The 288,358-nt window shown below is 45.0% G+C and overlaps 4 protein-coding genes across 7 annotated transcripts in view; all 4 read right to left on the reverse strand.

The window, feature by feature from the left end:
• Nell1 (neural EGFL like 1) overlaps positions 1-9,315 on the reverse strand; it is a 937,387-nt gene extending 928,072 nt beyond the window's left edge. Inside the window, exons 1-2 of the mRNA XM_052161842.1 lie at positions 9,201-9,315; positions 451-579 (exon numbers count right to left, since the gene is read on the reverse strand). Of these exons, the coding sequence (XP_052017802.1) occupies positions 451-579; positions 9,201-9,255 (184 nt within the window). The 5' untranslated portion in view covers positions 9,256-9,315. The remainder of the gene's footprint in view (positions 1-450; positions 580-9,200) is intronic.
• An 18,805-nt stretch (positions 9,316-28,120) lies between these two features.
• On the reverse strand, positions 28,121-80,091 carry Slc6a5 (solute carrier family 6 member 5). Its single transcript, XM_052161855.1, has 15 exons — positions 79,555-80,091; positions 77,005-77,143; positions 74,538-74,669; positions 74,141-74,314; positions 63,950-64,091; positions 61,555-61,687; positions 56,070-56,204; positions 53,931-54,034; positions 50,037-50,161; positions 46,226-46,338; positions 45,170-45,301; positions 43,378-43,477; positions 40,312-40,412; positions 35,684-35,851; positions 28,121-32,695 (listed from the first exon to the last, which is right to left on the reverse strand). Exons 1-15 carry the CDS (start codon positions 80,074-80,076, stop codon positions 32,540-32,542), a joined length of 2,376 nt encoding a protein of 791 aa, XP_052017815.1. The 5' UTR covers positions 80,077-80,091; the 3' UTR covers positions 28,121-32,539.
• Positions 80,092-132,570: 52,479 nt separating this feature from the next.
• On the reverse strand, positions 132,571-218,308 carry Prmt3 (protein arginine methyltransferase 3). The gene is made up of 16 exons (XM_052161865.1): positions 218,154-218,308; positions 217,948-218,080; positions 216,289-216,371; positions 215,505-215,554; positions 214,652-214,754; positions 210,651-210,810; positions 209,897-210,038; positions 205,752-205,817; positions 196,311-196,432; positions 188,170-188,269; positions 176,187-176,265; positions 167,078-167,265; positions 165,172-165,258; positions 143,508-143,558; positions 143,229-143,316; positions 132,571-133,461 (listed from the first exon to the last, which is right to left on the reverse strand). The coding sequence occupies exons 1-16, from the start codon at positions 218,176-218,178 to the stop codon at positions 133,352-133,354; spliced, it is 1,587 nt and encodes a 528-aa protein (XP_052017825.1). The 5' UTR covers positions 218,179-218,308; the 3' UTR covers positions 132,571-133,351.
• A 3,901-nt stretch (positions 218,309-222,209) lies between these two features.
• Positions 222,210-237,178, reverse strand: Htatip2 (HIV-1 Tat interactive protein 2). 4 transcript variants are annotated; one of them, XM_052161885.1, is made up of 6 exons: positions 237,134-237,178; positions 236,503-236,754; positions 234,031-234,138; positions 225,323-225,460; positions 223,594-223,655; positions 222,210-222,933 (listed from the first exon to the last, which is right to left on the reverse strand). In XM_052161885.1, the coding sequence occupies exons 2-6, from the start codon at positions 236,695-236,697 to the stop codon at positions 222,708-222,710; spliced, it is 729 nt and encodes a 242-aa protein (XP_052017845.1). In that variant the 5' UTR covers positions 236,698-236,754; positions 237,134-237,178; the 3' UTR covers positions 222,210-222,707. The 4 variants fall into 4 exon arrangements, with proteins under 4 accessions (XP_052017845.1, XP_052017861.1, XP_052017839.1 ...); XM_052161901.1 differs by having other exon boundaries at positions 236,503-236,698; positions 237,134-237,157; XM_052161879.1 differs by lacking the exon at positions 237,134-237,178 and adding an exon at positions 236,967-237,127 and having other exon boundaries at positions 236,503-236,698.
• Positions 237,179-288,358: the final 51,180 nt, after the last annotated feature.

The raw sequence follows: 288,358 nt of genomic DNA on the forward strand, positions 1-288,358 counted from the left end.
GTGTATAGTTGGGCAGAGCTGAGGAAGCTGTGCCCTAAGAGAAGGTAGCCGTGAGCACGCTCTTCCCACAGATAAGACAGAGATGTAGAAACATCGAAGATAGAAGCAATCGTGAGATAAATGATCTGCAAGCCAGGTGTGGCTGGGCAGCAGCTCTCAGAAGTTCTGCAACTTAGTTCCACCACCACGGGTCCCCACCAAAGTCTTTGGGTGAGCATTTCACTGTCAGAACAAGCATCTTTCCAGCACCCCTCCACATGTCTCTGCTTGCTCTCAGAGCACTCCCTGCTTGTCACACACTTCAGGAGACCAACCCAAGGAAAGCAGCAGAGATGATCCCCAAACCAGGAGGGATCCCCCAGACTGACTCCTCCTCTCCTACCACCCTCACACACACACACACACACACACACACACACACACACACACAAAACAGACATATGTTTTTACCTTGAAATAGAAATGCTTTACTGGCATTGTGTAGTCCAGCCACCTGAGTGACTCCCAGGGTGGTGTTCACAAGGTCAAGTTCTGTGATGATGTCCATCTGTAGGTCAGGGTCCATCCCAAAGCCCAGCACTAGGGAGAAACAGATCATGTTGGTTTAGCAGGCAGCAGTACATATAGAGCAGGTTACAGAGGAGGAGGTGGAGCAGGCCTCAGCAAAGGCAGTTAGGAGTGCTAGGGAGTTGTGCTGGGAAAATCAGGAAAGCAACTCTACCCTATAACCCCTCTCAGAGGTCAGTTTCTTTGTACCCTGCCCCGAACCACTCCATTAAAGCCGGCTAACCCCACACCCAAACTCTCTGGGGCCAAATAAGCTTCAGAATTCAGGACGTATCCCAAGTTGAAAAGGAAATATGGCCTACATGGTATGTTTTATGTAACACTCTCGGCAAAGTTAGTGGCCTGTAATCAAATTCTAGGGTGTTTCTGATGTGGGGGGAAAATGTGCTCTTTTCTCCTAATTGAAACAATGATTTAAATAGCCCCAAATCCCTTCAGGTCACATTTTGTCACCAGATGAATTCACCTCAGGACAGTTTTGCTATCTGGTGAGTTATGAAGAAATTTTGGATCTCTAGACTTTGGTGTGTGAGTATGGGGATTGTGGGTGCGGGACTGTGGTGCTGGTCTACCTGCCTCAGACACAGTCACAACAACAAACCCTGCAGTGACTCCATCACCCAGAGACCACCACCTGTAATGCACAGGAAAGAAGCAGGGAGAGGCCTGCTACTCGCCCCTCCTGGAAAACTGGGACAGGTTCAGATTAACCAGTACATATGTCCCTCCAAAGGATTCCTGAATAGAAAGCAGATGCCCTGACCCTCTTTCTAGGGAAGAAATGTGGCTGAATCCCCTGTCTGGGAACCATAGATCCCTGAGGGTGTCTCTTACCCAGAGAGTGTTCTGTGGAATGACACATTCAGGACTGCAAAGTGATTTCCAATTACATGTATTAATAAGGCTACAGATCACTCTGTGGGACTTTGTTGGAAGTCATTCATGAAGGCTCTGCTTAGCACCACTTAGCATCTCAATAGTGGGTTCTGATTGCTCCGCTGGAAATGTTTTCATCAACAACAGCTGTCAACTTCCCCCGGATGGCAATGCAGTCACCCAGGAGCCCAGGCGGGATTCAGAGAGCAGGCACCCAATTTGTCCCACTGAGTCTCAGTGAATATTCATCAGGACTTCCTAGGCCCCCAGGGCCTCACCTTCCCTCCTCCTACCCCTGCTGCCTATATAGATTAGGGGAAGGAGATTCACCCTTCCCTTCCCCTTTTCCTATTAGGAAACAAAACTGCAGCCATATCAGAAGACTGATGTGATAGCTTGTATATGCTTGGCCTAAGTAGTGGCCCTATCGGGAAGTGTGGCCTTGTTAGAGTAGGTGTGTCACTGTGGGCATGGACTTAAGACCCTCACCCTAACTACCTGGAAGTCAGTTTTCCACTAGCAGCCTTCAGATGAAGATGTAGAACTCTTAGTTCAGTCTGCACCATGCCTGCCTGGATGCTGCCATGCTCCCTCCTTGATGATAATGGACTGAACTTCTGAACGAGTAAGCCAACCCCAAATATATGTTGTCCTTTATAAGACTTGCCTTGGTCATGGTGTCTGTTCACAGCAGTAAAACCCCAACTAAGACAGCTGGTTAGAAGTGGTGTTTCAGAGTTGAAACCAACCATGCTAAGGCAGAAACTAGGTTATGTGGAAGGGATGGTGCATTTAATTGCCTTCTTGGTTTTTGTCAGGCCCTGTCTAACACATACACACACACACACACACACACACACACACACACACACATACACACATCTTCTGAGCTGAGCTGAGCTGAACGTGAAAATTTTCTCCTTGAAATGAAGCCAGTTACCTGATGACCCAAAGACAGTTCTCACATCCACTGTTTGAATTCATTTGTCAGCACTTGGGGCATGAGGTCCCATGCACCGAATACTAGGTACCGTGTATGTTTGGGCCCCAAGGACATTCTCATGACATTTTCATTCCTCAGAGAGAAGAAACTAAGAGGATAGTTTGGCAATAAATACCAAAAAGTATCAGGATAGAAAAAAGTCTTAGAGGGGGTAGGGAGCCTGACTAGGTTGTTTTGGGGCTAAAAACAATCAAGATGAACAGGGCCAGGCCTGAGGAAAAGCATGTCCACATACAGATGCTGTGGGTGCAAACCAGGACCATCATGGAGTGTTCTAGAAAAAGAAGAGAGATGGATGGACTGGCCTGTCGCAGAAAGGGTTTGGGACTGGGAAGAGTTCAAAGGCAGGTGGTCTATTCCTTTCCACTGATGTAGTTAAATAGTATTCAGACTCCGCCATTAAGGGAAGTCGAGGCAGAAACCATGGAGGAACCTGTTTGCTGGCTCGCTGGCTGGCGACCTGGCAGACTCATGAATAGCTAGCTTTCTGAAACAGCCCAGGACCACCTGCCCAGAGAGCAGTGCTACCCAGCGTGGGCTGGGTCCTCCTAAATCAATTAACAATCATGACCATCCTTCACAGAAAGGCCCACAGAGCAACCAGATAAAGAAAATTACTCAGTACATCTCTGTCGTCAAGGTCTGTGAGCTGGCTCAGAGCAGGAAGGCACATTGCCAACAAGCCCAACCACCTGGGTCTGGTCCTCCTCACCCACATGGTAGAAAGAGAGAAACAACTCCCCCACGCTGTCCTCTGACTTCCAACCTTATGCCATAACCAGCATCTCCCTATAACCTTGCCCCACATACACGACTATTTGAAAAAATAAATAAAGACTCCCTTTGCAGATGACTCTCTTCTCCATAGACAGTGCTAACTGGAGACTATAGGGGCCAGGTTAAAAAAAAAGGCCTTAGGAGCAGTGACAAGGACCTTGGCTATTATTCTGTTTCTAATTGGTGAGCGATCATTGGATGGCTATGAAGTTTGTGCTCAAGGAAAGAACAGCTATATATACTCTAGTTTATATTTCAAATATTGTCTATCTTTAAGCATCCACCTATGTGCTATTGCTCACACTACATAGCAACTCTGTTCACAGAGCCCTCTCTGAGCGATGTAAAGTGAGGCAAGATACCCTTCTGGAATGCTAGGGTGGTAAGGGGGGAATGGGGGGAAAAGCGCCCTCATAGAAGCTGGGGGAGGGGGATGTGACAGGGGGTTTGTAGAAGGGAAACCAGGAAAGGTGGTAACATTTGAAATGTAAACAAAATATCCAATTTTTTTTAAAAAGTAGTTTAATACATGGTTATCAACAGAACTAATAAAAGATCATGTTGTGTGATTTAAGACAAAAAAAAAACAAAAACAAACAAAAAAAAACAAAAAACAAAAACCTTCTGTCTTCCCGAGTCACAGCCCCATGAGTCTGCTGTCTGGACTTGTGAGTTTAGATGCCAGCAGTTCTGTGATCACCTTGAGCAGACAGGAAAGGAACTAATATTTCAATTTGATCTATACTGTTCTGATCCTATACTGCACAAATTAAATCAAAGGACATCTCAAAGGGCCTGCAAACTGGTCTTTCTCTGGCCAGGAACTTGGTCAATGACTGGCACCTGTGCTCTTAGCCAGACATGAAGAGACAGAGAAGCATCCCTCTTGCCCCTTCAGCCTCCCACAGGACCTGGGATTTGACAGGCTCTTAATTCAGAATGGTGTTATTTGCATAATGTGGGGTGATATGGTACTCACTGTGGTAGAGATGGCCTCAGAGCAATAAGACAGGCCATGAGAAGACAAAGGTCAGGTGAGCCAAGAAAAATGGAGTACAGTTATCCTAGCTGGGGCCACTATTGCCGTGATAAAAACACTTACCAAAACTAACTTGAGGAGAAAAGGGTTTATTTGGCTTACACTTCATTGAAGCAAGTCACAGCAGGAACCTGGAGGCAAGAACTGATACAAAGGCCCACAGAGGGGTGCTCCTTACTGGCTTGCTCCTTGTGGCTTGTTCAGCGTGCTGTCTTCACCCACAATGTGACGGACCCTCCCCCATCCATCACTAAGAAACCGTCCTACAGGCTTGTATGCCCACAGCCTGATCTTATGGAAGCATTTTCTCAACTGAGGTTCCCTCTTTTCAAATGACTACACATTGTGTCAGTTGACATAACTAGCCAGCACAATGGGTGCCTGAACTATTGGCCTCAAATCTTTACCCATCTCACACCCACCCTCTGTGTTGCATGCCTTCACAGTTCTTTCTACTAGAGTGAATGAAGGTCCCTCTTCCTCTGTCCTGAACTCAGCTAAACCCCCTATTTTGGCTACTGGGGCCTCGGTGGTACTGCTTACAAAAGCAGAGGCTTAAATGTGCTCACATGGTGGGACTCCAGCACCATGATGAGATCATCGTTCTGGGAATGGACCCCTGGTCCATGAAGACAGTGTACACACAGATCAGACAACTCGCCTGAATGTGAAGTGACGGCCAACTGAACCCTGCCTGGATAAGACAACACCAGACCAAGCTACATGCATCTGAACACAATAACTGTTACTTTAAGTCGTGATGCGAGGTAGCTTGCTGTGCAACAGACAATCAGTGCAGAAACTATCTTAGCACCCACTAAGATGTCCAATTTAAAAATACACAACTCTCAGCCTAGGGGGTGTGCAATACAATAATATAGTAAACCTAACAGACCCTGTGGACCCGATAAAATACCATAATAATGTCTTCAGGTCCCTATCCACAAATGAGAATGCAGTCTCCTCAATCCAGGACATATTATGGAAACACAAATCCTCCATCATTGAGAAGTATTGCTCCTGAGAACCTCAGTTTCCTCGTCCATAGGAAGGACAGCGTTACCTCCCTGACACCTGAGGTCTGGGAGATGAGCTCACAAACAGGCTCAGGCTACATACAGTAGATACTCAGCTGAGGTTTCATTCGCATGTGTCTCTTAACTAACTCTCCAGCCTTGATCCTCAGAAGTTAAAGAAGACGCTCGGGTGGCTCTCCTCGCTGCTGTGACTGTTCTGCTCTTTATATGAAGACTCGCCATACAAACAGAAAAAAGAAACCAATTAGGCTTCCAGATGCAGTTTTGTTCTCTCCCTTTAATTAGTCCCTTTCAGGACGATGCCCGATACTGATAGAATAACACATTGTGCATGGCATAGGGAATCAGGAAACCCATTAATAAGGAGCCATCTACGTGACCCCTCCTGAACCTTGCATCATGTGAGACGCTGGCTCCATCAAACATGTTTTATTTCCAAGCTTCTGTCTCCTGGCCTTGCAGCCAGCTCCTGCCATTTCCTAGGAAACTCTATTAAAGTTCTCTACTTTTGACATAACAGCTCTACAAATGGCTACAAGTGGGCATTAGAATTAAGCAGAATAAAAAGCTCCCGGGGAGAGGATATTTTCAGAGCCTGGAAAGCAGCAGTGAACATGACAGAGGCACTTGAGGTCTGATCTGGTATTCAGAACTCACTTTAGCTGGGATACCTGCTGTTGCCCATGCTGCTGCCAGCTGATCCTCAACCCTGGCCCAGAAGAGATCCAGCAGCCCAAAGCCCTTCAGTTTACCTTTGCCCTGACTCACTTCAGATCTAATCTGCCTCATGGATGCAGAACAGGAGTGTATGGCCACTTAACCTCTTCTTAATACCTTGAGAAGTGATGTTCTTGAAGAATATACTTGATGCTCCTACAAGTTGGCACATGCTTGATTGGGTTGGGGTGGGAAAGGCCATGCTGAACTACCTGGAAATTGCTTCAAATAGGAAAATCTCTCCGTTCCAGCTGCTTGCAGCAGGAAGCACTCAGTGGGTACCTGGGGGTGTTGATATTTTGGGTACACCCTTCCTCTCTACCCTGGTGACAACCTCCCTCCCCCAAAAAACTTAGAAAGCAGGGAAGGCTTAAGCACTGAGCTCATACTCCTGGCATTTCCAAACTACAGGAGAAAACTTGTGGATAAAAGACGCTCTTACAGATATTACTCCGCCCATCCATCTACTCCGACGTACCTGGAGAGAGAAGCCCAGAATGGAAGAAGAGCACACACGCCCCTGTGTCACCCATCCACACACCCCCATCACCACTCTCTGCTCCAGAGGTTCTCTGAGACGGAGTGATATGAACAGCCTCCTCATAACACCTGCCTTTTGAGGGTTGCGTGTGAAGCTTCCTCTGCACTGCAGTCTTGCTTTAATTAAAATGTGCCTGATAGCATCTATTCATTTCCATTAAAAGCTGGTGATATCTGAGCAGCTAAGTGGGCCACATGTTCACTTCATCCAAGACTGGTAATGTCCCAGACAACAATTGTCTCACTTGACAAACTAACTCTCCAAGCAGCTGTTTGGATCCTGATACAGTAATCACCGGTAGGCCTAAAGATGGATGTGGAGGATGGGGGTGGGACTTCCTGGGCAAAGCCAAAGGGGCTGCTTCCAGAAACCCAACACAATGCTCCCTCTGGCTATGGGAAACTGCAAGCCTACGAGGCATAATTTCTTCCATTTCTTTAATTCTTCCAACAATTAATGTATGAAAAATATGCAGCCCCAGCCTCAGGCAATCAAGTAATTGCTACCAGGAAGCACAAGGGTTGGCCTTGCACCCTGCTTGGGGACAGGCTGGAGAGCTGGTACATCTTAGATCCATTCTATCTTTGTCCAGTGGTTTTTTTTGGGGGGGGGGGGACGGGGGGGGGCTGACTGCATTCCACTTTATTCCTCCAAAGCCCTCAAGACACAACTCACACAACTCACTGCCTGGGCAAAGCCTTACAGGTGACCAGCCTTCTCTCTCCACCAGGTAACCAGACCTCCTCCCCTGACACCAACTTCTCACAGCCTGCCTCTCCTCCCACACCACAGCAGGGTGTAGCAAGAATGCTTCCTGGGTTCTACCAAGATTCTCAGCAAAGCTGTAAGTTCTCAAGTCAGCTCTCTCTCTCTCTCTCTCTCTCTCTCTCTCTCTCTCTCTCTCTCTCTCTCTCTCTCTCTCTCTCTCTCCTGTGTGTGTGTGTGTGTGTGTGTGTGTGTGTGTGTGTGTGTGTTTAGCACCTAATAAGTCACCCACTATTAATTCGAGATTTAAAGGGGGCTGGGGTTGTAGGGATGGGAAAAAACATCACATGAGAATCATCGGAATCGGAGGTGCAGTGGAAACTCAGCCTGCTGCTGCTACATGAGCACAGTTTTTGGCAACTTTTCAAAGGAGTAATGAAAACAAAGGATGCAAGCACTCGGGTCATAATATGGGATGATATGGAATGGCAGCAGGCTGCTTCTTCACCATCTGTCCCCTCCCTGTCTTCCCTTCCTCAGGAGCATGTCCCCAGCTACAGTCTCCTCCTCCCCAGGGGTAGCCCGGCATTAGTAGGCCCCATCCTCATCTTCCTGGAGCCAGTTCTAGTTGCAAGAAGCAACTGTAGTAAGTGCCACTCAGCCTTGGGTCTATTGACTGCCCCGCCGGAGTTCCGGAAAGACACTGAGGTTCTTTTGTCCCTAGAGAAATGTTTCCCTGCCTCTCTAGGATTAAGCAAAGGAACACACCCTAGTCCACGTCCCCAGACCCCTAAATGCCAAAGAGGGGAGCCGGGGTGCAAGGGGAGGGAACTTTTTAAGTCAACTAAAGAGGGGGTGTGTTCCTCAGTCCTCAAAAGATAAACCAGCTGTTTGGCTTGGGAAGGAGACTAGACCTCTCTCTAGAGGGGCACAGGCAATAGCTATGCATCCATTCTAGGGATCTCGGAAGTCTGTGGGCAATGAGTCTGATGTCTGGCTACCAAGAACTATCTCTTCCTCTCTAAGCCTTGTTGGTCCACTTCCTACCCCTCCTAACCCCGCCCCTGCCTCCTGACAGCTACCACAAGCTTGGCGAAGTAAGCTACATTCTGGAACCCCAGGGACCTGGAGTCAGGGAACCCCGTGGAAGAACAGGGGAGTTTGCCTCAGAGTCCTCACAACCACACCTCCAGCTGACAGATTCTAGTAGGGACTTGGTCATCAGGCCAGTTACTTTGGCCCCGGGTCTTGACCCCGCAGTCTTTGATGATAACAGGAGAAACACGGTTTAAAGGTTGAAAAAATCTTCCGTCGTTTCCACTGGTCCAATTTACCTCCTAATAATTGTTCGCCCAGTTGTTTGGGCGGGATGCTGATAAAGGAGACCACTCTTGGAGTTCCCCTCAGGGAACCTTGTGGGAGCCACAGAAGAGCTCGCAGGTCCCCGCTTCCCTCGCAGCCCTCTCCCATGCGGCGTCTGGATCCCCCGACCCTGGCCGCGCCTGCTTGCCGCACGCGCTCCCTCTGCGGGTGGAACTCCCGTGGCTCAGGGACACCCTTGGCCATCGCACCCTGCAAGTTCAAGGATGTAGGTAGGGATCTCTGGCCGCGCTGCAGCGGGTTCTGACTCCCCAGAACCAGGAAGCTGTTTGCTAGCCACACAAGGGTGCGACCACTCGGCCGCACCCCGCACACTGAATGCCCGCAGCTTCGTCCCCGGGGAAGAGGACGCCCGCCGGGGCATCTTTTCTAGCGCTGGTACCCCGAGCTGTGCTGGGCGATCAAAGACCCAAGCACTCTCCTGCCCTCCTCTAGCCGGTCAGGGCTAGGTTCCGCGTCTCTCCTAGCTAGAGTAAACCCGGGTTACAGCAGCCGGGAACAGCACTATCATCACCACCACCTTCCCCCATATCCCTTTAAACGCCCAGCCTTGCTTACCTGTCCTGGCGGTGCACACACAGAACCACAAAACTAAAATCACATCCATCGGCATCGCTCCGGAGGAGCCCTGCCAAGCAGGGCGCACCGACGCCAGCGAGAAACCAGTGCTTCCGAAAGCCGCCGCTCAGTGGGCTCGAAGCCGCCAAACTTACTAGCGGGCGGCAGGGGAGGTGGCTTGGCGGCGCCGGGTGCTGCGCTCGGGGATCGCGCCCAGTAAGGCAACCCCGGCTGCCCCGCCCCCAGCCCACCCCCCACCGCGGGTGGCAGTGGCACGGGGCTGGGGCCCTGAACCCGCGCTGCGGCTGCGCTCCCCCTAAACTAGGACGGGAGCGCGGGGCTCCACCACTCCCGCAGGTTGCCCTGGGTGCCTGTGCGGATCCCGCTCGCCTCCTGGGCTCCCGAGCTACAAGGATCCTGGCTATCCGTGCCTCACGGCTTCACGCCACCGCCTCTGCCACTGCGCCGCGCTGCGGGCTGCCCAAGTTGCAACAGTTCATCCCGGCCGGGTCCGAAGCCGCCCAGACTGCGTGCGTGGATTTTATTCCCCAGGGGAACCAGACCTAGGCGATGTCATTAAGTGTTCCCAGCCCCTCCTTGGGAAACAACTACCGCAGATTCGCTCCAGCAAGTGGGTGGGGAGAGGCGGGTGGGGGGGGGGGGGGGAGGGGGGAGGGACACAGGTGATGCCTGAGTCCCCAACCACCACCTGTACTTGCTGTCTACTCCCAACTCTTGTGACTGGATGCTAGCTTTTAGAAGTGCCGATGGAAGGGGTTGAGGTGGAAGTCTCTGAGCTTAGAGCAATGTATGGCTGGAATTTAAGAAGTGCTTGCAAGCTTCTTTCTACAGGCCAAATGCTGCCACATAGGGGAAGTTCTAAACCATTTTTTCATCTCTTGTGTGACTTTCTGGATGGTTTTCTCCAAAATCCACTCTCTGGGCCTCTGTCTCTTCTTTCTTTGGGTACCCTACAGGAACACCATTCTGTAGAAGAGAAAAGCTGGGCTTTGCTGGCGACCAGTGGACAAGCAGAGGAGTCTCTCCTGTCTAGAGTACCCTCTGTCCCTGTGGGCCTCAATCTATCTAGGGGTGATGCAGTCGCAGAACCTGAAAGGTTAGTACCTCCAGCTTACATGGTCATGTCATGTGACTGAAAGCCTTCTGCACCAGCTTGTCCTGTGCCTCTAACTATGGCTCCAGCTTCCCCCAACAGCCAATACTACTCTGAGATACTTAAGTTCAACGAAAGAGCCCTGCTTCCTTTCCAGGGTTTCTCTCTGACATTTGCACACCCTCCGTGTTCCCAGACCCTTAACTTCACATACCTTTGACCCCAGGACACACAGCTTATGAAGAGGAAAGGTACCTACATGTTCCTCTGACCTTTGACCTCTTTTTTCAGGACATTCTGTATACCTCCCCCCCCCCTTGTCCATTTACTTCCCCAGCAGAAGAAAGAAACCCTGAAAGTTAAGTCAGCTTGAGAAGGGCCCGCTGCAATGCAGTTGAACTGGGCTGTTACACAGTGGATGTCAAGACTCAACTCTTTTAAGTGTGTGCGTGTGCGCGCGCGCGCGCACACACACACCCATACACAAGGTAATACAGAAGAGGATGTTAGATGCCCTGCTGCTAGAATTACAGGCTATTGTGACATGTGTCCTAGATCTTTGTGTCAACTGAACCATATCTCCACTCCCAAATATTTTATTTGTTTTGTATCTGAAGATAACCTTGAACCTTGATCCTCCTGTCCCATCACCTCCTAAGTGCTAGGAGGGTTCTAGGTCTGGGCCACCACACCTGGTGCTAGGGGGTAGTACCCACAGCCTTGTGCATCCCGGCCAAGCACTCCACCAACTAAACTGTCTCCACAGCCCTTTACTCTCCAACATTCTCAAATGTCAACCTGGCCCCAAAGCAGACCCTTACCCCTGGGTCTTCATTACAGAGTTGGGGCATTCCCTTCCTCCTGTTGCACTTAATGCCAACATTAACACACACACACACACACACACACACACACACATACACACACACACACACACACACACACTTTGCAGAAAATTTGAGTTCCTGTGTTTCACTGGGCCTCCTAAGTAAGGGCACCAGATGCCAAGCTATATTGTGGGAACCATGCCCCACCCCAAACTCTCCCTCAGTATAAATACTCTTCTGTAGCCTTTAGGGGCTCTGTAGTGCTTTTCTCTATTCCCCTTTTCTTGATCTCAGAAGTCCCAGAGGCCATAAGAAGCACAGTGGTCCCAGCAAGGGACTTGTATCTTTTGAACCCTAATCTTCAAGACTGTGTAGCTGGTCCTGTGGGATGCAGGTTTCAGTGTGCTCCATTTAAAAAATTAAGTGAGACATATGTTCTGTCATAGCTCTGCAGCCTCGCATCCATTAGCAGCAACAAGAGTTGATCCCAGCAAACTCATAAATCATCCCTAGATAACTAAGTACCTCAATCTCCTCAGGTAAGTGGAGTGGAGTGGGGGTGGGGTACACCTGTTGGTCCAACAGAGAATAGGCCCAGTGAATTTCTATTGTGCAGTGGAGGGTCCGAGTGGCCATGCACATGCCCTGGCGGAAGGTTGCCACATAATGGTGCTCCTGACAATAACAAGGCTTGTACCCTGAACCCACCCAGGTCTATCTTAAATCTCCTGGAGATAAAATACCACAAAAAAGTAGGTGCTTGGTGGCTGGAGACATGGGCTTTCCAATGATTAAACTTCCTGTGAATCCCCCATAAGTAATGGCTGCATAAGTAATACTAAGAACTTCACTTACATCGATTTAGACTTAGACTCTTTCTTTGGTCCGTCTACACCCTCCTTGCTTGGGATAGATGTCTCTTGCACTCCTCACTCGGGATAAATAGATGTCTCTTTCACATCTCCTAAGGAAAGTCAGTAATCAGCATGGCATATATTCCATTTCTGTGAAATCTCAAAAAAAAAAACAAATTTATAGGAACAGGAAAATGATGAGAAGGTGTCTCTAGATGAGGAGTGAGAAGGATCTGGAGACCGATGACTAAAGAATGTAGGGTTTGCTTTTGGGGCCATAAAACCTTCTAAGGTTGGTGGGTGTGTGACTCTCATAGATATCACAGTATAACTAATAACCATTGAATTGTGTTCTTTGGTAAATCATGTGGTATGTGAATTATATGCTTTGGAAAATTCCTTGATGACCAGGTAGGATTTTGGTTTCTGATTTCTCCGTTTGCCCAAACTTGTTTCCTGACCGTTTCTAAGAGAAAGCACTAGCCTTCACTACATGACCCCATCAAATAACCCACGGCTACCCTCACCTACCCTATGCCTACGTTTAAACCATAAAACCTTCCCAGAATCTGTGAGGAAAGGTAGTTTTCTCAGCAGTCCCGGGGCTCCCAAGCCTCCATCCATCCATATCTCTTTCTGGCTGTCCTCACTGCCTCCATGCTTGCCCTTACAAGTCAGTCACCCCATAAAGGCCACAGTCTGCATCCCAAACTGTATGAAATTCTATTGCTGTTATGAAGACTCCACAGGCTTTAGTTGCATGGCACAAAGAAATCAGGCTGGAATAGAGCCAGTTTTTGTCCTGCCTGCCGGCTAAGATTTCATAGTACTGGAATGTACCCTGCAGGCTGCTGGGAGAGCTTTGTCGTCAATGCTCTTCTTACACAGCTGTGAATCCTGCATGGTACATGACCTGTCGGTCAGACATGAGGTATGCATTGATGCAATACTGGCATGACTGCTGAAGGGGTAACCAACCATTTTTAAAAGGTAATTATCAAATCATACGCCCTTGACCCCAAGTCCTGCAGTAGTCACTGGACTTTATAACAATTCAACTATCTTTCGAGGCCCCCTTGAGATGAAACTCAGCTTCCTGCAACTCTCTCCCTTTGCCCCTCCACTCAGTCTAGGTGGGCTTTCTCGCTGTTCTTCTCTGTGCTTGGTTCTCTACCTACCCGGAACATTGCATCCATACACCTTCCTGTACTTCGCTTTGGACATGAGTCTTGGATCTCTGCTGAAAAGTTCGCTGCCTGGGCAAAGGCTGCCTAGGGCAGGATCTCTCTTGTCAACCCCCTAGGACTCTCAGCTTCTATTTCTTTCCATGTGTCTGATTACCGTAAATAATATTATTTACACATTAACTTGTGCGTTCACTATTTCCCCAATTGCAATACCAGTGCCCTGCAAGTAGAAGGTTTTCCTCTCTGGCTCATCTCGATTTCTTTCCACCAGAGCAGTGCCTGGCACATTTTGAGGTTTGCTCACTGAATGAACGAAGCAACACATTTGCCAGGGAGAACCTGGTTTTTCTGATAAACAGCCATCGGGACACAACCAAACTGCCTTGTCCTGTTGGCCTCTAGGGATACTCCAAGCTGACTCCGTTCAGACAGTGGCTCCTGCAGAGTGAGGAGGAGTAAGGAGAAGTCATTAGTCAGGATTTAAACTCAGTCCACAGCCAGTGGGAGATGCAAGTGTGAGAAGCAATGCATTGCTGTTGATGTTTTCTAAGCTCCTTTTTGTTCAAGCAGCCTTAAAAGGCTCCCACACTAGAGATATATGATAAATGTTCTTATAAGATGGGAGAAAGAACAGGGCCAAAGAGATGGCTCAGTTGTTAAAAGCACGTACTGCTCTGGCAGACGACCTGAGTTCAATTCCCAGTACCCACATCAGATGGCTCCAGCTGACTGTAACTCGACAGGAGATCCAACACTCTCTTCTGCCCCATACTTGCATGCACATATCCACACACAGACACATGCATTCACATAATTAAACTTTTGATTAAAAACAATACTAAATAATAGAATAGATACTTAAAACTGGAGACAATGAGAGGTTGGTATCATCACACACGGGATTGTGCCTCCCATTCTGCCCCAAGACACGTTCAACTCCAAGCCCCTGGTCCCTGAGAATGTACTCTGATTTAGAAATAGAGTCTTTGTGAGTGTAATTAAGTTAAAGCTAGGTCATCAGAGAGAACACAATCTAATATGACTGCTGAGCTCCGTGTTTCTGGAGAGCAGACCAGAAGAGACACCAGAAAGAACAAGGGAAAACAGAGGCAGCTTCAGACTACAAAGAGCCAGGGCTGTAGGGGCAGGAAGGGACGGGACAGAATACTCCCAGGAGGGTTCAAGAAGACCTCAGTCACTGCCCTTGGTTTCACAGTGACAGCTCTAATTTGAACTGTTCAGTTTGGATAGACCTAGGAAACCAACAAAGAACCAATTTGCTGGCAGAGCCAAGAAGGGGTAACAACACCCCAGATTCCTTCCCAGGCATGGTACCAAGTGCCCTAGAACCTGGAGGGCTGGTAAGAGAAGGTGCCTTTGGTTCTTGAAATTCATGTGCATCCAAACAGGGGTTAAGTGGATGTGCCTTCCTCTGCGCCACTATTTCTATGTGAATATTTAGGCTCTGCTGGTGAAACGTTTTAGCTTTTCTCTAATCAGTAAAATCAAATTCAATCACATCCAAATGAGGGGGACCTTTGTTCTGATTTAACTGTTGCACCCAATCTTAAAGCCTCAAACGCTTTTAAAGTTGAGCTGGATATAGACCAATGGAGAAAATATGTAGAAAAACCTACAGATAAACATGGGGATAAAGACAGCTCATGGTGCTTATGATGAAACTGTTCTAATCCATCATACCTTTGGTTGGTGATTTAATCCCTGGTTAGCTCTGGGGGTCTGGTTAGTTGATATTGTTATTCTTCCTATGGGAGTTGCAATACTATTTAGTTCCTTCCCCTAACTCTACATGGAGGGACCCATGGCTCCAGCTGCATATGTAGCAGAGGATTGCCTTATCTGGCATCAATGGGAAGGAAGGCCCTTGGCCCTGTGGTGGCTCAGTGCCCCAGTGTAGGGGGATGCTAGGGCAGTGAGGCAGGAGTGGGTGGGGGAACTCCTTCATAGAGGCAGAGGGAGAGGAGGTGGGATGAGGGGTTTGCAGAGAGGAAACCTGGAAGAAGGACAATATTTGAAATGTAAATAAATTAAATAACCAGTTAAAACGAGGAGGGGGGGGATCCATTACACCAACAACCTCCCCTGGAGGCCAGGTTTCTGAGAACACAAGGAACACATACCTGGGTGTGGATGAGTGACAAGTAAGCAGGTACCAGCCAGTCTAACTGCTCAGGGACAAGCTGTTCCTCATCCAAGCACTGGATCCACAACCAAGGAGGTACATGCTTGCAGTGAATTAATTCATGTGTTCCCCAAACAACCCAATTAGCAGATGGGATTATTATACATATTTTATAGACATGGAAGCAGCCACTGTCCCATCTATGGCCAGGTTTGAAACTCAGGCACGATGACCACAGGCATACGCTGAATTATTAAACTGTACCATGTGTCCCTGGATGAATCCTATGAATTCTGTCTCCTTGTTGAGATCTTTAGGGACCTTAAATGATCCACAAGCCACAGACTACTCCCTGACCCAGCTCTGAACCAATGGAGAAATTTAAAAACAAATTCAATTCAACAGGAGGCCAAAGCATCCCCCTCATTAATACAGGGGCAGTCCTGAGAGAGCAGAGCCTTCTGTGAGAGCCAGAATGAACTGGCCATCTGCCCTACCTCCAGGCTGGACCTTCCCACAGCCATCTGCCCACTGAGCTGGATAAGAACAGAAAGCAAAGTAGCCTCGTCAAGAAAGAAAGGCCAAGGGTTTGCCTCCTTCCTCTGCCTGGGATGGGAGAGTCAGAGTGGGTTTAAAGTCCAGCAGTGTTCAAGGAAAATCATTCACCATGGGAACCGAGAGAGTAGGAAAGGGGCGGTCCAGGGCATAGCAGTCCGTTGTCATTCAAACTGTAGCTATAAGGGCTCTGTCTATCATCTAGGGCTGTGCATAAAGCACTCACCCAGGCCTTCTTTTCAAGCCTTGAACAGTCCTTTATTTGTGTTAGAAGCACATTTATCACTATTCTGCAGGAAACCTAGGAGACAGGCATGCTTTTCAGCTCACACTGAGTTAGGAAAGATACTGTCAAGCTCACCAAGGTGTAGGCTTGAGGTTGGGTGGAGCTCTGGGCTCGAGCCATTGTCTGGCATGCATGAGGACCTGGGTTCGTCTCCGGTACCATAAATTATCAAATTTATCAGATGTAAAGCATAAGGGTCAAATATAGCTCTCATGAGCAGGTCTGCCAACCCAAAGCAAGGGGTAGCTACTGGAGTTGGGGGGTATTCAGATCATGGATGGACAATGGGAGAGACGCTTTTATCAGAGGGGTTGGGGGGGGGGAGAGAAAGAGAGAAGGAGGTGGGCTCTTGGTGCTTTCTTCAACATACTCACACAGCAGCCATGGGCTTGTCTTGCTATCCCCAATGCTTTCAGACCTTTACCCAGAGTCAAAAGCCAAACAATGTCTTCTTGTTGACAGAGTAGCAGTGAACTCCTCTGTATTAATAATCTGGCAACAAATAAGAGGAAAACTCCTCAATATCTAAACTACTGTTCTTGGGTAAAGGAATTCAGAGTTGGACAGTCCAAGGCAAATTTACTTGCTCTGTGAAGCCCTCAGGCACTCAGGTCCTTTCAGATCTTTTCTCTATCATCTCTAAGATATAGTTGTTGCTCTTGCTGTTCTACTTGGCTGTCAGCACTCCCCCATTGCACCTGCATTCCAGATAGCAAACTGTGGGAGAGAAAGAGAGCATGCCTGGCTGGGAGCCTCCCGTGTCAGTTAGTTCCACTTGCCTTCTGACATAATCTATTCTCATAGCTACTCCATACACATCTGCTGCCTACTGCTGGCAGTTTGAAACTTAAAATATTTGAAAAAAATAATATTCTTCAATTATCCATACTATTAGCAACACTAAGCATTGGGTCTTGTGTAGCTGAAGGTTGGCTAGGGTTCAGCTCCACCAGACTGACTATTGGCCATTCCTATAGTCAATCCAATGCACACTGCAGGAGATGGGCTAGCCTCCTCTCAGTACAGGTCTGTGATGTCATCCCAGTTGCCATGTGATGACCGTGGTATAGCCAGGACACATTCTTCTCAAAGCCCAAACAAGTGGAGCCTCTAAGGTGTAGACACAGGCCTGGCACACTGCCACCCCTACCCACAGGACACTGAGGAAGGCATGGGTGCATAGCTGAGGTCAAGGGCCAAGACACATAACCCCACGCATAATGAGGACATTAGAAGAGTGTGGTCTGGAGGAAGTAAAGAAAAAGCCAGGGTGATAACACACACACACACACACAGCTGGAGCCGACAATCCTAAAGAAGAAAAGGCAGGGATCCAGGGACAGTTCTCAGTCTCCAGGACACCTCTTAGGGTACATCATCCGTGTGCGATATCAGCATGTGGCTTATGCAATCGATATAATTCTCAGTCTTGCCTCAAGGCACTGTGGGGATTAAGAATGCAAGGAGCCTGTCTAGAGATGATGACCTCCTGTGCAAAAATAAATAAAAAATAAAAAGATGCTTGTGAGAAGGCCATGGCACGTTCCAATGTTAAGGAGATGAAACAGGGACAATCCTTTAATATCGTGTCTCTAAAAATCTTAAGCCAAGAAAGAACAAATCAATATCCAAGATACCGCTGTCAAAAAGCACGAGCCCACCACCCCATAGACTTCCGTACTCTGTGCTCTGAGGAGGCGTGTCTGTGTGCCATGTTGCCTGAAAAGCACTCAGCTGTCGAGTCCTAAGAGGCATCTCAGCCTCAGTCCCCACTTTCTATCAACAGATGCGACACTTTCAAAATCCATTCATCAAAAAGAGTGGAGGGGCATGTGTGCAAGTGTGCAGGCGCGGGTGCATGTGTGCATGTATGTTTCTAGAGACCAGAGGACAACCTCAAATTTCCTTTCTCAAATCTTATCCACCCTGTTTTTTTGAGACAGGGCCTCTCATTGACCGGAAGTTTGATAAGTAGACTAGGCTGGCTGTCCTGTAAGTCCCAGAGACGCTACCATCTCCACCTTCCCAGGGATGGGATTACAAGCAGGCACCACTGTACCCAGCTCTTTTCATATGGGTTCTGGGGGGTATCAAGTGAGAACATCATGCTTGCCTAGAAAGCACTGTACTGAATGAGACACCCCACACACCCTACCATCCAATTTTAAAATACCCAGTTTTGCTCTGCCATGTATTCATCTGTAAGCCCATGTCCCAGCAGCACCCCACTCACTGACCCCTACATCTACCCAATATGCCAACATCCCACTTGAGGAAGCCATGACCGGTCCCCTCAGCTGGAGGGAATGTCTTCTGCTGCTCTCTTTCAGTTTGGTCCTGCCCTAAATACTTGGGAGGATCCCATTTTTCTTCAGTATAGGCTGAGGCGGTGTCCCGGTTTAAGTAACCCTGAAGAGAGGCCTGGCTTTCCTTCTCGTCCTTGGCATTTTCTAACACTGAGTTCTGTTCCTTGTCCACAGCCAACACTCAACATTTGCTTATTCGATTTTAAGATGCATTTTTTGAGTACCCACTAAGTGCCAAAACCTGTTAGGCACCAGTAACATAGAAACAGTTAACACGGTGAGAATGAGCCATTCTCATTAGAACACAAGGAAATGAGCCAACAAATCGATGACAGATGACAATGTGACTTCCCATCCCTGTCGCCATTTCTCCTAACCTACGATATCTGTAGGAAGAGGTCTAGGAAAGAAAGGATATAAGTTAAGTGAGTTTCAGTATCAGATGTCTTTATAACATCACAAGAAAGGCAAGTAGCACATTGGCTTGCTTTTCTGGTAGAATGTGTGATCAGAGAAGAGAATCCAACTTTTGTAACATTAGCCCATTTTATAGGCATTTACAGGAGGAACTTTCTGTTGCAAAGAGCTCTACCCTGAATCTATAAAAATGCAACCAGTCAGCACATGAGCATCTCTTTGCAAACCCAACACCCAGTAACCACACCATTGTGCAGTAACCCACGTCTCAAGGCCAGCCTTGGAATGAGCAAGCTTGGAGTTCTGTACCATTGTGTCATTCTGAGGCTCTGGCTGCAGGGAAAACACGGAGGTGAAGCGACAGAATGGAAGAATAAAGATTGAGAACTGCCCAAGACATTGGAGATCTGGACAAGAAATGGCAACATCAAACAAACACAAGGAAGGTGAAAGACGGTAGAGGGTGGTACTGGCTCTCAGTATGGGTGTCACATAAGGTGAAAGATAGGAGGAGTGCGGCTGGCTCTCAGCAAGGATGGCATTCAAGTGCTGGCAGAGGGCCAGGATTGCCACACTCACCCTCAAACCCTTTCAGGAAAGAACTGTTCAAAGGGCAATAGGACTCCACAGAGGATTTCTAACCACATCCCTGCTTGTCTGTGGCCGCTTTGGAAGTCTCCACATGGAACACCACTGCTTGGGTGGTACTGAGAGTTGAGAATGAGTGCTTGGGTGTGGCCTGTAGTTGTGGAAATCTAAGAAATGGACAAAAGAGCCCCTCCTTCTTTCTCACTGGTATTCTACCTACCTGGAGTTTTGTGTTTTAATTACAAGTTCTAAGTGATAATAATAATAATACCAACACGACAAGCCTTTCTCAGGTGTGTGTGTGAACCTCACAGCCACAGGCCTCTCCCAGGTGTGTGTGTGAACCTCACAGCCACAGGCCTCTTCCAAGAGTGAGTGTGTGTATGCGTGTGTGTGTGTGTGTGTGTGTGTGTGTGTGTGTCAATCTCACAGCCACAGGCCCCTCCTAGATGTGTGAACCTCGTAGTCACAGGCATCTCACAGGTGTGTGTGTGACCCTCACAGCCACAGGCCTCTCCCAGGTGTGTGTGCAACCCTCACAGCCACAGGCATCTCATAGGTGTGGGAACCTCACAGTCACAAGTCTCTCCTAGGTGTGTGAACCTCACAATCACAGGCCTCTCCCGGGTAAGTGAACCTCACAGTCACAGGCCTGTCCCAGGTGTGTGAACCTCACAGTCACAGGCCCGTCTTAGGTGTGTGAACCTCACAGTCACAGGCCTGTCCCAGGTAAGTGAACCTCACAGTCACAGGCCTGTCCCAGGTGTGTGAACCTCACAGTCACAGGCCCATCCCAGGTGAGTGAACCTCACAGTCACAGGCCCGTCTTAGGTGTGTGAACCTCACAGCCACAGGCCTGTCCCAGGTAAGTGAACCTCACAGCCACAGGCCCGTCTCAGGTGAGTGAACCTCACAGCCACAGGCCTGTCCCAGGTAAGTGAACCTCACAGCCACAGGCCCGTCTCAGGTGAGTGAACCTCACAGCCACAGGCCTGTCCCAGGTGTGTGAACCTCACAGTCACAGTCCTCTCTCAGGTGAATGAACCTCACAGCCACAGGCCTGTCCCAGGTGTGTGAAGCTCACAGTCACAGACCTCTCCCAGGTGAGTGAACCTCACAGTCAAGGGCCTTTCCCAAGAGTGTATGTGAACCCCATCATAGGCCTCTCCTAGGCGGAGGCTTGATCACAGGAAGGACTCCATGCCTCAATGTGTGGATCTCAGCATCTTCTTTGAGCACCTGTGTCTCCCACTGATATTGGCCCAGGCTATCCTGCAGCCATCTAACACTGAAACAGAAGACAAAGACAGGAAGTGAGCACATTGCTCATTAGAAGACAGTCTTGTGTCCAGATTAATGCAGTCAGATGGGAAAGAATACTTAGCACAAGACCTCCTCTGCATGTCTGTGAGCAGGGAGCCAGGGGCTCCACCTACACAAATAGAGAGGGAGGACACTTGTTTGTTCGATTGACAGGGATGGCTTTTCTAGCAGGCTCATTTGGCCTGGAGCCAAGCGCACATCAAGAATATCTAGATAGAGGAAAAGAGCCAGAAGGCGGCGGCGGCGGCGGTAGCAGTGGCTGCTCCAGCTGAAGGGCCATCAGCAGTGGAACCAAGGCGACACAGGGTCCAGTTAGGCCCTGCGCCCACGACCACTGACCTTCGCTGACCAGCCGGGCGGCAAGCAACTGCGGTTCTGCGGAGCCTTTCGCTGCACGGAAGCCACTTCAGAACTCGGCTGCCCGCCAGTCAGGAGAGACTCACCGCCATCTTGATCCCGGGCTCCAGAGATCAGTCAGACTGAGGTACACAAACATAATCCTAGGCCCAACACCGCAGGGGTCTGAGCCAGACGGGCGTTGGCCTGCACCCAGGCCCTGGGCTGTTCGAGTGGCCATCGGGGCGCCAACCCAGCCAGGAGTTTTTTTTTTTTTGCCCCGGCCGGTGCACGCGCCGCCATTTTGCCTACAGGAGCCAGAGTGCTCGGGAGGGCAGAGACTGCTAACAAGCGTAGCCTGAGGCTAACAAAACGGGGGTCTAGGCCCCAAAAGGCACAGGACTGACCCCAAGAACTGGGCGGCTTGGTGGGCCATCTGTGTGTCAACCAGCCCAGGAGGTTATTAGCACAACAGACTCTCCCGGTGCTTTCGCGGAGCGCGGACGCGCACGCCCGCCATCCGGGTCACCTGGCGGACCCAAATAACAGACATAGCCCTAGGGGAACTTTGCTCGGACCTTGGCCTCCCAGGCGTTTGCCTGGACTCAGGGCCCAGGCGACAAGGCTAACCTAGTGTGCGCCAGCCCGGTTGGGGAAATCGGCTGCCCAGCGGAGTGAGCGGAGCACAGGGGAGGTCACAGCAACATTCACCTTCGGAGCTCCCTGGGGGTGCACACGGGTTCCACCTGGTCCACAGACACAATCTGGGGCAAGGCCTCAGGCAGAAGCCCCCAGCTCAAATCTCTCCGCTTCAGATCAGCCTGGGTGGCCGCCACATCTCCAGGTCCCTCAAGAGGCTAGTGGGGGCTTCCGGGCGGCCAGCTGGGAAAAGTCGGTGTGCTCCGATAAATCCTGCGGGCCCCAGCGGGAGCCTTCAGGTGCCTGCTTTGGGATCTGAACAGCCTGGAAAACAGCACTCTACAGGCAGTGCAGAGTGTAAGCTGTGCACCAGAGGCCAACGGGGAAGGGGCAGCTTGCACTGGTGAGTCCAGCACTGACAAGACCAAGTAACACCAGTGAGAGCTAGATGGCAAAAGGCAAACGCAGAAACGTCACTAACAGAAATCAAGGCAATATGGCAACATCTGAACCAAATTCTCCTCTACCAGCAAGTCCTGGATACCCCATCACACCAGTAAAACAAGATTTGGATTTAAAATCACTGGTCATGATGCTGGTACAGGAACACATGAAGGTCATTGAGGAGAAAATGGATCAAAAGTTAGAAGCCCTTGCAAGGGAAACACAAAAATCATTGAAAGAAATCCAGGAGAATACAAAAGCCAACAAGGAGGAAATGCAAAAAACACTTAAAGAAATACAGGAGAACTTTGCTCAACAGGCTGAGGTCATGAAAGACGAAACACAAAAATCTCTTAAAGAAATACAGGAGAACTTTGGTCAACAGGCTGAGCTCATGAAAGAGGAAACACAAAAATCTCTTAAAGAATTACAGGAAAACACAAACATGCAAGGGAAGGAGCTAAGCAAAACCATCCAGGATCTAAAATCAGAAGTAGAAACAACTAAGAAAACTCAAAGGGAGACAACTTTGGAGATAGAAAGCCTTGGGAAGAAATCAGGGGACAGAGATGCAAATATCAACAACAGAATACAAGAGATAGAAGAAAGAATCTCAGATGCTGAAGATTCCATAGAAACCATGGACTCAACAGTTAAAGAAAATGCAAAGTGCAAAAAGCTTGTAACCCAAAATATCCAGGAAATCCAGGACACAATGAGAAGACCAAACCTAAGGATTATAGGCATAGATGAGAGTGAAGATTTACAACTTAAAGGGCCAGCAAATATCTTCAATAAAATTATGGAAGAAAACTTCCCTAACCTAAAGAGAGAGATGCCCATGAATATACAAGAAGCCTACAGAACTCCAAACAGACTGGACCAGAACAGAAATACTTCCCGTCACATAATAATCAAAACACCAAATGTTCTAAACAAAGAAAGAATACTAAAGGCAGTAAGAGAAAAAGGCCAAGTAACATATAAAGGAAGACCTATCAGAATCACAGCAGACTTTTCACCTGAGACTATGAAGGCTAGAAGGTCCTGGGCAGATCTCATGCAGACTCTAAGAGAACACAAATGCCAACCAAAACTACTATATCCAGCAAAACTCTCAATCACCATAGATGGAGAAACTAAGATATTTCACGACAAAACCAAGTTCACCCAATATCTATCCACAAACCCAGCCCTAAAAAGGATAATAGGAGGACAACACCAATACAAGGAGGGAAACTCCACCCTGAAAAAAGCAAGATAGTAACCTTTCATCAAACCCAAATAAGTTAAGCAATCAAATTTAAAAAATAACGTCAAAAATGATAGGAAGTAACAATCACTATTCCTTAATATCTCTTAACATCAATGGACTCAATGCCCCAATAAAAAGACACAGACTAACTGACTGGATACGTAAACAGGACCCTACATTTTGCTGCTTACAGGAAACACACCTAAGGGTCAAAGACAAACACTACCTTAGAGTAAAAGGCTGGAAGACAATTTTACAAGCAAATGGTCTCAGGAAACAAGCTGGAGTAGCCATTTTAATATCAGATAAAATTGACTTTCAACCCAAAGTCATCAAAAGAGACTCTGAGGGACACTTCTTGCTGGTCAAAGGAAAAATACAACAAGAAGAACTCTCAATCCTGAACATCTATGCTCCAAATGCAAGGGCACCCTCTTTCATAAAAGAAACTTTATTAAAACTCAAAGCACACATTGCACCTAACACAATAATTGTTGGTGACTTCAACACTGCACTTTCCTCAATGGACCGATCAGGAAAACAGAAACTAAACAAGGACACAATGAAACTAATTGAAGCTTTGGACCAATTAGATTTAACTGATATATATAGAACATTCTATCCTAAAACAAAAGAATATACCTTTTTTTCAGCACCTCATGGTACCTTCTCCAAAATCGACCATATAATTGGTCACAAGACAGACCTCAACAAATATAAAAAGATAGAACTAATCCCATGCCTCCTATCTGATCACTATGGAATAAAAGTGGTCTTCAATAGCAACAGAAACAACAGAAAACCCACAAACACGTGGAGATTGAACAATACTCTACTCAATGACACCTTGGTCAAGGAAGAAATAAAGAAAGAAATTAAAGACTTTTTAGAACACAATGAAAATGAAAACACAACATACCCAAATCTATGGGACACAATGAAAGCAGTGCTAAGAGGAAAACTCATAGCCCTGAGTGCCTCCAAAAAGAAAATGGAGAGAGCATACATTACCAACTTAATGACACACCTGAAAGCCCTAGAACAAAAAGAAGCTATTTCACCCAGGAGGAGTAGAAGGCAGGAAATCATCAAACTCAGGGCCGAAATCAATCAAGTAGAAACAAAGAGAACCATACAAAAAATCAACAAAACTAGGAGCTGGTTCTTTGAGAAAATCAACAAGATAGATAAACCCTTAGCCAGACTGACCAAAGGGCACAGAGAAAGTATCCAAATTAACAAACTTAGAAATGAAAAGGGAGACATAACAACGGAAACTGAGGAAATCCAAAAAATCATCAGATCCTACTACAAGAGCCTGTACTCAACACAACTGGAGAATCTGGAGGAAATGGACAATTTCCTTGACAGATACCAAATACCAAAATTAAATCAGGACCAACTAGACCATCTAAACAGTCCCATAAAGCCTAAAGAAATAGAAGGAGTCATAGAAAGTCTTCCAACCAAAAAAAGCACAGGACCAGATGGTTTCAGTGCAGAATTCTACCAGACCTTCAAAGAAGAGTTAACACCAATACTCTTCAAACTATTCCACAAAATAGAAACAGAAGGAACACTACCCAATTCCTTCTACGAAGCCACAATTACGCTGATACCAAAGCCACACAAAGATCCAACAAAGAAAGAGAACTTCAGACCAATTTCCCTTATGAACATCGATGCAAAAATACTCAACAAAATTCTTGCCAACCGAATCCAAGAACACATCAAAACGATCATCCACCATGATCAAGTAGGCTTTATCCCGGGAATGCAGGGTTGGTTCAATATACGGAAATCCATCAATACAATCCACTACATAAACAAACTCAAAGAACAAAATCATATGGTCATTTCATTGGATGCTGAAAAAGCATTTGACAAAATTCAGCATCCTTTCATGCTTAAAGTCTTGGAGAGAACAGGAATTCAAGGCCCATACCTAAACATAGTAAAAGCAATATACAGCAAACCGGTAGCCAGCATCAAACTAAACGGAGAGAAACTTGAAGCAATCCCACTGAAATCAGGGACCAGACAAGGCTGCCCCCTTTCTCCTTATCTTTTCAATATTGTACTTGAGGTACTAGCTCGGGCAATTCGACAACATAAGGAGGTCAAAGGGATACAAATTGGAAAGGAGGAAGTCAAACTATCATTATTTGCAGACGACATGATCGTCTACCTAAGTGACCCAAAGAACTCCACTAGAGAGCTCCTACAGCTGATAAACAACTTCAGCAAAGTGGCAGGTTACAAAATCAACTCAAGCAAATCAGTGGCCTTCCTATACTCAAAGGATAAGCAGGCTGAGAAAGAAATTAGGGAAATGACCCCCTTCACAATAGCCACAAACAGTATAAAGTATCTTGGGGTGACTCTTACCAAACATGCGAAAGATCTGTATGGCAAGAACTTCAAGACTCTGAAGAAGGAAATGGAAGAAGACCTCAAAAAATGGGAAAACCTCCCATGCTCATGGATCGGTAGAATCAATATAGTTAAAATGGCCATTTTGCCTAAAGCACTATACAGATTCAATGCAATACCCATCAAAATCCCAACTCAATTCTTCACAGAGTTAGAAAGAGCAATTATCAAATTCATCTGGAACAACAAAAAACCCAGGATAGCTAAAACTATTCTCAGCAACAAAAGAAAATCTGGGGGAATCAGTATCCCTGACCTCAAGCAATACTACAGAGCAATAGTGTTAAAAACTGCATGGTATTGGTACAGTGACAGGCAGGAGGATCAATGGAACAGGATTGAAGATCCAGAAATGAACCCACACACCTATGGCCACTTGATCCTCGACAAAGAGGCTGAAAACATCCAATGGAAAAAAGATAGCCTTTTCAACAAATGGTGCTGGTTCAACTGGAGGTCAGCATGCAGAAGAATGCGAATTGATCCATCCTTGTCTCCTTGTACTAAGCTCAAATCCAAATGGATCAAGGACCTCCACATAAAGCCAGACACTCTGAAGCTAATAGAAAAGAAACTGGGGAAGACCCTTGAGGACATCGGTACAGGGAGAAAGTTTCTGAACAGAACACCAATGGCGTATGCTCTAAGAGCAAGAATTGACAAATGGGACCTCATAAGGTTACAGAGTTTCTGTAAGGCAAAGGACACCGTCAAGAGGACAGATCGGCAACCAACAAATTGGGAAAAGATCTTCACCAATCCTACATCAGATAGAGGGCTAATATCCAATATATATAAAGAACTCAAGAAGTTAGACTCCAGAAAACCGAACAACCCTATTAAAAAATGGGGTACAGAGTTAAACAAAGAATTCTCACCTGAAGAACTTCGGATGGCGGAGAAGCATCTTAAAAAATGCTCCACTTCATTAGTCATTAGGGAAATGCAAATCAAAACAACCCTAAGATTTCATCTTACACCAGTCAGAATGGCTAAGATTAAAAATTCAGGAGACAGCAGGTGTTGGAGAGGGTGCGGAGAAAGAGGAACACTCCTCCACTGCTGGTGGGGTTGCAAATTGGTACAACCACTCTGGAAAGCAGTCTGGCGGTTCCTCCGAAAACTGGGCACCTCACTTCCAGAAGATCCTGCTATACCACTCCTGGGCATATACCCAGAGGATTCCCCACCATGTAATAAGGATACATGCTCTACTATGTTCATAGCAGCCCTATTTATAATTGCCAGATGCTGGAAAGAACCCAGGTATCCCTCAACAGAAGAGTGGATACAAAAAATGTGGTATATCTACACAATGGAGTACTATTCAGCCATTAGAAACAATGAATTCATGAAATTCTTAGGCAAATGGATGGAGCTAGAGAACATCATACTAAGTGAGGTAACCCAGACTCAAAAGGTGAATCATGGTATGCACTCACTAATAAGTGGTTATTAACCTAGAAAACTGGAATACCCAAAACATAATCCACACATCAAATGAGATACAAGAAGAAAGCAGGAGTGGTCCCTGGTTCTGGAAAGACTCAGTGAAACAGTATTTGGCAAAACCAGAACGGGGAACTGGGAAGGGGTGGGAGGGAGGACAGGGGAAGAGAAGGGGGCTTACGGGACTTTCGGGGAGTGGGGGGGGCTAGAAAAGGGGAAATCATTTGAAATGTAAATAAATTATATCAAATAAAAAAAAAAAAAAAAGAAAAAAAAAAAAAAAAAAAAAAAAAAAAAAAAAGAATATCTAGATACTGCTAAAGTTAAATAAAATTGGAAACAGACAAAATAATAATTTTACTACACACAGAGATTTATCTAGCTCAGTCTCTATTCAGATCTATTCAGATTCTCTCTCTCTGTCTCTCTCTCTCTCTCTATCCCTCTTTCTCAGGCTAATTAATAATTCAGGGTACTTACTATGGTGTATTCAGATAACTGCAAATACAGCAATTTAATTGATATTTGTTTCTACATAACACAATGATACCTCATTCCCCCAGGAGGGCCATTTCCCACAGCTGTGCCAAGCTTCTCACAACAATAGACCCACCCTGAGTACACCTGAAGTCCATTTGTTAAAGAGGAAACCACGGTCATGACGGATTTGGAACAGACACAATGGCAAGCAATGCGTTTTAAACACTGACATTTATTTGAGGGGTTTTGAGAACTCATACATTATTAGGATAAACTCTAATTTATATCAGTATGTAATATATAATACAATAAATTGCATTTGTACACATAAATACAAAATTTGAGGTAGGGCCTCAAGAGTAATGATTTCTTAAATGAATAATGCACAGTATATAATAAGCACTCTATAAGATAGATAGATATATATATGATGCATTTTGTAACATAATATATTTTCTTCATGTAAAGTCAATGAAAAAATATAAGGACCTGGCTAGGAAACATCTTTCTTCAGGAACAATATTGTTCACGTGAGATGCTTGCATGTAGGACGTTATCCAAGTGCACAATTTAAGAATCAACCTCCTCTTCCTGCATAGGTCCATGATAAAGTGCAAAAGACACGGACAAATGAGAGACATGGCAGTTCCCAGTTGCCATCTAAACAGCATCCCAATGATGGAACACACCTGTAAGGCAGCTGGTCACCTGAAAGTGTTGTTATCCTCAGAAGCTAATCAAGCCTGGGCTTGCTTTTCAGGGGTGATGAACACCCAGCTAAAATCCTTTCTCTGCAGGCAGTTTACAGCAGCCTGTGCCAAGACCATATTTCACCGTGGTCTTTCTAGTCAAGCACAGCTAAATGAAAGACAAGAAGTCTTGCTCCCAAACTTCAGGCCGGCTCTGCATCACACATCATGAGGCAGAGGAGACTGGCTCGCTGGCCTTGGCCTCCATGCCTTGCATGTTAATGTACCATATAGAACACCCTCACTCATGTCAAAGCCTTGGAGAAGCAAGCCACAGGCCCAAATCCAATACTGGGGCAGAACGACCTTGTCATTGCACAGCCAGCCAGTAACAGTTACTGAACTAGCCTCTGGGAAGAGGACGATGGCTGCAGCCAGGGAGACGAAGACAAAATGTCAATTTAAGGCATGGGAAGCAGCCCATGCTGACAGAAAAGAACTGAGAAACTCTGAGGCACACGTAGATAACAGAAGAGAAAACAAAACCCTGACCCCCTCAGTGGTGCGTCAGCATAGACACAATCCAAGTCTCACCAAACCGAAGGCCCTCTCGTTCCACTCTTTCTAAAGTGCCAGTCCCTGAAGTACACATTGAGTGCAGCTCTCACACATTAAAATCACATCAAAAATTCCAAAGCCACCAATGGTCATTAGGATTTGTGTTGACCACAGATATCATGCAGTAAAGACATAGAGAGGGGCAGATAAAACAACAACCAGGAAAGACCAGAATTGGACACACTTGTTCACACACACAAAAAAAACAAAAACACAGCCTGAAGGAGATTAGAAGTTTCCAGTGGGCAAGACAATTAGACAAAGGTTTGTATAAGAAACCACAACACGAATAGTTAATAAATATATGATGCTTTTCTGTTTTAAGGATATTACAGGGTTACTATTTTTCACATATGGCTTGTTTTTCTCTGAATGGGTTTATTAAAGTGGTATTATGAAATCATCTCACAGATGGAAAACTCCCCACCAGTATGCACAGGGAACCCAAGTCTTCACGAAGTAACCTTGCTTCTCCTTCATGCTCAGGGGAGAACTCTCAGGTGGCAGTTAGGACAGCTCTCTCATTGTCTATGAATTCCTTCCTTTTTTCTCTTCCAATTGGTTGTGCATTTTAGTAGCGTGAAAATAATCCATCTAGTGGGATACGTATCAGCTCTCAGTGTCCCCACCAAATCCTCAAAAGGCACACCGCTGAGATACACCATGAACAGAGAGACTGCTCAGACACCACTGCCCCCTGCCAAGGAGAACCTTGAACACTGAACATGGCAATGAATGGCCAAAGCTAACTTCAAAGGCAGTGGGTTCCAGGCAAGCTTGGAACCTTCTGTCTGACTCTGTCCTAAGCAGCCTAACCAGGGGAAGAGAAACAAAGCAACAACAACAAAATGGACTTGTACTCAGGAGCAGCTTCTAGGTCTTTCCTAAATACATCCTAGTAGACACAGCTGTAGCTCCCCCGGTTACCGCCACACTAACGGATGAGGTCATCATTCTGACAAGTAAGCTGACTCTCAGTTCACATCTGGCAGTGTCCAGGGCTTCCCCACATCCTTCTTTTAATCACGGAGGCAAAAATGAGCAGAAATCAGGTTGGCATCCAGCACCAACCCCAGCTCCAGCCCATAGGAAAACGGGAAACCAGAAGCCATCCATCCCCACACAAGCACAAATCCCACGTGTTCTGAGGACAAGATTTGTGCTTTCTTTCACCCTGCAAACTGGCAGGGCTGCAGTTTCCAAACTGACCTCCCTCTTCATATGCACACCACCCAAGTCGCAGCACTGCCCTGCGATGCTGGTGCAGGAATGGGCTCTCTCACCGGTATGGCTTTCTTGGGGAAACAGATGTTAACAGCAGATAGTGGAGAGCAGAATCCACAGCTCATCTGCCTAAAACAGGGAAGCCTGAGGTTCCATCTCTGTGACAATCTAACAAGACCTAGCTTGGGGAAACTAGGAGAAAAGAGAAGAGAAAGAGAGGGAGAAAACCCTACTAGCAAAAAAACCAGAGACTGGTTCAAAACCCATCATGTTCCCTTCCCTAAAACCCATCCTGACTACTCTGGGGAACACAAGTACCCATCACTGTTGACAGGTGGTGTGAGCGCTTGCCCTAGGAAAGGAGAGTTCAACCCAATGACTTCAAACACTTTACACAGACAGTCATATTTTTTAAATGATACATTAAAGTCTGTTGTTGAGGTGCCATTGCCATTGCACAGGATGGAAATGTCATGTCGATATATAAGATTTGAACTGAAAACTTTGCCTGAGACCCTGCTATATGAAGACAAACTAATAAGAAAATGATTGAACCTGTCTCCCCTAGAGGAAATGATTTTAGATCGCAATATTAATACTGTAAGAGGGAGAAATAAAAAGCCCAGACTATGCTACTCTAAACTCGCCATCTCTGTGGTGACTCATAAGATATTTATGAGGACAGAAAACACCACTAGCACTATGTGTGCAGAGCATTGCATGTGCCGGCTCAGGACACAGCGGATTAAAGGGTATGGCCTGGCCAGGCTCCGCCGACAGGTGGCTTGCCCTCACTAGAGGGCAGTTACATTGAGCAGTGTGGAGAGGGAGCTCTGGACATTGAACTAGCTAAAATGCAGTCTTAAAAGCTACAGTTTTAATCTGCTTACTTACTACCTAACTAAGCTGTATTTATCAGAAAGTTCTGGAAATACATTGACCTAAGATATACAACCACAGGGATGAGGAGTCCCATGGGTGCTTTTCACAAACCTCTTAGTTTCTCTAATTTCTCCTATGGCCATAATTGACATTTACTGTTACTGAAAAAGGAGTGAAAATTGAGAAAGTGTTTTTTTTAAGAGTTTGTGTCCTCTGTGTGTGTGTGTGTGTGTGTGTGTGTGTGTGTGTGTGTGTGTGTGAATACAGAACCAGGGTAGGTCTCATTTTTCAATAGGTTGGAAGACAAGGTTATCTACACCTTATAGAAAGTCTTGGGGGCAGAGAGACAGCATAGCATGACACTGAACCATGGTACAAAAGACATCATGGCAGATACAACAGTGGTACAAAAGCCCTCATGCAAATCAAAGCATGGCTTCTTGTGCAGAGAGTGAAAGAAAAGACCTCGAGAATTAGCTCTCAAGTGTCGTTCTTACAGAAGGAGGAGGAGATGGAGAAGGAGAGAGAAGGAGAAGAATAGGAGAGGGAAGAGGAGGAGGAAAGGGAGGGAGGGGAGGGGAGAAGGGAGAAATGTGCAAAGGCGAGGAAGGAGGAGAACGGAAGAACGGAAGAGAGAAAGAAGGAAAGCTGTGGTGAGAGAATGGGCAGTCCCTTCAAATCCACAGCATAGAGAGATGAAGCATCTGAATGCATGGTATATGTGGTCAAAATAAAGGAAATGAATACACAAATCAAACCGCCCAGCGGTGCCCAAGTCTACCCACTAGCCATGTCTGTATCCAGAATAATTTCCAGTACTGCCATCCCCCTAAACACACCTGACCTGAACTCTCAGCTTCTGAATGAGATCACTGTGTTGCCCAGCTCAGCTAGACGGTGCTGATGAGTCCTGAAAGTCTGCATTCTCCCCGTGCCCTGATCCTTCCAGCAAGGAGAATACACAATGCAATTTCTCTACTGCCAAGCCCCTTACCACCAGCATTCACCTGATCGACCCACCCCTGCAGGATGAAGGAAGAAACCTGATCAGGGGACTGATCCCTCCAGAAAGTGATAGCACAGGCACAGACAGAGCGCGCTCTCAGTGGCCTGTGTGCCTCTCACTACAGCATGCTACGCTATGTCCTACTTTTCTATGGAACACTCATGCACAGCTGTGAACCGAAGTGTGGGGAGAAAGAAGAAAATTGGGAATAAATCTGGGGAAAAGTGTGAAGGGGAGGCAGGGAGGAATCCCCGGAGTAATTCCGGACCATCCACACTACTGGACTAGCACTGAGTGCCCAGTTCCAAATCCTTCACCGGCAGCTTGAGTCCCAGGGACGATGTTCCCAAGGGGTCGATCATATTCTTGTAGCGTTCCCCGCGGTGCTGAGCTAAGAATGGGCCCCAGTCGGGCTGTGGCGAGCATACCAACTTCAGCCTCTGCAAAAAAAGGAAGAGACATGTGTAGTTACCATATGAATTCACCTTCCTCACCTTGGCACCACTAGCCATCTCCAAAAGGCTAGGTATCATTCCTCTGCATCCTTCACCGGAGCCAAGAGCCTCTCCCCATCCCCTCACAACAAGGGAAGTGTAGCCTGCATTTATAAACCAGGCCAAGGACAGGAAAAGCAAGACTCGGTTTGGTTCTCTTAGAATCATTACCCTGAAAGCACCTTTACCGACTACTCCATGTTTGCCGTGCATAACGATGAGCAGAGGACAAAGGGCCCAGATTTTAATTATACCTCTCCACCCACCAAGTAAAGAGAACTCGCAAGCTTCTACTTCCGCTCCCAAACAGCGAAAGCCATGGGCTCAATTACATTTGTTCTGCAGTCTCAGTGATGGGTTGCTACATCAAAAATAATTGGATTTTGATTAGCAGATTCCCCAAAAGTATATAAATGACCAAGAAAAAAGCCAAACCAAAGGTATACCACCAAGCATGAACCAAGATTTTAATTGTCTGTTGAATATATGCATATATAATATGTACATGTACACATACATATATTCATATATTATATATATACACACATACACACACATATACATGTGTGTATATATATATATGTATATATATATATATATATGTTTCTGACTCAGGTAGGCAGTGCAGGTTCATGTAGGTAAGCTTAAAAATAATGGAAGTGTTTCTAGCTTCAACTGAAATTATTATTGAAAATAAAATCTGATAGAAACATACAGAAAAAGAAAACTTATTTCTGACTATATAAGAGGGAATAATTCTATGTTTATTACCTATTAAGGGGAAATCTGGTTCTTATAGCTGTTAGTTTAAAGCCCCCTTTAATCACCAACTTGCAACCTTTGTGTCCCAAATTAACCATAATAAATTTGTACAGCCAACCCATCAGTCTAGAGAACTTTAGGCTGCAGCAGCAGCCAAGGTTACAGCAGGTTCTGATTAGGGAAAGATTTCTGTGACCTCTGGCGGGAAGGTGACTGTGAGGAGTGGCTTGCTGGGAGTAGGCTCAGCCAGAACTGCTTTATATCAGAGAATAATGAACAGAATTCTCTGGGGATGCCAACCAGAATACATCTTCAACATGAAGACTCACCAGCATGTGGAGGTCTGTGGAAACAAAGGCTACCTGCTGGCTCACACCAAGAGAACGCTTGTGTTGTGTGCTGGCCACGCCCTCACCACCCCCACCCTCCACCCCCCACCCCCCACCCCCCGCCCTGTTTCTCCCCACCAGCCTCTTCCTCATATCCAACTAGCTGCCCGAGAGCAGCCCCCCACACAGCCGTTCTCCACCCCAGTGAACAGTATGTCTTTGTGCTGGGCTCAGTGCTTGCACCCAAATCACTAGAAGACAAGGCCAAGCTCCATTTCCCTGAGCTCCGTGCCATTGAGAGAACCTGGCTGTCTGCATTTGTGGCAAGTTCCCAGGGCACCTCTACTCTAGATCAGACCCCAGGTCGCATTGAAGTCCAAACACCTTCAGGACGCAAGCAGAGGTCACTCATTCTCAGCCCACCTGGACAAATGACTGTTTATTTTTCCATTTTGAGACAGGATCTTATATAGCCCAGGCTAGCCTAAAGTTCACCACAGAACTAAGGATAGCCTTGAACTCTTGATCCTCCTGCTTTCTACTTCCCAAGTGCTAGAATTACAGGTGTGCTTGAACAGGTGACTTCCCATAAGTAACAAAGCGGGGTGGCTCCAGGGTGTGGCTGAAACAAACAGCAGCCCCACTCTCTCTTTGGTAAAGTCCCATTCAGGGAACGAGCAAAGCGGGCTCTGATCAGGACTGACTGGTGCTGGTGAGCTCAGCCAGCTATGTCATCCAGAAAGAGGCAAAGGCAACTGAGGAACTGCCTCATATGAGCCCCCATAGGCAAGTCTGTGGGGCATTTTCTCAATTAATGATTAATGTGGGAGGGCCCAGCCCACCGTGACAGTGCCACCTCTGGGCAAGATGGCATCAAGTTACCTAAGGAAACAAACCGAGCAAGCCAGGAGGAACAAGCCAGCAAGCAGCACTCCTCCATGGCCTCGGCTTCAGCTCCTATCTCTAGGTTCCTGCCCTGAGCTCTTACCCTGACTTCCTTCCCTCAGTGAAGATTGAGACCAGCAGGCACTATTGAGATGAAACGAGCCCTTTCCTCCCTAAGATGCTTCTGGTCATGATTTTATTGCAGCAACAGAAAGCTAACTATTATGACAGTTGGTAAGGAAAAGCAAGTCTCCCTCACTCTAGCCACGGCCTGGAGCGCATATGGCACGCTGAGAGTCGTCAAATGTTTAATCGGCTTGACCCGTCCGTCATCCTTAACTCGGGAATGAAGGGAGCAGTGGCGACTTTAAGTTTAGTGGCAGTAGGACTAGAGAGATGGTTCAGTGGTTTAGAGCACGACTACTCTTCCAGAGGTCCTGAGTTCAGTTCCCAGCAACCACGTGGTGGCTCACAACCATCTGTAATGGGATCTGATACCCTCCTCTGGTGTGTCTGAAGACAGCTACTGTGTACTTAGATATAATAAATAAATCTTTGGAAAAAAAAAAAGAAAAAGTTTAATGGCAGTCAACATTTGGGAGGGAGGAGGCTTGGATGCAGAGGGACAGCGAAATGTAAATAGCGGCTGAGGAGGAGGGGATGGGAGCACTAAGAGAGAGGAGACATTCAGATCACCCATCCCAGGGCTGCCAGCGCTGTGAGAAATAATAGCAACACAATAATAGCTCGCTCAGCCTGATGGTTGGCTGGGCTCCTCCGCTACAGGAATCATATATAATAAAAATGAGTTTAATAGAATCAGTGGCAACTGGAATGGCTTACTCACCCTGAATCCTTCTTGAATATGTTTACCAGATCTTTTGTTTTTAATGCATAGAGCTTTCAGGATCTCTCCCTCGGGAGAGGCTAGCAGGGGGAACGGAGCCAGTAGAATTACCTCGATAAATCTCCCGGGAGCCAGATACATTTTTATCACGAACATAATCGGGATCCAGATCACAGAGCAGGCGAGCATCAGCCATCCGAGCACCATGGACCAGTTAGGGTAGCGGTAAGAGCCGTAGGTCATGGGCTCCCACTGGTAGAAGCTGAAGCAAAGGATAAACTGGGAGAGAAGAGAAAGGTGTGTTAGGGCGATGTGTGAGTCATTCATTAATTCATTCATTCATTCAACACGCACCACTGGAGGAACCCCATCGCATGCTCCATTTCTATTGCCTTATCCTATGTAGGCTCTTGCCTATCTGGAAGGGGGTTTTCCAAGTGAGGGAAGTAAATTCTCAAGATGATGACAGTGGAAACACATATTCAGCTACTGCTCCCTAATGTGTCCTGCCACAGGAAGTCAGTGGGGCGTGGGCATGTGCTTTATACCCATGGAGGCCACACCAGGAGAACACGGCACAGTGCCTGACAGGGGCAGGTGGCAGCTGGGAGTTCTGAAGAGACCTGTTATATATATTATATATTAATATATATGTTATAATGGGAGAATGATGTGTTCAATTTGTAAATCTCAGTCCTTTTAATTGAATCCATTTGGCTTCCTTCTTGAACAAGGAATGGCCAACATGCAGGAGCCGCCTCTAAAGTTGGCTGTGTGAGACTCAAAATGGACCCTGGTCCTGCACAAATGACTAATCTAGAAGGACAGACCTTTAATAAGTGGAAAGAGAGAGAGAGAGAGACAGAGAGAGAGAGAGAGAGAGAAGCTCCCTTCCCACACTGACTCAAGGTGACCAGTGTCATCACCAGTGAGCCCAGAGACCTGGCTCCTCCACAGCTAATGAGCTGCAGGACCGCTCAGACTTCTAGGGAATGGATTTATTTCATACCGTGTGCGTGGTGCTGGGGTTCTCTGGGAACAGAAGTCTGCATTTACTCCAGAGACCTCCTCTTTTTTTTTAAGTATAGAATAGAGTTTATTCAGGGCATGGGATGGGGGTTTAGAGGGTAGCAGAGGTAGAGAAAGGCAGGAGAAAGGAGAGAAGTAGACTATGGGGAGAGAGAGGAGCCCAAGAGGGCAATAGAGAAGCAAGCGGGAAACAGGAGTTAAGAGCGACCCTCCTCATTCTTAAAAGGTCATGATTTGGGTTTCAGCCATTATCAGGGATCGCATCATACTTCGACCAGCAAGAGGTCTGAGATCTGTCCGAAGGCTTGGCTGGGCAGCTGGAGAGGGCCAAGGGAAGGCCAAGCTGACGTCAGAGGCATCTGTATACAGAGCCAGGCTTCTGCCAGCTCCAGCCCAGCCTGTAGAGACCATTTCTCAAGACAACATCACTGCGCGTTCTTCTTGCCTAGGGCACCAGAAGCCTAGAATTCTCCACCTAAATCCTTTCCCCAGATCTATGTCTCTCTTCCTACTGTAAGCTATAGTGTAACAAAATGATCGTAGGGAACTATATTTTGGGGGAGGGAAATAGCAGGTGGAAGAGTTTCAGAGAACTGTGAAGCCCTAGACAAACACAAAACATCCCCACCAGTGCTGCAGCACCCAGGCAGCCAGGACCAGGACTTTTTTTTTTTTTCAGTGCAATTCGTATGGTGATTCAAAGCAATGTAAGCCTGAAGACAAGGCTCCCGTGGAGAGGGAGGTTGACGTTAGCCCCCCCCTTTCCAACTTTTGCCCCTGGAGTCATAAGCTTTATTAGCCAGTCTATTGGAAGTATGGCCCGATGTCATTACGGCACACTGTTCTGTTTCATTTACTATATAAATAGCAATGCATCTGCTTATGTGTGTGCCTTCAGTAACGTGATCAGACTATGCATATGATAATTGCATGAGGATATTTATGGCTCCATAAATCCATGACGGCACGTAGAAAAATGATGGATTTTATTTCAGAGGCCCTGAAGTAATTTAAACCCATAATCTTACCCTGGTCCAGGACCTGGAAGATATCTATGCTATGGAGGTAAATGGTAAAATATAAGCAGGGCTGGGACCTTTGGCACCTATTTTCACTTCTGCAAATATCACATCAAACTTTTAGGCATGAGCCAGTTGCTTGCCATAAATTTCCCTCTGCCAGGTCAGCTTTGATGAAAGCCTGTGCCAAGGTGGGCATTGCCACCGAGTCATGCCCACCTCTGCCTTTAAGAGAAATCAGTCATTCACAAGAAACACACTGGTTGGTGGTAATGATGGATCTGATGGCATCCCTAGCTCCAAACAGCACAGAGAATCTGCTCAAGATAGTCCCAGGGTGTCTCCACAGCTTCTGACATGTAGTCTACCAAATCGCAGCAAACCTGAGGAACTTCCCCCCCGAGAATGAAATAAAAACCAATGAACTAGAATTCCTTCTCCTTGAGTCTGAAAACTTGACTTCTAACCCAAACTGTCCGTGTTGTACCTAGACTGTCAGAACGCAGAGGGCAGGCTTGAAGGACACCCCAGCTCACAGACAATGCTTTAGCTCTATGGCCTTGTGGCCTAGAGAAAGTCCCTTACCCTCTCTGAGCCTCAATGCACACATCTATAAAGTGGGGAGATGGCATGGGTGTAGGCATCAATGATAAGGCCAATAAATGACCTGCCTGGAAGCATACACGGCAGCAGGAAGATGGCTGTGCGGTGTATCTCCACAGAACAAGGCAAAATTCTGACACTCTTTTGGGATGAGAGAAAAGTGGGTCAGAATCTAGAACGTATTCTAACACTGACTCCGCTGATAATAAACCACAAGAATGAAAAAAAGCTGAGTCAAGGGTCAGCAGGGACAGGATTTGCTAGTACAGCATATTCAGGCAACTAGCAATGACATCATCTTCACACCCACTTCATCCGTGAGCACCTGTCTTTAGTATTTTTCAGGTCTCACACCCCAACTCCAGCAGGACTCTTCAGACTACCAAAATAGATGTGGGTAAGCCGTTGGGGTCCACACGGAAGACGAAGATTGTGGAATGGATTTCCTGTCTAAACCTCTAGCTTTTCAGAAAGATATGGTTTGATTAGAACATACTCTCAGGCGGGGTGGGGGAAGGCAAGCAAATGAAGAAAAAAAATATTTTCATTACATCTGCTTTTATTCATTCTGCATCTTAAAAGAAGCGGGCATCTGGTATTGAAAAGCGGGCTCTCTAGCTGGTTACTAGTGCCACCTACTGGGACAAATAAAAATTACAGACAGCTTCCTCCTGGTTTGCTCAAAAAGTCAGAGGAGGGGAAAGACAAAATCTCTGCAGATTTGCGTGGGGACAAAAGTGAGGCCACACTGATAGCTTCAGGCATAATGAGGAGGGTAACATATGTGAGTTTAAGTCTCTGTACAGACTTCAGGAGTATGTGCAACTCTGTTCATTCGGAAGGGGAATGTCAGATGATCTCAAAATACCTTCCCCACACTTGAAGATGACAACATGGCTCTCAAAAGCTATAAACTCAGCACTGAACACCCAATTAAAACTACATTAACTGTAGAGTAGGCACATTGAGAATGGCTAGGAGCTAGAACACGTGGGTTCAGATCCAGACTGTTGCTACCTAGTGTACATTTAATGCTAGCTCAGCCACATAATGCCAGGCTTTAGTTTCCCTGTGATAGTTACTTTTAATTGACACCATGACACAACCTATAATCACTTGGAAAGGAGTCTCAATGAAGGACTGGTAGATCAGGTTGGCCTATGGGGTATTGTCATGCTTATATTAGTTGATGTGAGATGCAGTCCACTGTAGGCAGCTTCATTCCCTAGGCAGAGGGATCTCGTATTATAGAGATCAGGAGCTGGAGAAATAGCTCAAAGGGTTAAAAGCATTTGCTGCTCTTATAGAGGATTGGAATTTGGTTCCCAGCTCACAGCCAGCTTAACTCCAGGGGATCCACTGCCATCTTCTGGGCTCTTCAGGCTCCCACATGTACCTGCACATACGTGCACACAGACATACACAGACACACCGGTAAGGAGATAGCAGAATATAAATCCTTTTCTCGAATGTAGAAAGCAAGCTGGGCACTAACAAATTTGGGTGCATTCATTTCTCTCTGCCTTTGACTGGATAGACCCATCTGCTTCAAGCTTCTGATACTGTGGCTCCCCTACTATGATGAACTACAACCTGGAACTGTAAGTGAAAATAAACCCTTTTGTCCCCTGAGCTGTTTTTGTTAGATTATCTTATCATGGCAACTTAAAAGGAAATAGGACATTGCCTTGTGCAAAACAAAGATAATTACACCAGCCTGGCAGGACTGCTGAGAGAGAGAGCTCTATACACCAATCGCCCAGAATAAAATCTGAACCATGGTCGATGTGTGGTCTACACAGCTGTTGACTGCTATCTGCTAGCACAAAAGGCAGGTGGATATAATGTGTGTGTTCTACACAGATGTGGTGACATCTCTTGATCAATCCTAGCTCCACCCGTGACCAGCCAGATACCTGGAGTTAAATCCTTTCACCTTTCTGGCCTACAGTATCCTCACTTGGAAGACAAGGCCAATACCCATCCCACCAGCTCCCTAGGCTTTCGGGGAAGCCCACGTGTGCTCAAAGGCAAAACACTGACATGCAGGAGACGCAGCATCTGTGAGAGAAAGCATTCAACCCTTACAGTTAAAATGGTCGGTGTGACGAATGCCCAGCAGACTTTCCAGAAAATGTTGGGCTGGAATCCAATCATCATCTCGATGTCTTCACAGAACCTCTGCAAGCCTGCAGAGAGACAGCAAAGACAATGTTTGAGGTGCAGTGGGTGGGAGGCGGTGGGGGAGCCCCTCACTCAAAGACCTTGGCTAAGGATGAACCCAACATAATCTCTGTTTCCCTGCGACAGGAGACCATCAGACAGATGACTTGCTGCCAGGAATACTGGAGCTAACTGAATGTTGAAATAGATCCTAAACCCTCTCTGCAGTGAGGTTCAAAGCTGTCATGGCAACAGCTACAGAACTTAGTTCCAGGTGTCTTGGCAGTGGCATGTACATGGGCTTGGTCTGCTTGATGACAAGTCTAACAGAGAAAAAGGTTTCGGTCAACCAAGAGACCATATTATAAAAGGTTCAACACTTAGAGAGCCTCTGTGGCCTGGGGTAGTGCCTCTCACACCCGGAGGGTCATTTTCGCTGCATCCACCCTGCTCTGCCTGGGGTCTAGTGGCGACTACAGGAGAAAAGCAACGTAAATCCCAAGTGTCCAGTACTCACTCAAGCTGGAACTGAATGACAATTGTCTTTCTGGCTACTCTGAAACTTCACTAAAACAAAATGTAAATGAGGCAGTTCTTCACCGATACCATCACCCTATAGTGGAAACCTCTTAGTTTAGGAGGACGTAGGAATGCTGCTTTGGAGGAAAGGCACAACATCAGAAGTGAAACCCATCAGAAATGGGGGTTCAATATGCAAAGGGGACCTGAAACCTTTCTGAGTGCAAGTGTCCTCATTGCAGTGGTCCCCAGACTTCCGAATGCTATGACCCTTTAATACGGTGGCCCCTGTTGTGGTGACCCCCAACCACAAAATTATTTTCATTGCTAGTTGGTAACTGTGATTCTGCTACTGTTGTAAATTGTAATGTAAATATCTGTTTCCTGATGGTCTTAGGCAACTCCTAGGCTGCAGGCTCAATCCTCTGAAGGGGTCGCAGCCCACAGGTTGAGGAGCACTGCTGTATTGGGGATGCCTTAAAAACTCATCCAGGTATATCCAAGATGTGTTCCTCATAGAGAGGGAGGCCATGATATACTGATGACCGAACCACAAGTTCATATGACCATCATGGAAAACCTAGAGATTTCTACACACACACACACACACAGACACAAATTAGAGATTAATGGAGGACCAGGAGAACTAGCATAGCCCAGTGCTGAAGCACTTGGGGTTTACTTAGTCCTTCATGACCAGATTTGCTTAGGGCTTGGGGGAGCCCATTTAACTCCTAAAGTTAGGCATCTTAAAAGGTGTCTGCTTTAACTGCTTTCCAGCCTTGCTGAATAGGCCTGTTTTACAAGAAAGGGCTTTGCGAATGTGCCTTCTGTGGCAATTAGCAGTTGGGAATTGGGTAAAAGGAATAAGTCTGTGCTCCAGGGCCTGGCTGCAGACAAGCTACAGTAAAGCCCCCTGCTCTTTCCAGCAACCAAACTCTCCCCAAGCGGGGAGATGATTGCCAGTCTTATGAAAATTCTTCTTCAGCTCCCATCTGAAAGTAATTGCAAGACTGGAGAGGTGGTTCTCTGTGGTTAAGAGCATATACAGCTTTTAAAAAGGACCAGAGTTTGACCCCTCCAGCATTCTGCCAGGTCGGTGGTTCACACCCAGGTCTGTGGTTCACACCTACTGTAACTCCAGTTCCAGGGATCTAATGTCCTCTTCTGACCCCCATAGCATGGCATGGGTGCCCATGCCCACACTCAGACGCACACGCACTACACATGTGATTTTGTTTTGTTTTGTTCTGTTCTGTTCTGGTTTGGAGGCAGGGTTTCGCTATGTCCTCTGTCTGTCCTGGAACTTTGTAGACCAGGCTGGCTACCTACCTCTGCCTCCCCAGTGCGGAGTTTAAAGGCATGCACCACTGTGCTCAGTAATTTTTTTTTAATTAATGATTGTAGCTTCTTCCTGTTTCTAGGGTGCCTATGTTTTACATGAAAGACTTTCTTTTTTTTTTTAATCCTGATTTTTCTGCTCTATTTTATTTCTCTTTTATTTTAATGAGATTTAAAACCAGGAAAACCAATAACTTTTGCATACCTGTCAGTATGAGACTAACAATCAAGACACTTATTCACGAGGCACACGGAAACTGGGGAGAGTGTTGTCCCCATTTTGGAGGTCAGAGCTCTGCAGAGTCTCCTGCCCTCCCCACATGGTGATCTGGAGACACCTCTATTCCATGCAATTCATTTCACTTACTTTTCTCTTAGATAAAGTTGCTATCTTTTCAGGGACTGCAATACATTGAACCTTGAAAGTCTTATCCTCCTGACAGCTGCTATGTGGCCTTATCCAATGACCATTCTAAGATGTCTAAGCACAAAGGAGTCAGCAGTACCTGAGCCATTTGGACAGACAAACCAGGAGGCCCCTGGTGTGATCTCCAAGACACATACGTGTGCACAAAGGGCAGAGACGACTGCCACCCTTTATCCTTGATAACAGCTTTAGTGGATGGGGGGGGGCGTGTTGCTATGGTGATGGCAGAACTAGTAAACCATTAGGGAGCTGAAAGCTTCTTTGATGGGAAAATCTGGCACTGAAATACTACATGGCAAGTTCTCCCAGGTGCTTATCAAGACTGGCAGGCTCTATGATGGAGTGGCCTTTGGTACCCTGGGGCTGTGCAGAGCCACCCTTCACCTCGAGCACATGAGCACTGATGCTGCCAACATGGAGAATAATCCCACACCAGCAAAGAGTCCTCCTTCCTCATCTGGCCACTGGCCACAGGCATTAACTGTGCCAGCCCATACCTTCTACCAGGTTCTACGATCTTCTGCTAAGACTCACGATCAGGCACCTTTGGTTTCTCATCCAATTTCACCACAGTGATCCTGAGGCAAGCTCAGAAACAGAGGCATTGAAACCCTTTAAATATGGAGTACATACTTGTCAGCAAGGCCTACCATACACGCTGACTCTCCCATGGCAACAGGCAGAGTGTCCGCTTGTCCGCTTACCATACACATAGGAGATGCCAACAAGCTCAAATATGGCAATGATGACAAGGGCATAGGAGGCAGCATAGGTGTCCACAAGCTGGAACATATAGATCCCACCCTAGCAGGAGAGAGAAACGGCCACCATCAATAGGACCCCGTGGCTCGGCTCCATCTTCCCACCCGTAACAGCCCCTCTTCTCCCTCCGGAGGACCAGCAGGCTTGGAGTCCTCCCTGCTCCACAGCAAAGACCTATACCTGGACAAGGCATGTGGAGACCTGGCCAGCTTAACAGAGACACCCTCAGTGACCTCTGAGGTGATTGGTGAAGCACAAAAAGTTGGCTAAATATCTTATTTTTTTTCCCCAAGGCAAAGGTCAACCTCCAAGGGAGCTGTGAGAACAGCCCCCTGGCATCGTATTTGCTTGTCAGTGACCACTTCCACCCACGCAGATGCACTTCATTGACCCTCATGTGACCTTTAGCTATGGCTGTGAATTTACTTTAGCATCACCTGAACAGGAGCCTCGTTGAGGAATTCTCTGGATTGCCTTCATCACTGGGGGAGACCCACTCGGAATGCAGTTGGCACCCTCTGGAAGGGCCCGGATGTGAAAGGTCACGGAAGAAGGAAGAGCGGCTGATCTGTCTCAGCCTGGCCTTCCCTCTCAGCTCAGAGTTAATTTACTCTGCTGCCACTGACTCCTTCCCTGATATCCGAAGCAACCTTTCCAGGCTCCCAATGTGAGCCAAGCTCTCCAGGAACCCTCCAGTCTTCAGCAGCAGCCTGAGACTGCCTTGGGCACCAAGCCTCAAGGACTATGTAACTACTGGGCTCTCAGCCCCTCCCATGTGACACAGCTGTTGTGGACATGGCATAAGCTGATTCCTATTAATTCTGTTTCTCCAAAGAACCCTGACTAACATTCTGGGCTTTCTTTACATTTCTCTCTCTCTCTCTCTCTCTCTCTCTCTCTCTCTCTCTCTCTCTCTCTCTCTCTCTCTCTGTTTCTCTCTTTATCTCTGCCTCTCTGTCTATCTCTCTCTTTGTCTCTGTCTCTTTGTCTCTGTCTCTCTCTATCTCTGCCTCTCTCTCTCTCTCTCTCTCTCTCTCTCTCTCTCTCTCTCTCTCTCTCTCTCTCTCTGTCTCTCTGCCTTGTTCTGAAATCTCCTTACAACAGATGAGGCTTGAAGGCCATGTCATTCCTCCACCACTTTATAGACACAAGAACTAAGGCCCAGAGGAGTGTATCGTTCAAGGTCACAGCAAATACAGTGCATGCCCCAAGTGTCACCATGTAATTTGCCAGCACACTGGAGACTAGGCAAATCCTCAAGTGACATTAGTGTCTATATATAGTAATAACCATCTTGAAAATTTGACTGGTGGACAAAGCTGTATGGTTCTGATTTCTGTTTTAAATAGGACACACCTGTCTTATTGGCTCAAGAAGACTACATCTCAATTATGAAGATTCTAGGGGCCTTGCTAAGAGCCAGGATAGCATATTTCCACGTGCGGTCAGAATCATCATTGAGTTCATGTCATCTATGGAAATGACAGGGATTTGGCTCTGGTTGACAGGTCGGAGAAATGCAAATACAGGGATAGACAGCCATCACAGGTCCTCCACCTGCTCCACATGGGGCTTATGGCCGCAGGCTCTCAGCTGTGTGATGACAGACAGCCATTATACATCTCGCACCTGACCCACGATCACCTGTGCATGGTAGGCTCTTACCCAAGAGTGATCATTGGACAGTCATTAGACCTCCCACACTGCATCTGGTCATGCAAAGAGGACTCTCACCTGTGTGATCATTGGGAAGCCCATAATGAAGAAGCAGATGCAGCAGCCCAGGGTGAACACAGGCTTGTGTGTGCGCAGATACTTGGGAAACTCATCCGAGATGGAGGTCACGATGGTCTCGATGGTGGCAAACTGAAAGAGTACCAGGACAGAAGCACTTGAGTTCAACCATCCCCCTCAAAAGCCTGCTCCAAAGTGCTGTGTGTGTCACTAGGGAAAGCTGTGCTTAGGTTCTGTCTGGGTTTTAGCTCGACATTCCTTCAATGGGTCTAAACGACCTTCCTGGGTGCCAACACACAAAGTCAGGAGATCTCAAGCAGGGTATGAGCTCCAGAAACTCTACCCCAAACCCCTAGGGAATGCACTCACAATCATCCATCAGGACGCCTTAGCTTCGTTTTGTATTCATGAGATGTAAATTCCTCTCCTCTAGTTATCTACCATTTGATCTCCTACTTGAAGGAAAACCCACTTTGCACCCAATGACTAAACTCTGAGCACCTGTCGGCGTGATTTGTAGTAGGTTCAGCCTCAAAGCAATTTTCCTAAAATTGACTTCATATTATCATCCCTTTTGCAGCCCTACAGAGTTCATGTTGGCAAGATGATGCCAAGGATGGAGGATGCAGGCTAAAACTTGGTCTGGAGAACAGAAAGAGGGAATGGAAGAGAGAAGAGAGCCCTGTTGCACCATCACATGATCACCAGAGATCCCAGATTAAATTGGTTGCGGTGGTGCACTCACATAATCCCGGCACCCAGGAAACTTAGGAAAGAGGCTAAAGAGATCAAGGTCATCCTGAGATACAGATTAAGATTTTTTCTTAAATATACCCTCACACACTCGAGTGTGCACATGCATGCACACACACACACACACACACACACACAGAGTTATTGTGACTCTAGACAGGTCCCTCACCATCCAGACATTACTCAAGAGATGCTTCAATGTAACCTATAGCCTAAGTCTTTTCTGCAAGCTAGACCTGGGATCATGGAAAGTGGAGTCTTTGAAGGGTTTGAGGGGAGGGGATGGGAAAGACTGGGACTCACCATGGTGTCAAGTCCAAGAGTGAGAAGCATCAGGAAAAAGATGATGGCCCAGAACGGAGAGAGAGGCAGCCTGGTTAAGGCTTCCGGATAAACCACAAATGCAATGCCTGGCCCTGGAGAGAGAGAGGGGGGGAGAAAGAGAGGGACAGGGACAGGGACAGGGAGAGGGAGAGAGAGGGAGAGAGAGAGAGATGGTGTCAGGCAGGCCCCCCGCTCAAAGCCCCTCTACTCACAGACTTTTCTCCACGAGATCTCAAACGATTTCACAGGTCATAGGTTCGTTTCCACTGTCTGCTGTTTATGCTAACCTCTGCTCGTTTGGCCATGCTACCTCCCATGCAAATACTCAGAAACTACTTTCCTTTTATTTGGATGGAGGCAAAGATAATGATTACCCTCTGGTAGAATTGTTGATATTGAGCCCTGAGGGGTACCTGGCAGTGTCTGAAGACAGTTTTGTTTCTCACAAATGGGATGAAGTGGGATAATTTGATGATCCATTCTCTCAACTTGACAGGATCTAAAGTCACCTAGGGAACAATCCTCTGGGCACGTCTGTGAAAACGTCTCTACGTTGGGCTAACTGGCAGGGATAGCACCATCCATGAGCTGAGGTCCCAGACTGAATTAGGAGAAAATGAGCTAAGGACAGCTTCCCCCCCCCCTCCCTCTCTCTCTCCCTCCCTCCCTCCCTCCCTCCTTCCTGACTGCAGAGGCAATGGTCAATATGCAGCAAATGCCAGTCCTCACACCTTTCCCCACCATGAGAAATGCATCCCATCAAGCTGTTAGCCAGATAAACCCTCCCTCCTTGATTTTGTTGATTTTGTTAGCATTTCATCACAGCAAGAAGAAAAGAAGCTCATACAGAAACCTGCTTAAATTAGAAAGCAGCAGGGACACTCCATTAGGGGGAGCAATGGCTTCCTAAGAGCACCATATGCTGTGGGGAGCAGTAGGCGAGGGTGCTGTGCTTGAGTCTTCACAGCATGCAGGGCGCCCAGAAGAGGGCACCAGCTCCCCTGGGACTTGGTTACAGGCAGTTGTGAGCTGCCTGGCATAGGGACTGGAAATTAAACTCTGGTCTTCTGAAAGAACAGCAAGTGCTCTTACCTGCTGAGCCGTTTCTCCAGCCAGCATAACAGCCCTTTTTTTAAAAACTGGAATTTATTGGGTGGTTGGTTCCGGATGTTGCACAAGGCCTCAGGGTGTTTAAAAGATAAAACCTTGAAGATACCCCCTGTCCTATACATTTATTGAACAGGCTGTAGAGCCAGTCTCCAAAGACTCCTTATGTGAAGCATAAAAGAAAAGTCTATATTAAACAACAATTGAAAACAGGTCTGAAACACAGACCCGGAAAGCCAGCTTGGGAAGCTGACATGAAGGCCCTGGGATGGTTGCCACCAGAGGACTTAACTGTGGTGCTTGAATACCATTCCACCCTTTGCTTTGAAGGAGGGTTGATAATTCTCACAGGTACACCTCCCTGAGAAGAGCATGGTCACTGTAACCTATTAGCCTCATTATGATGCTGTCTGACCAGCCATCGTAACAGAGTGGCCAGCGTTTGCACCAGCATCTGTCCTGCATAAGGATATGCTGGATACTGTTCAGCTAGGCTGGGGTGCAGCTGGCCCCACACATCACTCTGCACACATTCCGCAGAGCCTTCAGGGGACAAGGGGAAATATACTTAAGGAGAACAGATAGAATGTGTGTGAGCTACACCCATAAAGTCTCCCCAACATAGCTGCCTAAACATGGGCTGAACAAGGACAATGGCATCATGAGGCTTCAACCCTACACAGAAAACTACAGACATGATGCTGAGAGCGGCGGGAGAAACAGTCTTCCCCAGGGAAGACCATAACAACTGCTTATCCAATGCCAAAGGGTCTGCCCTGAAAACATCCACACAAGTAACATCATACAGACCAAGCAGCTTATATTTAGGAATATATTTGTATATACACGCAATAATGCTTGATGGAGAGAGGCCATAAATTTGAAAGAGAGCAAGGAGGGCTACATGGGAGGAAAGGGAAGGGGAAATGTATATAATTATATATAATCCCAAAAATAAAAGAAACCATAAAAATAGGTAATATATAAAAATTTTCAAAGAATATATGTGAGTTCTACAAGAGGTCTTAGAAGAGGTACCTAAGACTCAGGGACCATCCTAGACAGTGAGCCCCATTGTTCCTGTGCCTGAGTTAAATGTGATTTTCTTCCTCTAAAACAGAGGGTGTAAACAGCTATGGGAAGGGAATTTCAGAGGGATATGCTGGAAATTTCTACTGCTTTGCATATGGAAGTTACACAGATGTAACCTGGGTATTAATGGCACGCATCCTCTCCTGGCCTCGCTGGGATAGGAGACAGATCAGGGCAGCTAGCCTAAGTAGCCTGTGTGTCCCCAGTTACTATTTTTATCAGTTCATCCACTAATTCCCAACAAGACAGGTTTGGTGGTTGTTCTGTTCTGTTTTGTTTTAGAAAGCAAAATGTCTCAGAGGTTCTAGAAAGTGGGGCAGAAACTATCAGCCTCAATGGCTCCGCTGAAAGAAATGGAGGTTACGGAACAGCTAGGGGTGGCTCTGCACCTGAGGACAGGACCTTCTCAGCATCTCCTGCCTCGGATGGAGCAGGGAAATCCTCAGCCAGGAAAAGCACTGCACAGCCCACTGATACAGAACCAACATCCCTGGGGGCTCACGCTCTCTCCAGGAAGAGATAATGATACCCCTGGGATATGCTGGAGCCTTAAGTCTTTGAGGCTGAACTGGCACAAGTGGAAGCAGTGATTAATTATGCCCGGTGAACAGGAAGAGACTGAGGCATCCCTCCAAAAAGGTGACCTTCTAGAACTTGGCTCTGCTGTATGCTGACTCTGAAATCCTTGGCGAGTCACTTGAAGGACAACTGTCAGACAAGCCTCCCACCACTGGAGGGGTTGGGGCTCAAGGTCATGCCTCTCTGCACCCGTCACAGTCCCCATACATTGAAGCTCATATGCCTGGTCAGTCCGACCAAAATAATCAGCAGTCTCCACGATGAAGCTCGCCGCCCCCCCTCCACACACACACACACACACAGTGGCCACAAACCTGCAATACCCTAATCCTCTGTAGAACCAGGCAGAGTAGAAATAAGGTTAATAAAAATCGCAAATGCTCCCTCTGCAAATGCTGTCCTGGAAATATAAGTTGAATGTATTCAAACGATGGCTCCTCACAAGCTCAAAAGCACTATGCAAATGTTAGCATCATTTGGGTGCAGCATAAACATTTATCCCACACTCCCAGCCCCACCGCCCACCCAACCTTTCCACTCGCTGGGGAGAAAACTGTGGGGCAGCAATGCTAACTAAGCAGAAAGCCTGGAGAACATACTTGACCTAACAATTAGGAAAGTGCTTCGTAAGGACGAGGCTCCCTGAAGTCCAGTTGGAGCTCATTACTACAGCCCTGTACAGCACGGCAGCAGCAGGGCTGCAGGGTTGCGGGCTGCCTAATGACTCCCCTGCTCACACCTGACTGATACAACAGGCACAACCCCGACCCACACTGGCTGGAGCAAGTTTAAGAGAGCAAGAAAGACAAAAGGAAAAAAGCCAGAATGAGGGAACAGGCTGAAAGCAATCTGTCTTAGTAAGGCTCTAGCTCTTTGTAGAGCTTCCCAGTGGAGCCTGTCTTGCTCACTCTGTCAAGACACTTGAGCTCCCCACCTCCATCTACCCAAGTCCCTTCTTGTGAGGCAAGCCAGGAACCTGCCCTGGGACAGCAAGGTGACAACTGTCCTGTACCTTGGTCGGCCACATTCTCAATGTTGACTTTGCGCTCGTTGGCCATGAAGCCGATGACAGAGAAGATGACGAATCCGGCAAAGATGCTAGTGGCACTGTTGGTGCAGGTTACAATTAACGTGTCCCTGGAAAGAAGAGACCAGAGTTTGAGATTAGGTAAACCCCGTGAGTTGGAAGGGACGGAGAAGGACAAGTGTGTGCCATGTATCTGTGTACCCATGTGCGTGCAGGACCGCCTATGGACACGTTGTTCTCACACACATACATCCAAGGAAAGAAGCAAGCAGTCCTGAGCACAGATGCCCTTCTGTCAATCCAAAATGCCTCAAAAGACTCAAATGTTATTTTCCTAAAGCAGTGTAATTTCTAACTGTAACCTAAACATTCATCCTTATTTCCACAGATAAACATAGCTCTCACCCCTCACCAGAGAATCTTCTTTTTTCAAAAAAAAAAAAAATGGAGACCACTGAGAAAGCAGAGAATGGCTGGCTGTGGGGTGATGATCTCCAATTCCCCAACTGATATATCGACAACACAACTGTTATTCCCAAGGCTCAGAGATAGCACAGAAGAGGGGACAGAAAGATCATCAGAGCTAGAGGACCAGGACATCTGGTGTGAGACAATGTCTTCTAGCAACGAAAAGACACAAAGTAAAAGGAGGTAGGGAGGAGGAGGTAGGCTGGGGAGGAGGGGGTAAGTGTGATCGAAATACACTGTGTACACTCTCACAGAATCAATAAAGGTATTGTATGTTATTCTATGTTACAATATTATAATGGCCCCACCTGGGACCTCTGGGGCAAACTCTATTTCCTTATGCTTAGAATAGGGTCACAACTAATTCACAGTGGCTAGAGGCTCATGTCTCCCCCAAGTTAGTATGATGATGCTCATTCCCCAGTGTGATCCTATAGCAAGGCAGGGCCTTGGAAGGATGGTTTCATCCCATGAATGCCCTCATGAAAGAGGCTGTGATGTGTGTGCTGCCCTGATGCCTACTCATATGCAGCAGCAAGGAACCAACTGGAACGTGAAGAGAGACCTCATCAGATCTTGGAGTTCCAAAACTCTGTAAACATGAACAATAAACTTCTGCTGTTTATAAATTACCCAATGTAAGGTATTCCTGCAAAAATAGCCCAAAACGACTATGATATCAAGATAGGAAATAATCCAGCCATGGCAGTAACAAAGGAGACTTCTGAGACTCAGTATAAGGAACCCACTATGAGGAACAGAAGGAAGCAGGACACTGGAATGACATCAGAATTATGGGGGCAACCTGGGGCTAGGGCTCAAAGGGCTAAAAAGAGCAAGAGAAGCAATGGAGACCGGCATCACTACCTTCGTCCTAAAACAGTGGCTCTTAGCCTGTAGGTCATGACCTCTTTGGCAAACCTCTATCTCCAAAAATATTTACATTACAATTCTTTTTTTCCTTTTTTCTTTTTTTATTTTCTATATTCTTTATTTACATTCCAAATGATTTCCCCTTTTCTGGTCCCTCCCTCCCCATAAGTTCCATAATCCCTCTTCCCTCCAACCATCCCCCAATCGACCCCCTCCCACTTATCCTAATAATCCCCTACATTGCTGCATCAAGCCTTTCCAAGAGCAGGGCCCTCTCCTTCCTTCTTCTTGGGACTCATTTGATATGTTAATTGTGTCTTGGGTATGCAGAGCTTCTGGGCTAATATCCACTTATCAGTGACTGCATTCCATGTGTTCTTTTGTGATTGGGTTACCTCACTTAGGATGATATTTTCCAGTTCCAACCATCTTACATTACAGTTCTTAGCTAGCAAAACTACAGTTATGAAGTAGCAACTGTCGTGGTTTGGATGTACTTGGCTCATGGGAGGTGACACTATTAGGAGGTGTGGCCTTGGAGGAAGTGCATCACTGAGGGGGTGGGCTTTGAAGCTCCGCCCAGTGTGAAAGAGTCAGTCTCCCCCTAGTCATCTTCCAAACAAGATATAGAACTCTAAGTACCAGTGACTACCATATTCCTACTAGGATGTTCCATTAAGCCCACTTAAAGCATTCTCCTGCTTTCCAAATCCAAAGTCCCAAAACCCACATTCCTCCAAACAAAAACATGGTCAGGTCTGTCCCAGCAATACCCAAGTACCTGGTACCAACTTTTGTTTTAGTTATGGTTTTATTACATGAAAGGATACTATAACCAAGGCAACTCTTATAAAGGACAATATTTAATTGGGGCTGGCTTATAGGTTCAGAGGGTCAGTCTACTATCATTATGGCGGGAAGTATGACAGCATCTAGGCAGACATGATGCTGGAGGAACTGACAGTTCTACAAATTGGTCAGAAGGCAACCAGGAGAAGATTGAGTCTTCCGCACTGGGCAGAGCTTCAAAGGCCACACCCTCAGTGATGCACTTCCTCCAACAAGGCCACTGCTCCTAATAGTACCACTTCCCACGAGCCAAGAATATTCAAACCACCACAGCAACTAAAAATGTCTACAGTTGAGGGTCACTACAACATAAGGAATTGTATTAAAAGGTCACAACATTAGGAAAATTGAGGACCACAGTTCTAGAGCCTTCTGCTGGTAACACAGCCAGGGGTTTGCAGCCTTCCCAAGGCTCAAATGTAAGGTCACAAAAAGAAGGAAGGCGTTTTGGGCCTGCATTAAAATCCTGGCCTTCTTCCTCCCCTTCCTCTTCTTCTTCCCCTTCCTCTTTCTCCTCTCCTTCCTCTTCTTCCTCACCTTCCTCCCCCTTCCCCTCCCCTCCTCCTTTTTCCCTTTCTCACCCTCTCCTTTTGTTGGTAGTAACCACTTGCAATTTTGAGTGACAGCAAACTTCCTATGGTAGTAGCTCCTATGACCTAATTTACCTACCCAAGCCTGACCCTATAATCTCCACGCCTGGTTGCTAGAATGCTTCATGTATAACCTAAAACGAGCCTGAGCAGTTCACTCCCCTTCCTGTACTGAAATGTTAGGTAGCAGTGACTTCACCTCTCTCTGTCAGGGGCTGTGAACACAGAACGAGGTGACTTCTGCACTTTGCTCAACCCAGCACAGAGCCAGAGAAAAAAAAATGCCCTGTAAACCCCTGGGCTTCCTAAAGGGCAATTGGAGGCAAGGGAGTGGGGGTCCATGGATTACCTGGTAGTGAGACAGAATTTGAATAACTCTAGCTCTCAGCCTGGGTCCTTCCTCCTATGCCATGTAGCCTCATTTCTTGTGAGGCACACAGCAATGCTTTATCCTCTGATGGTCTTCAGACCAGTTGGCCTCGGTAGCAGGTGAGAACTGTTCAAATGCCTGAGTCTGTCATCTGAACCTGTCCTTCAAGGAAATTATAGGCTAAATTGTCCTTCCTGATTCTGAATGATGACAGTGATTGCTGTTGCTTACCAAGCACCTACTATGCGCAAAATACTCTCTGGTAACTGCATGTATATGCACTCTGTGCTCTATAGATGAGAAAACAGATGTCCAAAAGGGCCACATTCTTGCTTTTGTAGCACATGGCAAAGCTATCCTTAAATGCCCCTAGCTCCATGCTGTCCCTTCCTCTGCATCGGGCTGTCTTTTCCTCTTGAAATCAAGTGATCAGGGATGACTACTACTATGCACGTGACTACTCCATGATGGTGCACGTTGACTTCCACAGGACACACCCAGCCACAGTGACCCTCTCCAAGGACACACTGCATCCTGTAGGCAGCCGCTGAGGCCCCACTCAGGGCCCTGGTCAGTGGGGTCAGCTGAGATGAAGGAGGAAGTGGCCAGCCTTGGCCAGCAGCTCCTCCTGAGCCCAGGGTGAGTCTATAACTCTGCCTTGTGTGCTGCCAAGGCTTCCTTTTGCTCAGTTTGCTGGCCCGCAGCCTCGGGTCCGATGTCCACACATACCTGTAGCAGTTGTTGTGGAATTTGTTGTAAGAAGAAAGAGTGATGAGCCCTCCCCAGGCCGCAGACAGGGAAAAGAAAATCTGAGTGGCAGCATCCTTCCACACCTGGGAAGAAGAAGGAGAGAGAGTCAGTAGGTCACTGACAGGGCCCAGCTGACGGTGACATGCTTGACACCGTGTCACCTTCCCACTCCGTGGGAATCGGAGATGACTGGAGACTGGAGATCTGTGAGTGTACAAATGGAAGTGGCGCCTCTCTTGTGCCTGAGCCAAGGCAGGACTTAGCTGGGAGATTCTAGCTCTGTGTAATCAAAGGTTACAGGTCCCACCACATCACACCAGACAGAACAGGATGATAGCCCTCTGTCAAAGCACTTACCCACCCAAAGAACAATCTGTGACACCAAAATATAGTTACGATTCAAAACAAAAACCCTCTTTAACTGACAGTCTTATGCCTTAGGACAACAGCCAGAACCTGAGCCTCCACACTCTGAGAAGAGTGGACAAAGTGGACAGACTTCATGAGGCCAGCTCCCTCCTGAGCTCGCCTCTAGAGGGTGATTCTTGCTAGCCACTGTCATTAAGTTCCAGGTCACTCAAGCCTTTGCACACTGTGTATACATGGTATCCACAACGGACCTATCTTCATCAATATAGTCACATCTTGAAAATGACCTTAAGGGGCTAGTGAGAAATTTTAGTACTTAAAGTCCCCTGCAGCAGTGGGGGACCAGGACCAACAGAGCACAAAGAGAACAGACTGTCAAAGCTTGTTTTCTGACCTACATAAAACACACACACACACACACACTCATACACAGAAATACACACAAGTAAACAAATGTGTAATAAAATTTTTAATGTACTTCAAATAATGCAAAGGTAGATTTCAAGTGTGAAACTGGTTATAACATATATCCACCCAGCACCCAGTTCTTGTCTACCCCAAAACAATGCTTTGACTGGTTGAAAATCAGTGTTGTGTCCAGCTTCTCATCAGGGAGGCTCGGGTGGGAAAGACCAGTGTGTCACTTAGCCTCTGGCCAATTTTGTGAAAATAAAGTATTATGTGGAACCTCTGCAGTCTCTGCTCTTTAAAAGAGGAAGGCTGCCCCTCTCTGCCCCACCTCTCACACCTTTGCTGCCTGGAGTGATGATGAGATGGTGGGCACTATTACGGATAGTGAGGAGAGACCAGACCCTTGATCCCTCGTGACATCACAGAGAGTTGGACTGGCCTGTGATGAGCAACCGCAAGAGTGACATCAACTGTTATCTCACTTATGCTGCCGTTTCCTGGACTCTTTGCGGTATGTGCAGCCCGACTTGATCCTTGCCATGAGTTCTTGATGTACCCTAGGAAAAGCAGTTTTCTTTTCTTTTTTTTTTTTCCCCCTGAGACAGAGTTCCTCTGTGTAGCCCTGGCTGTCCTGGAACTCACTTTGTAGACCAGCTGGCCTCGAACTCCAGAAATCCAATTGCCTCTGTCTCCCAAGTGCTGGGATTAAGGGTGTGTGCCACGACTGCCCGGAAAAGCAGTTTTCAAAACTCATCTGCAGTTGCACACTCACCCTTCATAGGAAGGGGTGTGTGTGAGGGTGAATTTTTTAGAACGTGATGTGCATACACCCTACCCACAGAGAGAACGGAAGTATCTGCTGGTCCCACATCTGTGTTCAGGAAATATTCAAATGTGTCTGGGGCCTTTAAAATCAAAGAGCTGCTTGCGCTCTGATTTTCCGGCCAGCAACACTCTGCTTCCAACGCACTATACTAAGTAACAAATAAGTGATGTTCGGGTGGCCCAAAGCTATCAAAGGACCCCATCTTCAATGGGGCCTACACTGCAACTGCAGATGGAGAGCCACTACTTCAGAATCTGAAAGCACTCAGCTGCCTGATCATCATCCTAGCACATCGATATCTCCCAGACCTGAAGATGTAGCTATGGGGACCCCCAGGGGGAAAGGAAGGCTGGCCCCTGCTCTCCACATCCAGGAGAGTGGTCTACCCTGAGAGTCTCTCTCTCTGTCTCTCTCTGTCTCTATCTCTCTCTCTCACATACACACACACACACACACACACACACACACACCACCCCTGCTCCAGTCCACTATAAACAGAGTAATGAGCCCACCGTGGCGTCCGTGAGTTTTTCCCACTTAGGTGTGATGAAGTACCAGATGCCGGCTCCAGCTCCAGGCAGGGTCACTCCTCGAATAAGGAGGATGACCAGTACGACATAAGGAAACGTGGCCGTGAAGTACACCACCTGCAAGAGCGGAGGGATGGAGAGGCAGGTGAGCAGCATCCCTGAGGACATCACTGAGCTGAGGTGACAGGGGACCTGTCACCCTAAGTACTGCTAATGCAGAGCTGAGCAGACACAGGTCACAAGCCCAACAGTGAGGTCCCCCAAGCTCTGACAGCACTGGAGACCCATGCAAGGCACTGGGGCCCAGGTCAGATGGAGAAGAACAGAGGGCACTTGCCTTGCTGCCCTGTCAATCGAGCCTCATGGTGAAGTTATTATCCAGCAAGGAGGCCCAAGGCTTTGGGATGAGGCAGCCAGGACACAGGAGACTGGGAGAAGATGTCCCCCTGCCCAGCTACCAAGTGATCAACAGTGCAAGAAGTCACAGGTGGGAAGGGAGGCTCTGGACTATGTTCCTCAAAATTCCTACCCCATCTCTGCTGGAGGGCCCAAATTTCACCATCAAAATTAAAACATCAGCCATCCCAGCTTACACGGACACCCTCGGTAAAAATGGCCTCACAGGGTGAAGAGATTGTGAGTCTAAAATTAGACACATTTCTACACAAATGGTATTCAATCTCTGATACTGAAGTGTGACCTTGGGCAAGCTCCTAAGACCTCTGAACCTCAGTTTACACACCTGTAATATGGATACAGAGCACCTGTCCTAAAACAACACATAGGATTACACAAGCTGCTGTGTGGAAGCAGACACGGGGCCTGAGCATAAGATGGTCATTGAATACACCTAAGTTCCACAGGCAGGTATGGAGGGCTTCTGGTGAGCTGGCTCTGCTGTACGGAGAGGGGATATATAATGGAAAGGACCTGGCATCTGCATAGGGCTGAATAGTCAGCCATGGGAAACTTGTGTCATGCCCAGCCTGGGAGTGTCTGAAGGATTCATGGAGACATCGCTGAAGTTGGGTCTTAGAGCAGGAAGGCAACCTCAAAGAGTCCAGGCAAGCTGGTAAGGGGAAGGAGGGGAGAGGGTGGGTGAGACAGGAACTGAAAAGTGATGCTCTGTCCACTCACTGCTAGGATGGCAGAAGGTCAAGGGTGGAGAGATGGGTAGCTAGAGTAGGTCAGAGCACGGGAGACCCAAAGTGCAAACAGGTAGTTGTAGCTTCTGGAAGAGATGGAGGGACTGAGTAAAGGGACATCTGCAGGAAACATTAGCAGAACTTAGGGATGTGTTGGATGAAGAAGGTGCTTTCTTACCTGCCAATCAAGCCTCAAGGTGAAGGAAAGTCTTGAGATTAAGATTTAGTAGATGGTGGGCAGCCAGGTAGATCTGGCTTGCTATAAAAGGGACTGTTGGGTGGAGCCTAGAAGGAACACCAACAGGGGTGGCAAACTGTGTCTGCTCAGCTCCACAGTCATGGGGTCTGGAGTTCAAATCCTGACTCCTTCGCTTACTAGTTGGGTCACTTTAGAGAGTAGCTAAACCTCTCTGGATGTAAGTGCCAACACCTGCAGGTGGTAATAGCTGCACGTTCCTCACAGAGTAATGGAGGAACACGATGGGGCAATCAAAGGGGAAGAGGCCTGAGAGCCCGCCTAGGACCTCAAAGGTAACCTGTCAATCACTGAACCGCCATGCCGCTCAAAGCCAAGTTTTCACTCTCTGGCTGCAGCCCAGAAGGGTCTGGCTACCTCTTGCCTCCTCTACCACTACACTGACACCTCCCCTCTGACCCATGCAACATTAGTCACTTCACCCTTCTAGTCCCAGAGTTGACCGAGTGACCACAGCCAGTCCCTCTGTGGTGGTTTGAATATGCTTGGCCCAGGGAGTGGCACTATTGAGAGGTATGGCCTTGTTGGAGGAAGTGTGTCACTGTGGGGGTGGGCTTTGAGACCCTCCTTTTAGCTGCTTGGGAGCCAGTCTTCTCTTGTTTGACTTCGGAAGAAGATGTAGAACTTTCGACTCCTCCAGCCCGTACCTGCCTGGATGCTGCCCTGCTCACGCCTTGATGATAATGGACTGAACTTCTGAACCTGTAAGCCAGCCCCAATTAAATGTTGTCCTTGTAAGAATTGCCTTGGATTGGAGAGATGGCTCAGTGGTTAAGAGCACTGACTGTTCTTCCAAAGGTCCTGAGTTTAATTCCCAGCAACCACATGGTAGCTCACAACCATCTGTTATGGGATCTGATGCCCTCCTCTGGTGTATCTGAAGACAGTGACAGTATACTCATAAACGTTAAATAAATAAATAAATCTTAAAAAAAAAAAGAGTTGCCTTGGTCATGGTGCCTCTCCACAGCAATAGATACCCTAGCTAGGACACCCTCCTACATCTCCAAACTTGCTTCTCTCCTTTTAAAGTCTGAAGGAAATGTGGAGACCCTGCATCTGCACACAGACATTCTAAAGCCCCAAGGACATCTGACACCTTGAGAGAAAAAAATCACTCTGCCTCAGGCTGGCCAGGCTGACCTCCCCACTGTGAGATAGACCTAGAAGAGGCGCTGCTACTGGGCAGGGCATGGTCATAGCCAGGCTCCCTTCTTACCTTCACCAGGGAAGGAGCAGCAGGGGACAGCTGACCCAGGGCTGATGGGAAGGAAAGCCTACAGGAGGACCACAGAGGAGAAGAGACTTCCTAGCCCAGGGGGGCCTACAGGAGAACCATCAAGACCCCTCCCTCTCACTTGGCATCAGCCTAGACAGCTGAGCCAGCTGTTCCCACATGGCTGTTGTGACATGAGTCTTATCCTGCAGAGAAAGAAGCTGAGGATTAAATATCTCATTTGTGGACTTCCACCTTGAACTGAGGTCCAAACCTGAAGCTACTCCAAAGCCATTATTTCCGTTAGGGTCATTCTGTGAGCTGACAGCCCGGAAATGGGGGCTAGGTGCTCACAGTAGGCAAGAGAGGTGTCTGGGATACATGCCTTCAGGGGGTGCCACTTGCAGGGGCCTACAAGCCAGTGTGAGTGTCTCCTTAGATTCATGCCTTCGGTACTTTCTCATCTCCCCCTGTACTTGGCCCCATGAGTAGGTGGCCCAGCTTCTTTGTTCCTGGTGAACCGAGAGGGCAATATTTGGCTTAAACCATGGATATGAGCAAGGAGCAAATTGGAGACTTTCTGCAAACTGCTTGTCTGGGTCAAGCGCGCTCCCACCTGTACCTGCTTCATGTGGCCAGTCAAAACTGACTGTGAGCAGTAATGAATCCTGCTTGAAAGGAAGGATGATGATGGGATCACCTGGCCCTGGCAGGCACCCTCCTCACCGCAGGGGCCCCACACGGACAGCTAATTAGGTTAGCTGCACTGTGCTGCTTACACTTGCAGGCAGAGCAGACCCAGGAACCAGACTGTCTGCCTGTGACCTTCAGGTCCCTCAGGCTGCCTAATGATCACCTGTGGATCACCATCTCAAAGGCCACATTTCCAAAGGGCCAACTTTGTCCCCTCGGGTCCTGCGTTAGAGGAACGGAGCTCACATCACGGCAGGGAAAGAGGCATCTGTGTCATACAGGGCCTTGCTTGTGGGATCTCCATTGTAAAGGAGCCAATCACAAATGAACAACCCAGTCCCACATTCTCTCTGGCTCTCAAATAACTTTGATTTAAATCAGTAAAACCCAGGGCAGAATAAGAAGCTTCAGTTCATTATTTCTGGTGGCAGTCCTCATTTTAAAGAGGAAAAAAAATCATCTCCATTGATTTTTGATTGGAAACGTTCCTCAGCAAGCCATGATTAATGTAGCAATTGTCAAGGACAAGGCTACATGCTCCAGACTGCTCTAAACTTCCTATTCCCTTAATCTGCCCCCAAAGGTTAAATTCTAACCACTTGAAAGAGCCAGCTGCAATGCTACTCCAACAGAAGCACAGATGAACAGAACTTGAAAGAATCTTAAAAGCTAGGTATGCTGGTGCACCCTCAGAGGCAGTACTTAGGAGGTAGAGATAGGCAGGTCTCCGTGAGTTCAAGGCTCACCTGGTCTGTCTAGAAAGTTCCAAAACAGCCAGGACTGCACAGTGATGCCCCGACTCAGAAAACAAGCAAAAAGAACCTTACAGAATATTTATTTTAGGCCTGGATTTTGCAAATGAGCACAATAAGGCCCAGATGCACCCTGGGATTTCCCAACGTCATAACGATAACTAGAGATGAAACGGACTAGGAGAACTGATATCCTGATATTTCATGCAAATGCGGACCCGTGGTTCTCTATTCTTTATAGTGAAAGAAAGAGAAAGCCATATAGATTCTAGCCTGTGCAGTGAGTTAGACCCATGTACAAACGCCCCTGCTGCCATTTTCAAGCCATGTGACATCAAGCAACCTAGCCTGTCTGTAGATGGGAATAGGAGACCCACGGGGCAGGTGCTATGAAACTGACATACTGATGCATGTGGAGAAATCAGCCAGTGCTCCACACCAAGCTCTCCATAAGACGGCTGCTCTTCCTGATTCCCCAGTGAGGTCACTGTTTCTGAGATCCCAACAGGAATGGCCATTGGTCTAGTCCATCAGCCATTTATAACAAAGTGAAAGAAACTAGCTAGCCCTTCTAAAGACCTGGCTTTTTACACACATTCTTAGCCCCTGTGGCAATCCTACAGAGTATGGGCTACCACCCCCAAGGTTAGGGGATTGAGAAACACATTCCTAAGGTTGACTTCTTGTCATAGTCACATAGCCAGGAAGTGACTGCATCCTTTCTGATGGGCTATAGTCGAGCCACATCATCATCATCATCATCATCATCATCATCATCATCTCTAGCCTGTGGGACTTTTGCTGAGCAGATGCTTGGCCAGTTGGTCAGTTCTAAGCATCCTTAGAAGATGGAGCTACCATTCAGCCCAGGTCCAATCCATGTAAGGCAAGGACATCAGGAAGGCACGGGTGCCCCTGAACATGGCTGTGTGGTCCCTTCGGCATTCTGCATCTTCCTATAGCTCCCACAGCATTCATCCTGAGCCAATGGGGTCCTCAAGCCTCAATTCCAGCTCCCATTTTACAGATTGGTAAACAGATCTTAGAGAATGCATGCACCCTGATAGCTCCTTTGGTAAGTGCTCAGACAGAACAATGTAGGAACTAGAGGGCCTTAATCACCTACCAGCCCAACATCCTTCACCTGCAAACTGAGAAAACAGAAGTCCCCTAAAATAGCCAAGATGAGAACATTGGCTTTTTATTAGCTGGAGGGGAAAAAAAATAAACATCAAGAGTAAATCAAAAGTTTTGCCAAGTTTCATGTCTCAAGACACAACTAACACCATGGAAAGCCCTCAGGGGACAGAAGGCTGTGGGAAGAATAACCCAGTCTCAAAAAAGGCAGAAGCGGAGGAAGCAGTGGGGGTCGGGGGATCGGGCTCAGATAAAGCCAAGTTCTTACTTTTCCTGAAGTCTTAATTCCTTTCGCCAGCGATGCATACACAATCACCCAAGCCAGGAAAAGGCAGAAGGCCAAGGGCCACCGGATCTCACCCGGATATTCAATCCCTGCAGAAATCTTCAGCACAAAGTACCTAAAAATCAGGTAAAAGTGGAAAAAGAAGAGACAGGTAGGGAAGGAGGGAAGGAGAGGAGAGGAAGGGGAAGGAGAAGAGAAGTGAAGATCTGTAAGGTTCAACCTCCCATCAGAGCATCAGAGCCAAGATGCTCTTTAACCGAACCCAGCACCTCCCACAGCCTCTGAGCAGGGAACCTCACCAGGCAGGCTAAAGAGAGTGGTGGGCTTGGGTTAAGAGATTGGGAACTTGCCTAAGGCTATCTATGGAACATTTACTGAGCTCTTTAACTAAGCTGGGAGGTCATGTGTGGTCAGCGGATTGATTTTGTGAAAGACAGTTGACACCATCTCCTGGAGCTGCCACACAAAAAGCACAACTGTAATCTCAACACTCAGGGTTGAGACCCTCTCTCTCAAAAAAAAAAAAAAAAGTAAATAAACAAAATGAAAGATGTATAATAGAAATTCTGAAGTGGGGACTTGGGAGATTGCCCAGTGGTTAGAGTACTGACTCCACAATCCCGAGGAGAGGAGTCTGGCTCCCAAAACCCACATGAGGAGTCCAGTAGCCACAAACACTGAAACACTGAAAACTTCAGCTTTGAGGGATCTAATTCCCCTTCTAGCTTCTAAAGGAGTATCTATAGCCACATATGCACACACTCACACTGTCACTTAAACACACACAAATAAATAAAATAATCTTTTTGAAGAAGAAGAAGAAGAAGAAGAAGAAGAAGAAGAAGAAGAAGAAGAAGAAGAAGAAGAAGAAGAAGAAGAAGGGAGAAGAAGAAGAAGGGAGAAGAAGAAGAAGGGAGAAGAAGAAAGGAGAAGAAGGAGGAGGAGGAGGAGAAGGAGAAGGAGAAGGAGAAGGAGAAGGAGAAGGAGAAGGAGAAGGAGAAGGAGAAGGAGAAGGAGAAGGATGTCAGGCTTTTCCGTATCAGAACACTGTTGTACTTCTCAACTTTACAAAGCAGGAGTGGCAGAAAGCAGTCACTTAAAGTGCACCTCTGCATTGTAGTTCGAGTTGTACTAGGCGTGCTCCAAGACTGACGTTAGCTAAAATGCAAAAGTACTCACTGTAGAGCGCTTGCCTGGCTCACATGCAATCCTGCTTGATTAAAATATCTCAAACACTTCATGAACAGGGCCCAATGGTGCAGGCCTGTAATTCCAGGACTGGGGGTAGGAGGGCGGGCAGGAGGATTTAGAGTGTAAGGTGAACTCTACCTCAGTGGACTTCATAGAGAGCTCAAGACTACATGAAACTCCAACAGCACTGGACTCATATCACCTCAAAATAGCTCAAGAGGGTCTGAGCACACCCTGACTCCCAGAAGGCTCCCCTTTAGCTTGCCTCAGCCCATTCCCCTCCATTTTACAATTCCTCTCACTTACAACCCTGCTCACACCAGAAGGCATATGAGTGCAGGGGCTCATCTTGGCTGGACCACATTGTTTTCTCCTCCATGAAGTGTCTACACTGCCCGCCTCCACAGACATTTCAGCAAGTACACATACAGCTGAAGGTCTCCTAGTAATGCTGAACCAGCATTCAACAATGTACACAGAGAAAGGACCAAACTCAGCTGGGCATGGGGGCCTCATGCCTGTGATCCCAGCCCCAGAAAGACTGGGGCAAGTGGATTCTTGTGAGTTCAAAACTAGCCCAGACCACATGGTGAGTCCAAGCCTGCCAGTGCTACAGAGAGAGTTTCTTTCTGAAAAGAAGGGAAGGAAGGAAAAGAGGAAGGACAGAAAGGAAGAAGAGAAGGATGGAGGAAAGGGAGGAGAAAGAAAGGGAGCAAAAAAGGATGGAGGAAGGAAAGGAGAGATAAGGGAGAGAGGAAGGAGGGAGAGAGGGGGGGGGATGGAAGAAAGTCTGTTTCCTCCTTGAAACTGAATGCCTGACCCTAACGCTTTTCCTACTTTTGACTTCTCATCCCTGGAGGTCAAGAGCAGGTGACAGAGTGACCTGGCTGGCAGATGTCTGCTTGGGTCACATGAGTCAAAGTTAGAACTACTTATCAACATGATGGACTGCCACAGTACTAATCTTGTTCTTACCGCTGTCATTTAGTCATTCATCCCCCTCGTGCAGGCCCACAGTACACAGCACATGGCTTTTGGAAGCCCAACCAGACACAATCTCCCTCTAAGAATCAGGGAATCAGCAAGGAGAGTGCAAAGGGAGGCCACCTGCCCCTCCCTCCTCACAGTTCTGGTCTGCAAACCATCTCCTGGGCTTCTAGAGCTTCCCCAGACCCAGCCAGCTTACTTGAAGTACTCTTCACTCCCACTGACAAATGTCTTATTGGCCTGGCTGGTGAAGTTAACCATTGTCAAGTTCGGATAGGCGGTCATGCAGAAAGTAGAGTTCTTGATCTGGATCTTGGGATGGTCACTGATAACACAGGAATCTGTTCAGGAGAGGAAGAGGATGGACCAGAAACATCGAGGTAAGTATGGAGAACGGACATGGTCTCTCTGCCCATCCAAAGTAAGAAGCCAGAGCTCTAAGCCCTGGGGAGCAGCAGGGAAATATTGGCAGAGTGTATTTCTCACCCCACATTCTTCAGCCCTGCAATACCATGTACTAATAGCAAAACCCCACATGTATGTAACCCTGGAATCATTAAAATCGAAAAATTGGGCTTGTGCCTTTAAACCCAGCACTCAGGAAGCAAATGCAGGAGGAGCTCTGTGAGTTCAAGGCCAGTCTGGTCCATATAGTAAGTTCCAGGCCATCCAGGCCAATACAGTTAAGACCCTGTCTTAAAAAAAATTAATTAATTTTTTTAAATAAAGAAATGGGCTTTTAAAAGTCATTAAGGTCATTTAAAGGTCAATAACACTACTGAAGTCCCATAGGTAATAAGAAAGATCAAAATTCTGACCCAGATCCTTAGGACACTACAGAAAGCATATCAGTTACAGATATCAATTTAAGCAGGAGTGACCTGTTAAGACACAGCTCCTAGCCGGGCGGTGGTAGCACACGCCTGTAATCCCAGCACTCTGGGAGGCAGAGGCAGGCAGATTTCTGAGTTCAAGGCCAGCCTGGTCTACAGAGTGAGTTCCAGGACAGCCAGGAACCCTACACAGAGAAACCCTGTCTTGAGAAGAAAAAAAAATCCAAAAAGACAAAACAAAAAACCAAACAAACAAACAAACAAACAAAAAAAAAAAGACACAGCTCCTTCTTAAGAGCTGTTTGCTACAGAAAGTTTTCTAGCAAGCGGTCTCTCTGGCCAGGACAGGAGCACCAGCCTGCACTCCCAGCTTGTGTCAGAGAGAGGCAGGAAGATCAAGGGGGCGGGGATACAGCTCAGCTGGTGGATTGCCAGGCATGTGGGAAACCCTAGGTTCAATGCCCAGCACCCCATAAAACCAGGTGTAGTGGCTCACATCTGCAATCCCAACACTAGGGAGGGGGAAGCAAAGGAGTCAGAACTCTAAGGTTATGACCAGCATCCCAGCAACTTCCAAGACTTCCTGAACTAGATTCTGTGTCAAGCAAAGAATAATTTCTAAGACCTGCTTAGAAGCACCACCTAGTAAGATAGACAACTCACAGTAGGCACTCTCAGAACCTGTGCTGTGCTTTTTCCACCCTCACAGGGGTTAGCAGGCACAGTGACCATACTGTGTGCTAAAGGGCCTTCAACAAGACCTAAGGATGTGTCTTGGTGGATGTGATCATCATGGGTTGTATGGTAATATCCAGAAACATTTTTAAATTTTGCATCTGAGAAGCTTGGCATTATTGACATCAAGGGCTTAAAGACCAAGGATGCTTCTGTAGCTACAATGAGCAGTCAGTCCTCATTTGTCAAAGAAGTATCCGGTGCAAAATCTCTATAGCTGAGAATGCCTGGAATAAGAAGAGAAAATCAACCACACCCGTGTTAGCACGCCAGGGGGCGTGCAGTTGAGACTTGGTCATTTGCTTGTATTGTAATGCTAAATGCTAGCCCACAGGGCCTGGTTGCCTCCTGGGAGGAGAGAGTCTGCACTTACCCAAGTGTCTTACACAAGTGACACTTTGTAACCTTGCCCCCCCACCTCTGAAATTTTCCCTGAGTGGTGAATAAATCGCCTACAGCCAATAGCTGAGCAGAAGAGGGATAGGCCGGGTCTTGGGCTCCTGAGCTTGGGATCTGAGGAGACCATAGGGGTGAGAAGAAAGCGGGAGAGAAGAAAGGTGCCAGAGGTCAGGGGTCACAAAGCATGGCCACAAAGGCGGGCCAATAGGAGAGATGAGCAGCCCAGATGAAACACAGTAAGTAGTAATGGGGTTATCTATAGGAAATAGATTTCAATAGCATAGAGGGTAGATATCTGCCCAGCTCCAGTGCTGATTAAAGCAAACTGTAAATAATAAAAGTTCTGTGTCTTTTTATCTGGGAACTAAATGATCAAAGGTGAGTTAGAAATCCTGGATTGAGATTAATTTCTGCCAGGCAGTGGTGGCACACGCCTGTAATCCCAGCACTCTGGGAGGCAGAGGCAGGTGGATTTCTGAGTTTGAGGCCAGCCTGGTCTACAAAGTGAGCTCCAGGACAGCCAGGGCTACACAGAGAAACCCTGACTCAAAAAAACCAAATCCAAAAAACAAAAAAACAAAAGAGAGAGAGAGAGAGATTAATTTCTACAATAAGGCACTTTTTACAATGCATCTTCACTGCTGTCATGGTGTCTAGAGCAATTTTAACTCACTCTCCACAATTTAGAAAGGGAAGATGGCACGCAGACTCACTTTCTGCATCTGGGCCTGAACATCTGGAAAAGGTCATCACAGATGGGGGGAACACTGCTGCTGCAGATGGGCAGGAACACTGATCAATAAGAAACCATTTTACAATGTGTTTCTAACAGCAGTATAAATAGTCACAAAGCTGGGGGTTATCTCAGTAGTAAAGCACTAACTAGCATGCTTAAGGTCCTGGGTTCTGTTCCAGAAAAGGAAAATGAATAAAAAAAAAAAAAAATGTGCCGAAATTTTAAACAAAAAGCCCCCTGGACTTCCAAAAGACAGTTTTACCAAGCACCAAGTAGCAGGACAACTGGCACTGTGAGGACTTGGTCTCAGGGATGTCCGCAGAACTCTCTATCCATGGCCCTAAGCCTTACGTCACTCCTGTGAGCTAAGTCCTGGAATCAGCTGGGACCCAGAGCTGCAGTCACTGGGCAAGGTCACAAGCCCTGCCAGGAACAACGGGGCACTCACTGTTTGGAATCCTCACTCTGATCTACCCAGCTCTGGAGTACACAGCAGGACTTATGAGCTCAGGTACCTAGAGAGTCCAGGATGGGGGTCCAAGGAGGAAGGCATAAATGGGGAATGACAGGAGCAGCAGTGTTCCCACCCATCTGCGGTGACCTTTTCCAGATGTTCAGGCCCAGATGCAGAAAGTGAGTCTGCATGTCATCTTCCCTTTCTAAATTGTGGAGAGTTAAAATTGCTCTAGACACCATGACAAAACACATGCAGCAGTGAAGATGCATTGTGCCCCACCCCTGAGCCCCACCCCAAGCCACACCCTCTGTGAGTGCAGCCACAGGGGCAAGAGTTGGGGTTCAGGCTTCCACCAGGCCTGAGAGCACCTCCAACAGCTGGGGATGGATTGACTCATTCACAAGGCTGTTGCAGGAACCAAATCAAGTGAGATAAGAGGTTTAAAAATACTCAATAAATCCTAGCAGTGGTCAGAGGTGTAAAAATACTCAATAAATCTTCTGTGGTCAGGTATAACGATCTTCATCTTTATACCCGACCACAAAGCACCGTGCTCAGTATCACTTCCCATGAACAGGCCTCAACTACCTGCTGCCCCACCCCACCCCCACCCCCACCCCCACCCCCACCCCCACCCTAGTTATCTCAGAATGCCGAGGAAAGATTCCCACAACATGGCTGCTGGTGATGTTGCTCAGGTGCTAGAGTGCTTGCCTAGCAGCGCGAAGCCTCCGGTTCAGTCTTCAGCACATGAGACTGTGTGTGGTGCCCACCTGTAGTCCCAGTGTGTGACAGGCTGAGACAGGAAGGCTGCCAGGAGCCATGAGGTCAACCTTATCTCAAACAAGCAAGATTCAAGTAACAGTCATAAACCCCTCCTCCCCTTCCGCTTGGTCCCTCGGACTCTCTGTGCAGTACTAATAACAACTTCCTGGGCCGAATCATTCTTTGCAGCTAGAAAGCTGTCCCATGCAGCAATAGCTACCAGCTGCTGCTCACCAAACACCAGTAGCCTTACCGCCCCAGACAAAAAACAAAAACAAAAAAACAAAAAATAAAGAAAACCTGGCTCTGCTAAATCTCAGGCTGAAAATCTGTTTTTAGGTATCTCCTAGAAGCTGCCTTTTCAATATTAGCGTCTTTAATTAAAAAAAAACAAAACAGAAACAAAAACAAAAAACAAAACAACAACAAAAACCGTTTCAGAAGGATTCCAGACCCACAACTATCAAATCTCTACTGGGAAAGATTTCTCCTTCCCCAGAAGCAACCTGAACCAGGTGATTAAAGTTCCACTCAGATCCTCTTGGCATAAATAACCACAGGATTTAATACTGATTTGTCCTGATGAAAAGCAAACCATCCGCTAAGATCTCAGTGATCCCTGCTTGCATCCAAAATCGCCTTTGTAAAGACTCTCAAATGGGCAGGTGACCAGAGGACCACCACCAAGGCAGCGGAGCCTCTTAAGGTCCCGTGTTCCCACTGCAATGCTGCAAAGCTACCAGCAGTCTCGAGCCTCCTGCAATGTCTCTTCTAACCACTAGGTAGCAGGAGCGTGCTTCCCGGCTCGCCGCCCTTTCGGTCCACCAGAGAAGCAGTGACAGGCCATCTCATCAGAGCTCCGCGGCCCAGCAACCCCGAACAAAGAACAGCCGATAATGATCGGCTAAATTGGAAAGCTGTTGGAATGGGATTCTCTTTACTCGGGCAATTATTAATAAATGAAAGCACAGGAAAGACCGGGGAGAAAAGGGATCATTTAATTAAAGTTCTAATGAAAATTAAGCCATTCCAGAAATAGAAATGGTGTTTATACTGTTCCCATTTGAGCTGACCCAGCTAAGGCCTTGTTTGAACAAAACAGTAGCTGAACTCATTCTGCAGGATAGGGACAAACTGTCCTCCATTGCAGATCCTTGGAGAGCTGAGTCAGCCTGGGCAGTAACCTGTCCTACAAGCTTTATCTAGTGGCACAGGAAGCTGAGACAGGAGGATTGCCCTCTGAACTACAAAACAGGCCTTGTCTTAATTTAAAAAAAAAAAAAAAGCGGGAAAGGGATGAAATGAGTGGGCATATTCTACCTCTATCTGTAGGCAGCCCCGGGGCTGGTCTCAGGCTGGAGTGGGCACCGTGTTTGACATCTGGACGCTGACATAAGCAATCAGACAACGTGATCAGAGCAGCACCAGACTTAGAGAAACCTCCACCCACGGAGTGCGAGGTTCACAATGTCAAGCCATTTATACATTCATTCGTCTCCTGGGACAATGCCAGGCATGCTTTGAAAAGGAGGTGGTTACAGGGTTGAGGCGGTGTGCCTGGTCGGTCATTTGGGGAACACCGCTAGGAGGAAAGGGGGCAGCAGGTCCATTTCCCAAAAAAGCCTAGCTTGGTGGATCCATCTTGGAGATGGCATGGGAAAAGCTAGTGTCTGAATTCCCCACAGCTGGGCCAAGCAGAAGGACTTTAAAGCAGGTCGGGACACTGTTACCTTCCTATGTCACCTCAAAACTCCAACAGGATTGAAACCCCTGTCAAAGAGAACTTGACCCCATGTATAGAACCCACCCATGTGCAGGTAATACAGAGGAGGTGGGGTTCAGAGAGAGGGGTGGAGCAATATTGATACTTTGTTTTGTTTAACAAAAAAATTAAAGCAACGACTAAGAATGCTGTGGGCTCTGACTCATCCACAGGCTGCTGGGAATAAGAGAAATATGCCCACTGTCTGTGCTCTGGCTGTTTTAACAGATAGAGGGTTAGCCATGCCAGGCCTCTAACCCTCTGCCTCTCAGGAGGGTTGCATCAAGCCACACTCGAGAGAGACGTGAAGCTATACCAGGGCAGGGTCATGCCTGTCTCTTGAGGCATCATCTATGTGCCTGGCTAATACCTTTAGCTTTAAAAAGAATAAACACACATTTAAAAACATATAAACTACACAATAAATGCATGTCTATGATGGAAAATGGAGCAAAGATTGGCTCCAAACTGTTAACATTTTTATCCTTGCATCCATGTAGATATTGCTAATAAAGATAAAACCCCACTATGAACATAGCATGCTCTTACATTTAATAGGATGTGGGAGGGTTTCCCATTCTTTATTTATGGATATTTGCTTTTAATGGTTATGGAATACCTTATTCTGAAGGATGAGACATAATTTATTTGAGAGACGGGATTGTGTGGATTTTTATCACATACTAAGTTCCTACTGCTTTCCAGTGCTGTGAATGTGATTACAATTAGCAGTTTTGTACCATACTTACCTGCCTCTAAATTTCCCTTTGCACGGATGCATAGCTGTAGAATTATCACAATGACAGCTTAACTATAATAATCTTTCTTGTGCATAATCTTTCTTGCTATCACACAGAATGTCAACCACAAATATCACCTGGGGAACACCTGTAATGATGTCACTTTTGCTGGCATTTGATAGAACACTAGAACCAAGGATTCTTTAAGCACCCTGGACAGACAGAAAATCTGGGGTCATATGGCCCAAAAAGCAGACCTAGGTCTACCTTGCAACTTACAGTATAAATTTGAAAAATCCTCTTAGCCATCTGGAAAAAAACAATAGTCATCATGTCACTTGCCATCTGTAATTTGTAGGTTGTATACAAGAGGGACTTTGTGCTGTAGCCTTGCAGTCTGGGAAGCATTTAGCGCTGGGGTAAGTCTGTGGCCTTAAAAGACAAGCAGACACCTAATTCAGAGCTTATGCTCAAGGTTTTTCACCTGTAACATAGAAACAATGGCATGCCTATGTGGGCTTGTTGTGCATATTAACTGGCAAATCAATGAAAGAGCTTCTCAGAGAGATCGGCATGCAGCGAAGGTGGCTATGTGCGCATATACTACACTGATGATAGTGGACTTTATTGGTAGAGGACTGTCTATTCCTGAATGACTCCCAGCTGGGGGACAGCTGCAGAATGCTGGTCACTGACCATCCGGTCTCTCAGGCAAGCTCCAGAAAGCATCTTTGGGTCCTAAATCAAAGCAACAGCTCGATCCAGCACATAGTCTTGGAATGGGACATCCTTTCCAGTCGTATTCTGGCAAGGACAAGCTGTACTCTGGGATGGGTTATGACCTGAGTTTTCTCCACTCCAGACTCCAGTTCCTGGAAAGTGTGCTTAGTCTAAATTTGGTGGTTGTTTCCAAGAAAATATTCTGGCATCTGATTGCTACTTGCAGTTCTGTGAAGAGCTACAAGGTGAGTCTCTCCAATATCACAGATCTTTATTTTGTTTAGAGGTAACCACTGTATGGGGCAAAGAAGGTGGGCCACACCCCATTCCAAAACCAAGTATGATCCACATTGTCAAAAACTATTCTGGAGGCAGGGAGAGCGGTTACTTGACGGTGGCTCACATGTCTGTGTTCAGTCTCCAACAGCAAGAAAAATAAAAAGGCGGTGTGCAACTCTGGCCCTGGTAGTTCCTAGCTTGGCTTTAGCAAAAAAATATTGTTTCCTTTTTTGAGATGGGATTTCATGTGACCCACTGGCCTCAACCTGCTCTGCAGTCAAAGATGACTTTGAATTTCTAGTCCTCCTGCCTCCACCTCCAGGGTGCTAGAATCATAGACATGTACTACCACACCGAGTTTATGTTGTACTGGGGATCAAACTCAGGTTCTATGCATGGTACACAAACACTTTATCAACTGAGATAAGTCCAAATCTAAGAAAAATTTTAAGTCCTGATCTCCAGGGTCCTTGACACAGTCTGATCTCTAACTCATCAAGTTTGCCCTTTAGTGAGTGTCACTGCTCATTCCCAGGTGATTCTGATATGCAACTACCAGGTTTGGGTGCCCCTCTTCTACCCTAGTCATACTGTGTCCTGAGAAAACTATCAATAGGGAACCAGTGGTGATGAAGACAATGAGCCCCACAGATACTGAGGGTCACTTAGCCTTGGTCATGCATCTGTAGAGTGGAATCTTGTACTTGGGAACCTAAGAAAGCCCCATTCCCCATTCCCGGGCACTTCTAGGTGCGCAGTTTAGATTGAAGGGAAACATCTTCATTGTTCCTCTCTTTTGCTCTTATTCAAAACCTTTCCAGGTGGAGACTGGGTTTGGTGTGTGTGTGTGTGTGTGTGTATGTATACCTATGATATGCATGTGTATGGAAAAGCACTACAGGGTATACTGTGTCCTTAGATATGGGACTGGGACTACAGGACATGTGTCGATTTCAATGTGAGATGTCCTCTATAGATTTGTATATTTGAACCCTTAGTCCCCATTTGGTGGTGGTGTTTTTAGGAGGTGTGGTCTTGCTGGAGGAAGTACATGACTGGGAATAGGCCTGAGGGTTTATAGCATTGCCCATGTGATGGTGTGAATAATAAGACTGCCCCCTATGGGCTCATATATTTGAATGCTTAGTCATCAGGGAGTGGCACTACTTGAGAAGGATTAGGGGTGTGACTTTGTTGGAGTAGGTGTGGCTTTGTCGAAGGAAGTACATCACTGGGTGGACTTTAAGGTTTCAAATGCCCACACCAAAGCCAGTGTCTCTCTCTTCCTGCTGCCTGCTGAAGTCTCAAGTTATTGTCCCACATCTAAGGACATAGTTTATACTGTAGAACATTTATACACACGGCTAAATGAGAGCTGGGGCTTGAAGCTGCCTAGTACTCAAAGAGAATAGTCACACACATGTGCGCACACACACACACTCACACACCCCACCACCACCACACCCAGCCTCCACCTAAAAAGTTGTAAATAAGACTGAAAGAAAGCAACAGTAGAGATACTTCCCTTCTACCCAAATATCGCACACCTGTGGGATTTGGATGTAGAACTCTCAGCTCCTCCAGCTGTCTAATTGCATGCTGCCATGGTCCTTGCCCTGATGATAATTGACAAAACCTCTGAAACTATAAGCAAGCCCCAATTAAATACTGTCTTTTTATAAGAGTGGTCACAGTCATGGTGTCTCTTCTCAGCAATAGAGCTCTGACTAAGACACCCAATTTCCAGTGTGTTCTCTGTTTCCAGATGTGATCTCTCAGCTTCCTGCTCCGTTGGCCATGCCTTCCCTTCACAATGGACTCCTGTTTACCATAAGGTAAAATGAACTCACTCTTCCAAAAGTCACCTTTGGTCATGGTGTTTTATCGTAGCAGCAGAAAGTGACTAATACAGCAGGGAAGAACTCATTGTATGCTGTTAACACTCCCACAGAGGCAAATAATGTCAAAGTTTTGCAAGGCATGGGCACTGTAGGGGAAAGAACCGGTTTGGGCAGTGAATGTTAGAACAAATCACAAAGATCTTGTGTAACTGACCTCAGTAGGAACCCACCTTCCATGGAAAACATGGAAGAGACCACTAGCTCACTGGTACCCATTAAAACCATAGCTTCCCACAGTGACTGACACTAGCTGAAACACACACACACACACTCACACACACACTCACACACACACTCACACACACACACACACATACACATACATACTCATGGATTTTTGCACATTCACAGCTGTTATCATATCCCCATGGCTTTCCTCTGGTAACCATAAGAAGCTAGATTACAGAATACAGTCATTATTTCTGTGGCCTGGGTCTCCTGGCATCCATTCCTTCCTTCTACCCAATAAGTTCAAAATGTATCCCCCAACCCCCGACTCCTGGACTCAGTGCATTTCACACACCCAGCACCAATTTTCCTTTTTCCCTATACCAGGCAGCCCTTTCCTTAGTCCTCATATTACACGTATTTCTAACAGAGTGTGGGGGCAGAGTCTTCGGTCACAGCTCGGGGATCACATGTGTGGGGTACCTGGAGTCTATGACTTGTGGCGTTATTATTGAGAACTTTGCCAATGAGGATCTCAGAATCTCTTGGGGGGAAAAAAAGCCAGAGAGAGTTACTAATGCTAACTCCCTCCCAGATCACAGCTAGATGGACAAATACTCAATGAAACAAGCAAAACATAGACTGCTTGGTAAAATGCAAATTTCTTGACTTCTCCACACAGGAATGTGAACCTGGACATTAAACAAACACACCAACTCTCTGGGAGCTTTTTCTGACTCCCATCCTTTAGGCCTTAGTTTTTTTAAATGTTAGAATTAAGTACATTTGGATGTTTGACTTCACCTCTGGACACCCTGGGCCTGGCCTGCCTGTCAAGCGCTCGCTGAGTATCTACTGAATAGACCACGTACAGCTAAAGCAGGTCCAAACTTACCTAGTAAAAGTTTGGTTTTATCTTTGCACTCTGGTGTGTTCCACGGGTTGTTGCAGGATCCCCAGGGCAGCACAGACACAAAGGAGGCAAACAGGTAGAAGAGTGTGTAGCAGATGATGACGTTGTAGTATATGGCGATGAGGACGGAGATGATGAGCATCGCGATGCCACAGCCTGCAAAGGTGAAGGGCCTGTGCTGACGTCATGCCAGACCCCGTGCAAGAATCGCACCCACAGAGATGCCCCACCCAGGTGGATGCATACATGCTCTGCCAGGGAACCAGAGACAACCTGCCAAGGACCCCACAAGGGCAGAAACGATGAAGGGAAGGTGAGAGGTAGTAGGTGTCCCTCCTTAAGCCTGGAAGGTGACAGGGAGGCAAAGAACTAGACTCACCCTGCAGAGCTGGGATGGCCTTCCACACAGACACAGGACCCTGGCTGGCAAACTGGCCCAGGGACACTTCTAGGAAAAAGATGGGTAAGCCAGCCAGCGCCAACATCATCAAGTAAGGGATGAGGAAAGCGCCTTGGAAAGAAAGTGGGAAGGAAGAGTCAGGAAGCGTAAGCAGGGTTCTGGCCCAACTTAACCCTCTGGGCTGGCCTTGGTCTTCTTAAAAATAAACTGAAGAAGCTTTTAATGTCCTAGCTCCACAGTAGGCGCCCACAGGGCAGGTTAGGGCCTTCTACCAAAATCATAAAGCTGTACATAGGGATACAATCAATACTCGCCTCAGTTTCCCACCAGACAGAAGTTGCATGCTAATGGTCCATTCATTCTCCACAATGCTTTGATTCCCGCCCAAATTAAACCCTCCCACTGTTTCAGGAATCTGTGCCTTTCACTGGAGAAGGCAGATTTGGTGGGTTCCCATTAATACCTAGGCCCTCTGGGCCTTCAAACGCTCAGCTAAGCTGGATTTGTGAGCCACCTGTACAGTAATCTGAGGAAAACACAAACCTTCGCCTCACCAGAGCTTGGCCTGCTCTGCCTGCAGACAACCCAACCGGATGCCTCCCGCTCTGGCGAAGTGCCCGCCCACACCATCACCCACTAGCAGCAGCATCTTCACACAACCTCCTTCTCCACTCAGAACTTAGTCCTCAGAAGTCAGCCCTCCTTCTTGGGGAGAAGTCTTCCCACAGCCCCTTGCTCCAAGAAGCAACCTTCTCTTCAAAATATTTTATGTAGCTATTTCCTCTAGACTGTGAGCGCTCAGAAGTGTTTCTCCTTCAGCTCCATTCCTTGAGGCCTGGAGGAGGCTGTAGTGCCTAGTACCTGGGGCCTTGTTGGGTTCTGGGGAAGGGGCAAGGATTTTCAGACCTGGAGAGAATTACAAGGGAATACCCTCCCACAGTCAAGGTCAATTTGGGTTCTAGAGATAACAGAATCCTGAAGTCTGTGCTCAGCTAAGAAAGCTACTCCCTAACCCCACCCTTCCCCTGACTTCTTCCAGGTCTGTCTGGCAGAAGGTCATTTTCTGCCAACGCCTCCAGTCAGGAAGGTCCCAATAGAGGCCAGAAACTACTGGGGTGTAGGCCTGGGCTCCTTCTCTATTCTCTCTGGATAGAAATTTAAAAGAAAAAAGATGTTCATTGTGTGAACTCCGCATATAGGCTGCTGTGAGGCGCCTGAGCCGCACTGCGGGACAAAGCCTCCGCTTTTCTTCTTGCCCCCCTTATAATCTTCAGGGCCACGTGAAACAAGGGCGGGCACTTTCCCGGGCAAAGGCGCTCTTCTGGAATCCCTCCCCTCACTCCATTCCAAGCGCAAACCCCTCTCACCCCCACCCCTGCAGCCCCAAGAACAGCACTTTGTCCCTTCACTCAGGCCTGGGCATTCCCTGCTGGGGGGAAGAATGGTAACCCAGTCGGGGCGCTGCATCCTATCAGTTTCCGGGGCACCCTTGATTTCGAACACTGTATCTGCATTAGTACTTGTCAACGTGTTTCATTAGGAACTGCAAGGACGGGGCGGGGTGGAGGGTGTTTTTCTATTTTACAGCGTAACTGTCGCCCCTGCTGCACCACGGGTTCTATTCTCCATACCAAATACCTCCTGGAGCTCAGGGAGCAAGAGCTGTGAATTCCTGCGGGACCTTTGTTAATTGGCCTAAGGCGAGCAGCTGGCCCCTCACCTGGACCTCTGCTGGCAAGCCAAGGGACCGTGACTTTATAGGGTCCCTTCCTGGTGGGTACATCCAAGACCCAGCTAGTTCTAATCCATGTTCCTTGGAGTCCCTACTCTTCTTTCAAAGGCAGCACCTTTCACACCGTGAGGACAAACGGAAGGAGAGTCATCTTTGCTAAATGATTTAACTAAAATCAAAGTCTCTCCTGCCTCTTCCCAAGAAACGGAGTGTTAGGGCGGGTCCTCCGGAGAGATTACCCAGTAAATAGGTACACCCCAAGCTCCCCGCTGCTTTCTTGCGCTCTGCATTCTTGCGCCCTGCATTCTGCCAAGGTTGTTCTTTCGAAGTCTCCAAACTAGGAGGAGAATCGGATTTCCCAGTTTCAACCTTAAACCAGACACAATCTGACCTTCAGGACCGCAGGGCATCGGGCTCTGAAGTGCATTTCTTGCAAGGGAGTACTCGCTTCCTGACTAATTGGTATTTAACTTGAATTCGAACATCCCCGCTTCCGTGTACACTTGCCTGGCGTCCCAGTCCCCAGTCTGGGCCAGTAGAGCCCATGTCCACTTTGAAATCCAGCGGGTCCCATTCGCTCCTGCAGTCTGGCCTGCAGAGGACCAGGTTGTCCCAGTCTTCCCTCCCAACCTCTGTCTAAGATCTTCGGATGCACCCGCCCCACCCCTCCAGTGCCCGCCCCCTCCGCAGGCGGAAAGAGCTGAAAAGCCATACCTCCCCCGTTCTGGAAGGCCAGGTAGGGAAACCTCCAAACATTGCCCAGCCCCACTGCGTACCCCACCATGGACAGGATGAAGTCCAGTTTGCTGGACCAGTTCCCTCGGGCCTTATTCTCATCCCCTTGCTCGTCCTCCTGAGGGCGGAAAAGCACATTGTCGGATAGCAGACCCAGGCAGGTCCTCAGCAGGCCCCATTCAGCCCGCCCCGCAACAGCTGAGGGTCCTTCCCCCGGCAAGCAGATCCCCAGTTTCCCCACATAGGATGCATCGGCAAGCAAGATCCCAAGTCTGAAGAAAGGATGCATCTACGAGCAGAGCCCTCACCCCTCACCCCTGCACTGAGTCTTTCAGCAAGCAGGCCCCCACATTTTATTCTAAAGATCCGCTTTAATCAGAACTCTGACCCGGTTTCCTAAACCCTACAGTCAGGGCATACCAGCAAGCACCTTCCCCAAGCACACCAGTCCCTTCATACCCAACCTGTCGCCAAGAGTTCATTTAGCAAGCAGAGTCCCAGTATCATGCCCGAAGTTCCCAGCAAGCAGGTTCCAAACCAATTCCCTCCCCCACCCCGTAAAACCCCTCCCTGCACACCCCCTCCTCAGCCCTATCTTCAAAATGTGTGGCAGAAATAAGAATCGTAATGCTTCAAGCCAGCCAGAGCCCCAGCCTCACATTTCTCTGCCAAAACTTGCAGGCAAAACCTGCCCAGTCAGCTAATTTTAAAAGGTGCATCCTTCAACCCTGGAGCAAGGTAAACAGGCAGGGTGGAGAATTGGAGTTGACACCAGAGAAAGAATAGGAGAAGACTAATGTGGTCAGAAACAGGATAGCCAAAAAACATTACTTCTGATCTAGATCTCCACTACTTAGCAGGACAACTCCCTGTGCACTCAGCCTCTGTCCACATCTGGACAATGGGGGGGGGGAGGCACCGAATAATTGTCTCTGGAGCATCTGCCACCTTACATAGTCTGTGAATCTCTCTAGCCTCATGTCTCCAAGCTCACATGGACTTGATTCTAGAAAGCCTCAGCAAAATGAATGGGGAAGGCACCTTGTGTGAACTCTGTGTTCCTGACACCCAGACATTGGGGTACCGTGCTCCCCAGTCACCCTTCACCTAGCAAACGACAGCATGGAGTGCTTTGCGTGGTTCTCCAGACCTCGGAGGATAAAGCAGTGATGGCCAAGAGAGAAGATGGCCTACGTTCTGGAGAAGGGCAGAGTGATTGTCAGAAGGGGCTGAAACATAGGCACCCTCAGACCTGACAGCCCTGCTTCGCAACCCCTCTGCTGCTCCTCCTACACACACCGTCTCCACCTCTAGCCCCGCCCCCAACACAGCTGACAGGGTAAGGGAGTCCCAGCTCTTTTTGTCGCAGTGCAGAGGTAATAGGGAGCTGTGTGAAACATCTTTTCTACTCCACTGTTGGACCCACGCCGTTGAAAGCATCTAATATATGCAGAACAGTGTTCTGGAAAGACATTTCAAAGAAAAGAACCATGTAAATGCAAGGTTATTTCTAGTTACCCTGATGACTGGGTGGCTGAGTTCCTACTATGTGAGAGGGGGTAGGGCTACAGATGATTAGAGACAGAAAGGTCTATAAACCCTACAAGGCACATGGTGATGCTCGGATCTGACCCACCCTCAGCCTGCAAGCTCTGGCCACACACCTAGCCCATGATTGCAGGGCTAGGGGAGCTAAAGGAAAGACAGGCTGAGGAAAAGGAAGAGACAGAGTCCCTGAAACAGCGGGAGGTGAGGGGTCAGAGAAGGAAGAGAAATCACTGGGGTGAAATGGAACAAAAGCCTTTAAGGAGGAAAGACTGTCTTTATCCCTGGTCCAGAGATTGAGGTTCACTCTGTACGGTTTTTTCCTATCTCCGGTTAAGGAAGATACCCAAGTGGGAAGGGCCTGAACTGAACCTATACAAGTGAAAGGACCTATGTTATGGGGATTTTTTTTTAAAAAATTAGATACTTTAGAAGGTTTAGAAGGGCCCAGGGTAAGAGACCCTGATGCTTAACTTCAGCGGTTCCTCATTAAGAGTCGGGCAGGAACGTTGACTCACACTCACGTGGGGAAAGCCCTCAGAATAAGTTACACCCCCCCATACCACCCCCAGACTTGTCTCCCTGCTTCCTTTTGAATTTGAGTTGTTTAGTTTTAAAAGAACCGGGGGGGGGGGGGGGGAAGACGCAGACATTAATAGGATGGAGACTCGCGTCTGTTGCAAGATGCAGAATTTATCTGCTTTTATTGAATGGATCTGCACCGGTTCTACAGCTGAGGCTGGGAAGGGCAAGTCCGAACCTTGCTGGCACGATCGCTGCACACACACCCCAAACCTTAAATGAGGACCTGACCCCCCCCCCCAGCAGTGCGAGCTTCCGAAGCCCCAAAGCTGCCTCCAGCATCCACCGCCTGGCATTGCCAACCCGTTTCAACATCAGCATACGTGCACCCGCCAGGGCCCAGCTCCCTTCGCGCGCTGTTGGTGAGCAGCAGGCAGAGGGGGCTGCTTGTGACCTGCTTACCGGTATCGTAGTGGTGGCCACGCTGCCCGGGAGCACCGACGCGATGCCATCGGTACCCAACACCACTGTGCTCTGGCTCATATTCACCCAGCCCACGGCTGGGGTATTGTTGTGCTCCAGCGTGCCCTTGCCCACACTCACGTTCGCGTCCTCCTCCGGGCCACGCAGAGCTGGAATCTTGCAGTGCAGAGCGTTGCCAGCCCCAGCGGCCCCGGAAGGGGGATTGGTTTGTGCGCTGTGCCCTTCACTTAGGTCCCGGAGGGCCGCGGAGGTCGCTTGTGCCCGGGGGCTGCTGAGTTTACAAAACCCTACTCCGGGCTGCTGGGCCTCACAGGCTCTCACATCCGCAGACTGGAAAGTTTGGGCGCCAGTGGAAGCCGACCTGGGCACACGTGGCGGCTGGGCAGCAGCCGCGGGGGCCTCCGCAGGAAGATCCTGCTCAGGGCTGGTCCTAGGTGCACGAGGGCTATCCCGGTGGCCTGGTACCGCTGCCTCCAAGATGTTGGCTGGTTGTTTATTCATTTCCTTGGGAGCACTGCAATCCTGCAAACACAATGTCAAGTTCGTGCAAAACAAACAAACAAAAAGTCACAGCAGCATTAAAAATAAAATACTTGGATCTGCATACACAGATGCAGGCGCTGCTAGACAGGATAGCAAACGGAATCGTTGTTTCTCCACTCGCCAGACCCGTCTGTAACCCTGGGACATGAAGAAGCTAATATTTTCTCCCAGGTGAAGAAGGAACTAAGACTGAAGAACGAGTGGGTTGGGGCAGGAGAAAAGAGGCGGACAATATAGAAATAACCCTACAGTCAGGAGCCCCCTGCCCTCTGCGGATTTCAAATCAAGGCTGTGGGTACCATATCCCCTTCACCATTGTGGAGGAAGATTCTTTAATTTTCCGCCCCATTTCCTTTGTCATTCAACAATGCACATTGCCTTTTTTTTCCCCATAGACAAGCTGTGATCACAAAACATGCTCTGGGGTAGGCCAAGGCTGGAAGCCACAGGGGTAAATTCAAACTCCAGCACTCCAACCTACCTCGGTCGCCCAAGTAGCAAAGTCAAGGAGAGAGGATTTTTTTAAAATCAAATATTACTACCAACTAACAGCCCAGCACTAAAACAATAAACTAGATGGGAAACGCAGAGTAGCTGGCTTTGACTCTTATATTCTCTACACTTGATTCCAGACCCCTATGGTGTATACGGATCTTGCCAATTTTTTAGTTTTATTTTGCTGTCCATTCCCAGGAATATAATATTCTTTCCCTCCCAACTCTTGACTGAAGACCAAAGCTCACCAATCATTTTCATTAGCTTTCTCCCTATTGAATTTTAAACGTAAAGACTTGCCAGCAGTAGGTTTCCCTTTGGCTTCCGCACGCTGGTGTTACCTTTCAGAGTTCCAAGATAGTATAAATAATTACTTCACTGTAAAACTAATCAAAGTGCCTTCTCCTCAGCCGCAAGCCTCTGCTCTAACCCGCTTCACAAAAGCACAGAGTTTACATGCACCAAACCCAATACCTGGGCTCCAGTCTGCACTCTCAATTGTCCCTAAGACCCAAAGCGACTCACGGGTGCAGGAATCTTGGCTTTCAGCACCACGGACAGTACCTGGGATCCGGTTTGGGAGCTGCACTACAGACGAGGGAAACCTCTGCCCTCCAGCAGAGCTCCCACGTATGAATACCTGAACTTAAGCTTTCAAGATGGTTCTTTGCCTCTCGCCTACTGCAGATATTTCCAAAAAAGAAAAGCCCAAACGAGAGTCGGCCATCCTTATCCCCACATGCACCTTTCTTCTTTAGAGAGAATAAAAGCACGTACTCACCATGTCTGATGCTGATGCGGACAACAGATTGAATGTAGAGTAAAACCCGCTACTGGTCTAGGTTTGGCCCTGGAACAAGAGGCGCTTTCTATATCTCCCCGGGAAAGGCCGGGTTTGCGTCAGTGGGAAGCAAGGTGCCCTTCGTTTGACATCTTCCTGATAATACACGTTTGATAAATCATTACCCCGTTGGGTTCGGATTTTAAAGGGACAACAGCCTGGAGTACGCTGTCTTGTTGTCACTCGGGTAGGAGGCTGCGTGTTTGGCGTGACTCATGTGGGTCTGATTACTAAACCAAAGCCGGTGGGAGGGAACAAGAAAAGTTTGCCACCTCCTAATTAAGGGAAACATGGGAGAGACACGTCCCACTGCGCCCAAGGCTCCAAAGCAAGGCACCTCCGCCGCCAAGCAAACAGATTGGATTGGGGGGGGGGGCAGTCAAACCAGTCTCCCTCTCTCATAAAATTCACTTGTGTTCTTCCTGAATCTCTATCCCGATTCTAAAATATCCCTCCCCCAAATAATGGCAGGCCGGTTTGTCCCGGGTATCTAGCTATATCTTCCATGCCTGTTCCTGGGTAGGGTCCTGCATTTGGTCAGGGCACACCTGGCTGGTCAGTGTCTAGATCCCTACATCTCAACCTTTCCAGAAAGCCAGTCTAGCAAAGACCCCGAGTTTTCGTTTAAACTATTAAATGCACTTTTCTCGTCCCTGGTTTGTCTCTGCTAATTCTGTTTCTCAGTGTACTTTTTAGGCTCTTCTGGAAATTTTTTAATATTTATTTTTAAATACTGACTTAGTCCTCCAGCCATGTAAAACCCACCCTTTCCCCATAGTCCTCCAAATAAAAATCCTTTAAAATCAGGCCTGTTTGGAGAGTGCGGGTTTTACCTGAAATTAGGATTCCCAGCAACCCAGGGCAGGTCTGGCTCTCTGGGAAACCATAATAAGATTGCCAACCCTAAAATGGGCTCCTGCCCGGGTCTAAAGTAGCTAGGTGGACTATGGACTTTACCTGGGGTACAAGGCAACAGCGACGACCACAAAAGGGGAAAGCCCTTTGCAAAGATGTCATTTGAAAACTGGAAGGGGATTTGCAGCAACGTGCCTCCCCTCTCTCTTGTCTTGACAGCCTAGCTAGGGAACCATGGCCTCTGGAAAGGGAAGCTTGGAAAGCGCCGCTCTACGCAGCGGGGCCCACCGCCTCCGGGTCCTGCCGTCGCACTCGACTGGGCCGTCTCCCTGCGGAGCCAGGACAAAGCCGCGGCGGCCGAGGGCGCAGGCTGTGGTGGCAGATTGCGGAGGACGCCGGGGGCATTGCCGCTCCACTTGGGTCTCCTCCCTCACACTTCCAAGTCTACAAGAGTGGTAGACGTCTCCGTGAGCCTGGCTCTCCCAGGATAGCCACCTGGATTTGGATTCCGAGTCTGCACTATTTGGGATTGAGAATGGCGGGGAGGGGGGCAGGGGGGGAGGGGGAATGGGGTGAGTAGGTAGCCAGAGGAGCCTTGTCCTCCCAGTGTTTTCGGGTTCCAGATAGCCTTTTATTGACATTTACTGAGCTTTTACTATTGGGCCATCTGCAATACTTCCGCGAAATTATCGCGTTTAAGTTTGCCAACAGCCTTTCAGAAATTATTCCGTGAAATTATTCTGTGAAAGCTAAGGTCAGGGTCTCTTTTGAACGTCAAAGAAGTTACTAGCTCCTCCACAGCCCGTTGCCTGCACCAGTCACCCACTCTAGGCAACTGAGAAATGGGGAAGGACTCAGAGGAGGACTAAGGGGATGAGTGGGACCCTGGGATACTCTGAAAAAGGCTCTGAAAGCCGGAGGGGGTTGACACTCTTGTAATATCCCCAAGTCCCAAGAAAGAGCAAGATCCGGGAGTGAAGAAACGCGGGGGGGGGGGGGGGGCAGCCTTAGTTTCAATGGAGTCATGAGACCCGCCCCTAGTTAAGATTCAGGTCTGGCTCTCGGGTCCATAGGCCACTTTGACAGCAAATAGTCACGACTTCAAAGCTTGTGGCCAGTCTCCAAATTTGCATTCGAGCAGCCGCTGCCAAACTTGACGCTGGAGTCGGTGGAGTGTGCAAAAGAACCTGACCAGTAAGGAGGGAAAGCACTGAGGCGGCCGAGTCTTGCAAGACTACTCCCCACTACCCTCCACCCCCACTTCGTTGCTGACCGTGAGTGATGCCCAACGCCCCCGCTCAGTCTCCAGACCTGACGTGTCTCCTGCTCAAGTGCGCATTTGGGTTAGCATGGGGCTAATCAGGTCCTGCAGAGGCGGGTGACTAGAAGGAGCCACTCAAGCACCACAAAGGCCCCCTCCTCCAGCCACAAGATTCCAGAAAGGAGGGGCTGCAGATAGAGTAGAGGGACAGTTCGGAGACCAGACACCGAGAGGAGTGGATCTGACAGGAGAGTGACCAACACCTCCCTTATCCTCCCCGCTACAGTGAAGCAGGAAGCTGGCCCGGGTGGACTGGTAGGGGGAATCATCTGGAGTCCAGTTGTATATCAACGCCTGCGAGGTTCAAAGAATGGGGCCGCAGAACTAAATAAAATTAATTAATTAATTAAAAAGCAGAAATGGGCGGGGTGAAAAGTCACCCACCCCACATAAGCCTCCACCTCCTGCCTCTTCTGCCGCCTGTTCAGAGTGATAATCTGGGCTGGTGCGCACTGCAGCCAAGGAGGCTGTAAATTCGCATCCATCAGTGCGCAGCCATTCGGTCGGAATTAGCCAGTCGCTATGGCCTTAATTACTTTGTCAAAGATGAAAAATAGTAATTGATTTTGTCCTCTATCACTTGCCCCTCTCCCCTCCTTCTTTGCAGATAAGCAAATAAATAGTTATTTGCGAAGACCGTGTCCACCACCCGGCTGGGGCAGCCTAGTGGAAAAAGAACTGTCTGGCTATAGCACTGAAGCTGGTGCTTGTGCCAAGACTCAAAAGGCAGCTGGAACCCAGGCCGAGAGTACCCAAAGGACAGCCATGCTAAGCCAAGTCCCTGGTCTCCTTCTCCCCAAAAGGAATCAAGGCAGGAAAGGAAAGGGTGTTTTACTCTGCTATTCACCCAGTGCTAGTGGCTTCAGTCTTCTCTGGTCCTCAGGATTTGGTGCAAAGAACCTGCAGTGTGATTCATCAGAAAGGCCAAGGAACCTGCTGAGGGTCTGCAGGCAGAGCTGGGGTTGGAACCAAATCTGTGTGCATTCCAGGCTATCCCTATCACACAGAAGAAATGAAGTGTGGTGTGAACTGTGTGTGTCTTTGTTTAGCTGATGTTTATATGGGTATGTCAGCACTTACCTCTATGGATGATGGATGTGAAGGCACCGCATGTGAGTTTCAGGTGACAACTGCTTGACAGTTAGGAAGCCAAGCAGTATTTTCTCTGCCTGCCTGCTGCTGCCTATTGCCACTGTTGTTGTGTTGTGTTGTGTCGTGTCGTGTCGTGTTAAGAATCTAAGAACCAGACTGCACTGCCTTCTGGTTCCCTGACCTTGAAGGACATTGTCCGTTTCTTAAATAAAGAATTAACCAGAGGTGGGGAGGGAGCTGAAGAGAATGAGAATGTGCACCTGAATGGATGGAAGCTGGCTTCCTGGTATGCTGAGGATCCAATATTGCTATTATTCTGTCTAGATGGGCGGTATGCCTGAGGACTCGCAGATTCAGGAGAAACAGCAGATCTCTGCCTGGTTCAGAAGGTACAATATGAGTGGATGGATACAAAGAGCAGAAAACTTTCCCAAAAAGATAGCTATTGCGAACTCATTTTCTCCTTAGTCAATAAAACAATCAAGTGTTTACCTTCATTTAAAAAATTTTTTTAGTAAAACGTGCCCAAACACTGAAGCTGCTAGGAATGTGCACCTTTGTTCATATTAAGGTAAAATGCAGTGCATATTGCGGAAGCTTGGAATTTAGTACCCAGCCTCACAGTTGGTCCAGGTCTCATCTAGATCCCTGGTGTCAAGGAACACAAACAGATCAAAGCAAGTCTCCTTCTTTAGATCATTCCCAGCAGAATCCACACTGAGGACTCTTTGTACCAACTGCAGGTCGCAGAGCCAGACACGCCTGCAGGATGCTGGCTCCCAAGTCTGCACTAATGAGGAGTCCTACATCACTGCAGCGGCACGCGGGCCAGTAGGTGCTGGCCACAGAAGCAGAGGAGTGTAGAACAAACTGGAAAGGACCTTCAAGGACATCTGAAGTCCCTCACCCTACTTTCCCCGTGTATGTATGGGGAAGTCCCAAGAGTCACTAGGGATAATAGAAACAAAGTCAGCTAGCATCGTCCTTTTAAAAATCCACCATATCATCCTTTCAGCTAGCAACACTAGGCTTAGCAATATTGTGCAATGCAATTAAATTTTGTTTTCTTAGGGCACAGTTGAAAAAGTGATATATATATATATATATATATATATATATATATATATATATATATGAACATTAGATCATTAGCATGCAATGTTTTGTAGCTGTTAAAACAGATTAGAGTCAGGTGGATATTGGAAATTTTTATAAAATCTTGAGATAAGCCAGATATTTAGAATGTGTGTTGGGAGAACTCGTTATGTAGCTTAGTTCAGAGATTACTTGCTCTCCATGCCCATAGATGCCAAGTTCAAACCCCTGCACTGAATAAAACCTGGGAATCCTGGTGCACACCTGTCATGTCAGCATTTGGGAAATGGAGGCAGAAGAAATCAGAAGTTCAAGGTCATCTTTAGCTGTATAGTGAGTTTGAGACCACTCTGAGACATATGTGACTGTCTCAATGTAAATAAATGTTTTTGCGTAAAAAATATAATAAGGAAAGTTAAAGTATTATGTATGTGCACATAGTGCCGCCAGAAAGCACACCTGGCAGGAGGTAATTAGGAACTAAGCTAACTGGTTTGTGTTGTGAGCATTGCTGTGATCAGAGTAGACCAGGGCAGTGAAGGGCAGCCAAGGAGAAAGGAAGAAAGAGTAGAAAGGTTGAACTCTAAAGTACAATAATACTGTACAATAATACTTGCATAAATTTATGTCAAAATGATGCATATACATTTTATTGTTTTTTTTAATTTATTGATATATTTATTTACATTTCAAATGATTTCCCCTTTTCTGGACCCCCACTCCCCGAATGTCCAATCAGTCCCCTTCCCTCCCCTTGTTTTCCCACCCAACCCTTCCCACTTCCCTGTTCTGATTTTTTTCTATACTGCTTCACTGAGTCTTTCAAGGGGCCACTCCTCCGTTCTTCTTGTACCTCATTTGATGTGTGGATTATGTTTTGGGTATTCCAGTTTTCTAGGTTAATAACCACTTATTAGTGAGTACATACCATGATTCATCTTTTGAGTCTGGGTTACCTCACTTAGTATGATGTTCTCCAGCTCCATCCATTTGCCTAAGAATTTCATGAATTCATTGTTTCTAATGGCTGAATAGTACTCCATTGTGTAGATATACCACATTTTTTGCATCCACTCTTCTGTTGAGGGATACCTGGGTTCTTTCCAACTTCTGGCAATTATAAATAGGGCTGCTATGAACATAGTAGAGCATGTATCCTTATTACAGTGTGGGGAATCCTCTGGGTATATGCCCAGGAGTGGTATAGCAGGATCTTCTGGAAGTGAGGTGCCCAGTTTTCGGAGGAACCACCAGACTGATTTCCAGAGTGGTTGTACCAATTTGCAACCCCACCAGCAGTGGAGGAGTGTTCCTCTTTCTCCACATCCTCGCCAACACCTGCTGTCTCCTGAATTTTTAATCTTAGCCATTCTGACTGGTGTAAGGTGAAATCTCAGGGTTGTTTTGATTTGCATTTCCCTAATGACTAATGAAGTTGAGCATTTTTTAAGATGTTTCTCTGCCATCCGAAATTCTTCAGGTGAGAATTCTTTGTTTAACTCTGTACCCCGTTTTTTAATAGGGTTGTTTGGTTTTCTGGAGTCTAACTTCTTGAGTTCTTTATATATATTGGATATTAGCCCTCTATCTGATGTAGGATTGGTGAAGATCTTTTCCCAATTTGTTGGTTGCCGATTTGTCCTTTTGATGGTGTCCTTTGCCTTACAGAAACTTTGTAATTTTATGAGGTCCCATTTGTCAATTCTTGATCTTAGAGCATATGCTATTGGTGTTCTGTTCAGAAACTTTCTCCCTGTACTGATGTCCTCAAGGGTCTTCCCCAGTTTCTTTTCTATTAGCTTCAGAGTATCTGGCTTTATGTGGAGGTCCTTGATCCATTTGGAATTGAGCTTAGTACAAGGAGACAAGGATGGATCAATTCGAATTCTTCTGCATGCTGACCTCCAGCTGAACCAGCACCATTTGTTGAAAAGGCTATCTTTTTTCCATTGGATGTTTTCAGCCCCTTTGTCGAGGATCAAGTGGCCATAGGTGTGTGGGTTCATTTCTGGATCTTCAATCCTGTTCCATTGATGCATATACATTTTAAAGAGATTAAATTCAGTGATAGAATCTCCACCCTAATTAACAAGAACCCTCCCAGCCAGGCGGTGGTGGTGCATGCCAGTAATCCCAGCACTCTGGGAGGCAGAGGCAGGCGGATTTCTGAGTCCGAGGCCAGCCTGGTCTACAGAGTGAGTTCCAGGACAGCCAGGGCTACACAGAGAAACCCTGTCTAGAAAAAACCAAATCCAAAAAAAACACACCAAAACCCAAAAACAAACCAAGAACCCTCCCTAAGGTGGCCTCTGGCACCCACGGGCTGGTCGGTATCCATAGCCACCACCTTTCTCTGAGACACAGAACTCAGAACAAGGAAGTCAGATAATTCAGGATACAAAGCGCCCACATTCCTCTTTTCTTTTCTTTTTTTCCCCTGAGACGGGGTTTTTCTGTGTGGTCCTGGCTGTCCTGGAACTCACTCTGTAGACCAGGCTGGCCTCGAACTCAGAAATCCATCTGCCTCTGCCGCCTAAGTGCTGGGATTACAGGTGTGTACCACCACACCCGGTAAGTGCCCACATTCCTATAATTAGTCCTTTTTATTTCCCGAAACAATAGCTGATATTCAGGCTGGCCTTGAGCCCACTATATAGCCAAGAGTGATCTTGACCTCCTGACCTTCCAGACTCTACACCTGAGTGCTGAAAGTACAGGCATGCCCCTCACAGCCAGTCTATGCCACGCTGGAGATCAATCCGGGTACTTCACTTATGCTAGGGCCAGCCAAGCACTCTACCAACCCAGCTGCCTCTCCAGCCCTGATCCTGCACTAGAATCCAGTCCCATCTTCTTGCTCTGCTGAGATGGAAGTGAGGTCTAATTAAGACCTTCAGACAACACAGACTGGAAAAATGTTCTACAATCATATTCTCTCTACCCGGTCTTTAATGTTCAGTAAATGTAAAAAATAATTAAAGTTACACCAAACTAAAATTCATGTCTTTCCCACACATCATGCCTTTTGGGTAAAGGACCATACATTCAACTCTTTGTTCTTTCTTGTTCTAGGTAGCTGCTTTTACTCACTGTGTACACTTGGTAACTGTTTAGTAATTTTCCAGTTGTGAGTCTTCTGTGATTATCTATCTGCTCAGATTCCCAACACTAAAAGTAGGAGATCTAGCCTCCCAAGAGAGGTTGGGTCTTGGTCATGTTCGGCAATGAAGGAGGCAAATTTTGGATGCATTGGGTACGAGTTAATTGCCATTGTTGCCCGCCATGTTGGTAAGGAGATTACCCTCCCTTCCACCCTCCTTCTCTTGCTGTCCCAGTTAGCTGGGTTGGAGTTGGGCTTACTGTTAGGCAAACCTTGCAGGAATCCCCAGCAAACAGAGCAGAACAAATGCTGGGAAGCTTCTCTGGACAGGTAGTTTGTGCGGCTAAGCATGGCTATAGAAAGATTCAGTAAAGGACAGCGAGGACTTTACTGAACAGGATGGGAGCCCCAGACCCTGACAAAGCTGCACTGGGAACAGCTTCCAGGCATCCCTAGTGATGGAGCAGAACCGTCTGATTTTTGTCATCACATGCACCTTTGCAAATTTTATTGAAGGGACCTCAGACAGTATTTCCAAATGTGTGCCCATTGGTTCTGTTAAGCTGTTGTACACAACAGGCAGAGATACAATCAAACAACGGCCTTGAGGAATCTGACCCTTCGGGCCCCAAAAGGTCCACCATTAGGACTTGGAAATGATTCTGAATGTTCTTGAACCATTTCTTGGGATTTGTATTCCATTCTAGCCTAGGCCGATCCCTGTGTGGTGAGCTCAGAGCTTTACAGCTGGCCGCCAGTGATACATGTGAACCAATCTCAGTCGCACCTTAGCTCTATGTTCTTGGAGGTTACTCAGCCTCGCTGTCTTGATTTTCCTTTCAGCAAGACTGGTTAGGAGTGGAGAGTAAATTCCATGAGTGTGTTACAGCCTTCAGCAGAGAGACTGAGAGAATAAAACAGTGAGAGTCCTTGCGACACAGGATTGGAAAGTTACCCCACAGTGACTATTACCTTAGATCTAAGCCTGCACAACAGGACATGAGTGTCGCCTCTTTTGTGTTTTGTTTTGTTTTGTTTTGTTTTGTTTCCCATGTAAATGTTAGATCCTGCTATAACAATGCTGGGATCCGCAGAAGCCTCTGGGACCTCCTCCCTCAGGTCCACTGCTTTTCTTCCTTCCAGGTTCTTCAGAGGCAGGGATTTCACGCAGTCCAAGCATTGCTTGCATCTGATACACTGGAACTGTTCACCCCTCGAGTGTCTTTTCCGATTTACATGAAAATTAATTAAGTTGAAATTCAATGTAAAATTTCATTCTTTAGTCACAGGAAATAAACTCTTAGTGTCCGACAGCCATTCGTACTGGGTAGAATAAAGTGCCACTGTCATTGGAGGGAGATTCTGTGGGGAAGAACGGGTCTAAACTGCAAGCCCTTCAAATGCAGAAGGCATGACCTGAAGAAACATTTTTTTATTCTTTCACAATTCACACACACACACACACACACACACACACTGTACTTTGGTATATTGCCCCATTGTCCTCTCTTGTCTCTTCCCCAATTGAAGCCCTTCTTCCAACAAGTCTCCCTCCCATTTTCATGCCTTGGTGTATGTATGAGTGTGTCTGTATGTATGTGTATATGTGTGAGTGTGCATATGTATCCTGCTGTTTTTCATGAGGGTTCTTACATGAGCATTGGCAGGGTGGGGGTTATTTAATTGAGAACCACTTACCAGTGACTACACTACTCAGGAATATGGCTGCCCTCCCTCCAGGAACCATTAACCCAGAACTCTGTTTCATCTGTGTATATCTTTGCTCACATCTCCATTTTGGATTTTTGGCATGAGCTCTTAAACATGAACTGCACAATATCTGGGAATCCAGACTTGTGAGTTGTCTGCTTGGTGTCTGTCTGCAGACACTGACATGGGGTTATATGTGAATATGCACCCATACTATGTGCAGAAGGGGTCTCTTTCAAGCCATCTTCCAGGGCTGCCCAGCAATCAGCAATTTTAAAAAATGCATGATGTGTTTCTATAATGAATAAGCCAAATTTCTCTTTGGTATAAAGGATGTTTCTAATGAAAGAATATTTCTTGGTAAATATAAATATTTGTAATTGTCGGGATACACAATATTCACATTTTACAGCTATTAGAACCAAACAAATGAGCCCATCTGTTTACACAGGATTTAATTACACAGTTTTGAGGAATGATGCAAATGTCATCAGACCAGGCAGGATTCGTGAGCACTTCCTCTGCAGGGAAAAATGCCTGGGTCAGGGTTTCCTCTGCTTTCTGAAAATTGTTTGCATGATGACGTGCTTTTCCAGGTCATTAACCTGGGCACGGCTTGGGGGGGGGGGCGGAGTTCAAATGAAGAGCTCTGTGCAAACCATCCTAGGGGCTGGGAGATTGGTAGAGCCAACAAAGAAAAGAACCTCTGTCACTGACCCCTGAGGGAGCATTTGCGGAACAGTACCGTCTGGGATGGGCATGGTTCAATGCTCTCGTTGTTTCTTGAAGGCCTGCTTTCACTGATACTGAGAGGAAAAAAAATGTGGACTATGCCCCATGGGAGCTGTTCAACGTGATGCCAGCAAAGACATTTAGGATGTTGTTTGTGAGACCATGCTTTCAAGGAGTGCATCTACAACGTGTTACTAGAATGCTCTGTTTCCTGAGACTTTTATTGTGATCTGTGATACCGTTGCACTCTCTCTCTCTTTCTCTCTCTCTCTCTCCTTATTATGTAGCCACAGCTGGCCTTGAAATTACAGAGTCACTTGTCTCTGCCTCCCTCATTCCAGGATTAAAGGTGTGAACTGCCACACCCAGTTCTACAATACCTTTTGATTTTATTCTGTTTTAGTATGCTTATGGGTGTTTTGCATTCATGAATGTCCATGCACCACATATGTGTCTGGTGCTCACAGAGGCCAGAAGAGAGCATTGGATTTCCTGGACCTGGAATTGCAAATGGTTGTGGGTGCTGGAAACGGAACTTGAATCCTCTAGAAAAGCAGCTAGTGCTTTAAATTGCTAAGCCATCTATCTCTCCAGCGCCTATATTTTGTCTTACAGTATAGAAGGAAAATAAACAAAAAGAAAATGGACTTTATCTCATCTAGACTATTGTGTTTACAAGGGGCAGAAACCCAACTTAAAGACAATTGACTCTTAGGGAGCCCGGGGATGGATAGGGCATGGTTGAAACCTCAAAGCAGATGGTTACCAGGCTGCGCACAGCATCATTTTCTCTACAGGTCTTAGTCTCTGTCAATATTTCTGTCTCATTCTCTCAGACTCTGGTGTCCTAGAAATCAGGTTGCCCCAAGATGTGAGTTCCCATCCTCATAGATGATTACACTAATAACAGTTATGGTGAGCAGGGAAGAAAAGGTAATCTTTGTTAGCAAGTATCTTTGTTACAGCGGCTTACATTCTACTGTCACATATAGTGGGCTTGTCTTGCAAAATCCCACCAAGCCTGACACCGTGGAACAAGCAGACATTCGCCAAGTTGAAACAGTATCTGTGAAACTGAAGTACTCTTTGCCACCTTGCTTGATTGGCAGACTTTCTGGCCATTTTCCTTGAAAGCCAGTTCTAATAACCGGCCTGTCAAGGTCACCTCTGTGAGAAGAGAAGCATCTGTCTCCAATGAAGGCTGAATGTGAGTTGCCACCACCACTTGGCTCTCAGATAGGAAGCAGAGCTCTGCTCACTCCTGGGTCCCCAGAGGGGGCTCCCTGCTAGGATCCAGATCCCAAATTCAGTGCCATTGTTCCACAGTCTGAAGATGGGTGGTATTTTTCAGACCAAGAAACAGTGTTAGAGAGGTTCAGGGAACTATCTGGGGCAGATCTCAGAGACGCAGATGATGCATCGTTCCAGCCTCTCTGCTCTCACTGGGTATCCCACCATCAAGCTGTCTGCTTCATTCTTTTAAGTGGAGCAGCCAGGAGCCTGGGAGCCCCTAAACCATCCACTGGCAGCTGCCACCATCTGAACCCCAACCCTTTGAAAGGGTTTTTTATGAGCCAATGTGTCCATCACACACAAGTGTGTGCACCAGATACTATTGAGATCTTGCAGAATACAGTTCAGATTGTGTTTCTTGAAAACAGATTGGAGTCCACACCACTAGCAGGTCCTCGGCATGTGGCTCTGTGGGGAAAATGAGGTCTTTACAGAGGCAATCAAGTTAAAATGAGGTTGTTAAGGTCGACCCTAACTCAATGTAATTAGTGTCCTTATAAAGGGAGAATCGATTCACAGAGACAAGTATACTGGGAAGACGATGAGAAGGGACAGAGGGAAGACAGTCATCAATTAGCTGGGGAGAGAGCCTCAGAACATCTTCTCCCCTAGGATTCCTGGTTCCCCGGTTAGCAGATCTCCACCTTGCAGACCTTGGCTGGTAGGACTTCTCAGCCTCCATGAGCACGAGTCAAGCTGGTAATAGTAAATCTTTCTACATATTGCCACATATTTTACTGGCTTTGTTTCCTCTGGAGAATTCTAACCCATCACCCCCACAAAGAATCTATCTTGTCTTTAATAATCCTAAGTTAATCTCAAGGTAAAACCTGAAGCTTATTTAGATTTTGAACCTAGGATGCTCACATAGACAGTGAGAAGCTAGCTAGCCTTCATTCCTCTTACTCTCTATCCTCTTTCTAGGGACGATGCTTAAGTGTAGGTTCAGGAGTACACCTGCATAATAAGACTTTAGAACTTGATTACTACAACAGGTGGGGACCAAACAGAAGCTCTCAGAGAGACCCGGTGTGAATTCCACCCAGCCTTGCAGGCTTTAGGCAAAGGCTGGCACAGATTCAGTTCAGCTTGCTGTTGATGTTAGTCTGCCTTTTTATCATGAAAATGACATCTCAGTATATGTATTTATCAACTATTGGGTTGTCATCTGAAAAATGAGAGTTCACCTAATTATCTCCCCTAACAAATAGAATCCTTCTTGGTGCCATCAGTTAGCGTTGCAAAGCAACGCTGCTTATACAAATAGGGAAGCCTGGAAGGCAGGCACAACTTTGTGAACAAAGATACATCATCTACAGTAAGCTAACTTACAAATTAAATAGGGAAATCAAATAATTTACGTTTGGGGAGCTCCAAAATGGAGGGTGACAGTGTTATTTTCAAGGATACATGGAACTACTTAAGGTCCCGAATTGAATAATGAAGCCAACACAATGTTCTCATTTGTGTAGTGTGAAGAACACACTTAGTGCCAAGGCTGGGAGGAGGGGCATGGGAGTGACAGCAGATGCTTATGAAGGTAAGAGATGCACTCAGCCCCGTGTTTCCTCACAATTTTTGTACTTAAGGAGCCAGGCTTGGCCATGTGACTTGTGTTAGCAAAAAGATGTAACTGGACAAGGCTTGTTTATTTTTATTTTTATTTTTTTAAAGATTTATTTATTATATGTAAGTACACTGTAGCTGTCTTCAGACACCAGAAGGGGGCGTCATTATGGATGATTGTGAGCCATCTTATGGTTGCTGGGATTTGAACTCAGGACCTTCGGAAGAACAGTCAATTCTCTTAACCACTGAGCCATCTCTCCAGCCCTGGCTTGTCTCTTTTTTGTCATTGTTTGTTTATTTATCTTTGTTTATCTTGAGATAGACTCTGACTGTGCAAACCTGGCTAGCCTCGAACTCACTATGTAGACCAGGCTAATCTCAAACTCACACAGAGAGCTGCTTGTTTCTGCTACCCAAGTGCTGGGATTAAAGGAATGTATGACCCACCCAAGTGACCGATTTCTTACAGCAGTTTCAAGGAACAAATTTCAAGGAACTGTATGAAACTGAGAGCTGGTGTGGTGGGGGCTCACCCATGAAATCCCAGCACTGGGGAGGTTGACGGGGGGAAGGGTGGTGATCTTGAGGCCAACCTAAGATTCATAGGGACATTCTGTCCCCAGAAAACAGAAAGCATTGTATAGCTCTTGCCCCTCTTTTCTATCGGGAGACCAGTCTGTCCCTGGCTGAGGCTGCTGTTTTATTCCACGTCCCCAAGCAGAGAGCCTACAGAATGGAACTGTACTCATTTCACAGATGTGCTCTCTAAGCAAGCAGTTCATCTTCGCTATTTTCCTTGGCAGAGGCTGGTGGTACTACCTGAAACTGGACTCAGGAAAAGCTAGATGACCCCCCAGGCACCCAGACATGAAGTACACAAGGAAACCAGGGTAGATCCGATAAATAAAACAGTGAACAAAACGAATAAAATAAAACAGCCGACAAAAATCCCCAGGATATCTTTCTAGCTCTGAAAAGGAAACTACAAACTGAAACACTGGAAGTGCCCAGATGGGTAAAAGATGAATGAGGTGTATCCCCAGGCCCTGGCTAAAAAAGACTTCTGTGATCAGCGTGGTGGCACATGCCTGTAACCTTCAGGGTCAGCCTGGGCTAGAGAGGGGCAAACATCCGTCTCAATCTGGCCTTCCCACCTCCCTGTCAGGAAGGTGCCTGTGCTGGCTGGACTCGGCCAGCTTTCTGTGTGGTTCCTTTAAAACCAACTTCTTAAAACATGGGCAGTTAGGTGGGAAACCCTGAGGGAGTCGGGGCCAGCTTTGTACCAGGTAAAGGTGCTTTGCTCTGTTGGTCCTTAAAGAGGTCACGATTGACCACTGTGGGGAGAGGAACTAGAGAGATGACAGAGGTCAAGAGCACTGGCTGCTCTTGCAGAGGGCCTGGGTTCAGTTCCCAGCACCCGTGTGGCAGCTCACAAGCATCTGTGACTCCAGTCTCAGGAGATCCATTCCCCCCTCTTCTGGCCTCTGTGGGCACTGTAAGTACACTCATGCAGGAAAAATACTCATATGCATAAAATACGGAAAATAATTTTTTGAATTAAAGGAAAACAACTGGGCTTTGGACTGCATGTACCTTTACTTAGAAGAGACCGTGGGCTCCTTGACTGCAAGCAGGTCCTTTATCATTTCTCTTCACAAATGTTACTCTACTCTTTGGAGAGTAAGATAACTATGGGACTGTCTTAGGGCATTGCTGCTGCTGCTGTTGCTACTGCTGCTGCTGCTGCTGTTGTTGTTGTTGTTGTTATGTTGTTGTTGCTAGTAATACAAGACCACAGACCAGGTCATGACTTGTGAGGTCCAAGGTCAAAGGGCTGCACCTGGTCATTGACTCCTTTGTAGGACAAACTTCACATGGCAAGAGGCAGGAAGCAGCCATGTGTCTGAGTCCTCTGCTCAGTCTCCTTATAAAGGCTCTCCTTATAAAGACCCCATTTTAGGGTTTCCTTATGGTCTTACTAGGTTTGTGTCACCCTCCCCCCAAAGGCCCAACCTCCAAAGGCCATAATGGTATGGTCTCTAGTGTTCACAACAATTTACAACAATGACTGGACTCCATCATGTGTTTCTGGGAAGACAAACGCTGTGTAAACTAAAGTCTCAATCTCCCTCATGGGGAGAAGGAAGTAGTGTGCCTGGAACAGCCCTTGGTAGACATGAGCGGTAATGTCTTTAATCGCTATTATTATTCCTCTTGGTCATAAGGCAATCTCTGTTCCTAACACTCACAGAGGTATTATAATATCAGCACAAATGCTGCAGACACTTAAAAAAAGTGTGTGTGTGTGTGTGTGTGTGTGTAGTGTGTAGTGTGTGTGTGTATGAATGTATGCTCATATAGATGTAGGTGTATATATGCATATCCATAAGGAAATCAGGGTTAACCTTGTCTTTGTGTTTGATTTGATTTAGGGTTTCTCACTCCAGCTCATCAAGTACTAGGCTGGCTAACCTTTAAGCTCTGTCTCTGCCTCTGCAGCACGAGGATTATAAACTCATGCTACCGCATCTGAATTTTTTGTTTGGTTTTGGTGTGAGACAGGTACTTACTACAGAGTACTGGCTGGCCTCGAACTCACAAATCTACCTGCTTCTGCCTCCCTGCCTTGGAATGAAAGGTGTAAAGCCCTATACCTAGCACATGTGGTTTTTTTTTTCCATCAGTTCTGGGATCAGACATAGGTCCTCAGGTTTACAAGATAAGCTCTCTTTTAAAATGTATCTTAAGGGAAAAATCATTAAATTAATAGAAAATCATACCAGTAATATCTGAGCTCAAATTCCTGTGACCTTCAAATTCGGTCTAGAATGTAAACAGTAGGATTGTTAAACTCAGTTTCTATCTTTGAAACTCACTGAGATGAATGCTTCTTCTTCCTCAAATCTTTGTCTTTCCTTTCTATGTGATAAGGAAGAAAAAAAAATTGAGGGAGGAAAAAGTTACTAGATTTGTAAACGAGCTTTCCAATTACTAGGCCTCTGCAGAGAGAGATGCCATAATTGCTCAAGGTGAAGGCAAGGAAAGAGATAAGGAAGTCAATTATCCAGAGGATCGATGGCAGAAGACTAAAAATGCAGGCGCGTTCTCCCCGATCCTACCTGCCAGACATGACGGAATGAAACTGTGCAGCTCAGCAGAAGATACTTACACTCAATCGCTCTTCAGTGGGCTTCTCTTCCCACCCACATCCACAGATGCTACAAGGAATAACGATGTCATGAAGTCCCAAACAAGTGAGGGATGAAGACTAGGTGGTAGAAGTTCTGCTGACTGGGTGGCAAGAAAAAGCCTGGGACAAGCAATGCAGTATGGGAGATGCTGAGGCGGGGCCCCGGGAACTGGGGGTGGGGTGGAGGCTGGCATACTCTGACTCACTGCTATCCTGTTTGTCTTGTCTTTGATCACAGACACTACAAGGCCAGATTTGGACAAGGTTGACGTCTATGGACCTTCGGCATTGACTTGGCATTGGATATCTCTTGGCTAGTCTGGTGATTTATTTTTTTCTTGATCAAATGAAGGTTTCTAAGCCTTGGATTTTATGAGCACATGGGTGTTTTGCTTTGTCCTTAGAGCCAAAAGTGAAGTGTTGTTTTTTTTTTCCCCCTACAGTAGCCTTCTAGAACTCAAAAAGTGCAGGGTTTTAACTCTCTTTACTGTGAGTGAAATCCATTCCAGATGGGATACTATTTGACTTTGCATATATGCCTCACACTATTGATAAAGTATTTATTCAACAAACATTTACTGGGCAGTATCTGAGCCAGGTATTCCAGGGGACACAGCAATAAACTAGATAGAGGCAGTAGCTGCCTTCATTAAGTTTATGATCTACCAGGGAAAACTATTAGGCTATTGTGATAAGACTATAATGAAGCTAGTGTTAGCAGCATACAGTAATTGAATGATTGTCAGGAGTCAGGTACAAAGTACACTAACACACATTAATTCATTTAAGGTAGGGAACATTGGTAACACTCCTACTGCCATTTGAAAAATGAGGAAGAGAGTCAGTGCACCAGTAAGGGCACTTCCTGCCCGAGCACAGGGACCTAAATTCAAACCAGTACCCACACAAAAAGCTGCATGTGACTCCTAGTTGGGCTTTGACCTCAGTGCTGTGTGGGGCAGAGAAAACAGAATCGCTAGGTTTGCTAATGATTCAAAGAGACTCTGCCTCAAAGGGGAGGGATACACTGAGATATCTGATGGCATCTGCATGGATGTATGCATGCATGCAGGTGCTCCATCTCCTACCATTCACATGCAACACACACAGAGAGAGGGAGAGAGGAAGAGAGAGAGCAGACAGACAGACACAGAGAAACAGAGACACAGACAGAGACAGACACAGAGAGGAACAGAGACAGGGACAGAGAGAGACAGAAACAGGGATAGATACAGACAGACAGACAAATAGAGATGGGGGAGAGGGAGATGGCGTAGGTAATATAGCAGAGCTGAGCATGACCTGGTATGGTTTGCCAGCATGGATGATGATTTTAGCCCCTGTGCTGTGACTGAAGGAGCTCTGGGTATACAGGGTAACGGGACACAGTTCTTTAATCTGGTCCATATACTTAAGGAAGATGACCCTTGCAACCCAGGCAGAGTTTAGCCTAGGAGGGATAACTGTGCCCAACTGAAAATCAGAAGGGCCTGCCAGGCAGCGAGTTATTGTGCAGAATTACTACTATTAAGTGACTTCTGGCACTGGTTTTACGTAGATCTAGGAAATCGAGGCTTCTGGACAATAGCCTTTCCCTTTTCCTGACTGCTCTGTCCAACCAATTCCCGCAGATAAAAGCAAGGGGAACCTAGTGTGAAAAGGTTTAGCTTAGACACCTTCCTCTTAGGAGGAGATTGGGACATCTCACAGGTTTCCCTTTACAAACCAACAGCCCACACAGGTCTGTACACCCACCTCCAGACTAGAACTTAGGATTTCCTTTCTTGAGACCAGAAGATTTCCAGGATTTTTTCAGGGAGGAAAAAAAAAAAAAGAGTGGATGTTTGAGTGGGCAGATGATATCTGCCAGACCAGACTGAAGCTCTCCTAATCACACGTGTAACAATTTGGCAACCAACCAGAGCATAACAAAATAAAGGGGCCTGAAGAAGCCCAGTATGGAAGACAAGCTTGAGAGATGGTGAGATAAAGCCGGCAGTGAGCCCAGCACGGAGGTCCTAGCATGCCTCCCTAAGGTATCCACAGGGGGTGGGGTGTCCGTGGGGACTTAGATAAGTCCAAAATCTGCAGCGACTGGTTAGAAGAGTTGTTCTGGTAGCTCTGTTAACATTATTTGAAGACAGGAAAGATGAGCGGTGGGCAGGTAGCTGGAATGATGGTGTAGAGGGAAAGCCGGAGATGATGGTGTCTTGATGATGCACAGAGGAAGAGGATGGAGAGAAGGAGGTGGCTGATGTAGGGAGGACAGATTTCAGTGATGGATTCTGAAGCAAGAGCCCAGACAACTTGAAGAGAGTTATTGATGAATGGCGTCTGTGTTTCCACTAGTAAGAACATTAGCATTGCTGCTGAGCCAGGTAGCGCTTCAGGCCTGTATAGTCCTGTACTCACGCACTGTGTGGGAAGACTGAGTTCAGAGCCAGAAGATCAGGCTCGTGACAAAGAACTAGCAAATATAACAAAGAAGGGGAAAAAAAAACAGAAAAGAAAACCCTAAAATCTACTTTTTAAATTTGCATTTCATTCATGCCTGTTATATGTATATGTGCATGCGTACACAACAGTCCACAATCCAGAATGGACTCACACCCCCAATAAACCTGTCATAAGCTGAAAATATTGGAAGTCAAGTGCGTCTAACATAGGTCAGTGATCAAATGTAGCAGCTTAGAAATATAGCACACTGTGGATGGTCTGTTGTTTATCTCCCAATCATACAACTCAATGGGAGCTGGGGCTTGAAGCTGCCTGGCACTCGGAGAGAAGAATGCCCCTTGTCTTTTGACCGGGGAAGGGGAACTCTAAAGCTTGCATCCTGTTTATGCATGTTTATACTGGATGAGTCCATGGTACTTCTCACCACTGCATGTTGAATTTATACGTCAGGGACTGTTTATACGGACGCTCCATTGGCTTACGGTAAAAATCTACTGTCTTGTCTCAGAATCCCTAACTGTGCCCTGCTCCATTGAGTTGACTACATCTCTGGATTTTATCTCCTGATGTTTGTCATCCCACCTCTAGCAAGCATGATTATTCCATTATTTCTTAACTTCCAAGGGAGGTAGAACTTTGGTTTCTTCCTGATGTCATTTCACTTCCTGCGAAAGAGCATACACCCTCTTTTCTGAACTTGTTAAAATCAGTAGGTGTCAAAATGGAGGATGAAATGCTGTCCAGTATTTGTTTTATGGTGGTCATGTGAATGTTATTAGATGAGACATTTAGAACTGTAGGAATACAGTTCCATTCTCATACAAATGGTCTGGTGTGTGTGTGTGTGTGTGTGTGTGTGTGTGTAGTCAGAGATTGAAGCCAGCATCTTGTGCCTGACCAGACACAAGGTTTATCCCACAGAAGGTTTATCCCCAGCCCTGGTCCAACTCCCTCATAGCAAACTGCCAACCTCTCCATGAACCAAAGCAAAGCACTGTACAATTCTTTACTCTGTGTGTAAATATCCCCTCGATATATTTAAAACTATTGTCTCATCTTGCAGCTCAGCCCCCTGCTCCTCCATGCACAGGCTGCTATCTGGGCTTTTATATATGTTTGGCATTTCTGTAAAACAAACCAGTCTAGGATTTAGTGGTTAGAAACAAGAGTCAGCTGTTTAGCTCACACTTCTCCAGGCCGGCCAGTTGGGCTGAGCTCAGTTAGGCAGTCCTCCTGATTTGGGATAGATTTCCATCACCATCACCATCTTCACAAATCTGCAGCTTCCTTTATGTGGCTCTGACCCTTGAGAGTGGAGAGCCAGTCAGCTATTCACTCTTAGCCACCGTTTCTCTTGTTTTTGTACCTGGTAGCTCATCCCAGACCTTAGGGTGGTGACAAGGATAGAAGGAAGAAATGCCCAAGGTCTAGGATTGAGACTACGGTCACAACTACCTTGCTTCTATCATGTTCTACAGACCAAAGAAGGCACACCAGTCTAGAAGGAAGGGGTTCAGAAGAAGAGTCCATGCCTTTAAAATAAAACATTGCCTTAGCTAGGGTTTTACTGCTGTGAGCAGACATCATGACCAACACATTCTTATAAAGGACAACATTTAATTGGGGCTGGCTTACAGGTTCAGAGAGAGGGTCAGTTCATTATCATCAAGGCAGGAACATGGCAGCATGCAGGCAGGCATGGTACAGGAGAGTTCTACATCTTCATCTGAAGATTGCTAGTAGAATACTGACTTCCAGGCAGCTAGGGTGAGAGTCTTATAGCCCACACCCACAGTGACACACCTACTCCAATAGGGCCACACCTTCAAATAGTTCTGCTCCCTAGGCCATGCATATACAAACCATCACAAACATTATTTTTTATTTTGTGTTTGTACTTGCATATGGGGGTGTGTCAAGTCCAGCCCACACATGGGGATATGAGGGCACCTTGTGGGAGCTGGTTCTCTTCTACCACATGGGCCCTAAGGATTGAACTCAGGTCCTCAGGCTTGGCAGTAGGTGCCTTTAACTGTTGAGACACAGATTTCCTCTACTGATGGAATAGCTAAAAAGTCACTCTGCAAAGAATACAAGTATAAGATGGTTGCCAGTTTCATGTAGTCTGCCAGGAACATAATTTGTTCCTACCGTTCCCCTTTACCATGAGCCTTACAGTTTGCAATGTGTGTGTGTGTGTGTGTGTGTGTGCACTACCGCACACCACAATGTAAGTGTGAAAGCTCACTCTGTGAGCTAGTTCTTTTCTTCCACCTTTTAGTGAATTTGGAGGATCAAACTCCGGTTGTTGGGTTTTCAAAGCAAATACCTTTATTCACTCAGCCATCTTGCCAGAGCAGAGTATGAGGGTATATTTAATTCTCATCATGGCCCGTCTTTATTTCATTATCCTCCTCTTCTTCATCTTCCTCTTCCTTCCCCATCCTCCTGCTCCTCCTCTTCCTCCTCCTCCTTCTTCTCCCTCTCCCTCTCCATCTCCTTTCATTTCACTTCCCCTTCTGCTCCTCTTCCTACTTCATTGTCTTCTTTCTCTCTGGCAGGGGTCTCAAGAAGCTCAGGCTATCAAAAACTTTAATAAGTAGCCAAAGATGACCTTGAATTTCTGATCATTTCACTTTTGAGTCCTCAGTCCTGGGATTGTAGGTGTGTGCAACCACACCCAACTTTGTTTAACTGGTACAGAGGGGATTGAAGCCAGGACTTCAAGCCAATAGGCAAACACTTAACCGGCAGAGCTATATCCCCAGCCCTGGTTCTGATATTTCTACTCTTTCTAAGACTTTTAAGTTAGGTTTATTCATTTTATGTATATTTTGCCTGTATGCCAACTTCAGGACTTGTACAAGCTCGATCATGGTGAGGCATGGAGGAAACAGGCTATGATCCAGAGCTTTGAAGGGTGAGGATGCAGGATCACCAGCTCAAGACCAGCCTCCAGCACACACTAAGACCCCGTCACAAACAAAACAAGTGAAAAACAAAACAAAAAAAACAAAAAACACAGAGGAGACGTGATTGGATGTAGGTTGTGAAAAGGGATGACGCCTGAGAATTCCACCTTCTTATTGATCTTTTTTGACCCCAGGATTGTTAATGGATAGGACCACTAACAGAAAGGGACACCGAAGAATGGACATCTTAATTGGAAAGGGAGCGCATGCCTCCGAAGGGTGGTATTGGTGCTTTCTTTTTCTCATCAGATCTGCACATCAAGGCTCTGCTGAGCAGGGTTATGGTCGGCCTGTATTAGGAAGATTGGTTAGCGCTACTTACAGGACACTTACCAGGGTAAATGGTGGCTCTGGCTGGGTTCTTGGGAGGTGCTGCAGAGTGGAGCCCCTTGAGACTCAATATGGTTAACGGCTGTGAGTGGTTAAGACTGCAGGCGCTGCTGGGGAAGTATTCCCAGAAGGCTGTTTGTGCTCTACATTAGGGAAATTAAGCACCGACAATGCGTTCAATTTAGATCCATCTGGTCTGTGTGTCTCCTTTTCCTTCTTTCCCTCCAGAAAAGACTACTGTTCGAACAAAGGCACTTGACGGTCACGTCAAGTTACAAGGAAACAAGGCATTTGGCACCTGGGCATCTTGAAAAGCAGAGAGAAAAGCTGCCTCATTCTAGTTGGTGAGGGTCTCTGCCCAAAGCAGAGGTCATCATCCAGTATGCTGGCTACCCAGAATACAACTTCGGAAGAAAGACAGGAGGACTGAGTTGAGAGCAGTATATTTAGAGGAATGGGTCAACAGTCAGCAATTAACGAATGGTTCAAGAAGTGAAGCCATTTGCCACCAAGCCTGAGGCCCTGCACCAAGTCAGATCACCAAGATCCACGTGGTAGAAAGAAAACTGCAACTTGCCACTGACCCCTGTGTGCACTTACGTACATAGGTGTTATTAAAAAAATGTTAAGAAATCCATCCTTACAGAAACCCATGTAGCTGTTATTAAAACAAGGTAGACCATTATTGTTGACTTCAGTATTATTTATTTATATCTGACTTTTTGAGATAAGGTATCTTATAGCCCAGGCTGGCTTTTAATTACTGTATAGCCAAGGATGGGTTTGAACTACTGATCCCTTGCATCCCTTGTGGAAAGAGAGGCTGGAACAGTATCCTAAACAGCGGATGTTTGACAACCCTGAACTCAGACATCCTATCTTCAAAGTTTAGACTCATCTCAGCATTCATTTCCTGCTGCCTCAGTTTCCTAACAATGGCTTCCAACACCAACAATCTCTAATCTCTCCACCAGCAGCCTTTTCCAGAACTTTGAATGACACACCAAGAACAAGCTTCGGATCAGAATGATGAAGAAGTCTAGAAAAAGAAAAGTCAAGAGTAGGAAGTCTTCTCTAGGCCCTGCTCCTATGGTTTAGGACATCTGCAAGCAATCTAGTTAAGTCCTCAATGGTCTCAGCCCCTGGATGGCCTGGTCCCCTCAATGTGATGTCAGACTACAGAAACTCTACACGGTCATTTTCATTATTACTGTTATTCAGGGTTGCTTCTGGGTAACCCTGAGGTAGCTCTGGGCTGCACCCCATCCCACATCTCTCCCTCTCCTCAGGGTCTCTTCTGACTAATTCCAGCAGGGCTATGATTTCATCTCCTTGTCTTTCTGGTACCCAGGGAAGAGTATACTAGAGTTTTTGAATTTTATTCCTACAATGCATGTACTGGGTGGTTTTGTGTGTCAACTTGATACAAGCTGGAGTTATAACAGAGAAAGGAGCATTAGGTGAGGAAATGCCTCTATGAGATCCAGCTATAAGGTATTTTCTCAATTAGGTGGGGAGGACCCATTGTGGGTCGTACCATCTCTGGCCTGGTAGTCTTGGGTTTATAAGAAAGCAAGTTGAGCAAGCCAGGGGAAGCAAGCCAGTAAGAAACATCCCTTCATGGCCTATGCATCAGCTCCTGCTTCCTGACCAGCTTGAGTTCCAGTCCTGATTTCCTTTGGTGATCAACAGCAATGTGGAAAGTGTATGCTGAATAAAGCATTTCCTCCCCAACTTGCTTCTTGGTCATGATATTTGTGCAAGAATAGAAACCCTGACCAAGACGATGTGCCAGATATTCAGTCCTAACAAGTGCCAATTGCATGAATCACCCTCAACCCCAGCCCACTTTGCATTGTTACTCATTCCTGTCTCACTGGGTGACACATTTGAGACATGGCACCACTATAGTGACTGTGGAAATCAGTCATTTGTACAGTCAGAAGTGACCACAGAGTTAACATGAGTCTAATCTCCAAAACAAAGGCTCATCAATCCAACTCAGTTTCTAACCAATTCTGAGACTTTGGTGACTGTGGTCCAGCTGGGAACTGTCACTCGGGGTGGTTCCCAAACACTCCTGTTACTTAGGAAGTTCCTCTGAGCTTGTTGGCCATCAACTGCTCCTCCCACTCCAGCCCCAGGCAATGACTAATTCTCTGCCCCCACAACTGAGCCAAAGGCTTGCTCATGTTCTTCAAGCACTGACATATCCCCAACTTAACCTCTCTCTAGATTTAACTTTTTAAAACACTGTTTTAATTTTATGAGACTTTTGTCAGCATCTATGTCTGTATGCTACGAGTATGCTACACTCATGACGGTCAGAAGAGGGCGTTGAGTCTGGAACTGAGTTTGGAACTGGAGTTACAGATGGTGATGAGCTGCCACTTACAGTGCTGAGAGTGGAAACTGGACCCCATGCAAGGGCATCTAGTGCTCTTCACTGCTGAGCCATCTTTCTGGCCCCTAGATTCGTTTGCTATGCAAGTTTTACTTAAATAGAATGACAGAATCCTTTCGCTTAACACACTGATTTTTAGGCTAACCTATGACATATCGCTATCATTTCTTACTTCCCATTGGTTCATATTTTCCCACAATGGGATGATGCCTTCTGCCATCTTGTTAAGTGGCTGGACAGTTTCTAGTTGGGAGACTAGTGGTACTCTAAGTGTTCCAATAGAATCTTGGTGATTTTATGGGCTTCGGTTTCTCTTGGACATATCCTTAGGGGTGGAATTGCAGGGTTGCTTTGTCTTCTACTCCTTCTCCTTTTTTTCTTTCCTTCTCTTCTCTCTCTTCCTCTTCTTTCTAATTGATCATTTTTACTCTTGGAATTCATCTTTGGTGAAGCTGCAAGGCTCCTGATACCTGCAATACCAGAGTAGCATCCTGGTGTCTCCATGTTCTCAGAGCTATCAGAACCACACTCACAGAAAGGATCGTGTGTGTGTGTGTGTGTGTGTGTGTGTGTGTGTGTGTGTGATTCCATGTATAGGAATACCATATTATAATTCTCTAAGAACATATGTGATCTGAGAACATAGGTAAGAAATCCCCAAACATCTTCCTATTGAAATATGTCTTTAAAATGAATGATGTTCCTTTTGTGTCTCATAACAAGAACATCATAATGTTATTCAAAATTGAGTGCAAAGATGGCTTCTCATTACACATTTCCTTTCTTGATGGTTTAAGCTAGAGCTGGAGAAGTGACTTAGCAGTTAGAACATTTGCCGGACTTGCAAGGGTTTCATTCATATCATCTACATCAGGTGGCTCACAAGTGCTTGTAACTCTCATTCCAAGGGATCTAAAACTCTCTGTCCTCCTCAGAAACCTGCATGTATGTGATGCACATACATACACTCAGGCATGCATGTATACACACAGAATAAGTCAATCTTTACGAAAAAGAAGGAAGAAATGTCTTGATGTACATTTGAAAGACCTGACAGCTGCATTTTTGAGGCTATGCTCAAAGAGGGTTACTTAAAAGCACTGGGTAATCCAGATGTGAAGCCACAGCACATCAAAGTGGTGATCTCGTGACAGTTGCTTGTCTGTCAGGCTGTGGCTAGAGAGACAGAGGTTGGAGGGGGTGAGCAAACTCCAGACCGCCATCATGAAAACACACAAGAGCCAAATCTATTTTGCAGTCTGATCATGACTGGCTGCAGGCAGACCAGTAGGGAGGGCCTTGAGAGACTGATGGAGTCCAGCTCCACAATCTCCACATGCAGGAAAAGTGCCAGGAAACCAAAGCAGCCATAGAGTCATGGCTAGGGAGTTGGGAGACCTGGTGTTTAGACGCCTCTTCACTCAGTTATCCTTGCAGTCTTCTGAGAGCAGAATCGGGCAGAGATCCCCTTCTTACCTGCCTCGCCAGAGCTATGGGCTCTCTGTGATCTGTGCGAGCCAGCACTTACCTGCTGATAGGCAGGCATGCTGGGTTGGGAGGCCTCACTGCTGTATCCTCTTCGGGTGGTTGCTTCCCCTCATGGAGTCATGGACAGGAAGTCATCTCCCTATTATGATTCATGCATTTGTTCTTTACCTTCCCTGAAGAGACTGGGGACAGCTGTTTGTCCCTTGCCTGGCTCTATGCAAATGTCTTACTGTCAGGCTGCCTGGTCCACTGAAGAAGAGAAGCACACTCTTCAGAGCAGTATATGGAATTCTGGGAGGTCCAGCCATGCAGGAAGGTGATGGTATGTCCCTGAGACCCTCTGTCCACTGCCTGTGAATTTATACATGAGCAGTGAACCCTGAGGCCATACTTGACATCTTTGCAGAACCCCCACCAGATGGGGAGGCCATGCTGGAAGGGCATAGATCAATGCTGACAGGAAGGCTCGCTGCAAGAATGGTTATCAGACCATTCTGCCGTCTGAACTTGCTTTCCCTCTGGTTTTCTTTCGCTGATTTTTTTCTCTCAGACCAAATTTATGCAACTGAAGCTATGTACAAAATAAGTGTCCTTCAAAGGGGCTCAGGTGAATCAGCCGAGAGGTGCCTCAGCTGAGAGGGGGTCCGAGGAGAGAACAGAACCCGCAGAGGGAAAAGACAAGATGGAAGGCAAAGACCAAATGACAGAGAGTTAGAGAGAAGATACAGGGAAGGGAAGAGAAAGGGGAGGTGGGGAAGGGAAGGGACACACTGTGAGAAACAACAGCACAAGGTAAGTAGGCTGAGAAGCAGGAAGAACGTGACTCAGGAGGCGAGAGGCAAGGCTTAGGGTATTTTCTGATGAAAGTTCACCTTTTTTTCCCTTTGTCTTTGCTGTTTTCAGTCAGTCTCAGGGAGCCCACAGTGACTTAGAACCTTGAAAAAAGGAACCTCTGGTCTTCCTGCCTCTACCTTCGCAAGAGCTGGATTACAGTTTGGATGGTGCTGGGGACCAAACCAAGGCCTTTGCCCATGCCGGGCAAGCACTCAACCTATTAAGCGATATCCCTTGCTTGCTCAAGGCTTGTTTCCTCAATGCCAGGGCTGTCTCTGGGCCATCATGGGGCCCATGCTGAGCTGCTGTCTTCTTGCTGGTTGAGGTGTTGCCAGACCTTATCTGGAAATGCCTGCAGATCCAGGATGGCTTCAGGCTTGGCTGTCCTCTGAGAGGCTTTTTTGTACACACAGAGAACTGTGTCTGTACGAAAGCCTGATTACCTGCTCGGAGCCCAAGTGACCACATAGCTCACAGGGTTCCCGTGGCAGGCTGACTGCCACTCAGAGTGACCTTCACTCAGAGACTCAAGTCCCCTGTGAAACTGGACAGCCCTTGCTCAGAGCTGGGCAGGGACCGACTGCGCCCTCATGGTAAATTTCATGGCTAGACTGAAGTCCCCAAATTAAAAGCACAGGTTTGGGATTATCAGCTGCCATTGGGTTCAGGCTTATACCTGCCCCCCTCCCCCTCCCTGCAGCAGCAGCTGCGAGGCTGGCAAGGGGATGTGAGCAGGATGGGCAATGTCTGCAGAGGCGGTGTTGCAGTGCGGCTCCCACATCAGGACCAGCCCGCAGACATTTGTCATCCGCACCCCTGCCTGCACATTCTGATTCACATTCCTGTTTATGACTACGGAGGAATCACTGGCCGTGGAACAATTACTGTGTTGCAAACAAAGCATTATGTCCGAAGGAAAACAAAGCAAGCAGCAGAAACAAGCAGCAAGCCTTAGGCATTTGGCTAATGGGCTTCCTGCAGGAAACATCTCAGGTGTAGAACGGTGCAGAGCAGCTCCGGCAGCCCGCTGGGAGAAGGCTGCATTTCAGACAGTTATAAACGGAGAGAAGGCCCAGCCAGGCTCCCTTAGATAAGAGGAACACATCTTGCCCCTGGAAGCCAGGGATTTGTGCCTTGCAAGTAAATCCAAGTGTCTGCCGGGGCATCAGGGAAAGCTAAATTCAGGGATTGAAAAAATGAAGTGATCGCACACACCCGCACTCTTAAAAACAAGCAAACAACAGAATAAAAAATGATGTGTTTATTTCTCCCACTGCTATTTGCTCACGGCTGACCAAGCATGCCCTTCTTGTACCCAGGTATGTGTGGACACGCCTTCTAGGCAGGCTGCAGACAGCCGCAGAGGCCCTGCCACCTCCTGTCTCTGCAATGCTCTGAGCCACACTTTCTCCCAGGAAACCTACTAGGTTTGCAATGAGGATTAAACTGAATTCTCAGCAAGTGCATACAACACAACCGGTTCCATCACGTCTTAGAGGTTACAAAGCACTCAGCTCCCCATTCGATCTGCCACTCAAATGGCTGAGATTTTTGTAACTGTTGAAAAAAGATAAATTACAAAAAACTTAGTTTAAAGGTCCTAGAGTGGCCTCTGTGTGCAGTTCTAGCACGGCCAGAGAGTAGGAAGCAGATAGGTGGTGGCAGTTAGTTTCACCGAGGGTTAAAGGGGGGACAGGAATTGGGGAGGGGATGTCACACCAATCCAGACTCCCTTTCATCTTTTATTACTTTATTGATTTCTTTGTTCTAAAGTTCAGTTTACAATAGAAAGATATATTTTATCCTGGCAGGTTCACACATGCTCTAGCAACTTGTGGGAGTCTCAAGTTTCTCCTCAGCCTCCACAAGCTACAGTCATTCTGGGACAGGGACGTGGTTCTGCCTCTGCACTGCCTCACAGCACCTACGATCTTACTGGCCATGCGTGAAACTTCTCCAGAGAAATAACTTGTCAACTCTTTGGTCCTTGTTTAGAGAGTCGGGCTGTCTTTTTGCTTTAAAGTGTCTGTTATTTATTCCAAGTTCAAGACCCATATAACTGTCTGCATTTGTTAGTATTTCGCATCATTCTGGAGGTTGTCCTTTAACTAGTTTTTCTGAGGCAAGTTCTCATATATCCTAGATTGGTTTTGCACTCACTGTGTAGTCAAGGGCAACCTTGGATTCCTAATGCTCCTGTCTCTATCACTCAAGCACTGAGGTTATTGCAATACATTGCCACACCTTTTATTTATTTGAGGTTTTTTTTTTTTTTCTGGCACATGGATTCCTACTGTAGGGGCCAGGCTGGTCTTGCCCAAATTTTCTGGCCCAGCCTCCTCAGTGCTAGGATCACAGGCATGTGCCCCACACGCAGCTGCCATTTAACTCGCTTTTACAGCTTTATTTATTAGATATATTGTTCATTTTATTTTATGTGTGTCTTGCCTATGTATACATGCACCATGCAGAGGTCAGAAGAGGGCATTAGATCCCCTGAAACTGGAGTGATGGGTGTAAACCACCATGAGATCAAAGTAGGAATCGAACCCAGGTCCTCTGCAAGAACACAAGTGTACTTAGCTCCTGAGCCATCTCTCCAGGCCCACTTTACTCTTCTTGACGGTGTCCTTTCGAGCATCAAGTTTAAGGTCTGGTAGAGTCCAACATGCACATCTTTTCTTTTATTCCTTGCACATTTGTTTGTGCGTCAAAGACCACATTGCCTAAATTCATGATCAGGAAAAAAAAGTATTTTTCCATATTTCTTAAGTGTTCTAGATCCGTACTTAGTTCTGACTCCTTCATAAAACAGCAAGAAAACCATAACCTGGTGAAGACAGGAACTGAACTATACCATATCATTAATGAATTAACAGAGAAGTAATTTCTAAAAACAAACTTGACTTTGCAAAACAAAGTCAATATTTTTTCAGGACCAAATCAAGTCTCAAGTCACATTTTTCTTTTGTTTTTAAACAAAACAAACAGAGTCTACCAGGGGCTCAGTGGATAAGAGCTCTTATTGTACAGATAAGGACAATAGTTAGACTTATAGAAAGCCAGGCAGGGTTGTGCACTTAGTGAACAGACACCACGACCAAGGCAAGTCTTATAAAGGACAACATTTAATTGGGGCTGGTTTACAGGTTCAGGGGTTCAGTCCATTATCATCAAGGCAAGGGTATGGCAGCATCTAGGCAGGCATAGTACAGGAGGAACTGAGAGCTCTACACCTTCATCTGAAGGCTGCTAGCAGAATACTGGCTTCCAGGCAGCTAGAATGAGAGACTTATAACCCACACCCACGGTGACACACCTACCTCAATAGGGTCACACCTTCTAATAGTACCACTCCATGGGCCGAGCATATACAAACCATCACATGCATGCCCAGAACTCCAGCACTGAAGGATCTAAGATGGGTGGATCACTTTCTAGCTAGCTAGTCTGGCAATAACTCCAACTTCAGGTCTAGCAGAAGACCCTGTCTCTCAAAATAAGGCATTATGGCTTGCTGTAGGCTCAGGGAACACTGGGAGGGGAGGGCAGGGAGTGTGTAAGAGAAGATGAGCTGGAGGCCTGGGAAATGCCATTTTGTTAGACACGTACAATTACAGGAATCATTAACTCAGTGTTACCAGCTACTGAGCCCACACAAGACTGGTCCACTCAACAGTCAGTCAAGGAAGGGGGAGGGCTCACAGACTCTACCCTTTATTTCTGAAATACTAGCTGATGGTAGCTCCTGAGAGAGAGGATATCAGTCCCTTTAGTTGTGCACCCTCTGCTGAGCTCCCCGTCCCATTAATGCTGGTGGCTCACAAGAGAATAATAGACATGAGAGGTTTGTGGGGAGATGGGAAGGCAGACAAAGGTAGAGGGGAAGTAGAGGTGAAAGTGGATGGTGGGACGATCGTCGAAAGCAAATTTAATTAATAGAAAAAAAAAAGACAACAATGAGTTGCAGCTTTCTGATCTGATGCAGACACCCCCTAGGCACAGAACAAGTATGTAATACGACAGGAAGCACTAATCTCTCCATTTTTATTTTTGCTAGGATTCAAGCTCATCTCTTTAGTACAGGGCTCTTCATGAATGCATGTATACACACCCACCCACACACACACACACACACACACACACACACTTGATGTCTAAGCACCCTATTAGAATTAGAGCACCTAATTTATAATTACCCTGAAATAGAATCAAGTTTAATTTGTGTCCAGTAATAAGCACAGTTCCCATTTCCCGAGTGATCAGCCTGGCAGTTTTCTCGAGGATTCCCTTCCCCACTCCCAGTCACCTTAGGAATGCTGCCATTATCACCGTCATTTCAAAAGCGAGGAAACTGGTCCTCGGCAAGCTTTTTAAGTAACACACCTGAAATCCCCGATCATCAGAGGCAATGCTGGGTTTTAAAAATAGGGCTCCCTCGGTCTCCTTGTATGGCGTCCTTTTAGAAAAAGAAAGGATTGTCACAACATCCTAATAAAGGGTTCCCGGCACAATAAGAACCAGCTCATGGCATGAACTGGATCCTGGCTGCCTTGCCCACTGCTTGTCACATGGGTTGGGGATATCCCGTGGGGGCCTGTGCTGATCTGTGGTAGTTGGTATCGAGACACCACAAAGCATCTGGCTAGTGATGGAAGCCCCGTTCTGCAAATCCAATTTTCCACATGGTTTGGCTAGGAGAGGGGATGTCATCGTCTGCGGCAGAAGTCAGTCCTGGAAGGTGTCTGCCTCTATTTACTTGATTTGTCAGAACGCCTGACAAGGGGCATCCATCTTTCAGTGACACCAGCCTTGGTAACTCAGCCTGGGATGGGGAAGTGACCCCATCGTTGGACTGCAATGCTCGCCACATGCATGTCCAGGTTCCAAGCAGGCACATTTGCTTCCATGTGGGGATCCCAGTAGGAAGCTAAAGAATGAGGTTCGATTTCCCCAAGTGGGAAATCGAACACAAACTGAGCTCCCTTGATTCGCATTTAATTCACTGCCACTGACATTACTGTGGTTTTGTTAATCATCTCACTAGCAGTGATGTAACTGAAGATGGGGTAATTGAAGGCAAATGGGAAGATGCTTAGGCACAGTGGTGAGCTAGTGATTTCATTCACCTTTCAAAGGGCGGGCGCTCTCTATATTGGAGAACTCAGCACTGCTGCTGTGAAACACTGAAGATATTAAGAGCTCCCTGCAGCTTCATAATCTCCACACTTGGCTGAAGTGATGTTTCTACAATTTTCTCCCCCTCTGCTGCTTGAAACGGAATTTCTGCACAAGAGAGCACCTTCCTGAGAGTCTCAGGGACCCAGGTGCAAGCTTCAGGCCTTTCCAATGGCATGAGCAACACGGAGTAAAAGAGCAGGCCTTTGTGCTCAGAAGCCTGGTCGTTTGGTAGTGAGCTCCTAGAATCTCTGCCTCCTCATTTTCTAGAGTGTTCAACTCACAGAGTGTGGGATGGTAGAAGATAAGGTGAGAATCCCGATTGCTGAGCTGACAGGAACTGGAACCACCCGAGATATGGTGAGCGTGATTGTGAGGGAATTTCTAGGCTGGGTTGAGGTGGGAAGATTCGCTGTAGTTATATGCAGCACTATTCCATGGGAGGAGTCCTGGAGTGAAAGAAAGGAAGAAAGAAAGAAAGAAAGAAAGAAAGAAAGAAAGAAAGAAAGAAAGAAAGAAAGAAAGAAAGAAAGAAAGAAAGAAAGAAAGAAAGAAAGAAAGAAAGAAAGAAAGAAAGAAAGGAAGGAAGGAAGGAAGGAAGGAAGGAAGGAAGGAAGGAAGGAAGGAAGAAGGAAGGAAGGAAGGAAGGAAGAAAGGAAGGAAGGAAGAAAGGAAAGAAATAAAGGAAAGGAAGGAAGGAAGGAAGGAAGGAAGGAAGAAAGAAAGAAAGAAAGAAAGAAAGAAAGAAAGAAAGAAAGAAAGAAAGAAAGAAAGAAAGAAAGAAAGCTGAAGGGCAAGGTGTCACCTCTCTCTGCTTCCTGACTGTGGACAAGGACCTGTGTTCCTTGCACAGTGACTTCCCATGATGGAGTCTCAAACTGTGAGCCAAAGCAACCCTTTCCTCAAGTTCTGTTGGTCAGGTGTTTCCTCGCAGCAATGAGAACTGAGAGTAGAGGCTTGGACTATTCCTCAGCCTGTAGCTGGTGTCCTGTACCTACTGTTTCCTAGACCTCATCTCTATTTGAGACAGGGTGCTGTTTCTCCACGGTGCCGCAAATGACTGGTAGCTAATGAATGTCTCTATCTGTAGGATTTTAATTGAAGATATTTCCCACTAGTAGCAGTGAGCTCTCTGAAGCCTGAGCTTAGGTTCTAGTTCTGCACGGTCTTCTTGTGGCTTCAGAAATATTGGGTGTGAAGAGGGAGGTGCACAGAGAAGAGATGAGGGTGCAATCTTGCTGTCCATTAATCTCCCACCCAGAGGATGAAAGAGCTGCAGTGAATAATCTACCTGCCCTGGGCTTGGTGTAATTCTCAAGGTGAGGAAACTGAGGCCCAGAGAGGCTATTCTCAGGCACGGAAGTGGAATAGCTGCATTCGTTTGCATTTTATTGTTGTGAAGAGACACCATGACCAAAGCAACTTTTTTAAATTTATTTTTCATTGAATATCATCTTCATTTGCATTGCCAATGGTAAAACCTTTCCTGATATCCCCACCCTCCAAAGCAACTCTTATTAGGACAACATTTAATCGGGACTGGCTTACAGGTTCAGAGGTTCAGTCCATTATCACCATGGCTAAAAGCATGGCACCGGGCAGGCAGACACAGTGCTGGAGAAAGAAAGAGCTTGATGTGAAAGCTGTTAGGAAAAGACTGTCTCCCAAGCAGCTAGGAGGAGGGTCTTAAAGCCCACCCCCACAGTGACACATTTCCGCCAACAAGGCCACACCCACCCCACAAGACCACACCTCCTAATAGTGCCAGTGCATGGGCCAAGCATATTCAAACCCAACAGCCTAGGCTTGGACTTGAGCGCACTGCCTGACTGTGTGCTCCTGATCACACACCCTCATTCTCTCCCACACTCCCTCCTTGCAAACTTTTCCCCTCCGGTCCTCACTGCCCACCTACTCTGGACCATCAATTCAAGTGAATCAGCACCTTATAGTGGCCTTCCCTGAAGTCCATCCTAGATCAAGCCTATCACTGAGCAAGCTTGGCCCAGCATCCCAAAGCTTGTCACCAATCCTGGTGTTCACTTTCTTCCTCACCACAGGCCACACCATATTCCTTTTTCTTTGGACCCTCCTCAGCATCCAGCATAAGGCTCTGCCTATAGCAGTTGTTCAGAACCTATGGTTAAATGGAGGAATGCTTTCTCATTGGAAGCCGTTGGCTCAAGTTTTGCAATGTGTGTTTGTACATGAGGTTTGTGCAAGTTTGGCTCAGCACTCTCACTTCTAGGCATTAACCTAAGACACCAGGCCTGAAGAGCAAAATTATATTGTGACAGTAGCAAGCAGTGTAAGATGGCTACCGAGGATAGTAAAATTTGAACTGCCACTTAATAGAAAAATCCACTACTATGTACACCGCAGCATGGTGCACAAGCCTTATAAGCCCAGCTTCTTGGGACGTCAGCACATTTGCCTTGGTTAAATTATGTATGAGTTCAAGGCCAGCATGGTGAACAGGGTAAGGAACTACCTCCAAATGAATCATAAAGAGGGCTGGGGTCGTAACTCAGTGGTGGAGTACTTGCTTAGATTCCCAAGGCCCCACGTTTAATCCCCAGAATCGCATGGGCACACACTGAAAGATCTGCAAGGCTACAGATGGTAACATGGAACCCTGAACAGAGCAAACTGATGAGTGTATGAGAGGAAAAGAAGGCTGAAATCTGGGGCCTCTGATATGGCTCAGCAAGCACAGGTGCTTGTGGCCAAGCCTGATGCCCCAAATGTAATCCCTGGTACCCACATAGTGAAAGAGAGAACCACCATCTGCATGTCATCTCTGCTCTCCACACATGTGTCATGCCATATATAAATGACCCCATAATAAGTAAATGCACTTTTCCTAAAAGGCTGAAATTTTATTTATTCTTATTTTTATTTTTTATTGAAATTTTGTCTCCTGAATTCTTCCTTAGGATTATAAATGTGTAGCATATGTGTGTGTATGTATGATATATATACATGCATATATAATATATGTGTGTATACATACATGCATACACACACACATATACATATCATACCAAATAGAGGAAATCCACAAACATCCCAGCTCAGTCTCCTGAGATGAGATCTTAACACCTGTTAGGCATCATCCCGACGGCGTCATAAATGTCAGCTCACTGTGTCCCTGCAGGAATCCTGTGAGGAAGCTTGCTTTGTTTTGAGCTTGGCTTATAGACAAGGCAATCAATGAGCAAGTGCTAGGCAGAATCCTACCACAGACACCTGCAGAGCTCCTGTCTCCATCGTTTTACCACATGTTATCTGTGCTCCCGTTACACGCTATTATTACATTAACAATGTGGCAGTCTTCCGCTATCCTTAGCTAACCATCCATTCCTTCTCTCAAGACAACAGGGGCTTTATCTGAGCGTACAGCTGCCAGAGTAAGGACATCTCCCAAGTCTCTTGCAGCTAGACATGACCATGTCACCTAGTTTAGGTCAATGAAGCATCAGTGGAAACACCAAATAGATGCTTCCTTGAGATCACCATGCCTTCCCCTCACTTGTATTCTGCTCTCTTCTCTGTTTCCAAGAACAGTAGGTGCTGTCCTGAGAATCACGAGATGAGGTCACAGCTAAAATCACACAGAGTGAGCTTGCACCTGGCTCTTACAGACAGCAACAGGTAACAAGCTCCGCCCTGGTTACCATCACCTGCAGCTGAACATGACATTTGTGTGCGCACAGACATGCCTGCACGCAGCAGCAGCTCAAGGCTGTGGGATTTGCAGTGGATTTTGCCTTTCGTTCTTCTTGGGGATCATGGACCATTCTTTACAAATGCAATCAATCAAAAGAAAAGTCCCTCTACATTCTGCCCGGCAGAATTCATTCAGTGGTCACATCTCAGCTTCCTGTTACTCTGGGAGGTCACTCACCCACCTCTGGGGTGCTTCCATGGAGATGTAACCTTGTGGTGATATGGCTTGTCCTCTGTTGGGAGGAGAGTCGGAGATCAGCTCCATGCTGTGGGGAATAGCATCAAGCCAGTTAGAGGAGATGCATGGAAAATGCGTGTACCTCATTCACTTATTCCCTAGATGGGAGGCTACTGCCCACCTGATGCTCTAGAGCAGTGGTTCTCAACCTGTGGGTTACAACCCCTTTGGGGGCCAAACGATGATTAAAAAACACAGATATTTATATTATGACTCATAACAGTAGCAGAATTAAAGTTACAAAGTAGCAACAAATTAATTTTATAGTTGGGGGTCACCACAATATGAGGAACTATATTAAAGAGCACAGCATTAGAAACGCTGAGAACGACTGCTCTAGAGGGAGACACAGAGGTGAACTGGATTGTTTTTATGAAGTGTGTATTCAAGTGGGAAGGATAATGTCTGACTGAAACTTACTACATTTTCGTACTGATGGGAACTTATGGGGTGTGCTGGGATGTTCTTCCATGTGCAATTAGCATATCATTTCAACTTATAAGCCCACCGTTTGTGGCAGACATATAAAGTTCTATCTTCTAGCTATTTAGGGTACTTCATTACTCTGTGTGCATAGTCCTTCTCTGTGCAAAATGTCCAGACCCCATCACTCTTGTCACTTGGGACACATTGTGGGTTCCTCTCTGTGCTGGTTAGAGTTTTGTTAATTAGACCCAAACTAAAGTCACATTGGAAGAGAGAGCCCAGATTGAGAAAAAAAGCCTCCTTTAGACTGGTTTATCGGCAAGCCTGTGAGGGCATTTTCTTAACTAGTGATTGTGTGGGCAGGGCCCAGCCCACTGTGGGCGGTGCTATCCCTAGGTAGGTGGGCCTGGGTGGTACAAGAAAACAGTCTGAGCAAGCCATGGGAAGCAAGCTAGACTGCAGCCTTCCTCTGTGGTCTCTGTTTGGTTTTCTGCTTGAGTCCCTGTCCTCACTGAAAGATGCCTGTAAGCCAAACAACCCTTTCCCTCCCTGAATTGTTCTTGGTCAGAGTGTTTTATCATAGTGACAGAGAAGTAAACCAGGATACGCCCCAAATGCCCACACCTCCCTAGCCCCCACCTCTTCACTTCCACACCTGGCTCACATCCTCCTCTGAGTGAGATCAGCCTGTGTCTGAAGGTGCCATTCGCAACCCAAGCCAGTTGGATCTGAGTCCATTCAGCACTGACGGTTCCACTTCAGGGAAGATCACAATGTCTCATTCCTTCATTGACTCCCTTGAGAGACATCTTCCAACTGCCTAGACAGGCCAGGCTATGAGCTGGGAATTTAAAGACAGGACAAGCAGCTTGTCCTCACCATTCAGCTGGTCTCATGGGAGTGCCAGTACTTTAAAACAGTTACGTGTATTGTCCTACACGGGCCCCTTCAGAATATCAATCTGCCTGGGGGTCCTCAAGAGTTGTAGGGTTCAGTTCTGAAGAATGAATGAAAATTGCCAGGCCAGGCCACTGGAAATTATTCTTTCTGAAAAGACACAGCTTTCTACAACATTCACAAGACCTTTTATTATCCATACTATCAGGGGTCTCAGCTACTGGAGTCTAGGATGGATTCAGAGGCCTGTGACATTTGGATTAGGTTGGCCATTATATTAATGAAAAGTGTCATTTGGCTGTCACAGAGATGTCCGCTCCACTCTTTGTCCCTAGCCTTGGTTCCACAGCCTGTGTCTGAGCCCTTGGGCATTGGTGGTTTCATGGGGGGAGCTGTGTGAGTCCTTGGGGACACGAACAGCCTGCTTCAAGACTAAAGAGGGCATGAGTTGGGACAATGCCTCCTCTGCCCTAGTGTGGCTCTTCTGGGTGCTGTAGGATTACACAGAAGACTGCGCTTGGGAGAGTGGGGGAGGGAGAAATGTGGCCTCTGGAAGGACCTGGAATGACAGAGGCAACCAGGAATATGCCAGAGCAAAATACACAAAGGCTAAAAAAGCATAAGGCTGATGTGACTGGTGAGCTGACCCGAGGATCCCAAGAAATACCGGGAGGCCAACAGCCAAGTCTCCCCTCTGCCAACTATGGTCCCTAGGGTGTCAACTTCCCTATACCTTAGGTTCTTAGGAGTTAGAGATAATCAGGGGCAGGAAATGGAAGCTAGCTGTCACTCAGTGTGTTGATTTCTGTAGGGGGCTAGGAGCCCTTGGATGGGACACGGAGGCAAGAGGCAGTCAAAGAAAGTACCTAGAAGTCTGTATTCATCATCACTCAAAGCAAACTGAGGAAGAGCGTCATTCAGGCTCTGCTTCCGGACCCCAGAGTGGCGTGACTGGCTGCAGACACAACTGGTAGATCCTGAGAGGGGAAGCAAAGCAGGAATGGCCGGGAGTGGGCGAGGCCTCAGGCAGCTGTGAACTCAGTGAGAACAGACTCTCAGGAGGCAGCTTCAGTGAGGCAGCTCATTTGAACAGGGGTAACTAAGACTATTTACATCTTTGGGGAGTGAATGGGAACTATCTGGGTGAGAGTACATCATTGGCTGGGGCCAGGGTACTCGGGATGCCTCATTTGCATAAGGAGATTCCAGTTGCTGTTGGATATGACCTTATAAGGGGGTTGGGGTGTGTGTGTGGGGGGGAGATGTAGTTTAACCTAGTCATCCAACTAGATCCTACTCCTGCCAAACACAGGAGGAGCTTTCTGGGGTTTGGGCTTGCCTAGACCCCGCTCTTGCTCTGGGCAGGCTTTCTTTGGTACCATGATTCCCTGACCCCACAAAGGAGGAGGGAGCCTCTTCCTATAAACCTTGTTAGTCTATTAGACAATAATAGGCAAAAGAATTAAAAAGAACATGGTAGAACTATGAATTGACAGAAAATTCTGTTAGGTACATCTGGGAGTAATATATATATATATTTATTTATATATATAAATAATGTTTTTTGTAGAGGCAGAAGTAAGAAGATCATGGCAAGTTAAAGTCCAATCTGGTTTATGTAGAAAGTTCTAGACTGGCCAGAACTATATTTTGAGCATGTCAAATAAACTGAATAAATAGGACTAGCAAGATGGCTGAGTGGGGAAAGGTGCTGTACGAACCTGGGGACCTGAGTTCAATCCCCAGCACCCATGTTATGGTGGGTGGGAGAACAGAATGGGCTCAGTGAAATTGTGCTCTCTTTTCCACACACATGCCACAGCATATGAGCCTCCTACATTATTAGTGTATACATACATATATACACATATACATATATATTGTATATATACACATACATATATTATATATATACATATATACACATAATAATACAATAAATTTAAAGCCAAGTAAACAAAAAATTTTCAATAAAAATTAATAGGTGCATTTTAATTCTGCATGTCTTCCCTGCATGTATGTGCGTGTGCCTGTGGATGCTTGGCGCCCTCAGAGGTTGGAAGAGGGCATCAGATCCCTTGGAACTGGAGGTATGGAGCTTATGATCCACCATGTGAGTGCTGGGCAACAAACCAGTTCCTCTGCAAGGCAGAGCTCATAACTGCTCGTAACTGCTGTGCCGTCTTTCTAGCACCTGAAAGGTTTATTTTAAAGGGATGACATATACTAGCAAGTGATATCTGGAAGCTTCCACTTTTCTCAGCCCGCGGGGAACAAAACTCCTATGCCAGAGATTACGGAGCATCCAGGCCGAGGGTCTCGCCAGGCTCTGTCCGCTGGAGTCTAGGATGCTCAGCCTGACTCCGTTCACGTTGCTGTCACTGCTCTGACATTGGCCTGCACAGAGCTAAGTGCAGCTCCAGGCCTAAAGACTGCAGCAAGAGCTTCTGCTTTTCATTTTTTATTTCTTGAATACAGATAGGAAGGTCGCGCATGCGCCATTACCACTGAACCTGGCATAGAGCATTTCACACAGAGCCCTGGAGGTTTCTGTGAGCAGCCTGGAAAACACCAGCGAGAAGCAGATTCCTGCACCTCTGCTCTGTCAACACATTTCTGATGAATTAATTCCTGACGAAGTGGTCTCCATCACCCTCCTCAGCATTTTTCCTGGTTTGAAATACTGGGCACCTTCTGAACTTTTCAGATTTACTCATCTCCAGGCACCAGCCTGTTACTGGCCCTACAGAGCGTTCCCTGAGTGTATCTCTCCTGCTGACCCCTCAAAGCTCTCAAGGGAGGGCTGATTTCAGATCAAAGTTTCCTCTCAACTTCCCCAACCAGAGCCCAGGTTTCAGTTCTTAATAGGGACTAGCATTTGATTTTTAAAGTGATCTCGTGCTCACTAAATGTTAGCAGCACTGGCTGGTGACAGCAGGTACAGAATGGACTCTGAAGACAGTGAAGCAGGTCCCCACTTGCTTTCCCGGCAGGACAAAGCCGGGTTAGGAATATCCAGCAGCTGGGACACAGTGACTCAGCTGCCAGCGCTGATCAAGCACGAGACCTCTGTTTCTGGCTGACTCTGCAATGTATCTCTTGTGCTATAAGACAGACGCTCTCCGCGTGACCTTCGTCCACAGTCCCTCCTCTATGAGTTCAGATGCTATAACCCCAAATCGGCTGCTTCCTGTCAGCCCCACATGCCTGCTCAAAGCTATGCAATGGGAATGGATGTGCACATTGGCACGGAGATGCCCTTTGAAGTCAGCCATGTCACAGCATATGGTGTCCTCTCAATCCCAAGGATTTCCTTCCCTTCAAAACGAGGCCAGTTAAAATAATGATATTGTCTATTTGCTGGGAGGACCCAGAGTAGTGCACAGCTCCTCAGCAAGCACTCATCTCTGCCCCCATCACTGCTGACCTCCTTCTACACCAGACCTGCACTCCCTGCCCGCCTGTCCTCTGGGCTCCTGTAGTCTCTAGCTGAACAGCTCTTCATTCCAGACAGGCTACCCTGCTTTTTTGGTCTCTCTGAATGAGACAGACCCGTGCTCTGTGATAACAGAAACAAAACAAGACCTAAGACTACAGCACAAAAATTTCTCTGCTTCTCATTTTGCCTAAGTACCCAAAGCAGTTTACCTCTCCATATGTCCAAATGCCCAAGCTGCTATGTGTAATTCTACCTACACAGCTTGTGTTCCGAAGCCATTCTAACCACTTAAGCAGTAGCTTAGTATGACACGAGGTATTTCCAGCTGGTGGATTGTAGCATTAACAACTGCTGCATAACCAAGTACTCCAAAGCTCAGTTAGTTCATTGTGCACACATCTGAGCAAACTCAGACTGTACATATACTGTCTGTATCATGCCTGTAAGTTTGCTGAGGTTCAGTTGAGCTGGGATAGCCCCATCTGGGCATGTGCTCAGTTTGCAGCTGCTTGGTGGCACGCTTGAGTCTTGCCTGGGTAGCTCATCCTTCCTGGGGCAAGAAAGCACAGAGATATGCCTTTCTTACAGGAAATACGGTAGGACTATAGAACAGTTTAGGCTTCTGATAGTTTGTGTCATGTCTGCCTAACATCATTTGTATCATGTGATATTTCCTGGGACGATGTGAACAGACACACCTTCACTACAGATAGAGGCAGAGCAAAATAACCAAGCCCAGTCAATGAACCAACGGGATCACTGCTTGCTTCCTGGAGCATGGAAGGCCTGATCAGAGCAGCTGTACCACCAGCCTACTCCATTACTGGTGATGGTGCCTGAAGGCTGCACCAATAGAGCCTCCCACCACCTAAATACTCTTAGCTAGCACGGCCATGGCCACAAGCAGCTGTGGGAGGGAGGCAGGTGGAAGCAGGTGGCTGGAGTCTCAGGTAAGAATGGACATTAGTTACCTGCTGGCCAGACTTCCATAACAAGAAGCCAAAGGACATCACATGTCAAGTCCAAGTTTGAGATGCAGTCGCCGAGTCTGCTTAAAAGAGACACATGCTAATAGACTGGGATGAGGTACTGAGACCAAGCCATGAGCTAGGTATCTGGGGCTCTAAGTACTTCAGAGGGTGAGATGGAGGATCCTGTAGCTGAGGAGTTTGAGACAAGCCTTAGCAACATGGTAAAACTCCATCTCAAATACCGAGACCAACAGCTCATCCCACATGGACAATTAGTTGAGATTTTAAGAATTTTATTATTGGGATTAATTTTGACTCTACTAATGGGTTCTATTCCAAACTTTCATTCTTATCAGCAAATCTGAAGCTCTTTGGACACACACCTTGGATAACTTGGCTGATCACTTTCTCAGGATATTTCCCAAGTCAACCATCCACATAAACAGCATATGCATCTCAAACAGTGACGCATCCGTCTCACTGCTCTGAGAGGATGGCAGAGTTCTAAGTACACAGGACCATGCTGGATTGATTCCTCATACTTCTGTCAACATTAGATTTTATGACTTAAAATCACCTTTGCTCATCTGGACTGGTTAAACATGCTTTGATGTTTATTGAATGTCTTGAATGGCTAGTGGAATTTTTGAGACAGTATCTTTTAGTCCAGCCCAAGACTTCCTATCATACTTCTTATGAATGATTGGTTCTTTTCTTCATTCTTACCTTCTGACTCACCCTTGCTTTCCCTAATAAAATCCAGCTTTCACAAAGGTAGGATGTATCTGCTTTCTCACCCCCCACTCCTCGAGAGTTCTACATGCCACAGCCTCACCTCTGCTACAAGGCGGCAAGGCTGGCAAGGCTGGCAAGGCTGGCAAGAAGCAAAACGTTGAGGGCTTCATGCCCTTCACTGGACTAGGGAGAGCCAGGGTAAGAGGTGCTTGGGGCAGGTTGGAACCCAGGCCAGTCTTCTGTGAAGGGTGACAAATCCTGCTCCTGATGATGCTGACGCAGAGGTAAGAGGCTGGCCTCAAAACCTCTGCCATTCCTGATGCCACAAGGAAGTCCTTGATAGCCATGGGACAGCTAAATGGGTTCTATTTAAGGAACTTTAATTTAAATGCACATACACGTCAGAAACCAGTTCCCCTGCTGGCAGGTTCTATAAAGAAAACGGCAAATTCTCAACCTTTCTTGTGTGTCTGTCTGGGAATGCTTTAGCTCAGGGGGGCCATCAGGAGCTCTTTGCCTCCTGTCACCTTCCTGGTGCAGTCTGGTAGGAGACAGAGTTGAAGAGACAAGAGTGGTACACACACACACACACACACACACAGACACACACACACACGGTTCACCTCGCATGAACAGACTCTTCCTATATCTAGCTCAGAGAAAACTGTGGCAGGAAGGAGCCACAAGTGGGAAAACGTGTGGCCAGGATGATACTAAGCTGGCTTAGCTTTGGAGAAGGTATTTTTAATTATTTCATTGGTCTCCAAATGCAGCGCTTCCCTGACTGGATCCTCAGGAATATCGAAGCTGCAAGATGCTGAATGCTATCACATGACAACGAGAACAAGAGATGAGAGGAATGTATCTCTTTACTCAGCACTTCTTAGGAAGGGTCTAAACTCTGGGTTTTGAAGAAACGACTTAGAAGCTGGGTGTAATAGCACACTTGTAATTTCAGAACAAAACACAACCCAGACATAAAACCTTTTTTCATTATTATTGTTTATTCACATTACATCCCAATCAAAGCCCCTTCCCTCCTCTCCTTCCAGCCCTCACCCTTACAAAACCCCTCTCCCTTCTCAGAAAATGCCAAGTTCCCCCTTGGGCACCACCCCAGCCTGGACATCCAGTCCCAGCAGGACAAAGCACATCCCCTCCCACTGAGGCTCAACCAGGCAGTCCGGCAGGTAGGGGAAGGGAGCCAATGGCAGGCAACAGGCAGAGACAGCCCCTGCTCCAGCTGTTAGTGGACCCACGAGAAAAAGCTACTCATCTGCTACAAATCTACACAGATAATCTTAGCTAGGTGTGGGTGGCACACACCAGCATTCCCAGCACTCAGGAGGTTGAGGCAGGATTGCCATAAGTTCAAGGCCAGCCATGGCTACCAAGTGAGATCCTTTCTGAACAAAAACAGAAGTGATCACCCAGGATGATGTATTATTACAGGTGGTCAGCCAGGGCTGCAGCAGAGACAGGCCCCCCAAGCCCAGAGCAGTTTTGTGACTATAATCCTCTACAGGTAACTCAGGGACATTTCCCAGGCCACCCAGAGGACGAAGAAATCTCAGCCACAAAGCCCCACTTTATAATGCTGTATGCCAGGAGTTCTCATCTGGTGTACAAGTCTTCAAAGGAACACCACACACCAGGACAGCTGGAGGCTGTGCTTCCTGCCATCATTCTTGTGTCAACAAGGCCAACAGCCAAAGCTGGGACCCTCCCAGGTCAGAGTCATGTGTGTCAGCACAGCTCCACCAGCAGGTAGTGCGGGTCTAGTTAGCTATGGCTCAGTTTCAAAGGCTCTGCTGCTTTTGTTTGTTTTTGGTTTTTTGTTTTTTGATATTTCAAGACAGGGTTTCTCTGTGTAGCCCTGGCTGTCCTGGAACTCACTCTGTAGACCAGGCTGGCCTGGAACTCAGAGATCCACTGGCTCTGCTTTTAGTCACTACATTGTACACAGGCTGGATCTAATCTGCAGAACCATAAAACAAAACCTGATTATCATGCAGAGATATGCTCTTATCTGTAATCCTGTACTCCAGAGGCTGAGGCAGGACAATTACTTTGAGTTTGACACTAGCCTGGGCTACACAGTGAGTTCCAATCTATAACCTGGGTTATAGATACCTGTGCCTCAATCCTCTTCAACCCCACTTCTGAGAGCCAAGCTTGCTTGTCAAATAACTTAATCTTTCTGTGTTCATTTCTTACACCCCTAGATAGTCAGTCTCTCTTCTCTGTCTCTGTCTCCCTCTCACTGTCTCTCTGTCTCTGTCTCTCACCATTTTCAAATGTGACCCATGATTATTTTCTTTATGATAGAAGAGAATTGATTTTACTTATTCTACCCTGTCCTTCCTAGTTTCCATTACTATTCTTATTCCCTGATTACTTTACGATATTGGGTGGGTGGGTGGGGGGTCCAGGTGCTAAACTGAGGGCTTTAACTGTTGGCTAAAGCATTTTATATATCAAGAATGGTGGCTTACAATCCTAGCACTTGTGAGGCTGAGGCAGGAGGATCATTGCAAGTATAGCCTGGGCTACAGAGTGAGACCTTGTCTCAAAATAAATCACCTTGTCTCAAAATAAATCACGAAAAAAGTCTGGAGAGATGGCTCAGTGGTTAAAAGAACGGAGTGCTCCTCCGGTGGTCTGAGTTCAATTCCCAGGACCACGTAGTGGCTCACAACCATCTGTAATGGGAACCAATGATAGCCTTTTCTGTGTCTGATGACAGTGACAGTGACCTCACAAAAATAAAATAAATCCTGAGAGAAAGAGATAGAGATAAAGAGAAAGAGTACAAAACAAAACAAAGCAATCAGGATGTTAGATCAAATCAGAGGCCTGATTTGAGTTGAGGCCAGGCTGGGCTACCTAGCAAGTCCCCGATTCAATCAATAAAATGAAAAGAAAAGCAAATACACACAAAATTAAATCAATTTTTTTTCTAAGCATTCAGTGGTCTCAAGGTCTCACTTCATAAGAAGCAGTTTGGGTTTCCTACTTTCTTCCAGAATGTTCTCCCCTTTACTAAACTAGAGCGGACTTCCAGGTGGTGGGAACAGACCGGCCCTGCTTGCATTTCACAGGCTAGGTGGTGCTGTGATCCTCCTGGCTTAGCATATTGCAGATGCCATCACGATCTAACAAAATGGCAGGACACACACACAGCAGTAGTGTTTTAAATGACCTCAGCCGTACCTTGGTCTATTTAAGGAAAAGGCAGGCTCATTAAGCCACAGCCTATAGAACTGCAGAGAAGCCCAAAAAGCAAAGGTTCTTGGGAAGAATCCTATTAGGGAGCCCAGCAGGGCTACATGGAGATGCATGCTAATGATGACCTCAGCGCCCATGTTTCACACACTCCCCAGCCCACAGGAGCTGTCTGTTCTTTTGGAAACCTTAACTTAGCCGGGGAAGACAAGCAGTTCAAACAATTCCTACTACCTGCTCAGAACTTAAAGTGTTCCTAATTATCAGAACTGTCTATACAGCGTGTTGAGATTTTGCTGAGTCATTCACGATTTCACCATTTTATTTACCTACTTACTAACTCATAAGTGAACAAACTCCTATTGTTTGGAGACAGGGTCTTGTATAGAGCACAGGCCTGCTTCAAATTCTCCATCAGTCCTCTTTGGCCTCCTGAGTGCTTGGATTAGACTAGACACACTGTTCAGCTTCTTACATATTTTAATTAGAAATAATCAAATCTTTTAAGGGAAGCTTTGTATCTGGGGAGCTAGCTTAATATGACAGCTGCTGTTGCCAGTTCTAAAATCTACATTGCCTACATTTTGAAAGAACCAGCCAGTCCCATATTATATATGCATATGGAGACTACAGGACCCTCCAGCTTAATGCACAAGCTTGGGTGGGCTCTTGTGGTGTGCAGGTGCTTTGTTTGTAGGAAATTTTGTGCCTACTAATTAAAACAGTAAGCACATATACAGTAAGAGAAATAGCAGTCATAAAAACAACTTTATTTTTCAAACCTTCCATCTAGTAAGAACAGAAGTGTCTCTCTTTGTTCCAAGTCTCAGAGCACAGCTCAGGGCTCCTAGTGGCATCTGCATTCAGCCAGTTAAGGCAAGCTGTTCTGGATGAAGTCTATGAAAAATGGCCTCATCAAAACCTAACATACAATAATTTCTTATAGGTCAATTGCAATGTGGAATGTTAACCTACACCAACCAATGTGTGGCTTACAACATGAAACCTCAAGGGGTTACTGTGCCCTTTGAAAGGGCAGGTGTAACATTTATGTGTGTGTGTGTGTGTGTGTGTAATTCACTGAGCTATGTAGATCTCTCAGAGCTGGTATATTTTATTATCCAGAAAATAAAACCAATTCAATATTACCACTAATCTCAAAATGGACAATCTCCCACCTTCCCGAGGCTCTTGTTCTATTGAAGAAAGAAAAGATAACAGCTAATAGAGCCATGGGAAAACTAGAGGCTTGGCCTGGAAATGTGAGTGGCACCTTAGCCTTCAACTGGTCACCAGGGAGACCTGAGTGCTAACAGTGTCTTCTGGACACTGACTACAGCACTCATGGCGGCTGTGGTTTCCTGTACAGGATAAAAACTGGGAAGCCTGGAGCTCACAGGCGTGAGCTTGTTTTGCAGGATTCTAATTTCAGCGTCTTGACCTTGAACCAAGATCCTCCCAAGGCCTAGCTAGAAGCATGTGCCATCAGGCCCCGCTCAGAATATGTATCAAGACCACGTAGTAATTGTCCTCTGATCTCTGTATGTGTGCTGTGCCATGTGCCTCCCCCACCCCAACCACACAAGGCAAAATACATGCAATAAAAAAGATGCCGATACTTAATGTGATTAAAGAGATCACAAAATGTGGTAAAACTGTGACTTCCGTACAGTTGCTCTGTACCGTCGAAGCAGCTTCAAAGGCCAATGATGCTCTGTCAGCATTGGCTTTGTCCTGCATGGTTTGAGGGCATCACCAGGAGCATGCTCACTATACTTGGAGAGACGATTTCTCTTTCTGGGTGAGTTTTGGGGCCTTCACACCTTCACATTCTAGCTGATCAGTGACTGGTCTGTGAGTGTTCACTTCTACTAGCAGACCATCATGGGGCCTCCCGTCCCCCAGGATATTCAGGTGGTTATTGGTTGCTGAGGGAGATTTTGTTAGGTGGAGTAGCCGATTTTCAGCTGCCTATGCTCCTGTAGGTAGCGCCAATTAAACTCACTGTTTCGCCAGTCTTGATGTGGTGGACTTTCTTTTTGGTCTGCTGTTGAAGCCCGAGCTGGAGTGACTAAATGTTTTCCTTCTGCCCCAGGAAAAGTTCATACAACAGCCTCTTTATTTCAAAAAAATTAAAGAATGGATCAAATTCTTCATCTTATATCATCCCACAGAAAGTGAGGCTAATAAAGAATATCACAGGATTCAAATACTTGAATAAGCAATTGTTTTATTTTTTACTATTGTGGCATAAAAATTTGGGATGGGGCTGGAAAGTTGGGCCAACAGTTCAGAAGTCTTCCAAAGGAACCAGGTTTCATTTCTAGCACAAACATGGCGGCCCACAACCACCTGCATCTCCATTTTCAGGGAATCTGATGTTTTCTTTCTGGTCCCTTAGGTACCAGGCATGCAAGAGATACACAGCCATGCATTCAAGAAAAACATCCACACACACAGAGTGAATAGAAATCTTCAATGAGTAAGGAAGTTGGTTCACCCCAAGTTAGCCTTCTGGTTTATCATTCCTGTGGCAGGGCTCCCATGTTGCCATTTTTTACTGAATTGCACATTCCATGCAGAGAATACACTGTAGCTTTGTTGCCTTCTTTCCTGTTAAATTTCAATAATCACATGACTTCAGTGACAGAACATTTTTTACTTATTATTCAGCTACAAGGAATATGAATTGCTTCCTATCAGCCAAGAAGCTCAGACAATATATGAAAAATGTATTAGGAAGGTCAAATGAATTGTAAAGATATTTCGAAACCACTTATTTATCATTGTACTTGGAGAGTTTCACTTTAAGCAAGGAGACACTCAAAATCATGACAAGGTTAAAAACCAGACAAGCTTTCAAGACAACAATGGCCGTGCTGACGGGTGGGCAAGGACACACTAAATATCCTGTCTCAACTTCTGAGGCATCAGTAAACAGCAGAGGAAGTTGGGCAGGGCCCCCAAATGGCAACACCGCCGACCAGCAATAAGTTCCCTGAGCTCTGGAGGTCAGTGTGACGCCAAAGATTCTTTAAGGCTCTGAAGTCACCCATTGGCTGAGCCACTTTGCAGCTCATGGTAGAACTGTTTCATCCCAGCTTTTAATACACATCTGGTAGGTTTGTTGTGATGGCTTTGCTACTTGTGACCAATTTTCCCGCTGTTCTGACCAAAATGAGGGAAGACTTATGTTTGCTGCTGTTTTCCTCTCTTGACACAGGTTCTCTCTCTGTAGCCCTGACTGTCCTTGACCTTGCTATGGAGAATAGGCTGGCTTGCCTTTCATAGAGATCGGCCTGTTGCATGTACAACCAAGCTTGGCCTGAGAACTGTTTTTTGGTTCATGTTTTCAAAGGTTCCATAAATAGTCTTTAGGCCCCATGTCCTCTGCAAGGACCTGCTCCCAAGAAAGGGGCCCTGGACAAGATCTCTGCAAGGTCCTGGCTTCAGAGACCTACTTCCAGATCCAGCCCCACCTGAAGTTTCTAGTTTTGCAGAATAGCACTAACAGGTGGTACCAAAAATCAACACCAGCCTTGGGGCTGTGTTAAGTTGTACCACTCCATGGCCCAGGCTGGCCTTAACCTTGCAATCTTCCTGCCTCAGTTTCTTTCTTTCTTTCTTTTCCTTTTTTCTTTTTTTTTCTTGGTTTTTTGGATTTGGTTTTTTCAAGACAGGGTTTCTCTGTATAGCCCTGGCTGTCCTGGAACTCACTCTGTAGACCAGGCTGGCCTCGAACTAAGAAATCCGCCTGTCTCTGCCTCCCAGAATGCTGGGATTACAAGCATGCGCCACAACTGCCCAGCCTCTGCCTCAGTTTCCATCACTAGGATCACATGTGTGTGCTACTATGCTTGACTCTTGTCTACCACAGTGTCTGCTGATTCTCTTGGAACTATCTAAACTAGGATAATCAGCTACAAAGTTGCAGTTTCCTAAATCCCTTTAAGCAGGGCATGGTTAAAGTAGACAAGTTTAAAAATTACCTTCTAGTCAACTCTCTGTCTGCACAGACAGACCTCCAGTTGCTTCATTCGCTTGATGTTTTTGGTTTTAAAAAGCAGAGTCCTTGTAACCTCTGTCTTGCTGTGCCTGTCTTCTCTGCCGTGACCAGTCATGAGTCCTAGGAGGAAGCTGTTCTCTCATGGCTGCCACTAAAAATACATTTATTCCTTTCCCAAGTAGCTTTTCTACAGATGATAAACCTTACCTCAATTTACTTCACCCAGATTTTACCTCATCTCAACTGAGAAAACATGGTCCCTGAATACTAGCATCGAGTTAACCTGTTATTCCCAGAAACCTGGAAGCCCACACAAAATCCAAAGCAGACAAGGAGCTGGGAGCCTTCTGTAGATGGGGGCTGGGAAGTACCATTAGCTCCGTGAGCAATTACCACACTCAGACATGGGGATGCAATAGCAACTGCAGGCAATTCAAATGAAGAATATAGCAGCCCAAAGGGCAGTGAACCAAAACAGGCTGTACTGAGTATGCACAGGGCAATCCTTGACCATGCTTCTAACCACAAACTGGTCTCCTTACGAGACAGCAAGTACAGATGAAACCTGTGAGCTAGTTTCAGTCTTTGGAAATGACTTAGGCTGGCCTCCATGACAAAGCTGGATGACTGACATGTCTAACTATTTCTCTGGCTAAGAGCTCTTAGCAATTCTGTTACACTTCTTCCATCAGAAAGAGGGGCTATAGAGCCCTGAGACTGATCTTATACACATAACTGCACTTGAGACCCTGGTTCTTCCACCCTAAGGGACAGCTACAAGTGAGGCACATAGGTTAATTCTGAGAAAGTGATAAGAAAACAAACAGGCTACTTGGAAGGTGAATGCAAGAGGATCAGAAGTTTAATGTTATCCTTGGTTACAGGGCAAGTTGAAAGTAGGCTTGGTCTACATGACTCAAAAACAAAAACAAACAAAACCCCAAACCACCACCACCACCACCAAAAAAATACCCTACTACCTGCCACCCACCCCAAAGCCAGGGGCCTAAACTGAGCTCAATGCTCCAAGAAGCCAGATATTTAGAAACTGAAGAAAAGTGGCTGGCCAATCCCAGACACCCAGTGGTTGCAAAAAGAGGCACTAAATGCCACAGTTTCAAAACAAGCTTGTCCAAGGGAAACAGTAAACCCCCTCTCCCCTTCCCTATCTTCTGCCATGAAAAGCCCAGCCTGAAGCCAATGCCTCACTATGTAACAAACATGCTAGCCTCAAATCACTGAGACCCACCTGCCTCAGCTTCCTCAGTGCTGGGATTAAAGGTGTGCACCACCATGCTTGGCAAGAGGGATAATTTTTGAGAAATACTTTTTAAAATAGTAGAGAATGTTTGTTCACTGAAAATAAAAATGGAAAGGAAGGCTGGGGCATGGCTCAGTGCTGTTTCCCTATTATGTGTGAGACCCAGGGTTAAATTCCAATACTGCAAAAGAAAATACAAGGTCTGGTGAGTTATCTCCTCTCCACTGAGATTATAGTTCTTTCCTGTTGTAATCTTCATTCCCCTCTTGTGTTGGGTAGGAACCAATACTGTCACCTCCATCCACTTACTGAGGCACTGACCTGAACACCTGAACTGTGTTAACATAAGCCAGCATCTCCATGAAGGGCTAGAAAAGAGACTAAGCCCACTGAGATCTCAGCTGAATGGGAACCAAGCTGCTTCAGAGCTAGCCTGATCTAGAGATGTCTAGTTTGGGCAAAAAACATGCCTGGCTGGCCTTCTGAAACCACAATTTTCTTGAAATCAACTCCTTCCTTGACTTGTTAAATGCTACAACTTCATGAAAACACTCAGTGTAATGAGGAAGTTTTCAATATTTCAATAGTTTTATTGGATATTTTTCATTCTTTCAACCTGAATAACATGATTTTATAGAATCAGCAGATGGATACATGACCTTGGCACAACCCTGGTCTGAAAAGGCAGCATTTTAGAGAGGCATACATCTACCCCTCCTGGAAAGCAGCCTGTCACACCTAGGCTATGTCCTGAAGCTGACTTCCCCACAATGCTAGGCTATGGCTGGAGAACACTGAGGAGGTAAGAGAGCTGTAGGTGGTGGAGAGGACCACAGCACAGCCTCTGCAAACAGGATATTTGTCCTGTCCACTGGCTCTCTAGTCTTGAGATATCCTGATATTTAAGCAAAGAGTGTAACTAAAAATTGTTCCTCTACAAAGGAAATCTATAGTAAAACACTGCTTTGTGTTGCTCATTATTAAAAACAAAATTTATAGTAAGAAACATATATATACATATACGTATATGTATAAAGTAGGACTATTACTGTTCCAAAAGTAAGCCAATTCAAATGACTCTCAGTCTAGCAGGAGAGGAAGTCTCTTCAGCGAATCTGGCCAAGCAGGCTTCAGTGACTAGGATCTCTAGGAGCAGAAGCGGTAGGAAGGAGGAGGGAGGGTCCTCCACTGAGCTCTGCTTTATCTAGGCTTACTACCCAGGAGCTGCAGGGCCAGGACCAGCTGTGCTACAGCCCCATGGAGCCTGCCCCTCCCGATGACTGCCCTATCCCACTTTAAAGACAGACAGTTGGGTGTGCTTCAGACTCTGTGGCAGCGGAGATCATGGTGTCACTGGAGACTGTAAGTCTGGGTTGAACTGTTCAAAGTCAGGATCACAATGAGGGAACGAGGATCCTTCTTATTCTTGTGGACTGTTATCTTTCCTTTTAAGGCTTCACCTACAAAGAAAGGCACAGCATTTGATGAAAACAGGCTAGTGGAACACAACACCCAGTGGTTCCCCTTTTCTGTGATCACAGAGGCACAGGACATGGCTGCTGGCCTGCAGTGTCCTGCCACTGTAAACAGGAAGAACCTACAGAAGTGCAACCGTGAATATACAACAGTTCTGCCCACCGAGACCTGCAGCAGGGCAAAGCCAGGCTTTCCTGAAGACTCAAAGCAATGTCTATATGCCTTCCTAGTGTGAGTGAGATCTCTTTGCAGAGTTATTAAAACAACAAGGTAAGGCTGCCAGTGATAACCTCAGCATCCCTGCTTTAATAAGATCACACTACAGCCCCAGGCACAGCTTCACAACATGGACTGACACAGGATGTAAGAAAGAATGACTCCGTGTGTGTGTGTGTGTGTGTGTGTGTGTGTGTGTGTGTGTGTGTGTAAAACTGTCTGAACACTGAATATATACCTCATTAAAAGTGAAAGCCCTGTACTAATCTACTCTTCTACTCCAAAACAAGATTAAAATAAACAGAGCACTTCTTGGGATATGATGGTTTCATTACTCATATATTCCATGTGTCTTTGCAGTTAAGCAAGACACATAGACCAATGGAAGAACAGTGTGGCCAGAGCTCAACCCATCTGGCAAAACCTAAAAGAGACTTATACATTGATGTGTAAGCTAATGTGTGCTTGTGGCTCTGATACCTAATATATCCCTCTATGCTGTGACTGTTATTATTTGAGACAGGGTCTCACTCTATAGCCCACGGCTGACCTGGAACTCACTATGCAGCCAAGGCTGGCCCTGCAGGTATGAGCCAACACTCCCAGCTTTTTCTCTGTATCATTACGAAAATGACATAAAACTATCTCAAGTTGGCACGTTCAAGAACATCAGGAACAACCATGATTCCTAGATCCTACTCAGAAGGTTCCAGAACCTCCACCAAGCACAGGTTAATCATCGGCACACAACTGATAGGAATATCCATTCTGCTTGTGCTTTGCACTAGGCTATCAGAAGGGGTTCACAGGTTCTCCTTCCCTTAATGGCTACAAACAGCTGTGAGGTAAGCACACTGTCCCTCCTTTTCTAATGACACTCAGAGAGGTCAGTCCTACTCCCAAGGCCACACTCTAGTCAGGGGACAACAGGTTTTTGTTGTTTTGTTTCCCTGATGTTGAGACTAATCCTACAGCTTTGCACTGCTAGGCTGGGCCTTTCCCACTGAGCTCCTACCCAGACCCAAGAGCCAGGATTTAATAAACAAGGTCATTTGCTTCAAGTCTGTGCTCCTCAGCTGTAGAGCAATGCCTTACATCCATCTGGAGACAGTTGCTATGACTAAATATACAAATGAGGACATGAAACACCCTGTTTCACTACCCAGGCACATCTTTCTGTAATGGCGTTAGTATCTAAATTACACAATTGTATAATTATAATAAATTTTATGACATTACCTTAGAGAAGAAACAAAGGCATTACTTTTCTCACTAAATCTAAGAGAATTTGCAATTTAAAATATATAATAATGCTATTGGCTGTTCTTAGCAACATTGTATATGTATCTCTTGAAAATGTACTTGTGTATAGAGACCAGGTCAACGTTGTGTGACTTCCTTACTTGCTCCTCATTTAATTTTTTTTTACTTAAATTTTTATTAGTTCTTTAAGAGTTTCATATAATTTGTTTTGATTATATTCACCCCTATTCCCCCAACTCCTCCCAGATCCATTCTCCCTTCACTTCCCCTCCCACCCAACCTTGTAACCTCTCGGTGTTATTTTTGAGGCAGGCTCCCAGAACTCTATGTAAACTGGGCTGGTCTTGAACTCAGTTTTGCCTCCTGAGTGCTGGGACTAACCGCATTGCTCTACAATGCCCAGCTTTTCTTTTCTTATTTTTTCTTTTCTTTTCTTTAAAAACAAAACCAAACAAAAACACCAAGTCCAGTTTGTGCGGCTTATATATCTTTTGGGGTGTGTGTGTGTCCTTATATAGAGTACGGCCTACTTACTAGGGGCTACAAAGAAAACTGACTGCCCCTCTCCCAGAAGCTATCAGTTGCCAGGCCCATTTAATTTTACTTTTGTTTTCTGTGACAGTCTCACTATGTAGCTTTAGGTGGCCTTGAAGCCATAGAGATCCACCTGCTTCTACCCCAACCCCAGAAAGTTGTTCTGGTGCAACTTTCTTATTTCTTTGAGTTAGGGAGTTCCCCATTATACCTGCAGCTCTCCAACGGGGCTGGATTGTCTGCCAATGAGCGACAAGGATCAACCTATCTCTGCCTCTTCAGCACCAGAATTATATGTGTTATCACACTTGGCTTTTTACATAGGAACTGAGGATTTTGAACTCTGGTCCTCAAGCTTGAAGGGCGCACACACTCTACCAATCAAACAACTACTTTTGTAGATTTAAACCTTTACTTTATACCAATAAAACTGGTCTGAATTTATCATTTATTGATTCAGAAACTGGGAAGGTGACACCACTCCATGGTAAATTAAACAGAGAGAAAATGGAACTTATACTATGTATTTATGTAAAACAATGAGGCACTGCTATAGATCAAAATGAATGAGGAGACATGCTCAGGGGATGGACCACATTCTCTCCGCTGATCTACAGACTCAGTGTATCCTGCTGACACCCAGTGGAGTTTACAAGCAGAAACTCAGACGCCTTTAAAATCTGTATGTAAAGAGAATCTGAACAAGTAAGAGCACTCAACATTTTATAAAGATGGTGTCCTCCTGGCTTAAGGACAGATACATAGATCAAAAGAACAAAGTGTGAGCTCGGAAAGATGCCTGTATGCATATGGCCCATTAATTTTTGACAAAGGAGCCAAGGTAATTAAATGGGAAATGGACAGTTCTGTCAAGAAATGAAGATGGAACAACTGAAAAGATGGATTACTAACTCGTAAATGAACACAGAATATATTACAGACCTAAGTGTGGAAAGCAAGAGCGAATGTTCCAGAAGAAACACAATCAGAATCAGCTCAAGTTTTAAGACTTGTACACAAAGCACATGCTATCAATGATGGACATGCTAAAACTCATTAAAATTTTCTATTATTTAGAAAGACAAAGCAGGAAGTAGAATGAAGATATTAGTAATCTGATAAAGAACTTGTTTCCATTTACACAAACAATTCTTATAACAAATAACTTACTTAAAAACCAAGCAAAAGAGCAGGATGTGGTAGCGCCTTCCTGTTGCCATGAACTCAAGGGGCAAAAGCAGTGTCAGGAGGATGGCAAGGTCAAAGCCAGCCTGGTCCAGTCAGACAGGAATACAGAGTGATCTATCTCAAAAATCCAAATTCTCACAGAAGATACTAATTCCAGTAAGAGATGAAAATGCCGTTAGTAATCAGATAAAGGCAAATCACATAGTCAAGCACAAAGCTGGGCAGTGACCCAGCCATAATCCCAGCATTCAGAAGGCTTAGGCAGGAGATACTGGACCATAGAGATTGAGACTCTCTCGAAGACATATTGCCAATAAAAGTACAGATAAAATTATGCACCCAATAGAATTGTTAAAATAATTGACTTTATTTGAAACAAAAAGTTTCAAATAATACCAAGAACTCACAACACTGGTAGGAACATTAAACATGAGGTGCCTTAGATAAGAAGCAGACATGGCTGCTGTTCTCGTGGTTGAAGATAAAGCAAAAGATCTTTCTTCCATAGCAGTAATTTCAAAGATTCGGGTGTAATACGCACATACTGAAGTTAATTAAATAGTGTGAAGGGTCACAGTGGTAAACACATAATTCATACTGCTGAGCCCCCTTCAATTGTCCATGCCTATCTAAAGTGCCAAAGCAGTGGCTGGCACAGTGGGCTAGATAAGAGTAATTAGTCAGTGTCACGCAGATATAAATAACACGCTGCTAGGACTGTGCACAGCGAGCTCTTGGGGAATAGAGAGAGACAGCCTGAGCAAGCGCACTGTATACATAAGGCCCTGAGTAAGCTCACCCTGTGTGTAAGGCCCTGAGTAAGCTCACCCTGTGTGTAAGGCCCCGAGTAAGCTCACCCTGTGTGTAAGGCCCCGAGTAAGCTCACCCTGTGTGTAAGGCCCCGAGTAAGCTCACCCTGTGTGTAAGGCCCTGAGTAAGCTCACCCTGTGTGTAAGGCCCTGAGTAAGCTCACCCTGTGTGTAAGGCCCTGAGTAAGCTCACCCTGTGTGTAAGGCCCTGAGTAAGCTCACCCTGTGTGTAAGGCCCTGAGTAAGCTCACTGTATGTATAAAGAAACAGCCTGATTGCAAGCATGTTTTCAAATTTAAACATGAAACAGATCAGGATTTTTAACACAAAATTGTTGTGTAAGCTGTGTTAACAAAACTGTGCACTATTTTCAGAGGTAAAGAAACACCACAAATTGAAAACAAGTCTTCTGTAACTAAACCCTCCATCAGGAGGCAGGTCTCCTACAAAGCTATTTGTAATTATTTTTAGAACTAGTTTGTAAATAAAACAAAAATCTAGTGGATTTTTGTTCCTTAGTCAAATGGATTCTGGATGAATTCTTATTTTACACATTCTTAGTTGGAAAAATTCTTTATTTATATTTTTCTTTTCCTTGTTTATTCCTTTTTCTTTTCAAATTGGATGCAGGATCTCTCTGTATAGCCCTGACTGGCCTGTACCTCTCTATGTAGACCAGGCCAGCTTTGAACTCAGAGATCCACCTGCCCTTGTCATCCTAGTGTAAACCTCCAGGTCCAGCCACCTTTCTGCTTTCTAAGTATTCAGCCTACCCGCACATGGAACAAATCTAGCTTGCCAAATATCACTGGCCATTGCTGAAGATATAAACACAGACACACAGACATACACACGCAGAAACAGTCTAGGCAGAATAGCTGCATGGCTATGCTTACAATATGTTACTTGATGGTATGATGGTATACACCTGTAATCTCAGCACTCAGGAGGAGACAAAAGATCAGAAATTCAAAGTCATCCTCAGGTAGACTCTGAGTTCAAGGCCAGATTGGGCTACCTGAGTCCCTGCTACAAACAAACAAACAAACAAACAAACAAACAAGCAAACAAGCAAACATTTTGCATGTTATATCATGGATACCAAAATTCATATATTTAAAAATTTCCTAAATAGACTCTTGGTTCTAACTTTACCTAAAAACCATGCCATGTATTGAACATAAAATCACACAAAGAAAATTCTTTTCAGTCACACAAGAAAAAATCCAAACAAGTTGCTCAAGTCTAGCAACACAGTAAGAAGCCCAAGCACCCAGGAGTTGGCATGACGGTCACACAGCACTGCGTCAAGCACCTGGAAACTGTGCCACCCCCCACCCTAAGTGACTGAAGAACTGGACTTGAGAGAGTGCTTCTTCTCTTACTGTACTCCCTCCGCACAGCAGCACTGATATGACAAATACTAACAGATAAAAACAAGGGGCTAAAGACTTATGCCATTAGAACTCAGTACAGCATAAAGGAACACAAGCATGCCATTAGAACTCAACATAGTGTAAGGAGATGTGCAGCAGATCTACGCATGAGCTGACCTGTAGTGCAGAGTAGGAACCATCAATTGAGGACAACCAGTAAGATTCTAAACTGAGCAGAGCTGAAGTGGGACTCACACCGAGAAGCCACAGAACTGCATATGTAGAAGACTATCTTTAATAAATCCAAGAAAGTTCTTAAGAAAATAGGACAGTGAGCTAAGAAATGACTAATCTAAGAGCTGCAGAGACACAACTCAGTGCTAGAGCATTTGCCAAGGATCTATGAAGCTCTGGGTTTGTTCCTCAAGTACCACAGGACCCCAGAACCAGAAAATGTAGCTGGAGCCCTAAAAGGGGGGTGCTGGAAAGGAAGGATAAGATTTCTTTATAAATGGCTTTGGGGAGAAGTATGAATTTTATCTGGATGAAACTGACCAATGAGGAGTTTATAATTTTGATGGCACATACAGTTCAATCTTGCTAACATTCCCTTTCATAAGCCTGCCTCCACAAGTCTCAAAAGATGATCTGTTGACCATATGTTTTACTGTTTAAGACTTTACATTTACATCTCTAGGACTGACTATGATTCAGGTAACGGCATTCCCACCAAGCCTGAGGACTTGAATTCAACCCTGGGACCCACACTGTGGACTGAGAGAATCAACTCCCCAAATCCTCTGACTACAACATGAGCACTATGCAGTGTGTGCACCAGTATACACAAACAAATAAAATGTAATAGAAGTTTTTGTTAAAAAACAGATTGTATCTATAGTCCACTGCATGTGTTAGTCTTTGTGTATAGGGCGGAGAATGCACCAACCACACAGCACACCTCTCCATCATTTAGGATTTAATTTCTCTCAGTAATGTTCTGTAGTTCTAAATGTACAGGCCTCACACATTTTTTTTCTTTTTAAAACTACATCTGTCTGTCCGTCCATCCATCCATCCATCCATCTGTCCATCCATCCATCTATCTATCTATCTATCTATCTATCTATCTATCTATCTATCTATCTATCTATCTATCTATCTATCTATTTATCTATCTATCTAATGTGTGTATGTAGGCACACACGCATATAAAGAACTATGAGTTGATCCTTTCCTTCTACCACGTGGGTCTCAAGGATTGATTTAGACTGTCAAGCTTGGCAGCAAACATCTGTCCCCACTGAGCCATCCTGTCAGTTTTCTGATGTGGACCTTAGACTTTTCTTTCTTCGTCCTCTCTATGCTTGGAATCTGGCTTGTGAAGGTATTTTTTTTAAGTATGCTGATTAGTAGTTCATGCTATTAGCTTTATGTTTGTGCTTATCTTGAGTTTTAATAGTCTTCAGTCTGTGGGTTCTGGTTATTATCAAGTGTAAAAGACTTGGCCATTATGTCCTAACTACTCTGCCTACTTCTCAGTGCTTCTCTCAGGGACTCCTGCTATTACCCTGAGGATAGGGCACTTGGAATTTTCCTACACAGTGAGAAATTCAATGTCTGTTAAAACTTCCCCTGGTTTTGACATTTATCATTCATCTACAACTATGTCTATCATCTCTATCAATCAATCATCTATCAGTCTATTACCTATCATCCATTTATTTATCTATCTGAGACACTTTTTCAAGGCAGCGTCTCACATAGCTCAGGCTGGCTTTGAACTTACTATGAAGCAAAGGATGACCCTAAACACCCAAACCTTTCCCTCGGGCATTTGCCAACACCCAGCTCACCTTTAGAGCAATTTCATTGACTGTAAATCTGTCCTGCTACTAATCCCACTGCCTTCCACAAAGACATCTGTCTCCACCTCCACAGTGAGGTGTGTTCTCATACAAAACAGATCTATCTCAATATGAGTCTCTGCTAATTCTGTCATTTCTGGGTCTTTATAAGTTCATCTTTTTCTGCATTGGGTATATGAACAAACACAGCTATTGAGGACGTTGTACAGTGTCACGTTTCATCATTCCCTATATACTTACAGTGCTCCCTGCAGTTCAGTTCCATCTGAGTCTCAGTTTGAAGCTTTGCTGGGTGTATGCAGGTAACTCATGATTGGAGTACACAGTCCCACCACAAAGTCCTATTGAGTCCCTACTGAATACTATTCATACAGGCAGCACTCTGACTGGTGGAAGCCTATGACCTCTGAGAACTACTATGGTCATGGTGAACTGCAGTGCTCTGGTCTGTCTGTCTGTCCTTGTGCACCCATTGTATGTGCTCTCAAGCCTTCTATGCAGAATAGAGTTCTTGATTCATCTGCTTGTCCTCTTTAGATCTCTATCCTATTTCTGAGTTCTAGCTTCTATTTATTCCACAGCAGGGGACAATAAAAGTGTTAAGTTGGTGGGCTATAAGACAACCTTAGCACCACATCCCTGCTTCATGACACTAGGCAAAGTCCAGAGGTAAAGCATGGGGTGGGCAGTCATCTTAGGGATTACTGAAAGAGGAGGCAGAATTTCAAATTCTTACCAGTTATCAAGTATTACACTGCAATTAGAAGAGAGAATTTGAAGGAGCAAACTCCTTCAAATGTTAAGTATCCCTGGACACCGAACCCCTTTGCAGCCTGCTAATCCGAAGTCTGACCAACTGTTCCAAACCACTTCCCATTTACCACAACAGAGCTCATCCTCCTGCTGGACACTGGAGTCTGCATGCCCCCTCCCCAGCCTTTCCTGGATGTGTTCTCCACAGTCTCTCAGCGCATGGTCACAGAACAACAAGCAGAATGATGGCAGAGAATAGGGAAGTAAATGTGGCTGCTATGTTCAAGAAGAGCTAGAGCAGCCAGCATGCAGAAAGCTGAGACAGGAGGATTGCTCTAAGCTTGAGCCAGCCAGGGTTGCAAAGTAAGACCTTGTCTCAAAAACAATAATAAATGTGTGTCATATTTGTAATGTGCATATAAATATATGAGATAATATAATGTGCATATAAATAAAAAAAATGAGAGAAACTGAGGGTGTAAAAGACTCCTCAAAAAAAAAAAAAAAAAAAAAAAAAAAAAAGAGCACTTGCCGGGCGGTGGTGGCGCACACCTGTAATCCCAGCACTCTGGGAGGCAGAGGCAGGCGGATTTCTGAGTTCGAGGCCAGCCTGGTTTACAGAGTGAGCTCCAGGACAGCCAGGGCTACACAGAGAAACCCTGTCTCAAAAAAAAAAAAAAAAAAAGACTCCACCACATTTATGTGAGGTTTAAAGGTGTGAGTAGCTACATACAAATATGTAGAAAAGTTGAAGAAGCCACAGCACATAGAGTGACAGCCATAGCTGCTGCACAGAACTTCCTTCCCTTACTGTAACTCTCTACACGAAGCTGCTGTAAGTGCAGTAACTACTGAATAAGTCTCATACATCAATTGCTGATAGTAGTTTAGTCACTAAGGAAGTAAAACATTTTTTCTTCGTTATATCTGCATGTTATCATTTACTAGTTATTGACTAAAGAAACATTTTCTGGAGGCTAAAAAGATAGCTCAGCAGCTAAGCCCACTTGATGTTCTTGCAAGAGGACCTGGTTCCAGCACCCATATCTGTAACTCCACTTCCAAGGGCTCCAACGGCATCTTCCTATCTCCACCGGCATATGTATGCATGTAGTACACATACATATATCCATACAAAATATCACATACACACAAAATAATAAAATAAATCTTATTTTTATGAATTATTTTGTGACAGTTTTGAGGCATATAAATATTCTTTATTTTAGAAGGTAAAAATTAGACTTAAGGGTTGACCATGTTACTCAGTGGTTGGATGCTTACCTAGCATGTGTGAAAGCAAAGGTTTAATCCCTAGCACCTAAAACCAGAGCAAAACAAACGCCAAACGGCAATAAACCTCATACGATTTGAAACTGGAAACTTTTCTAAACATGAATTTTCGAGCTATTTTATTTGTGTGTATGTGTATGTGTGTGTGTGTGTGTGTGTCTGTCTGTCTACTATGTTTATGTGGGTGTTGGAGTTATAGGTGGTTGTGAGCCACCAGATATGGATGCTAGAATATAAAATTGAGTTTAAAGAGCAGCAAGTACTACTGACAGCTGAACTATCTTCTAGCAGCTGAAATATGTTTGGAATCTAATACTAAGATACTTTAAATACATGCAGGCGGGAAGCTCTGAGACCTCTAATCTCAGCATCTGCTACATTCTTCTAAGTAAACTGACATGTGAGTGACCACTGTTTCCCCAGAATGAAGGCAATGTTTTGCTTGCTTTCTCACCTGCTTTAACTGGAAAAGGCTTTTCCAGCAGAAATACTGTCTGTTTCCAGTGGGTTTTGGTGCTCTGGGGGCCAGTAGAGAACACGACCTGCATTGGTGAAATTCAAAAGTATCTGATGAAGTATATAATTTTCAATGTCATGGTACATTAATCTACTACATCAAATACAAGCTGCAATTGCTTACAACAGCAAAATGCTTCTGAGCAAACACCTTAGGGCACAAATCTAACATAGTACTCTGTATAATTAATCCTTATGAATAACTCATGATACTTACCCTGTTGTGGCAATTCTTCTCAAAATATATATCGAAGTACCCAGCAACTGCCTGTGATATAAAAAAAGCAATGTAATTGATCATTACAGTAATTACCTGATGTAGTCACTAACTACTCAGTCTTCCAAGACTTTACAAACTAGAAACTATCTTAGAGCAGACACCACACAAACTTACTAATCACTAGGTAAGGAAAATGAAGAATATAATTGGCTTTTCCCCATAGAACAGTGTTTAATTAACGTAATAAGGCTAACCAAACAATCAATAAATGGTTTATCAGAGAAGTGCTCATGCCAGGCTGCTCAAGAGAGGCTAGAACAGAGGCCTGACCAGGCTGAAATGCTGGTAGACAGCAGGGCAGCCATCTTGCATCTTCCAGCTTTCCTCAATTCAGACGGCTGCAGGGAGAGCAAGCTGGGAAAGGCCAGAAGCAGCAGTCAGCATCCCACACTGTGACTCACAGAAACCTGGATCTACAGGAGCATGGATACACCCTGGTTTGATTTTCAGTAGCAGTGTTCCTTTAGGACACTCATTTAATTTTTTTCTCATCTAGTTCACCCAACTTTAATGCAAGTTATACGTTTTGTGATGGGATTATTAGGTATAATTTTTAAATGTTAACTATTTTTTAAAACTATAATGACTATAAATCATAGTACTCAAATAAAACCATGTTATGAAAATGTCCTTATATATATAAAGAAAAACATTAAAATTAACTCTAAGACTTATTGGGACAACACAAGAAAGTCTCTAGAAAAAACTAACACATTTGGATAAATATATATTTCACCTTGAAAAAACACTTATGTTTATTTTATATGTATGTACGGGGTCATCATAAAGTAATGATTTACATGAGATAATTATTGACAACCATGCTGATTAAGCAAGCCAATTGAAAGCTTTCAGTCTTTTTTATTGATGGTCAGACCAAGGTGGGCTTGAGCCTTTGAAAAGTCTCTTGGTGCCTAAACTCGGGAATACAGCCTTTCTAAAGGCAAAAACCACCCATATACATCCAAGTTCAGTGAGGGTACGAGTAACTGAAATGTTCATTTCTGCACAGGATAGTAGTTGTTTTAGATATACCCTGTCAATTATTTTGGTTAATACATCTAGACCATACTCAAGGCCATGGAAACTTCAAATGTGCTGCCAAGGCAGACGTGACTGTAGGGGGCAGGAGTTAGAGGGCTGAGACTGTCTAAGCAAACACAAACTGAGTCAGACCATGATGGCCTTACCTCAGCCATTTCAGTAGGTGTGCCTACCTGAAGAGGGCACAGATCACTTCAGCTGGAGTTTTAGGGTGTTGTGAGCTTCTGTATGTGACTGCTGGGAACCAAACTTGGATCCTTGGCAAGACCAGTACATGCTATTATCCACCAAGACATCTCTGTAGCCCAATTCTACCTGTTTCTTTAAAACTTAAATGCTACTGTTCCGTTCTCCTTCATAATGGATTAAGTAGACTTAATCTGTTTTCAAAATTGGCATTAAATTAAACTTACAAAGTGCTAAAAACTAGACATTGATTATTGAAAAAAATCACCATCAGGCCAATTTGTGTGCTCTGTTGCTTTTGCAAAGAATGTGGAATTTTATTGATCATTGAGGGCTAATTCACACTGAGTCCAAAGCAAATCCAATACTTAACCTTCAAGTTCATTACATTTTAGACACTAAGAGGGGATGGAATTGCTGCTGATACTTCTGCCAAACAATCACAGAGTAGAGGTTCTCAGACAGACTACCCTAGAGAGCCATGAGGCTGCAATGAGCTTCTATAACAAATCCCTGTGCCTTAAGCACCTACAGTACCTTCACAACTGCAGCCAGCTGCCTGCCTTGTTCACTACTGCATTTCTGGTGCCTGGTCTACAGAATGCAATAACAATTTGCTGGGCAGGGATGAGTGGTGGACTTGAGTCTACCACTTACCATGCTGATCACACTGTGCCCTATCAGGCTGCAGTCTTTTTAAAAGGAAGGCTGAGGCATACCTAGGATTTCTTGAATTCTCACCCAGCTCCATTTTATATAGCTCTCAAACATTTTTAGTCCCCTGTCTCTTAACCACAGCTAGCCTTAAGTAGTTAGGATAACTGACTAAATCATTGTCCTTTGCACATTAATGATTCACCAAAAGAAATGAATAGAGATTTTAAAAACTGATTAAAAATCAAATGACTTATTGCCATGGTTTACTGTTGTTGGTTTGTTTTTTAAGGCTGGCTTATTTAGAAAAGATGGAAAGTGACTAGGTACAATCTTCCCCTGAGAAGGAAGAGGACCAAGGACTGAGTCAAATACTGATAGCTAAAGATTAATGACAATAGAATCTTCATTAAAAACCCTTAAGAAGGAGGCTAGCAGATGCATCCACAAACCAGGAGAATGGCTTACACTGCCTGTGTGACAAAGGCAGCTCTGGGGCTGCGGCCTTTCCATCCACTCTTTCTTTGTGTCTACACAAGACTCTGGAAAAAGCAAACTGCTGAGGAAGGTAGAGCTCTGCACTCTAACTACACAGCCCAGGTGTTGTGGGAATCTTCCACTGGGGAATGACTGTTGAACTGTGGGGCTATTCGGACTGAGACCTTGACATGTGGAATCTGCTAAGCCAAACAGTTCAGAAATTAAATCACAGGACATCTAGGTGGTATCTACAGATGAGAAGATTGGTGGAAAACAGTCTCGTGTTCCGTGTGTGGGCAGAGAAATGTTTTCCTTAGGTGTCTATCGACTGGAGAAACAGTGAGAACACACTACTGGGTGACAGGCACACCCAATGTGTGACCACAATGCACTTGTGAAGATGCTCACCGGGAATGGCGGGTGACAACTTTGGATTATTCATGTTTGCTGTATTTGTCTGTATGGACATTTCTAAAGGAAACATCAGCTATAGAAAATGAGTAAATGCCAGTATTATTCCTTTTACCTATAACATTACACAGACCTATATTTCAACCGCCACCCTTGTGTCTCAGCTCTCCCCAAAGGCTTGGCCAATCAATGAGTCTCCTATGTAGAAAAAAGTGTATTGACCTGGAAGAGTAACCTTTCCCCCAATTAACACCACCACAGTAACATTTTTCAATGAAGAAGGAGCAGAAAGAGGAAAGAGAAGGTAGAGCTGATAAGGACTTTTTAAAAATCTGAGATACATTTAAAAAAAAAAAAAGGAAAAAAAAATAAGAAATCACAAAGAAAAATCATTTCTCAAATTCTGCTTTTTATAAAAGCAGACTGTCAGTCACCTGGCAGGACAGTTGCAACTATGTCAGAATGCTCGTCTAAAGAGGGATCTGAAAATACAAAGATTCCTTAGAACTGTCTGTAACCCCAGACAAGCTGTCTATGCATTTTAGCTAAAAATCAAAGATGAAGCTAATCTGCCTACCCCACCATAAACAGTGAAGGAAAACTAATGAGTTTGGGTAACAAAAACAAAGAAAGAAGTATTTGTGTTGCTTTGGTGACCAGCATTTGATAGCCTCTTGACCTGTTCTGCTTTCTGGAAACTGCATGTCTCTGCTTCCTCAGTCAGACTTGTCTTCTCAGTAACAGCAGGAGAATGAGACCGCAGAGACACGAGAGGACTTAGGAAAAGATGAACAGTATCTGCAGACAGCCTGCTCTTTAGTGAGCTTTCAGAAAGTGAGGCCCGAAAATACAGAACACACTGGCTGTGGAAAGGGGGAGTTTCTGGGCCCCTGTTTGAGACAGGGTCTCATTACACAGCTCACTGTATTCTGTTCTTAGATACACCAAGATCTAGAATGCCCTTCATCTCCCTTTTTATTGGCTATTCAGTCATCTGTCCTTATCGTGTTTTATTTATTTATCTACTTATTTTAATTTCAGTTCCTCAAAGTCAGCTGTCATCTAAAAATAGTAAATAAAACATTCAAGAAATAAGCAACTTTAAAGTAGCTTCCTACAGTATCACCATCGTCCCAGTCATTGTTGCTGCCCTCTCATTTTGCTTAGGATGTATGTTTGGATGCTGGAGCCAGGCTTGTATGTGCTGACAGTACATTAGATATGTTGGCTTGGGTACTGTCTGGGGTTTCAGGCCCCAAGAAGATTACTACAGATGTGCTTCTAGAGATAGAAAGAAAAGACTCAATCTGAAATGCAGTTGTGGAAGCCAGCTGAACTATGGCTGGACCTTGTATTTCTGCAGGGCCATTTGGGCAGAGTGCTGCTTTCAATAAATGCCAGCTGCTTTGAGAACAAAACTGTTCTGTCTAGAAGCTGCTTTTCAATTACAGTTCCACCATCCTGTTGCTGACGCCATGGCAGGATGTCTTAGGTATGCAAGTGCTAATTCTCCTCTGCCCCCAGATATAGTTTCTCTATATAGCCCTGGCTGTCCTGGAACTGTCTCTGTAGACCAGGTTGGCCCCAAACTCAGAGATCGATCCTCCAGCCTCTGCCTCCTAAGTGCTGGGATTAAGGGCATGTACCAGTATTGACTCCAGGTGCCAATTTCAATGAACATATTCTCCCTTAGGAAATCACTCAAACACAAGAATCAACGATCACCACAAAGAACTGGAAACATGACTTTTAGGGTGCAGCAGTAAATGACTGGCGCTTCACTTTGCAAGCACACAGGGCTGTCAGGTGGCTCAGAAGGCAGGCTCAGAGTACATTCCCTTACAGATCTTGTCAGCAGCAGCACTGGGCACTGCTTGGGAGGAAGAGTCATGAAAATCAAGTATCAAAGGTAGCTGACTAATCTACAAAGTCAGGGTCATAATTAAATCATGCCCCCTACCACTGTGCTATATCACTCAGAAAAACTTGTAACTATCAGTCTCTGAGGCAAAGAGGGAGAATGGGCAGCCACCAACGGCCACCATAGTGAAGAGTGAGACTGAAGTGATGACAGAGACAGCATGAGAGGAAAGACTGGCCAACACTGATTTCTAGGACAGCTGACCATTCTTAACATTACCAGAATCTTGAGTCTGACCTTTGAGGCACATGAGGAAGTGAAGTCAGTGTGGCCTCACAGTGCAGACCATTCCCGAGCACCAGGACTCCTGCTCGCTGTGTCAGAGGGAGCTGGCTCAAGCCTCTTATGGGTGTCCCAGAGCAAGACAACAAGGCAAAGCAGTTATAAACAGAATCAGTTAAGAAAATATTTTAAGCCACAACTTTGCTTATTTACTTTATATGCATAAAAGTAAACAGTTCATTTTATACTCATACATTTGAGGAATAATGACTTAGAATTAAATGGCTTTTTTATGTGTGTCAGTGCGGTGGGTCTTTTTACAAAGGGACACCCATGTACACAAGGAAGAAGACAGCAGCCAATGAAATGAAGTCAGTCTAGACTGTATGAGGAAGAAGGAAATTAAAAATCATCGCGATCACTATCACCTGCAGGGGGTAATTCATCATTTCTGTTCCTCTCTGGTATCATGTTCCACCAGCGTGTGGTTACAGCAGATACAATTAGGCAGCTGGCCACAGACGTTGAGGATAATGTGCTTTTGATGGAGTTTATTCAAGCATAGAGAAACAGAGCTTGTAATCCATGCGGCAGGATCTCTGCAGCAAAAGCATAATTCATCTGCTGTGGAGTATTTCTTTCAAAATCTCAACACTGAATTTAAACACCAACAGATGAAGGGTCTGAAGCAAGCAGCAGATAATGCAGGGGGGAGGTGTTAGAGCTTATATTCTAATACATAAACACACAAAAACACAAACTCGGTGACACAGCTGCTGAGCAGACAACGGAGCTGTGATGACTGGCACAGAAACCAGCAAATGTGAAAGCTACAGCTTCCTCCCCAAGCTAACTATGCCTTAAATTATAGACTCTTTCTTCTTCAATTAATTTCTATTTTATCCCAAGAGTGGATTTGCATTTCTGTTTGCTGTTGTGGTCCCTCTAGGGGACAATGCATGCTAAGTGCTGTGTAACTCCCAAGGGGCAATGCCAGACCGAGTGGTGTTTAGAAATGGACTGAACAACATGGAAGACAGCAAAACTCGTAAAATGCCTAACAAGACCTCTTTCTGCAAAAACATACTGATTTATCCCCAGATAATGGCTTGTAGGCCTTTTTAGGTTTAGATCATATCCTTCTGATTTAAAATTGCTTATTAACATGATTTTAGGAACAAATTGAATCATCTCTTCAGAGCCTGGAGTTGCTTTTTGGAAAAAAAAAAATCTGGTTATGTGGGCTCTGGTATTCCTGCTTCAGTCTCCTGAGTAGCTAGGTCTAAAAGCATATACAATTAGCTCACCTAAACACAAATACCTGTAATATGTTACCTAAACACACCTAATTGTACATTCTTCTGAACACTACACAAAAGCTATTGTTTTATATATTGTTACTATTACCTTTAAAATTATGATTTACCTTTAAAAATACTATTTGGTTCTTTGGAAATAGGAGCTCAGTCAGTGCAGACTGGTCTTAAATTCAATAAGCTCCTGATCTTGCTACCTCTACCTTATAAGTTCTGGGATTATGTCACCCATGCCTAGTTTAAAGTCTCTTAATGTATTGTGTGCATGCAGAAAAATGAACTGGTGTGCACAATGCAGTAAGCTTTCAAGTCAACTACAGCTGTGAAATTCATATTCAATAAGAAACAGAAAACAGCCAGGTGTGATGGTCCACACACCTTGGAATCAGAAGTCAGTGGGTCTCTGTAAGTTACAGGGCCGCCTGTTTCATATAGCAGGTGTCAGGCCAGCTAGAGCAACAAATAAGACTGGCTCAGAAAATAAACCAAAAATGTCATCCTAGTAGATGTTCTTGCACATGAAACCAGCCTTAGGCGTCCCTGCGCCAAAAGAACCCCCTGCCCTACTTTCCAAGGGTACAGGCTAGCTTCTCCAGCACACACATTAACAGAAATAGGACCATAAATCATTTGGTCTTTTGTGTCTGTCTTCTTTTCCCTGAGCTTGTCTGTGTTGCTATTATAAAATGAGCATGAACATGGCTTCTCAGAATGGCTTCTATGCTGTACTTATTCTCTGTTACTCTCATGCTGAAACTTTAGATGGAAAGACTTCAGATGGGGAACTGGTATAAGAATCTCCTCAGCCTATGCCAGTAGAGCCTCTGAAAGCTGTGGCTTCTCAGCAATGCAGCAGGTTTTTTACACTAACACTGGAGGCTGCTGGGTGCACACTGGGTGATCATCCCTGCTGCTTCCTTCATCCTCATCACTGCCTGCAGGTTTTATCTACACTGTACCAGTTCATCATTCTTTGAGACAGAATCTCAAAGAATCCTGTAGTTTAGGATAGCCTAGGGTAGCCATGAACTCCTGATCCTCTGAGGTTACAGGTATGCACTATCCCTGGCTTTCTACATCATTTCCTGGATTTATCTCAGCTTGTCACTCATTCTTCCTGCATTTTAATGATCATTTGTAGTTGTGGCTGACCTGGGACTCACTACGTGGAACAGCCTGGCCTCTAATTTAGAGACCCACCTTCCTCTGCCTCCCAGGTGCTAGGATTAAAGGCATGCACCACCACAGCCAGCTGTTTTTTGTTTCTTAGTTTGAAAATGAATTTCACAGCTGTAGTTGGTTGGAAAGCTCACTGCATTGTTAATGGTACCATCAACTGTGACATACAACTACCCCTTCTTTCCTTGGGCATTTCTAGGGCTATTTCATCACAGCATAGGAATGGCAGCAAGGACACCAAGTTTTGCCCTTGTATCTCTTGAGTTATTTTCTTTTGGCGTAAAGCCCAGCTCACAGATCCTTTTAACACTGCTGTATGCAGATCTGCTGCTAACTTGTACTCTACTGAGCTTTAGAATGTTTGGTTCTTTTTCACACTAGGTACCTTATTTTTTAAACGTTTCAAGCCCTTTTCTCCTAAACAGGCCAGGTCTAGCTGATTTAATGTCTATTTGGACAAACAAGTGCCCGTGGCAGCTAGAGCTGACTTTGTCTCCTCCTGTTTCACCTGGTTCTTGGTCCATGTTGTTGTCTATGCTTTTAAATTACTGCTTTAGATTATACTTTATACACTGAATTTTTTTTTAAATTGCCAGTTGAAATCATTTTAGGTATATAAAAATAATCTTCTAAAAAGGTTTTTAAATTTATTTTAGCTATGCCCCGGGAATTAGCAACTCAACACTGTTGCAGAGCACTCCTGGGGATCCAGTGAAGCTGGCTGCAATCAGGACAGTCTCTGGTCTCTGGTCTGCCCTGTTCTGACCTCAGTCTTTCAGGATTCCCATTGCAAAGCCGTAGGAGGACAAGTACACCTTCTATTTGCTAGGACAGGAGGCTACCAGAGGGGCAACAGGAAGCTGCTCGGCTGCTTCAGACTGGCAGTACCTGTAGGGCAGAACAGCCAAGTCTAGCTTCTTTGGGTCTTCCTTCCCTTTCCCTACCATCCTTGATTTCTTCCCACTCTCTATGTGACCAGGTCCCACCTACTGGACGCTGTCCTCAGACCCACTATGTAGTGCAGGATGACTCTGCACTTTTGATTCTTCTGGCTCCACCTCCCCAGTGCCAGAATTACAGCCTGGTTTATGCAGTGGGGATGGAACCTGGCCTCCTTGTGTGCTAAGAGCCAACATCCCTAGTTCCTCTTTGGACTTCTTTGTTAAAAGTCTTGGATATTCTAGTGAAACACTAATACATATATAGACCCCTCCAACAGACAGTATTTCAAACTCCCCCTTTGTGCTGTCCTCAGAAAGAGGGTCTTCTGTTTACAGTCCCTGCACAAGAGACGGTGCTTTCCCCACTTAAGGCTTCTACTTGTACTCCCATCTCTACACTAGCTCCTCATCGGTTACTGTCTCTGCCTGCAGAGCCTTCTCTCTCACCACAATGTAGACTGTGAGCCACACCGACTGCCCCTGTGCCCTGCTGAGCACTCACCATGCTCGGCGTGCTGTATGTTCAACTGTAGGGACAGCAGAGACCCCTCCTTCTGTGCTCAGCTGTAGCCTGAGCTGCCTAAACTCTACCACTGGGAAATGCCGAATAACAGCATGCCGTTAAGATGTTATGATGTACCACAGCCTGGCATGCTCAAGGGCCATGGCATTTCATTTTGCCTCATTAACTGTAGCCTATCTGTCACTGATAAACAGAGGCATGTTCAGGTGCTCCCAGCACGTGAGAAGGAAAAAAAAACAGTTTTGTGTTTCATATAAGTTTATATATTTAAACTTAAAACCAATGTGAATGCAAACTAATTCATAGAAATAATCTCTGATGTCTAAACCAAAGAATCATAGTGTATAGTCACCACAGCAAATATCGTGCATGCAGAATTACTAAGGTCTTATATAGGGACAATTACCAGCCACGAGTGGCACATTTTCATATGAGCCCATTATCAATTAGCATTATAGAGAACAATGCTTGTGGCATCTCCTGAAGGAACACCTTGGGGACAGAGGCTATCTTTTTCCTTGTAGCACAAGACCCAATATAGAATGCCAGTATTCAGCACATGTGTTTGAACAAAAACAGCCCTGCAAGACTGTTCTGCTTGTGCTTGCATTCATAGTTTTGCAGTTCACTGCTTCTCTAGGCCTCTATCTCCTGCTCCTTCTACACCATCGGTTTCTCGTGACCATTGCGGTTTTATATTGCTCTTCAATGTTATACAAACACTATTCATGAGAGCCCACATTTTATGTCTAGCTTCTCAAATGGAAGAAAATATGATCAGTGGAGGGGAATATTTTGTTTCCAACAACATAACAAGCAGAAGGTTGAGCTTAGAACCAAGCAAGCCAAGTATCACCCGTCTGTGGTTCCTGTTTAGGAGCCTGAAGCAAGGGGACTGCATGAGGCCAGTTTGCAGGCCAGCCTGGACTACACAGCCAGCTCTGGATGAGTGCCATCATCATATCCAACACCCAAAGCATTTCAGAAAGGAAGTGGATATGAACTGTTGCAGATCTTCAAACAGAATCCACTAAAACTCCTGGGAGAGGATGATCGAGTTCCAAAGATATTCAGACAGATGACAGGCACAGGATTTACTTTCTTTCCTCTCCCTCCCCACCCCATCTCCTTTTAGAAAGGTCTTTACTATGTAGACCAGACTGGCCTTGAACCCACAGAGATCCACTGGCCTCTGCCTCCCTACCATTCTGGGCTTAGGATCTTCTTTACATGCTTTTGCCTATGAAGACTAATCTCTTGTGCTTAAGGACAAATTATTTATGACTATTTAAATCCAGATGGAGTAAATGCCATCTATGAGGCCACAAAGGCCGAAATCCCTATAAGCAAATCGATGTGTTAAAAATGAAATAAACATAAAAAATTCTTTCTCTGAAAACATGGTCTTAGCTGCATGAGATAGCATGGAATCATAACGTCAGCACTCAGGGTTGAGGCGCGAGACTCTGAGCTGGAACCTAGTCTTCTTAGTGAAATGCAGCTAGCATGGACAACAAAGCAAGAGCCTGTCTAAAGACCAGCAAATGCAGCCCAGCAGGATAGTGTAAGGGAACAACTGGATCACAAAGTAAGCATTGTCCATGTGCCAGGCACAGCAGAACATGTGTTCATGTGTTATATCAAATAGTGCCTTGGAAGGTGTTTAGTGGTATCACTTCCACTTATGAAAAGCTCAAAGTAAATGGGCCCAAAATGTGTAGCAGCTTAAGTTCTGCTCAGAAGCACAGCATTACTGTAGCTAGCTCCTTTGTGAAAACAGAAAGATGGACTGACTCACTTCTGTAAACATTAGAAACTACACTGTGATTTATCTGGTTTCTGCAACAGAAACTTAGATTTCAATTCTTGAGTCATCCTTCCATGAAGACTGATGCTTTTGTCAATACCCACATTCATGTGAGATGTCTGAAGATACCAGGCATGCTGTAGCATTGACAGATTTGAGGGCCAGTATTTACAATGGTTTCTGTGCAGCAGATCTGAATGGGTAAGATTATTTTTCCCATAGGTTATCACAGAGGAAAACACCTGATCAAACTCTTTCACCATCACAATCCAGCACTGCCCACAGGTGGCCTGGGGGATGGGGCAGGGCAGCGGCTTTCTGACATACTAAGATGGAGCCTGCTACTACTGACTATTGGATAAATACTCCACCCTTACACTGTGTTTGAGCCTGTGTGTGAATACTCTGATATTCCTTAGTCCCAGTGTGACCTCGTCCCACCTACAGTCAAAGTAGCAGCTTTCACCACAGGCTGTTTCAGAGCAAATGATGCCGTGATGCCTCTAGAAATACAGGTTCTTTAATGTGAAAGGTGAAATGTGGCCCGAAGAACTCTACTGCGATTCCATACACATCAGTGTCAGCTCCAGAGCCACCTGTCTTGTGGACCTTTGCATTCTCTCTGATGATGTGTAAACAGCCAGTTAAACACTCTGGGCTATTCCCCCATCATTTTAGTCAAAGACAACACGTGGCAGAGCTAATATGATGCAGGAAAGATACCCGACCTTTCAAAATTAAGATTTGTTCGTCATAGTTTTTCCAGGAGAAAATGTAAAAGCAGAGATGAACTCAGTGACTTCAACAGTAGAACTGCAGATGAAGTGAGAGACTTTAACAATGTACCGTGCTGGGTGCCAGAGTGTCAGAGTCAAGCCCCACTCTCCTGGCTCCTTAAGAAGACCACAAATAAATATAATTTAGCAAGATGCTACGATACAGAAGCATGTGAGGGATAAAGAATGGAAAAATGGCCACTGGCCAGGCTTGCTTAGGGCAGAGAAATCACCTACACTTTGGTATTTCCTGTTCCCGGGGACTCTGCTTACTCCAACATTCAGCTATTGCATTATATCTGCACACAATGCTGCCTAAATAGACTTGCCAATAAGAAACTTTCAGAGTCCAACTCACCTATCAATGGCAATATTTATAAGCTTTGTCAAACAATGTCAACATCATCGGAGAAACAGTTTCAAAATAGCTTTCCACAAAATGGTTATGATTTAACTAGTGTGTTGAGACCAGAAGAGACACAAGCTGCAGTTGGCAAAGCACAGGACAGCAATCCCCTTACACAGGTCAAAAGGCACCTATCAGCAGCCAAGCTTCGGACCCTTGCCTCTCAGTCTGTTCTCCTGGTTCTGTCTCAGTGCTGCAGTCCTGCAGGCGTCACCCGAGGAAGCTGTCTGTGACTATCTGCCTTCTGGCTCTGAGGCTTTATGCCTCCTTTCCTTCATCCCCATTTCTGATGTCATCCTCTTGATTTCATCTCAAGTTACTTTCTGGGTGTGTTCAGTTTCCCACCAACTCCTCTTAAACCGGTCAATCATGGTCATTTCTTGGCTATGCTAATGGGCTAGCCTATCCACCAGCTGTCTGCATCCACTCTAGTTCCTTCAGGTCCATATTCTAGTAAAGTTCTTTTCCAAGTGCCACTCTGACCATATCCCTTGGCTGACAGAGCATCTTAATCACTTCTCATTTCAGCAAGAGGAAAGCACAATGCAGCAGATGGATCTAGAAGGCTCTCTACCTCTGTAAACACAATGGTCTACATGTTCAAGCTATTCATGTTCTAGAATTCTTTCCTGAAAATTAACACATTGTTTCTTTGCCTGCGCAGTCCTCTGGGGCATACCTAGCTGCACTGAGTGTCCTGCTATCCTTTGCAGACCTCCATTATCCCATCACCTCTCCACTCCCCATCACCTTCACCAGAGCTGCTTGCTGAGCAGGAAGCATACAGGCTAGAGAGCCATCCACACCCATCTTCTCTGCCCACTGAGAAGCTCTGACCCCAGCTTCTCTAAGCAGCCTGCTATCCCAATGGACCCCCATTTTCCTGCCACCTCTCAGCCACCTTCATCAAGCCTGCTGATCTGTAACCATATAGCTCAAGGATACCCATCAGAGGCCTGCTACACCAGGATCATCTAGATTAGGCCCCCTCCCAATACTACAGCAGGAACATCCAGGGACATAAATCCTTATGGCTAAAGGCCCTCAAAAGAACACAATCAACAAAAAATGAGGGCACAGCTACCCTACTACAGCAAGCCCTAGATATCCTAACACAACCAAAGCACAAGAAAATGGCCTTAAATCCAATCTTAAAAAGATGATAGAGGCCTTTAAGGAGGAAATGAATAAATCCAGCAAAGAAGTACAAGAAAAGCCTGCAATCCCAGCACTTGGGAGGCAGAGGCAGGCAGATTTCTGAGTTCGAGGCCAGCCTGGTATACAGAGTGAGTTCCAGGATGGCCAGGGCTACACAGAGAAACCCTGTCTCAAAAAAGCCAAATCCAAAAAAAAAGTACAAGAAAATATAATCAAACAGGTAGAGGGCATCAAAGAGGAAACAAATAAATCCCTTTGAGAAATACAGGAAAATAAAATTAAACAGGTGAAGGAAATAAATAAAACTGTTCAAGATCTGAAAGTGGAAACAGAAGCAACAAGGAAAACACAAAGTGAGGAAATCCTGGAGATACAAAACCTAGGGAAGAGAACAGGAACAATAGATGCAAGTATGACCAACAGAATGCAGGGGTGAAGAGAGAATCTTAGGTGTAGAAGAAACAATATTAGAAACTGATACATAGTCAAAGAAAAGGTTAAATCTAAAAAATTTCTGACATAAAACATTCAGGAAATCGGGGATACAATAAGACAACTAAAGGAGATGAAGGGGCTACAAACTGGAAAGGAAGAAGTCAAAATATCCCTTTGTGCAGATGATATGATAGTATATATATATAAGCAACCCCCAAAATTCTACCAGAAAACTCCTAGAGCTGATAAACACCTTCAGCGAAGTGGCTGGATAAAAAAACTAACTTTAAAAAAAAGTCAGTAGCCCTCCTTTAATCAAATGATGAATGGGCAGAGAAAGAAATTAGTGTAACGCCAACCAGACAAGTGAAAGAAAGAGACCAGAACTTCAAGTCGCTGAAGAAAGAAACTGAGGAAGATATCAGAAGATGGAAAAAGCTCAAATTGCGCATGGTTCTGTGGGATTAACATAGTGAAAATGGCCATCTTACTAAAAGCAATTACAGATTTAGTGCAATTCCCATAATTAAGGAAATGCAAATCGAAACGACTCTGAGATTCTATCTGGTACCTGCCAGAATGGCTAAGATCAAAAAGTCAAATGATAGCTCATATTGTCAAGGATGTGGAGCAAGGGCGCACTCTTCCACTACTAGTGGGAGTACAAACTTTTATAACCACTTTGAAAATCAATATGGTGGTTTTTCAATAACTGGAAATAGTTCTACCTTAAGACCCAGCTGTAACTCCTGGGCCTATACCCAAAAGATGCCCCACTACACCACAGAGACATTTGCTCAACTCTGTTCAAAGTAGCTTCATTCCTAATAGGCAAAGACTGGAAAGAACCAAATATCCCTCAACTAAAGAATGGATAAAGAAAATGTAGCTAAAACCAAAATCATCGTGAATTTTCAGGCAGATGGATGGAACTTGAAAATACCCTCTTGAGTGAGGTAACCCTGTCCCCAAAGGACATGCGTGGTATGTACTCACTCACAAGTGAATATTAGCCATAAAGTACAGGAGAGCCACACTACACTCCATGGGTCCAAAGGAGCTAAACAAAGAGGAAGGCCCAAGCAAGGATGCTTGAATCTCACCTAGAAGGTAGGAATAAAATGTTAGTTCTCTCCCTTAGGAGGCAGATGGAGGGAGAGAACTGTGTGGGAGAGAGGAACAGGGAGGTGAATGGGGGGAGCGTTTCAGGATCTGATATGGGGACAGACAGGACATGACTAGATGACCATGAGAAGGAAAGGAAATCTGCAGATGGTGGAGGTGGGGAAGGTGGAGGTCATCTCGAGGACATGGTAGATACCTGGGATAGGGCAGGCTCCTAAGAGTCAAAGGAAACAATCTTAGCTGAGATTCACAGTAGGGGTGGGGGTAATATGGACCCAAAGAAGCCATTTCCTGAAGCCAGGCAGGAGCCCCAGTAGAGCCATAGGAACATCAACCCACCCATAAATCTTTCGATCCACATTTTATCCTGCTTACAAGAAATGCAGGGACTGGATATGGAGCAGAGACTGAGGCCAACAAATAAGTGGCCCAACTACAGACCCAGTCCATGGGCAAGCACCAATCCCTGGCTGTTCTCTGAGAGGCTCCACCCATCAGCTGATTCAGACAGATGCTAAGATCCATAGCCAAACACTGGGTGCAGCTTGGGGACTCTTGGGGAAGAGTCAGGGGAAGGATTGAGGGGAAGGAAGGGGATTGGAACTCCACAGGAAGACCAACAGTCAACTGCCCTGGGACCTTGGGGGCTCTCAGAGTGAACCACCAACCAAAAAGCATACACAGGGTGGACCTAGGCCTCCTGCACATATATAGCAGATGCTCAGCTTGATCTTTATGTGAATCCTGAACAACTACAACAGGGGGCTAGCCCTAAAGCTGAATCCATTCCTCTAACATGGCTGTCTTGTCTGGTGTCAGTGGGAAAAGAAGCACCTAGCCCTGCAGAGACTTGATATGCCAGGGTGGGGGGAAACCCAAGGAAAACCTCCATTCTCTCAGAGGAAAAGAAAAGGGGGAATGGGGAGAGGGATTGTGGGAGGGGCAGACCAGGAAGGGGGACAGCAATCAGGATGCAAAGTGAATAAAAAAAATTAACACATTACCCCTACACATTAATGGGGTTGAGCAGAAGCTATTTCTATACATGCATATAATGTACACTAATGAAATGGAACTGATCCCTGATGGGGAACTTCTCTCCCATTTTCCTTCCACCAAGTCCCTTGGTGTTAAAAATTATGTTAATTTAGCCCAAAACTTACAGAATGAAACTTTGTCCTCCGTGTTTACCCTGTTCTGAGGTGAACTTTATTCTCATGGGACTCACGTGTGTGTTGGCCATACCTATTGTCTTCATTGCTATGTTCTTATGACATTTATTTACCCTAAGTTCTGTTAAGTGCTTGGATTGTTCTGCAGTTTGAAGCAACAAGAAGACTGTAATAAATATCCTTACACATGCATAGGAATGCACGTCTGCTGTGACCTATGCAACTTTTACAGCTATAGAGGTTGACGAGTTTATAGAAATAGGCCTTTCTATTTCTATATGATGAGATAACTCAGTGGGTAAAGGTATTTTTGGTCAAGCCTGATAACCTGAACCCAATCTCCAGAAACCTCACAGTGAAGGAGAGTCAACTTTTACAGTTGTTCTCTGATGTCTTGTGAAAGTAGACAAACATCACAAAACAAGTGAAAATGCAAACAGCGTTCTCCCTGCCTTTGTTTTGTTATCCATACTTCTCAAAATGCTGCAGGGCACAGCCCAATGAGAACCTTGAGGACATTCTGCTATATATATATGTTCAAATACAAATACCATTATAGAACCTTCTGGCAACTAGCACCCAACATCAACTAGTATTTGGCAAGTTACTTCTATACACACCCTTTTCCATTTTTGCGCTTATCTATTTGGAAGCAAGTGCCTCACAACATGCCTCTCTAAACAGGGCATGTTAGGTAATGACAGTGTCATTCCACATTCCACCAAATTCTCAGCAATTCTCTGGTGTTATCTAATATTTGTGGTGTAAATTCAATTATCTGATTCTTCCAGTAATGGCTGTGAACACAGAACTACCTTTTCGGCTCACTAGATACCTGATGCCCCTAGCTCTTAGCACAGGTCCGTACCTCAGAACGATGCTTAGGAACAGATGACAGGAACACAGGAGGAGCAGAGACAAGAGTCAGGCTCAAGCCCAATGGATGGCATGGTCATCCTGACAAGGAGCCTAACTACAGCAGAGGAGTCCATGAGAGCCACTCTCCCCCATAACATAAACAGTCGTTAAGGCAGCCTGTAACAACATCTGCCAGCTGTCTCCCTGAAATCTATCACGCAAGTTTAAGACAAATCTGACCATTTCTAGGCAGCACAGATGTGCTTTAATAATTAGTTTGTTTCACTGATTAGCTTTGCAAGGTCAAAATTAGGTCAGTCTATACCATGGAGTGCCAAGTGCTGATTTACCACCAGGGAATGAGTTTGGAATTACCTGGTTACCACCATTGGATTTGTCAAAAGTCCTGAAGAAAAAAGATTTGAAGAACAACTGCAAAGAAATGGGCTCCTTCCTCAAGCCATTAGAAAAATGGAAAGCTTGATTAAAAAATAAAACAAAATAAAGTACTCCGACTATGGAATCACTGAGGTTTGATTGTAAACATTTTAAAGTTTATTCTCATAGCAGTGTTATTTCCTTTGCGAGACTGAACAGCTTGAAGGCTTGTCTTGACTCAGTACCAAGGTCAAAACTTGTACTCTTAAAATAGCTTCCAGCTACTTAATAGGCACATCATGGAGAACTAAACTAGGCGGTAACATGACTTTTAGCTCCTGCTTATCCTGCTTCATGTACTCTGATTTCTTTTAACCTTTAAACTAAATCTCTAGACGTAGAGGCGGATTTCTGGCAGACCCTTTCTGATTAGGCCTTAGGAGACCTTCAATTCTGCCTAGCCACGCCGACCACTCAGCTTTCATTAAGATCACAGCTGAGGAGAATCCAGTGCAACACTTCCTCCAGGCAGCCTCCCTACCTGCTGAGCCCCAACCTTTGAGGCTACAACCCTGGGAACCTGTCAGTACTGCTCCTAAGAGAAGGAACAGAACAAGGCACTCAGGGGAGGGAAGCAGAGGACGATGCCAGCAACACTGACCTTGAACTTACCTCTGGATCCTGGGGTAAGGAACTAACCGAGTGAGAACCAAGGATGTCTTGTTTGGACATTTCATAAGCACTAAGCATGTTTTAAAAGGGCAACCTCTTCAGAAAATGAATTTACATATGAATGGCATATAAGATATGTCTGAAATAACTAGTGGGAAAAAAACCTAATAAATAACTAATGAAAAAACAGAAAGGAACCCTGGATGCTAAGTCTAAACTATTTTCAGAGAGGTATGTTTCTATATCACAAAGAAACAGACCAGCACTGGCTTCTGAGCTGAGGACAAATGCTGGGGACCCAGATCTGGGTCTCTTGGGAAAAAAGGCAGGGCCTGTGTTCTCTGTAAACAAGTCCTCACTGTCACTGTCAGGCACAGGATGTAATTGTGTGGTTCCTAGCAGTACTCAGACTCCAGGGCTCAAACCATGTGTCACCACAATTCACTCCCACAAGAAAGACCTTCACCATTACGTTCTCCATGTCTCACAAGCTCTTCCAAGACATATGTTAGTAACAGACCTTTGTTTAGGTCTTTTAGCCTATTTATAAGTAACAAGCTTATTAACTAGCTCAGAGAAAACTTTCTCCACAACAGAGGGCTGCTGGGTGTGGTCACACACTCCCGTACTCTGGTACCTGAGAGGTAACACAGGACTACTACAAGTTCAAAGCCAGCCTGGACTCTTAGTAAGACTCTGACTCATGAAAAGGAGTGAGAGAGCAAGAGGGAGAAACAGGGAGGTCAAGCAGTGCTCAGCCTTCAGGGAGCACTCTGAAGCTCACACTTGCCCTGCCTACCAACTCTTCAACAGTCCAATCCTGATAGGGACTTTTCTCTGGATGTAACCTCATCCTAGTGACACCCTGCCCACTCTGCCTCTGCATCCCTTCCACGGGTGCTGGTCAGATGTCTGTCAGGGCAGCAAATAGTCAACCTGGCCTTATTCTACTATATATAGTAACTATCATAATTTTTTCACTTACATTTTTTATTTATGTGTGTGTGTCTGTGTATGATATTTGCACATATATGAGTATTCACATGTGAGGTGTGAATGGGTACCCAAAGATGCCAGAAGAAGACGTTGGTTCTCTTGGAGCTGGAGTTACGGAGAGCTGCCATGTAAGTGCTAGGAACAGAACTCAGGTCCTCTGCAAGAGTAGTAAGTACTCTGAATCCCTGAGCTCCTTTTCTAATTCGCTAATAATTGTATTAAGTACGAAATAGAATTGGGAAACTTCTAAGAAAAGCAAGAGAAACATAGGGCTGGCTTAGAGATGCAACAAATATAGAACTTAAAAATGATTATAAACATGGTCAAAAAGGGACTGAAGAGATGTTAGGAGCAGCATCACCAGTGAAGAGCACTGCTATTCTAGAGGTTTTGAGTTCAAGTCCCAACAACCACATGGTGGCTTACAACCATCTGTAATGGGACCTGATGTCCTCTTCTGGTGTGTATAAAGACAGAGCATTCATTCATATATATCTTGATTAAAGAGAAAAAAAATTAAAATTAGTGCTTAAAAAAATTGGTTTTGTTTGAGGGAGATCTCATACCAGGCTAGGCAAGGCTCAATCTTGCTGTAATACTCCTGCCTCAGTCTCCAAAGTGCTGAGATTAGAGGCACATGCACCATGCCTTGCTGAGATGTTCTTGGCTTCACTATAGCTTAAAATTTGACTTTCTACTTTAATGAGAGACTTTGTCTCAAGGAAGTATGAAGGCAAGTGAGGAAGACACACACACACACACACACACACACACACACACACACACACACACCATATATAAAGAATAAAAACAAACAGCAAGAAACTAGAATTCACAAGAGGAAGCTACTTGTTTTAGTTTTATACTCAACAAACTTTAGTAAATTAAAATTGCTTAGACATGTTCAATCTTTGTGCATATGTGAGCAAGAGAGGGGGTTGTGCAAAGAAAATGTGTCCACTCATGGAAGGTTCTAACCACCCTGAGTCCTATCAGCCTGTACCACACATGCTATGGAAATTAAATCCAAGGGGTATTCTTGTTATTTTGATAAATCCAATTTTCTCTAGTTTTTTTAATTAGACCACAAATTTGGAATCTCATTAGGAGACAAATGGTTGTGCATATATTTAAACATGCTTAACTTCTTAGAAACTGTCTATCTTGTCACTATACAGTCTAGTTTCAGAATGAGAAATCCATAGACTTGGTTCCTTTTACTTAAAAACAAGAAACAAACTCCTGCTCTTACTCCCCAGGCTGCTCCTCAGGCCTCCACCTCCACCAACACTGGTCACCAGCATTGCCTGTCACTGGCTCTGCCCATCACCAGGGCTGTCACCAGGTCACCAGCTCTGTCTGTCACCAGCACTGCCCAAATAGAAGCGGAACAATTCTAATCAGATACCCATACTCTGAAATGTCTGCACTGTATTATTCTTCACGAGCACCAGGGCTGCCTCAGAAACTGTTTGTACAACAGCTGCAGACCTCAGAGGGGTAATGCAGACACAAAGGGTGAGGCAGGTTGTACATGACAAAGCTCACGAGGAGCATTAGGTAGGAATATCTTCCTCTTGTCAGGCTCCTGATCACATGAGCATGTTATAAAGGAACAGGTTTGTTGGAAAGGCACATCAGATGCTTAACCAAACATCTCGGTCCTCTCCAAGAGACAGGATTTAAAAACTCAAAGATCTATTTTTTTTAAAGGACTTTCTTATTATTATATGAGGGTAGGTCAGGGGGCAACTTGAGAAATCAATCTCACCTTTCACTTTTATGAGTTCTGAGAATTGAGCCGTTAACCAGTGAAACCATTACTCTAGCCCAGAATTTCCTTTGTATTTGCTGCAAAGGAGAGATGCATGGCCTACTTCCTCAGCTAAATCTAGCTCTGTTGTGGTTTGACTGCACAAAGATTCTCTGTTCAACAGCTGCTAGACCACTGGTTCACCATGTCTAGAGTGCAATGCATTTCACCTGTTTCAGATGCATGTGTAATATGGGTTCCTGCGGGCCTGCATTGTCTTAATTGTTAAGGCTTCCTCATGTTCTCATGGTGAGTTGGACAATCCCACTAAGGAACCAGACTCTTTAGGGATCAGGGGAAATGTAGAGCATTTTGTGCATGCAAAACCTGGCAGCGGTTTCCACTCCTGCAGGACAATGCAGCATCCTAGACCAAGCCAACCACATGATGACAACTGAGTATCAGAATGCTCCATGCTCACGTGCTCAAGGACTGTCACCCTCCTGCCAGCACTGGAAGATTATCAGAAGTTCTGTGATGAGACTTTCTCAGAGGCATTAACATTCAGTACTACATAGGAATACCTGCCTTTTGGTTGAAACTTTTCACAATTCCCTGATAGCTTGGGCTTACATGGCCTGAATTCCTCCACACAAGTATGCTGTTCCTACAGAGATAGAACTAGGCTACACAGTGAGACTCCGTCTCGATAAACAAATAGACCTACATCCAGGTCAAACGTGTATTTGGATCCGCCCGTCATTTTTGTCTAAATTAGGTGTGGGGACTTATTGGGAGGCATACAGTAAGAACTTTTGTTTTTGAAGATAAAATAGAAAGTTCTCCATTGAGTATGATAGATAATATCCAAAAAAGGAAAAGAAAAATAAAAAACCAAGATTGCCCATGTCTGTCTACTAAGTAAACTAACTGTAGGAAACACCCGTCTAGCCGTCCTCCACCTCCTGAGGGCTAGGATTTCAGGCACACATCACCATACCAAGCTGCAGGGACTTTTCTGAATTCTACTCATCTATTAAGCAGATCTGTCCACTGATAGCAAAGGCAAAGACAGACTGTCAATGGCAATAGCTGTTTTCATTTATCACAAGCTTGGTAATTAATTCATTACTCTGCCAATCAACTACCCTGCCAATGAGATCTGTGGAAGTGGAAGGGTCAGCTTACCGTGCACATGGCCGCCTTTGTGGTTCTCAGGGTAAAATCTGAAGAAAACTCCAAGTCTGAGATAGATGTCGTGTGGCAGTCTATATGCTTCCCATCGGAAAGGAGAAAGAAAAAGATCAGTAGACAGGAAGAGCAAAGCCTGGCTGACACAAGACAGCTGCAAACCAGTGTTTCCTAACTTCTAATCAGACACCATTCCAAGGATGCTTTCCAAGCTAAAGGAAATATTAACAGTTAATGTTTCTCTACAGCAAGTTGGTATCTCCTACTTTGATTTCCTGTAAGCAATATCTCTGAAACTACACCTTAATGTGTCTGATATTTTGCTGACATGCTGAAGACTTCCAAATTTAAAACCTAGTGTTCTGTGCTTGACCCAAGATCATCTTGCATACTATCACAACACACCTCCCACATCTGTGCTTCCGGTTATGACATTAATCTTCTTAGAGAAAATGGTAACTTGAAAACACATGCTGGTAAAGGGAAAGACTGTCAGGAAAAATACATCTCTCAATGTATTTAAAGGTGTTTCTTGAATAGCAAGAAAAGCCACAATAATTCAAACCAAACAGCAAAACTGGGGATTCATCTTCGAAATAAACAGCCCGTTTCTTTGTGTTCCTTACTGGCTCAAGTTCTCCAAGTCACTTTGGGAAGGGGTGGCTAGTGATAGAATTTATAGTCCTAGCCTGGGACATTACCCTCTTAACAATAGTTGAAATATTTTAAAGAAAGTTACAGTGTAGGGGCTTTTAGGTTTAGGAAGAATGGGAATAAACAACACTGAACAGGCAAGTTTGATATCACAGAGCATCCACTAAACACATTGGAGTTTCAGTCTTAAACCAGCTCCCTCAACTACTCACAGTAGTTTACGGGATCAAGCAAAGTCAGCCCTCCCTACCCTGCTTCCTCCAGCTCTGCAACAGGGCCAAGGTGGCAGTAACTGTTCCCCTCTGCTCTGACTCAAACAGCTCCACATGCCTCTTCCTACCAGGGTACTGGAGTGTGAAGCAGGCCCATAGTGGCCATCAGTGCACCAGGGCACCCAGCAGCTCCACAGTTAATCAGGCTTGCTTGCTGAGGAGTCTCCTTTATGCAGAGAATAGCTATATAGTACAAAAGGAATGAGACACTGCCCTAAAACTTCACACACTTCATTCTGTGTAACTCCTCCTGCCAAGCTATGGTGAGCCCATGGAAAATCAACAGTCACAGTAAATCCATAGGTTAACACGACAAAAATAAAACACAGAAGGACTTAATGAGGATATTTCAACATAGTAGCCATGTAGTTTCAGGTACGTTCATGCTAACTGATCTAATGAGGCTGGAAGAAGTCTGAGTAAGAACTTAGACAGTGGAATATAAGAGGAATAATGATCTGTGAGAAGGCAGCTTGGTGTCAGGCAGCAGTGATGCAGATGGAAGCACTGCAGATGCAGGCCTCCGGCCCAGGAGGCTGATAAATGGAGTAAGAAGTGATTTTAAGCAATGATGGCCTAGAAGCAAGTTTGAGCCTGTTTTAGAGTAAATTAAAATCAGAGGCCCACATGGAAAGTCAGTAAAAAGACATCCTCTACTGTGACCCCATGTCCTTGGATCAAAGAAACTGTGAACTAAAAGTATTGTATTTTTTTCTTTACCTGAACCAACTGTGTGCAGACATCTAGCTGCTCAAATGCCATAAACAATACTGTCTACTACTTGAACAGCACTCACGTTGTAGTAAATGTAAGTGAAGTAGGTGATAATGTAAAATGTACGGCAGGATGCATACAGGCCACATGCAGACACTTCCTCGCTTTGCATAAGGGTTTTCTGCACATATATGGACTGTGGCTTATGCAGGTAGTCCTAGCATCAAGCCCCACAGACACAGAGACAATGCTCACACACCTACCTTGATATCACAAGGGTCTGAAATAAGAGTCTTGTGATCTACAACTTCTACAACAGCTTCCGGTATAACTGCTTTCTTCATGCAGGACATGTTGAAGCCATAGACGTCATCCCAGAAGGCAATTCTATCAGCGTGCTTGCTCAAGTCACTCACGGCCACAAGGCTGATGGTGCAAATGTCAGGGTAGACTAGAACAAAGAAAGTGCCCATAGATGTAGTAACTTCTTTTCAATGAGAGTGTGGTTTTAAATGACTAAATGTAAATATCAAACCTATCTGCATGGACTACTTAGCAGGGAAAGATCAATGAAGACAAGAGACAGAGAGATGACTGAGTTACGCCAATGACTATAATCATGATGGTAAAGTCAGCATACAACAATAGGGATGAGCCTATTAAAATTACTAAAACAATCTTAAAACAAACATACTAATATTAAAGCTTAAAATATGACAACTAAAAACATCCCTCTAAATTGCTATTTCACATATTCCCCTAAAAGAGGAAAAACTATCCAAAAAGTATGTAGTGCCATGGGGGCGGGGGGGGGGGGGAATCACCCTAGAGTTTTATGGGCAGGTAGAGGAGCAGCAGCTCATCCTATACTTTTATTTAATATAAAATGATTATTAAGAATGTTGCAATCTAAATTAAACACTGTGGATACAAATCCCTATTCTCAAGAAATTTGTACTTATCTATTTATTTTGAGACAGGATCTCATGGCTTCTAAAGAGAAAGTACAAGGCATTGTGGATCACCCAGCAAAACCAACAAATTCAGACAAGGCTTTAGCAGGAGAAGCTGGTTACCATGTAAGAGTGGAAATCGGCCCCTAAGTGAGATGGAAAGAGTCATCTAACAGAGTGAGAAAATGCATCAGTTACCATTAAGGGTTGGACCTTGCATTCTAACTAGACAACAAAGCCATGAGGCTTGAAAGGGCTCTGCAAACCACTGTAGTGAACCGGACTTTATTTTAAGGATGGTTACGCAGGGAAAATTTTACCTAGAGTAGCACTGTGATCAGATTCTGGTTAACAACCATTTGAAGTGCTATGTGAAGAATGATTGGGAGGAAAACAGACAAGTTTAGAAATGTAATGATTTGGGTGGTGAAAACCAGGTCAGGCTATGGCATGAAGAGGAAATGGAACTGACACCAGCTGGGAGGCGGCACTCAGGAATGACCAGCTGAGATGAAGAGAGATCAGGAACAGTGCTTGGCTTTAGCAGTTGAGCAGACTGTCAGCTTTTACAGGGCATCAATATGGGCGTACCCAGGAAAATGAGTGTATTGCTTTGGACACCAATGAAAATGCAATGAGAAGATGGGTCTGAGACACAAAACTGAAAATGCCAAAGAGAATTATCTGGGTCTGCGGCACAAAACTGAAGACCACGGGCATGCAGATACAAACACAGAAGAAACCTACAAGACCCAGCACCAGATGTGTCACCAGTGCCAGAATTTATGGCATAAGAGAAATAGCAAAGGGGGCTGAGCAGAGAAGGAAGACAGCTAAGATAGCACTAAAGGGGCACTGGGGAATAATTCGGAACTAGAATAAATCCTGTGGGATAGTAAAAAAACAAGTTTACACATATGAAGACAGAGCTTCTCTTTCTTGTGACTTAACATGGAAATTAACTTAACTTGCAAATAGCTCAAGCACCAACTTGTAGGGAATTTATGAACACCCAGAAAAAAAAAAAAAGTCAAGTTACATGTTTCCATATCATCAGCTAGTCTTCAGACTTAAAGACCACCCTACCTCACTCTTAAAAACTGTATTATCCAAAGACAACAGTTCTAAGTTATCTTTAAAATCTGGCAGCAGAGCAGGACACGGGCCCTAATGCTGACTCACAGTCTGGCTTCGGAGTCATTCTCCAGGGCTATGCACAAGGCTGTGCTGGCTGCGCAAGGCCCCGCTCTCCTCCTCCTTTAGCATGGCATGCTCTCTGGCTAGCTCCATTCTAAATTCCTCAAAACTCTACTTTGCTGCTAGGCTCTGACCAACAACAGACCCACCACGGCACTACAGCTAGTTCTGAGCCACATCCGTAGCATGGGAAACAGTGAAGACAAAAATGGACCTTGAAGCAGCATTGGGTATCTGGCTAGCTTTACATTCCCTTTACAGGCCTTTGCATCACGGCTTCAGCTTTCTGCACTGTGGCCCTAGGAATATGGTAAGGCAAAGTCAGGCCAGCAAACATCTTTGGTAAAGTCACCACTTTAGATTTTGGAAGCCATTTGTTTTGTTGTTGAAATGACCACTTTCTGTGGTTATTATGAAAGCAGTACAGCTGTCTGTATTCAATAAAGCCTTGTCCACAAGACAGGTAGTGGGTCAGACCTAGAGATCCTGCCAGAGAAAAGAGGAGCGATTTCAGGGTTATTGACTGTCACTATTAGAGTACCACTGCTTTATAGGTCATGGGAACTAAACATATTGCAGCATTCATTATACATGAAGTGGATAGTCGAGTGATTTAGTATAGTTCACGAGGCTCTTTCTCAGACCATGATCAAAAACCCTCACTGCGTTGTGTTTTGGTTTTTTAACCCATCATTGGGTTGGCAAACCACAGCTCATATATCAATCAACCCAGTCTGCTTCCAGGGTTTATAAACTCACTCACTGTTAAGACCACTGCTCTAGCATGCTTACCCATCATCTACAGCTGTAGTGTGCTACACTGCCAGAGCTATAGAGAGGGCAGGGATAGGGACTGTCACACTGAAAATATAACCTGGACAGTTACCAAAAGCTATCAGATCTGCCACCCTCTCAAGCTGTGGTGTGCTAGGGACACTGTGGAGAACAAAGATGGCACCTTCCTAAGGAAAACTATAATGGACTCTAAGCTATGATTAGAAAAAAGCCAAGATCAGAATGTTGTTTCAAGAGCTGAAGCACTATGGGACTTTCGGGGAGGAACCAGGAAAGGGGAAATCATTTGAAATGTAAATAAAGAATATATTCAATTAAAAAAAAAGACAAAAAAGAGCTGAAACACAATTTTCAAGCTAACTATATTTCAAAGGTATCAAAATCCTATTTTTTTTAAAGTTTTTTTTTAAACTTTTGAACTTAAAAATGATTTTCTCAGCCAGGCTGTGGTGGCGCATGCCTTTAATCCTAGCGCTTGGGAGGTAGAGGCAGGTAGATTTCTGAGTTCGAGACCAGCCTGGTCTACAGAGTGAGTTCCAGGACAGCCAGGGCAACACAGAGAAACCCTGTCTTGAAAAAACAAAAACAAAACAAACAAAAAAAATTTTTCTCATCTCTCAGAAAGACATGAATATTTATAAAGACTTGCAATTGGTACTAGAAATCAGTAGTGTTCAGCATCCACCTCAGCACAGCTGCCTAAATCTTGGGCCAGTGCCAGAACCCCATGGCCCTTTACCTTCACATTCTCACACATTTGTCGCTTGTGGTTTTTATTTGTCAGATAGAAGCTATAATTGAATAATTATGCCTGCCTATAGGTGAAATAGGCCAAGTGCTGATTGGACAAAAGCAGCCAGTTATCAGACCATTTATAAATCCATGGCTTTGACATCTGTGTCCTTCTCGATTCACTGCCCAGAATTCATCTGTCACTGGAACGGCTCACAAGGCTCCCTAGGAAAGGCCTTACAAACCTCTGGGCCCTAAAGGAGTGTACAAGAATACAGTTCCCACAAAATGCAAGTATACAGGAGTCAAATCATCGTAAACACTTGCCAATTTATAGAGCAAGAGTAACTTAGAAATTAAATAGTCACTTGGGAACTGGAATTATTCCTCTATATTAACCTTAAAAAAGTGATTAGTTCCATTAGTTTAGGTAGACTTAATATGTAGCTAGAATATACTTTGAAAAACTTTTCATCTCTATGAAAAGACGAGAATTTTTTTTTTTCAGAAAAAAGTAAATGACATTATCAGGATATTTCTAGGAAACAAAACAAAACAAAACAAAACAAAAAAAAAAGAAAAGAAAAGAAAAAAAAAAGAAAGAAAAAAAAGAAGCCCACCAAAATAACAAATGTGGCGAAAAGTTGTAAAGATCAATTAGACGGGTAAGTATAGAGATAGCCCAGGAAATGCTAAGCCTCAGATCAGCCTCCATGGCATCTTGGGTACGTGTGACACTCCATGTGCTGGATGAAGGTGCCATGCTCAAACCCCTTTCACCATAGGCCAGTGCTGATCCTGTTTCCAGCAAGAACACAGGAGGAGACTTAATGCATACTGAAAAACCACGTCATACCAAGAACCTCATCAAGACTTTGAGATTTTCTACAGCGTGGCTATAATTATAATCTCCATTGTACAAAGGAGACTGAAGGTAGGGAAGGAAGAGTAATGTCAAGAGGAGCAGTCCTCATTAGCTAAGAATACAGCCAGGCAGCTAAGAAAGTCTTGAGGTCTGCCCACAGACACATGGACTTCCCACTGCATGCCAGCTCACTGCATCACTCTTCAAACACCAGAGTTCCACCCTTATAAGGCAAATGAGCACTTGATAGAAGGGAAAGGAAAAAGGGCACTACTAACAAAACTAAGTAAGCAAAGCAGAAATGTGGACCTGCTCGCTTTGCTAAGTGACAAATGACAGGACAGAAACAGCGAGTGAAAAGGGAACTGCCCAGAGGCACAGAGGAAGGATGTTCATGAGGTACCCTCTGATGTGCACAGGGCAGAAGCAGGCCTGTGCTCCTGCACACTGATCTACTGCCCCTAGGGAGGCGCGTGACAGAAGCTGGTTTTCTTCAGTCCACTGAATGCCAGGCTGGCAAGCTCTGGTAAAGGTGACAGTGTCATCTCCAGGTGCTGGCTGAAGGTGCTGTGCTCAGTGTAATGTGTCCCACAGGTAGCAGCCTCCACTCTGCAGCCCAGGTCCTGCAGAGCCCTCTTTCTGGCTGCATCACTTCCCACTTCTCATAGCAGTCCTGTCCTTTAATAAGTCCTTTTTTCCATTGACTGGGGTGATTTCAGGTTCTTGCAACAAGTTTTTTCACCTCACTGGCTATAAGGGGAAGCACTAAAAATAAACTCTTAGAGCAGGACTCTGCCTCTGGACTGTGTTCAAAGGCCTCTCCGATGAAGGCTGAGCATCCATATTTTAAAAGCCCCTTGTGACCCCTGTGACTGCTTGTTCCTGTAAAAAGAATCAGAAGCAGGGAGCTGGTATATCCTGTTCAGAACTGGATAAAAGCCTGGAAGAGCCCCAGATGCAGGGGGATTCTTAGAAGGAGGGGACCTGCCTTCACATTCCTGAACCGTGTAATGACAAGTCAAATAACAATCCCTTTCTAGCAATGAGGACTAAGCAGCCATCAACAGCTTTTCAGCTCTCTTCTGCTGCAAATTATTACAGTCTACTGATGATTTTGAGCAAATTCCGTAAGAACTACTTCTACATGCTATTAACAGAATACAATTTCAATCTCTTCTGCTCCTGGGCATGTCAGTTTTGATTTCCCACAGTAGGTGGCTGGGCTTCCTTACCTGAACTGACTCGCTTGGCCCTGTTGTAATTAGCAGCTATTTTACCTATAATCTTCTTCGAAAGCTGGCTAATATCTCATTCTTAGTCAAGTTCTAATCACTCATTAAGTCATTTGTATTTGAAAGGATGGTCCACTTCTTATTTTTATCAAAGGGTTACAGGGCTCAGCAAAACTACAGGACATAAGCCTAGATTAAAAATAATAATAATAATAATAAAGGAATTAGATGTTCTCTACCACCAGCAGGCAGCTGAGAAACAAGCCCAAGCTTGCACTTGCACAGACAGAGCTGCAAACCCAGGGCCTCAACACAAAGAGCCTCATCATTTCCTATCTGTTCTAGTCATCAGATCCTGGCTTAATTCCACATCTTTCTAAAGGAACGTGGAGGCCAAAGCTTGAGTGAGAAAGCCTACCTCAAAAAGCAGGGTGGAGAGAACTTGAGGAAGACACATCCAGATCTAACCCTGGTGTTCTCATTCTCTCCCGCCTCTCCCTCTCACCCTCCCTTTTTCTCTGAGTGGGATAAAGCTGCTATGATCCTGAAGACAGTCTTAAACCTCAGTGAAAGCACTGACACTTCGAGAAGGAAGTAGGAAGATCCTGTGTCCTCCACTTAAGCATGTGGAACCATGACAGAGATGGGGACCTTTCCTTGTCCCCATCCTTTTCTGGGAGCTGTCATTCATCCACTGATCTGTTAGAGAATAAGCTGATGATCGGAACTGGATGGTCTCCCCGCTTTATTGACTTTGCTTGAGTATAGTCTGTCACATGCTCTCAACTGTGTAAATCATTCTCTCCGGGCTTCCAAATTTAAGTTCTTCCCATAAGTCTAAGTGTGTGGAATCTATCTGATTCACTGGTTAAGTTACAATGTTCAATTTTTTGACAGAGTGCGCTGTTTGGGGAAGGACGGCTCAAAGGTTTTCGTATGTTGCCTAGGCTAGCCTTGAACTTCAAGGCCTAAGTATTCTTCTTGCCTCAGCCTTCTAAATGCTAGGACTACAAGGATGTACCGCTGAGCCTAGCTGAACCTTACTTCATTCTATCCCTTTAATGAAAGGTCTTCTATTTTCCTTTAATGAAAGGTCTTATATTGCCAGGGCTCGAACTCAAAATCAAATAATACCTTGAACTCCTGATCTTCCTGCTTCTAACTCCTAAGTGCAGGGGTTGTAAGTATAAGCCACTATACTTGGCTTTGTTTTGTTTTTAAATAATTATTTTAAAAATTTCTATTAAAAAGTTTCCTATATTGTAAAATGTTGTAGTTACACGTGTGGCTATATCAGATTTTCTATTTTCTTTGGCTTGTCTCCCATGACGGAACTAGTAACATCTGGTTTTATTACCCAGACTTGAGGATACACTTGGCACATGGCAGGGCACTTCCTCCTGGTTCTGCTGCCCCAGGGCCTTACTACTTTGATGGTTTCTTGTCCTTTCTTGTATACTTTTCCACATAAATCTCATAATCAGGTAAAACTGAAGACAACCCTATTGGTGCAGACATCAGTACTTAGAATCCTACTATAAAATTTTTAACATAAAAAAAAAAAGGAAAGCACAGTAATTCTCATCTACCTTTAACAATCAGTGGTTTGGGATTTCACCGTATTTTACAGTAAGTTTGGGTGAGCTGACAACTTCCGGCATTAAGTCTCTCTATCCAAGAACTGAGTATTTCTTTATATTGATTTAAATCTTCATGGGAGAGAGGAGGAGAAAGATGACTCAGATTTACATCATGGAGCCATTATGCTCATGTGGGCCTGCAGTACCCATTTCTTCCATAATGCAATCGTTCTTTCTAAAATTTTTGCATTACCAATTGCTTGGTAAGGATTCCTTCTGAAAAACATAGAGTAAAACTTTACAATACACATGAGCATCTGGTGGCAATAATGGTTCATTTCACATTGCTCATACTTTATTTCTTTTTCTCCTAATTATATTAACAAATAGCATTCCACAGCACTGCTCAGGCAGCTAAATGCCAATTCTTCTGACTACACCCTCAGATGATCCTAATGTTAATCAGTTATATAAAAATACGGACTGAGCTAGAATCATTAACCTCCCTTTTATCCCTCCAGCTGCCATGGCCCCATGACTGTGGGGGCCTAATGAATCTTACTGAGCACTCGATTTAAATGCATTAGCTGCTGTCAGTTCTTCAGTGAGATCAATGGACACACCACTGGGGAGGTGTGGAGGGGGGCGTCCCTAGAACCCCACAGCAAGAGTCAGATGTTTTAAACACATTTTAATAAGGGAAACAAGGTTTAGTGAAAAGAACATTAATATTGATTAAGTCAAGCAAATATGAGATAAAAAAACAAAAAAGAAAAAGGAATGCAGGCTTGGCTGCTTAATAGCATCATCTTCCTGGACACCTTTTGAGACTGTTCCCCAAATCTCAAAGGGCTGAGGTGAGGATTATTATAATATCAGCAAGGGTGATGGTAACGGCCACTAGAGAATTATCAATTGATATTATTTCCTTCAGTCATGAAAAGATCATAATAACCACAGACGTGCAACTGTTTCAGAGTAAATTCTCTCAAATTCTAGCCAGGTTCACAGCAGAGGTCAAGAACTAGTTTAAAGCGGCAGGGAATATATAATGATGCACCTTGAGAAAGAGAAGAACTCAGTGCTACTAGAGTGTTCCACTGTCTGGAGGACTTGCTCTAACTCTCCTGTTTGCCCTGAAGGCTCTTAACCATACAGTAACTGCCTATAGAGCTGCGGCATACTAAGGGAAGGAGGCTAGAGCAAGGCCCGATGCTCTGTCCAGTCTGACAGGTCCCTGCAGTCAACTCTGGGGCAGCAGTTGTCAGCTCTGCTGACTGCGGCGCTCTGGGAGCAGAGAAGGGCAGGGAAAGTAAGGAGGAACAGGAGAAGCAGGTGGAAGAGAGGCACTAGGATTCCATACACAAGCAGTTTTTCTACTCTGTATTCAAGAAGCCATGGATTTCCTCAAAATAAACAAAACCCCTGTTCTTAAGGACAAGAGTCTTCTAATTCTAAGGACAAGGCCCAGAAGTTTTGGAAAAAACACTGATATGGAAAAAAACGCTCCAAGTTGATAGGGATCTTCTAGTAAACTTACAGGTAACTTACAGTAAACTTACTTAAACCCTTTCTAAACACTAAACTATAAACTAAATCACAGAGTAGAAACGCTTAAGTTAGTGAGATAAGGACAACTTGCCATTAAAGCAAATAGTCTCCAACTCAGTATGAAACATTCAATTGGCCTTTGGCTAAAAATAAGCAAGGAAAACAGAGTAAATGACAAAAGATTAAAAATTGAAAAGATGCTTCTGATACATTTTCATTTGAATATTAAAAACTTCCCATTATTATTAAAAACATAGTCCTTATGTTTTTATTAAACAAACAAACTTTTAATAGAAGATGTCCTAAGAAACTATGACCTTGGACTCCGCATATTGAACAAGACTCCTTCCAATGGAAGCATCTTTGTTCTCTACTGAGCCTCAGCCATACACATTGTGCTCAATGTTCAAAGGCTCATTTGGTTATACCATCTTGAGATCAGATTAAAACTGAAATGTCGTACTTACCCGATCCCCCTTTTGCCAAGTATTTACTCTTTGCATAAAGGACAGAATCCAACATCGACTCAAAAAGAAGAAAGTAGCCCTGCAAAGAAAGGAAAAGATGAGCGTCAGGAATGGGCACTGCCATGAGAGACCAGCCAGAGCAGCTGACAGCACCTTCAACAAGGACCTTCTGTTATGTAACTCTGTCGCTGTATATATGGACGTTCTATATAGGGAAGCACTGGAAAGCCAGGTTCGGCTGTGCAGAGGACCCAGCTAGTTCTCACGGTAGCAAGTACAGAACCTGCACCTACACCCCACTTTTCAGTATACTCTTTCTTCCCTAATGAAAGAGAAACTTCATCAGCCCTGAAGCTCCCTGGACTATTACACAGTTAACTGGAAGTAGTGGTCCTGATAGACTCTGTCTCTCTCTCAGTCTTACAGTGGAGGTCAGGGTGGAAACACTACTGGCATCCACTGGGCACCACACGATGTTGCCACACATCCTGGTATTCACATGACAGTCCACCTCAAAGTGCCACTTCCCAAAGCATGCACTGTCTAGAGAGCTTTCATTGGTGTGCATGCAGACAGCACTACCTGAACTCAGTGGGTGAGTTTAAATCAAGGATGCACATTCATTCATCAGAGAGGTTCACAGGACACACTAGGAGTTCTTAATACAACGGGATGGCTGCCCATATTCTGAGTAAGTGTTACATGTCCCCACTGCAGTTTGTCTTCTACTTGCTACACACCAGCATCTTCAAGAAACGGTGTTGTATGAAATTCAGCTCAAGGAGCAGGATCCCAGTGCAACCAGATTTCAAGAAACACCAATGAGCCCTTCCCAGGGAAAGGGTAATAGAGTACACAGGGACAGGAGACACTCTTGGGGCCCTAAGAGTCCATATTGTCTAGGTCCACCACACACCATGTACTGTCAGACAGTCACATGCTGCAGCTAGTCTTCCTCCTCCAGGGCCACATTCCTCAACATCGGGGGAAGACAGCTGCACCTCACATCAGCCCTCTAAGGGAGGCTGTTTCTCATCTGCTCCTTGTTCTATGCACACATTATTTTTAGGCGGGATAACCACTCTATTCTTTAAATAGAACAAAGAAGGCAGCAGACCCAAAACCATCTCACAGGTGAGCAACCCACAAACAGCTCTGATGACTGCCTTGGCCTTGAGTCAACTTCTTCCGCACATTACTCACGGATAAGAAAATGTCCAGGCAGCCACAGTGAGCTGCAGATGTGCTCACACCACAGAAACAAAGATTCAGATGGAAACTTCTGAACAAGTGTATAAGTCATATGCTCAATCCTAAACACTAGCATCTGTTAATATGGTCTGTATGTCCAGGGAACATGAGATGTATGAATTCCACCAATGAATATTTACACATTTATACAGATCTATGCATAGGACTGATTATAAATGGACATTTTTGCATTGGTGAAAATGAATCATTATTTATGCGAAGGAATTCTTAAAAGTGAGACATCTGTTTACCCCAGATATAGAAAGATTGTCTAAAGTTGGGCAAGGGTGGTGCACACCTTTAATTCCAGCACGTGGAAAGCAGAGAAGGCTGATCTCTAAAATCTGGTCTACAGATAGAATTCCAGGACAGCCAGGGCTACACTGAGAGCCCATGTCTTGAAAAACCAAAAACCAAAAATCAAAAAGAAGAGAAGAGAAGAGAAGAGAAGAGAAGAGAAGAGAAGAGAAGAGAAGAGAAGAGAAGAGAAGAGAAGAGAAGAGAAGAGAAGGAAGGAAGGAAGGAAGGAAGAAAAAAGGGAGAGAGGCAGGGAGGGAGGGAGAGAGGAAGGAAGGAAACTGAAGTCCCAGAGAGATGGCTCAATGGCTAAGAGCATTGGCTGCTTGCTATTCCAGAGGACTGAACTCAAATCTCGGCCCAGACATGATGGCACATCACCACTGGTAACTCCAGTTTCAAAGAATCCAACGCCCTCTTCTGGCACCAGTAACATGTACGTGCAGACAAAGCACCCATACACAAAGCCTGTTTTCTTACACAACTCCAACCACTTGACTATGGGTACACTACTCACAATGGGCTGGGCCCTCCCAAATCAATCAAATCAATCATCAATTTAAAAAAAGCCTCACTGGGGCTAGAGAGATGGCTCTTCCAGGGGACCTGGATTCAATTAACAACCATTAACAACTTCCAGCACCCACATGGCAGTTAATACTTGTCTGTAACTCCAGTTCCAGGGGATCTGACACCCCCATACAGATATACATGTAGTTCAAAATACCGATGTGCATAAAATAAAAATGAATCTTAAAAAATAAAAAAAAGAAATGCCTTAGAGGTTTGCCCACAGGTTAATCTGGTGGGGTCATTTTCTCAATTTAGGTGTCTTCTTTTAAAAGGACCCTAATTACTGTCAAGTTGACAAACTAGCTAATACCCTCAGAATACATTTTTTTTTAATTACTCAATCAAGCGAGACAGAAATATAAAATCTCTCAAACCGTCTTTATAATTTATAACTAAGAAATACAATTTTAAGCACAATAAAAATAATCTGCTCAAACTATCAGAGTCAGTTCCACTTCCAACTCTGAGGGTCTCTTCTAGAGTAATTAGGGATACAACTACTCATGCACAAATACCCTCCATAGATGCAGGATCTCTGCACCCCTGTTTGCACTCAGTTCTTAATAGAGACTTCCAAAAGCAAAGAAACCAATGGTTCATATGCAGGCCTTGGCATAGATAGCACCCAGCTTCCACAGAGACCAACATATCTATCACAGAGGCAGTGGTAAGGGCTTTCATCAGTGCTGCAGGGACAGAAGCAGACAGCCACAGGTCACTCCTTCCCATCATCTCCTTCTCCCCTTTCTCTCAGGTTTTCCATTCTAATGCAAAAGTCTGCTCCCATATGAGCTTCTATTATGTGAATGTCATTGTAGAGCCTAAATTAAAGGAGTTGGCTGGGTGTGATGGCGTGTACCTTTAATACCAGCACTCAGGAGGATCTCTGTGAGTTCAAGGTCACCCTGGTAGACAGTCAGGACTACATAAGGAGACATCACCATCACAAATACACACACACTCCAAAACATAAACAAACAAACAAAAAACTGGGGAGCCAGCCAGCCAATGAGAAAACATTCTCTAAAAAAAAGACATGGACGTCACAGCTGGAAGCACTGTCATGCTACTGAAGACTCAGGGCTTGACAATTTTACTGGTTCCTGGTTTTCCTGGTACTCATGTAATTTCTAAATTGTTAATCCATTAAAGATTTTTTTCTGATGTTACTATGTATGTATGCTCTCTTCTTTGTCCTTAACTGCATCTATTTCCTTGACTATTTCTTCTCAGTCAATCATAAATGGCCCTGCAATGTTAGCTCCAAGAAGTATAAGCACATGGTCCACACTGTCTGAAGCAACAAGTTGCTTCATGTGTGTCCACAATGATAAAATAAAGGAAGCTTGCTTTTAAAATGTTCTAGTACAAAATAAAATTAGTTATCTAAAGTGACAGTTTCTTTTTTAAAACCAAAACTGCTGGTAATGGTGCTATGCCTTATAATGCTCACTTAACTATCTCACTTGCCACTGCTATCACCTACAGAAGAAACCAAGGTTAGAAATGGTAACAGCTTAAGACACACACACACACACACACACACACACACACACGGTAACAGCTCAAGACACACACACACACACACACACACACACACACACACATACCCCAGTCACACCAACAGTGAATGAACCGAAGCAGAATGTGACTCTGGTCTGATGACAGAAGCCAAGGTCTGAATTTGTATTTGATTTGCCCGACTGGATGATTACATATTTATATTAAGGTGACATGGGTACTGCAGGATGCAGGTATTGTGAAATAAAAGGACACGGTAAATGGGATCAGAATTTTAAAAGATTACTTCGGAGTGGCATTTTCGTAAGCTCTGAGACACTGGTGTGGAGAATTATGTGACATGCAGATTATATGTAGAACTAATACATAGATGGCACGGAGAAAATTAGCACAGCTCATGGTGTATGAACTGCTAACAGCGACCATCCTTCCTCTTAACTTTCCAGTTTGTTGAACTTCAGTCTAAAGGCTTCCCAGGTGACTAAACAGCCTTTAACTTCCTGAGAACTGTCCTTGGTTCTGAACCAAGTCGTTTATTACTGATAGCAGAAAGCTTGGCTCCCAACGCCCCACTCATCTGCAGTGCAATTCAGAGTACAATTTCACAGGCTGCTGCCTCACCTGTAGGGCACCATCTGGAAGGATTTACCTGATATTGCCTCCTATGATGCTCACAGGCAGTAAACTGACATTTACTTTATAAAATTAAACACTGAATTTGCCCCTCAAAACTTAAGAGTCACAAAAGAACACACGAAATAAACCACGGTGGCAGACTCACATTCGTGAGAGCAGGAACCTGACTCTTAACATGTTCATGATGTCTCCCTGGTATAGGCTCATAGGTGATTAAATAAAGGCAGATTCCTTCAGTACAAGTCTCTTTCCTAATTTCAAATAACCAAATGACTAAAACACCCTTAGAAAAACCAAGTTATGAGAAAGTTAAAAATAAGCAGTTACTCTGGAGAAAGACTATTGACAGTCATCTGAAGTATTATTAGAGAAAAAATAAGAGATTGCTTTCAACAAGTAACAAGCCTACAGGATCTAACATGTCTACTGAATTCAGAGCATATTCAACACTACAGTGGGCATCATCAAACTGCCTGGCAGAAAGCCTAAGAGTGGATTCAAGACCATGTGTAAGGGGGAAAGGAATTTGACCTCAAAACTGAGAACTCATAAAAAGGCACAGAAAAAGACACAGAGTATACTTACTCAAGTGGTAGAGGTGGGATCTAGTGTAGCCACTGTGGCAATGAGAAAGGCCTCAAAAAAACTAACATATGGAAATTGGAGAGATGGCTCGGTGGCTAACATCACTGGTTGCTTGTGCACAAAACCTGAGTTACATTCCCAGAATCCACACAGAGGCTCATAACCTCCTGTAACTTCAGTTCCATGGGATCTGACATTTTTTTCTGGCCTCCATGGGCACCAGACATGTACATACATACATACATACATACATGTGGAAAAACACTTGTTTGCATAAAATAAAATAGATATTTTTTAAAAAACTACACCATTCCACAATATGATCCAGCTATGCCACTGCTGGGCAAACACAAAAGGATTATAAACATAAAGTTGACAAGTCACAAGCTGGGGTATATCTTATGTTAGGAACCATCTGTATTTGCTATATAAGAAACCCACTTAAATACAGTCTAAAGGGAAGGACTGGGGATGCAGTTCAGAAGTCAAGGACTTGCTTAGTGTGAACAAGACCCTGCGGTCAACTGTCAGTATCACAAGAACAAAAATAAATGGGAAATGGCAGAAATATATATGGCATTCTAATATAAACACTGATAAAGTCCAGTAAGACTAAAGAACCAAAACTATGATCATGAACAATGAACACTTCATCATGGGAAGAAGCCAGCCTTTATCAGAGCAAAAAGCCACTTTGATAAATGAGCATCTGATAACTGCACAACACTGGATACAAAACCTACAGACACAAAATGAAATAAGAATCCTCCATAGTTGACTTGAACATAAGCATAAGACTGAATGTTAACCACAATCAATGTTATTCAAGTGACACACCACACTCCATTTAAGGACAAGGGAACATGTACCCTGAACCAGAGAAGGACAGTACACATGGCAGATACATGATCATGAAACAGGTGTGAACAAGTCTGAAGAAAAGACAGTAGAGTGTGTTCCTTTATCACAAAGCAATTGAGAATCAATAGTAGGTGCCCACAGGCTTCATATCCTTTCCTGACACTTGAAATCAACACTTCTGCAGAAGCCAAGATCACAGCAGAAAACCATAACCAATCACAGAAGAAGCCACGATCAGAGCAGAAGCCATGACCAATCACAGCAGAAGCCACGATCACAGCAGAAGCCATGACCAATCACAGAAGAAGCCACAATCACAGCAGAAGCCATGACCAATCACAGCAGAAGCCACGATCACAGCAGAAGCCATGACCAATCACAGCAGAAGCCATGATCACAGCAGAAGCCATGACCAATCACAGCAGAAGCCACAGAGGAACAGTTTGAAAGGAATACATTTAAAAGCTTTAGCTACAGCAGTCAGTAGAATGAAATGTGGGTTTAAAGGAATATATACAAAAAGCAGGAGTAGAACAGTGTGCAGAGCTGTGCGCGCTGACTGAACACAAGTACAGGTCTGGAATGAAGTTCCCTGCGCTTTATTCTGCCTCGGAGCAGAAGGAGTATGCTGTGGGCTTGAGATGCATACCCTTCATCAGGGCATCACAGATTCTGGTGAGAGATGGGATAGGTCCTGAGTAACAGGGAAAAGATGTTTTTAATATTTTTATATTAGCATGTACTCAAAAGATGGTGAAATTGTACACATGTGAAATAAACACTTGTCAGAAGAGCTGTTTCCTATTCCTTTAGGTGGTTACTACCTTCTATATAAGGGAGAATGAACATGGCTATTCCTGCTAGGAACCTAGTATGTGCTGGCCACTGTCTTGCATATCAAGGCCCTCCTGCCAACCCTTGACCATAGAGTACTTACTCTCTAGGGACATGGCTTCTGGAGAGCAAGGTGCCCCTCCTCTACTTGGCTCTTTTCAGTCTAGAAAACTCTAAAAACCTTCCTCCCACTAGATGGCTCTCTGACCTGATCAGTACAATACCCTTCCCCTAACACTGTGGTGGTGTTTTAGGAAACTATAAAAAGAAGCAGCAGCATCTCAAGATCTCAGAGCACATGCACCCTTACCCCAGACTCAGCTCTCAGGCTTAAGAATGTAATGTAAATCTTAAGCAAGAGTCCCCCCACATCAAATTCAGGAGAATGGTTGATTATAACTGAGTAGCCCACACTTAGGAGAACAACCAAAGTGTAAGCAGGCACCTTTAATAAAGAATTTTATTAGCCCGACAGTGGTGGTGCATGCCTGTAATCCCAGCACTCTGGGAGGCAGAGGCAGAGGCAGGTGGACTTCTGAGTTCAAGGCCAGCCTGGTCTACAGAGTGAGTTCCAGGACAGCCAGGGCTATACAGAGAAACCCTATCTCGAAAAAACCAAAATCCAGAAAAAAAAAACAAAAAAGAAATATTTTCTCTCATATGCAAACTTTGTATTTAAAAATTCATACATAGTACAAGAAAATCAATGGGACTATAGAGGGAGGAGCCTACAGTAGGGAAAATAAGGATAACAGGAAGAAGGACAAGTATCATGCTTTCTCTCACATGAAGTCAACCTGATCTATACACCCATTTACATGTTATATGAATGACATGAAGGCAGAAGGAAGCCACACAGAGGAGGAAAGGGACCAGCAGGAAGGGGAAGGCAGGCCACGGTGGGGGGGGGGGCGGTTATGAGCAACATACAATGACATATATAAGTAAAAATGTTGTAAGAAAGCCTTTAAATTTGTATGCTAACTAAAAATTAATTGACTATACAGGAGATGGAAGGAAAGCTATACATAATGGAGCATGCCTACAATCCCAGCACTCAGGGACTAAAGCAGGTGCACAGTGAGTTCAGGGCCAGCCAAGGCTATACATTGCCCATGTAAGGTCAATCTGGAAGACCTTTTTTCAAAAACATAGAATCAGAGAATTTTACAAAGTCACTGGGCCATGAGGAGGAAGCCTGTCACACCTGAGGTGGTGGGCTTGCCCCTCTTCTATTCTTGTCTATGTCAAGACATTATCCGCTCCTCTAGAGCATACACAGCAACAAGGTACTACATATTCTTGGCAGGAGACACCAGACCCTGGCCAGACACAGAACCTACCATATCCTTGACCTTGGACTTCCAGCTTGGAAAACTGAATTTTTAGAAAATTTCATTGTCTATGTATAAATTACTTAGCCTTTGGTACTTTTGCTACAGTACCATAAACACACTAGATTACATAATACACACACACACACACACACACACACACACACACACACACACACACACACACGGGATTTTAAGGCTATAGAAAAATGTTAACTAGCAGAATGATTAGAGAGTTAAAAGAAGGAGAACTCAATTTCCCGAATACAACAAATATTCAATAAGAAAAGGCCATCTTGTTAGATGCATCAATAAGCATCTATCCTAAAGGCATTTGCTAAACCAGGTATAGAAGCTTGGGGTGCAGCTCAGTGAGGACTCAGTGAATTTAGTAGCCCACCCAAACCGCTTGGACCATGTGGTCAGACACTTCCTCCCCACTCCACCCACTCTGAAGGACTTTCAAGCACAAATCAGCCTCAGGGAAATGCAAAGCCACATTTAATGCTTGATGTGCCTCAAAGAACCTAGCTAAAGCCAGTAATCTATAATCCTGCCAAAGCTAATAAGGTATAGTCCTTGTGTATTTCCTGTGTTTCAAGTTGACAAGGGGCTTTGTTCCACTGTGGGAGTGAAAGTTCCCGAGAAACTGCACCTTCAAAGGCAGACTGACCAACTCCATAGATGTGGGAAGTCGGAATGCTGAAGCTCCAGGGCCAAATTAGCTTTGGCAGTGTCAGGCCCTTAACAGCTGTGTGTTACCTATGTGACCCAACATTCTGTGAATGTTAACCTTATGTAAATCTTTCAAATTCTTGGATGGCATCAAAACTTAAAAGCCCTTTAGGAAAAGAAAGGGCGATGAGCCTTGAGTGTCCCTGACTTAGAAAGACACCACCCTCACACTGTTTCTTAGAGTGACTATTCAGGAAGGAAAGACGGTCAAGAAGTCACCCCCTCATCAGTCAGAGCAGCGGAGCCCACACTATGGAGAAGTAGATAACAAATCAACAGAACAAAGCAAGGCACAGCAGCTACAACACTTCATGGCAGATCCTTCCCATCATTCTACACAATGAACGTGAGAGGATAAGGTGCAAAAAGATAGAGATTCCAGCCTGGTAAGGAGCATGACTTACAGGACACATGAACATCACTCATCATGAAGCAGGAATGGAATTCAAAGAGAGAAAGAAGGTAATGCAGCAGGAAGAGATGACGAAAACGCCTGAAAACCAGGGAAGAGAATCACGTGTAGATTTAGCAATCACCATATAAGACAAAGGCAGCAACAATTAGAAAGGACTTGGAGGAAAATGCAACCCAGAGCAAGGACTAAAGACAGAAAAGAAACAACCTTACCAGGAGACCAGACACTCATCCGTGGGGTCCTGAAGCAGAGGCTATGACAGGGCAGATGCATCGAAGACATGGCCTAAGACGATGAGACAACTGCAGCTCAAAAGAACATGGCCTCCAGGGAGATTGGACAGATTCAAATACATATCTATGAGCTACTTACATGAAAACAATATCAGCAGGGGAAAGAATCTAGACTGGAACCAGTTCTCTCCAAGAAACTGAAAAGGTTCTGTGGGAAACAGTATGACCCAAGAAACTGCCCGGCAGCTATGGAAAGAAGCAGATGTTCACAGGCACTGAATCAGGGATACAGGACTCAGGGGCACATGAAAGAGAATTTGGGAGTGTGCTCATGTTTAATAGATTACAGAAAAGTGAAGCGTGGAAAGGCCACTGTTGAAGGACAGCTGGCACTGACATTCTGAAATATAGAGCTGCTAGAACAGTGAATAGTGGTTAAGAAACAAACACTAAAATCCCACCATAATATCTATAAGATGACAAGTCAGCCGTGAAGAGAAAAGCACTGGGCAGGTGCCACTGTCCCCATCATCCAGGGCATCAAGGTCACAGCTGCTCTTCAGAACTGAAAGGGATTGGTAATAACAGACAAACCCTCGTCTGTGGGTGACTCGAACATCACGTCTGAACGGAAGGACAGGATGAGTCCTGGTAGTCTCTGCAGGGCCTGCTGTTCAGTAGAGCCATCTGGGCAGTTACTCAGCCATCCCATGCTCCACAATCCAGTCTAGGGACTCATTCACTCTCTGTGTTACTGTACGAAAGCAAATAGCTGTTTCCAGAGCCATCTTGAGACATCTGTAAGCAGCAGCTCATCTGACTCTCGCTGAAGGCCGTGAAGTGAGCACTGCTGTTTTTCATCTTACAGAGCAGGGGGAGACCACGGCACTGAGAAGCTCCATCACGTGTCCCAGAGGGAATGAAAGGAGCCAAGCGCTCAGGCAGGATGACTCCCAGCGCCGCTTTCGACCTGCCACATGCTATCTGCCTTCACAGTTACACGGGAAAATCACAAATACGACTGTGTCGGGGCCAGTGAATTTCTGTCAGGACAAGCTCTCCTGTGAGGAGAGCCCATCATCATTTATTTACACTGAGACATGTGATGGAGTCTGCCAGTACTGTGTGAGTCGTGGTTCATCCTCTGGAGAAAAGAGGTTTAATAACAGCAGATTATAACAACAGAAGCTGTGATGGCTGTAACAGAAGGTTCAACTAAAGTGCAAAAGCTAACCATGTTTCAGGCCTGAAAACACACACGAGTAACATTGGACTGAGCACGTGTATGTATCGAGCACACACACACACACACACACACACACACACACACACACACACACAAAACCATACAAACACACACACAGAGGCACACACAATTGAGACAGGTTGGAGAGGTAAAAGAAGGGGAAAATGATATATGATTGCAATAAAAATGTATAAAAACAGAATAAAATAAAATGAAGAAAAGGATGTGCAGGAACAGACTGCGTGTATCTTTAAGGGGCCAACAGTAGAGACGCTTAGACAGCCAAGATAAAATGTTTCCACAAATGAAGCCACAAATAAGTAAGAAATGTGAAGAAAAATAGCAGCAGGTAACAGGCCTTATCTGTCCTCATCTTGAGCCACCAACTAAACCACATGAGATTACTTCAGGAAACAACATGGTAAACAAAGTGTGTGTAAATAAATGAGTGTGCTTAACAATCATAATTTTTTATTATTACTTAAACATTCCTTACTGATAATGCATATATGAGTTCCTATCCCTTGAAGCAGAGGATATCAGAAAAGGGCACCTGTCCTCAAGTGCCAGCACCACTAGCAGGCCAGCTGAAAACAAAGCCCAACACCCACCATCCTGAGTGACAGCAAATGGCTGCAGGGTCTGCCTCCTAGAATGGCACACCAGGCCACAAGCATATGTCCATGCTCAGGTGGCACTTGCTCTAAACTGGATACCGACTATTAAGTCCTAAGACTTCAAAAGCTCCTAAAGATACTATTTTGCAGGATTCTATTTTGCAGGATTGTCACTATGCTTATAAAAAAATATAGAAAATTTATAACTTAAGCCATTTTCAAATTGTTTTGCTAAATTTATCATGTAGTATCAAACAGATCTTTTAAAAAACCTTCAGTTTTCGTTTTGTTTTGTTTTTTTCGAGACAGGGTTTCTCTGTATAGCCCTGGCTGTCCTGGAACTCACTCTGTAGAACAGGCTAGCCTCAAACTCAGAGATCCACCTGCCTCTACCTCCCAAGTGCTGGGATTAAAGGCATGCGCCACCACTGCCTGAAAAACCTTCAGTTTTCAACACAGAAAATCCGTCACTTTTCAGGTTTTATCCATTTATATAAATAATCCTTATCTATTGGTAATTACTATCATTTAATTTTATATGTAAATATCCTGCCTTGACTCAAGGCTTTAACATAATCTATAAAGCTACGAAACACAAGAGAGAGCAGTGAGCAAGATGGAGACACTTGGACAGCCCAGCCCAGCCCAGCACATCCCGGTCAGTCCTCAGCATTATCCCTGCAAAGCTACACAACAGAAGAGCAGGTCTGCTACACCTGCAGGGGTCACAAAGTCAGCACTACACGATACCAGCCGCCACCAAAGCTGCTGCCATAGTCATTCATCAGATATAATGAGTAAAAACTGCTACCATGTTCATTTAAAAAAATTTTTACTTTACTTACCATCCACTCTGATATAATAACATCCACCTTTTCTACAGGAAGACTCACTTCTTCAATCTTTCCTTTAATTAGTACAATGGTATCTTCAAGTTTATTTAGTCTGAAAGTTATAATGAATTATATTAGCCTGTTAAATGTTTTACAAACTGTATATAGAAATATCACCATATTTTCCTTTGCTCACAGATGAGACACTCACAGCTAGATTAGCAGCCATTCCAACCCTGCCCACTCGCAAACTCTGTACATGTCAGGGAACTTGTGCATAGTTAGAATGGCCATTCAGAAGCCAGGGAGCTTCACTCAGGGTTCCACGAGTCATTATCAATTAAATTGTATGTGCTTATACAACAGAGAGAAAGAAAAACAAAGCTATGATGGAGTTGATACTGGGGCAGGGTTAGCGTAAAGTCCTTTCCCTCTGCTCATGTCCTCTTGTCTTCATTCTTTCCTCACCACCTAACATAAGGCTCTCTTGGTCTCCTTTCTAAATGGTACCATGCCCACATTTCTACCTGTTTACATATAGACACTATACTTTATAGGCTAGAGTTTGCCATGAGAAAACAGGAAGATTTTTTTTCTGAGTTTGTATCATCTTGTTTAATATTGCATGTACCATCCATTTTCCTGTAAATTCCCTTTTTCCTTATGGCTGAAAAATAATCTACTTTGCACATATACCACATCTCATTCTCCATTCATCTGCTGATGGGCATCTGCGTTGGTTCCATTTTGTTACAAACAGATGTCCAGGACAGTAATGAACATGGGAGTGCAAACATCTCTGCAGTAGGTAAGTGCCTGGCGTTGAATGGCTGCTTAGACAGTAGTTCTACCTTTAGGTTTTTGAGCCCCTTGTACTAATTGGTACCCCAACCAGCAAGGAGTAAAGGCTTATCTTTCCCCACATCCTCTCCAATATTTGTTGTCAGATTTCTTGAGGGCAGCTAGCTTGACTAGGATAAGATGGTGGAGAAGAGTAGTTTAATTTGCATTTCTCTGATGCCAGGGGAGATATTAAATACTTTTTAAAGTAATCATTGGCCAGTTCTGTTTCTTTTGAGAACTGTTTATTTCATTAGTAGGTTTGCTGGCTGACTTGAGAAGTCAAGTGTAATTCTGATAGATCTTCATTTATATGTTACTTGTCCTTTTTTCCCTTGCATTTTTTTTAAATTTGTTATTTTATTTAGATTTCAAATGTTGTCTCCCTTCCCAGTTTCTCCTCTGCAAACCCCATCTCATCCCCCCTCCCCCTGCTTCTATGAGGGTGCTCACCCACCCACCCACCCACTCCTGCCTCACCACCCTAGTATCCCCCTATGTTTTGGTGTTTAGTTTCTGCATTTCTTTGTAAATTCTAGGCATTAGCCCCTCTGTGATGCATTGCTAGCAACAGTGGTCTCCCAATCTGTGTGCTCAGCTGATAGTTTGCTATGCAAAGCTCTTTAATTTCACGTAGTCCAATCTGCTGACATCAGGGACTAGCTCACGTTCCACTGAAATTCTGTTCAGAAAGTTCTTGCTGACCCTATGTGCTAGTTTGGTAAACAGACTCTGAAAGGTGGTAAATGACATATTTTTTCCAGAATACTCATGCTATTTGTTGAACAAAGTGCCTGTTTAAAGTCTCTTTTGCTGTTGTGTAGGTTGGTTGATGAGTGCCCCAAAGCATCTCTGATTAACAAGGCAATAACAGTGAATTAACAACAAAGACTTCAGCCTGAAAAGAAATCTGCATTTATGAAGAATATAAAACCTTTATGTAGTTATGTCTAAAAACAAAGAGAAAGTGGAAACAGAGCAGCAGTGACAACAGAGGCAGCACTCCCCAGAATTGAGAGCCACAGCAGTTAGGGAGCTGGAAGCCAGAGCCACAGCACCAAACTCTGGTGGCTGCACACACTCACCAAACTCAAGCTCCCTGGGCTAGTGTAATCATGGTAAGAGACATAGCTAATACCTGGCCTGCTCACTACACGGCTGCTGGGGGATCACACATTTGTGAATCCCCACCATAGACACCTCAAACACAGCACAGAACAGCAAAGTCATCATGGTGCAGAGAGGCGGAGATCTTTACCAATAATAAACTATTTTTAGACCCAGCATGGTGATACAAGTTTGTTATCACAGCACTCAAGAGGCTGAGACAGGAGGATCGCTACAAGTTCAAGAGGGGCTTGTAGTACAAACACCAAACAAACAAAATCAACCAACCAAACAGAAAATAAAGCCACCAGAAGAAAAAGAAAACTTTTTTTAAACCTTGCTTGATGACTAGCATGTATTTTTCAAACCCCCTTTTCAGCAACTCAAGATGACAGAATTAAAATGACCATCTTGGGAAGCAGGCTGAAGATTAAGTTGCTATCTAATTAAATCAAGTTCTCAATTAGAGAACATACATTTTAATTACATGGGACTTTTTCCTGTGTAAAGAAGAGACACCCTAACATCACCAAGGCATTATTGTTACACTAAAGCATCCATTTTCAAGTACATTTTGTTGAAACACTTATACTTGGTGACTGATCAACAATACATGAAAGCCTGATTGCTCATTTTCAGAAAATCAACACTCCCTCTCCCTCCCTCCCTCCTTCCCTCTCCCCTACCCACCCTCGCCCTCTCTCACTCCCTTCCACTCTCTCTATCTCTATCCATCTCTTGAGACAGGACCTTGAACTTCTGGTAGTCTTTTTTTTCTCACCCTTAATGAGATTTTTAGTCTACAGATTCATACTAAGTGAATCATATGAAACACATGCTTTCCTGCATGGCTTCTTTCAAAAAGCAGGCCTATGTAGGTAGGGAGGGGGATAAGAGGGCTCCCCATTACTAAGGTAGGTTCTCTGGAGGCTCACCTACAATGAAATTCAGACTGTAATGTCATAGCTATCTTTAAAATAATAAAATCTATGGGAGGAAAGAAAGGACACACAAAGCAATAACTAGCTCACCTAGAGGGGTTGTTTAGATGGTTTGGGGAAAAGGGAGCAAGGGGGATTACATGGGCCCCACAAAGGCTTACTAATCAACCCTGCAGATACTTCAAATGAGAACTGTTACGTGTGACTGAGCCAAAGCAGACCAGCATAACCACTCTGGAAGACGGCCAAGCAAGCGGAGGAAGTCAGCAGGTATCCTACCCTAATGCCTCTCATCTGCTCGTAGGTCATATCCCATAGACGTGTGTCTGTGGCTGAGCAGTCATCCAGCCTGTCTGACTGGGGGAGGGCCACTTCTGAAGAGCAGGTGATGGTTAGGTTCTCTTCCTGGTGATGGTCACTACTATATGTTACTTTCCTCCATGATTATGAATACTTAGGCATTTTATTGCTCACGTATGCTTCTGTATTTGTTTACATCTATGCAGTATTTCATACAAAGTCAGAAAAAGGAAAATTTGCTTAGTTTTGAGTTTTTCAAAGGAATACTTAGAAATTACTATAGCTGTTTGCTATTTTCTAAAATACTAAGGCGTTAGCAGCTATAAATACACATGCTTCTTAAAGGAGCAGGACCGCACCTACCCACACAGACACATCTTGGAAAGGCTGTATAGAGACAAGGGCAGCTCTGAGAAGAGCTGTGTGCTCGGCCTATTTATGATTTTGCTGCCAATGTCAGCAATCGCCTGCTCGGTTATGGACATAGAGAGGAGAACATGATTCAAGATACGCAGGAGAGGCAATGCCCATAGGTTCCCAGGAACACGGATTTTGACTGCTCCACACATTTTCCAGTACCAGCTGACTTCCTATTCAGGGAAGACCTACAGACTAAACTTAAGACACCCAAGTGTACCCCAGTCTTACTTTAGCCTAAAAGCATTCTAAATGAATCAATCAATCTCATTAGCAAAATCTGTTGTCCAGCTACCAAAGCTTCAATCTGTGGAAATTATTTCTCTGTAATAAGCCCTTTAAGCATGTCTTTCAACTACCCAATAAGCATCGAATTAGCAGTTTGTTTCAGCATGGAAAACCACGATACAGCAAAACACTCTCTGCTTATTTCCTGTCTTCAAAGCAGCAGTCCCATCCATTTTATTAAGATCCTAGAGGAGGGGTGGCTCGAGAGCTGCACGCACCAGTGCCCTCAGGAAGGCATTCAGAGGGAGAGGCCAGTGAGCAGCACGGGGTGCCATGGGACCTCCATGTGGAGCTGGCTCGGGAAGAAGCCCCCACATTCATTCAACTTCCAGTGTGTTGGGGAGAAGAGTTGGAAGAGTACTACTATATCAAAGAGCTCATACAGGGATCTGAAAGGTGAGGTTAATGGAGTCAGATTTCCTAATGACAATGAAGACCTATTTGTGTATCTTTAGACTAAAAAGTACACAATTAAGTTTGCAACCCAGCTTTGCCCAATGATTTAGATATACAGACACAGTTGACATTTTAAGAAACATGGAAAAATACACAGAGAGCACAGAACATAGTAGGAATTCACAATCAAGTGAGTGATATTTAAAAGTGGTGACAAGTGTCCTAGAAATCACAGAAAAGAACATAGGTATGTCAACAAAAGCTGAAGTGACAGTGTGAGAATACTCTAATAGGCACAGTACGCACTCTTGGGGTTTCAAGTTAGTGTCCAAACCACATATTTCTTCATTTTTTGTTGTCTAAACATATTGAAGTGATACTAAATTAAAACTATAATATAAAAGCAGAGATATTATAAGTGGTATCAGACCAAAGATTCTGAAGATTCTGGTAATTTGGTGGGAGAGAATAAAGAGCGAATCAGATCAGCACTGGTTCATGCAAGACCCAGCACTCAAGTACACAGCACACTGCATAAAGCCATTTTTCACAACACAAACCGCAGAGGGAAGCAGAGTGCACAGGGTGTGAGTGCCTGAGGGGCTGAGACAGGACTATGAGTGACAGCCTGCCCAGGGCTCCTTCTCCACCCCACACCCCCCAGCACCACCAGTTTCCTTACCACAGACACATAATTAATTAAAAACAAACACTATATGGTAGATAAAGGAGGAAGGGGAGACACACAACTCAGAACAAGGCCTGCATGAGCTCCCCACTCCAGGGCATCCATCTGCATGTAGCTGTGGAAGAAGGCAACTCAGTTCCTACTACAGTACAAACAGTGGTGCAAAGAATCATCAGATTCAAGCAGATAAAGGTCTCCAGGCCCCCTAGGAGGGCAACTTTGAACATGTGATGTCCTAGGTGTTGAGAGTTCATTAATCTACTTACTCGCCAGGCAGGTGTTCATGGAAGCTCCTCATGTCCCTGCCAAACCAAGGGGGAGCTGGCATTTCAAGAAGCTTTGAGCAGTTCTATTCAAAGCCTTTGCTAACTGTCCATCATCAATCTGCTTTGCAGGTGTTAGGAATGAAAAGATGAGAGCGCTCTTGTCCTAATCTAGAGGACACTTATATGAACATGACAGCAGGTCAAAATAGCCCTTGGCTTTTGTTTTTATTCTGTTTGTGGTGCTGGGGTCGAAGCCAGGCCTCACATATGTTAGGCAAGGTGCTTGAGTGCTGGGCTATCCTGCTCACTAGGTTTTTCATAACACGTTAATATGCTAGACAGAAACAGCTCTGTGAATGTGAAATAGATCATCTTTCTCGTGAAAACGATCCAGCTTTGTCGAAGTCTGAATGATGAGACTTCCATGGCTGAGTTGGGTAGAAACCCAGAAATGACAAAATACATCCAGCAGAGATCTGAGAGTAAACACAGTATATAACTGTCTGGCAGCTGAAAAGCTTTCTATCCTTAGCTAAGTTTATGCTTTTGAAACGATTACTTGCTGCATAGTTAAAAACATAATAACACGAAAGAGAATATTCTCTTGCACGTTTTAGTTTTTCTTCTCATTACCAACACTCCTGAAACCCTTTTCATACTAGTAGCCTCAGAATAGCTGGTTGGACTATTTTAGACTTTAACACAATTTATATTAAAACTAAAATATTCCTCATTTAAACTCAACAGAAAGACTAAAGAAATGTTAGCATTTTATTGTTAAGTGTGAGAATCTACAGTTTGAGCATTGTTAGTAAGCTGTTATTAAGTAATTTGAGCTAACATTCAAACACATAATTGATAACCCATTTACCAACTTGGTGTATTAGATTATGTTAAAATGCTCCCACAAAAACAAACGAACAGAATAAATAACACAACAGGACTGTGATAGACAAGAACATAGACAGAACTCCTGTATCGGGGTGTGGTGATCCACATGTCATGATGGCTGAAACAGGATTAGGCTACACAGTTGAAAGTTTCAAGAAAGCAAAAACACAAGTTTTTGCACAACATGCCTGGTTTTCCTCTCTGTGGCACTAATAAGGACTAGCAAAACAATGTCCACTATGCAACTTATGCAAGGCCACCTGGCACAGTGAGACAAGGTTTCACAAGCATCAGTACTATGGTACAACTATTGCCTCTGACAATTTCCATCTGAAAAAAACCTAGACAGTGGCAAGGTTTTCATTCAACAAGCAAGTAGAGGCAGTGGCCTGCCACGGTGCTAAGAACTGTGGCAGGAAGTTACTCCTGTGTCCTGGATGTCCACCTACCTCTCTTCTCACAGAGAAAAGTAGCATGCACAGGGTCACCACACTCTATATTCCACTGCCTGTCCCTTGTGACATCACTGCCACTCTACATGAGTGACAGGGCAAATGCTGAGATGATTACAGATTAAAAGAGATTAAAAACAGCTGCCACTATGCATCACAGACTTTCTGCTGTGTGCTGAGGTCATGCTGCTGGCTGGAGGAGCTTTGGGAAAGTGCTTGGGTAATGAAGGCACAGCCTTCATCAATGGGTAAATCCACATCACGACGCCACAACGTCACAAAAACATGGAACTAAGAAACCTGGATGAACTGGAAAACATAAGTCACACTTTGCAGAAGTGGTCTCCCATGACCCCATACCATCAAATGAGTTTTCCTCCACAGTATTCTGACTCAACTCTAGCACAGTCATACAAATCCAGCGGCCCGAGCCACACCTCAAAAATACAGAGCTGAATTAAAAAAAAAAAAAATTAAAACATTTTTCTAAGCTTTAACACTATCCCCTTGAGTTTCGAAGTTCAGATGCAATGGATATGAATTTGATCATGAGCAAGCACGCTTCTTAAGCCCTTGGGAACTGAACAAACTTTTCCATTGTTCCAATAAAATACAAAGTTCAGTTGAAAGCACAGGTAGTGCAGTTGTGCAGAATCACGCTCACGGTTAGCTCCTGCTGAGATCTGTGTGTGTGTGTGTGTGTGTGTGTGTGTGTGTTCAGGTTTCAGTTCTGTGATGACCCCGCTTTGCAGGACAGCTTACTTCAGCTTGCTGTTTCAGAGGTCATGGCTCAGGGTCACCTTGATTTGTGCTGCTGTGCTGGAGTTGAGGCAGAATACTGTGGTAGAAGGGTGTAGGGGAAACTCATTTGATGGTATGGACAAGGGGACAAGGGGCAAGGTCTCTTTTTTAAGGAGCAGGGTTTCACACTGATTGTTTTGCTAGGCAGCGCCTGGCAAAAGTGCCTTTCCATAAATCTTACTACTAACAATGATTTTTTGTTAACTATTTTAGTACAGTTTTTCATTAGGATGGTGGCTCTCAAGTTCGTTAACACAAGCAATTGAGATGCCTGCTAAAGAACTCTAGAATGGCAATGAGGTTTAACCTTATACCATACAAATGGGAAATAAAAACCTTTACAGCCTGCAGAATGGCCCAACTTCAGCTTGCTTCTAACCATTCAAGAATTAGCATAAAGGAAGAAGGCTGATATCAGAAAATACCAACATAGGCTTTAGTCTTTATTCTAACTGCTATTTGCCAAAGAAGGCACTCCTGACAGATCTGCTCTGTGGAGTCTTGTTTAATACCATTCTATAGTGACTCCTGATCTTATACTATAATCAGCATGCTCTGGGTCAAAATAGCATTAAGAACAATTCCAGGACAACTGTCAGGGTGACTCAGCACATAACTCCAGCACAACCAGCTCAACACAACTTAAAGTTTTATTGTGCTGGTAGATTTTTACAAAAAGACAAATATCTTAATTATCTTTTACTAGATAGTTGCTAAAAGTTAGGAAATATATAAATTTTTAAGTTCAGCCTTAAATGTACATCACCTTACAATATCCATAGCCTGGTAGAGGATTTCAGACTGGTCGACTGCAATGACTTTCTTTGCCCCAGCTTTGGCAGCAAACATGGAGAGAATTCCAGTTCCACACCCAACATCCAGAACAACCTGAAAGATAAAGTGGCTACTATTGAAAAAGCATCTATTCTAAATGGCACTCACATGGAAATATTTGAGTTAGGAGCATTGATAAAAGTTTAACTTTGTTGATTAAATATGGTAATTTCTATGTGCAAAAAAACATGTTATGGATTCATTTAAATCAGTAACATTCCAGTTGACCACAGTATTCTGCAATTAGGCCAACAATGCTAAATTAAGAGACACTTTGCATAAACCAAGCAACTCCACTGTCCAGCATAAAGGTGCTTTACTCTGCTTATTAGAGTCAGTTAGAGTCTAACTGAGGCTCAATAATCTGAATTTGGGCAGAAACACTCCTTTTGAGTTTGAGCAAAAGGAATTAAAGTAGATCCAATACAATTTAAAAACAGTTACAAAGGCCAAAGGGAACATGGCACATGAGGGGAGGTAACCAGAGGGAAGGGGTGGGACATCAGCTGGGAGAGGAATCTAACAAACACACTTTGATTAAGAATATCATATTGACAGCTAATACTGCCTTCCATGCTAACCTAAGAAATACCAGGAGGTAACCTGTGTGCTCTAACTCTTTCATTGACAGTGACACCCTGGCAAAAACTATAAATTTGCCCCACATATGCACCATTCCAGAGTCCATGTATGTTAAACACCTGGTTTTATAAGCACTGGGATTATAGGAACATATAACCATGCCTAGCTCTCATAGTATTTGTCTTAATAGTTAACACACACTTTTTGGAGAAATAAACAATAAATGAATAAAATGATATTAAAAAATGCCAGGCAGTAATGCAACAAAAAATGGGATGAATATTAGAGCAGGGGAAAAGGGATGTACTCTGACTCATGCTTAAAGAACTGAGGCTGCAGAGCAGGACAGTGCGATCCAAAGACCTGAGGACAGAGCCAAGTTGACTCCACAGGGCCAGTCCACTCACCACTACTCAACATTAACTAGCAATTTCCTCCAAGGTAAGACTACAGAACACACACTTACGATGTGTGCCAATAGCATCCTCTGTGTTTATTTATATGTGAATTATACAACAATATTGTTTCCCATTCTCTCTTCTTTCCAATGTTACCACATTAAATCAGAATTCTGGGGTCTAGAGATATAGTTCAGTAGGAGAGTGTGCACACAGCACGGCCCCAGCTGCAATTTCTCATAACAGAAACAAAACAAATTCTGTAAAAGTTAGAGATTATTTACAACATGACTCAGCTGTTGTGGGAGAATTTATCCTGAGGAACAAAAATTATATCTAACCGCCTTCTTGACAACACCAGCAACAAACCATAGTTCAAAAGTCCGGCTTGGGAAGCCAGCGAGCTTATGGGGCTTACTTACAGAACGTAGCAAGCTCCCCACAGCTGGACGGATGGAGACCCCCGCCCCGCCCTTCAGTTAGTTAGGCTTCTTCACTTTATGTGCTCTAGCACCTCCCCAGACCATGAGGCCAGTGTGACCAGAGCAGAATTACCATGCAAATGTCAAGAAGCTACAGGAAGGGGTACCTGAAATCTCAGTGAGGGCCCAATGACCCTCCGACTCCTTCCTCCTATAAGGCAAAATCAGCAGTCTCTAAGAATTTTCTTTTAATATACAATCCATAACAATATTACAATCAAAGTAATTTTGTCAAGTTCCAAATAAAATAAAATAAACCACAACAGAAAGAAATCAGTAAACCACAAAAAGTACAAATGTACAGTCTGGCTACATATAACATGACTGTGGCAAAAGCTCCCAAAGAATCTCATTTTTATGGTGGAGACTAAACCCACTGCATCTCCTGAAACTCATTATGATTTATAAAATTAGAAATAAAAATAAAGGCCTGGAAGGAGCCTGAGAAGCTTGATCATATACTACTTTGGCTGCTGATGGAAGGACAAGGCGGCACCAACACCACCTGCAGACGGCCCATTATGACCCAGAGTCCACTTTTTTTTTCTTTCTGCCACAACACGGATCAAGTCCAGATCAGAAGAGCACTAATCACTGAGCTACATCCTAACCTTTGGTTTCCTGACACGGGGTCTTGCTAGGTAGCTTGCCAGGCTGTCCTGGAGCTTTTTCTGAAGGCCAGTCTGGCACTAATCTTGAAAACTCCTGCCACAAAGCTTGGTGTAGTGGCACAGGCCTTTAATCAAACCACATGGAAGGCAGAGGCAGAGGCAGGTGGATCTCTGAGTTTCGAGGCTTACCTGATCTATAGAGCAAGTTCCAAGACATCCAAGCCTACACAAAGAAACCCTCTCAAAAACCACTACTACAACCACCAAAAAGAAAAGGAAGAAGAGGAAGAGGAGGGGGAGGTAGAGGGGGAAGAAAAGAAGTAAGGAAGGGAGGGAGAGAAGGAGGGAAGGAGGGGGAGGGGAGGGAAGAGAAAGATACTCCACACTACCAGTCATTGGGGAAATAAGACAGCTGAACTATAAGAATCTCTCAGGCCCATCAGGATAGCTACAGGACAGAAAACAAACACCAGAGTTAGCACTCAGAAGTGGAGCCCTTGTGAGTGACTGGAAATGGAAGAGAGAAAACCCACTTTAAAAAACAAAACAAAACAAGGGTCTGGAGAGATGGCTCAGTGGTTAAGAGCACTGACTGTTCTTCCAGAGGTCCTGAGTTCAATTCTCAGCAACCACATGGTGGCTCACAACCATTTGTAATGAGATCTGATGCCCTCTTCTGGTGTGTCTGAAGACAGCGACAGTATACTCACATATAATAAATAAATAAACCTTTTTAAAAACCAAAACCAAACCAAAACAAACAAAACTAAGTGGCATCTCTTCAAGGACTAAAACAAGGAACTGCCACAGGATCTGTCAATTCCACCTCTGGACACACCTCCAAACAAAGAGGGCACGTTCTTAAAAGGTACCTCAACAACCATGTTAACAGCCATAGTACCCCCAACAGTTAAAGCATGGCAGTAAACTGAGCATCTACAGACTGATGAATGGATAACAGGGCATATAGAAATGTAATCAGTTTACCCAGTCTTAAAAAGGAAGGCATTCGAAGACATGCTCCAATATGAGAAGAGGCAGCTTATTGTCAGGAGCCATAATGGATGAGCTGATACATTAGCAGGTCATCATCCTGAAAAGGCCTACTTCAGATTATTATATAATCTGCGACAGGTGAGCCCTCATTAAGCAAGGCTGTGAGGGGTTCATTTTAGGAAGGATTCCGGCTATTAATATGCTTTTCCTTATTTATTGATAATAATCAATAAGTAATAACACACCTCTTTGGAGCAGATCTCTGCAGACTGACAAAGATGTACTGTCTTAAAGTGATGCTATGTAGACAAAGAGATTACTTAATTTTTAATGATGATCCTATAAGAATTTCTAAAATTATATCTGTGATTATTAAACTCGTTTATAACGGGACTGCTAGTAGGATCTTTTTCTGATAGTCAAAACTGCAACGAGAACTCTGGCAGTCTCCCACGTGTCCCCAGTTAATAGCTGTTAGATGGCAACCAGCCTTTCTCCTACTCAGAGCACATTCCAAGAGGTTGTAAAACAATTAACCAAAGGTCATAAAAAGGGAACTAACAATTTATTATAGGTGCTAGGATAGAAGATAAAATATTGACTGGGTTTATCTATACAAAACTTCACTAGTCACTTAGTTATGGTTTTAAACTTTCAATGAACCTGTAGAGCTCAGACAGGTGATAAATGTTTAGCTAGATAATTACTCCTAATGGATATGCATGTAAACATTCTCTGTTGTAAACTTCTATTTCAATTTATGATTTGACTTTTTGTGTGAACTTGTGATGAACTTTGTAACATGTGATCACGTATTCTGAAAGATGTGTAAGTACTGAGGACAAAGAGATGAAGAAGAATTAGAGTAGAAATGTTTCCCCTTCCCCAATTAGAGTAGAATTTTTGCCTTTCCCCTCTTAGAAGAATATTTCCTTTTCTCCACTTAGGATCTTTCTGCTTTTCCCTCTTAGAAAGCTCTCATAGGAAACTTTTTACAACTTAGTAATAAACTCTATAACTACTTCTCTAAGTGTGCCATTTTCTTCCTGAGACTTCTGACTAGCAGGCTGAAAGTTAGGGCCCAGCAGTTCCTGCTGAGATAGAATAAAGACCACATTGCTTAATCCTCCCCTGTTAAACAGCAGATGTTAATCACCTAAGCCTTTCACCCTCAGAAAGAGCAAGAAAGTTTTTGGGACTCTTCAGAAGTTATCATCAGCATTTCATTTCAGAGAGCTAGAAAGTCTTGAAACCCTCAGACTTCAAAGCCATCACCAGAGTCCTACTCTGTGACTCCACCACTGCCTTCTCCAGGCCAGGTGTCTCCTGGCAGCTTATGATTCAACTTATATAAGATGCACAGAACAGTCACAGAGATAAGGAAGAAGAATGACCTTTAGAAGCTGAAGGGAGGGGAAGTGGGGGGGTCACCAATGGGACAGAGTTTTAGCTTTGTAAAATGAACAGATCTCTGAAAATAAATGGTGTGATGGGCTATATAGCATTTTGACTGTACTGACTACCACACAACTGTACACTTAAAATGATTAAGACAATAACTTTTGTCATTTGCTATTTAGTGACTCTGGAAAATGGGAGAAATGTTAACAAGAAATAATTTCTATAAAAATATATTAACAAAAAGATTAAGATAGATATAGCATAGTTCAATTAAGAATCTGTTTGCAGGCTGGAGAGATAGTTTGGTGGTTAACAGTGCTTGCTGTGCAATCATGAGGACTGGAGTTCAGATCCTACCAAGTCCAGGGTGTAGGCGTGCCTGCAACCACAGCTCTGAGAGGGGACAGGAGGACTTCTGGGACTTGCTGGCTTCCATCTTAGCCAATAAAATATAAGATCCAGGTTCAGAGAAAGACTCTGTCTCAGGGGAATGGGGGGAAGGAGTTTGGGGGAGGGGTGGTGACACAGGAAGATACTTGATGCCCTTTTCTGGCCTTGGGGCCTGTGCAGACAGGGACATAGAGCACAGATATCTCTCTCTCTCTCTCTCTCTCTCTCTCTCTCTCTCATACACATACACACACACACACACACACACACACCACACTTTATTTAATCTTCATTTTTCAAATGAAGAAAGTAAACTCCAAGGAGAGGAAGGAACATGTCCAGGACCCCACAGCTGCTAAATCATACAACTGGCTTCTAACACGGGTCAATGTGCTTTCAGAGCCTCATTATTCTCTCCATTGAACTTTAGTAGTTAATTACATCTAGCTGAATACTGAGTGATCAGGCAGGCAAACCTCGACAGACTCAGAAGTGGTGAGAATAGCAAAATAAATTGATGCTATTCTATAAAATGATAAGGTCAGCTGATTTCCTCTTTTCTAACTAACAAACAAACAAACAAACAAACAAACAAACAAAGAGAACAAGCAAACCTTAACTGTAGATAGAAGTCAGCAGCATAAAGGCAGCACCTAACTGGGAATTTCTTCAATGGACTCCAAACAAATTAATTATGAGCATGTGAGAGGATGATTAAGTGTCATCCGAAGTTAAATTAATTGAGCTACCATATGGCCTCCACAGGAATTTTGAGAACTCAAACAATATTAAGAAAGGAAACAAGATAGGGAGGGAGCAGGAAGGAAGAAAAAGACCATTTTTAATTACAGCCACCTTTAAAAAAACAAACAAACAAACAAACAAACCTTAAAACCAACAGTACTTGTGTGTTTGTGAAGATGTGTGTGCTGCAGCACACATGTGGACCTTGTCTGGAACAACATCGCTTTGCTGCCACTACTGTGCCTCAGGCGAGCTTCTCCAGTCTCTTGTCTCTGCCTCCCTTTGCCAGAGGGGCTCGTGGGTTACAGGCCTGCTGCTGTATCTGCTTCATGTGGGTTCTGGAGAGCCAAACTCACTCATGCTTGCATGCTAGGCCACTCCCTGATCCCACAATAACACTGTGAACAGTACACCTCTACTATGCACTTTAAAGCATGGCATAGACTCTAGCGTTGTAGCATGAGGCAGAGAAGTCACAGTCATAAACCACAGGGACATGTACAGTTTCAGGGGCTTTCAAAACAGTGACCCATAAATAGCTACACACAGCAACAACCACATATGTATGTGCCTGGGTAGCCACACTGTGGTTCCAAGTCCCACCCCAACTACCTCTCCAGCACGGGCACACTGTGGTTACAAGTCCCACCCTACCTACCCCTCCAGCACGGGCACACCGTGGTTACAAGTCCCACCCTACCTACCTCTCCAGCACGGGCACACTGTGGTTACAAGTCCCACACTACCTACCTCTCCGCATGGGCACACTGTGATTACAAGAGCCACCCTACCAACCTCTCCGCATGGGCACACTGTAGTTACAAGTCCCACCCCAACTACCTCTCCGCATGGGCACACTGTGGTTACAAGTCCCACCCTATCTACCTCTCCTCATGGGCACACTGTGGTTACAAGTCCCACCCTACCTACCTCTCCTCATGGGCACACTGTGGTTACAAGTCCCACCCCAACTACCTCTCCACATGGGCACACTGTGGTTACAAGTCCCACCCCAACTACCTCTCCACATGGGCACACTGTGGTTATAAGTCCCACCTTAACTACCTCTCCGCATGGGCACACTGTGGTTATAAGCCCCACCTTAACTACCTCTCCGCATGGGCACACTGTGGTTACAAGTCCCTTCCTAACTACTCTCCGCATGGGCACACTGTTGCTCAGTGTGGCCAACAAGACTTGCAAGACTAGACTAGAACACAAAGCCTGGGGTTGTTTCAGTTCTGTGTTTTGAAGACATCAATTAACCTCTCTGTCTAAAATAAACTTAAATCACAGGTAGAGCAGACAGATAGCCCCTAGTTCCATGGTGTTACACAACAACCTATGCATTATCAAAGCACTTAAATGCATGGTACTGCATCTTCCACAGCCACAGCCACAGTTCAAGGAGATAGAAGCTGCAGACCAATATTCTCAGTTACAAAAAAGTATGCCCTTGAGTATGCTTTATGACACTGGATATTTTAACTACAGTGACTTCTGAGAAACCACAAATGTCAAGCAAAATTCATCACACTGGTGAAGTTAATGGCTACCACATCAGGTAAAGCAGCAAGGAGGTGCTCACCCTAGCACTCACAGCCTGCCATCCTTACCAGGTAGGCTCACAGTGACAGGCATAGAATGCAATAAACTGACTTCACATAGCTTGCTATCGTTTGTTGATAATGCAAACATGGAATGTTTGATTGTATGTGTATGTGTGTGCACACCTGTTTGTTCAGATGTGCATTTATGTTTATGTACATTTGTATACACAGGCCAGAGATTAATGCTGGCTATCCTATTCTCACTCTCCACCCAAGCAAGCACAGAGCCCGATGATTCAGCTTGTCTGACTAGCCAACTTGCAATAGGGAACACATCTGTGTCTAGATGCACCTGCATCACAGGTGGGCTGCCATACGGGTGCTGAGAAGGCAAACCCCAGCCCCCTAGTTTTCTGTGGTAAGTGCTTTATCACTGAGCCATCTTCCAGCCCACACACATACACAAAAACACAGCCCCGCAACAAAGAAACTAGAAGCAAAAGATGCTGGGAACAGGTCCACCAACTTAGTGAGAACCATTCCTAGTTACATATACTTATTTGGTAACTAATATTTGAAACTTTCCGGATTTCCTTACTTACTGTAAGAAAAGAGTCTAGAATGGAGTGCACTGAGGAAAAAACCCCTAGCTCACCTCTTCAGTCTCTATGTCATTCAACAAAGAAATGAGAAGATGCCTCAAAAACATGAGGGTGCTCAGACAGCAGCAATGTCATTCAGAGAGGGTTTGAACACTCAGTCTGCAGGTGAGCCACAAAAGTGGCTCTCACAGTGACCGTCCCCATTCTCTGCTCCTCCAAGACAGAATGTCCAAGAGGAGCTTAAGCTGTAGTGAGAACTAAAACAGCTACATGCTCTCAGTGTAGAGTTTTGAAGGAAGAACAATTCTAGGCAAAGATATTCAGATGGTAGAACTCATAACTAAATTAGTGGGTTAATGTCTAATAAAGAAAAATAAACACATCACACTTTGAGCAACCACAGCAAAATAGAAAGGGAGGGAAAAGACAGGGTGGGAAGAAGAAAATGTGAGGAAGGACTAGTCCACAAACACACAACACATATATACACACAAAGAAACACACTCAGATGTGCACATATAGAGAAAGCAAGAAAGATAGATAGATACACACACACACACACACACACACACACACACACACACACGCACAAAGCATATGACCATCTTCTAAATAAAGAACATGACTGTCAAGATGGCTCCGCAGGCAAAGGTGCCTGCCACCAAGCTTGGGTCTGATCCCTGGGAAATGTAGTGGAAGGAGAACAGACTCTCGCAAGTTGTCCCTGCGCTCCATCCATGCTCCGTGTCACACACATGCCAATGTGTGTTCACCCACACATAAACAGGACTGGTGACATGGCTCAGTACACAGAGGCGCTTGCTGCCAAGTCTGACAACCTGGAATCCATATGGCAAAGAGAGAACCATCCTCAGACCGACATACACACTGTGATATGCATATGCCCACTCTACCACACACAATAAACAAATTTAAAGGAAGAAAGAAAAAAAGGGAAAAAAAGAAAGAATAAGTAAAATATAATACAATTTTAAATAAATTAGACAGTTTTTTTTGTTTTGTTTTTTTTTTTTTTTTTTTTTTTTGGTTTTTTTGGATTTGGATTTTTGGACAGGTTTCTCTGTGTATCACTGGCTGTCCTGGAACTCACTCTATAAACCAGGCTGGCCTGGAACTCAGAAATCCCACCTGCCTCTGCCTCCCAGAGTGCTGGGATTACAGGCATGTGCCACCACCGCCCGGCTTAAATTAGAAAGTATTAAAAGAGAAAACAAGATGTCCTATAAAGAGACACGTGCACAAGGGACTAAACCTTACAGAAAAAAATCTGGCTTTCATATTTTACTCTAGCCAACAGTATGAATGTTTAACTATTCAACATAGAATAATAATTAAAAGTATGCTTTGCCATGGGGTTTATCTGATACATTACAAACACACAATCACAGTAAGTCAGAAACCATAGTTTAGACTAAGTGGATAGGCAGCAGCTCCATTCCTGTGATGAATACTTTCAGCGTTATAAAGGAAGCCCTGATGCAACCCCATTAGCATCTACGTTATAAGGACGAAGCACCGCACAGCAGTTCATCTAAGGCTCCTGGGAACCAAAACTGAGTCAATTGTCCAGGGACGACTCAATGGCCATGCACTCACCTTATCTTTGAAGATGTGTGGATTTTGGTATATGAAATCTCTGTAGCTTTCTGTGCGTACTTTGTCCTAGGGCAGAGAGAGAAAGCGTCATGCTTATGGGGACAGTTTGAACAATGAATTTTTCTATGAACTTATCCTACTGTCTCACACCACTGCTAGTTTCCACAGCTGTATTCTACCTGGAAATCTGAGCTACTTACTTTTTCTTACTTCTAAAATAAAACAATAAAGAACATAAATAGCAACAACATAAAAACTTCTTTATTTTAAAAGTATCTGTGAAGGGTGGCCTTGTTGGGCCTCAGTGGGAGGAGCGGCCCTCAGGCCTAAGGGTGTTCGATGCCCCAGTGCGGGGAATACCAGGGCAAGAAGATGGGGTAGGTGGGTGGGTGGGGGAGCACCCTCATAGAGGCAGGGGATAGGGGTTTTCTGAAGGGGAGACCTGGAAAGGGGAAAACGTTTGAAATGTAAATAAAGAAAATATCCAATAAAAAATTGCTATGGAGGAAAAAAAAAGTATCTGTGAACGATCAGATCTAGCCATTAGTTTGAAATGTGTGTATCTTTTTCTTTCCACACTGGTCACCGATAGAGTCAAGTGATGATAAATGCTAAGTGAAGGTGTCCTTTAAGCAGAGCCTGGCTCCCTGCACTGAAGCTGTAAGAAAATAAGGAACAGAAAAAAGAAAAAGGTGAAGTGCACAGGGACCATAAATCCACGCCAAGGAAGTTCTAAGAAAGTTTACAGTATTATTTTGTTTCTAGAAATGTCTGCAGTTGGAAACAATGCCTCACAGCATATAGGTCTCAAAGAAAACCCCGTGAGCCTTGTGAGCCTCGCAGCACACATTACCAGACTCCATGCTCTGGAGTCTCTCATGAACTGTGAGCATGCAGGCCGGCAACATCCTCGCACTCCTGGTAGCTGGTGGGCAAGATGCTCCCTTAAGTCAGACATGCGCAGCCTGCAGATGAGGTGGGGGAGGGCTCTGCAGCCAGTAAGGACAACTGCATATGGTAAGAACAGTCACTACCAAGCAAGAAATTCTAGCTTTGGTTTTCACATAAAAGATAACATAGATGTCCTTCTGTTACCTATGGGCCTCACTTTTATGGATCTGACCAAGTAAGGCTGGAGATCTGTCCTGAGCCCTGCTCTGAGCCTGTGTGACCTTGTTACCTTTCCCTGAATAATGTATGCCACAGTGACCTGTTCTCATTTCCCCATAAAATAAACAGGAAACTTACCCTGACAAAGACCCTCCAAAATCCCTCTAAGGTCTCCTCTTTCAAAATTCATTTCACCTTTTTTTTTTTTTGGCTAGAGACATGGGGATGTTGGTGAGTAGTCACTAAGTCCAATTTCCAATTAGTACTGGGTATGGGGCAAATTAGGGGGAAAAGGTGGTGGGTAGGATTATGTTTACATTGTATGCATATACAAAATTCTCAAGAATAAAGAAAGATTATAAATCAAATGTCCCTTTAAGTGAACACCATTTTGTCCACTTTCTGCTGCAACAAGAACACTCAGAGTGGGCATGAGGCACCGTGCAACAGCTCGGGATGCTCAGAGTGGGCATGAGGCACCGTGCAGTGGCTTGGGACGCTCAGAGTGGGCATGAGGCACCGTGCAGCGGCTCGGGACGCTCAGAGTGGGCATGAGGCACCGTGCAGCGGCTCGGGACGCTCTCACCATCACCCTGCCTGTCCAGCCTCCAACTCCATCAGCAGCATCCCAACTGCAGTCCTAACTGCACGCAATGCTACCCTGGCTGAGCTACGTTCTTCCCCAGTGGTCTCTCATTACATACATCCATATCTAGCAGAGACTGAGCTGAACAGCCAATGCTTTGCTAGAAAAAAACCACAATCATGAACAGGAAAGCTACTAAAGAAATTGCCTTAAAAACTGTTTGCAAGCCCGGGTGGCAGCACATGCCTGAGATCCTATGATCCAAAGCGGTGGGGGCTGGAAGGTCATGAGTTCAAGATCATCTTTGGCTACACAGAGAGTGTGAGATCAGCCTATGAGAACCTGTCTCAAAATAAACAAAACAACAACAAAGGAAATCCTCAGAAAAACAAAGTTCCAAAGATTTACTCTAACAAAAGACTAACATGAAAATACAGAATAAACCTTGGAAGACATCTTTCATATAAATCAAACACAAAGTAACAAATTAGAGCTCTGATACACATACAGACTAGAGAGGAGGATCTCTACTCTATGCCTAGAAACAAAAACATCATGGACAAGCCTCAGGCAGAAAAGCTACACACTACAATTTAAATTCACACATAATATCTCAAGGTGCATCAGCCTAAGAAAGGGAACAAAAGCTAAGCCAGCTGCAGGTGCGAGGAGACTATACACACCCCAATGTATTGAACAACATGATGACTAGCACTCCTGCACTCCCGGGACAGTGACTGTCACAGGACACAGGCAGATGGGGTGCAGCTGGGATCTGCATTACAGTCAACAACAACCCTTCGTCAGAGGCCCAAAGCAGCATGGGCTATCTAAAGTCCATGTAACCCACTCCCCTTATCAACTGTGTCTTTGAATTTTAAATAATTACATTCATCCAAACCCTAGAGATAAGGTTACAATTATGATCCAATTGCTTGCAAGTAAACAAGAAAAACTGCTAGCCAGTCTATAAAAAGCCTTACACTTAGGATTTCCCAATCTTAAATTACTTGTCAGAATCAAGTAGGCTTTCTGTAGTGAGATACCACTCTTATTTGTGCTAAGAGCTGCTCTAGTGATGAACAGAAAACACAGTCTGCTCCAAGGCATGCCTTCTTCCCAACTTAGCCAATATCAAACCCATCAATGGTTCCAAGAGCAATCCTATACCACAGGAAGGGAAACAGAGGCAGACACAATTAATGGCAGTGTCTAAGTGGTTTTCTAAAGGGAAGGAAGACCCTGCAACCCTCCAGCTAAAGTCTCCATGCACATCCGAGGCTCTCACACTGGTCACACATTAGTCCCTAGTTGCTGACAGAGACATTCGCAAGAGTCATTTTATGCACACCAGTCTTCCCTGATAACATTCCTATCCACAGGGCCTCCCAGTGAGCATGACCTGTCTGGAAAGACTACACAAGATTCACGACAGATATAAAAGAACATGCAGCACTGAGCTGACAGAGATTTAAACAATGAGCTGGGCTTAGATGAACTCTCTTTTACCACAAACAGGAAGCATATCCATTTGCTACACAAATTCCCTCACTTGTATGATCTTTATTGTCTGTAATGCTATGCCATCATTACCCAGATGACGGCAGTGTGATACAGCATTAATAATGGCATGAAACTATTTTAAAGTCCTGGGGCTTCCTTTATATATAATAATCTTTGGAGGAAGAAATCAGAAAAGGATTTTTATTGATCAATTTTAAAAAAAGAGAAGGTAGCATCTAACATTCCTGGAGATAAACATTTAAGAATTTTAATAAATTTTATAATCCAACATTTATTTTATTTTACGGTAGTCAGGTATAGTCAGTATTGCTGAGTTAAACTCTTACTATTGTGATCTGTAATATCTGATAAAATGTACAGTCAGTAAGTAAAGTTAGAAACTACTTCTATCTCATGTGGCCATGACCACTATGACTATTAAAACCGAACAGATTCAATATCAGTTCTGACCACATTAGGAAATATTTCTACATTATCAGTGATTTGTGGGTTATAAGTCATGCCACAAATACTGTGTGAACTGTTTCAAATTAAACTTTATAAGATTATTATTTGTGCAAAACAAGTCAGCATTGCTATTTTAAAAACTAAAATAGTTTCTTTTCTATTAAAGAAACGAGGTTTGCCATTTACTCACTACTTAACACAGCAGATGTTCCAGGGAAGACTGGAGCCATCAAGCAGTTGTATTTTCCAATGCTCAATTTCAAGGAAAAAGTAAAAAATGACTTGATAAAAAAGATGAATACTGACATAAATAGGATTTACAGGGCCTTGACACCTCTGTAATCTTCTCATTTTGGTGTGCGCACATACACACACACACACACACACACACACACACACACCTCTTGACTATTAAGAATAAGACTATTCTGCAGAGTTCTCCCTTTGGCAGATTTGATGTGTATGTGCTCTGTCCAACCTTTAGCATTTCTTCATGTATCCCATAATGCCCATAGGAGCTGAAGTAGACGCCATCCTCATCTTCCTGCAGGTCTGCAATGGTAGTCGTGGAGGAGCAGGTTCTGACATCTACGTTCATCACAAAGTCCTGAGCAAATTGTCTGTAATCAATTTGAAATACACCCTTGAGACAGATTTATTGGACCATGAGAAAAGGCAAGGCTGGAGGGTGAGGAAGGGGAGGGGGAGAAGGGCAGTGTGCTCAGCATCTTAAAGCCTTCTCTCTAGCTGAAGCGTCCCACAGCGCCCCCTGCTGGAGCTGAAGCAACACATTACTTTATCAAGTGTATTTTTCCTACAGTTCTAAACATCCTTTTAGCATCTAACTCAATGGGTTCTTTGATTAAATTCTACAGTATTGTCACCTTTTGAGTTTTTTAAAAACAAAATTTCAATGTTGTATTTTTCTAAAACCTAAAATAAAAATCCTTCCATTTCTGAAAAACTAGGACAATTAAAGTGGAGAAACCAACTAGAAACAAGAAAATTGAAAGGCAGGAAAATCTTTAAAAGGACATGAGAACAGCCACATGTGCAAAGCAATTATGAAGTTTCAAGTACATAAAAACGCAGTTCCACGGTACACCATGAAATGCTGCATGGCGTTAACACCCCTAAAGCAAGCATGTGCACTGAGTGTCTAACACCCGGGTGTTCGTACCATGAACACCTATGAGCCTCCTAAAGCAGGGTTTGGGTGGACAAGTGCTTACTTCATCTTCTGTAGATCCTCACGTGCTCGAGCCAGTGCAGCCTCAGCAGACAGCGCCCGTGCCTCCATGTGCTTCAATTTTTCAACAACAGATGTATTTTCACTGAGTCCATTAGGGTATGAGAGGGGAGTAGACACTGGCTCATAGAGATCTTCTACATCTAAAGGGTGAACGGACATTATTTACAGACCACCTCACAGCAGCACAGCAGGGACAAACAGGTTATAAAGAAACAGGCCTAAGTGCCTACCAGAGTCAAGTGAGAAAAAGTATTAAAAACATACTTTTTGCATACTTGCTATGCAAGTCCTATGATTTAATCTCATGGAGTATGCTTTTGATTAGCTAGCTAAACTGAATATATGCATGCATGCATACACTGAACCATACAAGAAGGTACTCTAGTGCTTACCATAAGCTCTCAAGTATGCACATAATACATCACATCTCACACTCAAAACAACCCAAGGTGCTATTAGTTATTCCTATTTCAGACACAGGGAAAGTAAATTTCAAAAAAGCTAAATGATCAATTCAAAGCAACACTCATGGGTTATCTTGCTGGGTGCATCAAGAATGAGCATGGGGGGCAGTATGTGAGGGGGCAAAAGCGAAAATCTCACTTACATGTGCATTTAAAACATCTTACAGGGGGTGGGCCTGTAGCAGAAGAGGCAACAGCAGAGCAAGCCAGCCAGGGTTAAGATCCCACAGCTGTGCCCTGCTGGGCGCCATGGTGACGTGTATGGTACATATTACCACCAAGGGCCATGCAGATGTCTACAGTCTGTGCTGCAGCCTGAAGATACGTTGTCCATAGGCTGTGATGCCACTGGGGGCATACTGATATGAGTAGCCTGCACTGCTATGAAGGCCACGGTGATATCCAGTTCTTTGCTGCCAAAAAGAGCCACGTCTGAGTCTGAAGTCCTACTGCAGCTGGGGACTGTGTTGATGTCCATGGCCCAAGTCAGCACCAAAGGCCATGAAGATGTCCTGAGTCTGTCAGGCAGCCTGAAGCCATGGTGATATAGTCAGTAGACCATGCTGCCACTGGGGGCCATACTGATCTGAGTGGCCTGAGCTGCTACCCGATTCCATGGTGACATCCAGGGCTCAAGAAGCCTCCAAGGGCCTTGTCTGGGATCATGGTCCTACTGCAGGGGAGTGGTGGAGTGTGTTCATGGTCTGTGCTATCGTCAGGAACCGTGTGGAGGCCCATGATCCACTCACTGTGAAGAACACGAGACTACTTTGTCTACTGTTGCTGTGATATTGATGACTGCAAACACACAGTTGAGAGGGGGGGACATGGAAGGCTTCTGTGACAATCCCTAACTGAATCCCTGCCACAGCCAAGTGAGACATTTTTTTTAAAAAAAAGTGACAGGCAAAAAGAAAAAAGGGGAAGAGAACTCTTAAAATGGATGATGGGGATTCTCTCCACAACAGAAGACTTTTGGTGGAGGCAGGAAGGGAATGACTCAGTTCAATTTAAGGATCAGGTACAGAGAGTTTGACCACAAGTATATAGATAACACAAAGTGGACTTGGGTTTGGTTGTTGTTGTTTCTTGTTTTTATTTTTTACTTCCTTTTGAGGGGGAGGTCACAAGTGTGGGTGAGACCAACATGGAAGGGCAGGGAAGGGATTTGATACATGATGAGAAACTCTCAGAGAATCAATAAAAATGTTGTGAAGGGGAAAAAAAAACCAAGCAACAACAAAAACACAGACCTGACAGAGACAGAGAACTGTGCTGCCATAGGCTAGGGCTGTAAGCTTTCACTTCAGACCAGACACTCCCCAACCATGTGTAATGCCTTGGTGCATATGTGGAATGTGCCAACACAGCAGAGCAGAGTGATGTGTTCTCATCACACATAAAAATGGTGGGCAAACTGCTGGGTGCTAATTTGCTTGACTGCAGCCATTTAACAATGTCCTTGTTCACAGGATCACAACTCTGCAAACCTACCAGAAGGTCACATTCAATCATACCTCCATCAAATAAGGAAAACAAATCATTCCTTAAGAAGAGAGTACAGATAAGGACTTCTATATATCCAATGCCTTCCCTTCCTAGGCAAGACACTAATATTTTATTACTGGTCCCATGATGCAGCCAAAAATCTTAGGTTAAAAAAAAAAAATCTCTGTTTTTAAAATGTCCTCATTAAATTCTAGTGTAGAAATAACTGCAAACAGAGATGGAACCAAAATCAGCAGGAGATTTCATTAACTTTAAGATTACCTAAAGCAACAAACACTGCTGACATTGTTTCCTCCTCTGTGCAGCGCTGGGGACAGTATCCACCCCCACCAAGGTTCTGAGGTGATATTTGTAGTGATATTCAGGGTTGGGACCCAACAGCTAAGCTAATCTATATACACTACTCCCCTGGGAGACTAGAGCCCAAGCTGAACGCAATGCACACACTGCAGTTACTGACCCCCATTCACACCCAGAGGACAGAGTCACCTCATGTGCTTGAACACTCAGTCCCCAGCTGGTGCACTGTTCAGAAAGTTGTAGACCCTTTAGAAAGTAGAACCCACTACAGGAAGTGGGAGATAAAAATAAGTTTTTAAGTTTTATTTGTGTTTATATATGTGTGTCAGCTAATCTGTATGTACACCATATACATACAGAGGCCAGAAGAGACATCATAGCTCTTGGAACCGAGTTACAGTTGGTTCTGAGCTGCCACCTGGATGCTGGGAACAGAGCTGGCAGTGTGTGTTCCTAACCTCTGTGCCACCTCTCCAACCTCACCTAAGCGCCACCTCCTGTCCACTGCAGACTTCCTGATGTAGACCCAATGTAACCAGCTGCGTATGCAATGCTTTCCCTGCCAGGATGGAATGATCCTCTCAAATGGTCAGCCAGATTAAGTCTTTCCTCTCTTCATTTGCATATTTTAGGTATCCGGTCACAGCAACCACAAAACTAATGTAAATTGTTACTTTGTACTTTGTAAGCTATTTGGCAAGCTTTGTTTTACTTCTACTACAATAAAAATTAGTCATAATTTAACATTACTATACATCACCATTCAGTGATATTAATCTTAGAAACTGAAAGGGAAGAAGCAGGAAGCAGGAGGAGGCCCTGGAAGGTATGGTCTTCCTGCACAAAGCACTGAGTCCTGACACTTATTCCACAGAGCTCACAGGGATGCCTGTTCTCTTTAGAGGAGCACACTGTTCCAAGGGTGGAAGCCCACTCAACCACTCTCTTCTGAGAGGGTATTTAGCTTCTTTCCATATTTTGCAATAAGCTACAATGGTATAATAAATTACTCTGTGTACACTGTTTGGAACTGAGGATCAATCTATAACCTGATGATGGACATCAAGGATGCAGTTTTGCTGAGGCTGGGAGTACTTCAGGGTCACACCTAGAATTAGCTCACGACAGGCAAGCTCTCCTCAGCTCAGCTACATACCCAGACCTGTGATTCTCTCTGTGTAAAGACTGACAGCCTGCTGAGGTCTTTAGAGATGAACCCCTTATCCATGGAGCTAGGTCTACAGTGGCTGCCTAAAACTGAACCTGCTACGGACCATGCTTTCCATCATAAAGTGTAATCAATAAACTGAATACAGAAAAAGACTAACAATTAACAACAAATATTAACAAGATGCTATAGGAAAACATATATGAATAGAGTCTCCTTGAACGTGAGCACTGTGGTGCTACAACAGTCAATCCTGCAACTGCAACAAAAGGGTGGGCAGACACAGTGCGGACACACTGGAAAAGCCAGAAGGCACATGCCAGGAAGAGACGGACTGGCGCAATGCTTCCTCACCCCTCCCGAACAGCGGCCAACTTAAAGTTTACAAACTGGTTATTTTCAGAACCATCTACTGTTTTACCAACCGCATCACTGCTTGAAGGGGAATGACTAAGGTCCACGTTCACAGCACACTTTGCTTCACTGGGTGTAACAAATAGCCTGAGGCATTTGAAAGCAGATAGAGAAGGTTCACCTTACCAAACTGAAGCAAAAGGTCATCTTCCAACACTGGCTTCAGGTATTCATCTTTTTCCCAAGGCACAGGGTTATATATGGAATTCATATATTCAACCGTAGGATTCTGAACGTGAAGATAAAGCACACTGTATTCATTGTTTGAAATGACAAAACTCCCACAAAGGAGTGGAGAACTTAAGCAAAAAAGAACTCAAGTCTGCACAAGACTGGTGCGCCTGTGTTTACCTGTCATTTTAAATGACTACAGGAGATTCTTATATTCTCTGATGCTGGGAAGGTGATACCAGCTCAAGCATTCACTTCAAAAAGACAAAGAACAAAAAAACAATGCAGGATGGAGAAATGACTGAGAGGTTAAGAGCATTGGCTATCCTTACACAACAGCTGGGCTCTATTCTCAGCACCCACACGGTGGCTCACAACCATCTATCCCGAGGTCCAGAGGATCCAGACATCCTCTTTTGGATTCTGCAGGCACCAGGCATGCATAATATACATTCATATAACATTCATATACATATACAATAAAATAGAGATTTAAAAGAGTATAAACTGTGAACATTTTAAAAAGTACATTCAAAGTTCTTGAATTGAACTAAAAATTATTTGATTTTACTGATAGTTTTCCTTTTATCTAACATTGCTTTCTGCACAGTTCTGATCAACGTAGTTAAACCTGACAGGAGTAACCAGAGGTCACCTCTGCCTGGAGCTTCCTCATGCCCACAATTCCCACAATATGAAAAATGACAAATTTGAAACAACAGCTCATATTTTACTAAATAATCAGCACAGTGACAGTTTCTATGAACTCAAAAAATTTCTAAATAAAATTATTAGGTTTCCAACTTACCTTAAGTCTAATAAAATTTATTAGTTTAATGTATCCATAAAATTCAAGTCCTAAATGGGAGAAAAGATAATTCACTGATTTTAATACAATGTATTTGTTTTAACTAATCTGTAAATGCTCCTCCAATGAGTTATTTCTGACCTCTAAAGTATTACTTATTATTTGGAATTTGTATTAAGAATTAGAAACTGCCATTTTGATACTTTTAAATATTTAATCTGAGAATTGACCACAGGCAATGAGTTTTAAAGTGCTTTTTTGCATTTTGTTAAAATTTTCATTTATTATCATATATGTGGGGGTATGATATGTGGGGAGAGGGCGCTGTGTATATGCGGGGTTCGTTACAGTGCACCAGTGGAGGTCGAAGTACAGCTTTGTATCCTGGCTGTCTTCTTCCACCTCTGTGTGACTTCTGGGAAGCAAACTCAGGTTGTCAGACCCGTGGCAAAATGGGTAAGAGCAAGAGCGCTTGCATGAGGATGTGATTTCAATTCTCAGTACCACATAAGACATCAGGCAGCCAGCCTCTTGTAATGTCAATGCTTGGGAGGCAGAAGGCAGGGATCATCAAGAAAGCTGGCTAGCTAGACCAGCTGGGTCAGTGAGCTCCAGGGTCAGGTGAGAGGCCCTGCCTCAGTCCGTGAAGTGGAGCACAACTGAGGCAGGCACCTGGCATCAACTCTGGGGAAATAGCCACAAAGAAAATAAAGGGTCTAGAAAATTATGAAATTTGAATCTAAACTTCACAAGCAAATTAGTCTTTATTCTAAGGGATACTCACCATGTTTATGGACCATACTATCAATGTTAAATTGATGCTCCAACTTACAGTGTGAAAACGTTTCCTCAGCAGAGGCGAACAACCTGAAGAGACAAGTAATAGTCTGCTAGGACAGTGTCAGAGGAGGTCAGAACACTCAATGTGAGCACTTCCTCCAGGCTACACCCAACAGTTACCTAGCAACAGCCTCCCCTCTTCCCCTTCTCACCTCCTCTCTCCCTCTCTTCTCTCCCCTACCCCCCTTCCCTTGTGTCCCTGGCAGGCCTTTTCCCCTCTTCCTCTCTTTCTGTCATTCTCTATCCTACTTTCTCTGCCTCTACCCCCTTGCCCAAGTGCCCTGAGCCTGTCCTTTGGCTGATTCCTAAGGGGGAACGCCTCAGCATGAGGCCACTGAGGTGCTCCCTCCCTCCTGCATTATACCACAGCCATTTTATAAAACAATACTGAACACCCCAAATTTACCCAGAGGCTTCTGGGTAACAAAGCTCTCTTTATATATTTGGTTTCTCACAAGTCACAAAAGTTCCCTACTTGAGCAAGCCTCTTTCCCCTCCCTCTGAACCCAGCAGTGTTTTTAGACCACGATTATACGGCTGGCACATTCCCAAAGTGCCAGATTTCAAGTGACCTTGGTTGTCTCACAGCACCGGCACTACAACGTGAAGAATAACACTTCTTTTGTATGTAACCTCCAACACTGAAGGACACGAACAAATATACAGCAGAGACTCTGCACTTCGCTTCGGTATGCCTAGCACACAGGCAACTCTCAACAAACATTTGCCAAGATAGGTCATCTGGATTGTCCTAGCAGCCTATCACAGGGCACTGCACCACAGATGCTCAATAAATACGAGGAGTGTGCAGTCATTCCTCCTCTCCAATGAGGTGCCACCTAGGAACGCTAATGTGACTCAGGGGGCGGGGGCTCAGCAGTGCTAGTCAACATCAATCACCCCCTTTCCAACAAAGTCACTTCCATCTCAGATGTAGGATTTTAAGTGAAAAGGTGTCCTAGGAATATATATAAAGGGCAGCTTCGTGACCTTGAACAAGTTGGTGGCCCTGCAGCCTCATTTCCCCCTAAATACAAAGGACATCAATTCATCAATTCCTCCCTCAATCATGGATGTGAGCTGGTTCTGTTTAAATGGCTCAACTGGATGTTGCATGAGAAGAGAACATTACTGGTCATATTATAGGATGGTAGAAATGGAAGCGTGCTTCCAGTCTACGCGTTTTCAAAGTCTGGTAACCATGGAACATAGTAAAGACCACCCAGTGTCTTCATGGAATCAAAGGACTCCATCCCTAATTTAAGACTAAGGTGTGGAGGTCAGATTTTTTTGTGTGTTTTCGACAGGGTCTAGCTTGGTGACTCAGGCTGGCCTGGGAATCGTAACCATTCTCCTGCCTCAGCCTCCAGAGTGGTGGTATGCCAGGCCTGGCTTAGAATCTGGGGGAGGAGGGGTGGAGAAGAGTGAGAGGTGGGGTTGACTGGGCTGCAGAGGCAAACCCAGAGCGGTTCCCGGCCCCGCCCCCCCGGGCCACGTGACAGCCCCTTGTCAATCAATCGTCCTGCGCGGGCTGGGGCCTCAGGCCTGCCACGTGCTCGCTCGCTCACTAGCGCTGCGGCGCGCTTCCCACACCGGCACGAACCTGTCACAGAACAGGCAGGGTGTGTGCTGCCGGCCGTGCGCGGGCTCAGCGTCCAAGTCCTCGTCCTCCCAGCCCGCGTCGTCTCCGCTGTCCGACAGCTCCAGGGGCTCCGGCCCCAGCTCAGCGCCTTGGCCTGCAGAGCACACCGTCAGCACCAAGACCCGCGCCCGCCCACCCTTGCCCCGCCGCCCACGCGAGAGACCCACCGTTCCCCGCCGTCAGCGAACACATGGCCGCCGACCAAGCGCGCGACCGCACAGCGCGGCACCAGAGCTGAGGGCGAGCGCGGGCGCGCGATAGCCCCCAAAGCGACCCACACGCGGATGGGGAACCGGCCGGAGAGCGCTTCCGGGTCACGTGGGCGCAGGGGGCGGGGCACCGCTCTCCTGGCTCGGACGCTTGCGCAACTAAGGCAACCAGAGTTTACGAGGTTGAGCGCGACTTGTCGCAGCGCCCTCTGGCGGCAGAGATGGCCAATGAAGTCCAAGCTCGAAGGCAGCCCCATTAGCCTGTATGCTAATATATGTGGGTGTGTACTCAAGCCCCACACCCCTACTAGTGATAGAGTGGTAAAGTGAGAACCATGGGCTTCACAGACACCCTCAGTTTGAACCCTATTTCTGAATAGGAAGAAATCTAAGATCATGAGCAGGTAACCTTCCTTCTCTCGGCCTCAGTTTCCTGACTGGTAAAACACGCTCTGGACTGCAGTAGCCTGAGGGCTTTGGTAAGACTTACAAGAGTTCATGTGTGTGAAAAGTTTAGCCAGGCAGTGGTGGCGCACGCCTTTAATCCCAGCACTTGGAATGCAGAGGCAGATGGATTTCTGAGTTTGAGGCCAGCCTGGTCTACAGAGTGAGTTCCAGGACAGCCAGGGCTACACAGAGAAACCCTGTCTAGAAATAAACCAAAAACAAACAAACAAAAAACCCATGCCGTGGAAACAGGTGGACTGTGTGATATGTGCCAGCAAATGATGCCCTCTGCCCTGCTTGAGGGTTAGGGAGGATTCCAGGGTTCCCGTTTCTCAGGCTGCTTCCTTTCTAATATGCAGTTGACACCAGAATCCTTGATAGGACAGGAATCCTGTATAGGACAGAATCCTGGCCAGCTAGGCCTGCATAATACCTGACATACCTCAACTCCCATGCACACCCTCAAACCAGTGTACAGGATTTTACTCACATCACCATTTTTTTAAAATATTTTTATTGAGAATTTCATACAGTGCGTTTTGATCATATCCCTCTCACACCTTCCTCCCCTGAATTACTCTCAGACCCATCCACTCCTATGCATGTCCTACCCCTCGCCTTTGTAGCCTTTTTTAAAAAACAAACAAACATGGATTCCAGTTTCTGGGGTCCACATACTCCGGGTGTGGGGACAACCACGGGAGTGCGGTCAACCAACCAGAGGCCACAGCCTTAAAGAAAACTCCCTGAGAAATGTCCGCTGTCCCTAACTCCTCAGGAGTGGGCACTCGAGTCCCCAGCCACTCCATGTTAGAATGCTGACTGGCTTATCTCGTGCAGGTGACCACAGCTGCTAGCTTTATGAGTGCAGAGGGCCTGGTTTGTCCAGAAGACAGTTTCCTCCGTCCTCCTGACCTCTTACAGCCTTCCTACCCCTTGTGATGGTTTGAGTAAGTATGGTCCCCACAGACTCTGTGTTTGAATGGTTGGCCCATTAGGAGGTATAGCCTTGTTGGAGTAGGTGTGGCTTTATTAGAGGAAGTGTGCCATTGTGGGAACAAGCTTTGAGGTATCCTATGCTCAGACTCCACACACTGTGGGATTCAGTCCCCTTCTACTGCCTTCAAATCAAGATATAGACCGCTCAGCTCCTCCAAGACCATGTCTGCCTGCATAATGATGTGTTTCCCACCATAAAGACTACACCTCTGAAACTGTAAGCCAGCCCCAATGACATTGGTCATAGTGTCTCTTCACAACAATAAAACCCCAACTAAGACAGCCCTCTTCCCAGTCATATCAACCATTTCTAAAAACAGGTTGTGTTACTCCAGGAACAGCCCGTGTCTTTCTCACCACTACCATCTATTATCTTCTCCCTCCTCTTCCTCTCCTTTCCCAAACACCACAATCTACCGTCTGGCTCACAGGACAGAACCCATCACATGTCACCTACTGAAGCTCTCTGACATCCTAGGACATTGCCAGAAATCTGCTGCCCCCCTTGGCTCACAGACTGCTCTCTGATTCATCACCATCTTTTTTTTTTTTTTTTTTTTTTTTGGATTTGGTTTTTTCACGACCGGGTTTCTCTGTGTAGCCCTGGCTGTCCTGGAACTCACTCTGGAGACCAGGCTGGCCTTGAACTCAGAAATCCGCCTGCCTCTGCCTCCCAGAGAGCTGGGATTACAGGCGTGCGCCACCAATGCCTGGCTCATCACCATCTTGATAACCACCTGCTGTTTGAATGAATGTACAGCCTTTCTTTATCAAGGCCTATTCAACTGTCTTTGCATAAACTTCTCTCTCCAGCAAGCCACAGTTTTCTCCGTTAAAGGAACCTGCTGAATCATAGTGGTGCCCAAATGTTGATGGTGACAGTAATGCCAGTCTGGAGGGTGAGTGGGCCAGAACCTTCTGTGAGGTTATCTCACTACAGTGCAGGGCTTGGGTGTGGGCTGTTTTTCTCTCCTACACATGAAGGTAGATCCTTCCAACATCTGTAATTGAGATCTGACTGGACTTACTCTCTCCTGAATGTTTGATGTGCAGAAAGAGTAGAGAAGAATTTAAAACTGGCCACTGAGTCTGGCCGCCTTGAGAGCCCACAAAGCTCAGTGTATTCTTGTGGGTATCTCCAAAGGCTGCTTTACTTTTCTTCTCAAAGCCCAAGACTGTTATGATGGGAACACATCCAGGCCCCTCCAAGCCCAGCTACAAGGGAACACCACCAGCAGAAAGAAAACTTCTATTTTTGAGATGGGGTTTTACTATGTGATCCAGGAAGACCTTGATCCTCCTGCCTCAGCCACCTTAGTGCTAGGATTACAGGTATATATCCAGCTCTGTCTCCTTAAAGCTCACGGGCCAAGATCCCAGTCTGTTCTAGAAGGCTCAACACTGACAATGTCCACTGTCTTCCAAGAATATAAACAGGGAATGGTATTCACTCAGCAGTGTCCACCAGAAGTTGAAGTGCAATCGGGACAACAGACAGACATTAAAGCCAAGTGACTTGGTTTCCCTAGCACGGAAGGAAGCTGCACATGCCCCGTGATGGAACTGGCACAATGTGCTCCCCTGGGCACTGACTTCTCTCTGTTTTCCTTTCCTGCCTGTTTAACGTGAATCACCTCAGGCTGGTAACATAGCTCCACTGGTAGCCTTCTTACCTAGCATGCATAAAGCCTTGGGTTCGATCCCAGCACTACAGAAACCAGACATGATGGGGCAAATCTATAATCCCATCACCTGGGAGGTAGAGGAAGAAGAATCATAAGTTCAACGTCATCTTGGACTGCTTACTGAATATGAGGCCAGCCTGGGCTACCCAAGACCTTTCCCAAAACAACTGAAAAGTGCACCACACTGAGTCTTTCACAGTTTAGTGCCTTGAGAATTTTAGAATTGTAAGGAGCCTGGACCAAGAGATAAACACAATAATTTAAGTTTTATGCATACACAATCTACTAAGTTACCTGGAAACCACTAGAAATAGACAGACATGGGGTACTTTAACAGAGTGGTTAGAGAGGCCAACTGCAGGGAGCTGGGTAGATGGCTCCGTGGTGAAGAACATTTGCTGCCCTTCCAGAAGACCTGAACAATGTGCTCTCCTAGCACACACATAGGTAGATCTGTAACTCAGGTCCAGGGGATCCAATGCCCTCTTCTGGCCTCTGAGGGAACACACACACACACACACACTAAATACATGCAATGGGATCAGCCTGAGTGGAGTTTATCCTGACCCTGCCATAAAGCCTAGCTTTAGCTTTTCAGTTGTAGAGCCTTGAGCAAGGCACAGCAACAGTGTGCCTCAGACTCCCCGTCTGCAATGTAAGGACAAGAATAGAAATGTAATAGAAGTTTAAATGAAAAAATAAAGCTATGAAGGTAACAGTATGACTTTCTAGGATTGCTGGGGAATTATTAGTGTCAAGAATATACAACCTACAGTTGTAGACACCTGCAGTGTTAGGAGCTGTGACGCCATCCCCAGGGGCCTTCGCTGCTCCGTTCCACTAAGACCTCCACCATTTTCAGCAACCGAAACAGCACACAGGGTTCCTCCATTTGCTTTTATTCCTCGGTGAATTACAGAAGCTTGTTTCGTAGCTTCTGTGTTGCCACAGAGTGAAGGCACAGTGTTCCCTCAGCTACATGCAGCCCATCAGCACCGTGCCATGAGGAGACCAGACTGCCATCGAGCTTCAAGGTCACTCACCTGCCTGGAGTGCTAGGGCCCCTCTGCTCAGGTGGCTCTGTAGGAGTGCTTCAAAGCTGGCCTTACAGCCAGAGGCACCGGGACCTCCAGGGATCCCTGTTTGCAACCTACACAGCATAGGTTTGTGATATCAGCCTGTTCTCCAAAAGCTTCCTGCATGACTTACACGAACAACAGGGCTTCTCAACAACTGATGCGGGAGTACTGCCATCGCCTCATGGAGCTGCATGGCTGAGCAGAAGGACACCACAAAGGATCACAAAGAGACTTTTTATAGAGCCCAAAATGACTAATTTGGTGACAGGCACTGAGGTTTTCACGAATGTCCTCCAGCATGGTCACAGTTTGGGCCCATCACTGTCTTTCCCCAGGTGGAGGATGGCCTTATTTTCCAGAAGTTCCATTTGTCCGCTGCTGGGACTCACCAGGTTGTTCAGCATTGCTCTAACCACTGTCACCACAGGCACAGTGTGCTCCCTGGCCCAAGACTCAGGCAGAGAGCTGAAGAATTTCCTAACCAGCCATTCAGCTGGACGAGACTCTTGCCTGTCACACAGTAGGACTCTAGGAGACAGAAAGGTAGAGGAAGAGATGGCAGGTGCATTTGGACCTTGTGGGATACTTCAGATTGAGTCCTGTTCCCAAAACCTGTCAACTGAAGCCCAACCCCTAAGGTCCCTGTACTTGGAGCTGGCCCTTACGGAGGTAATTACAGTTAAGGGATATTGAGAATGGGATAGGGCTGCTGTCCTTCCAAGAAGAAAGGACACCAGATATCTTTCTGTTCATGCACAAGCAAAGCCATGTGAGGCCACGTCGAGAAAGTAGGTGGTAGTGTCCACGAGGAGGAGAGGCACCTCAGCAGACACCAACCCCAGTGACACCTCTCTCTCAGACCTGCAACCTCCAGACTTCAGGAAAATCACTTGTGATGGTTGTAAAATTTGATTTAGTCATAAAGGGGTTAAAAAGGCAAAACAAACAAACAAACAAAAAAAAATAAGTGAGTAAAATTTATCATGTAAGGAAAAAAATGCATGTTGCAACTACTTCCAGTAAGTTCCGTATGATTCTAAAGCAGCCCCAAGCTACTCTTTTTTCAAAGCTGAAGGCTGGGTCCTTCAGAGAAGCAATTCACCACTGGCTGACCTTGTTCACAAATGGATGAACAAGATGTTCTTAGCTGTCAGCCTCTCTGCTTACTCCTGGCAGCATAAAACTTACCCTGGCCGAAACACTGAGAATCGATCAAACTTTAACTCTTCAACCTTGGCTTCCACTTCTCCCTGTTAAGATTCAAAAATAAATAAATAAAATAAAAATAAAATCAGTGTTTGACTGAGAACAATGCACTCAGGTAAAGCCTGCTAGGGAGTCCCTGGGGCTTGAAGATAATCTGCTTCCGCAGCTCTCGAGTGTCAAGTCAACCCCAAAGGACATCCTGAGCCTCAAGCTGGACCTGGCAGAAGAGGCCATTTGATCCTGGCACAATGACACTGATCTACTATTTATTGGTCAAAGTGCAGAGAATAACGGTCAGTGGACGGCTCAGCCATAAACATGATGACATCACCCCCAAATCCCGGAGGCTCAGTGATCATTGCAGGGGAGGAGAGGCAGAGAGACTGTAAGATTCAGAGGCTAGGATGGACCTTTGCAACAGTGTCATTTGGACATAACAGCACTCAGCAGCTGTAGTTGCCTGCACAAGATCAAGCCAGGCATGGAGGTGGCTATGGACAGCTGATGACTTCTAGGGGAGGGACAATGAGTTTTCTTTAAGGGTATATGGCCCCTGGTGGGTTGGCCATGCTCCAGGGACACTTCCTCTCACTTATCAATGTCAAAGCAGATCCAGAGAGGGTAAAAGAAGCATCAATCCAGTTCAGTTCCTCCTCAGAGCTCCAGGCCTACGGTCACCTTTTTAGTGTACAGGCAGTTGCAATGGGTCAGACAAACATGGTGGTCAGGAGATGAGCCTCCACCCAGTGGATCAGAGATGGCCCTCTGTGTCAGTCCCTTCTGAGCATTTGCAAACTCCACCCAGATCTCAAAAACAAGTCAAAGTATAAATAGAAGATGCTTTACATTAGAAAGCCATGACTTTTCACACCAGGGACATAATCAGAGAGGCCAGGGGAGCTAAAATGGGACATGTTCTTCAAGGTCCACTCAGTAAAGAGACCAAGGGAGTAGACCTAGAAACCAATAAAACAGGGAGCCAAGAATTCAGGGTGTCATGCCTGAAAACAAAACAAAACAGAACTGTAGTTAAGGCAGTGAGGATCCTCAAGTGATGCCTGTAACAACAGTGTGGACCCGAGGAGGAGCATTCATAAAGCACCCACTGCATGTCCAGGGGAAGACTTTTAAACAAGTGCCTTGAACCTGGGTAAACAGATGAAAGCCCCTTCTGCTGGAGGGATTTAAGCAAAAGGCACGTGTGCTTCTGTGAAAGGATTTCACACTGAAAAGTCTGTGGCCTGGTAAACTCTAAGCACTGTTCTTGTCTTGAAGGCAGATGACTGCATCCAAAGACACACAGCCCAAAGCCAGGTCTGCCCTCCTGCAGCCGCAACTCTACTTCACCATTAGGAAATGGAACCTTCTAGATAAAATCAGAAAGAATCAGGTATTGTACTGGCAAAAGGCATAACTATTCTGTCCTCTTGGCCACAAGAAAAATGGAGGGGGAGTCTCCATAGCAGAGAAGCCACTCATCCAAGGCCAGGGTTCCCTCTGCTCCACCCACTTTATTACATAATCCATGGAGAACACATCAGAAGTCATCTTTTAAAGCAGACCTGCCTTCTAAGGATATTTCTCCCAAAACAGTCCCTCGAGGCTTTGAAAATTACACAATATAATGCGTTTAATATTTTTTAAGAGATTATACTAGTTACTTAGTATTGTCAGTTTCCCTACGACTATGGAAAACAGAACACTCACAAACCTTTACTTGTAAGTACAAGAAATTGCTGGACTTATCTGCCCCCTTGGAGGACAGCAAGTTGAAATGCTTGCACCCTCCTGCTTTCGCCAGCTCTGCAGACTTGAGCACATAATCTCGGTCGACGCGAACAAATCCTTCCTGGGGGCAAAAAGACATGAGTTATTTCCGGATGTTACACACCCATGTTAAAAAATGATGCCCCTTCCCCGGGGATGGGTGGCAGACTGGGAGGCCTAGGGGAAATGGGGTTCTAAATAAAACACATTTAAGCCATAGTTGAAAGCCAGGCTGACGCTCTGGGGAAGGCTGGGCTGTGATTCTCCAGATGGACACAACAGCTTCAGCAGCAAAGACGAACGGTACTGCACCACACCGAGCAACCCACTGTGAGCCGAGGACACAGCAGGGCCTCAGCGGTCCTCCTCTTTTGTCAGTATTTATTTATTATTTATCGGTTGATTAATTGGTCTACTGCACTGCTCAGCACTGAACACAGGGCCTCATTACCACAAGCACACCCTTCTCTGAGGAGTTGCAGCCCCAGCCCATTTCTGTAAACAATTTTACAACTTCGCTTTTTTTTTTTTTTTTTTTTTGCTTCTCATCAGTTCCACCGCGCTGAGTTCTCCAAAGTACCACATGGGAACACCCAGGCACCATGAGAATGGGAAATTTGATATCTAGTTTATGTGGAGCCTTTACACAATACTTGGGATTTTATACGGCAATGCATTTTCAATTTTAAAAAAAACTGGCAAGCATATAATCAAAAAATGTTATAAGGGGACCTACCAAAATGACTTAGTGGGTAAGGATGCTTGCCACCGTGACCCTCAAACCTGTCAAACCTGTGGAGTTGCAGCCCCAGCCCATTTCTGTAAACGATTTTACAACTTCGCTTTTTTTTCTTTTTTGCTTCTCATCAGTTCCAAACCTCAAACCTGTGTCAACATGGAAGGAGAGAACCAACTCTGCAGAACTGTCCTCAGGCTGCCATTAAGTGTGCTTGGCTTGCTCACACACACACACACACACACACACACACACACACACTTTTAAATGTTTAGAGAGGGCTGTGAGTCTGAAAACAGCCTGAGTTACAAAAAGCAACAAGGTTGAAGACTCCCTCTCCCCACACTGCCCTAGGTTCAGTCCAGTGAGGTCAGTGATATGAATTCAGAATGCAAAATATAGTCATCCAAAAACAGCTGAATAAAAAGGTAAATCCAGTTAGGATTAAAACAGAAAAACAAAAATAAGAGCAGAACCACAGGGTAATGGGGGAAAAGGGAGAGGGTTGCCCGAGAGCCTCACCTAAGGATGCACGCTTTCACATCCCAGAGTGAACCGAACCCAGGTCCTTTGCAAAAGCAGTTAAGCACTGAGCCATCTCTCCAGCCCCGGCACTCATTTCTTCATGAAGGAACTGTCACTGTCATCATTGTGTTTTGAACGTCGATGCTCAGTTAACTCATCTGCCAGCTTGAACTAGACGCTGGCTGGAATTCCTGTTTCTGCTTTTTAAGATTAGTGCTAAAGAGCCAGGTGAGGTGTGCGTGCTGTAGTCACAGCACTTGGGAGGCAGAGGCAAGAAGACCACGGCAAGTTTGAGGCCAGCTTGGTTTTTATAGCAGGTTCCAGACCAGCCAGGGCTAATAGCAAGACCATGTCTCCAAACACAATAAACGATTTTTTTTTAAGTGAAGCAAACCAAATTTTAAGACTTAAGGAAAGAGAGAGTGAGAAAGTTGATTTCTTGATTTCGCAAAATGGGCATTTTTAGATACGCAGAGAATAGACAGGACAAACACCAAACCGAGAAAGAGCCTCCCTGGGTCTCTGTCATATTTATTTCTTCCCATTACTCCAATTAAAAGCAACTTTAATAACTGCTTTATTATTCACACTGCATGGTTGGCTAGTAACATACATTTTGTCTTGCCTTAGCACAATGCTTGGATTATTATAGCTGTCTGTGTTCCAGTGCTTTTTCTTTTTCTTTTAAAAATAAGAGAGGCTCAGCCAATCACAAGCCTCCAGACTGACGCTATCTCTCTCGCTTAATCCAGGGCCAGGAGAGGGATAATTTGATTAAACTGAAACCCTAATTTATTTGGCTTTAGTTCTGGGTCAACCTCCCCTTAACTGAGTGCTGTCGCCCCCAATTGTTTGATGGGAATTAAAGTGACATAAATACCGTGGACTCTTTCAAGCTGATTAGTCAGCGAAGGCATATCAATACCACCCCAGCCATCAGCCTCTGGCGTCCTTCCTTTCACCAGCCCAGCTAGCAACTGACAACAGCTCCTTGAAGGACCAGCACCCACGCCAACGTGTGGACCCCCGCCCCCAGCCCATCATCCCGACTCAATGGGCTCTGGTGACAAGGTGCCTACACCTTTCTCCAGGGCTGTTCTCCGGACAAAGCTAAATATTGTTTTATTAGCAATCAATGGCTGTTAATCCCAACCGACTTCACAAATCCTTTGAGCCCTCAAGCTCATTATAAATACGTACTTTTCCAAGCACGCCAAATTTTAAATGTCACTTCCTTCACACTGACGGCGTGGCCTTTTAGCTGCTGAATGAGATGCTAAAGCAAAACAGTCAACAGCTTCCAAGGACTCAGAAAACAAGCTGGAGTGAAGCCTCTCTGAATGCCTGGAGACACCAATGCATGCTAGGTTGGGGGAGGGTGGCATAAGGAAGATTTTAGTTATACGGAGAAGAAGCGTACATGGCTTTAATATTATACATGGCTTGATTTAATATTACTCTCGTTCTTGTTCTCTACTGCTCAAATTAAAAGCAGGAGAAAAACAAACTTCAGAAGCTATTCTGTACCCTAGAGACAATTTTTTCTGAAAAAGTACCTCACTGTCTAACCACACACAGAGAGGGAATCCACCTCTCCTCAGAGAGTATTAATTCCATTGTGGTAGTGAGTCTTTAAATCCCACAGCCAATGTGTCCTACTCGAAGATGGAGAAACTTTCTAGAATAAGGAGTTAAGTTTCCATTGTAAATTTCTTTCCCAGGATCTAATAAATAAAAAAATGCACACACCTAGGACCACACCATGAGCAGATACTCTTGAGTCTTATTATACAAAATACAAAAATGTATCTTCACCAGCAGTGGTGGCACACTCCTTTAATCCTGGCACTTGGGAAGCAGAAGGAGGTGAATCTCAGTAAAGTTCGAGGCCAGCCTGGTCTACAGAGAGTTCCTGGACAGCCAGGGCTATATAGAGAAACCTTGTTTTGGAAAAACAAATACAAACAAACAAACAAATAAAAATGCATCTTCTAGTCTTTTTACCAATATCTGAAAACTAATTAAAAACAGTACAATTGTGTGGCTCTCGAACAACTCATCTTTGTTATTTTCTTCTTGCTTTGAGATAGGATCTCATGTAGGTCAGACTGGCCTCCAACTCACGTAGGAGCCAACAATGATGTTGAAGTCCTGGTCTTTCTGCCTCTACCTCCCAAGTGAGAGGATTACAGGCCAAGAACAACTCATGTCAACAAGTGTGATGGTTTGAGTGAGAAATGACCCCCCATAGTCTCAAGCACTTGAATACTTGGTCTCAAATTGGTGGCACTTATTGGGGAATGTGATCTTTTTGGAAAAGGTATGCTACTGGAAGCAGGCTTTGAAGTTTCAAAGTTTTTCAGTTTCCTGTGGGCTCTCTGGTTCCTACTTGTGGTTCAGAACCTCATCTTGCTGCTCCAGCCGCCAAGCCTGCCACCTGCTGCCTCTGCTCTGCCATCATGGACACTAACCCTTTAAAACCATAAGCCCAAATAATCCCTTCTACAAATGGTCTTAGCCACCGTGTTTTACTGCAACAATAGAAAGGTAACTAAAACAAGATATCTAAAAACTGATGGTATCAGAGAACATTCTGGAACAACAGTCTCCAAGCCCTTCCAGAGGAGGAAGACCTATCACTGTGAAAATGGTCTCAGCTGTGATTCTGTTTAGCTCCTTCACCTCTTTTCAATTTATCCCTAAATCAGAGTGAAAAACAAAACAAAACACTGATAGATGGAGAACTGTATTACCCAAAACCTTGTGTGTGTGTACTGGATGGCATCTCCCTATCTGATGCATAGAAATGAGACGTCACTTTCTTAGAGAAAATGCAGGAATTCAAGCCAACCAGCCACTGAGGATTCCTGAGCCCATCACTGCGTTCTTTTCAGTCACTCTCAGGGGAGAGAGGGCTGCATGGTAGATGAGGGGTGTTCAGCAGACACTGCCATACATACTCAAGGCCTGTAGGGCTACACGGCTACACAGCTACCTGTGATCTGAGTCCTTGGCACTATCAAGGACTTCACCACTTCTCAAGCCTCCTCCTGAACATCAAATAAAACAATGGTGCTCTGAACAGGTCTGGGCATCTTATCCCAGAAAGGAACAGAAACAAATATGCTGGCTACGAGGGACCTACTAATACCGCCACAGATCTGCCATTACCACACAGAAGCGGCTGTCGATGCCATGAGGTTCAATGAACTTGGCTGTGTTCTAAACAGACTTTATCTATGGAAACTAAAATTAGAACGTACTGTGTTTTCATGTGCCATAACATTTTCAGGCACTTAAAAAACAGCTGTTCTCACAGGCCATACAGAAATTGATGGTAACATGGCATTCAACACCCAGGCTGGATTATCAGAATATATTATTGGAATCAGAAGCCATGCGATTCTACAGATGCCTAATAAATGTTGCAATGGCTGCATGAATCACTTTAACAGGATCAAGAATTTGACAGTATCCACAAATCTGGACCGATAGAGTCCACTGCCAATAGGGGAGATACATGAGGAGGTAAAACCACCCAAACCTGGTACCTAAATCTTTCTCATACTGCACACAGGGGAACTGCATTATTCCCAGCAGTCTTTGACTTTTGCTCTTCAAGGTATGTTTGCTTCCCAAGGGTATCCCAGCCTTCCCTAGACCACGCAAGATTAATTAGAACTACAGTGCTTGGAAAAGCAGAAGATAGCTCCATACCTCCCAATGGCAAGTCCAACAGGGAAGCAAGACCAGCTGTATCAGATCTCCCAAGGAACCTGCACAACAGACTCCACGCTTCTAACCCTAGAGATGCTCACCCAACACATCTGGATTAGGGCCAAGTCAGAAAGCCACTGCACCAGCTACACAGCCGTGGCCCACGAGTGTGAAAGGGAGATAGCATCTAAGCGCCACTGATGAAAGAAACTGGTTTGTAAACAGCTGAAGAAAGCTAAGACTTCTTCTGCCTAGCATCTAGTTCTAATGGAAAATCATGGGTTAAAAAATAGTCTAGATCCTAGCCCTGGTACTTCAGCATGTAATTTCCCTTGGAGAAAGGATCATTGCAGAGTTAATTTGTAATGACGAGGCTGTACTGAGCAAACTGGCTCCTCATGCAATGTCAACAACTTATGTCCTCATAACACAAGACAATAGGGACACAGCCACACACATACATAGGGAAAAGGTCTGTGTAAAGAAAACCATCAGAAGGCCGGGGGAGAGCGCAGAAGAAAACGCTTCCAGCAGTTGGACCCACCCACCTGACCTTAAACTTCTAATCTGCAAAGCTGAGAGGTCACACATGCTGCTGTTAGCCCAATGCTACTTCGATAGGGGCATCTGAGGAGACCGTCTCCACAAAGGCTCACAGAGGGAATAGCCAGCTACTCGATGATCTGAACACTGAAACAGAAACCAACGCTTCTCCAAGTCTCTCTCCTGAAGACTCTGACTGTGGAGGCAAAAAGTATGCCTGTCACAAACAGCTACTGAAAGAGACGAAGCCTGTCTGCCAGCAGCTGTGCAGGACCCAGCCAATCAACCGATTGGCTTGTCCTTCGCCAAAGAGGCCTAGTGAGCCAGAATGCAAGCAGGGATGCTCTCAGAAAGCCACAAGCCCCTTTGAACCATGATTCCGAGCCACTGGAGTTACCACCACCTCCAAACAGCGTCATAACTCTGAACCTAAATTAGCTTTTTTTTTTTTTTTAAAGGACTCTGTTCTTTGCTTTGGAGACAGGGCCTCACAAACCCCTGGCTGGTCTCACACGGACTATGTAGCCCTGGACTCCTTGGTCCTTCAAGTGCTGGGAATACAGGTACATACTACCACACCAGGCCTTAAAAGTCCTGGTAATCTGAGTCTGACACCTAGAACCTACAGAAACAAACAAACAAACAAACAAACAAAAAACACAGATGACGCGGTATGCAGTGTATTACTAAGGCAAGATAGGAGGCAGAAACAAGAGAATATCCTGGAAGGCAGGAGGCCAGTTAGCCTGAAGCATTGGAGACAAGGTGGGAGAGATTCCTAAAAGTTGTCCTTTGCCCTCCACATGTGCACCCTGACACAGAAATCTGAGTGCACATGCATACCACACACACACACACCTACCTTTCTAGAAACAGCAACAATTTACTTCCCTGCCAATATCCTCTTGATCCTTTAATGACTAACTCATCTCTGAGACTATTCTCCTGGCTGTTCTTTGCCCTTTTGTACCCATTCATTACCTGTATCTTTTCAACCTGATGTAAAGACAAACAAAAGGCCCGGAGTAGCCTAAGAGGTAGGTGAGAGCCACCTTGATTAAAAAGACTATAATCCTCTGGTTAGAACTACGGTTTCAGTGCACCATTTAACATTTTCCCCAATACTGTATGATATTTGCCTCATCCTATGCTTAATGCAGCAGTTCCCTTTGCTGAGTCATCTCATTGCCAAACCCAGGCTGGAGCCTGAAGCCGAGAACTGCAGTGTGCTTGTGGAAGACACGCTCATTACTATGACGGACCCAGGAGAGAAGGGACCGCACTAGCCGAGCAGGAACATGACCCCTTCCGGAGGAAGAACTGCAATTCTTTAGAAAGCAAAGTTCTCTGTAATCTTGTTCCTACGCCCGAGCTTCCAGGTTGGAAGTGTAAAACTGCACAGACCACAGATGTCCACCTCTGCTGGAGACATTTGTAGAACTGCTTTAGAGAGATACAACCAAGTCACTATGACACCAGTAGACACCCACAGTTCACAACCACAGCAACCTACTGGTTTAGAACAACTACTGGACAGATGGTTCAGAGAGTAAGGGCAGGTCTTTAATCTATGTTTCAGAGGTTCAATTCCCAACACCCACACCAGGAGGTTCACAACTGCCTCTAACTCCAGTTCCAGATAGTTTCATACCTCTGGCCTACATGAGCACCTATAAAACACACACACTTTGAAAGATAAAAATAAAATTTTAAAATAACAAAAAACTAGAGTAAGTCACTGGAGAGGTTGATGCTGTCAACTTGCCCTGACCTGGAAGCAAACCTCTGGGCATGACTGTAGAGCATTTCTAGATAGACTGAGTTCATCTGAGGTGAGAATCCCACCCTAAATGTGGGTGGCACTGTTTCATGAGCTGGGGTCCTAAACTGAACAGAAGGGCAAAAGTGAACTGGGCCCTGGCATCACCTTTCTGTCTCCATACTAAAGCTATAAGGACCAGCTGCCTCACATTCCCGCCATCAGGCCTTCCTCACCAAGCTGGACTGGGCCCTCAGACTGTGACCTGAAATAAACCTCACCTTCCTTAAGCTGCTTTGCCAGGTACTTTGTCACAGTGATTAAAAAACAAAACAAAACAAAACAAAAAAACAAAATAAAACAAAATAAATAAGCTACTATAATCATTATAGCAGAATCAGAATCAATGTCCTATATATCTAATAGATATATGGACTCCAGCATGCAATCCAGCCAGAGGAACAAATCATATTCAAGATCTAAATGAAAAAGATGTGTAAACATTTGCCCAGGATCTGTATTATAAACCATGACTTTTAACTATGCAGTAAACTCTAGCTTCTGGACAGGGGCTGACTCAATTTAGGACACCATTAAAGAGAAAATAAAATAGGTATTAAAGCAGTCTTGCGTCAGTGAGGGCTGAGTCACGCCTGGGCTGAGTCACTGCAGTGGCTAAGTCAGCACGGGGGCGACTGAATCGTGCCTCTGGGTTCTGATGAGCTAGCTCCCAAGTCTGAAGGACGGCTTGAAAGCAGGTTGGAGCACATAAGAGAGAGGAAAATGCTTCAAGCCTAAAACATTCATCATGGAAATCTAGAGCTTGCCGCCCACAGCATGAGCCAACTGCTTTTGCCCAGAGACTGTTGGCTGCTTCCTTTAGTCAGGGGATGTTGTGATGATTGTATCGTCTGCTGTAGGCTGGATCACGTAAACACTTGTGATGTATCTGGCATTCAGCCTTAACTCAGAGGCTATTACGTAGAGATGATGACCCTATCTGAAATATCCCGTGTATAATACAGATGGGACAGCAGATGGACTCTTAAGTACATTTTTACATTGAAGCACTGCGGTATGCCCCAGGAGAAAGAGTAAACAAGAAAGGAATCCCTGAGGCTGTAGAGATGTTGCAGCAGTTGGGATCTCAAAGTACTTCTCTGGAGGACCCACAGTCGGTTCCCAGTACTAGCTCACCAATGCCTGTAACTCTTCTGAACTCTGTGGGCACCTGCGTTCTCATGTGGACACAACCCCCCTCCCCTGCACACATTCACATAAAAGAAATAAAGCAAATCCTTGGAAGAAAGGAAGGAAGAGATCCCTGAGTCCTGCCTGGCCAGTAAGAGAAAAGGGTTTCTTTCTTGCTCACCGCTCCAGCTTTTCCTCTGGTGGTTCCCAGGCAACAGAAACCAACATCATGACCTTGAAAGGCAGAAGCGTAGTCATCCAGCTTTTCAAAATCCACCACTTCTTGATTCTAGACAAGGGAAAGCACAATGGAACTGAACTTCATACACTTCAAAAAGAGACAAAACACTTTGAGATGTAAAGAATAAATGACAAGTGATTATCGGCGTCTCTGAGCTCATAACATCAAATTTGCCAAATTCCCCTTTTCCTACCCAAAAAAAAAAAAAAGAAAGAAAGAAAGAAAAGAAAAGAAAAGAAAAAAGAAAAAAAAAAGAAAGAAAATTTGGAGTTGAGTGCAGATGACCACTCAGTGGCCAAGTGCTTCCAAGATACATGTGAGGCCCTGGGTTGGGTACCAAGCAATGAAAAACATTTCATCAGATCAATGATGCACATGTATGTCCACAGAACATGTAACTGCAGTCGAGCGAGTCAGATTTCTAATACCAAGGTCATGTGCACCTTACCTTTGGGAAAACAAAAATACCATTCTATATTTTACCAGGAAGGAAACCATTTGGGTAGAATGTGGGGACAAAATGGTAACTGGAATCTCAAAGAGGCTCCGCCTCTGAATCGTGGGCCTGGTACGAAGAGATATACAACCGTGACAAAGCTTTTATTGCTTTCATTTTTTTTTAAAGTTCATTTTATGTGTATGGGCACTTTGTCTGCATCCGCATCTGTGCACCACATGTACATACTGTCAGAGGGCCCCAGAGGAGGGCATTAGGTTCCCAGGAACTGGAATTAACAGATGGTTGTGAGCCACTATGTGGATGGTGGAAATCTTACCCAGGACCTCTGGAAAAGCAGCCAGTGCTCTTAGCTTTGGAGCCATCTCTCCCAACCTGTGTCTAACTGCTGACCATATGTATGTCTGAATTTTATTCAGCTGTAATGTCTAGGTGCTAATCTTCAATTCAATTCATGAACTACCTTCATTAGAATGAGCCAGAAGGAACCCGAGACAATGGCATTTTCTTAGCACTCTTGCCAATACCTGTGAGTCAGCCTCTGCAGCTGGACAGCTCCCTCCTCAATATTTCCGTACCCCCTCCCTCCCTCCTTCTCTCTCTCTCTCTCTCTCCCAAGGCCAGACAGGCCTCCAACTTCCACATAACTGAGGCTGACCTTGAGCTTCATCCTCCTGCCTCTACCTCCCAAGTGCTAAAATCACAGGTGTGCTCCACCATATCCAATCACAGCATTCGAGAGACTGAACCAGGGGCTTTAACTGTGTTAAGCGAGCACTCTATCAACTGGGATGCATCCCTAGCCTCTCGTGTTCTCCTCTATGGTATTTCTAATCTCCGCTGAAATTGGCAAGCTGAGAGAGATGCCACTGGCAGAAACGGAGGCAGGGGTCCTGAGTGCAGCCTACCCTAGTTAGAGAAACACTGTGTCAAACCTAAGCCACTATATCTAAGGGTATAGGACTGCCTTCAGATGCGCCGTGTTCCATCACACAGGACTTAGCTCAGATGAAATCTTGGGCTGTCACTACCTTCAGTTCCTTCTGAAGGATTTTCCTGGCAAGGTATATACTATACTAAAGAAAAATTAAATTATTAAATACCGCCTGGTTAAGAGGAGTGCCACCAAGACTCCACTCTCAAAGAAAATTGCAGTCTTAGGCTCCACTTGCCAGGAATCTCTCCGGGCTTCAGGAAATCAGACTATGGAGTTCACCCAGCACCCACCTGAGCCCAAGCAGAGATGTCTATTTTAATCAGCCAGTTCTGGTGCATCAGGCATTTGTCAAACAAAACAACCAGGAAATCATGGAAATCAAAGACGTGTATTTGCAAGTGTGCACACCAGGCAAAACGTGGGGCCCAGGGGAGACTGCCTTAAGGTCCCAGCAGCACACTACGCTGTTTAATTTGCTGCAGATAGGAAACTCTTGTTTACTAGAGAACAGAATGCCCACGACTCTCCAATTTAAGATACTTGGGCATTATTACCAGATGGAAGTCTGGCATTACCGTTTGCTGTAACTTCGAAGGAAGGCAGTATGTGTTTACAAACACATAAATCTGGAGAGTCTAGCGGGGTGGATTCCTGCTTGGGAGAAATTTGGGAGAAAAGTCCTTGTTACACATTTCCATTCTGACTTTGTGAAATACACGGGCAGGCAAAATGTGAAAGCAGTGTGCTCTAGGAACTACAAACAGCGCCTTTCCCATTACAAACACAGGACAGCATCGCTGGCATCGCAGGACGCTATAGCATAAAAGGAAGGCCTACAAGCCAAGCACAACCCAGGGACTGATGGAAGGGCTCTTTTAGATCAGTCGTGCCCAATTTTGATCATTTCTCCGTCTCCATCACCACCTGGCAGCGGTCAGCCTTTGGATACAACACCTTCCACTCAGCAAAATGACTGCGGCTACATTCATTCCCTTTTAGCCCCAGCTCAAATACCCACCACATTTTTATAAGCCTCCTCCTCGAATGTGAGCTTCCTCCGACCAATGAGCGTTACTTTGGAAAACAGGTTCTGTCCCAGGATTTCTTTCAAAAGTACTTTGCCTGTTTCCCCGCTGGCGCCCAAAATAAAGACGGATTTATTCTGCATCTTGAAGTCTTCCCGAAGCTTCGTCAGTGTTTCCTTGTCCGCCATGCTGGGGAAACAACACCCACGGGTAGTGTGTCAGAGTGCTAGGGGACACTCTTTACCCTGGGGGACAAGGGTTGTTAACTGTTGGGCAGAAGAGACTCACTCTATACAGTCCCAACCCTGGGGAAGTGCTGAGTCACAGCTCAGGATGGTGGCCAATCCGGGCACCTCATAAATGCTTGGCTGGATGCGCCCAGGCCGGCAGCCCATATCAACCCGGCCCGCCTGGGCAGGGCTGCAAGGCCAGGCTCCATTCCCTACCCGGGGTTTACCTGGGGGCAGCCCCGGACCCCTCGTCCCCACGCTGCAACAATAGCATTGAAGCCACCAGCGAGGCTACCACCGCGCCCAGCGCCGTGGGACCGAGCATCGCGCCGCCTGCAGCCCCGATGTCTCCCCTCCCGGCAAGGATCCCCCAAGAGGTGCAGCCGGAGCCTACCCGCCGCGGCGTCTTCCGGGTGACTGCGCGCTCGAAGCCCCGCCCCACCGACGGCTGGAGCTGAGCGCGGGACCCGCCCCTGCGCGGGAGCTGCACCTAGGGCTCGAACCATGGGGCTGAGCTGCAGCAGAGCTGGGGCTTGCGGCTATGCTTGACCCCAGCACAGATTTATCCCTCCATAACCGTCCTCGCAACCGCGTTCCTAAGCATCTGGGGCCAGAGCCTTCATGTTTTAGCTAAAAGGCATCCCAGACTTGACCCTTAATTTCCATCACGTATTGGAAGGCATAATCTCACACACCCCCAAGTTAAAAATGAGCCCCTTCTCAGGCTGGGGACATAGCATGTAGCTAACCAAGTGCTTGCCTGGCATACATGGAACCCCGGATGAAGCTGGATGCGGTGGCACAAGCATGCAACACCAGCAGGCAGAGGTAGGAGGATGGCCCTCCTTGGAAACAGTGAGTTCTGAGTTCCAGGATACCCTGAAATGTATGAGCTTCTGTCTGAAGAGCTGGGGAGAACTTGTTGAGAAGAAGCTCTCAAAACAGACATGGGAGAGGGTAGTGCTGGGGTAACATCAAAATCAATAAGTATATGAAATTATCAGTAAAGTAAAGCAAACAAACAAAAAAGCAGAGCTCGATTTAAAACTATTTCTTGCCTCTTTAAGGACACACATCCTATTCACTCAAACCAGAAGTCAAGTGGGCTCCTTTGACTAGTTTTCAGGTTGATCTTCCCGCCCAGAGGCCGGCCCCCTTCTGGATGGCTGGGATAGGAAGAGTTTCCAAACCTCACAACAGGCATAGCTAGCCACACTGAGCCTGCCCTGGATTTTGGATGCATAGAGATTAGAATGATATGACTCTGAGATATTTTTTAAATTGCGTTTGTTTATTTATTTATTTATTTGTGTGTGTGTGTGTGTGTGTGTGTGTGTGTGTGTGTATGGGTGTCATGATGGGTGTATGAAGGTCAGAGGGCCCCTTGCAGGATTCAGTTCTCTCCTTCCATGATGTGGGTTTGCCTGATCTAACTCAGCCTCTCCCAGACCCAAGAACCTGGGATCCCGAACAAGAAGGATGGGCTGTGAGCGTGATGCTGCATCGCTCAGTCAAATGAGATGTACTACACACACACACACACACACACACACACACAGCCACACCCTCCACTCCTCCAACCAAGCCTTGTTGGTTGGGTGTTGCTGTATGAAAATCTGACCTAGGCATGGCATTCAAATACTTCCTCACAGGTTTTTCCACTTTGGGGAGCAATACAAAGATGCCATGAAGACTAGGGGTGGAGCCCAGCTGGGCAAGGACGGGGAGTTTAGGATGACAGATGGCATCCTGGGAGCCCCTGTCCTGGTTTGCCTGCCTTAACTGCTGCCTGTTTGCAGAGGCTGCACTGAGCGCTTCCTGTTTATTCTGCCTATAAAGTCCTTTTGTGACTCACTCCAGTCAGATGGACTCTGCTGATTGCAGTTTAAACCCAAGGCAACTGCGAACACTGCTGTCCTTCCCCTCCCCACTGGGCTGTCACAGGGCCAGGCTGTCACAGGGCCAGGCTGTATAGGCTTTGCCGGGCCCCTTCTCAGAGACTGTCATATGGGAAAACACCCTCAGATCTCGTCAGCTCACACGGGGGACCCATGTACTAAACCCCTTATAGAGATTACTGGCTGTAGCAAGCTCCTTCTTTCCTTTTCAAAGTTGTGATGTATACAAATAAACTTAAAATAAAATGCTTGGGTCCTAAGGGTTCAGGTCATGATTCTAGAGCATTGTATCCCATGGCTAGGAACACAGCCCAATTAAGATCTAGAATACTGTTACTCCAAAATATGTGTTTGTCCTTCTACTTTGGAGACCCCTCTCCACCAGGAGGCCAGAACTTTCCATTTCCATTAGTCTTGCTTGATCAAGAATCACAGGGCACTTACTCTTGTGTCTTAGGGTTTGGGGGGTTTTGCTTTGTTTGTTTTACCTAGTTTATGTGTTTAATATCCGTTACCGTTTATAGGGCTGTATAATAAATTCCATGAACCTTATTCACTTCTTGAGCTACTTCCTTCATTAAAAAAAAAATACATATCTGGAGAGATGGCTCAGTGTTACAAAGCTCTGACTGCTCTTCCAAAGGTCCTGAGTTCAACTCCCAGCAACCACATGGTGGCTCAGAACCATCTTAAATGAGATCTGATGCACTTTTCTGGTATGCACAAAGACATGCATAAAATAAATAAAATGTACATAAAATAAATAAATCCTTAAAGACACACACACACACAGCCTTTCATGGTGGCTCACACCTTTAGTGCCAGGACACTGGAGACAGAGGCAGGAGATTTCTGTGCGTTTGAGGTCAGCCTACTCTTCAGCACAAGCTCCAGGACAGCCGGACTTCTGTAGAGAAACCTGGTCTCAAATAACAACAGCAGCAAAAACCATGTAGGGCTGTGGAGAGGGTTCCACATGCAAAAGCACAAGCCTCTCATAGTGGAAGGAAAGAACCGACAACGGCAAGTTGTCCTCTGACCTTCATGTCTTACCACTACATGCCCACCCTTCCAATGAATAAATAAATGTAATAAAAATATTTTAAGACACATATTTTTTAAAAATGTGCCTTAGACGCATGTTTGTCCAACTTGAGTTCATTTTGTGACCCCAGAGCTGTGTCTTGTGGCATTTGGGTCAGTCAGGTCTGAGTAACTGTTCTATGGCGCTCTCTCCTCCAGCCATCCTGGACTTTTCCCTGGTAGCCATGGCAACTAGAACCCGGCAACACAGTGGTAGCCAGGTCTAGGGTAAAGATAAGATTAATGAGGATATTAAAGCTCCCCAACAGATGGTTTCAAAGTCATAAGACCTTTCTTCCCTTTCCTGACTATAGCTATAAGGGATCTTAAGATTCTAGAGTACATGCAGAGTAAAAGGTTAATCTCAAGAGGGACTCCATGATGTAACATCATGAAGTTACCTCCTATGATCGGGTGCATCTCTGTGGTGATGCTGCCACCGGGAGTCACCCACACCTCTGCAAGGAGCTCTACACCCAAGTTCTGTACAGCACCCCTATAGACTCATTAGTCTCACCAAGTTGGACTTTAGTAAAATCGCACCTGTCTGTCTTTTATGTCCTTTGGAGGTAAATAGAAGACATGAATACCATGGTTTGTCCCGCTGTTCAGGAGACTAGGTTAACCCGCATCCTGCTTGTAAACAGGTTAGGTTTGCTTCCAGTGTTTCCTGTTATAAACAAGGATTTGAACATTCCACGGCAGTCTCACTGTGAATATGTCCTCATCGCTCTCTCAGGGTAGGTGGCCCATTTCAGACGTCACCCGACTATCATCAGTACTCTTTAGAGGCCAGGCAGCTTCCCATCATCCTTCCAGCCAGGGCTCTACGTTGTGGCACAAGCAGATGCCCACTTTGAGTCTGTCTTTCCCAGGATCACTTTCAAGCCGACCGTGTCAAGAGACCTTAACCAGGAGATGACCCATAGCCTTTCTAATGTTGGTTTTCCCATCTGTGGATGAATGGGGACAATGACCTAACCCTCTGAGCTTCCGCTGGAGCATCGCGACAGGGGTCCGTAAGGCATCCACTCTGCTGTTCATCAGAAGCCGAGATGGCTATTAGCTATGATCTCACTGCATTTGGACGCTGAAGCACACAGCGTGTGTGTGTGTGTGTGTGTGTGTGTGTGTGTATGTTTCTGCTCTGACTACTCTAGGGCATCCCTCTAGGAAAATAATAACAAATGAAACTTTAGAAAATAAAGCTGCCTGGGCTTGCCCTTGATGGACTAGCTCAGGATCAGTAAGGGTGTGTTGTTATTTGTCTTCTGTTTCCAAAGTGTTTGTGTGTCTCTCTCTGTGTGTGTAGGCTACGTGTTTTTGGATACCTGGAAGGAGACAAAAGAGGGCATTAGATTCCACAGAGCTAGGGTTGCAGGCAGTTGTGGGCTGTCTGATATGCTCTGCTTGAAGAGTATGATGTATGCTTTATCACTGAGCCATCTCTCCAGCCCAGGACCAGCTGCTTTTAAAGCTGCTGAGAGGAGTTTGCTACTCAGTTAAAGAAGCATTTCACTATGGGAGGGAATGGCGTTGCTATCTTTTTTCTTTCAGTAGCTTGAAAGAAATAGTCTCCTGCTTAAGGAGAGTGCATGGCGACTGGAAGAAAACTGGGCTTCAAGTCTTCCACTTAAAAAAAAATGTTAAAAAGTGGCATAATACTCGGTAGTGTTAAGACCTTTATATAGTACTGATTTAACACTTGTAGCGTTTGAAGATGATTAAGAAGAGAGAAGGAGAAAGAGAGGGGAACAGGAGAGAGAGAAAGACAGAGAGAGACAGAGACAGAGAGACAGAGAATTCATTTTACAGGTTGTACAGGAAGGAAGGAGCAGAAGGAAATGCAGACAGAAGAGGGAAAGACTAGGGAAAATGGCCACGAAAGCCATCACAGTTCTGACATGACACCGAGTAGCTGGCGTTCAGGCAGGAAAGCCAGTTCCCTGGCATGGTCTGTGTATAAGCTCCGATACACCTGCTTGTACCCAGGAAACACTTTCAGACAGTCCCGCCTCAGCAGCTCTGGAGTAGTTGCAGATATCAAGCACCAGAGGGCGCCGGAGAAGGCCTAACTGCTGGCTCTCTCAGATACCCAGGTGGTCCAAATCCTTCCAACATCTATTTAGAAGAAGCTTAGAGTTGGTTCTCTGGGTTGCTAACATATGGAACAATTATGCGTGCGAGTTTAGTGTCTAATAGCTTCAGTGTGAGCGGGGTAGTTCGTAAGTAGATAAGCAGTGTGGGAGGGTTCAGAAAGCAAAGGGACGGCCACTAACACGTGTGTGCGTTCGCTCAGTTGCTTTCTGTGTGCCTGGTGGTACACTAAATACCAAGGACAGAAAGACGGGCGCAGTCACATTTTCTGTTGAACCCATTTGTAACAGAGATTTAAAACTTTAGGCTACTTTGCTAGTTTTTTTATTTGAAATTCTTACACCTCACCTATTAGACTCTTGTGATGGTTGAGTCAGGCAAGCTCGGGAGGTTTAGGCTGGGACTATTTGGCTCAGGTTAGGAGGCCACTCCCTTCTTGTAATAACGCATTGGTAGGTTATGCCCGGAACCATAGGCTCTATGCATATCTCCCATCCAAACAAGGACCCCCTCAAGCCCTCACCTACAAACGGTTGGAGGAAGGGAGCTTTTTCTCACCCCTGGATAACATAAACATTTATTCCCCACTAGTACCAAGATTTAAACAGTTTCTGTTCAAATGTATTCGCAGTTCATTCTATAAAGAGTAGAAGGTTCAATCTGGCCTAAACTAGCTTTGGATGCATGCACAATAAGGCCAGTGTGTCCTTTAGTTGCCTTTTAGGGAGAATCTCTATTGGCCATCTTATGCCTATGCATAATTGGGGGTGTTTATGATTAAAATTAGTTGCCTTATGGGAAGGAACATGCACAGTAGAGGAAATGATTATATAACCTATCAATCAAAGTAGAGAGCCACCCAAACCACCAACCTAAGGAACCAACACCTCCTCCCCATGAAGCCAAAGCAGTAGTTGGGGCCCCTGAATATTATTCACACACTTGGCCCTCTGTCACTTTTGACAGTTGTGCCCCTTTCTGATCTTTACCCAAAATAAAAATATCACACGTGCTGTTTTTGCAAGTCTCTGTGAGCCCTTCTTTTTCAGTTCTTTGGATAAGAAGCCAAGAACATGCCAACACCCAGCCAGACCATGAGCGCAGGTGACAGTCAACACAGAGGCTTTGGGGGGAGACAGCTGGGCTCCAGTTTCACTTGTGCTAGTTTCTGTCACCCTCCTTATGTCCTGGGTTTCTCATCTGTGACTAGTTCTTCCCACACAGGAGCTGTGAAGATTGAATGGATGATCCACGGAGAGTGCTTGAAATTATGTGCTAGCTAAGAGGCGAGGCTCTATTCTTCAGTACTGCTTAGGCTCAGGAATGCAGCTGCAAAGACTCACCACAGAGCCAGAAGGGAAGTCACACCTATCTGACCCACTGCCAAGACAAGAAGATGGAATTCTGCCACCTGCTGGCTGTGTTAGAGCAGTGAAGTTCTTTTAACTTCCAAAACCTATAAAGGGGGGTGAATCCTCCAAGTTGCGGCTACTATGGAGACAAAGTATGAAGCAGAGACTGAAGGAAAGGCCACCCAGAGACTGCCCTACCTGGGGATTCATCCTATAAACAGTCACCAAACCCCGACACTACTATGGATGACAAGAAGTGCTTACGGAGAGGAGCCTGTTGTGGTTGTCTCCCGAGAGGCCCTGCCAGAGCCTTACACATACAGAGGCAGATGCTAGCAGCCAGCCATTGGACTGTGCACGGGGATCCCCAGTGGAGGAGTTGGAGGGAGGACTGGAGAAGCTGAAGAGGTTTACAGCCCCATGGGAAGAACGACGATGTCCCAGGGCTCCCAGGGACCAAGCCATCAACCAAGGGGTACACATGGTTCCAGCCAAAAGAGTGGCAGAGGAATGCTTTGTCGGGCATCAGTGGGAGGAGAGGTCCTTGGTCCTATGAAGGCTCAATAGAGGCCCCCAGTATGGGGAAATCGAAGGGGGATAAATGGGAGTTGGTTGGGTGGAGGGGCATATTCTTGGAGGCAGGGGATGGGAGGATGGGTTGGGGTTTTTCGGGGAAGGGGGAAACCGGGAAAGGGTATAACATTTGAAATGTAAATGAAGAATATATTCAAGTAAGAAGGAAGAATTAACTGAGGTAATGTATATGAAGCTCCCTGAAGTAAGTACACCTCTCCAAAGTGTGGTATGACTTTGTTGCTTTTGCATTGTGGTTACCATAATTCCTGACAGAAGCATCCTGCTCGTGGTGGCTGCGGGTTTCAGGCCGCCATCCTGGGATCGTGGTGCCTTTGCTGCTTACATCGCAGTGGCCCAGGATGCAGAGACTAAGGCCGGAGCCACAGTCTGGGCTACAGCTTTCAAAGGCCAGTCCCCAGTGATCTCACCCGGTCAGACGGGTCCCACAGCTTCCCAATACGGTTCCAGGGGCTGTGCCAGGGAATTAGTGCTCGTGAGGGACGTTTCAGGATCGAACTAACTTCATCTCGGGAGTGAACTATAACCTAGAGAAAAGCTCATTTTATGATCGTGTTTCTCATCAAATCAAATCAACGGAAAAACTGCCAAATCTAGGCCAGCAGCACTCAAGGAGGAGCAGGGACAACTCCCGAGTTTATCTCCGATAGAGATGGAAACACCTACAAATCGTCCTACATAGTTTGGCTTGCTCTTACCATTGAGACTATCTGGGGATTGTGAGACAGCCAGCCAGGAGGAAGGTCTGTGCAAGGGCCCTTGAGGTGAAGAGTCCCTGTAAACTCTGAGATAAGATCGTTTTCTTGGAAGTGGAGAAGAAGGAGGAGGGCAGGAGGATGGGCCACCACAGCTCACAGCCGGTGGAGCAGAGGCTTGCTGGTGGGGTGTGCCTCTCACTAGAACTCCAAGAAGTTAGGACTGGATACTGTGTTGCCGCCAGCCATACCAGTGCCTGGTACTCAGTAGAAGCTCAGTAAATATATCAAAGTATTCCCCACAGCATAGAGAATGCACACATCCTTGCAGCCAAAACAACACATTCGGAGGCAGAAGGATCAGAAGTCAGGGTCATCCTTGACGGTATAATATAGCAAATTTGAGAGTTAATCTCCAGAAAACAAACAAACAAAAGCAATTTGGTTGAGAGAAATTGAAATCAGAAGGAAGTCTAGTAAAGAAAGCTTAAGTTTCTCTGTCTTTAGTTTTATGTAAATCTGTTTGTTTGACTTTGGAAGACGGATCTTTTTCTATCTTTTGCCTTTTTCACTGTAGTGGATCAGAGCTGGGACTGTCTGTAGCTCAGGGGTGAAATACCAGCTTAGCATATATGAGGCCCCATAGAATTGCAAACTCAAATAAATAATGAATAAATAAATAAATTTATTTTCTGTGGTTTTGATATTGCTGTTTAAGGCTACCTCTGCTTTTTCAGTCGCTGGAGTCACAATTCTTCTCCAGTTAACTTTGATTAGTGATTCTTACTGACTAATTATAAAAGCGTATTGCCGAAATGCAGTCAGTTTCTAAGCTTGAAAACTAGTACTGTTTCCCATTCAAACATCTGAGCGCTCAGAAACCTGCTGCTTTAGAGTCTTTTTTTTTTTTTCCAAAAATCACTTCTATGCAAATTACTATTGGAGAGTAAGGGCAGAGAAATCTCAGCCTGCAAAGGAGGAAGCGATCAGGATTCCGGCAAGGACAGAAGCGCTCTTATCTGGCAATAGCCTTTTAAAATCTCCATTTGAATTTAAAACTAGCCAGCTAGCTGGGCCTTTGAAGCAGAGGGAGACTGGGTGGAGGAAGACTTGTTTTAATGAAGGCGTGCTGCTGTAAAGTCTGTCGAACACTAGAGGGCAGTGCAGTGCTAATATTTCAGCAGCTGGATGGACTGACTCCCAATGTTAACATGAAAATTTATTGGGTAGTTTCAGATCATCCTATTTACAAGGTCGTTAACAAAATTAATGCCAGTAGGGCTTTTATTTTGAAAAATGAAATATTAAATATTCACAAAAGTAGAAAAATCCTATGCTAAAATTCCAACGCCACTTCCACACCCCCACCTCTTTACACTTTTTAGAATGTCCCTTTCTCTAATTTGTGTCTGAAGTATTTTTAAAGCCACACCAGACATCATGTTACTTTGTCCCTATCTGCTTCCATTGCTACCCTTGCAAGGTATGAATTGTTTTTGTTTTGTTTTTCTTTGTATAAACACAATCTGTTAATCAATGCTAGTAAAACTCCTCTTCGTGACCTACCAGCCAATTTATAGTCAAACAATTGCAATTGTCTCAAAGATCGCAATTGTCTCAAAATGTCCATTTTGTGGCTTTGTTTGAATCAGTAATCAAAGAAGAATATTTAGGTTGGGCAGTGGTGGCGCACGCCTTTAATCCTGGCACTTGGGAGGCAGAGGCAGGTGGATTTCTGAGTTTGAGGCCAGCCTGGTCTACAGAGTGAGTTCCAGGATAGCTAGGGCTATACAGAGAAACCTTGTCTCAAAAAGCAAAACAAAACAAGAAAAACAAAAACAAAAAGAAGAATATTCAAATACCCTATCTCTGAAAGTTCTTTCAGTCTATATAGACTAATGTTTACTCATTCCTTTCATGCCTACATATATATTATATAGAATTTATAACACTAGATATGTATGCACTAATTTAAATACACTATTATTGTGCATATGATATGCATGTAGATGTTCATGAAGCACACAGAAATAAAATAATTTCAAAACATTTTCTTTCTTTTTCTTTTTCTTTTTCTTCCAAGACAGGGTTTCTCTGTGTAGCCCTGGCTGTCCTGGAACTCACTCTGTAGACCAGGCTGGCCTCAAAATCAGAAATCCGCCTGCCTCTGCCTCCCAAGTGCTGGGATTAAAGGTATGTGCCACCACCGCCCAGCTTTAAAACATTTTAGATGTATGTATTTTATATGTGAGTGTTTTGTTTGAATAGGCTATGCACCCTGTGGCATAGTGCTCTCAGAGGCCAACAGAGAGCATCAAATCCTATGGAATTGGAGTTACAGATGGTTGTGAGTCAATATGTGAGAGTTGGGATTTGAACTCAGGACCTCTGGAAGAGCAGTCAGTGCTCTTAACAACAGAGCCATCTCTCTCCAGCCCCAATGATTCATTCTTAGAAAAGGCTCCGTCCCTCCTGTGGTCTGGACTGATTCAGTGGGAAATGGAAGTTCATCTGAGAATTGAAAGTAGAAAAGTCATAAGCCTCTTTTCAGGTTGTATAGAAATAGAAAGAAGAGGGTAAAACAGCTGGATCTCAAGTTGACTTTGTGGGCCGGAAATGGTCTATTTATAGATTTATTTCTTGTTGAAGTGGGATGTCATGTAGCCCAGGCTATCTTTGAACTCCTGACTCCCTTCCTTCTTCCTTCCACCTTCTAGCTGCCAGGGTCACGGGCATATGCCGTCACTGTTGGCTATGTCTGAATATCTTAAAAGTCTCACTTTTCATTGAGTTACAGAATTCTGCCTCAGATCCTACTGGGTAGAAAATAACTAAAGTTTAAAATGAGCACAGAACTATTGTGCTACATTAATAATGTATATCTAAGAAAAATGCACCCAAAGCCTTTTTTTTCTTTTTTTTTTCTTTTTCTTTTTCTTTTTTCTTTTTTTTTTTTTTTTGGAGTGATGTAATTTGTCAACTTTTGCTACACTAATACAACAAATAACACACCTGGCCACATTACCCTGGAGAGGATTTACTACTGCCCAGAGTAACTTAAAATTATATCTGCTTCACAGCAAAGTAATTGCTTTTCTAATGTGCCATAAAAAATAGATATCAATATTAGGGTATTAAACAGATTGTGCTTTTTTACAGTGAAATATATGATGGAAGCATATGAGAGGCAAAGACCAAATATAGATGACTGTGGAAGAGAAGAAAATGCACTATTTATGGAAATACTTAGTTTTCCTCTCCCTGTCCCTTTTGCACACGAGTACACATGTGCACACACACACACGTGCACGCATACATGTGTGTATGTGTGTGTGTGCGCGCACATGCATGTGTGTGTGCGTGCACGCACATGTGTGTGTGTGTGTGTGTGCGCACACGTGTGTGTGGTATACAAATGAGCGAGCAGCATGCAGAGGACAGACAACCCTTTCAGCAGTCAATTCTCTTCCGGCCTTGTTCGAGGATGGCCTCTCTTGTTTCTGCTGCTGTTCTTTATACTCCAGGTAAGTTAGCTGGCCCAAGGGCTTTTGGGTGGTTTTCAGTCTCCCAGTCCCTTCTTGCTATAAAGACCTGGTTAGCAGCCTGCATGGCCAGGTTCTTTGCAGGAGCCCAGCTTCAATTTTGTTCCTAACAAACTTGTTAAAATCAAAACTAGTCTAATGCAAAGAAAAGAAAAATTATCATCTCTATGACTGTAGTCAGTTGCCACAGAAATGCCTTCACGTGCAGACCAAATTCCCAAGTTCAAAGTTGTATGGCACATCTCCAGAAGATCACACCTGATCTACGGTACCCACATGAGCACAAACTCTCTTTCTTGGAGCAAGGTGGATGATCAGGGAGCAAAAGTCCTCCTGTGGCCACTGTTCCCAAGGGAACCTGATTGCTCCAAATCATGCTAATCATCACACAGATGTTTCCAGATGGGCAAGTCGCTTTGACAGTGTAACCAAAGGCTTACCCATCTTTGAATAATGTGTTCCCAAGTCCCAAAACTTAAGAGCTAGATGAGGCTTTAATTGTAGCATCACCTACGGTTAAAGTGTCTCTTCCGACCCAGGCAATGCTTCCAAGGATAGAAATGCTGTTGGCATCTTGCTAGATGATTCCACAAGCCAATACAGAATCTGCAGTCCTTTCCTGGGACCAAATGTGAGTCTGACACTCTTGAGTAGTCCCTGCCAATGTCTGAATGTATGAATTATGCTGTGCTAAAAAGGCTTTGTCCCTAGAACCAAACTCATGGGTCTCCAGTTCCCAGTCGCTCTTGGATACGTCCTTTTATCTTTATGAGGTCCCATTCTTCTGTGGGAAGCTCATGTTTTTAACCCCAAGTTAATGTTTTTAACAACTCTCAGAGGGAGTCACAAGGCTCGAACAAGCAAAGGTGTTCTATGACAAACGATGATTCTAGAATTGCAGGTTTCATCTTAAGTCTTGAGGCATTTATGTGTACAGAAAAGTAATGAAGAGCCCGGAGTCTGGGCACTGGAACGGTAGCACAGTAGCTGAGTGCTCAGCTAGCATGCTCAAGGCCCCGGGTTCGATCCCTACCTCTGAAAGAAAAGCTTGGCATCTGTGTAAACAGTTCTTCTTTGGGAAAGTCAGCAGTGGTTGTTTTTCAGTCTGTAGCACATAATTATTAACCGAGGGCCTGTTGAGTCTAGCAGACTTCAACATCCATCTAGTGCTCTAAGTTTGTCTTAAGCATTTTGTAAACTGAGTCAAGACACAAATAGAGCTGTTATGAGGATGATTGGTATTACATTACTAAGAGGTGGGAAGTCACCTGTGGGGAAGCCTATAGCTACACTGCCTAAGGGTCTACATTGGTCAAATTTTTCCTGACACTGACAAGCCACAGCCTTCCAGAGTAAATCCAGCTTCCAAGAACTTTGACTCCCCAGGGACTCACCATCTTAGTGTCAGGACCCGCAAAGTCAATGGGCCATATGATCAAGCAAAGCTGCTGGTGTTTATAGAGTGAGGTTACTCCATCCATCACACACGGAATCTTTAACATGTCTTTTCTGGCAGGAACAACAACAGTTGGCAGCCAAGCAGGTACTATGAAGAACTAAACCCAATGATAAATGCATCGGGGACAGAGAAGAGGTATGTGGAGCAAAGAGGGTGTTGGATCCTCAGAACTGGGGTTACAGGCTGTGTTGGTTTGAATATGCTTGGCCCAAAGAGTGGTACTATTAGAAGGTGTGGCCTTGTTGGAATAGGTGTGGCCTTGTTGGAGGAAGTGTGTCACTTTCGGGGTGGGTAGACCATTCTCCTAATCACATGGGAGCCAGTCTTCTCCAGTTTGCATTGGGAACAAGATATAGAACTCTCAGCTCCTCCTGCACCATGCCTGCCATGCTCCCACCTTGATGACTACGGACTGAAGCTTCGAATCTGTAAACCAGCCCCAATTAAATGTTGTCCTTATAAGAGTTGCCTTGGTCATGGTGTCTGTTCACAGCAGTAAAACCCTAACTGTGACACAGGCAGTTGTCAGGTGGCCAACATGAGTGCTAAGAGCCAAACAGGGGTCCTCTGCAAGAGCAGCAAATGCTCACAACAGCTGAGTCCCAGAAGTTGGAATTTTAAGCACGTCATGGTTAGGTTAGTGCAAGCAGTATTGACGATAAGTGTGAAGTGGGAATTTCTAAACTGCTGCCAACTTCAAACCACAATCTCTGAAGGTAAGCGAAGGTACTATGTTAACTTGTTGCTGGTCTTAGTTTGCACTGAAAACCCAATATTATGTGCATGTGTGTGTTCTTGATGTATTAAAAGGCCCAAGAGATATTCATTCATATTGAAATAATTTCCTGAGCACAGACTAGGTGTTGGGAATTATCAGAACTCAGATTTGAGCTTCTAGTCTGAAAGTCGTGGGCTGGCCACCCTCTGGGATGTACTTCCAGGGATATCTGTAGGCCTGTTACAAGCAGTGACACTTCTTAAGTGTACTTAAGAAGCAGATGTTATAGGGACAGGGGAGATAGCTCACAGGAGTAAAGTACCTGCCACACAAGTGTGAGAAGCTGAGTTTGGGTCCCCATAACCCATGTAAGAAGCTGAGTGTGGCAGGGCTTGCTTATAACTTAGGACAGATACAGGTGGATCCTGGGGAGGCTCCTTGGCCAGAACAGTAGAGGAAGACACTCAGCATTGATGTCTAGCCTGCAAGCACACACATCGCGCATACACACATACACACATACACACACACACACACACACACACACACACACACACGCACACACGCACACACACACTGGCATGCATATACACACATAGATACACAATGAATATTATGGGGAAATGTGACCTAGGCTTTATGCTTAGCTTTATCAAATAAAATCATGTAGATAACACAGGCATTTGGGGCCTGAAATGACTTCAATCAGTATTGTACTGGAAAAATACTGGCTCCATAGAATAAATAAAATCCCTGTAGGAGATAGACAGAGCAACTCTCAGAAGCTTCTGGAAGGCTAGCTGGGGGAGATACCTTGTGCTTGAGGGACAAGCAAGCAGTGGGTTTCCTGGGTTACTTTCCCATGTGCATGCCCACAGTCTGGCATCCTGAAAGGTAGAGTTACAGGTGAGTATATCAAAGGTCTGCCCTTTCTAGCCAGACAACCTGAGCAGGGAGTCATCAAGCAGGGGTCTTCCCTTTCCCTGGAGAGCAAACACGATTCAACAGTTCTCCCTTCCCATCAGTGTTAGTGGTGGCTTGAAGAGTGACTCAAGGACAAGACCCTTGAGAGTCTACCTACCCATCACCAGGCAAGCTCAAACAGCAAAGGGCCACCATCTTTCCTACCACTGGTATGGTGGTGGTCACAACTGGGGTCTCCTACACTCAGCAGGCTAACGGCAGCTCAGAAAGGGAAATTGCCAAGATTCCCCTTCTGTTCTGATCAATGATTTGGGATGGGCATACCTTGTCTGAATTGAGAAAGCTGAGTTCTTTACCCCACTCTATAGCTAAAGCCACATAAAGAAGATGGACTATTGAAAAATAGATGGCTTTAGGTTCTGCGTATAATTGTGCCGGTGGAGAAGACTGACCCACATTCTTTCTCCCAAGTACTGCTCTGCATTCCCCACTTCCTTTGTTGCATCCAGTCATCTGCTGGGATGCAGTTCAGAGGCAAGTCACACCCATAGTTCCTGTCCCAGTTGGTGGGAGCTAAGGTGGTACCCAGTGATGGGAGTAAGAGGATGATGCTGGAGCAGGACTGTTGCTAAGTGACAGGCCACAGACATAGAAGTCTCATTAAAGAATCATGAACCCGAAGCTCTGGCTTTGGGCCTTGGCCCTGGACACTGGCACAATTCTATCAGGCGAGTAGCCTAGGCGGGATTTAAGAGTTGGCACTAAGCCGGGTGGTGGTGGTGCACACCTTTAATCCCAGCACTTGGGAGGCAGAAGCAGGCAGATTTCTGAGTTTGAGGCCAGCCTGGTCTACAGAGTTAGTTCCAGGACAGCCGGGGCTACACAGAGAAACCCAATCTCGAAAAACCAAAAAAAAAAAAAAAAAAAAAAAAGAGTTGGCAGTAGCAGAGAGGCTCTAGACTCACAAAACAACAGCTTGCAATTGATTGCTCTTATTTTCCTCCTGAAACCCCAGAACTCAGTCCAAGAAGAAGAAAACCCACTAAAACTAATGGCTTTCAGACAAGATTTCTCTCCAAATATGGAATGTCTGTGGAGGTTAAGGACAATGAGTTCTGGTTGTTTACAATAAAAAAACTAAAACAAACAAAAAACAAGCAAAAACCAAAACACCTTTAGAAAACCTAACAGAATGGTGGATCTCTCTTCCTGATTAGGCTGTGTCAAGATGCCTTGGGCACACACCCCACTGCTGCCCAACCCCTGGGACCTCCCCATACCCAAGAGTAAAACTGGAAGCAGAGTACAAAATGAGACCAAAGACCCTTTGGACCCTGTGCATCTTGGCGTTTCAATCCACCCTAGCCCCCTCTCCTACTCAAGAAATACCTTTGCTTTGGTAAAGTTGCTACTTGTATACGCTAATGTTGTTCATTTGAGTGGATCTAGAGCTATTTAAGAGACAAACCTCTAGAAACATCTGTGAGGGAGTTTCCAGATTATCATAACTGATGTAGGAAGATATACCCTTTATTTGTATGGACATGTATATATGGGATATATATATATGTGTGTGTATGGGATATGTATATATGGGATATATAATATATTGGATATATATAATATAGCCTTATGTATATATCTATATGTATGTATATATGTGTGTATATACACATATATATGGTATATATATAATGTATGTTGGATATATATATGTATATATATATATACATATATATATATGAGATATACAATGTATATGGACTGTAACAGTCCGTACCCTCAGAGAAAGAGCTCAAATCAACCCTTCCTTATTGAGGCTGTCTTTTTGAGGGGTCTTATCAGAGCATCAAGAAGAGCAACTGATTGATACACCACTAACAAAAGTTTCCTTAATATCTATTAAAATGACAGTTTAAACTGCATGTCTCCAGCTCCTTCTGGGCTGGGGTCTCAGGCACATTGCCAGCTATGGTGTACCCCGTTTGTGAGAGAGGCCTTATGATTCCTTGCACCAATGTCCTGAGTGTGGTTATCCCCCTGCATCCTGGTCAGGGGATGCAGCCTCGACTGCTTCCTTGTAGGTTTATCTTGCTTACTGCTCTTGCCGTGGGCCCTTGTAGCCTTTTGATGAAGGCCTTAAGTTAACAAGCTCATTTCACAGCTACAACTAAGACATCCCTTCTTCCTCTTCCCATTGCAAATGAAGGCAATTTCATCCCTATCACTCTGAGATCCCCGGTGTCCACAAGCCCAGATACCAATTAGCCTCCATTGGAGATTAATAAACAATACAATAATGACAGATAAAAAGACTAATTCCTTGGCCAGGAGAATCGCTTTAATTAATTTAATCCTGGCTGAAAGATCAGCTGTGCCCAGGCCTGCACACCAGCAGGGCCATTTATCCCAGTCTGTCCTTGCCCTGAAAGCCGGGGTGTGCCTGGGAGCCCGCACTTAGGCGACAATGAGAAGCAGATTGTACTGTCAGGCTTCATTAAAGGTGATCATTAGCATTCCGCTCTGAAGACCCCGCGCCGGCTCTCAGCCCTTCGCTGATTCTTTTCTGGTTCATTGTGAAGTTTGGTTCAGCTGTGAGACATAAAAATTCTCTCTGGACTCCCTGGAGGCCGAGGATGGCCACTATTTGACGCCTGTCCTTCTGCAGCTTAAAGGACGAATCTCTAGGGAAGGGACGGTCCCAAGACTCTTATTTGAGAAACTAGCCATGTGCAGCTGCCTGTCTTTAGGATATTTTACAGGAACGGAATTTTCTAGGACTACCTGCAACCAGACATCAGGTAGTCTCACTACCCTTCTGGTAAGGCTGCAAGGACCGCAGCATCACCGTCACACTGGGAAACCGGAAGCCAGAGGCTTAGAAGAGGGAGCACAGGAAGGGCCCACCAGATTTAAAGCCAACAACTCCAAGCATGCTTTCCAGGGGTTTCCAAGTTTCAGGCTTCATATAGGCTACATCTTAATGTTTCCTCTGTCTCTCTGTTTCACTCTGTCTTTATCTCTCTGTGTCTGCCTAACTGTCTCAGTGAATTTTAACTACTTTGTATATGCTGAGGCATTTTTGGTTTTAGGTTGTCTTGTGCAAGGAAACGCTAAAAAAATAAAATAAATAAATAAATAAAAACAAGGCAAAACAAAACAAAGAAAACAAAACTTACCCATGAACACAGCAACAGAGCCTCTCACATTCTAGTTAGGTCACTCCCACTTGGCGTGGCTCTGTCACTTTTCCTTTTCGTTCATTTCTTTGAAAGTTTTTGTTTTTGTTTGTTTGTTTTTATTTTGTTTTGTTTGCCGGTGAGGGGGGTTATATATGTTGGTTCTAATCCTTTTGAATTTTCAACATTTGTTTCATATTCCATTTGGTATCATGCCACACTGTTCCCTCTGTGAAATGAGGTCTCCCAAATCAGTCTCCCCCGCAAGGAACCTTCCTCCCCCACCTTCTCCTTTTCTACTCCCTTTTTTTCCCTCATCACCTTCTCCTCTGATTTTTCCCTTTCCTCTTCTCCCTTCTCCTCCCTCTCTCTCTCCCTTTCCTCCCTTCCCCTCCCTACCTCTCCCCTCCCCTTTCCTGCTCTCTTTCTTTCTTCTCTTCTTCCCTTCCTCTCTCCCCATCCTTCCTTCCTCTTCTATTCTTTCATTCTTTTGTGTTCTCTCTCTCTCTCTCTCTCTCTCTCTCTCTCTCTCTCTCTCTCTCTCTCTCCACCTTGTCATTGTTCAGATTACCAAGCAGTGTGCTGGAAAGATAAGTTTAAGATAGGAATCACTAACTAGAACTCAAATTCATCACAGCAGGCCACTCTCCGACTCCCTCCTCTTCAGTCAGAATGGCCCTGCTGTCAAAGGAGATGACAAACAAACTGCACAAGGGCCTGGGGAGCTTGCTTAGGGGATCAAGAGGCTGTGGGTGAAGTTGGGATGGCTGAAAGGGTGACTCAGGATGATACTCTGTTTTACCAAGAGCAGTGGCACCATAATTTACTTTGTATTTTATGCCTTGAGAAAGGGAGTCTGAAGTGAAAATTTTCTCTTTTTTATAAATTAGACTTTCTGGGATTCCATGAATTTTCTCACCAGACAGAAATCCAAGTCTCAAACACCAGTCTCAGGAACTGTGAACATCATTGTCCACTGGGCCTTTCTGTGAACCACAGAGAACTTCATTCATCAGTCAGGAGACAGCAGGGACCTCAGGAGCTTCTTCCTCCACCCTTGGCATTGTCAGGGGGGCTGGCATGCGACTGAACGTACCATGCTCACTCAAAGACCCAGGAACTCCTTTCTAGACTTGCTTGGCTTTCCCTGGACTGCCTGCCATGGGTGTCACCACTACTCAGCTGGTTACTTGCTTCTCCTGTTGTAGCCTTGGTCAGAGGATAACCTTGTGGGACCCAGGTTCAGTTGTGAGACCAAAACAGGCAAGGGCAATATACTTTGCAAGTTAATAGAAAACCAAAACAGTGGGATAAGAGTTCTGTGTGCAGTTGAGAAGAAGTTCCAGTTTGTCCCATGTTTGTTTGACCAATCTGCTTCGGAGGTGCTTGGTCACATTGAGCAGGAAATAAATACACCAGCAGGAAGTACATCAGGCTATATATTCGTCCCTGGTTAGACCTAATGGAAAATGCAAAGTCTTGTGATGAGCCTTTATAAGCCTCTGCGAAATGTGACTCATGGCTGTCTCATGGGAACCCTGGAATGGTCCTGACCAGAGCCCATCATCCTGGCCAGTACTTAATTAAAGCTTGCTTCAAATTTGGCTCAGAAATGGTGGAACTTGCCTTTCTCTTCAAATTTTTAAGATTAACACAGTGAAAGACCCTTTTTCAAACAATATGGTGATAGGCTAGTGAAGAAAATACCTGACATCAATCTTAGGCCTCCACACTAATGCACACACCTGTACAAATGCACCTCCCACACAGGTATACACGCACATGCACACACACACACACACACACACACACACTAATATTCCAAGACTACTAATCAATCTACTTCCTGAGTCTCTGTCAAGTCCCTGATGACAATGTGTGTGTGAAATGTCTGAAAAGGCTTACAGCACCTCAGACAATCTCTCTCTGCCGTTGGCATAAGAGTGCAGGCATTTGTATGCTACCAAATGAAAATGAGGACAAGACTCTTCTTGTGGTTGAGGAGAAGGTTTTTATTGTAGATATGAGGGAGAAGTTCGGCCAGAGGTATCTGGAGGAGTCCAGACTGAACATGGCCAGAAGAATAGCCTGGACAATGAGAGGAGAGAGAGACAGGGAGAGTGAGAGAGGAAGAGAAGAGAGACGGAAGAGAAGGAAATCTGAGGGCCAGGAGGAAGACTAAGTGAGCATTAGGCTCAGATAGCTGAGGTTATGTAGGAAAGAGAAGCTGGGGGAAAGAGAGCTCCGGGGCTGAGAGGTTAGGGTAGGGGGTGGTGTGAGAGGTGCTGAGAGGACTTGGTCACAGGTATCTGTGAAGCTGAGAGCCTGGCAGCCATTGCCTCCTTTGATATGTTAAATAGATACCTTAGTTAGCCATTTGTCCAGGGTTTCTTCGAGACACAATAGCTAAGGGCTGATATAGGTGATGGCTAGTAATTATCTTTAGTCTGTGGCTAGAGGTAGACAGAGTCCTCCAGCTACTTCCTTTTCAAAAGCTACTTCTTTATTAAAAGACTTTTCTGTGTATGAGGCCTGCTTCTCTGTACATTCATCGTCACATGTAGTGCTTGCAGAGGTCAGAAGAGAGCCCAGATCCCCTGGAACTGTGAACTACCACGTGGGAGCTAGAAACCGAACAGGGGAGCAATCAGGCTCTCAGGCACCCGTCCGCCTGTCTAGCCCCCAGAGCACATCTTTTTGTTTTGTTTTGTTACTGTGTGGGGTTTTGTTGTTTGCTTTAACTCAGGCTATGTGACTCATCCAGGCTGGTCTTGCTCATCCTCCTGCCTCCACCTCTCAAGTACTCATATTCCTGATGTAACAGCAGTTTGATCAAACGAAAATCTGATAGGCCACTTTTAACTATCAAAAGGAAGCAGCTGTAATAACTGAGAAACACACACGCATTTGCAAAAACACCTTCTCTCTCACACCTTCTCATTGACTCACACTTGGACATGTGCTCACACACACACACACACTTTCTCACACATGTGCATGAACACACAGGCATACACATATGTTTATGCATGTACATGCGCATGCACATACATGCACACACGTACATACAAACACAGAGACCCTTTACAGGCGTAGCTCTCTCTGAATCGCTCTGGCTCTTTGCACTGGAGACTTAACTGCTCCCAGAGTTACAAAAACGCACGAAACAGAAGAGCAGCCAGATGAAAAGCTGAGTGGATTTCCCTGGGAAATCCCGAGCCTCCATCTCAGGCTGTTTTCAGGATCAAAGGGAGAATGTGATGTCACAGTGCTTTTGAATCCTTAAAGTGCTACACACGTGGTAGAGATCATTATCTTACCACACTCAAAACACAAGAGCCGACTCTTCCCAAAACAGTTCTGCTCCAACGCAGAGTCTGTGCACGGAAAGGTAAGCCTTGCGCGCCACAGCTTTTCCTGTGGTCAGAATGCAGGGATTTTCTGTGGCGATTTTGTTGTTCCACTGTGTTTGCACACTGCCAGCGTTTCTGTCACCAGGACATTACAAGGCCCGCATTTGTCCATAAACACTATGCAGTGACAATTCTAAACAGACCCAGCAGAGCACGTACTTCGCTGGGGACATTTGCATTCATCTTTTTGATAATTAATTCACCGCTCAACACATGAGCAAATTCCTCAAAGAAGTCTTTGTGCTCTGCTTAAGATGAAGGGCACTTCTGCCCCCATCAAAGCCGATTCTCCTGAAAATCAATTTCTTTGAGACGCACACACAGTGAGTTCCCAACGCCACAAGGCCATCTCTCTGTATGCTGACTTAAGGTTTCTTTTTATGCATACTGGTAAAAAAAGAATATGCTAAAGAGGTCTTTTTAAAATGTGATCAACTCCGGGGGACCCACTTGCCGTGTGGCAGAAGCAAGGACCTCATGTACCACAGCCTGGAAGGGAGGGTAGCGTACGGCTGTCCACCTCCTTCAGATGCTCGCGTTTTATGGCTCTGTGGATTTTATCCGCAGACACTGCAAAGAGCAAGTGTGCTGTGCCTAGGAGGTGCGCTCATCCACAACCCTGAGTGCTCCAAAGGAAAGCCTTCTTCATCCCACCTTCATCCCAGCTGGGAAGAATTCCCACCTCATATTGTTGTACAGAGTCGTTGCACAACAGCTGTGAAGTAGAAATTTCACTTCCAGTTTATAAATTATAGATTTAGAACTTGGAGTGAATGGTTAAAGGACCCCAGTCTTCTGAAGATCCTTAGCTTTTTCTTTTTTATGTGTGTGTGTGTGTGTGTGTGTACACACAACACATGTATGCAGGTTCTTGCAGAGGCTAGAAAAGGGCATGATATCCCCCACATCTGGAGTTACAAGTGGTTGTGAGCCTCTTGACGTAGGTGCTGGGAATCAAACCTAGGTCCTCTGTAAGAGCAACAAGCACTCTTAACCACTGAGCTGTCTCTCCAGCCCCCTCTTCCTTCTTATAAAGAAACTCTGTGTGGGTGAAAGAAAGTAAGGAGTGTGTGTGTGTGTGTGTGTGTGTGCGTGTGTGTTTATATGTGTGTGTGCGTGTGTGTTTATATGTGTCTGTGTGTGTGTGTCTGTGTATGTGTGTGTGTCTGTGTGTGTGAATATATTCATGTGACATTCTGTAAGTATGATAACTGCTTATCTAGCACACACAAGGCCCTGGGTCCAAGACAAAAAAAAAAAAAAAAGACTTTCCCAAACTCCATATTTTGTGTATGGTAAACTCCAACAAAGCATGAAGGTCAGTAGCAAAGTGATTCCTATCAGTCCATGGGGCCTGCTAAGCTGCTTCCTACTGGAGGATTACACACACACATACACACAAACACACAGATGCTATACTGCTGACCCAGGTAATCTGGCAAGAAAGTGTACAATTTTATTGGGCCTGTTATATAACAACCCTAAATGCCATGTCTGAGCATTCATTTGTTCAGTACATATATTTAAGCTGCAGACTACAGCCAGCAGAATGTTAGGAGACCTAGCGCTGAATAAGGGGAGGCCACTGTCTTAGTTAGGGTTCCTATTGCTGTGAAGAGACCATGGCCATGTGACTCTCATAAAGGGCAACATTCAGTTTGGGCTGGCTTACAGGTTCAGAGGGTCAGTCCATTGTCATCAAGGCAGGAAGCATGGCAGTGTCCAGGCAGACATGGTGCAGGAGGAGCTAAAAATTCTACATCTTGATTCAACTGCAGTCAGAAAAGGACTGACTATCTCCCAGGCCGCTAAGAGGAAGGGTCTCAAAGCCAAACCCCACAGAGACACACTTTCTACAATGAGGCCACACCTACTCCAATAAGGACACAACTCCTAATAGTGCCACTCCCTGTGGCAAGAATATTCAAACCACCACATTCTACTCCCTGGCAACCATAGGCTTGTTCAAACATATGAGTCTATGTAGGCCATATCTAGCCACAGCATATCGCAAAACACATTTAGTCCAACTTCAAAAGACCCCATAGTCTATCACAGTCTGAACAATCTTTAAAAGTTCAAAACCCATTTTGAGATTCACCCAATCGCTTAAATGTAATCCCCTATAAAATCAAAATAAGGCCTTCTGAAACTCAGTGGGCATGAGTTTTTCTGTGTGATATATTCTGAGTGACTCTGCTGTGTTCTGTGCAAGGAGCTCATCCTGCTCAAAACTCCAGACTTGGATGTAGTGACCTATGATGACATGCATGTGAACTTCACTCAGAAAGAGTGGGCTTTGCTGAATCCTTCTCAGAGGAGTCTCTACAAAGGTGTGATGCTAGAGACCTATAGGAATCTCACAGCTATAGGCAACATTTGGGAAGAACATGCTACTGAAGACCATTTTCAAAGTTCTAGAAGTCATAGGAGGTAATTTTCCTGTGCAGGCTAACGAGAAAATGCCTATTAAGAAAGTTTAATATGTGATACAAGTTGTAAAGAAAACCAATAAGGTAAAATAAGCACTCCTTTTAGTTATGTATGATTATTAAATTTCACAAAACCATGAAAAATCAGAATAAAGCAGATAACATATCCCCAGCATCACAGGATATCCATAAAATGACATAGTGAGTAAATCCTGTACAAAAGCAAGATGAAAACACAGCTGGGAAAACTCTAAACTGCATCTCCATGTCTGATGTCCAACTCCTTTCTGCTTGGTTGACTGCAGCACAATCCTCTTTGGCTGGTTCCACCCCCTGTTAGCAGCTTTCCTCAGCAGGTGTCCCAAGACTCTGTATCTCAAACATCTTGGGGCCTCCGAGGCAATTTCAACTGCACAGCTTCTTGTTCCAATGTCTGGGATTCACAAATGACCTTCTGAGCTCCTCCAAAGGACTTGGGTCACATCTTCAACTCTGTCCTCTGTAGCACTCTAGGGTCCAGTTCTCCTCTCCACTGCTGCTGCTGTTCTTGGTGGTCACTCCATGGTAACGGCATCTCTAATTCACTGGAGTCTTCTGCTGCAACTAGGCTTCACCAACAGCCTCTCATAGGCTCTCTTCATGGTTGCAAGCCTCAGCTTCTTTGCTTGACCCCTTAATTCCTGGGCCATCAACTGCACCTTCACCAATGGCCTTCCCTGGCTTCTCACAGTGCCAAGTCTCAGCTGTTCTCCATGACCCCATCATGCCTTCGAAACCAGTACCACCTAGGTGGTTCTTATACATTACCAAGTCCAGCTGCAGCCTCTGGAACACAGCTTCTTTGTACTTTCAGGAAGCACTTCCAAGAAGATCCTACCTCAGTGATGCCAGACTCTTCTTAATCGTTGCTAATTTCTTAGCTCCAGCTAACCAGCATCATTGTCCCAGTAACTCCTTCTATTCTTGATTTTAAAGCCAGAGCCACATGGCCAAAGCTGCCCATTTCTGCTGCTTTCTGGGGCTGGAACATGGTCCCCTGGTTCTATACATTATCACCAGCTTTCTGTTTTCCAGCGCCTTTACTGCCTAAGCTTGGCTGTCCTGGAACTTGCTCTGTAGACTGATCTTGAACTCAAAGATCTGCATGGCTCTGTCTCTTGAATGCTGGGATTAAAGTCATATACCACCACACCTAGGCTTAAGCTTTCCTTCACCTAGAATATGCTCTGTCCCAGGCTGGCCTCGAACTCTTGCCTCTTGGGATAAAAGGTGTGAACCACCATGCTGGCCCTAAAATTTTCATGGCCACGCTTCTTCAAGATCTGGGTCAAACCCCTGTGTCTTCCAGCTTCAAAATCTGGATCACAGGTGTGTTCTCCACTTCTGGATTGTAGTTCATTCCAGATTAAAAACCCAAATGAGGGTTGGAGAGATGGCTCAGAGGATGAGAGCACTGATTGCCCTTCCAGAGGTCCCGAGTTCAATTCCCAGCAACTACATGGAGGCTCACAACCGTCTGTAGTGTGATCTTGGCACCCTCCTCTGGCATGCAGGCATATATGAAGGCAGAACACTGCACATAATAAATAAATAAACAAACAAATTAATAAATAAATAAATAAATAAATCTTTTTTTAAAAAAAAGTCCAAATGAAAACAATAACCAGGCAATAATAATGCCGAATATAACTATCCCATGTTCAACTGCAAAAGCATAAACAGTAAGTTTAGCTGGGTGGAATCTTGCCCGAAGTCACCACTCCCTTTAATCTGTTTATCTCCTTAAATGCAGGATTTAGCTCCATTACACTTCCTGGTGCCCTTTTATTACTTGAACCACACATTTCCTAATTTTTCTTTCTAAGCTTGCTATACTTCATCAAAACATTCTTCATGAGACTAAACCACAGCACAGAGTCTAAACAGGATTGTTTTGAGACTTCCTTAGCCAATGCAATTAATGTGACTCTCTTCACCTTAGCCTCAGGCAGACTCTTGGGGAAAAGACAAAAGGTGGTCAGTCGCCTTCTTCACCAAAATATCACAAGAACAGTCTCTAGGTCACATACTAAAATTCTTCTGTGAAACCTTTAGAAAAGGCTTGCACAGTTCAAATCACCCACAGCACCAATGCCATCCATATTCCTACCAAGATGGCCCATTAAGCCCCACTTAAAGCATTCTATTGCTTCCTAAATCCAAAGTCCCCAAATCCACATTCCTCCAAACAAAAACATGGTCAGGTCTATCTCAGCAATACTCAAGTACCTGGCACCAATTTATGTCTTTGTTAGAGTTTCTATGGCTTTGAAGAGACACCATGAGCATGTAACTCTCAAAAGGACATTTAATTGGGGCTGGTTTACAGGTTCAGAAGTTCAGTCCATTATCATCAAGGCAACAAGCATGGCAGTGTCCAGACAGACATGGTGCTGGAGAAGGAGCTGAGAGTTCTCTATCTTGATCCAGCCGCAGTCAGGAGAAACTGACTGTCTCCTAGGCAGGTGGAAGAGGGGTTCCCAAAGCTGACCCCGACAGTGACACACTTCCTCTAACAAGGTCACAGCCCCAGTCTCATAAAAAACACCTGACATGTGACTCGTGACCTGTGACATATAACATATGATACATGTACTACACAGTATTCTGAGAAAAAGAAAATAGGAATTGTGGTAAGCATTGTTCTGGGAGTTGTTTGGATGCTCTAAGAACAGAAAGAACATGTGCACGACTGTCCTAGTCAGTTGAAGTCATCACCCTGACCCAGCCTAAAGAGACTGAAGGGGGTCTCAGATAAGAGATTGTCCACATCAAATTGGCCTGTGGTCATGTCTACGGAGGAGTATCTTGACTATTAGTTGATACAGGAGGGCCCAGATCACATTTGAGAGCCCCAATCCCTAGGCAGGGGGTTCTGGGTTGTGTAGAAAAGTAAGCTGAGCACAGCTTGTGAGCAAGTGACAAAGGGACAGTATATACATAAGGTTCCCCTGTGGTCTCTGCTACAAACTGCTGCACTAACTTCACTCACAGCTGGACTGTGACCTGCAAGTGTAAGCCAAAAAAAAAAAAAAAAAACATCCTCTCTAGGTTACTTCACGTCAGAGTGTTTTATCAACAATAGAATGAAACCAGAACAAGGACTCCCTAGGGTGTGGGCAGTTAGGGGATCCAGGGTCTAAAATGAGAGCTGGAGGAAGAGGAAAAGGGCAGGCAGAGCTCTGTGAGTTCAAGGCTAGCCTGGTTGACATAGCAAGTTCTAGGCCACAGGGCAACACAGATAGACCCTTGCCCTAAAAATCAAATGAACAAACAAAAACAAAGGAGTACAAGGTGTCTTATCACAAAGGAACTGCTGTGCAGAGGAAACCTTGTTTTTAGTTTTTAAAAGTATTCTTCTGAGAATATCTTTCTCATATTTTAAAGTTTTATTTATTTAGCCAATAATGTGTAAAGATACAAGATTACACGCATTACAAAGTACCATATGTTATTTTGATACATGTATACGCAGGGCTATGCTTAATGTTTAAATCAGAATAAGCAAGTGCACCCCCATCCCACTCCCACCCCCACCCTCCCAACCCCCCACCCTGCCCAGACACTTAGCATTTCTCTGCAGTGATGTTTCTAAACTTTGTGAGGTGTGAAAATAACATAAATATTGAAAGAATGTAAACAAATACAAATGATCTAAAGTAACAAAGGACAAGTTGGTTTTCTCTTTCCTTTTGCCTTGCACTCACTGCTTGTCTGTCTTACCAGAGGAGTTCTGCTGCACTGTTCTAACACTGGTAAGGTTTTGTTAAAATGCTTAGAGGCAAGGAGTAAGGAAGGGTGTTGATTATCTTCAGTCCCACCCTGGAGCTGCCAATTTTTAAAACTGAGATGTGGATACTTTACTTCAACAATCTTCACCTTTTATTGGCACAAGCACACATTGCTGGTTAGCACAGGGAATACCAGAAAATAATATTTATGAATATTTGCTTTCTAGGAAGATAGGTAATAAAAATGGGCTCTCCATAGTAAAATTGTATTTCACTATCACTCACCTAAATTCTGTAGGAGGAGGATGTATGTCACACACACACACACACACATACACACATACACACACACACACACACACACATACACACATACACACACACATACACACACACATACACACACACACACATACACACATACACACATACACACATACACACACACACACACACACACACACACACATACACACACACAGGACACTAGAGGAGACATGGTGTATTCTGCTCTGTCTCCCTCTACTTTATTCACTTGAGTCTCTCAATGTTGAGCTGGTAGCCAGCAGACCCAGTGATCCTCTTGTTTCTGCCCTTCATTCACTGGAGTTACAGGTGTTATGTGTATGGCCACATCCAGCTATTTATGCCCTTTTAAAGATATTCCACTTCCTTGCACAGATAAGGTTCAAAACCCCAGTGAAGGATAATTCCAGGATGAGGTGGTGGAATCACAGAATCCTTTCCATAATCCTCACTGAGAAGAGTCAGGATAGCAAAAGAAAAACTATAGAATGAGAAAGGGTAAGAGCTCCAGAACACAGCCGGGTGGCGGCGGCAGATGCCTTTAATCCCAGCACTTGGGAGGCAGAGGCAGGCAGATTTCTGAGTTCGAGGCCAGCCTGGTCTACAGAGTTAGTTCCAGGACAGCCAGGGCTACACAGAGAAACCCTGTCTCCAAAAACCAACCAGAGAGAGAGAGAGAGAGAGAGAGAGGAGAGAGAGAATGAGAAAGAGAAAGAGAAAGAGAGATCCAGAACTCAATTGTGTTAGATGGTTTTATGTCAATTTGACACAAGCTAAAGTCATTTGAGAGGAGGAAACCTCAATAAAGAAAAATGTCTCCATAAAATCAGGCTGGAGGTAAACCTGTAAGACATTTTCTTAATTAGTGACTGATGGGGGAGGGCGCAGCCCATTGTGGGAGCAGCATCCCTGGACTTGTGGTTCTGAGTTCTGGTGGCACACGCCTTTAATCCCAGCACTTGGGAGGCAGAGGCAGGCAGATTTCTGAGTTCAAGGCCAGCCTGGTCTACAGAGTGAGTTCCAGGACAGCTAGGGTTACACAGAAAAACCTTGTCTAGAAAAACCAAATAAATAAATAAATTAATTAATTAATTTTTAAAAAAGCAGGCTAAGAAAGCCATGATGAGCAAGCCAGCAGACAGCACCTGTCCATGGCTTTTGCACTAGCTCCTGCCTCTAGGTTCCAGCCCTGTTTGAATTCCTGGCCTGACTTCCTTCACTGATGAACAATGATGTGGGAGATCAATAAACACTTTCCTTCCCAACTTGTTTGGTCATGTTTCATCACAACAATAGAAACCCTAACTGAGACAATTTGCTACCAGAAGTGGGGTATTGATGGAACAGAACTGACCATGCTGTTTTGGGGGAGGATTGTGGAAGGACTTTAGAAGTTTGGGCGTTTGGGCTAGAAAAGCCATTGAGCATTGAGAAATCAGTGAGATACTCAGAAGAAGCTTAGAATATATGAATGTTGAGAGAAGTACAGATGGTGGCAACTTCACTTATGAAGTTTCAGAGGGAAGGGAAGACTATACCAGGCCTTGTGTGCAAAGAATCTGTGGTGTGTGGTCAGCTGGAACTGAAGAATCAGCTGAGATTAAGAGACAACGAAAGTAAAACCTCTGATTTGCTGGGAAAAATGGATGCTGGTCAGATGGTACTACACAATCAGTCATGATTAAAAAGAGACTACCATCACTGAGGTGAAGTCTTCTGCGAACTGTTTCCTCAGTCAGCACACACAAGCTGTGTTCCAGAAGTGGTCAAGGTTGTGCCACGTGCTTGTAGCTGAACTTGACAGTGTAAAGGTCACCCTTGTGATACTGGTTTTGAAGGCAGAAAAAGATCATAGAGAGCAGCTGAGACTTGGCACTGTATGACAGATTGAAGTTCCGTAAGAGCCCAGGAGAGGCTGTTGGTGAGAATGCAGCCGAGCGGCAGGAAGGGGCCCCAGCCATCTAGGAGAAGTCAGTTCCATGGGATAACCACCAAGAACAGCAGCAGTAGTGCTGGAACGGAACCAGCTGGAGCCTTAGAGTCAAGCTGTGTGTGCTGAAGAGAAGTGAGCCAGAGGCTTGACCCAAGCCCTTTAGAGGAGCTCAGAAGACTGGGAGTGAATCCCAGATGTTGAGTATTGAGTTATTTATGCTGTTGGAATTTGGGGTTGCTTTGATTTAGTTGTGACTGCTTCCTGGTTCTTCCTCCTTGAAGTAAGAAGATATTTAACTTATTTTTGATTTTTATAGGAACCTACAATTGAGGGAAATTATATTTTAAAAGACTTTGGATTTGAAAAGAGACTGGATTTTTTTTTTTAAAAAAGAGACTGAATTATTAAGTGTTTGAATTTTTAAAGTCTATAGGGCCTTTTAAGTTTGAAAATGTTTTACATTGTGCTCATATTAATGTGTGATCTTGAGGGTGAACAGGATAGAGAAGGTTGTGGCTTAACAGTGATATGTTTGTGTCAAGTTGACAAGGGGTCGATTGTGCTGGATATTTTTTTTTCAAGATAGGGTTTCTCTGTGTAGCCCTGGATGTCCTCGAACTCACTCTGTACACCAGGCTGGCCTTGAACTCAGAAATCTGCCTGCCTCTGCCTCCCAAAGTGCTGTGATTACAGGCGTGTGCCACCACTGCCTGGCTTGGATATTTTTATGTTAACTTTATAACAAGCTAAAGTCATCTGAAGAGGAAACTTCAGTGAAGAAAATGCCTCCATAAGACCTGTCTGAAGACCAGGCAAGTCTTTAGAGCATTTTCTTAATTAGTGATTAATGAGGGAGGGCCCAGCCAATTGGGCTGATTTTTCTGGTTTCTATAAGGAAACAGGCTAAGCAAGGCAGTCAGCAGCATTCTTCCATGGCTTCTACATCAGTTCCTGCCTCCAGGTTCCAGGTTCCAGCCATGTTTGAGTTCCTGTCCTGACTTCCTTCAGTGATGAGCTGTGAAGTGCACATGTAAGCCAACTAAACCCTTTCTTTCCTCCCCAGCTGGACATGGGCCATGGTATTTCATCACAGCAACAGAAACCCCAACTAAGGCAGCAATGAAGAACGGATGGGAAGCTGCAAAGTGACTCAGAAGTTCAGAACTAAGCAGCATAGATCCTTAGAACCCAGCTGTGTGGAGAGTACATCAGGCCACAAGCACAAGTCAGCTGGGAGCACAAGTCTTCTAAGTGACGACTTAGGTAAGAAGACCCACAAGTCAGCCAGAAGTACAGGTCTTCTCAATGAGAGACAGACAGACAGATAGGCACCCCCCCACACACACAGTTAGCCAAGAGCACAAGTCTTCCCAGTGACAGACAGACAGATACACACATACACACACACACAGACACACACAGAGAGAGAGAGAGAGAGAGAGAGAGAGAGAGAGAGAGCGCAACACTAGGAGCACAGATATTCCCAATAACAATAGACAAGCAGACAGACTCAAGAGTCAACCAGGAGCACAGGTCTTCTCAATGACAACAGACAGAAACACAGAAACACACAGGGACACACACACACACACACACACACACACACACACGTCAGCTAGGAGCACAGGTCTTTTCCAGAGAGTCAGATCCATGGTCAACCAGGAGCCCAGGTCTTCTCAATGATGGCAGACAGGCAGCTACCTCCTCCATGTTTGGTAGTTCCCATTCAATGTGGGAACTTAACCTGAATGTGGCTCTTCCTTCATAGACATCTTTAGAGGAGAGATTCATGGTCAGCCTCCATGTCTTCCGGTGCTATAAACAGGAACCATCTTCAGAAGGGTCCTGTGTCAGGGACTAAGGACTCTGGGGACCAGAAGATACAGGACCACTACAACTCAGAGTCCCTGGGAGACATGCTGCTGCAGTGACCAAGTATGGAATAGAGACGACAGGCAGTTATGGAGAAGTGAAGGCCCAGACGCAAGCCTGCTGAGAAGTTAGACAGAAGAGAGCACAGACACAATTGATAGCTCTGCCCTCTGTGCAAGGAGCAACATCAGTCCCGGTTGGTTTATCATATTGTTGGGACACATGGGAAGACATGACAGCTAGAGATAACAATGTCCTACTATCCAGCTTGGTAAACCAATGAGTTGTCAGGGCTTTTGTTTCTGGTTACTTACGGAAGTATGGATGAGGAGTTACATACAGGAACATAGAAAACCCAAAGCTAGTTGTATCACTGAAAATCACCCCAGCATGGTCAGTAGCTCCCAAAAAATAGTATCCTGGGCCTGGAGAGATGGCTCAAGGGTTAAGAGCACTGACTGCTCTTCCAGAGGTTCAGAGTTCAATTCCCAGCATCGACATGGTGGCTCACAAACATCTGTACTGGGATCAGATGCCCTCTTCTGGTGTGTCTGAAGACAGAAACAGTATATTTATATACATTAAGTAATAACATCTTTTTAAAAAAAAGTTGGTACCCTGGATCCCACTCTGTGACTGGCAGGTACCTCTATAAGATGAACAACATCCTCAGTAACCCCCACTGCTTTTAGAACCTTGGGGAGGCAGGGCAGGGCCTTGTAATCCTGGTAAGTTTCAGAGACTTCTTGAGGCTTGTGAATTGTTTACTTCATGTGTCTCAACAGGCCTCCTTCAGAACTTCCTGAAGCTTAATGAACTTTCCTTCAGATTGCTTTAATTTGGGGGTTGTGGTGGGGGCTGCTATTCAACATAGGGAGGTAGGTCACTGTGAAGGCTGCTTGAGAAAGCTGAGACTGAGGCCAGTCTTGCTTTTCACAAATCCCCCTCTTTAAATGGAGAACTTAGTGGTCTGTCTGTGTCCCCTCTACAAAGCATTTTGGACATTTAGGTGTTCACCGTGGCCTGGGACATGTCGCAGGGAACAGACTGAAGGCCTCTGGGGTGAGTGACTATCCTTCTCACATCCCTCTAAAGGTCCTCAGGAGCATTAGCTCCTGGTGTGCAGACAGAAGTGCTCAGCTTATATACAGCACCAGGTGCAAGCATGTAAAATTGCAATAGACACCAGCTGCAGCCCACTACCTACTTACAGATGTTAGGAGATCCACAAAGAAACTTCTGCAACCAAAGAACCACGGCTAGACAGCAGGGGGATGTGTGTGCTTGTGTTTTGGCTCATTTTTCCTGTTCTTTTTCTTGCTGTTACTTTATTTTATTTTAAAATTATTTATTAAATGTTTTCTCTCACTCTTCATATTTCCATTTCCTATGTATATTTTGTTTTATCTTCTCCCTTTCTCCATTTCTTATTTACTACTTACGACTACTTTCACTATTTGTTAGTTTATCATATTTGTCTATATTATAGTTTATTGTTGATAATATATAGCTTTCTGTTTTTGAGTGGTTTCTACAATTTCTGTGTTGGCTCTGGGTTTTTTTTATGTTTTTCCCCCTACTGTGGTTCGTTTTCTACTCTGAGTGTTGTGAGGGTCAAGCTCTCAGGAGACAAAGCACTAGGAAGGCTTTTACATCAAAGCAGAGAGTGGGTGTGGTGACTCTTATCTGTGATCCCAGGACTAGTGAGGCTGAAGCAGGAGGATCACTGAGTTTGAAGCCAGCTGTGTCTACAATGAGTTCTAAGCCAACCTGAGCTACAGTGTAAGACTTTGTCTCAATAAACCAACCAGTCAAATGAACAAAACAGAGTCTTGACCATAAGGAAGGCCCCCTAAGATCTTTAAAAGACAAGAAAAAACAACCCAAAATTAATAGAAGGAAAGAAATAATAATTAAATCGAAAATGAAGAGTAAAACGTATCAACTAAACAAAGAATTGGTTCTTTGTAAAAGTAAACAAAATTGACATAGCCTTAGTCAATCATAAAGAAGACTCAAGCCAGTCGGTGGTGGCCCACACTGTTGATCCCATGACTCAAGCAGAGGAAGGCGAATCGCTGAGTTCAAAGCCAGCCTGGTCTACAGAGTGAGTACCAGGACAGTCAATGCTACACAGAGAAACCCAGTCTGGGGGAAAAAATCAGACAAGAGAAATGAAAGAAATACAGAATAGGAAATGATGGCACTACATTGCCCTTATTTGCAGATGATATGCGTATACCCAAGAAATTGAAAAGGCACACCCTTAGACTCCTAGAATCTATAATTAAATTCAGCAAGAAAGTAGCAGTATATGAAATCAGCATGAAATGAGTAGCTTTCCTATGCATCAATGATAAACTTGCTGAGAAAGAAATCAGAATAAAGATTCCATTCACAGTAGCCACCGGGAAACAAGCTGGCTGGGAACAGAGCTACAGGGGGCAGTAAACATCTCTGCAATAAAAGTTACAAACCATGGGGGAAAGAAAAAGATACCAGAATATGAAAGGATCCCAATATTCATGGATAAGGGAGATTAACACTGTCATAGCGTTTATACTACTGAAAACAATTGACAGATTCAAAGCAATTTCTATTGCTTTGAAATATCAATGATATTCTTCCAGAATTATATATATTTTTTTAAAAAGCAAAAAAAAAAAAATTCACATTGCACACAAAATACCTGTGCTGGCTAGTTGTATGTCAATTTGCCATAATCTGAAGTCATCTGGGAAGAGGGGACATCAATAAAGAAAATGTCTTCATAAAAGTGGGCTGCAGCAAGCCTGTAGGGCATTTTCTTAATTAGTGATTGATGGCAGAGGGTCCAGCCCATTGTGGGTGGGCAGTCCCTGGGCTGATGGTCCTGGGTTCTATAAGAAAATAGACTGAGTAAACCAGTAAGCAGCACCCTTCACGGCCTCTGCTTCAGCTCCTGCCTCCAGGTTCCTGCCCTGTTTGAGCTCCTGTCCTGACTTCCTTCAGTGATGAACAGTACTGTGGAAGTGTAAGCTGATGCTCACCCTTTCCTCTCCAAGCTGCTTTTGTTCTTGAAGTTTTGTCACAGTGATAATGACACTAAGACAATACCCTAAATAGTTAAAGCAGGTAGGGCTGGAGGGGTGGGTTCCCAGTTAACAGAACCCTCTGCTCTTTCAGAGATCCCAGGTTCAAGTCCCAGCATCAACAAGAAAGTTCAGTCTGTAACTTAGTTCCAGGGGATCGGATGCTCTCACGCAGATATACGTGCAGGCAAACACCAATGTGCATAAAAATTTAAAAATAAGTATATCATAAAAATAATTACAGTTATATAATTTATATTAGAAAGGGATTTGTGTGTGTGTGTGTGTGTGAGAGAGAGAGAGAGAGAGAGAGAGAGAGAGAGAGAGAGAGAAAGAGAGAGAGAGACAGTGTCTCATTGTGTAGCCCTGGCTGTCCTGGAACTTACTCTGTAGACCAGGCTGGCTTTGAACTCACAGAGATCCTCCTGCCTCTGCTCCAAGTGCTGGGATTAAAGGTGTGCACTGTCACATCAGGTGAAAGAGAATTTTTTAAAAGTGTTTAAAGCCTTGTGAAGGTCAAAAAGACTAAAGTCTGATCCTCGGGGATTAGTTTCTGGTAGTTTTACAGAGTTCTTAGAAAGTAAAGGTGTGTCATACCAAGGTTACTTCTGTTTTTCCATTAAATAAACATGTCATGTTCCATCTGAACTAAGAGATAATATACTAACTTTGTCTAAAAGCTGAATAAAATTCTCTCCAGCAGATACCCTCATTCATTTCACTGTTCACCACTACAAGAACTTCCAGTCTTAATTGTATTTTTAAAAAGTTTTATGTGTATAGATGTTTTGCCTACATTTATGTCTGTGAGCATGTCTGGCATCTGCAGAGGCCAGAAAGGGACATCGAATCCCCTGGAACTGAATGAGAGATGGTTGTGAGCCACCAGGTGTGCACTGGGATTCGAACCCAAGTCCTTTGGAAAAACAGACAGTGCTCTTAACCACTGAGCCATCTCTCCAGCCCCTGTCTCTACTGTTACTAACATTTGCACAGGGCTGTGTTCAAAAGGAAGCCTCTTTTTTCACAGCTTCTAGATTTGTTACTTTCTTAGGAAGATCTCATTAAAGATTTTTATAATTGTTGATTTTTTAAATTAAGTTTATTTAGTTGGGGGGAGGGCAGGCATGTGCATGCCATGGGGGATGGACAGAGGTCAGAGGGCAACTATTGAAAACTGTCTCTCTTCTTCCCCCACATAATCCCTAGGGCTTGAATTCTCAGATTTTCCAGCAAGAGACTTTCCCTGCTAAGCCCAGGGAATGCTGGACCCAGAATTTCTAATTTTATTTTTATATTTTAATTTACAAATAATAATGACATTTATTAATATTATTTGTGAGGTTTGTCTGTTTGTTTGCTGAGGCAGCAGCATCTCACACTGTATACCAATGCTTCTATGCTAGAACTCATTATATAGCCCAGCCACCCTGAACTCTCTGTATCCCTTCCACCTCCGCTGCCTGAGTTCGGGGGCCACAGGTATATGCCACAAAGCAGGGTATGTGCATGAGTACCTGCAGAAGCCAGAAGAGGGGCGTCAAACCCCAGAGAGCTGGAGTTACTTCCTGTTTTAAGGCGCCTGATGAAGCGGCAGAGTCCTGAACATTACTGCTTGCCATTTTCTTTTTTCTTTTTCTTCTTTCTGTCTTGATCGGTTCTTGCTGATTTTTTTTTTCAGAAGCTTAAAATTTACTTACATTTAAAAGTTTCTTATGTAAGTCCAAAGCACACATGTTACACTTTTCTTTTTTAGTGCTAAAACTGCTATGTTGCTGTCTGAATTTTATAGTTGGTGCCAATAGAACACAAAGGATTGCATTACCAAATCTAAAGGAATTGGTTGCCAATCAACCAGTCAGTCGCTCATTTACCTTCATTAAGTCAGTTTTAGTTGAGCTTTCTACTGTTTCCTTATCTGTGAAAGTGGGCACTAGCCTTTGCCACCTAGATCATAGATATATGTATATGATATATATGTATATGATGTATATGTGTATGTGTGTATGTGTATATGTATATGTATGTTATGTGTATTTATCTGTATCTGTATATGTATGACTATTTATAAGTTACAAAGCTCTACAATATTTGCTATTCTCAATGTATTTTAATACACAGGACATCTATTTCTTTAGGAATATTTAAATGTGACACCATCCTACAAAATGCCTTTCCATTCCCTACTCAGAAGACAGGAGTACTCTATCAGACATGGTGCCCTATGTGTTGGTCTGGGGGTGTGGCTGAAGTGTAGCTTGCCTAGCTGGTACAAGGCACTGGGTTTTGTCCCCAGCACCATTTAAAAAGTGTTTTCAAAGCACCCGCCAGCTAATTGAGGGGAACTATAGAGAACAAACGGAGCTGGAGAACAATGCAGGGCCAAAGCTGTCTCCCCAAATCCAAATCCCCAGGTTAAACAGACATAAGCAGCCTCCACCGCAAGCCTCACGGAGGAGGGGTCTAAGAGGATCACCCCCCAGGGAAGGTTTGGTAAAGGGTGAAAGGTTAACAGGCCAATCCCAGGACAAGGTGTCAGCCCAAATTAGGTATTTAGAACATTTGCTGAAGGACTTAGTCCACGGAGTCCTTTACTTCCAACAGCAGAAGTGTTTAACGAACAAGAAAGACTATTGTGTGGAGGAATTCAAGAAATCTAGTTGGCTCCTGTCTTCTCCAAGGGAACCAAGAAGGTTAAAATCTTCCCCTGCTCTTAAGCAATTATAGACACAAAATGTTATAACTCATTTTGTAGCCTGAGAAATCGTATCCTAATTCTACGACTGTCTCCTAAGTTTTTTACTGGTCATCTTCCGTAGATCAGAGCGACTGAGAGGTATCCACGGCAGCTGCTCCTCTGCCGTCTCACACTTCTAATAATTGTGTTAACTTTACAAGAAAATGAGCTCTCCAGTGAGGGTGAGATTTGGGGCAAGAGCAGGAAGGGGAAGAGAATTTTAGAGTCTGAAGAATAAATAAAAATAAATAAATAAATAAAATAAAATAAACCTGTAACAGGACACTTGTCATTTCTAACCCCGAAGTTAAAATAGTTTTCTTCACCTTACAAAGCACTTGGGTACCAGATGTTAGTACTGCTTTATTCAAAGATGGAACTCTGTGGCAATTACGTTACAGAGCAGGCTGAAGGGAGACAAAGGTGTTTTTAAGCTCTATTTTAAGTCATGTTTGCCTGTGTGCACATGTGTGTGAGTACGCATGCAGGGGAAGTGCTCACTGAGGTCACAAGACAGCAGTGCGTCCCGAGGAGGTGGGATTGCCAGTGGTCGCGAGCTGCCCTGTGCAGTCACCGGGGACTGAACCTGGGTCTTTTGCAAGAGCGGGCTCCTTCCTCGCTGGACTCTAAGTTGCCACTGAACCTTCGCAAGCATCCTTTGACTTTGTTCCGTTCCCTCTAGCTTGCTAAGAAAACAGAAGCTGGACCAGGTTCTTCCCAGTGAAGTAAGCAAGGAGGAAGGGAAAACCCCTGCAAAAAGTCTCACAAGCCAGTTTTGATTTTATGAGGAGTTTGGGGAAAGGGGAGGCACAAGGGCTGCCTTCATCCAACAAATACTAGATTCATGGCCTGCCTGCCACTATGGAGGTACCAGGTAAAGAGAAGCAAAATCAATTCCTGCCCTCAAGTCATTCATAAGCTACTGCGGTTTAAAGACAGCGACGACATTTTACATTGCAGAGATCAACTACACAGCAGGGTAGACTAAAAGGAGGGAAGATTTCCGGCAGCAGAGGATGCCTGCAGGACTCTTTCTTCCTCCTGTTGTTCACAAGCATTGTTACCTTGACAACCAGTTATTAGTTTGTTTTATTTTTATGTGACTTAATGGCTTTGTACAGCTGTGAATAATAGCCACATTATTGGGTAGTTGTAAGAATGAATAATGTAAATTTCATTTCAATGGCTGGAGCTACTGGTACTAGAGTTTGGAGCTCAGATGTGTCCAGTTCTTTCACTGTCTTATCAAAAAGTAAGGACAGAATATAGAATAATGTATAGGCCACCATTGCATTCATTGACTGCAAAGACAGAGAAAATGAAGGCATAATAAAAAAATTACACATGTAGGACCAGCACACACACACATGTGCCTGGACCATGGCACTTATGTGCAGGTCAGATGGGAACCTGTGGGTTTCTGTTTTCTCCAATCAGCCTGTGAGTCCCAGGGATCAAACTCAGACCATTAAGCTTGTTGATAATGCTTTCACTCACACCCCTCTCACCAGCCTCAGCCCACCACTGCCTTTTGCATATGCCAACCACCTCTCGCATTTCAGAGGTGTTCACAGCTCTGTTATGCTCTCAATTTCAGACAGTTGTGAGAACAGACTCCCTAGGAGGACCTTAGCTCATCTTTTTCCTGAAACATCCTTCTGTTTATACCCTGCGAAGGACTGAGAAGGCAGTAGCCGTGTGTGTGTGTGTGTGTGTGTGTGTGTGTGTGTGTGTGTCTGTCTGTCTGTCTGTCTGTGTGGCTGTCTGTCTGTGTGCAAACAACAATTGTCTAGGAGTTCAAATAATCCAGCTGTCAATCATAAACACAAACATATATAATATTTGTATATACTGTATATTGTTTTTATTTTAAAAGTTTTTATAGCACACATGTCACAGTACATGCATGTGGGGGATAACTCTGAAAGTTGGTTCTTTGACAAGTCTCAGATTCATATGGTTAGGCAGTATGCATCGTTATACGCTGGGTCTTCTCATTGGCATCCTCAGTTCTTTATTGAAATTCTTAAGAGAACCTGGAATTCTTATCTTTTCAGGCAACACACCCTGGTGAAGAGCATGCAGTTTACATCAGTAGTCCCATGCTTCGGTTCATGCCAGGTTCAGTTTAATAGGCCACTGCTTTTGCCTGTGACCAGAGCAAAGGTCAACTAGACTAGAACAAGTGAGCTAGCATCTTAGTATACGAGAATTGAGATACACAAGACCGGAGAGTGGCTGCACTGGGCTATAAGAAAAGGAATGGGCAGGGAATGGATGGCTCAGAGGTTAAGAGCACTGACTGCTCTTCCAGAGGGCCTGAGCCATCACATGCTGGCTCACAACTATCTGTAATGGGATCTGATGCCCTCTTCTGGTGTGTCTGAAGACAGCTACAGTGTACTCATATAAATAAATAAACCTTTAAAAAAATCAAATATTAAAAGAAGAAGAAGAAGAAGAAAGAAAAGGAACAGGAGGCCCCGAAGTGAGAGAACTTGATCTTACCTTCCCAGGGATGTTTATGAGGTGGATGATAGCACACTGGCTGTTTAACTTCAGGTGTGTATGAAGTGTGCACTCCACAGAAACTAGCAGACATCTTCTGGACAGTCAGTGGTTAAAAGACACAAGGCTACAGCAGCATCTTCCTTGGGAGTGGCCAGCCTCTGCTGCACTGGGGCACAGGCATTTGATAAACGCTTAATAAACAAACAAGTCAGTCACTGAGGAGACTTATTGGGAGGTTTCTCTTAGCCCTCCAGGCAACACCAGTCACTCCTTTGTGTCCTACTATTTGACATTCTAACTCTGATTAAATTGAGTTGTAGTGATCTGAGAAGTAAGTTTGCTTGGAGCGTGAGAACATCTCTGGATGCTACTGCTTGGGAACAGCGTGGGAGAGGGTGTCAGATCTCCCAAGTTCTAGTCTCAGCTTGACCACATGCTGGCTCCATGAGCAGGGGCCACTGACTTCTCTGCTTTGGGATTTTATGAGTACTATGGGGAATACATTAGCTCTTCCTACCAGAGGAGTTTAGAGGATTAAATATGTCTGTCAGAAGTGACCGTCAGTGTTCAATAAATGCTTACCTAATTTCTTCTCTGCTCACAAAATTTTTGTGAATGAATTCCTTATTACATGAAGATAAAGTAAGCCTGAAATTAAATTCTCAAGATGTATCAGCACACTCACAACAGGAAACGGAAAACACAGAGCTCAACTAGTGGGACGCTAAAGTGAAGATGGCTCTATCTTCAAGACTGTAAGGATAATAGACAAGAAAACAGTCTGTTGATCAGCATGAAGAGGTACTAAGCTGAACTATCTTTCAGAATGAAGTTATTGGTCATCCCTGGCTGATGTGTCTGCTCTGTCATCTGGGGTGCAGAAGACAGTAGAGCATGCTCTGAGTATGAGAGTGAGCCATCTGCTAGGAGATAGCTGTGACATTGCAATTATGGAGGTGTGGGAGGCCGACCCCCAGAATGTTTGCAAGTCACCCCCTGTAAACTTTGGTTACACCACACACCCATGAAACTAGTGACAATACTGGCTTCAGAGGTTTGCCTGTGACAAACAGAATTGGAAGGCTGGTACATCTGTCATTGGTTGAAATCCGTTCTAATCGTACCTTCCATTATCTCTACCTGTTAAATTTATTTTTAAATGGTATACATATGTATCTGTATGTTTGTTCATGTGTATGTGGGTGTATGTGTGTATGCGGGTGTGCATGCAAGTGTGTTGGCATGCATGCAAAGGTCAGAGGTTGTCTTTCTTGATTCTTTTTTTTACCTTGTATTTTGAGGCAAGGGTCTCTCACATAAAACCAAAGCTTACCTATGAGAGTAGTCAGGAGAGCCAGCTTGCTCCTGGCAGCCTCATCTGTCTCCTGTGTGCTGGGGTCTGCTCCTCTTCCTTGTGTGGCAAGCACTTCTACGCCCTGAGCCCCACCCCAACCCTGCTTCCAGCTTCTAACTGCTAAGCTTTGCTCTTCACGACCAGCCATGGGCTGGGCACACCGATTCCCACTGTCTTTGCCTTCTGTTAACAGAAGCCCAGGGCTTAATTTTTGGAGTGCTGCTCCTCTGGTTGCCTCTTGTTTAATTAATTTTTCAGTGTCACAACTCACTTTGTGATTCCCTTGGGCCAGATACGCTTAAGACTCTGATCTCTAAAACAAATCTGTAAATGATGCTATCAGATGTGCAGAATGCATTGTATAAAGCCCACAGAGGTGTCTTTAACAACAGCTTCATACAAGACTCATATTTCTTGTGAGTCATAATCACTCATATTTCTGCAACAAAATACTTACTTAATATGAACCTGTGAGGTTCTAAGCTGTCCCATATCAGTTCAAACTTGGTTTCAGTGCTAAATGAGTTATGAGGAAAATGGGGGCTGTGGTGATAGCTCGCTCAGTAAAGTGTCTGCAGTGCACACACAAGGACCTGAGTTCCGTTCTGGTACCCAGCCTGCTATCCCATTCTAGAGATACTAAGGTGGGCAGATACGTAGGATGAGCTAGTCAGTCAGCATTTCCTAATCAGTAAGCTCTTAGATACAAATGATTTGTTCTCAAAAAACAAAGCCAACCAAAGAAAAGAAGGTTGGTGGTACCTGAGTAACAATCCCTCTGAACACACACACATACACACACACACACACACACACGCATGCACACGCACACACGCACACACCAATATCCAACCAATCATATATATCCTCCCTACGAAAAGGAAAAAAGAAAAATTAGTTTTCTGAGTGTTGGAGATTTCAAAACAACTGAGTCCAGTGGATCTGTTGCCTAGGGTTTTGTTTTTAAGTGTGTGCATGCATGTACTTATGTATATGTGCACATATATGTGTGCATATGTGTGTGAGTAGGTGTGTCCCCCTGCAAGCTCTTGCAAGTGCTTCACTACTGATCTGGGTTCATCCCTTCTGATAGCAACCTCCCTCACTGCACATTCTTTCTGACAGACAGTACAGAGTCGATGTGGTGGGAAAACGGGAGGCCTAAGGATACAGAAGAAGAAAGAAAGAAAGAAAGAAAGAAAGAAAGAAAGAAAGAAAGAAAGAAAGAAAGAAAGAAAGAAAGAAAGAAAGAAAGAAAGAAAGAAAGAAGGAAGGAAGGAAGGAAGGAAGGAAGGAAGGAAGGAAAGAAAGAAAGAAAGAAAGAAGGAAAGAAAGAAAGAAAGAAAGAAAGAAAGAAAGAAAGAAAGAAAGAAAGAAAGAAAGAAAGAAAGAAAGAAAGAAAAAGAAAGAAAGAAATGAGGAACCAGGGCAAGTCTCAGACAGTACTTGTAGGATAGAGGCTGGAACAGCAGTGGGGGGGGGGGGTAACTTGGATCAAATGCCTCTGACTGCTCCCAGCAGTTTCTCAGGCCCTTCCCCTGTGCGGAGCGATAAAAAGCCCCTCCTGAGAGGCTGCTCTCGAGTGGCTGTGTATGCCTAAACACCCAATGTCCGGATTTATTAACTTCATATCTCTCAACAAGGCCCTCATGTCAGACCTACCACAGGCCCAACTCGGCTCCTGTTTGGCCCCTAGTGGGAGGGCGAAGGGCTAGGCTAAGGGTGTGAGGCAGTATGAATAGCACTGAATCACGTTGGCCTAATAACCCGTTTACTAACACCTGTATTAGTCCTCCATGGCTAGTGGTGAGCTGCTGTCTGACAAGCTGTAATCCCATAAGCTTCTCATTTGCATATCCTTCGTTAGCTGATGAAAATTTGAAGACAGGGTGAGTGAGTCTGCAGCTGGTGGGCCCATTCCTTCACACTGCCGCCTGGGTGGCTTTGGGGAAGTAGTGGGTGGATGTGTGGTTTACATGTATGGAAGGGATTAAGAGTTTTACAATTTGTATGCGCTGATGTTGCCACCCTCTCTCTTCTACAGCCCAGTAATTGGATGGGAGGAGAAATAGTAGGCCTGTTTACTCACGAGCACCGTCCTAGAGATTCAATTTTGCCTCCTTTGGATCACTGGCCTTTGTGAGCCAGGCTTGCTTTGTCTCCTCAGGCCCCGAGAGCACTTCGAAGGAGCACCAGTCTCACCAAGGCGATCAAGCCACAAAGGGATGCTGGTCACTGGGGCCCCCAGAGGAGAAAAATACTGGAGACTCAAGTACTACTTGAAGGCAGCCCCATCCTGCCTCAACCAATCCTGGAATGAAGAGCAGGAGATAATGGAAGTTATAAACACTTCTGGGGTCCTTTTTTGATTATTTTATTAGGTCTCCAAGTTTGGGATTAACGATCCCGGGGCATCAAACGTACCGCAGACCTCTTATCCGGGAAATGAATGGTTGAGACATTTCGGAGCGCGCACAAAGCAATTTTTGTATCTGCCGGGTTTGCATAATATTGATAGGCTGAAAAAAAATAACCCCAAGACAAAATCCACTTCCTCTGCTGTTTGTACAGCTGGAGATGGAGCCCCTTGAGGCTTTGGTGACGTTGGGGTGCGCCATTGTCTGGCCTCTCACTCAACTTTGTGTTCCCACTCCTGTCTTCAGCAAATCAAGACTGATCAATTCCAAAGACTTTGAAGTCAATCATTGTCCCCAAAATGTATGATGTGCTGCCACAGCCAGGGAGGCGCATATTCATCACGGTGCCCATTTGCAGAGCGAGATGAGGGCTTCCACCACAGTGGGGAGAAGAAAAAAAAAGAGCCTGAGTTCAGGGCAACCGAACCCAGGGCAAGAATCTGCAGGTTGAAGCACTCATCTTTTCCTCAGAAAAGTCCGAGAGAAGCTTCAGAGGAGGCTTCGGCTCTGAAAGGCTTATTATGGTCTATACACCATAGCAACATAATACAATGCACAGAGATCTAAACCAGTGAGAAAGAAACGGAAACAAAGCAAGAATTTGAGGTCAACAGTTTTTAAAGATACAATGTTTTCTTAAGGCTTTTTCTTCTACAGCTATTCTGGGGCCCGGAGAGGACTGCTTTCACATCTTGGCTTTGTTAGTCTTTAGCTGTTATGCTTTGGAAAGTTAACCAAATCCTGCCTCTATGTCCTCATGGGCAAAATGGAGATAAGAATGACCCCTTCTGATGGGGTGGGTCGGGACCCAGGGGGTACCTCTTCCTTCTCAGAGGAGAAAGGGAGGGGGAGAGAGGGAGCTGCTGTGTGAGGTGGGGACTGGGAGGGGAAGCAGAAATTGGGATATAAAGTGAATAAATAAATGATTAATAGAAAGAAAAATAAAAACAAAAAACCAATTACACCATCCTCAAAAGAAATATTCTGAGTGTTACTTCTAACTCATGTGCTGACCCACCCACTTTGATGTTAACTGGCAATATGTGCTTAGAGTTGAGGAACAAAAACCAAGCAGCAGACAGAAGATTTAACATTGAGTGTTCTCCTGGATATCTAAGAAAATCTCAATCTCTCTCTCTCTCTCTCTCTCTCTCTCTCTCTCTCTCTCTCTCTCTCTCTCTCTCCCACTCCATCCCTCCTCTCTTTCTGTGTGTGTGGTGTGTGTGTGTGTGTGTGTTTGTTTGTGTATGCAGCACACACATGCTGTGGTACAGGTGTGGATATGAAAGGTCAAGGTTAGGGAGTCAGTTTTCACCTTCCACCTTGTGAGCTGGAGGCAGGTTCTCTATCCCCATTCCTGCTCCTCCATCAAATACTCCAGGTTAGCTGGCCCATGAGCTTCTGGGTGGTTGCCCTGTGTCCACCTCCCATCTTCCCGTAGGAGCACTGGGATTACAATTGCCCACTACTGTATCTGTCTATTTATGCAGAAAGACCTAAACTTGAACGATCAGGCCTATGTGCTAAGCACTTTTCTAATGAGCACTTAGACCAACAGAGTCAACTAACCTAGACCCATGGGGGCTCCCAGAGACTGAACCATCAACCAAAGAGTGAGCATGAGCTGGACGTAGGCACCCCACACAGCAGATGTGCAGCTTGGTCTTCATGTGGGTCTCCCAACAACTGGAGCAGGGGCTGTCCTTGAACTGTTGCCTGTTGATCCCATTCCCCTAACTGGGCCGGGTGGTCTGGCCTCAGTGGGAGACGATGTGCCTACTCCTGTAGTAACTTGACATGCCAAGGTGGGTTGATACCTGGGGGGCACTCCCCCTTTCTTAGAAGAGAAGGGGATAAGGATGGGGGAGGAACTATATGAGGGGGGAATGGGAGAAGAGGGATTGTAATTAGGATGGAAAGTGAATTAAGTGATTAATTAATTAATGAAAAAACATAAAGACTCCTGTAGAGATAAGGTTATTTTTCCCTGGTCACAGATAAAGTAAAATGGATATGAAATGGTCAAAGAGCTCACACCTTAACGTAAAAAATGAACTCCAGAACTTGCACAGGAAGACTTGGCCAAATGAAGCCCAAGATATGCCACACTTTACTCAAATTCTTGTGTTTATACAATGAAGTCATTCTAGATGGCAGAGTCCTGTTAAAACAACACTAATGTACAATAGCCTTTTCAAGAATAGAGTTATAGACCACACCATAAAGAAAATAGTTCTTTGGCTGACTTAATCAGTAATTGACTCCAAGATGCAAAGGACAGATCAAACACTAGGACAGGGGCTATGGCATATGTTTAGAAAAACTAGGGAATCCCTACTTAATCTAGGATCATCACCATTCCCTCATGACCTTGACACATGTGGCATGTTTTGGCAGAGTGTAGCAGGCTCAATATGGCATCAGAAAGGGGGGTCCAGTAAGACAGACTCCAGCTTTCCAGCTTCCCTTGCAGCTAGGTTGGAAATCACACAATTAAGGTTTGATTAGTGAGATACAACTATACTTTTTAGCCTTTATCCTCTGTATATTTTTAGCAAAAGAAGGATAGCTAGAAATTACCAAATTTCATGGTTTCAGGGATAATTATACAGACAACTAGAAAGAGCCTAAAACTAAAAGCAGGGGAGCCCCGTGCAATAATCACTATCAAAGGGACATCTTTTTTTTTTTTTGAGTGATTTGTATTTTTATTTATTTTATTATGTGAATGTTTTGTCTACATGTATGTCTGCTCCCCACATGTGCCTGGTCCATGTGGAGGTCAGAAGAGGGCATTAGACACCCCAAAAAGGGGCTACAGGTAGTTGTGAGCCACTGTATGGGAACTAAAAATTAAACCAGGGCCTCTGCAAGAGCAGTTAGTGTCTTAACTACTGAGCCATCTTTCCAGATTCTACTTAACTGTGCTTAAACTAACTTTATCTATCTACCTACCTATCTATCTATCTATCTATCTATCTATCTATCTATCTATCTATCTATCTATCTATTGTTATATAGAGCCAACCGTAAATGATGTAATTACTGTTGAAGAGCTTGTTCTATTGTGGATACTTTCTTCTTTTCAAATCTCTCTCTCTCTCTCTCTCTCTCTCTCTCTCTCTCTCTCCCTCCCTCCCTCCCTCCCTCCCTCCCTCCCTCCCTCCCTCCCTCCCTTCCTTCTCTCTCTTCTCTTTGAGTTTCATGTAGCCCAGGCTGGCCTTGACCTTACTCTATAGCAAACACAATCTTGAAATGCTAATCTTCCTGCCTACACCTTTTCCTACAAATGCTAGGATTATGGGCGTATACTATGACACCTGGTTAGATCAATTTTCAATTTTCAATTTTCTTTCTTTCTTTCTTTCTTTCTTTCTTTCTTTCTTTCTTTCTCTCTTTCTTAAATTTTAATGATTCTTTGCGAATTTCACATCATCTACCTGTCCCTCCATATAACCTGCCCAACAAAAGAAAAAACATAAAATTAAAATAATTTTAATTAAAAACAAACAAATAAAAACAACAACAAACACCTTGCTATTGAACATATATTGTGTCACCATGTGTCACACTATATATCCTTCTGTCCAAATACCTTTACTTGCAAATGAATCATTGCAATAAGCCGTTGGTATAGTTCGAGACCTCTGGCTTCTGCTACACCATCAATAGTTGATCCTCATCAGGACTCCTCTCAGATCTCCTGTTGTTGTCCTGTGTCATAAAGATCTTGCAACTTTGAATCTGCAGGACCGACACCTTCACCAGCTCTAACAGTTCATCTGTTGGGTAGATGTTGGTGTGGGACAACTTAAAGCCCTGGGTCTGGGCTTTGGTGGCAGCTGAGTTGGTCAGTCAGCTAGCTCTCCTGTGCCCATGTCATCAGGGCCAGCACTACTGTACTTCCCAAGTGAGATGTGAAGGTCTACTCTCCCATATGCTGCTGGTAGGAAGCGGGAAGGACCTCTCTCACATCATCTCATGGCCCAGTGAAGGACAGGGCCAGCTCTGTGCAGCCCTTGGACAACAACATGGTGTCCCATGGCAGCCCAGACCAGGGATCTCAGCATGATCTTTAGTGGTCTCATGGGCCATGGATATCAACACAGACTCCTGCTGCTGCAGGGCCACAGACACAGACCTGGTTCCCAGCAGCGGCACAGGCAGGAACATTACCATCAAACAATAAATTCCATAGATGTGCTCATGTCATATCTACTTCAAAGTCCTAAGATAAACTTTGGTATAAGTCAGAAGATAATTCCATGGAAGTATGCTGTGCATTGCAGAGGCCTGCTGCTTCCAAATGGCCACGCCCATCCTAACCAGGCTTGCTTCTGCTCGTCCCCACCCCTCCTTCCATGTTCTTTGTTCTCTCGCTCCATCCAGCTTAGCACACCAAACTTCTTTAATGTTCCTAGTAACAGCTGAGAAAACCTTCAGCAGTAACTAAATGGGGACAGACCCTCAAGTGCACTTAGGAAAAGTCAAATCTTTTGGGAGGATTACATTTTACCTGTAAACATTAAAGAGGTTTTTTTCATTGTCCTCTACCGTGTTTTCAGGAATCAAACTGTAGAATTAACTCTTGGGTAGAATGAAGCTTCAATCCAAGTCTGGGAAGGAAAAGCCACAGTGCCACTGTTGTCCTTTCTCTGTGGATTGTTGTAGAGAGCCTTATAGGGGTGCTGTGCCACCTGGCAGGAATCTTGACATTGACCAAGGACAGGGGCTTCAGGCAGGACTCTGACGTTAGGATATAATAGGGAAGCAGGTTAAGGCAGGAATTTTAATCTTAGGGTGGAACTAAAGAAGATTCGGGGAAGGTTTTGGGCTTGGATGAGGAGGTGGGCTCAGGTATTTTGGTCATTCTTACATACCCTTGGAAGCAGCTGTCACTGTGGAGTAATCGTGGGACTTTGCTTACTGCCTTGACAATTTTGTGTTGACTGTCTTGCTTGTTCCTCATTGTACTACTATCGATCTTAATACCTGCATGTAATTAAATTGGTACAAAAGTGGATTGGGCATTATTAAACCCACTGTCAGTCTCAGAACTAACTGGGGTCACGCTATAATGTTGTCTAATCGTCTTTTTTCTTTTTAACCTCGCTCCTGCGCTGGAGAACCTGTTGACTGACTGACTGGGCTTGGTCAGTTTGTTTTTGTTTTTTTGTTTTTGTTTTCTTAAGGTGTGTGTGTGTGTGTGTGTGTGTGTGTGTGTGCTCACGCGCAGGTATATACATGCTTGTATGTATAGTCCAATGTGTATGTATAGGCATGCATGTGTACACACATGTGCTCAGGACTAAAGAAGCCAAAAAGAAAGCACCACTGCCCTGGAGTTAGGTCTTTATACGCCACTAGATGTGGGTTCTGGGAACCAAACTCAGGACCTCTACACACTCTTAAACTCTGAGCCATCTCTCCAGCCCCTCTCCCTGTTTTTCTACAGTGCATGCCTCTTCTATTAGAACTCAAAGGAGGAGGAAGATGAGGATGAGAATGAGGAGGAAAAGGAAAGGAAGAAGAGGAGGAGGAAGAGGAGGAAGAGGAGGAGGACGAAGAGAACGAGGAAGAAGAAGAAGAAGCCATCTTTCATGTATCTTTTCTCTTTAGCTTTACGCTTGTCATACACCCCTCCACAACAGCAGTGAAGACATGAAATTGAACCCATTGTAAAAAAAAAAAACAGGAGGCAGCAGAGGAATAGCTGAGGCTTTCTCTAGCTTTTAATATTTTTCAGGAGAATCATGAACAATTTGTACCAATACCACTTGTAAAATCACCATGTCAGGCCTGCCACTATGCCTAAGAGGTTAGATAGAATGGAGAAATGGATCTGTAGCCAACAATGAGTGTCATTCTTCTGAGAGAGAGAGAGAGAGAGACCGGAGGCAGGGGCCGGAGGGTAGCTTGGTGGTTAGGAGTGACCGCTGCTCTTCCAGAGGACCTGAGTGTCCTGAGTCACCAGTTCCTAAAGCTCCAGCTGCAGGAGGTCTGACACCCTCTTTTGGCATCCACAGGTACCTATATATAACAAACACACACACACACACACACACATACAGGAACACACAGAAACACACATGCAGAAGCAACTTTATGAATCACAGGCCTCAGAATTCACCCTGGCACAGTTTAGTTTGGCCTGGAATAATATGGAAGGGTAAGTGCCTCAATACATGTAGCTTACTACACCCCTACGCTGGGCCCTGATTCCCCTACCACGAAGGATAAAGACAATCACCTTGAACTTGAGTTGGCTCAGCCTGGAAAATGTATAGCCAAGGTCCCAAAGTCTCCAAAATGTTATTGCTGCTAAGCTCCGCAGTCCCGAGTTATCAAATGCCCCTCTGGTCCATGTTTTCTCTGGCCTGTCAGCACTGTTTACTGCAAAGCAGGGCCCTTATCTTTATTGATCACTTAATTTATCTTTTCTTGACTTTGCTGGCACCGTCTGGTGCCGTGTGTCCGTCTGTTGAGGTTGTCATGACTGGTTTGCTCTTGAGATAATAGGGGCAGCAGGTGGTGTGACTAAGTCGACCCTGTGCAGAATGGGGACTGGGTCCCAGTCCCTGTCCCAACCTGCCAGTGTGTCTACACCCCCCCAGCTGTTCCACATTAAAGCAGTCAACTGTGACTTTACAGTCCGAGTTTTACACAACTGTTTTACAAACCGGGAAGGAGGTCTTTTGTCACAAATCCTTTGTCAGAAGGAGAATGGGGTGGGGGCAGCCATTTGCAAGACTTGGTGCATTTTAATGAATATGCAGATAGATGGACACACATCTTTTTCTGACTGCAAGGGGGTTTGGGTTGGGGTGGGTGACTGGCTGGTAAGAAGAGGGAGGAGGCCAGTCCCTTGCTCTGGGGACGTTTAGGAAGAGAACGATGATTCTGTCAACAGTAGTTTCTGCTTCAAACAGGCCCTCCACTCTGTGAAAGCCTTTATTCCTTTTGTAAAGCAAAAATAGGGGCAGTTAGTTAAAGCCCTGCATCCCATCCGGGGTCAGTACTCCGGGGGTGGATGCCATATAAGTGTGGGAACTAGCAAGAAAATTATGCCTTTGGGACTCAAAAGCCAAGTGCCTTTATGACTTAATGCTTGTAATCTTGCATGAGAAAGAAACACGCACATGAATGTCGGCTTCCAATCGAAGCCGTGCTGACAGAACTGGTTATCAGCAATACAACAAACACTTATTCCTGTGATATGATGGCTCTCTCTCTCTTCACTAGATGCTAAGACAAAATCTTTAAATAATGATCTTTCTCATTTCTTCCCCATACCACACTCCCCCCTACACCCTAACTCTTCACCTGGGTCCTAAGAAACAAGGCAAGGGGACAGGACTGAGCTTAGCGCCGCAGGGACAGTGTAACAGAGTAGGATTCAAAGCACCATCACAGAGAATAAAAGTAGGATCTGCTGATCAAAACGTTTACTGCTGATCCAGACAAGAAAAGCAGACACTGCCAGTCAACACCTAGAAACCTGTCACCTATCTGTCAGCTCAGACGGGAAGGCTGACAAAATGAAGCAAAACTCATTTTTTCATATTAAAACAAAAAAGGCTTACACAGTAAAGGAAAGGGTATTATTGCATCGTGTGTTTCTGTCAGAGAATAAGCAAGCCCTCTCACTAACACCTGAGTCCACCTTAATAAACTCAAAATAAATAAAGCTAACACCAAAGGACAGAAAATACTAAGGTCAAGAACAAAACAACTTGAGATAAAAATAAAAAGCAAAAATGACTGAAATTAAGAGCTGGTTGGTGGGAGTTGGAAGCAGGCAGGTGGATCTCTGTGAGTTCGAGGCCAGCCTGGTCTACAGAGAGGGTTCCAGGTCAGCCAGGGCTATACAGAGTGGCCCTGTCTCACAACAAACAATCAAACCTGGGTCTTTGACAAGGTCAATAAAACGTGACCAGGCTGAGCAGAAGAGAAGAGGCAGGACGCAGCACCAAGCCTGGCCGCAAAGTTGAGTGCTGTGAGGACAGAGCTTCAGCAGTCGAAAGGGCAGGGTTATTGTGTAGCTTATGCCAATGAACCTGATGGAGGTGGAAAGACAAACTCGCCCAAAGACACAAATGACTTAAGAAGAAATACAGTTTGAATTGCTCTCAATTTTGTAAAACAACTCAACTCATTATTAGAAATTTTCTCATGCACAGTTCATGCCCAGATAAATTTATTGGTGAATTTCTTCAGACATTTAGTGAAGAAATAATAGAGATTGTGCATTAAACTCCCCTA

This window comes from Apodemus sylvaticus, chromosome 1, assembly GCF_947179515.1.
Source record: "Apodemus sylvaticus chromosome 1, mApoSyl1.1, whole genome shotgun sequence".
NCBI classification, from domain to species: domain Eukaryota; kingdom Metazoa; phylum Chordata; class Mammalia; order Rodentia; family Muridae; genus Apodemus; species Apodemus sylvaticus.

Coding starts and splice junctions, on each gene's coding strand:
- Slc6a5 (XM_052161855.1), bottom strand. CDS start 80,076: ATGAATAAACAACCAGCCAACATCTTGGAGGCAGCGGTACCAGGCCAC. Junction 64,092..74,140: donor TAAAACCAAACTTTTACTAG/GTAAGTTTGGAC, acceptor TCTCCTGAACAG/ATTCCTGTGTTATCAGTGAC. Junction 50,162..53,930: donor TTCCACAACAACTGCTACAG/GTATGTGTGGAC, acceptor TCTTCTTTCCAG/GGACACGTTAATTGTAACCT.
- Prmt3 (XM_052161865.1), bottom strand. CDS start 218,178: ATGTGTTCGCTGACGGCGGGGAACG. Junction 210,811..214,651: donor TGACCTTTTGCTTCAGTTTG/GTAAGGTGAACC, acceptor TTCACCCTTTAG/ATGTAGAAGATCTCTATGAG. Junction 196,433..205,751: donor CACACATCTTCAAAGATAAG/GTGAGTGCATGG, acceptor TTTATCTTTCAG/GTTGTTCTGGATGTTGGGTG.
- Htatip2 (XM_052161879.1), bottom strand. CDS start 237,064: ATGCTCGGTCCCACGGCGCTGGGCGCGGTGGTAGCCTCGCTGGTGGCT. Junction 223,656..225,322: donor TCTTGTACTTACAAGTAAAG/GTTTGTGAGTGT, acceptor GAATCTTAACAG/GGAGAAGTGGAAGCCAAGGT. Junction 222,934..223,593: donor TTCTCAGTGTTTCGGCCAGG/GTAAGTTTTATG, acceptor TCTGTCTCCTAG/AGTCCTACTGTGTGACAGGC.